The sequence below is a fragment of the Lissotriton helveticus genome, chromosome 1_1 (genome assembly GCF_964261635.1).
Source record: "Lissotriton helveticus chromosome 1_1, aLisHel1.1, whole genome shotgun sequence".
NCBI classification, from domain to species: Eukaryota; Metazoa; Chordata; class Amphibia; order Caudata; family Salamandridae; genus Lissotriton; species Lissotriton helveticus.
This window is the reverse complement of record NC_136057.1, coordinates 1,639,176,141-1,639,464,498: the sequence shown is the minus strand read 5'-3', so window position 1 is coordinate 1,639,464,498 and position 288,358 is coordinate 1,639,176,141. Positions and strand designations below refer to the sequence as shown.

Genomic DNA, 288,358 nt, shown 5'->3' with positions numbered 1-288,358 from the left:
TCAACAAGGAATATAAGATGAAGACAGTGCTGCTGATGGACTTCTTGTGATTAGGTGATTAGAGTTTTGTTGTGGTAAAAGTTGCAAAACAAAGAAAGACACACAGGAATAAAAGTGAATAAGGATGAAAAAAAGGAAGTCATTTTCAGGGCTCGGTGTCAGGGAAGTAGAGCTCCTCCTCAAACTCCATGAATTGAGACGGGAGTAGGTCAGGTAACAGAGAAGAACTTCCGTCACCTAAGTCGGTGTCCTCTTCTTCCTGTGTGTAGGTATAGGGAGCTAGGTGATATACGTACCCGTACAGATGTTAAAAGAGCATTCAATACAGTGCTCATATGAACTATAAGATGGTGAATAACTAGCTCATACAGATGCCAAAGACTATATAGTACACAGTTCAATGAAGTTTGTTCCCTTCAAGTAAATCATTCAACCCGAGCGTCTCACTTTTTTCTTGAAAAATCCATTTAGCTTCCTTCATTGTAAGTAACCGTTCCACTGTGCGTGTATCTCCTGTCACTTTTTCCAAAACGAGCCACTTAAAAGAATGTTTGTTACTGTAGCAGTGCTGTACCAATTTGGTAGTTAGTTTGCCTGATTTTGTGGTGCTGATGTGTTCCTGAATGCGGGTTTTTACTTTCCGTGTGGTAAGTCCTATATACTGTAATCCACACTCACAGTCCAGCCTGTACACCACATTAGTGGTGTTACAGTTACTGAACTGTCTCAATTCCCATTCTTTGCCTGACCTCAGAGTAACACTGTTGACCTTCGATGTAAGTGGGCAAACAGAGCAAGTGCCACACGGGTGGTGACCCGTGGTCCGTATTCTGCTGGAGTTTCTAGGGTTTTGCACCCGTGTATGTACCAGTTTATCCTTCAAATTACTGGTGCGTTTGAAGGCAAATCTAGGGGGCGGCATTTTGAAATCTTTGTTCGACAAGATACCCCAGTGTTTGCGTATTGACTGTCTTATTTTCGTGGCCAACGGATCGAACGTTAAAACCACGGGCAGACACTCTCTTGATTCTTTTTTATTTTTCTCGAGCAAGGCATTTCTTGGAGTATTCAGCGCTCTCTTTTTTGCATGCTTAATAATTTTCACTGGATAGTCCCGTTGCAGAAGTTTATCACCAAGGACCTGGGCTTGTTCGTTAAAAACTTCCGTGGTGGAGCAGTTTCTACGGTTTCTTTTGTACAGTGGATCCAGAATAGTGGCACAAATGTAATGTGGTTCAGTATGTATGTTTTGAAGCCTTTCATTGGCAGCTAGGCGGCTTAAAAGGTTCTCCGCCAACCGATATGCATCTTGCTTTCCAACATCATCTCTCAACATTGAAGACACCGCCTTCAGTTGGTGCTCTAGCATGACCAACAATGGGATAGCTTTGCTCAAAGAACAGTCCTCCCTGCTGACTTCACGCGTGAAGACCTCAAAAGGACGAAGCATGTCTGTCAGGCTTTTAACTAGCTTCCATTCCTCCAACTCTAGCCTTTTGTCATTATGATCAGAACCTAGTTGAAAGACATAGTCATTGATTACTAAGCCTGGGCGTCCGAATCGGCTACGCCCACGGAGTAGGCGTAGTGTTGCCTCCTACGCATTTTGCGTAGACAGCGTAGCCGGCAACACTACGCCCACTCCGTGTGCGTAGCCGAGTCGGCCGCCACCCGCCTCCCTCCCGCCCTCCCCTACATACATTATTTAAGCAAACTACCCTTAATAAAAAGCACTTACCGTGTCCGGGGCTCGTCCGGGGCTCCCTCTTGGAATAGCGTCCCTTCCTAGATACCAATGCGCATGCGCGGCCGCCCGCGCATGCGCATTGGTATCCATGACGACGCGATTCCAAGAGGGAGCCCCGGACGAGCCCCGGACACGGTAAGTGCTTTAAAATTGTTTTATTAAGGTTGGTTTGCTTAAATAATGTATGTAGAGGAGAGCGGGAGGGAGGTGCGTAGTGGGGCTACGCGGAGTGCGGGAGTGGGCGTAGCTTCTCGCCCACTCCGCGTAGCTCCGCGGAGCCCCACTACGCCCACTACGCCCAGGGTTATATGATTACCATGCACTGCTCAGACAGACGCTCAAGCATGTAAAAGGTTGAGTTCCAACGTGTTGCCTCCTCCTGGATGAGTCCTTTGACTAGCACTTTACGTTCATGTTGAATGCTCCTCAGCTCCTTCCGGGCCTTAAAAGAATGGCTGAAATGTGTGCAGATTCTTCGGCAGGTGGTCAGTAACTTCTTGGCTGTGTTTTCAGTTTTCAAGAAATCTTGCACAACCAGGTTTATACAGTGCGCCAAACACGGCACTCTGAAATATTCACCTTGACGCATGGCCTTAACTATATTACTGCCATTATCCGTGGAAACATAACCAACTATGCGATTTCTTGGTTGCAGCCGTTCAGAGACCTTACTGTTAAACTCCTCCAAAATGTTTTTTGCAGTATGAGTTTTCGCCATGGCAAACATGGCTAATGTTGCATGTTTCCGAGTAGCTTGAAAAACTGCATCCAGGTCAACAACTGCACTTGACTTGTCTCTAACCCCTGCAAAAGACCCTGCAAAAGAGACCCAGTGTGCAGTGATGCACATGTAATCAAGGGTTTGGCAACTGGTCCACATGTGTGTTGTCAAGTGGATAGTGTGAACAGCACTCTTCTGCAAAGCTGCCCCAATCACCTCCAGCACATCTTGATGTAGTGCTGGAACCGCAACTCTGGCAAAATAGGACCGGCTAGGAACCTTCCATTTAGGGCAGACTGTTGCCACTAATTCTAGAAACCCCACCCCTTCCACGAAAGAAAAAGGGAGAAGGTCCAGCGCTAGCATTTTAGCCAGCTTTGCGTTATACAGACGTACCGTTGGGTGGTTGCGTTCAAATGGGGCCTCCGACCACAACATTTGGCGAATGGTGGGCTGAATCATTTTACGTGATGATGATGATGATGACGTCTTCAAACCAGTTAGGCCCATTGATGTAGTTTTTCGCATAGGTGTCTCTCCCACACTCTTAGTGTGCCTCATAGATGTTGCAGGGGTAGAGGGTGTGGGCGATACCACTGCAGTGCTGGTGCCAGCAGAACTGGGTGTACCACAAAAAATGTCTGTCGCTTCTTCACTTCCCCCTGCACGATCAGCCTCTCGTCATCATCAGATGCAATATCAAGGGATACATTTGGATTTGTTTTTCTTTTGCCTTCCTCGATCTTCCTCATGTGTGCTTCCCAAATGATAGTGTGGTGTTGCTTGAGATGACCTCTCTGGCCTCCGGTACCATAGTTGGAACCAAGCTTACCCCGACTAGCTAATACTTTACAAATCGAACAAACAACCATGTTTTCCGCCCTTTGGCTAACAGTAAAGAAGTCCCAAACTGGGGACGGGTGATGTCTGCTGAAGGTGGAGGTGCTACTTTGACTTTCAATGCCAGATGAAGTGGAGGATGGGCGTGGCTGAATTTGTTTCTGTTGTTCACTTACAGCACCACTACTTGAGGTCGAGCTGGATGGAGGTCCATGCCGGCCCTTCTGACTAAAATAGATGGGAGCTGTAGGTCGTGTTGGTGTTGTAGTTAACAGTGGTGGTACCAGTGCCACGCCGCCCATATCCCGTTCAGCAGCCATTCGGGCTAGGGTGAAAATGTCTGTCTGCTGCATGCCTGCTGGGGCTGGAGTGATGACTGTGATGACTGCGTCATCGTCAGACTGTTCATCAGCAGCAGAAGACACCACTTCTTGTTCGTCGTCATCACCCATAAGTGGAAGCTTTGCGGGAGCCTTCCTTTTAGGCTTAGCTACCTTTGTCGGCTCATGGCGTGACTCACTCTCAGACTGCATGGCTGGGTTCCAATCATGATCAAGGTCATCAGAAGGAAGGGGGCTTGAAGAAGAACTTGTAGTAGTAGTAGTATCCCTCCTTGACCTTTTTCTTGCTGGGGATCTGGAAGACAATGGATAATCATCATCAGGATGAGTGGCTTCCTCGGCTGATACCTCCTCTTGAATATCAATTTCCTGATGTGCCCCTACTTCTGGAGGAACAAGCGTTGTAGGCAGTTTTGCCGCTCCATGAACCACTAGTTGCACCTCTCCATGCACCTGTCCATGCGCCTCTCCTTGTGCCTCTACTTGCGCCTTTCCTTGCGGCTCTACTTGCACGTCTCCTTGCGCCTCTCCTTGCGCCTCTCCTTGCGGCTCTACTTGCGCCTCTCCTTGCGGCTCTACTTGCGCCTCTCCTTGCCCATGTACTTGCGCTTGTACTAGTTGCACGTGTTGTTGTCGTTGCGGCTGTGGTTGTTGAACACTCGTCAGCTGAGTTACACCCGGCGTTGATTGGATGGTACTTTCTTGTGATGAGCCAACATCACTGGTCGATGGTGATTGAACAACCAAAGTGGCTGCCGCAGCAGCACTCATGGTCTTGGACCTAAGTTTGCGTGGTGGCACTGAGCCCAATGAAGCGGAGGTGCTGCTTCCAGCTTGGTCCCCGGCAGACACCGCTGCTGCTGCAGGCTTATTTATTTTTTTCCCCAAAAAGGTGTCGGTGGCACACCGGTCTCCTTGGTAGGTGGTGCCACTTGCTTCTTCTGCTCCTTCTTACTGGCAGTGGCACTGGAAACTTTCTTTGCTGAGGCGCTACGGCCAACTTTCTTTGGGGCCATCTTCTTGAGATGTCAGAACAGCAGGCCGCAGTTGCACGAGTTGCAGAGTTGTCTTGTCTGTGGCCACACGTGACGTCACGTGACGTTGTGCTGCACACACCGCTGCAGGACTTCTTCCTGGCACTGGTGGTTCTCTTGTGCACCTAAGAGCAATGGAAGCCAGAGGAACATCAGTTATACACCCTAAAAAGTCAAAAAACACTCAAAAATCACCACAATCCCAAGCCATCCATGCCCTCAATGATGTTTAAATTCAAGACACCCCACAGAAAGACTAGGCCCATGCAGCACTGAGTACCCCTGGGCATAATGGTTGAAAGCAAGGCAAACTGGTTGCAGGCCTGAGCACACTGCCTGCCTTCAAAATGTCCCCTTGACCCCCACCACATGGCCAGGCCCTGCATGTACCAGCCCTCAAAATGGCCCCCACCCACATGGCCATGCCCCAACAACACCCCAAAAAATCGAAAAACACATACAAATCACCACAATCCAATGCCATCCATGCCCTCAATGATGTTTACATTCAAGACACCCCACAGAAAGACTAGGTCCATGCACCACTGAGTACCCCTGGGCAAAATGGATGAAATCAAGGCAAAATGGGTGCAGGCCTGAGCACACTGCCTGCCTTCGAAATGCCCCCTTGACCTCCACCACATGGCCAGGCCCAGCCTGTACCAGCCTTCAAAATGGCCCCCACCCACATGGCCATGCCCCAACAACACCCCAAAAAATAGAAAAACACATAAAAATCACCACAATCCAATGCCATCCATGCCCTCAATGATGTTTACATTCAAGACACCCCACAGAAAGATTTGGTCCATGCACCACTGAGTACCCCTGAGCATAATGGATGAAAGCTAGGCAAAATGGGTGCAGGCCTGAGCACACTGCCTGCCTTCGAAATGGCCCCTTGACCCCCACCACATGGCCAGGCCCTACCTGTACCAGCCCTCAAAATGGCCCCCACCCACATGGCCATGCCCCAACAACACCCCAAAAAATCAGAAAACACTTAAAAATCACCACAATCCAATGCCATTCATGCCCTCAATGATGTTTACATTCAAGACACCCCACAGAAAGACTTGGTCCATGCACCACTCACTACCCCTGGGCCTACTGGCTAGTGAGGCTTTACAGGCACCCCAAAACCCCCAAAAAACATATAACAGTGAGCTAAAATTCCATGACATAAATGAGAATTAAGTTTAAAAAAAATCACAGAAACAGTTGTATCATGCACCCGTGACTAACCCTGGGCCTACTGGATACTGTGGCTAGCTACCCACCACAATATATATTTTGTTGTGAAAAAAGCTTTAGAACTGGAGTTGCCTCAACTGCAATGCCCCAAACAAACAACACCAACTTACTTGTAAAATCTCAAGTCCAAAAGTGATCCAAACGCCAAAGTCCAAAAAGTCCTCGAATACAAATATCTAGCAGCAACCACAAAAAAAATCCTTCCAGCTCCACAGCCAAATATAAAGTCTCCAGGACATGGACAAAGCACTGGGAGGAGCCTGCTGGACAGGAACAGGAAGTTGGAGACTCTGGGGCACTTCCTTCCTCCCACCCCACCCCAAAAATGGACTCCTGCACCAAAAAGTGCAGCCAAATGTCAATCTGAGGAGTTATTCTGATCAAAATCATAATTTTCACAAGGTTTATGCTTCCTGCGGTGGATTTCTTGTGCAGAATGGCAATTTTTGCAATTTTGGGAACGCAAGCTGTTCAAACCTCCCGCCGGAAGTCAACTGTGCGCTGTCGCGGGCCTTTATGACGTACTCGTGTTGCCAAACTCTCGCCGTGCAAGATGGCAAGCCGCGATAACGTAATTGCGTTCGAAAAACTCTCGCGCGATCACACAGCAAGATCGAAAATGGCGCAGCACACGAAAAAATCGGGAAAAAAACAACTCGGCGGACTCAGAATCACGGTAAGTCAGCGCCGCGCGCGCGATATTGTATTTTTCAAGCGCGACCATGCAAAATTATTCGTAGCTTGCGAATTTGCAGATTATTGGGTAAATTTGCGCGATTCGCAGATCGCGAAATCGTCAAAAAATACGCAAATTCGCTCACGAAACGGATTTTACGCCCATGCTTACAGGACAGCTGTTAAGCGTAAGCCACAATGAAAAAAATGCAAGGGGTCGTCAGGAAGCTCTCTAAGGCATTCATAAATGTAGGTGAGAGGGTGACGAACCTTGAGTAAAAAATAGTCTCAACTGAAGCAGAAGCGACCAGCGCATCAAACCAGGTAGAGGCTCAAGGCACGCAAATCAAATATATCCAGTGGAAACTTGAAGAATTTGAGCAAAGTCAATGGAGGAATAACCTCAGGGTGCCCGGGGGTCTCTGGGGGGGCAGAAGGGTCTGACACCAGGGCATATGTCATTGATCTTTTTAAGTCCGCCTTTCCTGAGCTGGTAGAGTGGAATTGGGCAGCTGAAGTTCAAAGAGCACACCGCACACCTTTAAGCCACGATTGCAAGCAAAATACGGGGATAAACCACGGGCAATTCTCGTGTTCTTTGGTAATTTCCTTCTGCGGCAGGCAATCAAAGATAAGGCCACACCAGAAGCAAAGAGATCAAGTGGGGGGGGGGTCTTGTTTTTCGTTCGCCTATTTTCTCCCACTCGTCGGTAGAAAGACACTGAAGGCTGAGGCAGCTGATAAAACCTTTCCAGCAAAAGAATATTCATATTTACCTCATCAACCCGGCGCAGCTCAAGGTGATCCATGAGGGACATACCCGGTATTTCTCATCAGAGATAAAAGCTAGAAAATATCTGGATGCTCTGGACAAATAAAGATGACCTGGTGTAAAGTGTAATGTAGAAAGAAAAGAGAAACAATTTAAAGACTGCCAGAGACTGGGGTTTTAGTATTTAGGAGAAAAAGGATCTCTGCAAATTCATGTAGGTAATCTAATAACAGATATTCATTTATGGTGCTGACAGGAAAGGGGCGACCCTACTAAGTCCTCACTTTGTGGCGGAATGACCAACCACACACAACATTAGCAGCAGTCCTGTGCACACGTACAGAATGGAAATAAACAGTATAAAGGTAATTGCAACAACACTTAGAACAAAAATTCCACATTGATTTCTAGGGTTCTTTAATATGTCAAATCACAACAAACAACCAGCCGACACGTGTTTTGTCAGAGAAACAGTGTACGCCGACTCTTCAGGGCTGGAAATGATACATAAGAAATCACTTAGCACAAACATCATGATGATGTCAGGTGTTCAAATTACTAGGCATCACCCAACACCAGGCGCGGTGCGTCCATTGGGGCATGGGGGCGTAGCCCCCCGCCCGCCCGCAGCCGCCTGCAGCTCCCCCTCGGCGTTAAGTAAACTGAATCAGTTCAGTTTACTTAAGTTCAAAGTAAAGACGCCAAGGCAGGCGGGACTCGGGAGAACTGACATTCCAATCATGTCAGTCAGCATGACATCACATCGCCCACCCCCTCCAGAGTCTGAAGGGGGTGGGCGGGGTGGCGTCATGTTGACTGACATGATGATGTCATGTCACCAGTGCAAGCAACACAAGTGCGCATGAGTGGGGACGGAGGGTGAATTTTTTACCTGTGCCCACTCATGCGCACTTGCGTTTGCACTTTTTTGCGCATGCCCATTAGGAGCCCTTTGGGCTCCTAATGGGCGTGCTCCGGGCGAAGAGAAACCTGTGCCCCAAGTGCAGGATTGGCTGCGAGGGGCTGCCAGTCCCCATTCGTGCGTGACGTGAGGCGCCATGGGGTCGGTGAGCAGAGGTGGCGCGGACCAGGACCGACGGTGACTTAGGTAAGTTTTAAAAAAAAAAATAATAATATTTAATTCCCTCTCCCCCCCTCCGCGCGACATCACCCTCTCTCCCCTCCAGCCGCGACTGATTGTCGTTTGGTTTTTGCTTAAAAAAAAGTGCAGAATTACGAAGAAAGTACCCTAAATACCATGATGGATACACGAAGTATGCTCGGTGCGCGTAGCCAGCAGCAGGTACCACTACCAGGGTGAAGTTGGAGCCTGGCCAGGGAGAGATGAAGAGGTCCTGCTGCCTGCCGCTTCCCCTTTCACTGGCGCACTGTCGGGAGTAGGGTGTAATGTGCATGTTGGGGTATGAAAGCTTTCCGTGTTGAGTGAGAAGTGTGCACGGCCCGTGTGTGCTATGGTCCATGTCTGGCGTGTGCCTGCGCAAACTGAGGGAACTGGCCCCAGTGGTAATTCCTACATTTTAATTCCTCTAGGCAGTACTTCTGAGTGTGCTGATACCTCATCTCTACCCACCCCTACCTAGGGCTCTGCTGTTTGCATAGGTTTACTGTCGGCACTTTTCATTTAGGCATACATTAATACTGTGGCTTAATTCTTTAAACAACAGCTCATAGTCATAGATCTAATTACATTTTGGTTTTGCATTGTCATCTGCTAGCTTAATATGATGCGAAAAGCCAGTTATGTAAACTATTTGCAGGTACACATAATCTGTTCTTTGTAAGCATTAAACTCGTTCATATAGTCAGGTAAATATTATACAAATAAAAACAATCATGTAACAAAGTGAAAGACTGGTCAGGCCTCAGCGTGCAGTAATTGTCTCATTGTTAATGTTCATTCACCCCTCAGGAGGCATGGGCATATGCATTGTTGTGATGTTTACTTTACCTGTCATTTTATACAGTTAATATTTTGGAGAATAACGAAGGTTGGAGCAAGAAAAGCACTCGTTTTTTGCGGCTGTATTTGTATTTCTAGTTCATTTTGGGCTCTCCTTGCAGCTTTCACCGACTATCAATGAGGTTTAAATCCAAGGGTATGGATGTGATACAGGGTATGGTATGCTGTGGTTGAAATGTGCTTGAAAATGCACCCTTTTTACAATCTTTTTACAACCCCCCTTAGGTTGTTTAAGCTCGCTCGCTACACTCGCTCTCTACAGTGCAGTATGACAATCATTTTACGCCCCACCAGTTAAAAAAGTCACCAGCCACCGCTGCCCCACACTCGTGGAAACCAAAATCACAAATCAAGCCCAATACATTGGTGTGGTGCAAGCCCAAACAAAGGGCCTGCAAGAAACAAGATTTTAGGTAATGAGCGACACTGGAACAATTGCAATATAATACTCTGTGCCAAAGTGCAACCTGAAAGGTTTAAATATAAAACGGGCAGTGCTAGTGAAAACACGGTGCTCTCCACACAAACCCCAGATTGCCCAGATCAGAGTGAAACGCACATGATGCCCGATCACGCAGGTACTACCACTATAGCCTAAGCGTATTGAAATAAAACCCGAATGGACTTGGGGCAAAAATCCTTTTGTGAGAAGAGGAGTGCATTACCTCAAGGTAAAGACGATGGAAAGAAGAATCTAAATAACATACATAAAAAGATAGAGGGTCGGGGGTTAAGAAAGAAGACCACTCCATGTCAAAGAAGAATCCGTATGCATTGGGTAGTCAACAGCAGGCAATCAAAACTAACCAGGCTAAAAAACAATTACCAGACTTACCCCTGCACCGGTGATGATTCCAACTGGTCGGGTTTCTGAAGAATAGTCGTGTATGTAGACCAATTTAAATAAAGTGATAGAGGCTGTGAGGATAAAAAGAACGAGGACTAGGTATGAAGTAAAACATATGAATAAGAACAGAAAGAGCTCCTACTATGCGTTTCTGTGTTAATTACGGAACATCATGCACCCATACCTGTGAGTAGATGCTCTGGATGGTGTTAGCTAAAAGACAGAACAAAAGGAAAAGGCAGGAGGGGGTTAAACAAAGAAGGCGTCATAAATAAAAGACCTCTATTCCCACCAAAAACACAATCACAAGTCCCAAATGAGTCACAAATGAGTGGAAAATACAAAGGGACGCTCACCGGGGTGGTAATTCCAAACCGACACCCACGCTGGAGAGGTTGAGTCAGTTGCAAAGTGCTGGTAACTGTTAAAAAGTATTTAAGATACTGTAAATCACGTAGGCAATCTTATAGTGTTAAAAGACTAATAAATGTCAGGGAAGGCAGGATCAACTATTATGACTAGAGCCTCACCTCTTGTGTGTAAACCAAAGTTCAGCCGCCAATAAGCTTATGAAAGGGAACAATCCTCCCAAATGTAGGAAAACCTATGTAAAGGGACAAGCACAGGTACCCGTCAACATTGTAGAAAAAGAACACAAGACGTATCATACTAGTTAATACACCCAGTGTAGAAATATAGGCTAAAAACACTGAACTTACTTAGAGGGACAGCAATGGAACAAACGCTGGTCCAAAGAGACACGTGTGTGTGATCTATGCCGATCTAAAACTGAAGACGGTAAAAGAGAATAACCCCGTGAATTAGCATCTTGTTGTAAAATAACTCCTCGGTCAAGCAGCTGATACTTCGATGCGAGAACACACTGATGCAAAAACAGTTCAAACACTTACTAATCGTTCGTGTGGTGCTCGCGTCTTGGCGGTGGTAAAGGTAATCTTGGACAGAGTCCACGGAGACCCAGAAGTAAAATACTGCTCCAAATGAGCAACAACTAGAACGCCCAGACAATTATCTGACGCGCGGAATTGAGGAGATTGCCCCGTGTTGAAACAACTCCCCGGTCTAAATAAACTAGTCCGCAATCTTTCAAGAGCGGGCGGAAGTAAGGATATAACGAATCATGTAGTGAAGCCCGAGTATAAATAAATGGGAAATCAAATCAGTATATAAACAGGCTGAGTTCAATAAAGTCGATCAGTAAAACAAGGTCATGGGTGAGATCTAAAAGGTCTAAAAGGCAAGGGCCATATAGATGCATGATGAGGTGAGAGGGATCGGAAATAAATCTTTACGAGCCGGGGGAGAAATTGCAAATGGATAGAAAAAGGCGCGCGTGTCGCAAAAGAGGGTTACATTAAGATATCAAAAAGGAAGATAAAGTGCCTAGAAAGGCATCCTATGTCATAATAGAAAGGGGATTCTCAACAACCGAGACAGAATTCTGAGATAAAAATCCCTATAAGTATTCCCAGTGTCCCTGACCTATAGAAGCCAGAGAGTAGCTATTCGTAAGTGGGTAAAATTCAAAATAAAGAAAGATGAAGGAAAGTAAAAAGGGCCATGGAAGTAGCACAATGCCGGAACGGCAGTGATATGTGTCCACCACTGGCCCACTGGTTCTGAAAAAGCACCATTTATATGCGGGTGTATAGTCAAAGTAAATCATGTCTGTGTAAAACATTTTTTAATGGCATTTCTGAAAGAAAATGCATCAAGTCACATTACATCTCAAAAACACCTCAGGTCATAGGGCTTGATATCAGCTAGTACTTAATTGATACATCACAAACTGAAGTATAAGTGGTATTTGCATGATCGTGTGAGAGTTTGCAACATCTACTCCACAGTGACTATATGCAGACACACAATCAATAAATGTCAGCAATAGATTACATGGGAAACCGTCCATCAAAGTACATTTTTCATGTAGTCTAGTCCCCTAGAAAATATTGCATTTCAGAATCGCAATTCAGCCCATGTTCTACCGTATGTAGACGCATTATCCACACAGCTTCTGTTCTCCACACATGTAGTTTGCGGTTGCCACCCCTTGGACTGGAGTCTACTCTCTCTGTTCCCAAAAATGCAAATTCCTTATGCGGGCCTTGCGCACTACACAGGGCAGCATGTGTAGCCACTGGGTACCTCACAACTTGTTGATGTAGGGCCCTCACATGTTCAGCGATTCTATCTTTCAGTGGCCTGATGGTGCTACCCACATATTTCTTCCCACACTTGCACTCTATGATATAGACCACAAATCTGGTGGTGTAATTGATGTTAGTCCTTATCTCATAGGTCTTGTCATTCAGTCCATTGAATGTTCTCACTTTATGTTTGGCCCACCTGCAGACCCCACAAAACCCGCATTTGTGGAAGCCGATGGTCCGAGGTGTGAGCCATGTATCAGTGTTCACTGTTTTAGGAACAGTGGGTCTGAGTCTAGTATGTAGTGTCCTACCACGTCTAAATGTAATTTATGGGTTTATCGTGATACTGCCAGCCAATGCACTGTCCGCCAGCAGTATACCCCAATATTTGTTTTTACGTAAAATATGGCTCATGTCATTGAAATCCTTGAAATACTTCAGATGATAGTTTACAGGTGATCAACCTCTCGTCCAAGGTGCTCACGACAGACATGGTTTCCTTATTGGGTAAGGGCCTAGGTTTTAACCCCTGGGAGCCAGGGGACATTTGTAAACTTAAGGTTGACTTGTTCAAATTTATACGTGGATTGAAATTGATTTTTTTTTTGCATGTAATCCCACAGCAAATAAAAAAATGTCCAACACTAAAATGGGTAATGTATTTGGTGTCCCTACCATCCAAGATATTCAAGCCACCAGATTATTACTTTCCATTACAGAGGTAGAAGAAGCTCCTTACACGATGACCCGTCTTTCTTGAAGAACTGGAAATTGACACGGATTTGTCAATATCCAGTGGCCTCAAGAACAAATCTAGATGAACGCCGACCCTATCGGGTGGTAACTCTATTGACATGTTCTACAAAAGGGTCTTAGAGGACCTTAGTGACCAAGACCACAACAATAGCAAGAGACACAGGTGTTATCGTGACAATCTTGGGGCCGGCGAACAACAGGCTCTCAGATCCCTTTGCAGTGACAATGAAATATTAATCGGAGAGGCGGACAAAGGTGGAAATGTGGTTGTCATGAACAAAGTTGATTACAACCAAGAAATAATGTCCCAGCTCAGTGATGCGACATGCTATGAACATGTCACCCACAACCCCATGGGCCCCCTTAGTACTCTGATTAATAAACACTTATTGGACTGGCACACCAGGGCCTCCTTGATGATGACGAGTATGCCTACCTAAAATTCTTCAGACCGACTCATCCATGCCTTTACACTTTATCCAAAGGTCATAAACACTTGCCTTTCCCCCTAGGTAGGCCGATAGTTTCAGGCATTGGTGGACCTACGGAGAAGCTATCAGAATAAGTGGACCTATTTCTAGGTCCATTAGTTCGCGGTTTGGCTAGTTACATTCAAGACTCAAAACACATTTTGAGTATACTAGCCGACGTACAGTGGCAACCTGGTATGTTGCTGGTAACATTTGACGTGGTCTCTCTTTTTACCAACATCGAGCCTGATCTGGGACTACGGGCGGGTACACGCCTGCTCAACAACAGGCCTGCGACACATTAGCTTCACAATGAGATGCTCATCAGCATGATGAGACTTATTCTACAGAACAACTATTTCATGTTTGAGAACAGATGGTACAGGCAAATCAGAGGAGTTGCAATGGGGTCGAAATTTTCCCACACTTTTGCGAATCTGTTTATGGGTTGTCTGGAAATGAATTGGATTTGGGGCAAGGAAGGTGCGCTATGGATTGATCATATCATCTTTTGGGGCAGGTGCCTTGGCGACTGCTTACTGCTATGGTCTGGTACTGAGTCACTGCTAGAACAGTTTAGCAATCACCTTAACACTAATGACCTGGGCATGCGATTCACTATGGAGTATAGTATGACGAGTGTCAATTTTCTTGACATTGAGATATACATTAAAGATGACAAACTCAATAGCTGACTCCACAGGAAGGGCACTTCCTTCAATTCTGTCCTCCACGAGGATAGCCATCATCCTATTCACCAAATAAGATCTATACCATTTGGGTCGTATCTGAGGGCCAGGCATAACTGCAGTGTGGTTTCAGAATTTCATGAGTGTATTAAAGGCGTGGAATCAAGATTCCAGAAGAGGGGTTATCCTGCAACCCACCTCAAAAAAGCAGTGAGCAGGATTTCCAAGGTCAAAAGGGTTGACACGTTACTGACTAAGACAAAGACATCCACTGGTGATGGAACTGTCCGCTTCGTGCCGGATTTCAATGACATGAGCCATATTTTACGTAAGAGCATGAACAAACTTTGGGGTATACTGCTGGCGGACAGTGCATTGGCTGGCAGTATCACGAAACACCCACAAAATACATTTAGACGTGGTAGGACACTACGTACTAGACTCAGCCCCTTTTTTCCTAAAACAGTGAACACCGATACATGGCTCACACCTCGAACCATCGGCTTCCACAAATGCGGGTTTTGTGGGGTCTGTAGGTGGGCCAAACATAACGTGAGAACATTCAGTTGACTGAATGACAAGACCTAGGAGATAAGGACTAACATCAATTGTACAACCAAATTTGTGGTCTATATCACACGGGGAACAGCCTTTACAACATGGGCATTACCAAGCGCTGCCATTACTACGCTGCTTTTACAACGCAAGTCGTTTCAACGACTTGCGCTGGAGGGCGCTGTTGGACAAGGAATAGTTTAATTTTCTATTCCAACACCTTCCCTACTGTAACGTGGGGTGGAGTTGGAATAGAACATTAAACTATTCCACTATCCAGCGCTTACAGCGCAAGTCGTTGTAACGACTTGCGTTGTAAAAACAGCGTTGTAATGGCACGCGTGGTAATAGCCCGCGTTGTGCTGACATACAACCTATCATACAGTGCAAGTGTGGGAAGAAATATGTGGGTAGCACCATCAGGCCACTGAAAGATAGAATCACTGAACATGTGAGGGCCTTACACCAACAAGATGTGAGGTACCCAGTGGCTACACATGCTGCCCTGTGTAGTGCTCAAGGCCCGCGTAAGGAATTTGCATTTTTTGGAATAGACAGAGTAGACTCCAGTCCAAGGGGTGACAAACGCAAACTACATGTGTGGAGTACAGAAGCTATGTGGATAATGCGTCTACATATGGTATAACATGGGCTGAATTGCGATTCTGAAATGCAATACTTTCTAGGGGACTAGACTGCATGAAAATTGTACTTTGCTGGTCTGTTTCCCGTGAAATCTATTGCTGACATTTATTGATTGCTTGTCTGCATATAGTCGCTGCGGAGTAGATGTAAACTCTCACACGATCATGCAAATACCACTTGTACTTCAGTACTTTTGTGACTTACTTACAGCTTGTGATGTATCAATTACGTACTAGCTGATATCAAGCCCTATGACCTGAGGTGTTTTTGAGATGTAATGTGACTTGATGCATTTTCTTTCAGAAATGCCATTAAATAATGTATTACACAGATATGATATACTTGGACTATACACCCGCATATAAATGGCGCTTTTTCAGAACCAGTGGGCCAGTGATGGACGCATGTCACTGCCGTTCAGGCATTGTGCTACTTTCATGGCCCTTTTTACTTTCCTTCATCTTTCTTTATTTTTCACTTTACCCACTTACGAATAGCTACTCTCTGGCTCCTATAGGTCAGGGACACTGGGAATACTTATAGGGAATTTTACCTCAGAATTCTGTCTCGGTTGTTGAGACTCCCCTTTCTATTATGACATAGGATGCCTTTCTCGGCACTTTATCTTCCTTTTTGATATCTTAAAGTAACCCACTTCTGCGACATATGTGCCTTTTTCTATCCATTTGCAATTTCTCCCCCGGGTCGTATCAATTTATTTCTGAACCCTCTCACCTCATCATGCATCTATATGGCCCTTGCCTTTTAGACCTTTTGGATCTCACCCATTACCTTGTTTTACTGATCGACTTTATTGAGCTCAGCCTGTTTATATACTGGTTCGATTTCCCATTTATTTATACTCGGACTTCACTACATGATTCGTTATATCCTTACTTCAGCCCGCTCTTGATAGATTGCGGACTAGTTTATTTAGACTTGGGCGTTGTTTCATCACGGGGCAATCTCCTCACTTCCGCCCGTCAGATTATTGCCTGGGCGCTCTAGTTGTTGCTCCATTGGAGCAGTATTTTACTTCCAGGTCTCCTCGGACTCTGTTCAAGATTGCATTTACTGCCGCCAAGATGCGAGGACCACACGGACGATTAGTAAGTGTTTGAACTGTTTTCGCATTAGCGTGTTCTCGCATTGAAGTATCAGCTGCTTGACCGAGGAGCTATTTTACAACACGGTGCTAATTCACTGTGTTATTCTCTTTTACCGTCTTCATTTTTACATCGGCATAGGGCACACACACGGGTCTCTTTGGACCAGCATTTATTCCATTGCTGTCCCTCTACGTAAGTTCAGTGTTTTTACACTATATTTCTACACTGGTTGTATTAACTAGTATGGTACGTCTTGTGTTCTTCTTCTACAATGTTGACGGGTACCTGTGCTTGTCCCTTTACATAGGTATTCCTACAGTTGGGAGGATTGTTCCCTTTCATAAGCTTATTGGCGGCTGAGCTTTGGTTTACACACAAGAGGTGAGGCCTAGTCATAATAATTGATCCTGCCTTCCCTGACATATATTAGTCTTTTAACACTATAAGATTGACTACGTGATTCAAAGTATCTTAATTACTTTTTTAACAGTTACCAGCACCTTGCAACTGACTCAACCTCTCCAGCGTGGGTGTCGGTTTGGAATTACCACTGACACCCCGGTGAGCGTCCCTTTGTATTTTCCACTAATTTGTGTCTCATTTGGGACTTGTGATTGTGTTTTTGGTGGGAATATAGGTCTTTTCTTTATGACGCCTCCGTTGTTTAACCCCCCTGCCTTTTCCTTTTGTTTTATCTTGTAGCTTACACCATCCAGAGCATCTACTCACAGGTATGGGTGCATGATGTTCTTTAATTAACACAGGATCTCATAGTAGGAGCTATTTCTGATCTTACTCATATTTTTTACTTCATACCTATTCCTCTTTCCTTTTTGTTCGCACAGCCTCTATCACTTTATTTAAATTGGTCTACATACACGACTATTCTTCAGAAACCTGACCGGGTTGGAATTATCACCGGTGCAGGGGTAAGTCTGGTAATTGTTTTTTAGCCTGGTTAGTTTTGATTGACTGCTGTTGACTACCCAATGCATATGGATTCTTCTTTGACATGGAGTGGTCTTCTTTCTTTTCCCCCGACCCTCTCTCTTTTTTATGTATGTTATTTAGATTCTTCATTCCATCATCTTTACCTTGAGGTAACGCACTCCTCTTCTCCCAATAGGATTTTTGCCCCTAGTCCATTCGGGTTTTTTTCAATACGCTTGGGCTATAGTGGTAGTACTTGCGTGATCGGGCATCATGTCCATTTGACTCTGACCTGGGCAAACTGGGGTTTGTGTGGAGAGCACCGTGTTTTCACTACCACTGCCCGCTTTATAATAAAACCTTTCAGGTTGCACTTTGCCACAGAGTATTATATTGCAATTGTTCCAGTGTCGCTCATTACCTAAAATCTTGTTTCTTGCAGGCCCTTTGTTTGGGCTTGCACCACATCAAAGTATTGGGCTTGATTTGTGATTTTGGTTTCCACGAGTGTTGGGTGATGCCTAGTAATTTGAACACCTGACATCATCATGTTGTTTGTGCTAAGTGATTTCTTTTGTATCATTTTCAGCCCTGAAGAGTCGGAGTATACACTGTTTCTCTGACGAAACACATGTCGGCTGGTTGTTTGTTGTGATTTGACATATTAAAAAACCCAAGAAATCAACGTGGAATTTTTGTTCTAAGTGTTGTTGCAATTACCTTTATACTGTTTATTTCCACTCTGTACGTGTGCACAGGACTGCTGTTAACAATGTAAAGGCTGTCGGACACATAGGATAAATGGTCAGGATGGGTGGAGGGGGGGTGTCGAGAAGATGCAGTATTGTATAAAAGAGAGGTTTGTGCTTTCTTTTTTTTTCTTTATTTAATAGGATTAAAGGGGTAATGTAAATTTATTTTGATTTGGTCTAGAAGGACCCAGACCGTTAATGCTGCTTACATCACATGCAGAAATCAAGGTCTGAGAGCTTTAAGAAGCAGGGGAGGGAGGTGGGTGGAAGGATGTGGGGTGTGGGGTGTGCTGTAGTGAAGAAAATAAATACCTGGTATTATGTTGCAATTTGATTTCAGGCTTGTTATACAAAACAGATGATTGGCTTGAGTCAAAGGGGGGTGGCAATCCCTTAGAGAAAAATGGTGAGGCTTAGGGTTTGTACGATTAATATTGGGGGGTATGACTGGAAGAAAAGCCAACGGTTGAGGCAATATGTTCGGTCAAACCAGCTAGATCTGATATGCTTACAAGAGATCCATTTATCATGGGCAAAAGACATTTATTAAATATTAGAGGATTTGATTTGTTGGCCTGATCCTCCCAGACATTTATGGCTCGAATCAGGATGATCCTGACTTATTTGAACAGCTGGAAATAGAACTGACTAATTGGCCGAGACTTATGATAGTGTGCAGGGATTTTAATATCTCTGCTGACTTTGGTAATAAAACTGCTTATGTAGGCCGTAAGCCTAAGGTATATCGAGCACTGAAAGCACCAAGTGAGTCGCACGGTTGATAGATGTCTGGGGGAACAAAGAGCCAAATAAACCAGGGTTCACATATTTTTCCTGCCCCTTTAATAACTATACAAACTGGACTATTTTATGATCTCCAGGACAGAAATTGAGGAAGTTACAATTGAGAAACTCCTGAAAATATTGTCGGACAACAGCCCATTAATTCTGGAGCTAGATATAGACACTTTAAATAGGAGTCGTTCAAGCTATTAGCTAAGCCTAAATTCGTACAATATATAAGGAAGTGGGCCCAAGACTACTTTAATATGAACCGGTATAGCGCATCCCGGAATACTGTTTGGGATGCATTTAATGCAGCCCTTATTTAGAGGAGAGACGATCAGCTTCTCAGCTAGGGAAAAGAAAGAGGTCCGGGAAGAAAACAAGAGATTAGTGGGTCAGTTAGCAGCTGCAGAATAACAACACATGACAGATATTAGTCAGGGGAAAGAGGTCTCCGGGATCCAGTAGAAGATTATGTATATCAAAGCAGAGATACACAAATGGATAGCCCAGAAATCGGCTGATGAATACCAGACGCATAGGGGCAAGGTTTATGAGACAGGAGAGCAGGGAGGCAAACTGTTAGCACTCCGGATTAGGCAGGAAAGCACCAAGAATACAATAACAAACATACGAGAGGGGGACTGGATCTATACAGATCCAGATGACATATTAAAGTTTTTTTTTTATTTCTACCAACCTCTATAGAAAGAAGAGATCGGGGCAGAGGCAGATAGTCTGGAGTTTGAAGATTCAGGCCCACACTTGGGAAGCCAGGATATGGAAGTATTGGAGAAATATTTTGAAATGGGGGAAGTTGTTGAAGCTCTGCAGGATCTGCTAATAGGAGAGGCTGCGGGCCCGATAGCATCCCGCTTGAAGTATATAAATGTATTCAGAATGAGATTATTCCTATATTGCTGGATCTATTTAACGGTATATTGTGCTTAAGTGACCTGGCCATAATCACCCTGGAACCAGACAGGGCTATGAGAGGTATTAAGGAGATTGCGAGCGAATTTGGGCTGTGCTCTGGCTATATGTTGAACGAAAGCAAGACCCAAATAGTCTGCACCAGTAATATTATAATGAATGATGTAAGGTGTATTGAATCAGCAGTCTATTTCGAGGTTTGGGTGAGCCCCGTACCAGAATCAATTATAAAAGATAATTTTGCCTCGCTTTTAACAACAATCGAGGCGGACTTAAAAAGAATATATGCTCTACATCTGTCCTAAATAGGGAGAGCCAACGTACTGAAGATGACCATGCTCCCTAAAATTGTATATCTTTTTCGCTCCATCCCTTATTTGATTGATGAGGGTTTAATGAAATCAGTAGAGGCAGTATTTATGAATTTTATATGGCAGTATGGTAAAATTGGACGATCCATGAAATATCTGTCCCTACTGCAGGAGAAGGGTAGGTTGGCAATTCCTAATATTAGATTTTATCAATGGGCTTGTTTGATCAACCAAATTGCAATATTATTTGATTCTTCTAAAAGTACGACAGATACCTCATATGGCAACCAGAATCTTCCATCCATTTTTAAACTGATGTTGGGTAGAGAAGCCATAGGCCTTCTGCTGCGGAGAACCGATAGACAATATTTTAAAAAATTGCAATATAAGTTAATGGATAGTGCCTGGGAGGTATGGAAGGTGACGCAAAGAGCATTGGTAATCCCACAAATAAAGTATTACTCACCCATATGGAATTCAAGTATATTCCCACAATTTAGTGAGGATAGGAGGGGGAGAGTTTGGGAGCAGCAAGGAGTTACAAGAATAGGGGACATCTTGGAAGGGAATCAACTGATGGGCTTTAGTACTATTCAGCAGAAATTCGTCATCCAGGCAAACCAAAGCTTTAAATTTATACAAATACATAACACTCTTATGGGTATTAGAACATGGATCTCATCAGGGGGTAGAATTAACCTGTTTGATTATTTATTAGGAGGTGGAACAAAAATTAAAATGGTTTATAGCACTTTATTATCGCGTTTATAAGATGATATAGAAAAAGTTGAAGCCTCCTGGATGTTGAAATTAGGTGACCCGGATGTGGATGTGGACAAAGCACTGCAACTATCAGGGAAACAAACTTAAAAACCCAACACTATAAAACCTTATTTAACCTCTATTATACACCTGCCAAATTATATGAATGGAATAAGAGGGATGATGATAAGTGCCCAAGGTGTGTGGAAGGGCCTGCTAATTTGGTGCATATGTTCCATCAAAGCGACAAACTAAGGTTAATTCGGGGGGAAATTGAGAAGTCCTGGGAGGGGCTGCTAGGTATTAAGATCAGCCTGTCCCCTACCCTAATGATAACAGGAATTGATAGCAACCTGGGACTCAAGTTGACGGAGGAAGCCTTTGTCTTTATATGTGTGGCTGTCCTGCGGATATTGCTAGCGGCATGTTGGAAAGACACCCTGGCACCTACCTTTCAGATGTGGCTGTCCAGACTTCTGGGGATACATAATATTGAATCTGCTTTATGTTACAGAAGATGCAGGAAGATGAGGCAGCTCGGGTTGAGCACATGGGCCCCCATCATGGGGTGGAGGGACTCCCGGCTATAAGCAGGAACGGCGGGTTTTCTCTTCTTCTTTTTGTAGTATGTATTTATTAATGAATTGCCTCCTAATCATGTGTATTATGTGCATATTTGTATAAAGCCACACTCTACTTTGTATTATGTCTGACTTTACATTTTAAGAATCTCTATATGTTAGTTTTTTAACGGATTTCAGTACAAAATGTATTTATTGTTGTTGAACCAGGTATTTAATAAAAAGTTTTAAAAAAATGGATGGACTAGTGCTGGAAACCACATGTTCATTGGACTTGTGGATTTACAATATTGCTGTGTATATCAAGAAAACAGGAATATGGATAATTTTGATTGTTTTATTGTTGGTGACATCTTTAATGGCTTTGTTGTTTGATTGTCGTAACGGAACTACCCACACTATCAGAACTCCTAAAGGAATATCAATTTTTCATTGTATAAATGACTTTCAGCTAAATCTCAGATAGAGCTCTAACCTTATATCATTTTTTATGACCTGAAGATGCTATTATAGCAAAAAAGAGATGTTTGTGGTCTTGAGACTCATGACATTCAGCTGTTCAACTATGATAGGTTGCTATCAAATAACACTCGTGCTTAGGAGGATTTATATCTTATCAATATTATACATGCCCTACTAAGACAATACTATGACTTAGTAAGTCTAACCATCAGCTTTATTTTTTTTAACTTTTTTATGTCATATTTAAATAAGGTAGTGGCTGTTTACCCAGCCACCGGACATATAATACATCATTTTTGCTATTTACTTGCCAGCTGGCAAAATAGTACATAATCTCTGCTGTTTAGCCTGCCACAGACTAAATAGTATAGAAGATGTACAATTTGACTGGCAGCCGGATAAATAGTCTGATGGAGGTCTTTATTTAGCCAGCAGTGAAGAAAAACGGTACAACAAGCAAAGGTAGTGTGGTAGCCATCTTGTAATGGGGATGCAACATGTGAGACATTTGAATGTAAATACATTATCAAATGTTCAATAGTTTGCACAAAAATAGGTGCATGAATTACGCTAAACTGATTACAGATGAAAAAACAGTAAAAACACTTTTGAATAAAAAATATTTGTTATTTTAATATTCAGATAAGAAATGTAGGAATCAAAAACCTATTTCCGGAGCTTGCCTGCAAAGAATAACAAGTATGGTTTTAAAGCATTTCATATAAATGTTTTATTCACTCATAAGAATGCATTGCTTTTTTATGTTCTTGATCCTCCTTTGGATGAGTTGTGAAGGCTGGGATTATATTGGGCTTCTTAAAGGCCACCTTGTGCTAGCCAGTTAGGTGCTCTTAGGGCACCAAGAGAGTGTTATGTACAGTAGACAATTGGTGCTGGGGGGGACACAGTTATTGGCACACTTGCAGGAGGTGAACTGAATGAGATGCAGTGATGGGTCTTTTGCTGAATGGGGAAGTGAAAGCAGCAGAAAGTAAGAAATGCATCTAGATAATTCACAGTAGGAGGTCACTCTGCTGTCTGTGAATAAACACCCTTGTTCATAGTATTTACCCAGCAGAGTCGGTTTCAGGCATTGATGCTTATTGGTTCCATGTCATGAGTGGCCCTTTGAACCACCCTGACATTTTAGTCATCTGTATAATGTGTCACGTGGCCCATATGGGCATTTTCGTCTTCCGTATGTTAGCATGAGCATGTTGCTGATGGTTCGCTGCTTTGCGCACGTTACTACACAAATTTATTTTGCTTGTGCTACACTAAAACTTTCACATAGAACATGCTGTTGTTTTTACTCTTGGCTCATTCTTGGAATTTAGTCTGAACATTGTGAACAAGGTCGAACAACAATTCCCCTTGTTATTCTGTTCTGGTCAGGCAGTAGCACCTAGACAAAATATGCAGATGCAGCTGTTGTTTGAGAACACATACTTTGGTCATATGAGGGTACAAGGATAGGTAACAAACATTTGGAGAGGCGTCTTTCCACAGAGAAGAGCGTGACAGCACCTGTGAGGTAGATCAACAATCTACAGACTGAGGTACGGGGTCTGCTGATAACCATTCAGAAATCTTCTAATATATAATCATTTTGCTTTTGTACAAGGGGAGGGCGGTTAGGCTACTTTGTCATTTATCATGACAGCTCCTTTTATGATTTACGGACTACTTGCTATGCTGACCATATTTGTGTTAGTCATTTTTCTACTGGTTGTGGCATGTATACTGCACATTAGAGCACGTTAGTTAAAATAAACTTTTTACATTTTCTCGTGTCTCTGTCAGATCTTATTGTGGACGAGTACAAGTGCGTGAACAGTCGGAGTGTTGTGTTCTGGGGTGTCTAATCACCTGTTCCTTTGTGAGTGAGTAGGAGGGCAAGTGAGACACTATCGCTAGTTAGTCCTGGGCTACTGGGTTCTAAAATGGTAGGACAACTCAGTCCCTGCCTACTAAGGTCCCATAATCCCAAGCATAGTTCTGTGATTTCGCAGAATCCATGCAACAAATGTATGTTGGGATAGTAGTTTTGATTTATTGATATGCTAAGCAGTGTTTTAGGTAGGCAAGGTCCTGCCTCTACTGAGACTACTGAGCCCCCATTCCTGTCCTTCACAATGCTGTACCAAACAAAATCTGGATGACAAGATTTGAGTCTGTACCTGACTATAATCATTGTGAAGGAGGTCTGGGGAAGGACAGAGTAAGACTAGCAGGAGGAGGATGATAACAAGTAGGAGGATAAGGGCCAGATGGTGGACCACCTGCAGTGCTAGGATGACCATGACAAGAAAAACTAGGCCCAGGGAGACTCAATCTATGAGCACCGCTGTTCCCAATGCGAGAAGGGAACAAATAGACAACGAAGATCAGGACAGGAGGTTCCAAGACCAGGGCGAGATGTATCAGGAGTGCCAGGTGGATGTGGAACAGAGAGATCTGGACCCACTGGACATGGGGCCAAAGGAAAAGAAGTACCAGGGGTAAAGGAACAGAAGGCACCAGACTATATTGATGAGGGGGGCCTGAGAGCACCGACCAGGACCAGAGGAAGTGGATGGCCAGGGCCAGGGGTAGCAGACCCAGATAGACAGACCAAAGACAACTAGTACCAGGAGACCAATAGAAAGAAGGACCAGAGTTCAGCTCATGGAGTCAAGGAGGACCTAGGGGCCAGAAGCAAATGGGCCAGTACAGGGAAGACCACCACTAGTTAAGACCTGGGCTAGCAGGACCTGGAGATCCTAAATTAGAATGACATAGGGGGATTTAAAGATGAGGAAGTCAAGGCCCAGTAAGAAAAGGATCAGAAGGTCTATGAAGGTCAAATTCAGGGGCATCCTAAACCAGAGTGACAAGAAATACATGAACCAGGATGACCTGTAACATATGAACAGAAAGGTAAGGAAGGCCTGACCCAGGAGAACAATTACTAGGCGGACCATTATGGAGGGGACCAGGATCACATGGACAAGAACAAGGTGGAACAGGAAAACCATGTGGAAAAGTAGGACTGGAATGAGGCAGGATGACTGGGCTGGCTAGGGAAACCAAAGCCAGTGGGACTAGCCCCAAACGACCCAATATATGAAGATCAGACAAAGAAGTACCAGAACTAAAACCAGAACTACTTTGACCATGAGAACCATGAGCAAGAGGATTAGGAACAAGGAAACCAGGAGAATAGCTAAACCAGGGTTGGCAAGACCAGGTGGACTGATAGACGTACATTAGAGCAAGATGAATGAAAATGTCCAGCATCGGGAGAATATGAAACAGGAGACCCAGGGTACAAAGGAATATGTGCAAGAGTACATAGAAATTTTGACCAGACAGGACAGGAAGCACACTGTCACTAAGTTCTATGGGTAGCATGCAGAACCACAGGCTAAGGAGCAGGAGGACTAGCGCCAGGAGGATCAGTGCCAGATTGAAGAACAATAAAGATCAGGACCTGTAGGGCAATAGACAGTAGCACTAAGAGACCAGGATAAGCAGGACAGGATCTAGAAAGGCCAAGGGACTCCCCACTAAAGGCATCCATAAGAGCAGAGTATGGAGGACTAGGTGAACCAAAAGGATCATTACCAGGAGGAGCAGAAACAGTTCTGGGAGGGACGTGAAGACTAGGACTCATAGCATCATGGCTTGAGCTACCAATTGGGGCAGATCAAAGGGAAGGGAAAGCGGTGGCCAAGAGGACCAGGATCAAAATGACCAGGCTCAGAAGGACTCAAGCAAAGAAACTCTGGGTCAAGAGGGCCATGATAAGGGGGTCCTATACCAGTAAGACTAAAATGATCTAAGAAGCCCAGAATATCCCAAACCAGGAGTACAACAACTAGGATGACCAGGAAACAAGAGACCAGATGGACAATGGCCTGTGGTACCAGGACTAGGCGGTTTAGAATGAGAAGAACTAGGACAAGGTGACCAGGACCTAGAGGACCAGACAGAAACCGAATCAGATAGCCCAAGATTAGGGAACCAAGAAGGGCTAGGATGTCTAAAAGGCAAAGTCTATGATAACAAGTACAATAGGAAAAGAAGGACCAGGACCAAGTAGGCCAATGATAGGATGGTTGGTAAACTAGGTTCATCAGAACTAAGCCCTTGAGAAACCAAACTAAAAGGGCTGGGATCAAGAAGACCAGGACCAACAGGCACATACTCTTGAAAAGGGCTAGGACTATGGATAAACAAGGCTAGCACGACAATGCCAGGCATGCCAGTGGGGTGAGACTAGAGGAACAGACAACTAGAGCCAGAAAAATGAGTTCTAAGAGGACCAGGAAACAAACAACTAGGGGGACCAATGAAATCAGGGTAAAGATAGAGTAATAGGACTAGGAGGACTAGTGGGAAGAGGATAAGAGGAAAAGGAGGATCAGGACGAAGGAGACCAGGACTGGGATGAACACATCCTGGAGGCCCACGTACAGGGATATGAACAAAATGGCCATTAAGATGAGGCACAAGATGGCCAGAACCAGGATGACCAGAGCAAGGAAGACCATGATCATTTGGTGTAGAAACACGAGGGTTAGGAGCAGGAGGATCAGGACCAGATGTTGGAAGTCTAGGAAGACCAGGAGCCTGAGAAGTGTAGCTAGGGGACCAGAATAAGCAAGGTAACTAAAGGGGGCAATACAAGAATACCAGTGGGACCAGAGCCAGGAGCAGGTCAAAAGGATTAGATGGATCAGCTAAAAGAAGGCCAGGCCTAGGTTTGCCAGGTGACCATGACCATAAGACCAGGTCCCAGAGTACCACATGAAGAAGAAAGACCGGGACCTGGGGGTAGCAGAACCAGGATGAGGAAGATCCGGACAAGCAGTACAGCCAGGAAGACAAAGGGTCCAAGAGGACCAGGAACAAAATGATGAGGCTCTGAAGGACCTAGACAAAGAAAACCAGGACTAAGAGGGCCAAGATCATTCACCAAAGTGCCAGAGGGTCATAAGGACAAGTCACAGTGCCTGGAGGACCAGAATGATACAAACCAGGAAAATAAGGGCTAAGAGGGTAAGGCATAAGAGGACCAGGACACAAGAGGCCAGGTGGGCAAAGGGAAGCAGCAGGACATGGAAATGATGTACTAGGAATCAGATGAGCAGTAGTAGAAGGATTAGAATGACTAGGTCAAAGGGACGAGGGCCAAGCGGATCAGGAAGGTGAAGAGCTAGGAGTAGTGGGCCTGGCCAAACCAGGGTCTCCAAAGAGGACCCAAACCAAGCTGATTAGGCATAAAAAACACAAAGGAGAACCAGAAGCAAAAGGATTAAGTCTAGTGGGCAAAACCCCAAGAATAAAACACACAAACTGTGATTTGGAAGAAGAAGGCTAGTGTTAGCAAACCAGATTTAGAGTGAGGAAGACTAGGAAAAAAGAATCTGGAGAGTCAGATGGAGATGGCCAAGCACCCAGAGATAAGAAGAGCAGGGCAATGTAGATCCAGCTGAAACATAACACCCACCCGCTCCGTCGGCCACCCGCTCGACCCAGTCTTCTCCTCAAGCCCATATGTCTCCATCAGCCACACCACCAAACTCCTCTGGACCGCCCACCGCTGCATCCACTTCGCCTTCCAGAAACCCACCACACACCGCCACACCCAACAGATCCCCCGCTGCTGCTGGAGCAAAATCACCGAAGACCAACCACACGCAAACCTCACTCTCAGCCCACTCACCGAACCCTCCAACACTGACGATGCTGCCCACAGCCTCAGACGCTGGATCGAGGACTGTGCCAACACGCTCGCCCCACTGAAGAAAACCCCCACAGAGACACCAGCAAGAGGGCCAGCTGGTTCACCCCAGAACTTCTATCCTCCAAGCAAGCCTGCTGGAAACTAGAGAAGAAATGGCACAGTGAACAAACTCCGGACAGCCACGCAGCACACAGGGACGCCATCCGCAACCACCACCACCTCATCAGGGCGGCCAAGAGGACCTCCTTCAAAGACCGCCTTGACAACAACGCACACAATAGCAAGGAGCTCTTCAACATCGTGAAGGAACTCTCCAACCCCAGCTCCAACACCAATGACATCCCGCCGTCGTAAGCCCTGTGTGACTCCCTCGCCACCTTCTTCCACCGCAAGATAGCAGACATCCATGACAGCTTCAACACCCAGACAGCCCCAACAGACAGCAACACAACAGACTCTCCATACACCATCGACCACGACCCCCTTCTAGCCTGGGCCAGGGTGAGCATCGATGACACCATCAAGACCATGCGTTCAATCCACTCCGGCTCTCCGTCGGACCCATTCCCGCATCACGTCTTCAACAGAGCAAGCAGCACCATCGCACCCCACCTGCGCAACGTCATCAATCTCTCCCTCGAGACCGCGACCTTCACAGAGATCTGGAAACACGCCGAGATGAATGCCCTACATAAGGCAGACCCAAGAGACCTCAAGAACTTCCGGCCCATCTCTCTGCTCCCCTTCCCGGCCAAGGTCATCGAGAAAACCGTCAACAGACAGCTAACCCGCTACCTCAAAGAAAACAGAATCCTGGACCCTTCCCAGTTAGGGTTCCGCAGCAACCACAGCAACCGAGACTGCCCTCATCGCCACCACTGATGACATCAGGACCCGGCTGGACAACGGCGAGACCGCAGCACTCATCCTCCTAGACCTCTCTGCCGCCTTCAACACCGTCTTCCACCGCACACTACGCACACACCTCCACGCCACAGGGATCCGAGACAAGGCTCTAGATTGGACCACCTCCTTCCTCTCTGGCAGAACCCAGAGCATCTGCCTCCCCCATTCCGTTCCAAAGCCTCCGAAATCATCTGCGGCGTACCCCAGGGATCCTCCCTCAGCCCGACGCTGTTCAACATTTATATGGCCCCTCTCGCACACGTAGCCCGACAGCACGACCTCAACATAATCTCCTATGCCGACAACACTCAGCTGATCATCTCCCTCACCAAGAACCCCATCACAGCCAAAGCCAATCTCCACGAAGGAATGAAGGCTGTCACCGACTGGATGAAGACCAGCGGTCTGAAGCTGAACTCGGACAAGACAGAGGTCCTCATCCTCGGCTCCAACCCTTCAGCCTTGGGCGACTCCTGGTGGCCGACGGCACTGGGGGCAGCCCCGACACCCACCGACCACGCATGCAACCTGGGAATCATCCTCGACTCAAGGCTCTCAATGACAAAGCAAGTCAATGCCGTCTCCTCCTCCTGCTTCAACACCTTCTGCATGCTCCGCAAGATCTACAGATGGATCCCGACAGATACAAGAAAGACAGTCACCCAGGCCCTCGTCAGCAGTAGACTCGACTACGGAAACGCCCTCTACGCGGGAGCCCCGACCAAGCTCATCAAACGACTACAACGCATCCAAAACGCCTCCGCACGACTGATCCTCGACGTACCACGCCACGGCCACATCACCCCCCACCTGAGAAACCTGCACTGGCTCCCTGTCAACAAGAGGATATCCTTCAAGCTCCTCACCCACGCACACAAGGCACTCCACAAGACTGGCCCAGCCTACCTCAACAGACGTCTCTCCTTCTACATCCCCAACCGCCAGCTACGCTACGCCGACCTCTCACTCGCTACCGTCCCGCGCATCCGACGAACAACCACCAGTGGGAGATCCTTCTCCCACCTCGCCGCCGAGACATGTAACACCCTCCCACTGAGCCTACGACAGACCCAAGACCTGCTGATCTTCAGGAGGATACTCAAGACCTGGCTGTTCGATCAGTAGCGGCCCTCCCAGCACCTTCAGACCCTCGTGGGTATGTATTGCGCTTTACAAATGATTGATTGATTGATTGAAAACCATGAGGAAAAGGAAGATCAAGTCACAGATGCCCAGGAATATCAGGACCTGGCATACTACGACAAGGAGAGCCAGGATGACAGGAGCCAGGTATCTAAGAACAGGTTGACCTGAAAAAGGAAGAGTCAAAGTGGACTAGTTAATGCAGAATCAGAATGACAAAGAGCAGGTGCATCAGGGCCAAGAGTATCATGACAAGTTCAAGGAGAAAAAGGTGAACTAGCCAGGGCAGGAGCAGATGAACTAGGGTCATAAAGAGCAGGGACCAGGTGGAGGAGGATTAGGTGGACTATAATCAATGGAATGAGCAGGACTACTAACAGGGCTAGGAGGAGCAAAGTGGTCGCAAACAAGGGGAGCAGGTCCTGAACTACCAAGTGGATCAGGAGGACCATAAACTGGGGTATCAGGACAAGGCTGGTGAAGAGAAGTGGGGCCAGGACAACCAGAGCCACAAAGATTAATAGGACCAGACCAGGACCAAAATAAACAGGCCCAGCCCAAGAGGGACTAATAAGGATGCCCAGTACCTGATGTGGATCACAAAGACATGCACCATTGCAAGAGAATCAGGATTACCCAAACCAGAAAGACTAGGAATGACAGATCCAGGAGAACTTGGACAACAGGGTTAGGGGAAGATGGACCCAGCAGATCAGCAGGATCAGGGTGAGGATCAGTAGAAGCAGGATCCGGAGGCCTGGGAAGGGCTAATACCAGGAAAGGATAGGAGCAGAGCCAGTAAGACAAGAGTCAGGAAAGACTAGAACCAGGAGTGTCAGATTTAAGAAACCAGTATTAGGGAGATAGAAATAATTGGACCAGGATGAGGATCAGGAGGACTAAAATGGACCAGAAATGGAGGACTTGTACCAGGAGAAGGACCAACACCAGAAGGCACAGAAGAACCTGAAAGAGAAGGAAGAAGACTAGGAGCAAAAGGGCACATATGTGATTCTACACCACATGTATAAGGCTATCCCTTTTACAAACAGCTCTTATTCATGCTTCTTATGCTGTCAACCCTAAGAAACCTCTACCTTTTTAGTCCAAGTATGGGACTGGTAAGTAGTTGTTGAAAAATCATAGCATGCAAAGGGGATAAAAAGCCAGGAATGGTACACCCTGACCTCTCAGTGATAGCAGATGCTGTCCGATGCAGGTACTGTAAACAAAAGTCTGAGGGGGGAACAGGTGGCAGAGGGACTGAAATTTGGCATAGGGGTCTTTAAGGGGGTAGGTGAAAAGGAGTGTGGTCTCTGAAGAATGGCAAAAGTGAATTGAGAAACTCCCCTTACAAAAAAAAAAATCTTTTAATCACAAACTATTTTATTCTACATTTTACTTGCCATTTTTGTATGTACATACTGAAACTTAGAATGAATTTTGTACCCTCTTTTAAATAACTCCTTTAAAAATGAGGAAATGTAATGTAAGTTGCTTGTGAGAACAACTTTTAATTCACAGCTGTCTATGCACTTTTATGATTTTATCTGATAATCATCGAATAAAGTTGCACTGATTGAGAAACTCAGATGACTGAAGATTGGCTAACAAAGAGGGTGTCAGGGGATATGGCAATCAGTAAAGGGGAGCTTGGGGCAGGATCTTAAGAAGGCTGAGATGAACAGAAGAGGGGGTGAGGAAGGCTCCAGATAGACCATGTCCGATTACCTAAGGAGGGATTTAGTAGCAAAGGGCTCTGGTTTCCAGCTGTGATATCACTTGGAACCACGGCCTGCAGAGATAGTATCAGCACCAGACTAGTGTATATTACCCTCTAAGGACTAGATGAAGAGTGATGAAGATATATATGTGGCAGACGTTTTTGGAAGGCCAACAAAGAGGCAATGAGTGCCGAGACTGGTATAATAGTCTGTGTGACTCCCAGACCTTTGAGTTGACATTCCATGTATGTATATGTGCTGTGAATATGTAGCAAGTGTGTAGTAGTAGTAAGACTCCATGTATTGTGAAAGTCTTTGAGCATGGACCTGTGGGATGCATTTTGCATGATGGGATGGTGAGTAGCTACAGCTTCCCTAGAAAGTGAAAGTGTATTGACTGCAGCGTTGTGTTTGGAGGGTTGAGACCCAGACAGTGAATTGAGGAAGGATGGACTAAAGGGCTGCCCACAGAAATTCAGTGAGGCCCTTTCTAGAAAATGAATGCTGATTAGTTCTTCTTAAGTAATGGCATAGGGTAGATGTTAGGAGAGAGGTGTAGGTCTGAGGTTATCCTTCTTAAAGGCGACTAAATATATTTAGCTGGGCATCCTGTTTCTCTTTCAGAGAGGTGAACTAAATGAGTACGTCAACCTGACCGGAATACAAAATTTAGAAATGACCAACAAGCTGGAGGTCTTTTCCAAAGCATTGGCAACAACTGCCATCACAGTGGTTCCTGACAATGATATTTACAGTTTGGGGCAGGGCTCCATCAACATGGTGGAGTCCTGCGCCAAACTGTTTTCATTTTTATCTTAAAATTCCAAAGTGGGATTTTCTTTTTGAAAATGAAAAATAAAATGCTCCCCTTGCCTTGGGGATTGTTTCCCATGGTGTGAGGAGACTTTTAGTAGATTTTATTGCCACTTACCTCCTGGTTTTCATGGCAGTGATGAGCAGTGAAAACGGACCTCTAAATCCACCCATCCAAATTTGGTGAGCAGAATTAAAGGTCTGCCTCTGATGACCCTTAGTCCGTAGGGCCGTTGAATTGGTTTAGTCACAGCAGAGACAGAGTAGTCTTTGCAGTGCGAGAGAGAAACCCAGCATGGACACCTGATGTAACACTGACACATGGGGCCTACCGAAGGTGGTGGGTCTCATTCCTTGTTCCAATTGTAGCGTTTGCCACCTTACTACACACACCAAGGTCCTTAATCTTGAACCTGGTAAAACATGGACACAGAGTGTTCACACCAACTGCAACTCTGCAAATGTGGTATATCTTATCACATACCCTTGCGAGTTGCGGTATATGGGCATGACTACACGAAAGATAAAACAAAGATTGCGTGAACATAGAAGCAACATTAGATGCGGAAAAGCAACAACCAACATGAGTGAACATGATTCTCACCCCACTTTTAATATACCTGTCTAGGAGCATAATACATTTGTTGAGGCCCACTAAGCATGGTATTTTTAAACTGACCTATACCCACTCCACCACTTGCTTTGCACAACACATAATCTTTCATTTCAAAGTGCTCCTGCGTAGTTCGCTAGTCGCAGCACGCCCCTTTTCGTAGAGAACTGTGAGGACCCCAATGATGAAGCATGTCACCGTGGGGCAACCCCGGTGAGTGAGGGGACACTAGAAAGAATTTTTTTTTTCTCAATAGGTACCACTGGTCAATCAGACCAGTTACCTTGACATAAGCTAGGTCTCGGAAACCGATTTTTTGGATTCCATTTTTTGCATCTACTTTTTGGAGGGCGGCCTAGTCTCTCTTTCCTCCTTCTACCCCAGTCTTATATCTGTGATAAATTATTACACTTCATGTGAGACATTTTGTGCATTTTGTTTTGTTTTGCATGTGATGTGCGGGACAATTGCCAAGCCACACTGGCTCTCTTATTAAAACTTGAATAACGTTGCCCACATTATGACTGATACCGTTAAACGCCCTAGTAGGCGTTCAGGTGATATAACGCTATACTTGAGGTACCTAGACAACTAAGCTGGCTATACTGATAACTATGAATTTAAGTGCATGTTACTAGTCACCTCAGGATACTTGAGCACCCTGAGTTACACAGTAGGGGCTAGATGTAGGTAATCCCCATTTACCGACTCTAAAATACCGAATTTTACCGATTCAGTATTCTAGATTCGGCAAATGAGATGTAGCTAAAAATTCGGTATTTTTTACCGAATCGGTAGGATTCGGTAATTACCGAATCGGTATTTACCGATTCGGTAATTGCCATTGATCCCTATGGGCCTTGAGGCCCATAGGAATCAATGTCAATTACCGAATCGGTAAATACCGATTCGGTAAAAATACCGATTTGTCAAGGTGAACAGGGTGTCACTTTGACACACTGTTGCCCACCTGATTTTGGCTTGTGTGCCATGTGACACACATACATGCCCTTAGGGCATGTATGTGTGCAACATGGCACAGGTGTACATGCACAGATGTGCATGTACACAGGTATTCGTTATTTACCACCAAATAGTATTTGGTGGTAAATAACGAATCGGTAATGGCCTGTGGCACTGTTTAACGTGCCACCTACATCTGGATTTACCGATTCGGTAACTTTCCGATTCTGTATTTTACCGAATCGGTAAATTTACCGAATCGGTAAAATTAAGTCCACCTACATGTCAAATCCCAAATACCGGTCGGTAACGGCCGAAATCGACCGTTACCGACCGGTATTTGGCAACCTACATCTGGCCCTAGGTGCACTATGTAGAGCATCAGCGCATGAGAATTCTGTGATAACAAACGCGCAACAAGGATAATAACTGTTTGTCTTTTCTTTGTATGTTTGTTATTGTCCCTTTTCCAATTTACAGGTGCAAACTGGTTTCTCTAAATGGAGCAACCCCTGACAATTTTTGATTGCATTTTGTTACACTTTTTCACTTCTTACGTCTTCTGGTTAGGGTGGGACTTAGCGTGCCCATACCGCCGAGGTACAGATCTTTGGTCCTGAAGAATGCCTGGTAAATAGCACCATCTAGGCAGAAAAATGTTGACCCCACACAATGGGATATAGCTGAATAATCAATTCAGCTTTTTCATCCCTCACCCTGTTTTTAGTGTGTCTTATTGGCCATTTAATACATTTTTTTTCTTTGGAAACAGTCTTGACACTTTTCATCACCACATTCTCACTTTCTCTTGTCACTCAATAATCCTGCTCCGCAGTAAGTCTGGCGTTGAAGCACACCGGGGAGGCACTCTGCCCCTCCTGGTGGGGCCCGATGATGAAGCATGTCACCAACTAGGTTGATGAGTGAGGGCTTTCTAAAGAATCTAGTAAGATTCTTCATGCTCGCTCTTCTTGTAAGAAGGTACACTCTTTTGTTTGCATTACCTTGACCTGGGGGACCAAGAGTGTTCCTATAATAATTTTCCTTCTCTCTCCCGTTGATATTAGGTGGTATAGATACTCCTTCACAAAGGCGCCCAAAGTTTCTAAGCAGGATAAATCTTTTGTATGTACCTCTGCTCAGGAAGGCTGAAGACAACAATGGGCTGAGATCTCATGGTTCATGGTGACCTTGTTTTGGACACTCCTGCTTTGAGTCAACACTACTGCTACTTCTTTGAGAACCATTACCTAGCGCAAATGCTTTCAGGCAATACTGTACTTTCCGTTCTCAGCTTCTTAAGTTTTGCTGTTAGGCTTAGATCCAGCTGTGATTAAAAGATGAGGGCTTGTTCTTGTCAAATTTGAATCTGTGAGTTTGTTTTTAGCTATATATTTATATTTGTTTATTTTTCCAAATTCTTTAATTTTCTGTGCTAACCCAGTACTAATCTTATTGTATTATTATTGAGGGTGATGTAACATGTGCATTATTTAATAGATTTTAGATCTTTAATGTTTATTGCATAATTGAACTTTTATGGATTTGCAAAAGCTGAATAAAGTTTGTTTGATTGATTGGTCTCTGTTTTTTTTATTTATTACAATATTTGTAATAAAGCCAATTAATAAAATATCTGTGCGAGTTTCTTTTCTTCCGTGTCTTTGATATCTATGTGTCTTTCACTAATTTACTTGGAATATGCATTCATATTTCAATAACATTCAGTACAATTAATTCTAGGCCAATTCGTTTCCTGCCGATGGAGGATGGACTTTACACTGTCCACCCTATTTAGAACAAAACCTGGCTGTAAAGGGCAGGAACTAAAACATTAACCTTGACACTCTGGGAGAAAACTCCCAGCAGGTGTGGGCCATTAGTTTTTTGTTTTGCAAAAACAAACTCCCGCTTTGGGAGTTTGTTTCTGAAAAAACAAAAAGAATTGAAAAGTTTGCTGGCTGGCCATCATTTTTGTCGGAATTTTCTGTCAAACCTTTACCGCATAGACAGGAACAGTCATGACAGCGGTACCTGTCAGTGTAGAGAGTTGTCTTCAGGACCGATAGATAACTCTAGATTTGTCAGCAGTAACTCTCTCCGGATGACTGTTGTATTGTCCTCTGCCATCCTGATGAAGTTAACTCTGTCCCCAAACTAAGGGGTCGATCAGGATGGCGGACGGATTGCCCCCGCTGGGCTGGCGGTAGCAACCACCGGCGCGGCGGGGGCAATCCGTCCGCCATCCTCACTCAAATGACCCCCACCACATTAGGATGGCTGGAGGGTCCGCGGCGGACGGGAAGACCGTCTGCCGCTTTTCCGCCGTGGTCGCCTTGCGACCGTGGCGGAAAAGTTCTAATATGGTGTCGGTGTCTATCAGACACCGCCAGCCATATAAGGATGGGCTTTGGGGAATGCCTTTCTGTGGCGGCAATGCCGCCACGGAAAGGCATACGGTCTTTGCTTTGGGGGCCCGTTGCGGGCCCCCAGGGTGAAGGGGGGGGTGCGGGTGCATCCTAGTTCCACGCACGGGACCTCCGCCATTATGGCAGACGGTCCCTTGCCACAACAGCATGGCGGACGGACACAGTCCGCCATCCTGTCGACCCCTTAATCAGTCCTATTATTTTAATTCCTTCACTCATGAGATTTTAATGAAGCCTCTTAACTATACTGCATTGGTAACTTTTTAAGGGCCCCTATGCAATTATTTCTATTTTGATAAGCTCACCCTAAATATCAGATGACACTATGTAACTGGGTTAAGACATTTCCAGGTCAGGGCCTTTGTTTTCACAAATCATTGTTTCCAGGTGCTATGGTCTGATTTGTTTAATTGAGCTGAACTAGAGTTAATAATACCAAAATGCACTGATTTGCTGTAGAAAAAAGAGGTGTGCTGATAACAGAGAATTTGGTAATCCTATATCTGTATATCTCTCTGTCCTATATCTTTATCTGGCCCTGGTACATTCCCAAGACTTTGTGTGAGTAAGAGAGAGTCCATAGCTACAGAAAAGCAAGCAACTTCAACTAGTTTTGCAAATGTTATAATCATCTTTATCATTAGCCACCTTTGTAGGTAAACGTAAAGTAGTAGGAGCCTGTGTGGAACATGTGAAAGCTCCATAAAGGGCCTCTCAAGTCACTGATCTTGGTCCATGGTGCAAAAGAGTGTCATTCTGTGCCATGTCTGTTAAGAAAACGTAGAAAAATTCAACCATTTGGGACCTTTAGACCTATAAAGAGGGGAGGCAAAACCTGCGTAATTTGCTGTAACATAATTACATGGAATTACAGCAAAATTACGCAGAATTATGTGAGGAGCATAATCCAGCATTTAGAGCTGTTTTCTTAGCTCAAAATGCACAGAATCATGTCCCAAAATAGCAGCTTAAAATGCACTCATTCATATCACAAAATAACAAGTTTTGTGTCCCTAAAAGTGCTTATCGATTGGAAAATTCTTTCTAATCATAAAAGGACCTTTGCAGTTGTTTCTGTTTTGCAAATAGGAAGGGTCATGAAAGGGCATCCCCCTCCCCTTTCCAATATGTAAAGAAATGTTTTGAAAGCTTACAACTTCAATTGCTATAACAAGCCATTGATGAGCTAACAACCTCGAGTTGTGGTGGTAAATAATTTGCAATAGGAAAGATGTCCACTTAAGAGCCCTTTCTCCCTGGCTCTTAGCAACCTCACAAAGAAGTTTTCCAAAACAGAAAACTTTTTTTTTAAAGCAGCACTGGTTCATTTAATGAATATGAGCTGCTTTAAAAAAAAGTTTTTATTTTTAGAATGCAGTCTGGTGAAATTTCCCTAAAAGGCCACCATCTCTGTGATTATAGCCAATCACAGAGGGTCGCAAACTGGCACCTCCCTAATGACTACTAATTAGGCAAGTCATTCTGGAATTCCCTGCTAGTAAGTATTTTGTGAACCACCAAACAGTTCATAGGTCAGTTTGTAAAATACTATTCCATTCCCAAAAAGTATGTGTGCAGTTTACGACCACATTTGAGAAATGAAATAATAAAACATCAGGTCTTGAAGTTTCATAAGGAGATGGATGTCAATTATATTAACTTCTTGTTTGCAGTTCTACCTGGTGGTAGGCACCTGTTGAAATCTGCATTAGTTAGGCTTCAAAAGATCATGCAAATGTTACTAGACCTCCAGTTCTAGCGACTTAAATAATCTAGTTGACGTAATTATAATGCTCTTGACCCATACAGAGGTTGCATATTATGTGATCTCGAGCAAATATTCTTTATCACATAAGAGAGCACAGTCAAACGTGCAAGTTCGGCATGTCTGCTTTACAAAAAACACTTTTGTTTGATTTAATAGACTACGCTTTTGCTCCATATATAATACAAATCTAGCCACATATAGGATACACATGACCGCTGACTTGACTCTTAGTTCATTAACAGCATTGTCATCAGGACAGGGGCAAGAATGTTTCCCAAATCATGTTTAAAAACTATCACTTTTAATAAATACATACCTAACGCATGAAGTGGTAGCACGCTCTTTTGCAATCAGCAGAACTTCCATTGAAATTACCACAAAATGCCCCACTGACATGCGGTTTCACAGAAAAAAACTATATCGTGTACAAACAATGCTTAGAAAATGAGTGTCTGCAAATATTTTTTCTTTGCATATTACCAAGTAAAGTGTTCTAATTTGTTTTGCTTATATTGAAATCTTTGTTTGAATCACACTTCTGAATTAGAATGCAAATGAAAAAAATTTGCTTTCGCAATTCCTGATATATTTTTAAATATGTGTACTATTTTGAACAAGCTGTTTAAATGTTGTGAGCTAGAAAAAAAGTGATAACGTACAGCCTTTTGTTTCATAATGATTGTCAGATAGATCACTGACAAAAGCCTCTAACAGCATAAGATAAGCAGCAATTAGAAAAAGACAAACTGACATTTGATCTCTGTCCTTGAACAGACAGCAAAGGTGTGAAGATAAAAACACTATTTAAAGGCCTTTTAATTGCATATTCACATTCTGAATGAACAGAACACCTGTTCCTTTCCAGTTTAAGCTCAGGAGTAGGTCCTATAAATAGATGAAGTAGATTTTTCAATGCTTGAATTAGGCATAACAACTCTTTATATACCAGCTGGAGCTACTGGTAAAGTTGTGCATGCTGTCTACTATTTAGCAAGCCACCTGGTGAATAATTAAGCTACTTTTCTATTTGCAACGCCACTGGCCAGGTAATGAGTGAAGTTTGTTGGCAATTTGCTTGACTGCTGGCCAAATAGTACATAACCTCTGGTAATAAACCAGTGCCCAGGTATATAGAGAAGTGTCCTTGGTATTTGCATGGCTGCTGGTCAAATAGCACAGAATCTCTACTATTTAGCCAGTGGCCAGGTACATAGTGATGTTTTTCTGCAATTTGCACGGTGGTGGTCGCCGGCCAAACAGTCCAAATTCTCTAGTATTTAGCCAGTGGACGGGCAAATAGCAAAATTTCCTTGCTCTTTTCAAGACTGTTAGCCAAATGGTAAATAATTTCTACTAGCCGGCAGCCCAGTAAATAGCAAAAAGAAATCACCATTTATGCTGTGGCCAGCTAAACAGGCGCTACCAAATGTTTTACATAACCAGTGTTACTACAAAGCTGAATTGAAAAATCAGGGAAGAATGAAAGGCTGAAGCAGCTTTTTTGGCCATCAATTGACCTTTAATGATAGTTCTATCCAGCGCCACTCATCCACCCTCACCATAAAGACGGGGAGTCTAAATATGAAGTATGAGAGCAGGTACCATCTGAAACAATCATGAAACTGAATGGGATCAGAGGTGGCCTGTGCTTGCCAAAGTAATTAATCATATGCTGAGATTGCCAGGTTCAGGCTGAGATGGTAAAGAGCTGGAAAGTGTCCAATACCACAGAAGTAAACACAATAAGAAACACTGAGGAAATCATAGGGCACAGTCTGTAAAGGGGTGTAGGTCATAAAGAAAGAACAGAGAGATTGAGAAGCCACAGAGATGTACAGTGCTGGCCAAAGGCCTGCAGAAAAAGAGCAGAGAGTCATACAGGAATGAAGAGCCCAAGGCTGGCTGTTATGTGCATCCTGCCCCAGCATGTTAAGAACTATCTCTGAGTGACTACCACAATATCCTTCCTCCCTCCACTTACTATTACCATCGTCATCAAGTACACCTAATCTACAGTGAAACTTTAGTCGTTATCTAGTAACAGGCTTGCTGGTTCAGAATGTCTGCTATTTAATGAGTGTTTGCATTGTACAGCATTCCGTCCATCAATTGTTTCTTTTGCATTTGTCACCCTAAGTGGGAAGGGTATGCCCAGACGTGGGTCCCCTGCTCACTACACCACTGGATTCAAGCTAGCCTGTCTGATGAAGGGTGATACCCGGAAACAGGTCCCAGGATGATTGTTTCCGGTCCAGGGAAGACCTGTCTTTGCAGTTCGGGCTGGACTGTTCCCACAAGGAAGAGGTTCAAGACTGATATGCATATGGCTGAGTCCAAACGGGGTGGTGTGGTGAGCAAAAGAATGATGGTTTAAACCAAGATCCTTGAGACTGGGGGTGAATGTTTGCATTATCCAGCATTCCGTTCATCAATTGTTTCTTCTGCGAATGTTGCCCTAAGTGGGAATGGCATGCCCAGACGTGGGTCCCGAGCTCACTACTCCACTGGATTCAAGCTAGCCTGGCTGATGAAGGGTGATGCCCTCAAACCGGTCCCAGGATGCTTATTTCCAGTCCAGGGAGTACCTGGCTTGGCAGTTCGGGCTGGACTGTTCCCACAAGGAACAGGGTCAAGACTGATTTGCACATGGCTGGGTCCAAACTGGGGTGGTGTGGTGAGCAAAAGAATGATGGATTAAACCCAGATCCATGTGACTGGGGGTGAATGTTTGCATTGTCCAGCATTCCGCCCATCAATTGTTTCTTTTGCATTTAATTGGCAACAGCATAAATTGTAAGTGTTCTTCACCAAATGGTACTTGATCTATGCTGTTTTGTCAGTGTTCTTGTAATGAAACTTTATCCTATTTGCACAGCCGTCTGCCAATTTGTACAAGATATCTGTCATTTAGTTGGTGGCCAGGAAAGAGTGAATTTTATTTGCAGCAGCAGCTTAATCTTTATTCAGAATAAAATTCTGTAAAAGAACACACTACATATAAATACACTACTTGTGATTAAAAAATTAAAATAAACCTAATGAAAGCCATTAACAACTTAAAAGCACATTGCAGTTTGTGCAGTTAAGATTTACAAGCAATAAAAAACATATATGGTTCAAATACATAAATCATCATCCTAATAATAACAGGCATGAGTGTTAAGAACGGTCAAACCCAGAACCATGTATCACGCAAAAAAGAAATGTAAGAGCCCAATCACAACTGCACCCATTGTCATACTCTCGTAGTTTTGAGGTCTAAGTAGAATTAGGGCTCATCCTTTCTCAGTCATATAGCTGTCAGGAGGATAGCCTTTTTCTCTGACATTTTCAGTAAAAAGCGAGAGGCTTCAAAAATGATAGAAGGTCTTACATTGCTTCTAAGGAGACGGATTGGTGTGCTACAGCTACTGAACCCAAAATTGCAACAGAGTGGTATGAAGAGCCCAAGGCTGGCTGTTATGTGCATCCTGCCCCAGCATGTTAAGAACCATCTCTGAGTGACTACCACAATATCCTTCCTCCTTCCACTTACTCTTACCATAGTCATCAAGTACACCTAATCTACAGTGAAACTTTAGTTGTTATCTAGGAACAGGCTTGCTGGTTCAGAATGTCTGCTATTTAATGAATGTTTGCATTGTACAGCATTCCGTCCATCAATTATTTCTTTTGCATATGTCGCCCTAAGTCGGAAGGATGCTTATTTCCGGTCCAGGGAAGACCTGTCTTGGCAGTTCGGCTGGACTGTTTCCAGAAGGAACAGGTTCAAGACTGATATGCATATGGCTGAGTCCAAACGGGGGTGGTGTGGTGAGCAAAAGAATGATGGTTTAAACCCAGATCCTTGTGACTCAGGGTGAATGTTTGCATTACAAGTGGATCCCGACCGAAACAAGAAGAATGGTGACACAGGCCCTCGTCAGCACAAGACTGGACTACGGCAACGCACTCTACGCAGGAATCCCAGCCAAACACCTACGACAACTACAACGCATCCAAAACACCTCCGCCCGACTGATCGTCAATATCCCCCGCCGCAGCCACATCACCCCCCACCTGAGAGACCTACACTGGCTCCCCGTCGACAAGAGGATCACCTTCAATCTCCTCACCCATGCACACAAAGCACTCCACAACGCCGGACCAGCCTACCTGAACAGCAAACTCAGCTTCTACACCCCTACCCACGAGCTCCGCCAGCCTCGCCCTCGCCGCTGTCCCCCGCATCCAACAAACGATCTCCGGTGGCAGATCCTTCTCCTACCTCGCCGCCAAGACCTGGAACACCCTCCCTACCCACATACGGCAGAACCAAGACCTACTCGCCTTCAGAAGACTCCTCAAGACCTGGCTCTTCGAGCAGTAGCCGCACCCCCTCTCCCCATAGCGCCTTGAGACCCTCACGGGTAAGTACTCTGATTGATTGATTGATATCCAACATTCTGTCCATCAATTGTTTCTTCTACGTATGTCGCCCTAAGTGGGAATGGTATGCCCAGACGTGGGTCCCGTGCTTACTTCACCACTGGATTCAAGTTAGCCTGGCTGATGAAGGGTGATGCCCTCAAACCGGTCCCAGGGTGCTTGTTTCCAGTCCTGGGAGTACCTGGCTTGGCAGTTCGGGTGGGAGATCCGTCCCCCCCAGCCACCCATTCCCCCCCCCCATATTACTATGGCGGGGGGGACCGCAGCGGACAGAAAGACCGCCTGCCGCTTTTCCGCCGGTTCAACAAGCCGACCGGGCGGAAAAGAGTTTAATATGGTGGCGGTGTCTGTTAGACAACGCCAGCCATATTACTACGGGGGCGGAAACATGCCTTTCCGTGGTGGAAAGGCATGCAGGAATTGCTTGTGGGGGCCCGTTGCGGGCCCCTAGGGACTATGGAGGTGGGGACTGCACATTGTAGGTACCTATGGTACCCCCTGCATTTTAATAGACAATGTGGCAGGCACCATGCGGTGCCTGTCACGTTGTGCATTGGAATGCGCGAAATGCATTTTTAGCATTGCGGCGTGCGGTGCTGTGATGCACTCGCCCCTAATTGCCCCCACGGGACCCACGTCCTTATAGCGGGCGGTCCCTCTTCATGTCAGGATGGCGGGCGGACAAAGTCCGCCCACCATCCTAAAGAACCCCAAAGTGTTAGATGTGTACATTTGTGGATATATATTAACATTATCTATTGAACCTTCCAGTTAATTTACATTAGATGTGTAAAGTTGGCAAAGTGGGCAAAGTTTCCCAACTTTGCCCAAGTTACTTCTCTGCTCGATTTTCTGCAGCTAGATCACATTCCCATGAAAGGTAGAATGAAAGGCTACAAAGGACTGGCTGCTCAGAGGGAGAAGTATTTGTCCCTATCACCCAGGACTGCTCTTTACTAGAATAGCTATGCACCATTTGCTTTCCTCCTTCCCTAAGTGTGGTTGTAGGAATATTGGATTGCCAGTGGGTGTTGAATATAGACACGGAGACCGCACAACTCCAGGTGGCAGTAACCAGATTGTGACCCTGAGCAGCAGTAGGAACAATATTCCACAATCGAACAGGCCTGGTCGTGGTAGGAAATCTCAATGTTAGCAGCTTTATTGGGAGCTTCCACTGACCCAAATGGGCCAGGGAATGGGCCCCACAAAATATGTTATGATCTTTTCTCTCTGCATACAAAATGTTTATAAAAACATTGTTAGATGGATATGGAATACGGGTTGACATGCACAGGGTAGAAAATGGAGAAAATCAACTGATGAACATAGGGGAAAACACAGAAAGATGGACACATGGAAAAGTGCTGAAGTATAGAAAAAAGTGAAGGATGGAGGTTTGAATTAATCTAACCACTGGTAATCACTCAGGCTGCATTCCTGTTGATTGTTATTTTGTACACTAAGCTACCTCAGTTTTGACCCAGCCATATGCAAATTAGTCCTGACCCTGCTCCAAAAGAAGTAGTCTAGCCCGAATTTCCAGGCCAGGTCTTTCTTGTACTTGAATAAAAGCAACCCAATACTGGTTTTGCCCCGATTAGGGCTCTTCAATTGGGAGTAGTTTGGTTCCAGTGGCAAAGTGAGCACAAGACCCACACCTGGATATACCTGTTGCACTAGAGTGTTGTAGTGAAGTATACCAAAAAGTGACGGGTGGAATGCTTGAATAAATCTCAGCCAACGGTAATTACTCAAGCTGCATACCAGTCCACTGTTATTTTGCACAACAAGACACCTCAGTTTGGACCCAGCCATATGCACATCTGTCTTGAGTCTGCTTCACGAGGAGCAGCCCAGCCTGAACTGCAAGGCCAGGACCTCCTTAAACTGGTACACAAGCAACCCAAGACTGGGTAGCTTGGTACAAGTGGCATAGGGAGTATGGGACCCAGGTCCAGGCATACCCTTCAAAACCAAGGCTGTCGCACTGAAGTAAACACAGAAAGACGGACATATAGGACAAGTGCTAAGGTATACAAAACAGTGATGGATGAAATGCTTGAATTAATCTCAGCCACTGGTAGTTAATTGGGGCCTATTCCAGTATTATTATGCACACCATGCTAACTCAGGTTAAACAATGGTCTTGAATACGGCCTAGAATGATCAGTAGAGGGTGAGATTAATTCAAGCATTCCTTTCATTGCCTTGTTGTTTTTTAAATAAAAAAAGTGAGCATCAGAGAAAGATAAAAAAAGGAAAGATAACAATAAAAGATAGGTAGAAAGAATGGGAAAAGAAATGACAGGAGGGGAACGGAACGGTGAAAAGAACATGAAAGGAAAGAAGGAAGAAAAGATAGGATGGAAGGATGAAAAATTACTGGATGTACAAATTAAAGGATGGTTAGATGGAAGTGTGAAAGGAGGGAAGAGTAAAAGGAAGAATAAATGGAAGGGTGAAAGAATCAATGTAAGAATGAAAAGATCGAAAGGTGGAATGGTTAATGGACTGAACAATGGATAAATCGGTCAAAGAATTGCTGAAGGAAGAGTGAAGGAATAGATGAATAAAAGGATGGATGATGCATGGATATATTGTTACAAATGTGGGTGAAAACATGGATGTATATACGAAAGGGTGAAAGGGTGGAATGATGGATAGAAGAAAGCATGGTTGGATGAGTGAGTGAATGGGTGTGTGAATGAACAGGTGAAGAGAGGGACAGATGGGTGGATAAACAGATGGAAAGATGAAAGGTTACATAGATGGAAGAAGAACAATGAGCTGAAAGGAACTCTTCTACAGAGGGTCATATATGCTTGCTTTGCAAGCATGAAATGAACCAAGTTTAGTTCAAGAATGGGGTACTTTAATTTCGGCTGCTCCCTTGCACAAGATTACATTTTATTGAATTATTTTAATTAACTTCTTCCGCTTCACACATTGTGAATATGACAATGTCTAAATAAAAAATATGTGATTGTTACATTCTCTTTGTTGTTTTCTTCCATATTGTAACATGTTACTGCCTGGAGCATGGAACGCTGTACCTGTGTTGTACTGTTCTCTTTCCATGTTCCAGGTTTGACAGTTTCTTTCTGATTCTTGCTGCTGCAAGACACGCTGTGCCTTTTATCCTGATAACTTTAATAAAAGTTATATTTTACTTACCTTTTCTGGATTTTCATACCTTACAAATGGCGACGAGGGACTGAAGACGACATCTGCGGCATTTTTTTTACCTGAGGCACAAGAGCGATGCTGTCTTCTTACGAACCCGATGCAGTGCGATGGTCCTAAGTTTCTGATTCATGCTGGTTTTGGAATTCTTGAAAATCCGACTAATCTCCCTGTTTCCGGCGATTTACAGTGATTTTCAGACATTTTTCTTTGTTCCGGATTCCAACTGGCATTTTCTAGCATGTCATTGCTAGTGGTTGCTGGGACATGGCCTGTGACGTTATCTGAGGTTTCCCTGGTTACCGGACACACACGACGTACGATACTGTAGTTAGCTAGTCTTCCCTTATTGGCTACGCCTTACGTAATCACGCTGGTGGCCATTTTAAGGGTGAGACGGCAGATACTGCAAAATTCGTTCGTGTAAAAGGTACAGTTCTGCTGTTTAATTTTCTTCGTGTGGATTAATACTACACTACGTTTGATGTTTACTTTCAGCGATCTTGGGAAATATTATTTATAAACGTATTCACTAATTTCTTTGAACTTCTACGAATATACTTCCTGTATTTAGCTACAATGGCATACAGTGATGTGCACACTTGATTTTACTCGTAATACAGTTTATGAGAAAAGCACTCGGTGATGTGCACACATGAATTTTGAGAATTTCACGCATAGTATAAATGATTATTTTGGCACACGGTGCTGTGCACACCTCTATATACATTTATTAGAAATACGTTTATAGATAAAAAAAAAAAAATCTTTCATCTTCTCTTTTGCCAAGTTCAGTACAATTGCATATTGAGTAGTACATACATATCTTCATTGTTGTTATAGAGCCGTATATCTGTAATTACTGGTGATACTTATAGTTATCATTATTCATATTCACATCCATTTATTTACTGCATTCTATTTATTTTCTCCACAGTTTATTAGTTCATTATATTTTACAACATGCAATTTGATCCACCTTCTAAATTTTTACAATCAAAAGGTGAACCACAAATCCCGTGGATGAGATGGAAACATTTTTCTTCACTGTTTAGGTTCGGAAGGCCAATTGGTATTTAGAACTCTCCCCACAGTTAGATCAGGTGGTGATCACAATGTTTATGATGAGGCAGTTTTACGTATTGAAGGCAGATTCAAACCTACCACTAGTGGAGCACTTAATAGATTTAAATTCTACACTAGAGCTCAAGATGACACTGAAAGTTTTGACGAATTTCTTACTGCTCTCCGTGCATTGTCTTTACATTGCAACTTTGGTCTGATGACTGATGAGATGATCAGGGACCAAATTATTGTACATGTAAAGAGTAAAAAAGTACAGGAACAACTTTGGATATTAGGTGATCCTAGTCTAGAAACTTCCATTAGTATAGCCAAGGCGTTAGAACAATCTGATAAATGGATCAAAGCCCTTAATAAGGATGTCAAAGCCGTTATGCCTACTGAAGTCAGTGTTGTCAATCTTAATACTCCAAAAGGTAATTTGACTTTTAAAGGAGATGTTAAACCTAAACAGTTTTATTGTTATAGATGTGGTAAACCTGATCATATAGCTCCTTTTCCGCAGTGTCCTGCTATTGATAAAGTGTGTAATAAATGTGGACGTTCAGGACATTTTGCTAAATTGTGCAGAAATGGTGTCAGGTCTAATGTGGATTTGAGAAAGTTCACCTCTTCTGCTTCCAGTTTGGGTAGAGGGAAAGTCTCTTGTGTTTCTCATAATGATCATACTGTTGTTCATCCCAGTGGAGATGTTGAGTCTGGCATTTTTGTTTCAATTCAGCATTTACTTGATATATCTGAGACTGATCAGATTGGTTCTCCTAAATGTATTGTACACATTTTGGGAAAAAAGTTGGAATTGATGGCGGACTCAGGGTCTCCTTGGACGAGTATTACTCAAAAATATTGTTTACAATGCTTTGGTGATCTTATGGATTTCGACTCACTTTGCGAACCTGACATTCTTGCATTCAATTTTGATGGTTCGAAAATTGATTTCATTGGTTTTAAAGAAGTATCTATCGAATTTAAAGGTAATGTGGCAACCATCAAATTGTATGTAGCATTCAAAGGTGTAAATGTTTTGGGGTGGCGGGATCAAGCAAAATTAAGCATTGTATTGAATGCCAGGAACAAAGAACCTGTTTCAGTACTTTCTTTATCATCATCTTGCACAAATGTTACAACTTTATCATCACATTGCACGGATTTTGCTGAGTTATTTCCAAATGCAAAGTTAAGGAAGGTTCTGTTCCCATAAAACAAAAGTTGGGAGGAGTTCCCATTAGCATTAGAGCAAAATTAAAAGACTTGCTGGACACGATGGTGAAAGATTACATTATAGAAGAAATTGAGTCTTCGGAATGGGTATCTCCCATAGTTTTGGCTCTTAAACCTGACAAAAGTATTAGGTTATGCATTGATTTGAGAGCGCTGAATTCTAATCTTGTTACTGATTGTCATCCTCTCCCTAATATTAATGCGATGGTATGTACTTTAGATGGTGCCCGTGTTTTTCCACCCTTGATTTTTGCTCAGCTTACCATCAGATTGAGTTTACCAATGATTCTAAACACTATACAGCGTTTATCACTCCACATGGCCTTTTTCAGTTTAAAAGGATGCCATTTGGATTGGCTTTGGCCGCATCTGTATTTCAGAGGGCGATGTATCACATTTTCAAAGACTTGAACACTTTTGTTAAGTGTTTTCAAGATGATATACTCATATTTTCAAAAAATGAAGATGAACATTCTCAACATCTAAAAGAGGTTTGTTCCAAATTAGGAGATTTTGGACTAACCCTCAAAGCAAGTAAATGTAAGTTTTTTTGTGAATCTGTAGAATACCTTGGTCACACACTATCTGGTGGAGGTATTCTACCAAAGAAAGCTGGAGTGGATGCTATCATCAATGCTCCTGCTCCTGATAATAAGGAGAAGCTTCTCTCTTTCGCAGGGTTATGCAAATATTATAGTACATTTATACAAAATGTTGCCACAAAAATGAAGTCTCTCAGGGGATTGACTAGAAAGTCTTCTGAATTTAAATGGTCTAATGAACAAGATGCAGCATTCAGGCAAATTAAAAAGGAAATTATGAATGCTCCTACCCTTAAGTCATTTTGCCTTAATAAGAAATGCATTATCACTGTGGACGCTAGTCTTTATGGACTTGGAGGTGTACTGAGTCAGTGTTCAGGGAAGGAGGAGTGGTGTGTACCCTTTGCTTCTAAAACTTTGTCACCTACTGAAAGAAGATATGCTGTAATTGAAAGGGAATTATTAGCATGCATTTGGGCTATTGAACATTTTCGGAATTATGTTTGGGGCAGTAGGTTCACTCTTAGGACTGAACACAAGCCTTTGGTAAGCATATTGTCTCCTGGGGGTGGTTGGAATTCCACTGCTCATATAGCCCATCTCATGCCTCGCTTACAGGAATATGATTTTGATGTTGTGTACGTTCCTGGTAAGAGCAATGTTACTGCGGATTGTCTTTCTAGATTATAGTGCAATGAAGAAAGTGTTGCTACCATTGTACAGGATGAAGACATTATTGCTTCTATAGGAGATTGGGTTTCTCATGATTTTGTAGGTTTGTTCGAAACTGAATGGGTTTCAGAAATGAATAATGATGCTTTGTGTCAGCAGATATCTGAATGTGTGAAAAATGGATGGCCTAAAGAGAGATCTGCATCTGCAGAAATTGCTCCGTTTTGTCTTGTATGTACAGAAGTTGAAGAACTGGGTGGTTTACTTTTCAAAGGAGGTAAGATAATTCCACCTGTTTCCATGCAAAACAAAAATTTGGATCTTTCTCATCAAGGTCATTTAGGGATGTCCTCTATGAAACGCCTTATTAGAGCAAATTTTTGGTGGCCGGGTCTTGATAAAATGGTGATAGATCTGTTCGAGAGTGTACAGAGTGCATTAATAGTGACAAAATGCACAAGGTCTCTTCGGCTCCTCTCAAACCTGTATCCTGGCCTATTCATCCTTGGCAAAAGGTGGCATTTGATGTTTCAGGACCGTTCAAACACTTACCTTTGAACGCTCGCTATGCTTTAGTTACTGTGGACTACCACTCTAAGTAGCCAGAAGTTAAATTTGTAACTAATGCTTCATCTCAGGTTATAATCACTTTTTTCAAGGACGTTTTTGCACGGGAGGGTGCTCCTGAAATTATTGTAACTGATAATGGGTTGCAGCTTACATCTCATGAAATGAAAGATTTCTTCCAAATGTGTAATATAAAACATATTACTACGTCACTATATGAACTAAGAGAAAATGGTGAAGTAGAACGCTTTAATCGTGTTCTTAAGGATAACATTCAATTGAGTAGCATGTCCAATGATAGTTGGATGGATATTGTGAGAAAAAAGTTATGGATGTATCGCATCACTCCACATTCTGTTACTGGTGTGAGTCCTTTTAGATTGTTAAAAGGTAGAGAACCGTCATCAGATATATGTCCTTGGTGGATTAAAAAACTTAATAAGACAAATGATTTAGTTGATCTGGATCTTGTGGCTAAAGATGTAAAATAAAAAAAACAAGATAAAATGAAAACATTATTTGATCTCAAAATGAAAACCAAAAATCATAATTGTGTTGTTGGAGAATGGGTCAAGATCAAAAAAACAGGGTTTTTATCAAAAGGTTTTTCCAAATTTTATCATCCTATTAAAATTGTGAAAGTTTACAAAAATAGTGTCATTACACAGGACGGTAGAGTGTGGAATGTTAGGCGTATTGCAAGATGTAAAATGACACAGGGTGGTAAACCTATAACGCAGTGTAATAAACCTGTCATGTTACATGAATATGCTAAGCATATTGATATCTCTGAAAATGTCTCGCAGTCTACACATTCTATAGAATTCAGAGTCAAAAACAACATTAGACCAAAGAAACTACCTAGAAGATATTTATGTTGATTTGTTTAAATTTGTTAGGAATGAGATGTGTTACATTCTCTTTGTTGTTTTCTTCCATAATGTAACATGTTACTGCCTGGAACATGGAACGCTGTACCTGCGTTGTACTGTTCTCGTTCCATGTTCCAGGTTTGACAGTTTCTTTCTTATTCTTGCTGCTGCAAGACGCGCTGTGCCTTTTATCCTGATAACTTTAATAAAAGTTATATTTTACTTACCTTTTCTGGATTTTCATACCTTACAGTGATGTTTTAAAGCCTTGGACTTTGAAACATTATAGATCCCTTATGTACACATTGAAAACACTTTAGTAAGGGTTAGTAGACAAAGAGGCTTTTTCCACAAGGTATATATTTTTCCTGTGGGGGGGGGAACACATGCAAAGACAATGCCAATAGGTCTGGCATTTGAAGGGAAGCACAATTTGAGTCTTTGATGGGTTTAGACACTCAATAAGTCATCATACAGTCACTCTTTCACTCACAGTCCTGTCATGCAGCCATTTATCCATCCACAAAATGCAGCAAGGTGGAGTATTATGTGGTGATGCTGGTTAGGTTTCACCATGCAGAACTCTTACAATACCCCAAAGATGGCCTTTCATTCCAACAACCAATTTATAAAATTGAATACGATTTTTATATAATTCTAGACACCAAAACAAAGTAAATCAGATGTGGATTACCAGAATTATGGATTTTCGAAGCAATACTAAATCAGTGCAAAACTGTACTCCATAACGTTATCATTGCGGTCACTGGGGAAAAGCACTCATGGCAACCGGTCACTTGCAGACTGATTCCCCCTCAACCCAAGAAGGGTAAAGGTAATGTGGGTCTTAGAACCAAGCCACAACAGTCAGTTCAATTTTAGTGCTTTCATTTTTCATTGGTTTTCAAAACATTTTACAACATGGGGGCAAAGTAGCAATGGAGGAAACATGCAACATTAGTCAAAGCACCAATGGGAGAGGAAGGTGAGAGGGAAGGGCGAGACTGGATTCGATCATTCTTCACCGGAAAAAGCCAAAGGATCAGACTCCCATCTTTCCTCTCTGACCCCACGAAAATCACCTGTGGAGTTCCACAAGGGTTCATCACTGAGCCCCACCCTCTTCAACATTTACATGGCCCTCCTGACAGCGATCGTCCGACAACATGGCCTCAACATCTTATCCTATGCCAACAGCACCCAGCTCATCCTCTCCCTCACCAAAGACCCCACCACTGCCAAACTGAACTTCCAGAAAGGAATGCAAGACGTCGCAGTCTGGATGACCAACAGCCGCCTGAAGCTCAATGCCGAGAAGACAGAAGTCCTCCTGCTCGGTACCACCCCTTCTGCATGGGACAGCACCTGGTGGCCATGACCACCCTCGGAAGCCCACCTACCCCATCAGACCATGCCAAGAACCTCTGCATCGTACTCGACTCATCACACACCATGAACCAACAGGTCAACGCCGTCACCTCCAGCTTCTTCAACACCCTAAGCATCATCCGCAAGACCTTGAAGTGGATCCCCTGAGTCAAGGAAGACAGTCACCCACTCACTCATCACCAGCAGACTGGAGTATGGAAACACACTCTATACCGGCATCAACAAGTCCCTACTCTGCAAACTCCAGACAATACAAAACACCGCCAACAGACTTGTCCACTGCATCCCTTGACACAAACACATCAGCCAACACCTGCGAAGTCTCCACTGGCTCCCAGTGGAGAAAATAGTCCCTTTTAAAATCCTCAATCATGCCTACAAATGCCTACACAACATCGGACCCAAATACCTCAATGACCGAATCAACATCCAGGTACCCAAAAGAAACCTCTGATCTTCTAATCTCGCACTGGCCGAAACCCTGCGCATCCACAGAGCCAGAGCAGGCGGAAGATCCTTCTCTCACATTGCAGCCAAGATCTGGAATGAGCTACCGGCAGGCATCAGATGCGCCCCCTCCCTGAACACCTTCAGGAATACCCTCAAGACCTGGCTCTCTGGCTAAACAGATCTGCGAACCCCCCCTCAGCACCTTGTGACCCTCACAGGTGAGTAGTGCGCTTACAATTCCCCAAATTCATTGATTGATTGAGGATTGGGTGAGATAGGATAAGTGTAGCAATGGAATGACACAAATTAAATATTTGATATAGTTAAACAGTCAACCTGGCCCTGAGCCGTGGGTTCCAAGCGTTGAACAGCAAGCTGTCCTGCTGGCAGCAGTGAGGGTAAAGCCTGTGGGCTCACAAAAAGGGGAAGGGAGTGATGAGGATCTAAGAGACCCTTTGCTTAGGGGAGGGAGCAGTCGTCCGGGCCCTGGGGTGGGGAAGATCATGAGTTACGTTCAGTAATAATGGGTATGTAAATAAGAAGCGGGGTACGCTGTTGGTACAGAGGGGTCTTATAGGTCGGTCTCTGAAGAGCCATAAGCTACCAGCATGGCCCGGTGGTCGAGGTCCCCGGGAGGAGAGTTCGTGTGGGGGTTCATGAGAGCATGGGGGTGGCTGTCCATGGTGAACAGGGGGATCCACCTGCCTACATGTCTAGTGGGTAGGGTTGGGGATGACAGGGTATGCAAAGGAGAGAAGAAGGGAGAGAGAGAGCTATGGTCCAGAAGAGGGGGCTCACAAGAGGGGGTGGGGGACAAGAGGGGGTAGGGAAGGCAAGGGTGTCTGCTTGTTTGGGATTGTGACAGCAAGCAGGTGCCATTTTCGGGTATGATCAGACCTATGGCCATTGAAGGGGGATGCTAGGCATCAACAGCCTGACTCCCCAGTGGACTGAGTGTGACATTCCACATGGTTAGTGGGGAGAGGGGATGGGGCAGCAATAGCATGACCCACTTCAGGGTGCATCATGCAGGAAGGGGCCCATGTGTGTGCAAACACCTCTCATTGATCCTGCATACCATTGATAACCAGTTCATGTGATGCTGTCTGTATAGTCGCCACCGTCCAGTCCTCCTGTATGGGGGGTGTAGGTGACCACCACTGACAGAGGATGCAGAGCTTGGCCATGGCCTGCACTGTGTAAAGGAAGCAGAGTTTCAGATGGCAAAGGTCCGGGGAGTCGCTGGTATCATGCAGGAAGGTGACGGGGAGCGAGGGGAAGGTGAAGATGCATAGACGCTCCCAAAGTGTCTTTAACATGGGACCAGAAAAATCGGATTGAGGGGCAGTTGCATATAATGTGAGTGAGATCCCATTGGGTATCTGGACATCCCCAATAGTTCTATTGGGGTAAGAGGCCGGCCCTCTGCTGCTTTATCAGGGTCCAGAACAACTCGTAGAATGTCTTAAATAGGCAGAATTTTTACCAGGCTTCCCGTGCACCTCCGTCCAGGGCTTGCAGCATGTCAGCCCATTCTTCTTCCTCAATGGTGATCTGCAAGCAGTCCTGCCGCTTGGTACAGAGGCTGATCACAAGGGGTTGGGAGAAAAGGTGTCTCAAGAGCGTTCTGTAGAGCCCCAACATCACTTCCCTATGCCAGCCCCACATGAACAAATACTCCACCACCAGTGAGGGTTGCAGAGTCCATGGTCAGGCAGAGACATCACCTCAGGCAGTGCTGTAGCTGTAGGCACTGCCAGGCCTGTTGTGGGTGTAGACCAAATTCCTCCCTCAAACAGTCAAAAGATTTCAGGTCACCGTCCAGCAGCATCTGATCCAGAGTGTGTATTCCTGCTTCCTTCCACTGTGGTCATTAGAGGGTCTGGCCGCTGACGCAAATGCTATCATTGCCCAACAGTGGCACTTTGATGTGCAACCAGCAATCCACTACAAGTAGGTGAAGGGGGCGGTGCCAAGCTTTGTGCGTGGCCTGCAGTACAGGGAGCAGGAGAGATGACTGGGGGTGTGGTCTTCATAGAGAAGACGGTTGCCGCATGTAAGGAGCAAGCCTTCCATGAGGACACACTGTGGAGGTTCAGGGTGCCCAGGGATCAGGTAGGCAAGCTGGGAGAGATGAAGGGCCAGAGCATAGTGCTCCATATATGAGAGACCCAGGCCATAGCAGGAGCGACGTGCCATAAACTTGGACGCAGCCAAGCGGGGTTGAGTGGAGCCCACACAACGGTCCAGATCCAGGGGTCAATAAGGTGTAAGGTACTTAGAGGCACCACATCAGGAAGCATGCCTAATGTGTAGGTAAAGTGTGACAGTGTGATCATCCTTACCACCTGCACCCTGCCCTACATAGAAAATCCCAGAAGGGACAATTTATCAAAGTAAATCTCCATCTGAGTGATCAGGGGCATCAGGTTGTCCATGACCATCCCAGCTAGACCTCTATTGGCTAAGATCCCCAAGTATTTGAGCCGTGAGGGTTTCCAGCTAAAGGGTTATCCGTGGATTGCCGCTTTCATGGTGCCCGCCGATGGTGGGAGGGCCTCACTTTTCTCCCAGTTCACCTTATATCTGCACAGGGACACAAAGTCATTAATGACTTCCAGTAAAGCTAGTAGAGAGAGTTGGAGAACAACGAGGGTGTGCAGGATGTCGTTGGCATATAGGTACACTTTGGAAAGGCATCCCCCGATTGGCACGCTCGCTATAAGTGGCGAGTGGCGGCAGAGGCGAGTGGCGGCAGAGGCCAGGGAGGGACAGGAGGGGGAGAGCAGGCACCTCTGCTGGGTACCCCTCTGGATCTGGAAGGTATCCGAGAGGAAACATCCACTGTTGACCTGGGCCACGGGACAGTGAATATATGACGTTACAATGCATAGCATTACAACGCATACTTTTACAACATGGATTTTGCAACACAACTACCATTACAATACATGTTTTTACAACGCAAGCCATTCATGTTCATAGAGATACATTGAAACTGCAAGCCAAGCATGTTCATAAGGATACATTGAAACTGCCATTACAATGCATACCATTACTATGTATACTAATACAGCGCATACCATTACAACACATATTAATTCTGCTAACTTAAAGTATAAGTAATATTACTGAAAAACTATTTGACAAAATATTTAATAATTGAAAAATTATTTTACCTCAAAGAATTTAAAAAATTTGTTTGTATATATAGAAATTGTCTTGAATAAACACCATATTTTACACAAAAACACTCTACACTCGGCAGCAAAAGCAGCATCCACATACAAGCAGAAGAAACAAGTGTCCTTCCACTATTTCCACTACAGCAGCAAGACCATTATCTACTCAAAATGGCTGCCATTCCGAAATGGAACGTATAAACCAATATTTCACACAAAACATAATAAATATACATTTTGTCAGGTTATGAATCACTCGGAAAAATCATTTCTGGAACATATTTCTTTTGCAATTTCCTTTTCCTCTCACAAATGTATAAATTAAGCTGACCACCATATTGTGCTCAATGATGCACTGACCTTCCCTGGTAACAACTCCCATCTACAATAAGAGGAGAACACTGCCAGCTTGGACTTCAAACACTGCCATCTACTGACAGGAGTAAGTGTAAGTTAAAAACAAAACACATTTAGATAGAAAACAATTAATTGACAAACCTAAAAATATTTTTTCCTTTTTAATATATTCACATAACTTGAAAAATATCCAGCAATACAATACCCAGATTCTGTCAAAAATAAGTTTATGTTTAAAATAATTCTGATTTAACTTTAAGTGAAAGAAAACCAAAGTCAAAAATTTAATTTTCATTTTTAAAACATTCACAGACTTTGACCATAGACATACAGCAAACAAAATTGAAAGACATTTCAGAGGAAATTCATCTGTAAGTACACTGTAAAGTGTTTGTATTACAAAGAAAATTATAGGTCCAGTGTTAAATAAATAAATTAACTCTTATCGCCCCTTGTCCCTTATAAATGTGGATGTCAAGATCTACGCTAAAATTATAGCTGACCGCTTAAAGCCACTGTTACCCTATGTGGCTCTGCCGGATCAGTCGGGCTTTATACCGGGGCGCTCCACTACACATAATTTGAGAACTGTCTTCTCCGCGCTGCACCATCTCCACCCTGACACACAGGCTGCGGCGGTGTTCCTGGATGCGACTAAAGCCTTTGACTCTCTGGAATGGTCCTTCCTTTTCACCATTTTAACAAGAATGGGCTTCAGCCCCCTCTTCATAAACCTAATTCGATTATTATACACCGCCCCCAGAGCTAGACTGCTAGAATGGTATGATCTCTGAGTCTTTTCCGATCTCCAGGGGAACCAGGCAAGGATGTCCACTATCCCCCCTCCTATTTGCCATCGCTATGGAGCCGCTAGCGGCTCGGATTCGCCAACACCACATGGCGAGGGGAATTGCCTTTAGTTCACGTAGCCTCCTAATCTCGTTGTATGCGGATGATATAACCCTGTATATAAACAAGCCAACTGAAAACCTAAACCCATTACTCCGTGAGTTTGTTAAGTTTGGCGGCCTTTCCGGAGTTTCCATAAACTGGTCTAAATTAGTCATATTCCTGCTCACTGACAACACCGCAGAGGTACACTCAGATTACCCACTCCGATGGGAAGCGGATGAAGTAAAATACCTGGGGGTCTGGGTGAGCAGGAACATGCAGGAGATCTGGAACCTAAACTTTGGCTGGGCGGTTGTGTGGCTGGAAGGCAAGGTGGCGATCTGGTCCAAACTTCCTTTCTCCCTGGCGGGCAGGATCACACTGGCGAAAATGATTGTCTTGCCCAAATTCCTTTATCTTTTTGCTAATATAACGATTCCCTTGACACAACACTTTTTCACACGCTTGCGCTCCAGCCTGCTTGCGCTTGCTTGGGCGAAAGGCCAGGCCAGGGTTTCTTGGGCGCTGTTGACGCTTCCACTGCGACAGGGGGGGCTAGGCGCACCTGACATGCATTTATATGCGCTTTGTGCGCAGGCCCAATACTTGCACTTCTGGATCTACCCCACACCTTACCAACCGCATGTCGCGGTGGAGACGCACATGGTCTCTCCACTCCCACTCAATGTAGCACTCTATTACAAAGCGCCGAGGCCTACACAAGATGTGAACACGGCAGACATGCTTCGCTGGTCCTGGAGGGAACTACTGAAGCGCTCCTCTCTTCCCTTGCTGTATGCACCTGCGATGCCACTCAGACACAACCCCATGATCCCCTGCTTAGAATCCAATAGTGGTGATGTCTCCCTCGCTGGTGCCGTCCTGCGCACATTCTCAGACGTATACCCGGACGGCAGATTCCTGGAGATACCCCCGGAGACACCTGAGAGCCCTTTGACATTTACTGATAAATTCACGTACCACAAACTGAAGGCTGCGTGCAGGGCGCTAGGAGACTGTTTTCCGGAGGAACCACCGCAGCTGGCTGCTCTACAGACTATACTGGCCAGGGCGACCATACCGCTGGCCCGGCGGGGGAAATCTGCCCGCCATCCATGCCTGATTGACCCCCAGCCATATTAGTATGGCTGGGGGGTCCACGGCAGACGGAATTACCATCCGCAGATTTTCCACTGGTCGACTTGTGGACCGGGCAGAAAAGGGTCACTATATGGTAGCGGTATCTGCAAGACACCGACCTCCATATTATGATGCATTGGGGGATTTACTGTTCTGTGGTGGCATTGCTGCCATGGACAGGCATGCAGTGACTGGTGTTGGGGGCCTGTTGCGGGCCCCCAGGGTGTCCCCTCACTGTCATGCACTATGTGGCAGGGATCACGTGGTGCCTGCCATGTAGTGCATGGCAATGATGTGCGCACTCCTATTGCATTGCGGGCCGGTCTGCAGCCAGCTGATCAACCCACACTGTAATAAGCCCAGGATGGCCCGCCAGTTTGGCGGGCGCATCATAATATGCATTGCGTGACCACCGTAACTTTGGAGGTCAGTCCCTGGCTCCGTTGTGATCCACCCGCCATCGTAATGGACCTCATAATCTGATATTAACATTCCTCCTGAACTAACTGTTATTAATGAAACCTTTCTTTTGTATGACAACAAAAACCCTCAGAAAAGAATACTAATCTTTAGCACACCCTGTAACCTTGTAAAATTGGAGATTAGAGATATTTGGATGATGGATGGAACATTTAAATCGACACCCTATTCAATAACCCAAATATTCACTATTCACGTCTACAGTAATAACACTCTACTTCCCTTAGTGTAAAGTTTACTTCCTGAGGAGTAAACCTCAACTTACACTGAATTTTTAACACTGCTAAAATCTAAAACACAAATAAAAGTTCTAGAAAAGTGTTAATTGATTTCGAATTATCAATTATTTACACCATACCCAAAATGTTTCCTGATACCCAAATTCAAGGATTTCTTTTCATTTTTCACAAGTGTATTGGAGAAAATATTTTAAAACATCCTTAGTTGAGGATTACATATCAGACAGTGAACTGCAAATTGAGTTAAAAAAAAACTAACTGCCCATTCTGCTTTGTTCCTCCTGACTGTGTGGGTGACTACTATACATCAATCACTGAATCTGGCTATTTTACTACAAATTAAGAGAAATTGGGCACCCTATTAAATTACTTTGAGGACAAATGGATTGACCCTCTAAGCAGGTCGAAGCCAACATTTCCTGTAAAGTGGTGGAACTGTTACAGGACCTTCTTAGATTGAGAAGCAAAGACCAATAATGCAATAGAGGGATGGCACAACTCATTCAATAAATCAATCGGAAAACCTCACCCAAACTTTTATCATTTCTTTGAGCTTTTGAAGAAGGAGCAAAGTTTCCAAGAAATGAGAATAGCGCAACCATTGACTGGTAGTCTGAGCCCACGAATTTCCAAAAGAAATGTCGGAGAGACCCTTGGCACAAATTCAACAGTATTAATTAATGGTGGCTTCAGACTACCTAGACAATATTGCACACATACTACATGTCTAACGAACACTAACACCTATTCCATCTTACTTGCCTGTTTTGTAATTATTTTTTTATATGAAATTGGAATTTTTTAAAACAATTTTCCAAAAACAAAAGCCAGGTTTCCTACCTTCAGTTGTCTTTCTTCTTCAATCCTTGCTCTTTTGTAAAACTCCAAAGTTCATCAAGAGTCTGCAGCTCACCAAATATCCAAAGTCTCAAATACATTATCCACTATTGAATCCAAAGCCCATGCAAAACTATTAAAAGAGACACAGATTGGTATAGCCCTTTTTTTACAGTAACCACACTGCTGCAAAATATACAGGTAAACTAAAAAAATTCTAAGAAATGAAATAATTTTGGCAAAAAAATGCAACAAGAAATCCATCATTGCAATCCTCTTTCTATCAATTTTCTGTCAAAAGAGTGACGACATCAAAAATCTAAACTTTAACATCTAAAAAAAATCCAAGATTAAGATAAAAACCATTTGAAAAAATTCCAAATTGTTTAAAACATCCATTGGTCCATCCATGCCATCTGTGTTCTCCAAACATCCTCGTGCTTAAACATCCACAAATACGCTATTCTTTCTTTTTTTAACACGATGTACCTAAAAGTTAATAACAAATAATGCTCTCTTTACCATTCATTATAAACTTTATTCGACAGTCGCGAAAAGCGATGCTGTGCGCGCTACGAATTTCGTTTTAATAATTAAATTGTGTACTTACCTGCAATTATCCATATGCCAGTTTTTAGGTCCCTCCACCCTGCCCCTCCCCCTCCCCGCCTCCCTGCCCCACCGTAACTCCCTCCACGGCCTGCGGCTGCAGTTAAGTCATAAAAGTATACATAAAATCCACAGTTTTCCAATATAAAATCCATTAAGAGATACAATAAATATTAAGAAAGGATTAAACTACTATAGACTGTTGCTGAATACCATTTTTCACAATTCCATAAAATCCTAAAAAAAAAAACTCATCAGTTTTCATACAGTCCATTGGTTTAAAATAAACGTTAATAATTATTTCCACATACTTTGTTTTTTTTAAACCCAAATGTAAAAAATACAATCAACCTGACATGGGCCTACAACCGCTACCTGTAAAGGAATGAAAATGTTGTTTAAACATTCAAAACATATTTCAAAATACTAACATCTATATAACTACCTCCCTCCTCTCTCCTTAAGTATGCCACCCGCAATCTCTATTTAATGAATTAAATGTGTCTTACCTGACCGCAGCTCTTCCTTGCTAACAATCTTGACCTCAATGCTCCACCGATTGTAGAAACAAACGCACAAGCAGCTATGTCATCTGTAAAAGTAAAATGAAAAAAAGGATAATTTCACCTATGCACTTCAATGGAAAAAAGAGGAAAAATCTAAAAGACATGTATAATAAAATGTTAAGTTATTCCTTTGAAAATGTTTTTTTTTTTTAATACTATATAATTTAACATGTTTATAATAATTTTATAACAATTTCTAATTCACTGTTATATATTTTTTAAATTAAAAAATATTTATATTAAATACTTTTATACATCTATTTATTTCATTTAAAATAAATGTATTAATACATGAGTTTTATTATTGAATTTACTGTTTTTTAATAAAATTATAAAAGTGTACATATAACCATTTTCCCCTTTGTTTCAATATTCTATTAATTTATAATATATCAACTATTAATAATCAATAATGTTTTAAAACTACTTCACACCACCACAAAAAATCTATTTCCGTATCATCCCAAACCAGATTGTAAACTCATATTTTTTTATTTTAATTATAACAAATATTTTTTAATTGTCAATATTATATTATTAAAATACTAAACGAGTCGCACCTTGAAGATGAATTGATCCTCAGGTCAAACCTTTTCATAATGGCAAAAAAGGTATCCCCATGCAATACGGTCGAATGCCTTTCTGGCGTCTAAGGAGAGGGAGACCGCATCCTCTGGTAGGTACTTAGTGGCCTAAAGGGTGTGAGCCAGAGCACGGAGTGAGTCCCTGGAGGATCGGCCGGGACAAAGTCAACCTGTGTGAGGTGAATGAGGAAGGGAATAACCTTGGTCAGGCATGCTGCCAGTATGCTGGCGAGGATTTTAATATTGCCATTCAAGAGGGATTAAGGGTAGTAACTGACGCATGGCACAGTGTTTGGGCAGGACCACGATCACTGCCCTATTGGAGAGGGATCCAAGAGAGGCCGTCCGCTCTGCCTCCTGGAAGGCTGCATAGAGGGTATCACCTCCTCCATAGACCACTTCAAGAATTCCGTAGGGAAGCCATCATCCCCAGGGGTCTTGTGGCAGGGTAACTTGGAGATGGCTGCCATGATCGCGTCCCTGCTGATCTCCAAACGCCGACTGTTCCATGCTCTTGTCCGTTAAGAATGGGAGGCCGACCCCTTCAAGAGACGTGGCCACCGGTTGCCCATTTTATAGAATGACGCAAACTCATTCATGTTGGCTTGAGGTCGAGTGAGGATCTCCCTGTTAGCTGATTGAATAGCAGGAATGATCACTGCAAGCACCTGTTGTGGCAGTTGGGCTGCCAGCAGGCGGCCCACCTTCTCTCCCTCTTTATAATGCCTCCCCTTCAGACGTTGGAGAGTGTATTCAACTTTGGAGGTAAAGAGGCTGTTAAGACACCTGCTCTAAGTGACAATGTTTGGGTATGGAGAGATGGAAGGAGTAGAGGCGGGTGAGGGAAGGGATCTAACCCTCCAGCTCAGTCTGGCAGAGAGAGGCCTGTTTGTTGGCCACTGCGGCGTCCCGCATCAGTTGTCCATGTATAGTTGCCTTTGCAGCCACCCTAAGCACCCTGTGGGAGTCTACTGGGTTTGTATTGTCTGCCAGATATGCAGAACCATGGGCTTTTAGTTGGGACTTGCCCTGGGTAGAGCTATATCTTTGTACATTCAGGCACCATGGTTTGCGGTCTGGGGATCCCAGGCCCACGTCGACGGATAGAAGAACCGGAGAGTGGTCAGACAGAGTGGCCTCCAAGATGCGAGAGTCCCTGACAAATGTCACAGCTGAATGAGAGATGAGGAAGTAATCTACCCTGGATTGCATGCCATAAACCAAGGATAGGAGGGTGCACTCCCTGTCTGTTATATGGCGGAGGCACCAGTGGTCAACAAAGTCAGTTACATTTTTCCTGGCTCAAGAAATCAGGGTGCAGAGCTGTCCTGGCTGTACTTGGTGCTGAAGCAGGAGCCGCAGGAGGGTTGGGTTTACTGTTTACACAGTGCTGGTGGTAAATAGGGTGCAAAACTTGACAAATATGCCACTGCTGATGTCGGATGAAGGTTTTGCAGAGGTCCCTCGAGGTGCAGCATCAAGTAAAGGGGCTGATTGCAGGACTGGTAACTAACACGTCTTGGCAGCAGTAAGCTCAGTAGAAAGTTATTTTGGCACCTGGAGATCGGGAGAACAAAGTAGCTGACTTAAACTTCATAGAAGTCAAGACTACTTTCGCAAAATGCACTGGGCATTCTACTTCTGGGTGATCCCTCGGAGGGTCTGAGGCCCAGCTACTCTTTGGTTCAGGTCGTTGTTTTTACCTGCAGTGTGTATGGGGCTAGTGCCACTAGTCCAGGGAAGCTTAGCGTTGCCTTTGGCTCTCAAAGGTGTCTCTCTGTCTGGGGGAACTGAGCTTTTGTACACAACAAGTCACAGTTATGCAGTTCCAGGAAGGTTTCCACAGGCGCAGAGTATCATGGCTTTGTTTTGTGCAGCTCCTGTTGTCTCAGACTTGGGTCTTTTCTTGTGTCCTTTGTTGCAAGTCACATCAGAACTAAACTTCTGGTGTGAGGGGTACACCTTAAATCCTAGATTTAGGGCTGCTAGAGGTGTGGGTGCAAGTAGCGAATGGGCTACTAGCCCCAGCGGCTAATCCACCCCTGATGTGACCACATCCAGACCTGTAGGTCACCTTTTCTACCCAGAATCCTCTATTCAACCACTTTTAAAAATAGCAGAAGTATTCCATAGCTCTACAGACCAGGTAGCCCACCCTAATGGTCTGGCTAGCCTTCTGGGTGTACACTGCTTGAATGCTTAATTTTCACACCTGCCTGGGTGCAAATGTGCCTGGGGCAGGGGTAGGGCTGTTTCTTCTTTTGGGAAGCATCCTGTTTGAATATCGCAAGCAGAGCAGCCTTTCAAGCTCATTGGCTTGATGTGCCGCTTCCCTAACCATCCTGTCAGGAAGGGAGGTGGGACCTTTTTCCTGTCCAGGCCATTGTTTCTGACTCCTGGGAGAGTTCACACATCTTGGGATGAGGTCACATTTGCTTCCTGGCGGCAGCAGCTGCAGGCTGGCAGCCACAGCACAGGATAGGCTGGGGCAACCTCTATGGTAGCCACCTGGGTGAATGCCCCATTATCCTCCACTTGAGATTCATGTAAGGGCTGATGGGGCACTTGTTTGATACCAAACATCGCATATTTTGGGGGTGCAATAATGGAGCTGCCAACCTCGGGTCACGCGGGTGACAGCTGATGCTATCTTAGGAACCTTCTATCACGTATAGTAGCCTTTAATGGTAAAGGCTCTATAGGGGCATATAAGCTTACACTTCCATGTACATACCTTTAATATAATGCACCCTGCCACCTGGGCTTAGGAGACTTTCCTTAGAGGTGGCTGGCATATATTAAAAATAGTGCATTGACTGACTTTGCTCTACATGGTGAGGGCAAAGTCAAGTTTGAGCTGTTTACACTGCTCTTGCAGTCTGCAATTGAAGGCCTGCTGTCAATGGTTTACTTGGGTCACTCAGGGTGGCATAAACAGTGCTTCATGCCTTGGTTACCCCTTAAAAAGGTATGCTTTGGGTACCACTGGTACCATATACTAGGAGAATAAAAGGGGGTTAAAGTCCTTACCAATTGGGATTTCCAATTCACACATATCAATTTTAGGGAGAGAGCACTGGCACTGGGGCCTTGGCAGCAGGCTCCAGTGCACTTTCAGAGTCTTAACCATCAGTATTGGAGCAAAAGGTGGGGGGTGACCATACACAAAATGGCACTTCCCTACAGTTTAGATACTCAATAAGTCATCATATGTGCACTCTGTCACTCATCTTTCCTCTCATGCATTAATTCATCCACCCACTGACTTATTCTTGTACTTAACCTCCTACATACTCAGAATAAGGCTCTCACAAACTCAACAATATATTCAAGTAAATTAAAAGAATACAAATAGAAAAAAAAGAAAACCTGCTGCAGTCTAAACATGGTATGCATATGACTGAAAAAATCAAACTAAGTATAGCAGTGGGTGTACATAGTCTACATATATTTTAAAGTTCCAGCATGGCCACCACATTTAGAAACAACATATTAACCATCTTGGAATGGTAACACAGTGATGCTCTATGGATAAAAGTTTTCCATAGTAGTTTAGAGAATGTGGCGTTTTCTTTCAGGTAAATGCCCAACCTTTATGTCGCTCTGGAATTTACGCCATTATAGCACTGCAACCAACGCAGCAGAAGCTTTCACATGGCAGTGTTTTCTTCACATCGGTTCACACGCTGACACCTGCACTGCGAGCTGTTCTTTTTATTTTTTAAGTGCCTCAATATGATTTCATTATAGCGGACTGCCCGTTTTTACCTTCTTGACGAGGTTGCTGTGAGGAAGTGGCATTTTGTGCACAGCATCTGCCAGTTGGATTATACAGCACTGCGTTTTTTGTTCTTTTTCTCAGTTGCAGGCTCTCAAGTTTTTGCCATCTTTTTTCATACGTGAACCTTCTGAACATTGTTATACCATTTATTCAGTATTAACACCAGCATCGTTTATTTTGTTTATAAAGTGATGTTACTTTGAACTTTTCTGTGGTAAATAGGACCATATTACCTAATGTAACGTATTTGCTGGTATTTTTGAGGGACGCAGGACAACACATCTGTTTGACTGATGCATACTCCCCAGTTTTATAGTGTTTTTAACACTGCTTTCCAGAATCAGATGTCCTTTGACTCAGCTAATCGTTTTCCTTACTCGGCATATTTGAGATGTAAATGGGTAGAATTAAAGGGTCTCTCTGTACTACATCCAAGACGTAGCGCTCCCTCATTAAAAATTTAAAACTTTTTTCAGAACTCTCCAAATTGGAGGATTCTGGCTTGCTAATCACAGAAAATAATACTACAATGGATTCTGAAGCAGCACTACCAGGAATGCCCTTGAATCCTTTCACAAGATCCTTCAACTTTAAAATAATATCGTTAGGAAGAACTCACCGGAATTCTGTCTATCGCCAGTGCTTCTTAAGTTCACTTGCACTTAACTGTGCTTGTTGTTTTCTTTCTTTGTTTTTTCAGCCTGTGGTCAGGAATCATCAGAAGCACCGAAAGTTTACAGGGGAAGTGACGCTGGTAGGAGTCTGTAACTAGAGCGTCAGACCGAGAGGAATCGCAGTGGAAGAATTCCAGAAGTCACCGTGTAGGAATCCAGCCAACGAAAGGAATTCAACGTCGGAAGGGATCGAGACCCGATGCGGCGCAGAAGAAGAATCAAGGAGGCCTTCTAGATCCAGGGAGGAGATACGGGGGAGTGCACAGCCTCTCAAAGATAGACGAGACCAAGCGCGACTGCAAGGACGCAGACAGCTTAAATACCATCTGCCGCTCGCGTGATCAAAGCACGGTTTTAACGTGTTTACAGTTGACAGGTGAAAAACATGCAGGCGGCCGCAAGAAACAAGTCATATGGAAATGCGAGCGGTACCAAGTCCAAAATAAAATGTTAATTCAAACGCTTGCACCAAATTATTACATCTATACAAATGCCATTTAAAACAAAACGGAATTTAGAACTTTTCTATATTATAGACACATTTATAGATTTAAATACTGTTCTTGTTCCATCATACACCCCAAATCTAGCTTGAAACTCTGGCGTGGACCAAGACTTGGGTGCCCATGACACTAGCCCCAAGGCTTTCTTAAATATGAGACCTAACTTGCGCTCCGTGGGAGCCAGATACGGTTTATTTCACCTGTGCTTATTTAAGGTTACTTATAACAACAAAACAACATCCTACGAAGATCCTTTATGTCTACAAAGCTTCATTAATTCTCATAGCACGTCGCATATGGACTCCTCAAGACCCTCTCCTTTTCATGTTCCCTGAGTTGTTTAAGGCATGAACCTTAGGATTTTTTGCTTCTGTAATTACTAGTTTCATGATGGTATTCTCAGTTATGGGTTGTTAGCTTTTCTCTATTGATATTTGAGTTGTTTATTACTTACATTATCTTGACTCAATTATCATATCCTTTCAATATTGTTTGTCTGTTTAATGTATAATTTGTTGGCTAATATGTTTTTTCTCTTCGCTTTTTGCAGTCCTTTCCAATGCTCTTTTATATCTTTGCAACAAATTGGACTTCTGTATTATAGAGTTAGATTATTTCATTGGTGGATTTTTTATAGTTACTTTATGTTGTTCTTATTATCCCATTTTAACATCTCATGTTACTTAAGTTAATTTCATGGAACATTAGGGGCCTAAACTCTCCTATCAAAAAGCAAAGAGTTTTATCGCACCTAGCTAGGTTAAATGCTGATATTGTTTTCTTACAGGAAACCCACCTTTCTGATACTGAATCTTTGAAATTGAAAAGGGGCTGGGTTTGTGAGGCTCACTTCTCCCCAGGTGATGGTAAACGAAATGGTGTGGTGATATTATGCCGGAAATCTTTACCACTTACGCTGTTAACACAAGAATCAGACGATGAAGGGAGATGGATCTATGTTAAACTCTCATTAAAAAGGGTACCAGTCTCTCTTCTTAATGTTTATGCACCTTCAGGCAGAGATGCTTCTTTTTGGGCCGTTATGGCGAAGCAAATCTCTCATTGCATTGAGGACAATTTTATTATGGCTGGAGACTGCAACCGAGTGTTTGACCCCTTTCTAGATAGGAATTCCAAAGTGTCCTTTGTGCCCAGCAAGACGCATAAATCTTTCACTCACACTAAACATCAACATAAATTGCTCGATGCATGGCGCCTTTGTAACCCAACTACTAGAGAATATTCCTTCTATTCTTCAACCCATCATACCCAATCAAGAATTGACTATGTTTTTGTATCCCATAATATCTCACAGTCCCTTACATATGCAGAAATTGGGCCCATTATTTTATCGGACCATGCCCCGGAGACCATTGGTTTTGATATACTTCCTAGAAATAATGCTCCCAGAAAATGGCATTTTAACAATGCACTCCTTTTACATTCCAAATATACTACAGCTTTTACTTCCTTCTCCATGGAATATTTTGAAAGAAATAACACAGACTCTTTATCTCCCGCAACCATCTGGGACGCCTTTAAGGCGCCGGCAAGAGATTTCATGTTACAATACGTTTCAAAGAAACGAAAAGATGCACGCAAAATCAATAACGACCTCCTTCAAGACATTAAGGCACTAGAACATTCATATTACATATCACACTCATAATGTTTAAAGGCCCTCATCAATGCCAAATTGAAATGTAACGAGAAATCAACATGAGACGCCTCCCTTTATTTATTGAAATCCAGTGCAAAGTTCTACGGAGGTAAAAATAAAGCTGGGAAGATTTTAGCTAATTACTTAAAGATTCGCCAAAACAAACAAAATATTGAATCTATCTTTGACGAATACTCGGTTTTAAAATTCAAGGATGCTGAAATTCTAAATGAATTTTCTCTTTTTTATAAATCTTTATACTTATCAGAAACTCACCCAACAGATCACCTATTATCACAATTCTTTTCAAACATTCAAAAGCCCCATCAGGTTCCCTTGGATCTATCACCCTTCCAAAATCTCAAGAAGATAAAGCTCCTGGCCCAGATGGCTTCACTGTCGAATTTTACGTCCACTTTTCCAAGCTTTTAATACCTAGGTTACATTCACTTATCAATTTCTTTTGTGCCTCAAAAAATTCTTCTGGCTCCTTCTCTGAGGCCCATATTTGTCTCATTCCTAAAGAAGGTAAATACTCTAAATACTGTAAAAATTACAGGCCTATCTCGCTGATTAATATTGATTATAAAAAAAATTCCAAAGCTTTAGCCATCCGCCTTGACTCTTACTTGCCTAACTTACTAGGAAGGGAACAGACTGGCTTTGATAAAGGATGAGTCATTACAGATAATACGCAACTCTTTTTTGATATCCTCTCCAAATCTTCCCATCTTGATTACCCTTTAGCGGGAAACATCCTTTACCACGCGGATTTTACTCCGCAAGGCTTTACCAAAAGTTCCATTACAACGCAAGTCGTAACCACGACTTGCGCTGGAGGGCGCTAGAGGATTAAGAATAGTATATTTACTATTCTAACACCTTCCCTAGTGTCCACGGGGACTGGTGTTAGAATAGTAAATTATACTATTCTCAATCCGCGCCCCCAACGCAAGTCGTGGTAACCACTTGCGTTGTAAGGGACGCGTTGTTAAAGCACGCGTTGTGACAGTATGCGTCGTACCGTCATACATCCCCCTTTAGCGGCAATTGCACTGGATGCCGAAAAGGCTTTCGATAGAGTTGAGTGGAAATATTTGTTTTATACTCTTGATTGGTTTGGATTTGGTTCCAAGTTTATAAATGTAATATCTCTCCTCTACTCAAATCCCCGCGCTGCAGTTTGCGCAAATGGCTTAATTTCCTCATTTTTTCACTTAGGAAGGGGGTGCGCCAAGGCTGCCCACTCTCTCCTTTCCTTTTTAACTTGGCCTTAGAGCCATTCCTATACAAATTGCGTCAAATCCCAAGTATTTATGGATTTCAAACACCGAATATTCACATCAAACTTTCAGCTTATGCTGATGATTTTCAGCTCTTTTTATCTAAACCAGAAGAATCAATCCCGGCTTTTTTGGCTGAGGTGGAATCTTTTTCATTTATGTCCGGATATAAGTTAAATAATGATAAGAGCGAAATCCTACCACTAGCAAAACATACTTTTAGTTCACATTTTCGAGCTTCTCGCTTTAAATGAAGTCCGAATCATATTAGTTTCAGTTTCAAAGAACTTTATTCGGTTAAAAACAAATAACCATAAAAGTAACAAACATACAGACAAATTACAATAATTACAACTCATAATTTTTAGTTCAGAGAGGGAGATCAAATAGACAGTTATCCAGTGAGGTAAAATTTAAACCATTTCAGTTATCATTTGTTTTCGTGATTTAAAAACACTCTTTAAAAAATTTAGAACCACAGTTACAGTTAAAACCGTATCCATTCTCTGTACTTCTAAAAAAGCTGGGCGGCATCTGGTTAAATTCATTTCTTTTAAAAAAGGGACGATAATTTTTCTACGAGGGGCACCATAAAATCTGCAGAAAAAGAGGATATGGATATCTGATTGATTTGACATACCATCACATGGACAAGTGGGCAACATACGGTTCCATGAGTTCATGCTAGGGAAGGACACCAATCTAAAAAACATACAAAATCTAAAACGAGTTAAAAGAAAGCGATCATAGTTTGACATGGGCAAGGATAAATATGGCTGTACAGAGTTAGTCTCACAAAGAATAGAAAGGTGGGAATGTACTGAATGTTTCAGGGTTTCAGCTCTCTTCCTCTTAGCCTCAAGATGGTCCAGGCAGAGGGTTTTTAGTGTCTTCCTAGGAATGCTACCCATTGAAGATGGATCCAAATAGTAAGAGTAGCATCCAATCTCAGACAGGAAACACTTTACATATCCCAACCATTCCACTCTGTCCACGTGATCCAAACTGAGGATGTCCTGTAACAGGGCCCGATTCATAACGCATTCATTTGTAGTCCATACCCTGTGCCACAATAGGATAGGTTGAATTTTGATAATGTCTGTTATGTAAGGTTGGCCAAGTTCTATGTGACAGTTAAATGTTGCTGCACACTGTGGGACTGCAAGGACTTCCCTCAAAAATGTATTTTCCACCACCTGGATTGGATCAACCTTTGCGTACCCCCACAAGCCTGAGCCATAGATAGCCACAGATATACATGTTGCTCTATATATAGTCAGCATTTCTTTTATCGGCTTCATGCCCAGTTTTCTAACAAAATTCTTTAAAGCCATGATCGTTTTCATAAATAAAAGGGTTCTAGCCTTAATTGCGCTTGTCCAAAAACCTGACTCATGGAATAAAATACCCAGATAAGAAAAGGTTGGGGTATTATCTAACGGCACATTGTTTAAAAACATCTGTTTCATGGGTTTACCTGATTTTGGACCACAGTTCATTGTAAAAGTTTTGCTACAGTTTACTCGTAAGTCTAGATTCAGCATAAAATTCTCGAAACCAACTACTAGTTTTTGCAGAGCCCGAGGAGTGCGTGCCATGAGTACGGCATCATCTGCATACATGAGTGCAGGGATTGCCCTCCTCCCCACCCGGGGCATATCTCCGCACTCATGCAGCAGGTGATGCTCAAGCCCGTTGATGTAAAGAAGAAATAAAAAAGGTGCTAGTACGCAACCTTGCCGCACTCCCCGGCCCACGCTGAATTGTCTGGAGCATTCGCCCCCCCTACCGTAGCGAACAGAAGCTGTGGCTCCACTATAAAGATCCCTCAAAAAACAGATTATGGTGTTGTCCACACCCAATCCTTTCATTATTGCCCACAATTTAGTGTGTGATACGCAGTCGAACGCAGATGAAAGATCTACAAAAGTAAAATACAAGCGTTCCGACTTTATCCTTATATATTTATGCTGCAGTAACATTAAATTTAGGCCTTGCTCGATTGTGCCAATCCCTTTTTGAAAACCAAATTGCAAATCACTCATAATTTCATTTTCCTCTGCCCAGCTTTGGAGTCTTGCCAACACTATACGTCCCAGAATTTTTATTGATGAATCAAGAAGGGAGATTGGCCTATAACAGGCACAGCTGTTTCTATCCCCCTTCTTGTAAATTGGGACGATAACGGAGTTAAACCAGGATTCTTTTAGGCCCCTAGATAGAGCCGCATTAAAAAGTTGAACCAACATTGGGCCCCAGATTTCAGTGTTTACTTTAAATAGGTCCGCAGGGATCCCGTCGGGCCCGGCTGCCTTGCCACCTTTAGTTGCTCTCAAGGCAAGCAATACCTCTTCGAGTGTCACAACCAAATTAGAGCTTGGATATAAATCCGGACTAATGTGGGAGCCTCCGCTATGGGTATCATCCTGTGCTTTATAGAGATCGGAGAAATGATCTACCCAATTATCCTCATTTATTGCGATCTCAATTCGCGCCGTATGGGTTTCATAAGGGAAAGGGGTGTTAATTACCTTCCAAAATACAGCGGGATTTTTTGTTTTTGAGGCCTCGCAGAGTGAGTCTAATGCCTCCTTATTTAGCAGAGATTTCCTTAGTTTCAGGGCCTGATTATAAACGGACCTGCATGCTCTTATTTCACCTATATCCCTGGGACTTCTGTGTACTGCCTGTTTTAGATTTTTCAACGCCCTAGTACATGCGTTATTAAACCAGCTTTTAGATCCTTTGCCTCTACGTTTCGCCTCCACCCTTAGGCTACTTTTTATGCTTGTAGCTATTATACAAAAGTGCTCAATTATTTGGTCGTTGTTAGAGTTATCACCCAAGCAAATCATAAAACTATTAGAGCACGCCTCCCAGAGTTCCTTAAAGAAGGTTGCGGGGATTACTTTGCTCCAATTAAGTGTATACCCATTTTGTCTCCCAAGGACAACATCAACCGCTGCCCCTAGAGGTGGCGCGGCCGTAGATGGGTCTGGGAACAAAACTGCTACCTTAAGGCATTGGGGAAGATGGTCACTTATGGGCAGTTTAATATTTGTAACCCCCACCACTCTATGATTAAGATTACTGGAGGAAATAATAAAGTCTATAGTTGACTCCAAGCCTCTACCAACGAAGGTCGGGGCAAAGGGTGTAGGTTTTAGGGCTAATTCATTAGCAAACCCTAAATCGAGCATGAATAATAATTCATTAAGCAAGTCCCCCATCAGAGTGTGATCGAAGTGGGTCAAATGCGTGTCTCTCTCTGTCATCAGGCCACAAAGGCCCTGACTCCCTTTGGTACAGAGTGAACAATTAAAATCCCCCCCCCATAAAATTACCAATTCTTTGTCATTTTTATCAACCTCAAACTGAACTTCTTCCTTAAGTTGCTTCATTGCAACCACAATTTCTTCCCTCGGGACATTATTATAAAAGTTAATAATCATCACCTTTGCTCCTTTAAAGTTTCTTAAAATTATGAGCTGAAAATAATTGGATTGTAAATGGCAATGAGCTTGTTTAATTTTAAGTTGGTTTGAGACAAACGTAGTCAAACCGCCCTTAGCCCTTCCAAAGTGGCCTCCCACAGCTGGAGTAAAGAAGGTTCTATAGCCATTTACATGGATTGGGTCCTGAGTCCATGTTTCTTGCAGGGCCACTATATCCTGACCGCTTATTACCGACTCCCAGGCTGGGTTAGTAATTTTTTGCTTCAGCCCTGCTACATTCCAGAACAGCAGTGTACAGAGGTCGCTCTTCGCCTGTATCGGATCTTTTCCTGTCTTTTCCCCACTCCCACTATTATCACCTACGGTGGATTGCATCTGGTCCAGGGTATCAGTATCACAGGATGCCATTCTATCGGAAGAGATGGACTCATATATTGTGGTCAATTCTTGAGGTAACTCAATAGGGACCTCAGTACTATTAGGGGGAACCCCACCCTCAGTTGGAACTTGACGAACTGGTGGAAGGGGGTTTTTCCCAACCTCATTTTCTCGGGGTAACTGAGCTTGCTGTCAATCCACCCCTTCCAGGCCAGAAAAAATCTGGAAGCGATTTTGAATTGGTAGGTTGTACATATGTGGGAGCAATCCTCTATTATTCCATAATCTACCTCGAGTGAGGTTGGGCTCCAAATATGGTAGATATTGATTCCTGGAGGGAGGGTAATGACAGGCTTGATGCTAAAATCTGGGATAGGAGTCCTCCGGCCTCTGGGTATAAGTAGAGGGATCTTGGGCAATTAAAAGAGCAGAACTACCCGACATTGGTGGAACCCCCCTTGGACCAACCTTGTCCCAAGATCTTACATTTCCAAACCCCTGATGTTGATGGACTGGCTTCTTAAATAGCTGCCTGTCCCTGCCCCAGTTATTAAAGCTTTTTGACGGTGCATATGGATAGAAATAAAATAAAAGGTGCGTGGAGATGGAAGTGCTGTTATCAGCATTAAACCAATCCCCGATATGCCTCACGGCCCTATAATCCTTGAAGTTGATGATTTTAACGTCACCATTTCTATCCTTTGGCCTAGTGCCTACCCAATTGGCACGCCTTACACTTATGATTTCACCATTTATAGATGCAGGTAACGGTCTGTTATCTCGGAGCCAGAAGGTGACCTTGTTCCGTAATGCTCCGTGATCTTCCCATTTACCTGCAGGCAGTTCTGGGACCCCTGCCATTACGATGACATAAGGGGCCGAATCTGGGGTTAAGTCTACAGTACGACTCGTTTTTTCAGGAACAATGGCCAGGACATTCCCATTTCTCAAGTTAGCTGTTGATAGATGCTTACTACCATCTTGGTTTTGGGTTCCCCCTAATTTGGATGTTTGCCCCTTCATTACAGGAGCCATCAATTGGGGTATAGCCAATTGTGTGGTAGGAGTTAATAACGTAATTGCGGGGCTATCTGGTCTTATCCCCTCTTGCCCAGGTTTCTTTTTTTTGCACAGGTGCTGATGTTATAGGTGCAAATGATGGAGGGGGAACTGTTACTTTAGGTTTTACAGGAGGGTTCGTTGTTACTGTGTTGTTCATCTTAACTATTTCTAGCCCCTTTACCAGATCAAGTATAAGCAGAGAATTTTGTTCGACCTTCTTCTCTATTTTATCTAGCTGTGTACACATTGTAAAGGTCTTATCAAGAAGTGGTTGCATCACACCCCTAATAAGTTCTACAATCTTGACCACCATGGCCTCCTCATTTACAAAAATTTGACCAAATTGTGACTGTGATGAATGAACTACCCCTTTGCTTATTTTCTGTGCTCGAGTACCCAGTGGCTCACCCCCCCTTTTTTTACTGTTTCTCATAGTAAGTGGAGAAGTAGGGGACCCAGGAGACGGTTCAATATAGAGTTTTGGGGTGCCCGATAATCTGACACTATCATTCCCTGTAGGTAAGTCCACTAAGGGTGAGCTAGTTGGTGTACTAGACAAAAGGTTTTCGCATATCACAACGCGGTCAGCAGGAAGGCTGTCAATATTATCTATAATCCCTGAATTTGACAGATCAATAAGTAACACAGAATCTCTAGGGCACTTGGGCAAAGTAGCATCCCCTATTCCCCCTAAGTTAGAAGATCTCATTTCTGAGAATAATGGTAAAGTTCCACACTCACTCCCCTCTCCTTGTGTAATTTTATGGGTTGTCTTCCTTTGCTTCCCCCTTCGTCTCACTCGGGCTTTCTTAAATTTTCTAGGGGATTCTCTTATTACGGGGACATGTGTTTCTAAAGAAACCGCTGTGCCTGATCCTATGGGGGCTAGAGCATGTGAGTCCTCATCATGCTGACCCGCATGGACCATGGCAGTTACAGTAGTAACTTTGCCAGCAGGGGCAGGATGTTCCTTTTCCAAGGGTGTGTCAGAGATAGTGACTGGGAGCTCCGGTGTAATAGTAATTGTGGGCGAATGTTCCAATCCCAGGGACACCCTTCTGTTGCTATTGATTAGCGCTACCTTCTTGATTAAAAAATTGTCCATGGTTACCAATTTGGAGGACATAATGGAAGATGGTTCCTGGCAAAAAGGGGAACAAACGTGGCTTACAGAAGAATGTTTTCTCACTCACACGCTTTGTAGATAGAAGGCAAGGGTCAATGATGAAGAGATTTAGGCCCCGACCCGGCTCCTCGGTCCCCGGAGGGCCACAGAGGGCCCGCCCTTTGCCCGGGCTTCGCTCCGCGCTTTGCTCCGCGCGCGTCCCGCTAGCGCGTCTGCGAGTCACTTTAAATAGCAGGAGGGGCGGGAAGAGGACCAGCTGCGGCGAGTTTGGTGAAGCAGCGCCCGCTGGTCCTCGCAGTCCCTTGGTCCTAGGAGATCCCTCGGCGATATCCTTGCTGGTCAGGCAAACCGGCACTTGTCAGCCTCGAGCGGCACCCGCGAAGCGGGGGCCGCAAGGCGTAGGTTTAAAGGCTGCAGAAGGGGCAGAAAGGGCAGAGAGTCCAGAAAGCGTCGTGCAGAGAGCAGCGTCTGCAAAGTTCACACAAAGCGCTCACAGTCCTGCGCTCTTCAAGGTGAGTCAGGAGGGGCGGGAAGAGGACCAGCTGCGGCGAGTTTGGTGAAGCAGCGCCCGCTGGTCCTCGCAGTCCCTTGGTCCTAGGAGATCCCTCGGCGATATCCTTGCTGGTCAGGCAAACCGGCACTTGTCAGCCTCGAGCGGCTCCCGCGAAGCGGGGGCCGCGAGGCGTAGGTTTAAAGGCTGCAGAAGGGGCAGAAAGGGCAGAGAGTCCAGAAAGCGTCGTGCAGAGAGCAGCGTCTGCAAAGTTCACACAAAGCGCTCACAGTCCTGCGCTCTTCAGGGTGAGTCAGGAGGGGCGGGAAGAGGACCAGCTGCGGCGAGTTTGGTGAAGCAGCGCCCGCTGGTCCTCGCAGTCCCTTGGTCCTAGGAGATCCCTCGGCGATATCCTTGCTGGTCAGGCAAACCGGCACTTGTCAGCCTCGAGCGGCTCCCGCGAAGCGGGGGCTGCGAGGCGTAGGTTTAAAGGCTGCAGAAGGGGCAGAAAGGGCAGAGAGTCCAGAAAGTGTCGTGCAGAGAGCAGCGTCGAACACAGCAGATAATGGAGCTCAGTCGACACGCTGCTCTCACTTCAGTCGGCATCTGTCCGAATCATATTAAGTATTTATGTCTGCACTTTACACCCTCAATTTCAGAAACAATCACATTATGCATGAATAAATGTATCCAAAAACTCTCAGAATTGACTTCTAAATGGCATCCCCTTTATTTATCTTGGTGGGGTCGTTTGGACACCATAAAGATGATGTTATCACCCATAGTATTGTATACTATTTCGAATATCCCGATCCCCATCGCTTTTAACCCCTTCAGCGCTAATGACAAGGGTAACTCGTCATGGACTTTCCATTGATTTCAATGGAAAGTCAATGGAACCCCTCGCACACCCCTTAGCAGCCAAGTGGTTAAATTAACTAAAAAAGTAACCTCAAATGTAAGCCTCTGTCTTATGGAATAATAAGAAACCTCGAATGTCTTTGTCAAAACTAACCCGTCCTAAGATAGAAGGTGGAGTAAACTTTCCAGATTTCCAGGTTTATCATAAAGCTTTCTTACTGCTACAGGCTTCCTTGTGGTTGCCTGACCATACAAGTAATTGCCCTCTCTGGACCTCCATTGAACGCCTCTCCATGTTTCCCTATTCAATTTGTGAACAATTATCTTTTTCACGCAAGCCTCAATCCATCTCTACTACTATAGTAAAGCATACGTCCAAACTACTTGAACTATCCTCTCACTCCACTCCTAATTCCAAAGAATCCTTTTTAAATTCAACAATTTGGCACAATAAAGATTTACGAATATGTGACAAACCTTTTTATTGGAAGACTTGGAGAGAAAGGGGTTTGATATGGATCTATCAACTATTTTCAGACTCAGAATTTTTGCCCTTTACAACACTCAAGCAAGAATTCAATTTACCGACTTCCTTTATACATAAATACAACTTACTAAAAAAAAAACATATTGGAAACGTATTTGCATTTTCTTGACGCGACACCCATTTCCAATAACTCAGACCTCTCTTTAAAACTCCATGACCTGTTAATGACCACCCCTAGAGCTTTTACTCTTTACAATCATCTGCATGGCTCTGACGCTGACAGATGGAAAACAAAAACTGAAGAGGCTTGGAAAAGATACTTTGAGATTAGTTGGCCACTCTCTCATTGGAATGGCATTTGGTCTAAATTACACAAAGCCTCTAGAGCAGCAAACACCACACAAACACTATTTTTTGCATATAATAGACTTTTATTCACACCAGCCACTTTAAGCAAACGGTTTTCAATCTCTCCGGATACATGTTGGTCTTGTTCCTCCCCGAATGCCAATTTGTTCCACATATTATATATTTGCCCATTGGTACAAACCTTTTGGAAGCAAGTATGGTCACAAATTAATTTGATTTATGATACTACGTTTCCCTTCTCTTATATTCATATCTTTTTAGGTAGCCTTTCTTCTCTATGGGAGGGGGTTTCACTTAATGTTAAGATTGTTGATTTATTGTTAGCAATTGCTTTTCAACAAATTACTGTCAATTGGAAAGACTTCTAAAAAATTTCATACAAAGCTTTTTGGTACACTGTATGCCACAATCACAGATTGGATAATGCTTTTGTATATCCTCCTCAAATAACTGTAAAACGTACTGATTTATGGTTGCCTGTTACAATGTTTATTGATGATAGTGCTAAGAGATACTCTGTGCCAAAACCGTCTCAACAAGAAGTTCCCAAACCACCCTGATCTCCCTAATAGTTCCGTAAGTTTCTTTTATTACCCTTATATACATATATACTTTATTGTCTACATACCTTTAGTGTTTTACTCTCTGTATTTTAGTCCAATTCCTGTTCTCTGTAACTAACAAGGTAAGAATATGATGTTATACGATTTATAGTGTTTACTATGTATGGTCACTTCATTTTCTTCTCAATAAAACCATTTGAACTTAAATGAGTGGCAAGCAATCAGCATGTTAGCACTGCCGGGCGTGCTGTAGTATAATCTTCAGAAAATGTAAAATAAAAAGTGGAGAAATATAGAAATGAAAGGCAAATTAAACAAGCATTTACAATGCAACGGTTTCGCCTTAGCAAAAGTTAGAGCTATTGGCATTGTAAATGACAACATTTTTATTTATGTGTTGGTTTTGAAAACAGATACATAAATGGCATTGTCATTTACAATGCCAATAGCTTAATCTCTCTCAAATGCCACACACACACACACCCACAGAGAGCCCCCCACACAGAGCCCTCCCCACACACACAAAGAGCCCCCCCCACACACACACACAGAGGCCCCCACACACACACACAGAGCTCCCCCCACACACACACAGAGCCCCCCCCCACACACAGAGCCCCCCACACAGAGCCCCCCCACACAGAGCCTCCCCACACACTCACACAGAGCCCCCACACACTGCGAGCCCCCCACACACTGCGAGCCCCCCCACACACTGCGAGCCCCCCATACAGAGCCCCCCACACACTGCGAGCCACCACACACACTGCGAGCCCTCCCCACACACTGCGAGCCCCCCACACACTGGGAGCCCCCCACACACTGCGAGTCCCCCCACACACTGCGAGTCCCCCCACACACTGCGAGCCCCCCACACACTGCGAGCCCCCCCACACACTGCGAGCCCCACACACACTGCAAGCCCCACACACTGCTGCTGTTTACAAGGAGGGGCCGCATGTAAAGGTCAATTTGGACGCAAGCGGCCTCATGGGCCGTACATTGAGTATCACAGATTTAAAGAATACTCGCAGCAAGTTAGAACGGTAGCCGGGCCCTAAAGCAGCAAACCCATTACTTTCAATTAAAAAACGGGAAGTAATTATCACCGTGACCACTTTGAAATGAAGCAGTTATGCATCTTCAGCAACAAAAACAAAAGACAATGGCACTTAACCAACAACCACCGCGCTTTTAACAATTTCACTTTTCTCACAGACTTTACCTACCTCCACTAGGGATGACGTATTCAATATTTAAAACTAGTTTTCTGTCCTGTCCTGGTTAATTTTGACAGGTCCACTTGGAGGTTTAAAGCTGCAGCAGTTAGGCTACACTTGTACGCCTTAAGTCATGGGGTCCTTCCTGTTTAGCCTAGTGAACTACATAATAGATACTGCTGTACACAGGTGACAGCAATTTAATTCCCTGCCATTGGTCCATTTTCTGTATTGTATTGGTGTATTTGTTGGCCTTACTGAAAAGTTAAATATGGCTGCTCATGTTTAATCAATTGTATCATGTTTTAGGGGTCAAAGCACATACACTGGGAACTTGACAACACTACTTCAGTGTGCAGAGATCAAACACAGCTGCATCATTCAAAGAACGGGGTTGACAATGGAAACAGAAGCACTTTCTCAAGCTTGTTCAAGTAAATACACCATCTGAGCGTCAAAAACAGTGATAGTAGGTGCTTTCTTGCCTTGCGTGAGAGACGAGTGACAATGTTATAACTCACAGAATGTTTACATAACGGATGGGGCCTTAATCCACAGGAAAGTCTTGTGGCCACATTGACTTAGAGTAAGGTTGATAGGCTTAGGAATAGATTTAAATAATCCTAAATTAATCCTCTTTTTTAACCGTGTGGAAAGTGGGGGAGAAAACAAGAGAAAAATAATTTCCACCGCAACACAATTTTAATAAAAATCTAAATATGGTCCTATGTAAATACGGAACTCACTCAGACCAACTCACAAATTAACAGCCTACAACAACAGGCCCATGAAGAGCTACCCAGTGTTGAAGCATATTAACTCCCAATCTGTGACATTGCCTATTTTGCCCCCGTGAAATTATTACATTGCTATGATAGAACAGTTAACAGGGAGACAAAACACGAGGCGCGTGACGCAGGAGGAGTTTAACTGTGCAAATAGCATCTATTTGACAGGTCTCCACCTGCCCAGTCTTAGCTGGACATTCGTGCAGTGCTGAGCATTTTACCCGCTTTGCCACAAACCACTGCTTCAGCGAAATGCGGGTATTTTCCAGGAGCAAAAATCACTGGCTTCATCTCGCAAACAGATGTTGACACCTAGTCTGAACTACAGGGTGTCGGGACATCTCTGCCTCACAAACCGCTTGAGGAATTCCTTAAGAGCTGGCGCTGCTGCCTTGTAATTGACCACGGCTACTCGAGCGTAAAATGGCAGGCACACTCCCCTCGAAACACCCCCTCTCGCCCCATCTCCGGTGGGTACCCCCTCGCGCGCCTCCTGACCGCAGATACCAGGGCAGGTAGGGGGAGAAGGGAAGGTGGGGAAGCTCCGTCGCTCTTCTTACCTTGTTTGGGGTGGAACGAAACTTCCCAACTCCTGCTCACCAGAAGGGAGAAGTGGCAGAACAGCCCAGCCAGCCACTTGCCAGTCTGCATGGTTCCGTTATAAAAGGGTCCCGTGGCCGTGCGTGCAGCCAGCCCCGGCACACTCTACACCCTCCTCCACCTCTCGTCCCGGCTGGAATCCCCCCGCTGCGGGCAGAGCAGCACCCGCTCGCGCTCTGGCTGCCTCCCGCTGCACCGGCTGCCTCGCACAGCTCCTCTGCTGCTGGCGAGCCCTCATGCCCGCCGCTCAGCGCCCACCCCCATGGCCTCAACACTCCCCCTGCGCTGCCTCCCCTATCAGCAGCAACTCCCTCCTTCCGTCCGCGCGCCGCTGCCCTCTGTGACGCCCAGTCCTGCTCGAGGTGAAGAGCGGCTGCTCCACAGATCCCTAGGTAAAGGAGGCCCCTTTCTCTGGGGTAAATTACCCTCTCTGTACCCTGTCACCCGTAAAAGACCCATCTCTAAGCATGCATGACATTGAAAACCGGCGATGCTCTCATATTTTGCTGCTTGTGTTGAGGATAGAATGATACAGTGGCAAGTTAAAAGAAGTCAGGTCCCGGGCCGGCAGCCAATCACAGCGCGGCCCGGGAATGACGTCACGGGGGTGTCCCGGGCCGGCAGCCAGTCGCAGCGCGGCCCGGGACAAAGGGGCTGGGCTTAAAAAAAGCCAGAGAAACGCCCCCGAATCGCGTTTTCCCCAAGAAAGCGCGATTGACAGCCTCTGTCTCCCAATGGCTAGCCTCCATTTATGGAGCTAGCCAATGAGAGACAGAGGCGGGTCATCGATCAGATATAGAACTCAAGAGGTTTTGCTAGCGCATGCGTACTTCGTACGCATTGCCGAGGCAAAACCTAAAAAGGAGAGAATGGAAAACTAAAGGATTGGCCAAGGTGTGCAGACAGAATATCGAGTGTAAAATATCGAGTTGCACAAATAATGAGTCAGAAATATCATGGTTCAGAAATATCGACAGCAGGAATATTGTGGTCAAGAATATCGAATTAACGTAATTAATATCGATTTAAAAAATATAGACGTGTTTAATATCGTTTGCAAAAATATAGATGTTAAAAATATAGAATAATTAATTAGTGCTATGTATTTTAGTGAATGTTTTAAATGTATGTGATGTAGGTTTTTTTGCATAAGAATTATTTGTATTTTTAATATATGTGTTAAATTTTTAGTAGCTATAAAAAAAATCTTTGAATTTTGCGTTTTTAGTTCCGTAGCGGCTTGTGGGTTTATAGGGGAACAGGGTGGGAAGTAATTTAATTATATTAAATTAATTGATTATTTTTTTATTTATTAATATTTCTTTAATTGAGATATTACAGTGTTAAATGTGTAAAGTAATTTATTATTAATTAATCATTAATGTGTTGTTAATTAAAATAATAATTTAATGTATATATATAATTAATTATTGTAATTGTGTAATTACTTTTAAATGTATGTTTTTGTGTTTATAGGTGTTAAGCGTGGGAAGTATTTTATTTATGTTTTATTAATAATTATTTGTTAATTGCTATTACCTAAATTAATTTAAAATTAATTATAGCAATTGTATAATTAATTTTAGGTGTGTGTTGTGGTGTTAATAGGGGTAATGGATGGGAAGTTATTTGTGTTTAATTAATTAATATATAATTGTTATTTACTGTTAATTATTTGATATTTATTTTGGGTAATTGTTTATTTTTTTGTGCGTTGTTTATATTTTTAAAGGGGTAAAGGGTGGGTATTACATGAATTTAAATTACTTTATAATTAGTTGTATACAATAATACCTTTTAATTTAAAAATATGTTTAATTGTGTTTGTTAGACCTGTCAGCCCTTTGGGTGGTCCCTCCGTTTTATTTATTTATTTTTGTCCCCTTTCTGCCTCCCAATTCCTTTAATTTTTATGTCCACTAGACTTTTTGGTGTTGTTCTAGGGGTAGGTGCGTCCTTGTCCCTCTAAATTCCTTTTAGGCCTAGATGTCCCCACTTTTATCATGAAAATGTAGTTCTACAAAATGGTGGCTTGTAACTGCCACAACTGATCACCTCAGAAAATGGACCCATAGGATAACATAGGGACACTTCAGAAACTTCCAGCTGGTTCTGGTGGCCTGAGGCCAGCCTATATAAGGGTCAGAGCTAGGGCGGCCATTTTAGGAGTGACTAGAGAGTTGTTTTGGAACCTGGTCGGAAAAGGAGTGAGGCGATATTGTGGGGAGGAAGGCGCACTGAGTGAGGGGAGATCGTCCTCTGGGCCGGCTGCCTTCTTAAATGACGTGACCCCCTACCTATCGACCAAGTCCTACCATTGTGGAATTACTTCTGGCTCCCTGCATTCGTCAAGTGCTCCTAGGCTAACTTCCGTGTGCTGTATGAAGTTGGCCTGGGGAATCAACGTGCAGAAGCATCTGTGACCAAAGAGACACTCACTGTGGGAGAGGCCCTGGAGCGCTGAGTTAAGGTCCCCCGGCGGCAGCTGTAATCACCATCTGCGCGGGAGTGTGCCTGCCGTGTAATACTTCCTTCGGAGTTGCTGAGGGCAAGTCAGGCAAGCGCAGCTGAGGAGCGGCGGAAGCGGGAGAACTCCACAGCAGGTGTTGTAGTGACGGAAGAGGCGGAGAGGAGCTGTAGGAGGCCGGCCGTGGGCGGAGTCCTGAGTTCATGCTGAGACGGCGAGGGAAGGACCCCGGAAGAGCTGCGTAACGCCCTGAAGACCGGCAGGACAGAAGCGGTGAGGTCGCGCCCCGTTTAGTCATGCGAGTGGAGACTGCTGTCAGTGGAGCCTTCCCCAGCTCTCAAAGAACTGTACGGGCCCAGCTGGGAAGCGAAGTGACAGAACTTCATGGTCACAGTAAGCAGGGGCATTAGTTTGGCGGGAGGAGAAAGCCACATTCAGACCTACGTCCCCCCATCCTAGTGACTCGCACCACAAGCGGTGTTCATTAACTGCGGGACTGACACCGCAGAAATTACCAGGCTTGGGTAGGTTTTTAGGAGAGAGAGGTCCTCTAACTGAGAACCGGGCAACGAAGGGGACTCATAAGGGGTGAGAAGGAAAGGTAATAAGAAACCATTCGCCTTCAATTCACTAAAGGGGGTCCGGAGTGATCTTGAGCTTTATCCTACCAGATAAATGTAGCCACAAAGAAAGCTAACTGGCTGTAGGATAAGACTGAGTCTAAGACTAAGTCTGTCTGATATAACCCAATGAGCAGCTGTGTGGAAATCTTTGCAAGTGAACCACTGGGGGTATAAGACCAATGTTTTTCTTTTGCTACATGTATTGATTGATTACCTTGCCTATCGTTATTCAGGTATCCTTCTATTGAACCAAGGTACTAAAGGGCTAAGAGTAGTGTAATTGATGAAAATCTGTACCCTTCTGCCAATAGTAACTTTGACCTCTCAAGGGTAAGGTTCAACTGTAATAACTGCATGGAGAATTGATATTTTCTAGTTGCTGCAATTGAAACTGTGGAATATTTACTGCTGTTGGAAGGTGTAAGAGGTAGCATTGAGCTCTTTTCAATTGGGGGAGAAAACAAAATGTCGTTTGTGCTATTTTGAACTGGTGCATATGTACATAAACCAATGTAGAGCTATTTAATGTATTGAAACTCAAACTGCTAAGAAACAAAGAGATTATTTTATAAAACAGCTCGTATTTTTCTAAGATTGGTGTAGTGTCCTTTTTTGTGGATGGGTACTGAATTACTGTATTGGTGTGATGCAAGCTTAACACAAGTTGTCTCCGGATTTAGTCCTATCCACTCTGTGCTACGCCAACCAAATTGGACTGGGTTCCCTCCAGGTCCAACATATTGGTGTCCAGCGGTGGGATCCGAGCTTGTGCTTGCATCCACTTAATAGTAACGCAGTGCGTACCACAGGCCTACACCTGGAGTTTTCTCCTAGCGGACTCCCTAATTATATTTTTGCTTTTCCAAATTTACTCCTGGTTGTGGGTGGAGTTAGCTTTTAATTACCCCCTTACTTAACTTCTTCCAAGTGGCTGTCCCTGTTTCTAATTGGCAAGATGGAATTTGAATTGGAGGAGTGGGAGGCCTATACTGTGGCCCAACTCAGGGAATTTTGCCAAAGTAAGGGGGTGTTTTTCAAGCGCGGTGCTAAAAAGGGGGAACTCCAAACCAGCTTGAGAGCATGGGTGGCAGCTCACCCAAATGGGAGGGAGGAGGAGGAAGAGGGGGATAGGGACACTGTCATCGGAGTGGATGGACTGTACCAACCTGAAGAGGGGAACCTACTAACAGGTCCCAGGACACTTTCAAGGGAGGGCAGTAGTGGCTCTGCAAGGAGCTTGACCGAAGCCGAATTAGCTGACCGGAGAGAGAAAAGACAGTTGAAGTGGGAGCTAGCTAGGTTGGAAAAGGAGAGGGAGGAAAAGAGGATGGCTCACGAGTTGAGTCTCAGAGAGTTAGACCTCAAGGCCCTGCAAATAGGGGCTCCGAGTACTCCTATAGGTGGCAGCGAATCCATAGATCTAACCAGGGAACCCAGACCCTATTTACCCAAGGACGTAGTCGCCAGCTACAGCGCAGGGGATGACATTGCAAAGTGGCTGCCTATGAGGTCTCCTTAAGAGCCCATGGGATATTGGAAAGACACTGGGGGGGTGGCTTGTATAAATACATGCCTCCTGCAGGAATAGATACACTTTTGGCCCTAGAGCAGGGAGAGCAGACCCACTACCCCACCATGAAAGTGGCGCTGATAAGAAAGTTTGGTCTGACTCCAGAAAAATACCGGCAGAAGTTTAGGAGTAGTCACAAACTAGGCACACAGAATTGGGTGGATTTCCTCGAGTATGCAAAGAAGGCCCTGGAGGGTTGGGTGCAAGGCAGCGAGGTGGGGGACTACGAGGGATTGTATGACCTTATCCTCAAGGAGCACCTACTCGAGAAATGTTTTCCCGAGCTGCGACAACACCTGGTGGACAGCAAGCTGACCAGCCCCCGGAAGCTTGCTGAGGAGGCGGACATCTGGGCTAGTACCCGGGTGTCCTCAAAGGGGACTGGAGGGGATTCCCAAAGGACCGGACAGGGCGCCCCCCAGAAGAAAGCGGGGGGAGATAAAAAGAGGGAGTTCTCAAGAGGCCCCCAAAACAGTTTCCAGGGAAAGGGAACAGGATTCATTTCCAAGGCTAACCCGCCAAGAAACCCTCATCCTGACCATAGTCAGCAGCCAAGGGTTGTCCGCTGCTATGAGTGTGGTGGGGTTGGGCACTATAAAGGTGATGTCAAGTGCCAAAAGAGACCACCTCCTCCCACTGGAGGAAAAGCCCCGGGAGTAGCTAGAGTAATGCTCGGAGAGGAGTTGCCCTTAGATAAGGGGGGAGAGTGGGCGGGTGTCACCTTAGTGTCCCTGGGAGATCGGGAGATGGTTCCTAAGATCCAGGTGCCCTCCAATACTACTAAGTATGGGCAATGGGTCACCATCAATGGCCAAAGAGGGGAGGCTCTGAGAGATACAGGAGCCAGTATGACTATGGTAAGAAGTCATCTGGTGTCTCCAGAGCAGGTGATTCCACATGTACTCCACCCCGCCGCGATGGCTGACGGCAGAATGGGTCATTACCTAGTGGCCGAGGTTCCATTTGAGTGGGAAGGGGTTGCAGGTTCACTTCGAGTTGCCGTAAGCCCTGCCGTGCCAGTTGATTGTCTGTTGGGGAATGATATGGAGCACAATGCTTGGGAGGAGGTGGAATACCGGACTCATTCTGAGATGCTGGATACACCTGACTGGGGCTGTGCTAGCACAAGGTCCGCGACTACCGGAGGGGGAGTTCGCTTGGGCTGGAGCCTGGAACAAAGGCACAGCCGGCTGCCAAAAAGGGAAAGATGCGGGGACAGGAGAAGCCTGCCTCGGCATCTATGCCCCGTGAGACGGATAGGCCACCTGCAGTGGTGCACCAGGAATCCACGGAAGGGGATGTCATCTCCCTGGAGAACCTACCTATCCCTGCTGAGTGGCATGTGGAAGGAGGGCCCACCAGGGAGGAGTTTTGTAAGGGCCAGAAGGAGTGCCCTACCCTTGAGGGACTGAGGCGACAGGTCGAAGCCCAGGCAGCAGGGAACGTTACTGGGAACTACCATATTTACTGGGAGGATGGACTTCTCTTCAGTGAACCTAAGGCACCAGTGCACGGTTCGTCACGGGCCTTGGTCGTCCCTCAATGTTACCGAGCCTTTCTTTAGAACTGGCTCATGAGATACCCTTGGCAGGACACTTAGGTCAGGACAAGACCTTTGCCCGGCTTGTCCCCCACTTTTATTGGCCTCAGATGAAGGTGGCATCCGACACTTACTGCCGGACATGTGTATCTTGCCAAGCAAGTGGGAAAACAGGAGTGAAGCTGAAAGCTCCCCTGGAGCCACTTCCTGTCGTTAGCACCCCCTTTGAAAGGGTGGGCATCGACATCGTGGGGCCATTGGATCCACCAACTTCAGCTGGTCACAGGTTTATCCTGGTTCTGGTGGATCACGCCACACGGTACCCAGAGGTCATTCCTCTGAGGACCATTACTGCACCTGCAGTGGCGAGGGCCCTGATGGGCATCTTTACCCGGGTGGGTTTCCCCAAGGAAGTTGTGTCCGACAGGGGGACCAACTTCATGTCAGCTTACATGCGGGCTATGTGGAAGGAATGTGGGGTTACCTATCGGTTCACTACTCCTTACCACCCACAGACCAATGGTCTAGTAGAAAGGTTCAACAAAACCTTAAAACGCATGATCAGAAGTCTGCCTGAGAGCCTGTGGAGGAAATGGGACGTCCTCCTACCCTGTTTGTTGTTTTCCTATAGGGAAGTTCCACAGAAGGGAGTGGGCTTCAGCCCCTTTGAGCTTCTGTATGGGCACCCTGTGCGTGGACCTCTCAGGCTGGTGAAAGACAGATGGGAAAAGACTCCCAGGAAGCTTCCCCAGGATGTGGTGAGCTACATGCTGGCCTTCCGGAGCCAAATGGCTAAGTTGTGGAAGCAAGCTTCTGACAACTTGGAAGCCAGCCAAGCAGTGATGAAGGAGTGGTATGACCACAATGCTCACCCTGTGGAGTTGGAGGCTGGCCAGAAAGTGTGGGTGATGGAACCTGGAGAGTTGAGCGCTCTACAGGATCGCTGGACAGGCCCCTTTGAGGTGATTGAGAAGAAGGGCAAGGCCACCTATTTAGTGCATCTTAAGACCCCTAGGCAGCCTCATCGGGTGCTCCATGCCAATCACCTCAAACCCCACCATGAGAGGCCCGAGGTCATCTTGATGATGGTGACTGATGGAGCAGAGGAAGAGGAAAGTGAACCTCTCCCTGATCTATTTTCATCTCAGGAAAAGGATGGGTCGGTGGAGGGAGTGATACTCTCCCCAACCCTAACTCCTGAACAGCGGGAGGACTGCCGCAAGGTCCTGGAGCAGTACTCCTCGCTGTTCTCCCTTATCCCGGGAAGGACCGACCTGTGTACCTATGATGTGAACACAGGAGACAGCCCACCAGTGAAGTCTAAGACCTATCGGCTGTCAGATAAGGTGAAGGCCAGCATCCACAGTGAAGTCACTAAAATGCTGGAGCTAGGAGTAATTGAACCTTCTAGTAGCCCCTGGTCCAGTCCGGTGGTTCTGGTACCAAAAGCTGCCCCACCGGGCACCACTCCGGAACTAAGGTTCTGTGTGGATTACCGGGGACTGAATTCAGTGACCAAAACTGATGCTCATCCGATCCCTAGGGCGGATGAACTTATTGACCGGCTGGGAGCTGCCCAATACTTGAGTACCTTTGACCTCACTTCAGGGTACTGGCAGATCTCCCTTACAGATGGAGCAAAGGAAAGGTCAGCCTTCTCCACGCCTGAGGGCCACTTCCAGTTTTGCGTAATGCCCTTTGGGCTTAAGAACGCCCCTGCCACCTTTCAGCGGCTGGTGAACCAGGTCCTCTCAGGGATGGAGGCCTTCTCCGCTGCTTATCTGGATGACATTGCCGTCTTCAGCAGCAGTTGGGAGGATCATTTGTGTCATCTACAAGCTGTTCTCCAGGCCCTGAAACAGGATGGCTTGACAATCAGAGCTAGTAAATGTCAGATCGGGCAGGGGTCGGTTGTGTACCTAGGCCACTTGGTGGGTAGGGGAACGGTGCAGCCCCTCCAGGCAAAGATTGAGGCTATCATGGCCTGGGAGCCCCCCAAGACCCAAACAGAGGTCTGAGCCTTCCTGGGCCTCACAGGATACTACCGTCGCTTTGTGAAGGGGTATGGCACTATTGTGGCACCGCTAACTGAGCTTGCCTCCAAGAAGCAACCTCGACGGGTAGTCTGGACGGAGGCTTGTCAGCAAGCCTTTGAAAAGTTGAAACAAGCAATGTGTGCAGCTCCAGGCCTAAGGGCACCGGATTTTTCCAAGGAATTCATTGTCCAGACAGACGCATCAGAACATGGCATTGGGGCAGTGTTATCGCAACTCAATGAAGAGGGTCTGGATCAGCCTGTTGTCTTCTTGTCCAGGAGACTGCTTCCCCGGGAACAGAGGTGGAGTGCAATTGAGCGGGAAGCTTTTGCGGTGGTATGGGCTCTGAAGAAGCTGCGGCCATACCTGTTTGGCTCGCACTTCCTGGTTCAGACCAACCACCGACCCCTTCGTTGGCTGATGCAAATGAAGGGAGAAAATCCCAGTTGTTGAGATGGTCTATCTCCCTACAGGGAATGGACTTCCGGGTGGAACATCGGCCTGGAGTGGACCACGCCAATGCAGACGGTCTCTCTAGGTATTTCCGCCTTGGTGATGAGAACTCCCAAAGGGTTGGGTAGCTCTCCCCACTTTCAGCTGGGGGGACGCGTGTTAGACCTGTCAGCCCTTTGGGTGGTCCCTTCGTTTTATTTATTTATTTTTGTCCCCTTTCTGCCTCCCAATTCCTTTCATTTTTATGTCCACTAGACTTTTTGGTGTTGTCCTAGGGGTAGGTGCCTCCTTGTCCCTCTAAATTCCTTTTAGGCCTAGATGCCCCCCTTTTATCATGAAAATTTAGTTCTACAAAATGGTGGCTTGTAACTGCCACAACTGATCACCTCCGAAAATGGACCCATAGGATAACATAGGGACACTCTAGAACCTTCCAGCTGGTTCTGGTGGCCCGAGGCCAGCGTATATAAGGGTCAGAGCTAGGGCGGCCATTTTAGGAGTGACCAGAGAGTTGTTTTGGAACCTGGTCGGGAAAGGAGTGAGGCGATATTGTGGGGTGGAAGGCGCACTGAGTGAGGGGAGATCGTCCTATGGGCCGGCTGCTTCCTTAAATGACGTGACCCCCTACCTTTCGACCAAGCCCTACCATTGTGGAATTACTTCTGGCTCCCTGCATTCGTCAAGTGCTCCTAGGCTAACTTCCGTGTGCTGTATGAAGCTGGCCTGGGGAATCAACGCGCAGAAGCATCTGTGACCAAAGAGACACTCACTGTGGGAGAGGCCATGGAGAGCTGAGTGAAGGTCCCCCAGCGGCAGCTGTAATCACCATCTGCGCAGGAGTGTGCCTGCCGTGTAATACTTCCTTCGGAGTTGCTGAGGGGAAGTCAGGCAAGCGCACCTGAGGAGCGGCGGAAGCGGGAGAACTCCACAGCAGGTGCTGTAGTGACGGAAGAGGCGGAGAGGAGCTGTAGGAGGCCGGCCGTAGGCGGAGTCGTGAGTTCATGCGGAGACGGCGAGGGAAGAACCCCCGAAGAGCTGCGTAACGCCCTGAAGACCGGCAGGACAGAAGCGGTGAGGTCGCTCCCCGTTTAGTCAGGCGAGTGGAGACTGCTGTCAGCGGAGCCTTCCCCGGCTCTCAAAGAACTGTACGGGCCCAGCTGGGAAGCGAAGTGACAGAACTTCATGGTCACAGTAAGCAGGGGCATTAGTTGGGCGGGAGGAGAAAGCCGCATTCAGACCTATGTTCCCCCATACTAGTGACTCGCACCACAAGCGGTGTTCATTAACTGCGGGACTGACAACCCAGAAATTACCAGGCTTGGGTAGGTTTTTACGAGAGAGAGGTCCCGTAATATAAACAAAACCTGTCATCTAACGGAGAACCGGGCAACGAAGGGGACTCATAAGGGGTGAGAAGGGAAGGTAATAAGAAACCGTTCGCCTTCAATTCACTAAAGGGGGTCCGGAGTGATCTTGAGCTTTATCCTACCAGATAAATGTAGCCACAAAGAAAACTAACTGGCTGTAGCTGTGTGGAAATCTTTGCAAGTGAACCACTGGGGGTATAAGACCAATCTTTTTCTTTTGCTACATGTATTGATTGATTACCTTGCCTGTCGTTATTCAGGTATTCTTCTATTGAACCAAGGTACTAAAGGGCTAAGTGTGGTGAAATTGATGAAAATCTGTAACCTGCTGCCAATAGTAACTTTGACCTCTCAAGACTAAGGTTCAACTGTAATAACTGCATGGAGAATTGATATTTTCGAGTTGCTGCAATTGAAACTGTGGAATATTTACTGCTGTTAGAAGGTGTAAGAGGTAGCATTGAGCTCTTTTCAATTGGGGGAGAAAACAAAATGTTGTTTGTGCTATTTTGAACTGGTGCATATGTACATAAACCAATGTAGAGCTATTTAATGTATTGAAACTCAAACTGCTAAGAAACAAAGAGATTATTTTATAAAACAGCTCGTATTTTTCTAAGATTGGTGTAGTGTCCTTCTTTTTTGTGGATGGGTACTGAATTACTGTATTGGTGTGATGCAAGCTTAACACAAGTTGTCTCCGGATTTAGTCCTATCCACTCTGTGCTACGCTACACAAATTGAACTGGGTTCCCCCCAGGTCCAACAGTGTTTTATAGTTTTATTTAGGTGTGTGTTGTTGACATTATAGTGTTAAAGTGTGTGTGGTTAATTAATGTGTATTAGTTTTATTTTAATAATATTTTTTGCATTGATTAATAATTATGTTAATTATGGAAGTAAATTTGATAAAAAATGTTGAAGTGTGTTGTTACTGGTGTGGTGTTAAAGGGTAGGAAATAAAATAAACACATTTATGTTTTAATTAATGTTTTGTTTGTGAATATTTCTAGTTTAAAAGAATTTTTATTTTTATTTTTGTATTTAATTTTATATAATACTTGTAGGTAATTGGTATACGTAATTAATATTACATGTTTTCTTTTTATATATATAATTTTTTTATTATTATGGGGTCCATTAGGATGGCGGGCGGATTGCCCCCGCCAGGCTGGCGGTAACCACCGCCAGCCTGGCGGGGGCAATCCGCCCACCATCCGCACCTATATTCCCCCCGCCATATTAGGATGGCGGGGGGACTGCGGCGGACGGAAAGACCGTCCGCCGCTTTTCCGACCCTGTCGCAAGGCGACCGGGGCAGAAAAGGTTTGATATGGTGGCAGTGTCTAATAGACACCGCCAGCCATATTATGATGGGCTGCTGTGGATGCCTTTCCGCGGCAAGGCATGCGGTCTTCACTCTGGGGGCTCCCTGCGGGCCCCCAGAGTGAAGGAGAGGTGGGGGTGCACACGTGGGGTACCTATGGTACCCCCCTGCATTTGCATAGACAAAGCGGCAGGCACCACGCGGTGCCTGCCACCACGCAGTGCCTGCCGCTTTGTCTATGCAAATGCATTGATGCATTTTTAGCATTATGGCGAGCGGTGCTGAGCACCGCCCGCCACAGTGCTAAAATTGCATGATGTGCCCACCACTGTGGCGGACACATCCTAATACCCCCCAAGGGACCCCTGCCCTTATGGCGGGCGGTCCCAATCCCCCTGAGGTTGGCGGGCGGGCAAAGTCTGCCCGCCAACTTAATGATCCCCTATGTATTTATTTTATAAATGGTCTTAATTTTTAATATATGTATTGTTTTTTAATTGTTAGAGTGTGAATAGTAATTTTTACCCGTCCGCTATCCAGCACTTTCCCTAGTGTTGCACTCCCTGTATTGTGAAATGTAAGTTTAAATATTTTTTTATAGTTTCATGTTTTAATTTAATATAGATTTTAGTTTTTTTATATTTTAAATCATTGATATATATTTTTATGGTCGATATAATTTTAAACTTTTAATACGAATGAAAAATATTAGTTTATTAATTGATTTAAAGTAAATTTATATAAGAATAAATAATTATGTTTGTGTGTTCATGTTGTTATTAAGTTTATTTGTTATTTTTTATTAAAATGTGTATTAAATTTTGTTGTATATCAATTTAGGACCCAAGTGTAATTTTCCCGATTCATGCCCATATATAGGTATAAATAACTCTATCCTTATATAGGCATAGAAATCATAACCATATTTAGACTTAGCCTATGCAGTCCAAATAAGGCATGGCTACTTCCACTAGTTCCGAAAATCCACAACGATTTCCTGGAAAATCCCGCCTTCAGCAGTCAGGGACTTCCCCTTGCTTGAATATTGATTTATCCAAGAACTCATGGAGTTTTCAAGGAACTGAGTATTTGATGACGTTATATCCAACCTTACGTCAAACAAAGCACCTTCAAGGTATAAATATGGCCACATTTGCCCAAGCAAACACACGTGGTTTGGAGCAGTTCGACTATCTACTTGCCCGACGCCCTGCTACAGCAAGTGCCGAAGGAAGCCGACCCTCCAGCAGACGCACTGAGAGAGACGCTGTCTTTTCTCTTGCCGAGAAATCCAGTGTTTCCAACCTACCCTCGCAGGTTGTTGGGAAATCAAGTCCTGAAAGAGAGATACCAGAACTCCTACATTCTGAACCAAGGTACAGAGCTGATTAGACCCTTAGAGAATTCTTGGATAGATTCTTGGCAAAAGAATACTGAAACTAAGCTACACCTCACTTACTTCTTCCCTCGTACTAGACCTAGGTTAGGTACACCGGGGTAGGCGTATTTTAGAAGCACCAGTTGAGTACTTTTAGGGCCAGATGTAGGTAGGCGAATACCGGTCGGTAACGGCCCGAATTCGGTAAAATCGGCCGTTACCGACCGGTCTTTTGAAAATGAGATGTAGGAGTCAAAAATGTACCGAATGGGAAAATATGAATCGGTAAAATACCGAATCTGTATTTACCGAGTACATATTTTCCGAATCGGTATATAGCGATTACTAATTTACAGACTTCTTATTTACCGAATCGGTAAATAAGAATTCGGAAAAAATGTCTATCGAGATGTAGGAAAGGAAAAAAATACCGAATTCAATGAAATTCGGTATTTAAGAGTCGGTATTTAACATGAACTGGGAGCAGGTGGTAACCAGGTGCAGGCTATAAAAAAAGCCCCAAAATGCAACAGTGTTGCAAGAATGGCGGCATTCTACGTGATTGCGAGGAGGCAAAGGCTAAAGGCTGCAGGTCTGAGGGTATGGAGAAGGGAGGAGCAGGTGTACAGGCAGAGGATCACCCTGTTGCAATTGACTGAGCCTGAGATACTTCAGAGGTACAGGCTACACCCCCGAACCATCATGGACTTAATTGGGGACCTCCACCCATACCTGGATCATCCAACTCCCAGGGCCCACGCCATCCCACCCCATGTGCAGGTGCTGTGTAGCTTACACCTGCTAGCCTCTGGGAGCTACCAGAGTGTGATAGCTGCAGTAGGTGGTGTATCCCAGAGCTGCCTGTCCCATTTTTTCAGGAAGTTTCTGGATGCCATGACGCAGAGAATTGAACATTACATCCGGTTCCCTGACACACCTGCGGAACTTGCCAAAACAAAAACAGATTTCTATGGACTGGCACACTTCCCGCATGTATTAGGCTGCATAGATGGCACCCACATTCCTCTATGCCCACCTGCAGCTACTGAACACATCTACAGAAATCGTAAGTCAACGCACTCCATCAATGTGCAGGTGATATGCAATGCTGGCAACATCATCACAGACATAGTGGCCAAATTTCCTGGGAGCTCGCAGGCCTCCTACATTTTCCAGAACAGCGGAATATACACATGGCTAGTTGCTGGAGACTTTGGAGATGGATATCTGCTAGGGAAATAAGTGTAACACACCCTGTAATGAATGGCAGATGAATGTGTAATGTGATTGTAACTCATGTACCTCTCCTTCCCTCCCAGGTGATAGTGCATATGCCCTGCGTTCCTTTGTGCTCACACCGTACCTCAACCCAACTAACAGAGCCGAAAGGCGATACAATGTGGCACACAGGTCAACTCGCAACGTAGTGGAGCGAACATTTGGACTCCTCAAGAGCAGGTTCCGCTGCCTCCAATGAGGTTACGTAGTTTTCAGCCCCGCTTCGCTACAGCCGCCATTTTGTGTTTAGCCGCCATTTTATGTTGCTTCACTCAGGCAGCATGGCTAACGCGGTAAAATGGTCTTTCTGCCTTTTCAGCTGCTCCATGTCTTTCTCCGTTAAAGAACAACCTTTGTCCTTGTGTGCGATACTGATGTCAGGGTCTGGCCGAGTTCGCAAAGCCATGTCTAGACTGATTAATCCATGTCTTACTCCACTGTATGGGTCCCACCATTCTTCTCTACTTTATCTTGTTTAAATGGCCTTCACTATTCTCTTCGTGTGTTCTCTTGTTACATAGCCCTTCTTTTGAAGCATTCTACACATGTTTTGCCACCTACAAATTGAATTACGGGCACTAGTGTTGATTAACCTGAGGGGAGGAGAGCACACGGGGTCTGAAAGGAGGGTGTGTTTTAGACATCCGATAGCTTGTTTTCAAACTATTCCTATTTGTCAGTTTTGTGTATATTGGGAGTTGTCATTGTAAACTTATTCTGTATAATAGACTGTGCGCCACAGATTGAAGTGACAGTCTCTTGAGAACCTACCTGTGTGGTACTTCTTAGATAACTGTACTTAGCTGCAGCTAATAAATCTACTTTTCTACGCCTAACAGAGTGTCTCTGTCGGTCGAGGCAGGTGAACTCGGAGATCTTAGGCGTGCCCTTCGCCGCCTGGCCCATAAGGTCAGGTTCTCCACCACAAGAGTGGAGGTGCTCGACAGTACACCCCCATCCTGTGTTGCAAGATAATAGTGACCTGTGCCATTTTGCACAATCTTGCCACCAAGGAAGGCACAGAGGTGGAGGTGACACATCACGAGAACATTGATGATGACCAAGAACATGCAGACCCCCAGGCAACAGGACCAGCAGCAATAGATGGTAGATTGAGACGACACACAAGGGTACTAGTGGTCTAGAAGGGGTTGTTAAGACTCGCGTTAACTGAGATAATGTTCAAAAATAAATTTTGTTCAGACAAAAAAAGGGAAGGTGTGTGCGTGTGAAGGGACTTCCTAGGTGGAGAAAACCCATCAGCCCACCGGTTAGCCGAGCTTCATCATCTGGGATTTTTGATGAAAACTGGTATCCACCAGGTACCTTGCTTTAAGAGATTGCAAGGGGACTACTGGTTATGGATCCACCAGTGATGAGCAGCCAAAAAGATGTTGTGGTAGGGGGCTGTGGGAAGGCAAAGTGTTGCAGTGCTCAAAACAAATGTGTAGTGGTGAAGTAATGTTAAAATTGCCTATTGGGGTGCCAAACAAGAAACTTTATTAAGAGGGCCACCAAGTTGGCAAAATTATAAGCAGAGTGCGGATAGCATAACAAATATTACTATCTGATGATCAATGTCCTGGTCAACATGTTTCAGCCAATCATGGCTTTCTTCAGGACCTGTATAAACTACTACTGCAACTGTGGTCACAAAAGTGAATTCAATTGTACCAAACACCATGCAACAAGAAAATGTAACATACCATAAAGGAATACTAAATGATAAAGAATGAAGTCATGGTTGAAGGGGATCTTCTCCTAGAAAAATACATATAAACACACAAATAAAAACAATATAAGTCAAAATATACATGATGCTTAAACATGTATCAACCCCGGAGCACTAGCTCCAAAATAAAGAGTGTTTTTAAATCATTCACCCAAATTCTGCTTGGGAGTAGCCTCACCTCACCTGGCACTCGCTCAGGAAAAAGAGGCCCCGCTCTGAGGAGATGGAAAACAAATCTAAATATACCATTTATATCAAGATTATAATGGTATATACACCATTTCCTAAATATCAACTCTGATGTCTGGGTGGTAAAGTACGGACTACAGACTGCCCAAGCCCTGTACAAACATAGACAATACTAAAAAGACGTTGTTTATTGATGTAATCACAAAAAACTTTCTGTAAAGATCCAAGCGGAAGGCCAATGATGCGCCATATGTTGACTGTAGCATCCTACCTCCTCGAGTGGAATAATACAGTTAGTTGTAAACAAGCACAGTTTGTGAACAGTGAACCCTCTTGGTTTGCAAAATGAATAGACCACATCTTAAGATACTATGGGTATCACTGGTGGAGGTGCAAAACAAGGAAGGAAAAACAGCGCTAGCTATTCACAAGAAGTGCTAATTCAATCAACACTTGCTTAAGTCGATCTTGAAGCAAACTAATGTTAAAAGGGCTCTGATAGAGAAAGAGTCACAGTAATAAGGAAAGCTCTTACTTAACAAGTATTTCGATTAGGAAGCCAAAACCCACCTGTCCGTCGGTACCTCCAACCCCTACTGAGCCGAGGGGAAGGTAGCGTACTTGACAGCGCGTTTGGGTTTTAAAATGCAGTAGCGGACCAAAGTGGAAACTGCGACCAGAAAGTCGCTGATTGGTTTAGACTATCAACCAATCATTCAGTTCGCTTCTGCTCCAAGATGTATTGAGCCGAAGTCGGAAAGTTCGAGCCGCGGACAATGCAGCACTAAAGGCTTCCTTTGATCGGTATTCTCGATCAAAGATGCATCACCATTGGTCGATATCTGAGCCAATGGGAAAGGAGTAGAACCAGGCGCGTGTAAACACGTACGAGCATATTGTTATTTGTAAATATAGCTAGATTGAAAGTTAAATTTCGATGGGCCAAAACTACTTTTCTAGTCCATGCAGCAAAAATGCCATGTTTATTGAACGCTGTGAAATCGCGCTAAGAACACTCATATAGCGCAAGGAAAAGCCATAGGACAAACCATGGAGGGGACATAGAAAAGGGCGACAAGCGCGCTGATGATGGAAGCGCGTCTTGCCTGTTGTCCCGAAAGATGTTTCCAGTAGATTCACTAATAAAACTAAATACCGCCATGAGGAGATATAGAAAAGGGCAGCGAGCACGCAGATGTCGGAAGCGCGTCTTGCCTAATGTCCCAAAGGGTGTTAGATCAATGCATCCAATGGATCCACTGATTAACATGGATGGCGCTAGCGGTTCCACAGCGAAGGGAAGATAAAAGTCAATCACATGATATGAATCCAAAGAAATATAAATATTGGATCAAAAAAATATCGTTTTGGATCAAGAAATCCCCCATTGGAGTCAGGATCAAATTCTCTACATAATGTGTCTCCCCATGGAGAGTCAAACATTTTTTTTGATCAAGGTATGTTAAACTCGAATCAAGCTTGTAATGTGATGTTACAGTCAAGGAGAATTCTTTATAGAAAAATGTTGTTTTGTCTTTATGTTTATACATAAGTGTTGTCATGAAATAAAGAAAGAAATAGTAACAGCAGAAAATGTGTGGACCTGGCAGAAGCAGTGACCGAAAAATATGGAGGGACATTCAAGACTTGCAACTGCGGTTGTCACTTACACATTGATGCAAAATGAGGAGGAGGATTTCAGATTTGGACCCACGGGATCTCGTCATTCAATCCCCTCGTGTCGCATTTTAATTTGAATATCCATTTTTGCTCCTTGATGAATAAGTAGCGAGAGACATCGCTGACGTGTTGTGGAATAAAAGGTTGCTCAAGTACTATCCACTTTATGTCGTCAGCGGTATGTCTCATGGTCAAGAAATGATTGGTCATGCGAGTAGTCTGCCGGTTACATCTAATCGTACTCTTGTGCTCTTGGATCCTGAGCTTAACTTTCCTCGTAGTCATGCCAACATAGCGAAGAGAACAAGGGCAAGTTATCAAATAAATTACCTTTTCGCTATTACAGTTGGTATGACGTTTAAGGAGCCACGGACGCTCCGTACCGATGTCCACGATCTTTGTCTTTTCTGTCTGAGGACAAACCGAGCACGAACCGCAGGGATAATGTCCTCGCACTGGTGGAAGGTCCCATAAGGTAGTGATGGAGTCTTGCTGTAAGGAGCGAGGTCTAGTATGTACTAGGTTGTCCCGTAGACTAAAACTCCTCTTAAAGGCAAAAAGCGGGGATGGAATAGTAACCCCCGCAGTGTTCAAAATCCGCCAATGTCTTCGAATGATTTTTTGTACCTTTGTAGAAGCTGTACTAAATGTAGTAACAAAGGTCAATTTCTCCAAAGGAGGTTTCTCGATTGGTGGACCTAGTAGGGCATCGTGATGGTTATTCGATGCGCTTTTGCGTGCCTTCCGAATCAAAGTACTGGGATAATGACGATGTCTGAGTTTGGTGCTTAGATCACGGGACATCTCTTCATAGTCACTTCGCTCCGAGCAGTTCCTACGGACCCTTAAGAATTGCCCAAAGGGCAGGTTTTCTCGCAGGGAACGCGGATGGTGACTATCAAAAAGAAGGAGGGAGTTCCTTGACATTGATTTGCGGTACAGTTTACCAGCCAAGTGCCCATCCTTCGGGAAGATGAGTAAATCTAGAAAAGAAAGTTCAGTAGCACTATACTCCACTGTGAACTTAAGGAAATGATTTTGAGTGTTTAACCAGTTCTGAAAGGCAAGGATAGTGGTGACATCTCCACGTCGATATTTCTAGGTAAAGTATGACACATAGACAGGTATAGTGTTTGACAAGTGTAGTTTAATATTCACTACATCATCATTGTCACATCGGAAAAGGCATCATACATCAAAGTCTATGTCTCTGGCTGCTCCTGCTCAGTTGCCGTCACTGTGTGCAGTTGTGTTAATCTGCAGCATAGGTCAGTGCTTACGTCCACGCACTACATTGCGCGATTGATGTGCCTGGCTTTCAGATTCTCTGCTGGGGAAAGACTCAGCATGGCTGCGCCTGCCGCTCCAGCGCACCTCCGGTACAGGTGTGCTTGAGCCACTCCTGCTGGTTGACCCCTTTGTCTCCTCCACACCCGTGTCACCAGCATTGCCTGTGTTTGTGTTGAGCATCTGCTCCATCGCAGAGGTCACTCTTCCCATGCCCCGTGTCAAGTCTGTGCAGCAGTGCACAATTGCATCCTGCATGGATATGGAGCGTAGGCACAGTAGTGAGGTACTTTAAGCAAATCTGTTCATTGCCTTTGTTTGCTGGCGCATATACTGCCGATCCCTGCCACGCTGTAGATGATCCCTGTCCAACTTATCCGACAGTACACCCATGTATGTGGAGATGTCGGTTATCCCCTTTGATATTGCCCCCAAACTAGATGCTATGTGGCCTATACCCTTGTCCATGTTGGTCATTTTATTGTTGATGCAGCGAACCTGCCTATGCATGGCTAACAGTGCTTTGGCCTGCAGGCGCTGTACTTTGACCATTGTGCCCTCCAGGCCACAGAAGACGCTCTCCCCTTCCTGCCCCTCCCCACCCTCACGTGCCCTCCAGCCAAGAACACTGGTGCGCGCAGTGCCTGCTGCAATCTGTGGTCTAGCCTTGTCAGCCACAGGTGCATTTGTTTGAGGTACAACATCCTCATCCTCCGATTCAGAGGTTTGCAGGATCCTCTGAGGGGGCCCTCATGCCTACTTGCCCCTCCCTGCATGGACACCTTGGACATTGCTTTGGGTATACGCGGTGTGCTTGACAATTCAGGAGATCCAAACAACAAAGGGGATAGTGGGACTGGTGTTGTGGGTCGCTCTGGTGATGAGGCTTCCTGGGTGGTGGTGTTGCCTCCTTCAACAGCGCTGTGACCTGTTTTTTTCTTCTCCTTCTCCCTTGTCTTAGTTGCTGGTGCCCTCTCCTCCCTTGCTGGTGCTGAACTGCGTGAGGACTCTCCTGTGGAATGAAATTGACATAGGGTCAATGTTGATGTTCATCTGTGTGTAGTTCTTAAATAAATAGTTTACACACCTTTGCCCAGTGCACATTGTGTGTTTGGTGATGTGTGTGGCATGCCTTGCAGAGTCATGTGGTGTATACTTTGCATCTATGTATTCATGACTACGTCTACCATGATGCATTGCTGCCACCAAGTATGAGCTGTTATGCAGTGTGATGATTCTACACAGTGGGGTACGGGGTCAGGTTGATGGTTGTGGATTAGGGTACATGCCTCTTACCTTGTTTCTTTGTAGCTTTTGCTGTACTGTTCAGGTCTCCTATCCCATGGATGCATTCTGGCTCCATGGTGCTTTCCACAAGCTCCTCCATCGCTGCCAGCTTTGGTGCTTTGCTCCTGCCACCTCCAGTCCCACCAGCATCCTTTTTTTGTGCTGCAATCTTTTTCTTTGTTACGATGCGCAGGTCATACCATCGCTTTTTGATGTCCTCAATCTCCCGGTGGGTCACACCAATGGCATTCACTTTGCCCTGTATGCCAAGCCAAATGTTCCTCTTCACACTCTCTGCAACATGCAGAGACTGTCTCCCGAAAATGTGGCTGTAGTGGCTTACTATTTCTTCTACAGCCACCTGTAGTTCTTCTGGGCTGAACTTTATCTTCCTTTTTCTCTCCCCACCATCCTTTTGCCCTTCATGTGACTCCATTCTGTAGCACTGCTTGCCTGTGGATGCTCAGCTCCTCTCACCTCTGCTCAATTGTTTGTTCTGTTGGTGTGCACCTGCATGGGTGTGGCCACTCCCAGGTACTGGGGAGGGGTGCTTCAATCTGATTGGTTGGATTCTCAGGGCCTTGGTTGTGGGGTGTGTAGGGTGTCCCTGATTGGTTGGCAGGCTCACATGGCGTTTTTCAAACATCCGATTCGGTAATTACCGAATCGGAAAAATCCGATTCGGTAAATCCCATTCATTCCTATGGGCCAGGAGGCCCATAGGAAGGCATGAGTTTTACCGAATCGGATTTTACCGGTTCGTAATTTACCGATTCGGTAATTTCCGATTTGAGATACCGAGTCATACCGAATCGGTAAGTTTTACCGATTTTTTTCCTACATACCATTTACCGATTCTGAAATACCGATTTGGTATGAGTCGGTATTTACGAGTCGGTAAATGGAAATTACCTACATCCGGCCCTTAGTCTTTATTTATTAATGAATGTATTCTATGTATTTTATGGCTTAGAAACCATATCATGCTTTTACAGTATTATTTTATAATACTCTTCGTACTGTACACATTGTACTTTGCAACCAGTATTACGATTGTAGCAGTTCATTTCCTCTGCATGAGAAAGAAGACTGTTCAATAAATACCCTTTTATTGAAAACGCCAGTCTCTCTATTTCTCTGCACCTCTGGTGAAACGAAGCATGCACGATTGGCTGAGTGAAATAACTATCTATTGTTTCCGCGACTCTAGAGATACATTTCTTATGCTTGGGAAACAAAGTTGTCATGTTTATGTGGTCATCAGAAACTAATCCCTTTTTGTGTATTCAAGAAAGTTTCTAGTGATCTCTGAGCTAGCTGGCAATCACAATTAAGTTTAGTATATTCGATAGAGACCTAGTAGACCTCAGTCCTAGGTCAAATCTAGAGGATATATTATTCCAATACGCAGAGCCTATTGGGAATATAGGAACTACACTACAATTTATTTTATTTTGTTAAAATTAAATTAAATATTTAATATATTGTATTATTTTATATTTATGCAAAAGTCGTAATCCCAAACATCTATATTTTTTGCATCGACAAGTTTTAGTCAATATTTTTGTACTTGTTTAACCCTTTCCATGAGCACGTCAGCCAACGGCTGTCGCGAGCACTACCTGGCTAGTGCTGCGCAGCCCAACCAACTTATTAAAACTCCCACACCGCGTTGGAATTTGCGCTGCGGTTCAGGAGATAAGTATATATTTTTGTTGTCTACATTTTTTACTCAATATATTGGAATGGTGAATTACATAACAAAAGAATTCAATTTGTACTGGCAAATTGCCTAATCAGTTTATTTTCATTCACTGACAACATAGATTAGAATAGCAGATAGAACTGACAGTGTTTAACCAATTATGTGCACACCATTATATACTCTACATGGAATAGACTTGTAGAACTGTATGGACCAAATTTCATGGCACTATGGCAAATAGAATTGAATTGGACAAGCATTATCAAATCGTTGAAACACATCAATATGGAGGCACCATGCTGCATAAATCTCAAAAAGTCCACCAAAGATTATAAGATAGAAGGACTAGGTAGCTCCTGGCACTAGACCGTACATTTGTATTGGTGTCTGCGTCTGTGAATTTAGACACAGTGCATTTACACTAAATATGTCGGAAGATGGTAATCGAAAACGTAAGAGCAACAGCGCGTCCCATTAGGTAAGCGCTCGTAACAGGCTGCGAGAAGGGCGGTGAGGAGAGGAAGGGAGAAGGGTCGGAGGACACGGATTGTACTCTCCTCTCACGCCTAGACCGTGACGGGGATTGAACGTACGTCCCTGGGTGAAGGAAAGCACGCGGCATTCACCACGATTGAATCAACGCATGTGAAGGGGTATTATGCCCAAACAATTTTCAAGCATTTACAACCATTGAAATGCAGCTTCACCGTTCCGTACGCTGATTGGAACAACGATGGACACTGACTATACAATATTGGTGAGCATTTCCTATCTCTGGAACATGGCTTGTATCCTTTAAGGGAAAGAGATAATCATTCACATTCTCGAGCACTTCTGACCCCTGAAGTGCAGTTCGACACGCTTGTGGGCAGATCAGAAAAATTGAACCTTTGAATACAAAGTAAACTAAATCTCTCTGCTCACTACTGTGTGTAACCTGAATTATAAAGAAGAACAAGGGAATGATTAACTGTCATATCCAGCATTACGAGACAGCCTGATTCCAGGCAAACCTCCCATAAATCTACAACATTCAATGCTGATCATTTCAGTATTCGTTTCACCCATTATAAGGAACACTTGCGTGAAGTGGATGAGCCAGAGATTGCATTTAATATGAGCCAGTAATCTCTGCAGTACCAGAACAGGAGTTACTCTGAATGTAGTGTGCACTGTGGCTTATGAACCATAAAGTTCAATACATTTTATCACAAATTCACAATCATCTTGTTATACAAAAACTAAATGCAAATTACTTTTAACCACAATAAACCTGACGGTATGCTATTTTGAAAAAATATATTTCATATATGAACATTTGTCTTTCTTTATCATATATGACATTAATGTGTTCTCTCTTCACATATTAATGTTTAGTACATTCAATGTAAATAAATCAAATTGTTAAACCATTCTAATGGAAACATTTTTCAAATTCATCAATTTTTGAGTTTGAAACATATTTCGAGGCTGGCCCAATGCATTTCGGAACACATTGGTTCCTTCTTCAGGGGCAGTATTCTGTAAACAAAATTAAACATTACTCGGATGTATAATAGATGCACTTGATAATCACTACCTTGCCACATAAATTAAGGGGGTCACCATGTATGAAAGCCTTATGATCGTCACCCGTTGTTAATAGAAAAAGGCAGAAAAAATTATTTGGGTGTTAATATGGAGTGTAGGTGATATTTGCCACCCTTGTATTACCTTATATACCATCAGGGGTGTCTTGTATCAAATGGTGATGCGGTAACCAAAGCCCTACAGTGTGTTGAATAAAGAAAACTGATACCTAATATGTCTTGTAATCAAACTGCGATCAAATTCTGATGCCACTATCAAAGCGTGAATGTCCTGAAAATACTTAATCACAACCTGTGCCACTATGTAATAACTAGCAATGATCAATTACTCGTTTAAACCTGAATGCAATTCACTCACGACTCGAGGTTAAACTGAGGTAAACCTACAGCTGTATCCTTCACGATGTAGTATGGGGTGAGATAGATTCTCTGCAACAACAAATATTACAAACATCGGTATTTTCCACCAACAAACAGCATACCTTCAAAAAAGTGTTCCATTGCACTCACCGATTGTAACTGTTTTCAAAACAAGTCCTCCTATCCAAGGTCACCAAAAACTTCTTTTACGTGCAAAATCCCGATATCTACAAGTCAACAAAACGCGGGAGTTTAAATAAGCTACTTGCATTGCTAACCGCAAGGAACCCGACATCATTATCACAATGTAAAACACACGCCTGTCACTGTGTCTCTCCTTCTCAACTCTATCAGCAAGCCCCGCTTCCACCATAACATGCGTAATAAACGTACCGGCTGATCGTACGAGGTCACATGATGCGGGGACACTGGGAACTGTATTTCTACTGTTCCTCGAATAACTGTTAATAACATGTGAAGACATCTTGATAAAAATGACCGTTTCTCGGATTAGTGTGGTTCCTCCTCTTATAGTGATGACCTGTATACGCTAAACAGGCATAGTTTTCAATCGTATATATTGTCCTCAGCCCATTATAGGTACTGAAGACCGATGGGAAATGTAGTCATGTAGTAATGTAAGCGCCTCTCACTGATTGTACAGTGTCACAAAATCTGGTACACACTGCCGCTGTGTTATACCACATGCTCCTCAATTCTCGCTTCTCATAAGCAATTGTGTAAGACACTGTGGCATGTAATGTATCATCACAAATAATCTTGCGGCTACACTCACGAGTCTGGGCAATCATTTATTGTAATACTATATTGTAGCGTGCTCTAATTTGGGAAAACATTCTATACCCAGGTAAAAGTATTCACATGTGAATTATTCTCTAATGAGTGTTCTCTAGCACGAATTCACAGTAAACAATACTGATACCAAAGCCAAGAAACAATACATTACTAGGAACCGGAGTGATGTACTCTGTGGCTTGTGTGACATACGCGGAACGGAAAACTCGCTTCATCAATAATATAGCGTGGGTTATGCGCCTCATGTAATCACTTTGTACTGCCCTTAGTGTGTATATATATACTCATAAACGCCTTCATATCTTTGTCTTGTTAACTCAAACATGCAAAAGAATATTAATGAAGGGGGTAAACACCGAATGTGTTGTATATTCAACTGTATATATTAATAAAAATATGTCATTCATGCTGATATTGGATGTTAGTCAGTGCTCTGATGATATAGTATGTAGAGAGAGTGAACAAATGGCATTAATGTATCCTATTGCTGTTACCTCCTAAACTACTTTATACAGATAACACAGTTTTCTTCTAACATGCCTCACTTGTACAGTTGATAATGTTATAAACGTGTAATTATCAAGTAATCTAATATACCAATTTACCATAGGTCACTTGTACAGACCATTGATGTGATATAACAATCAATACCAGTATGCATATATTATTGATAAATATACAAGAGTTACACATATTAAGAACAACAGTGTCAATTGCTAATATTCAATGTACATCCCCTCTTATAGTACATATTGATCACTAATAATAAGACAACTACTTTGAAAAAGTCACAAGTCTGAATCATAAGGCCTTCCTAATGTCTATGGACAGAGACACTATCACATGTATTGAAACGTGCATTCCTGATTCCTAATTACTGGTTAATACATATACCGATACATACAAGATATTGTGGATTAAACCCCAGAGTGTACTAATTGCTTACAAGAAACAGGTCATGTCGATCTTATCATTCAGACCTTTAGGTTGCAGTGTCTGTAAGAAATCAATCCAAAATATCTCCCTCTGTAGGAGCTTACTGCTGTTATCAATGCCTTCATATTTAGGGACAACTTCCACTATCTGTGCTCTTAACTGTGCAATGGTGTGTTTTGCTTCTGCCCAATGTGTCGCTATACTCGATGTTCTGTTGATGAGTCTAATGGTGCTTTTGTGTTCTGATTGTCAGGATGTGACCAGCGAATGCGCCTACATCGCATAGCCAAACCCGGGACTACATCTCCCAGAAGGCTAGCTGGGATGAAACTTTATAAAAACCACGTAGTAACGCGAGAGCGCCGTACGTGATTCTGAATTGGTACCTGTGTTTTGATTTCTTCATCCAGAACAGGGATCTGTTGCCGGAGCTTGTCTGGAGAACTTTGTCAGCTCGGCTGAGCCCTGGCGTTGTTCGTGTCTCACTGCCCGTGAGAACGCGCTTTGACTACTCTCGCCCACTCGCGGCTGAGGCGGGCGGTGATCTGGAATTCCGCTCGGCTGAGCGTGAACTCTCCTGTTTGCCTGCTCGTGGCTGCGGCGGGCTGCTCTTCCTTGAATCCGCTCCGGAGAGGGAGGACTCTCCTGTGTTGCCCGCGCGCGGCTGAGGCGGGCTGCTCTTCCTTGAATCTGCTCAGGAGAGCGAGGACTCTCCTGTGTTGCCCGCTCGCGGCTGCGGCGGGCTACTCCTTCCCCCCCTCCCCGCGCTTTTCTCTCGGCGGAGTGAGAACCCTGGAGAGACACCTGTCCTCGGTGGTATCAGGAGGGGGAGCTACACTGCGTCTTCTGGGGAATACATCCACATGAACAGGGTATCGTACCTTCTATGGGACTACAACATAACTGTATTATCTTTTCCTTGAATTACTTTGGAACCTTGTTTACGAGACTTTCGGGAGTGTTCTGGAGGTAGTTGCTCTCTACCTGAACTTTGCTTCTATCATATTTTGGATCTATTGGATTTGGATTTGGATATCTTCTGATTTTTTTTGGAATACATTTCTTGCTGGTTTTGTTCTGGAAAAGAGGGGAGTGGAAGTAAGTATGATGGAGTAACCATACATATGCAAGAATCTGCCTGCTCTGGTTTGTTAGGTGATAAATGAATGGTTCTTGTTTCATCTATGTGGTGTTGTTCCGCTACTAGTGAGAGAAGCATCTGGCTAGTGTTTTCGGAGAACGTCTTGTTGGAGATTCAATCTACAAGGTATAATCAGGAGTCTAGTGAGACCTAAAAGAGTGTAGTCAGGATTGCTGTATGGTAATAACGTTGTGCTTTTTGGTTACAGGTATCCCTTCCACCGCTGACCCTACCCTTTCCTTTTTTCACTCACTTGATCGCCTCTATACTCTGTGGTATTGTAGTCAGAGTGTGGGGAAGTCAGGAGGTGGGCCCCATTGAGCATCACCCTGATCCTGAGGAGCATAGGAGGACGTTACAGAATCACGTACCCACGAATTATAGCTCCTCCCGATCAGGGTCATTCTCAGTATGGCATCTTTGGACGAGGTGTAATGCTTTTTGGGGTTTTCTAATTGCTATGGAAGATTCATTTCCCATTTTTCTTCACTGGCTGCTCCAATAATAAGGTTATTGAGAAAGGGAATCCCATTTTTGTGGACCACCGAAGCATCAGAGGCATTTGAACAGATGAAACAGGCTTTCTGTACAACTCCCATTTTGCGACACCCCCAGACAGACATTCCGTTTGTGGTAGAGGCGGACGCCTCGGATGAAGCAATCGGAGCGGTATTATCTCAGCGGGATCGAGTAACTGGGCAATTGCACCCGGTGGCTTTCCTATCAAAAAAATTGACTTCCGCAGAAACCAACTATACCATGGCCGAAAAGGAACTACTAGCCATTAAACGTGCTTTCCAAGAGTGGAGACACTATCTGTGGGGGGCACTACATACCATCACGGTATATTCGGACCACAGGAACCTACAGTACATGATAACAGCACAGCATTTGTCTCAAAGGCAAATGCGTTGGATGCTATTCTTCGCGGAATATAACTTCCTGATCACTTTCAGACCTGGAGCCGATAACAGAAAAGCAGATTCTCTGTCCAGAATGGGGGTATATACACCCGTTAGCCAAGAAGTCACCAATGCCATAGTAAGTCCCGACAAGGTATAATGTGTAGTAACCGTGGAACAGTTTCTTGATCAAGTAAAAAGTTTCAGGACCTTGAATCAATGGCAGCAGTGGGCGGGACAAAACCATCGCCGCTCACTGAAGCATGAGATACCAATGTATGATGATAAACTATATTTGCCTAGTAATGTTCTACGACTAAAAGCTTTCAACTGGTGTCATGGGGCGGTGGCAGCGGGTCATCCTGGTTCCAGTAAAACCCTACATTTGATCAAACGCCAGTTCTGGTGGGAAGGAATGACAGGAGATGTGAACAAGTGGGTAGGAGAATGTGAAATATGTGCGAGATCAAAAGGAGAACACAACAAATACAAAGGACAGCTGATGCCTCTTCCCGCTCCTTCACAGCCATGACACACCATCAGCCTTGATTTCGTTCTGGGGTCACCGCCGGATCAGGGATACAATGCCATCCTGGTGATAGTAGATAGCTTAACAAAAATGGGACACTTCATACCCTGCAAGAACCTACCCACAGCGAGCCAAACCTCACAGCTACTGATGCAACATGTAGTACGTGCGCATGGTTCGCCCAGAGTAATCATCTCAGACAGAGGACCACAGTTTGTTGCCCGGTTTTGGCGGTCATGGTGTAAAGCCTTGCAGATCGAAGCCACACTTTCTACCAGTTTCCACCCGCAGACCAATAGGCAGACGGAGCGTCTTAATCAGACACTGAAGAAATACTTGAGGTGTTACTCCAAAGAAGCGTCTGACTCCTGGGTATCCTTGCTTTGGCTGGCCGAACTATCGTACAATAATGCTTGGCATAGTTCCATCAAAGAAACCCCCTTCAGGGCTAACACTGGGTTCCATGCTCGCACCTTGCCTCTGACTCTACCGGGAGACGTGCAGAATCAGCCCACAGTACAGGCCCAGGTGCGTTTCCTCTTGGACATCCATAAACGCATACGGGACACTATTGTTCGGGCCAAGGGAATCTACAAACGCTGGGCTGATCAACGCCGGCTAGCTGGCCCTGAATACCAAGTAGGGGATAAAGTATGGCTCTCTACGAAGAACATCCGATTCAGGTACCGCAGTATCTTCCATCCTCGGTTCATTGGGCCTTATACGGTTCTTCGAAAAATAAATCCTGTGGCATACAAATTGAAGCTTCCCGCATCTTTGAGAATGCATCCTGTCTTCCACTGTAGTCTGCTGAAGCCGGCCAAGAGCGCCCGCCGCATGGCTCCGCCACCGGTGTTGCGGGATGGGCAACTGGAGTATGAAGTCCGACGTATTGTGGATTCGAAGTTCCGTCGTGGCCGACTGTGATATCTTGTTTCATGGAAAGGTTACTCGGCGGAGGATGATTCCTGGGAACCCAGTGCTGAGGTGCATGCTCCTCGCACAGTGCGTTTGTTTTATTCCCGTCATCCCGGGAAGCCTGGTGCTAGGAGGCGCTTGGGAGGAGGGCGTACTGTCAAGATGTGACCAGCGAATGCGCCTACATCGCATAGCCAAACCCGGGACTACAACTCCCAGAAGGCTAGCTGGGATGAAACTTTATAAAAACCACGTAGTAACGCAAGAGCGCCATACGTGATTCTGGATTGGTACCTGTGTTATGATTTCTTCATCCGGAACAGGGATCTGTTGCCGGAGCTTGTCTGAGCCCCAGCGTTGTTCGTGTCTCACTGCCCGTGAGAACGCGCTTTGACTACTCTCGTCCGCTCGCGGCTGCGGCGGGCGGTGATCTGGAGTTCTGCTCGGCTGAGCGTGAACTCTCCTGTTTGCCGGCTCGCGGCTGCGGCGGGCTGCTCTTCCTTGAATCCGCTCCGGAGAGCGAGGACTCTCCTGTGTTGCCCGCGCGTGGCTGCGGCGGGCTGCTCTTCCTTGAATCCGCTCCGGAGAGCGAGGACTCTCCTGTGTTGCCCTCTTGCGGCTGCGGCGGGCTGCTCCTTCACCCCCCGTGCTTTTCGCTCGGCGGAGTGAGAACCCTGGAGAGACACCTGTCCTCGGTGGTATCAGGAGGGGGAGCTACACTGCGTCTTCTGAGGAATACATCCACATGAACAGGGTATCGTACCTTCTATGGGACTATAACATAACTGTATTATCTTTTCCTTGAATTACTTTGGAACCTTGTTTATGAGACTTTCGGGAGTGTTCTGGAGGTAGTTGCTCTCTACCTGAACTTTGCTCCTATTATATTTTGTATCTATTGGATTTGGATTTGGATATCTTCTGATTTTTTTGGAATACTTTTCTTGCTGGTTTTGTTCTGGGAAAGAGGGGAGTGGAAGTGAGCATGATGGAGTAACCATACATATGCAAGAATCTGCCTGCTCTGGTTTGTTAGGCGATAATGAATGGTTCTTGTTTCATCTAGGTGGTGTTGTTCCGCTACTAGTGAGAGAAGCATCTAGCTAGTGTTTTCGGAGAACGTCTTGTTGGAGATTCAATCTACAAGGTATAGTCAGGAGTCTAGTGAGACCTAAAAGAGTGTAGTCAGGATGGCTGTATGGTATTAACGTTGTGCTTTTTTGTTACAGGTATCCCTTCCACCGCTGACCCTACCCTTTCCTTTTTCCCCTCACTTGATCGCCTCTATACTCTGTGGTATTATAGTCAGAGTGTGGGGAAGTCAGGAGGTGGACCCCATTGAGCATCACCCTGATCCTGAGGAGCATAGGAGGACGTTAAACTGATAGCCTCAATATAAATTTCTGTTCCGTCTTACCTATATAAGCTTTCCCACACGGACATTTCAAACAATAAATGATGTTGGCTGTATTGCAGTCAGAGGTATGGCGTAATTTGATGTGTGCTCCTGACACTGGGTGTGTTAAAATTGTTCCAATTATGATGTTATTACAGTGTATGCAGTTGTGACATCTGGTAGTCCCTTTATATATTGTTTTCTTTATTGGGTTCATTGTAGATTGCACTAGTTCCTGCAAGTTTTTAGATCTAGTATATGCAAAGGTCGGTTCTTCACTGAATATCCCGTTGAAGTCCGGTTCATTGACCAACAGGTCCCATCTTTTTTTGATAATCTTTTTAATTTGCATGGACTGATTGGAAAATTTAGACACAAATGTAGGAGTGTTGGATTGCTTCCTCTGTGTTTTAACAAGGAGTTCTCCACGTTGTTTGGTTCCAATTCTTTGTATATTTTTCTGGCGTATCTCTGCTGGATAGCCTCTTTGTTCGAACCTCTCTTTAAATTCTGTGATTTTCTTGTCTACTACAATGTAGTGCAATGTAGTAGATGCAATGTGTAAATTTTATCCTTGGGTTCCTCTCATTGAGCTCCATGATCAATTTCTCTAGGGTTTCTTGTGGTTGTGTCCAGATAAGAAAGATATCGTCGATTTATCGACAATATTGTGCAATGCCGTCAGTCCAATCTTGGTTTGTTAAAATGTGATCACTCTTGAATCTGGACATAAAGATATTGGCGTACGCAGGTGCGCCCGAAAAACCCATTGAAGTACCTGTTAATTGGCCATAAAATTCACCTTGCCACTGGAAATAACTATTGTGTAAACCAAAAAATAATAGCTGCACCATGAAAATGCTTTGTTTCTGTGGTAGATCCATTTTCAAGAGAGCCCATTCCACTGCTTCGATCCCCTCTGTATGTGCTATTGAAGTATACAATGCAGTGACATCGATTGTACATAGTAGCCAGTGATCTTTGATCAAGAATTCCATCGTCTGTAGTTTTGTAAGAAAGTCTGTTGTGTCTTTAATGTATGGGCACCATTTCTGGACGAACTGCTGCAGAAAGTACTCCAGATACCGACCCAATAGGTCGAAAATTGAGTTGCATGCAGAAACAATTGGCCGGAAGGGAGGGTCTGTAGGGTGCTTGTGAATCTTCGGGGTAATATACATTCTTGCTCTTCTAGGGTTGACTGTGATTAGACTAGATTTTAACGCCAAGCTGATTGTCCCATCCTGTTCTGCTTGATCGAGTATAGATTGTAAGATGGACTGCAGCTGTTGTGTGGGGTCAATAACTAATCTGAGATATGTTGTGTTGTCTGGCACATGTTCATTGACCTTTTTATTATAATACTCAGTATCCATAATCACCCATGATCCACCTTTATCGGCAGGTTTTAAAGTCAAGGCCGTGTTCTTGGCAGTGCCCCGTATCATGCGTTTTTCATATTCTGTCAGGTTAGATGTTATTCTTGCCTTATAATCAAGTTGTGAACAGTCTTGTTTCACCAAGTTTTCAAAGACGTCCAATAATTTGTGGGATATAGGTGCTTGAAATGTACTTTTTGGCTTTAAACTTTCTAGCACTTCATCACGATCATCATGTACATCTTGCACAATATTGGTGAAGTAATGTTTTAAATGAAGTTTTCGCATAAACCGGAATAAAGCCACATCCGTGTCTAACTCCGTCGTGCTTGCAGTAGGTCAAACGTCCTACCTTTATTTAAGGTGGCGAGTTCTTGATTAGATAGCCTCGTGGACGAAATGTTGATTATGAGACTAGACTCTTCCCGCTTCTTAGTTGTTTTCCGGCCTTGTCCTCGCCTAGTTTTAGAGCTGAAGAGCCTGTTGTTTTTGGGGGACTCGAAGGGGGTTGCCCCTGGTCTGGAGCCTGTGATAAAAAAGATATTGTTGCTGATGTAGTAGGAGCCTGAACGGCTGCCCCCTCCAATGTTGTCGTTGGTCCTGTGGTGCGTAATGAGGACTTGATAGCTGGAGGTCTATTTATCGATGTATCTTGATCCGTTGCAATGCTTTCTTCCGAGGAGGACGTTGATTTCTTATTCTGGAAAAAACGTCTCTTCGCGTAGAGTTCAGCCCATGTATATACTTTGTTTAGCTTATAATCTACAGTATCTCTCCAATACTTCCTGATCTTGCCTTCTTGAAGCTCTTTACTGTATCTGTCCAATTTTTGGTTGAGATCTTCCAGTGTTGCACTCCAAGTTGAGCTCTCCAATTGTCGTTCCAACTCGGTCTTGATATTAAATATTTCTTCATCTAGTTCTCGTATAGTTCCTGGAAAGTTCTTCTATAATTAATAAAATAAGGTCCAACGAACACTTATTTAAAATGGCGAACCATTTATCCATGAACTTAGCGTTTAGATGGAACCTAAATAGCATTGGGACTATCGCCAATCTTAACCGACGCGGTATTCTCTGTGCCCTATGATATTGCACTAGGGTGGATGCATGTAGTCTCTGATTTAGTTGTCTTCTAGTCAGACCCTCTAATTGTTTTAACTGTTGCATAGTGGACCCCCCATGTGAATCAACTAATTTGACTTCTTCTATCAGTGCATAAATGTCTGTGGCTTGTTCACTGGTGTATACATGTGTTTCTGCCCTATTGTCAGGGATATTTGTAATGGATTCAAATGACGCCATTATCTTAAATCTTAATTTGCTCCGGTGCTACCTCCTGTTGCCAAAATTTAAACTGGAAAGAAATCCCTACGGGAAAGAGGAGCACTCAATTCTTTTTCTTTGAGTAGGTTAAACAATGTTTGTACAAGGGTGCTTCACTACTTAAGTGTGATGGCTGCACACAGTATTCAATAGCAGTACCAGAACAGGAGTTACCCTGTATGTAGTGTGCACTGTGTCTTATGAACCATAAAGTTCAATACATTTTATCACAAATTCACAATCATCTTGTTATACAAAAACCAAATGTAAATTACTTTTAACCACAATAAACCTGACGGTATGATATTTTGAAAAAATATATTTTATATATGAACATTTGTTTTTCTTTATCATATATGACATTAATGTGTTCTCACTTCACATATTAATGTTTAGTACATTCAATGTAAATAAATCAAATTGTTAAACCATTCTAATGAATACATTTTTCAAATTCATCAATTTTTGAGCTTGAAACATATGTCGAGGCTGGCACATCGGTTCATTCTTCAGGGACAGTATTCTGTAAACAAAATTAAACATCACTCTGATGTATAATAGATGCACTTGATAATCACTACCTTGCCACATAAATTAAGGGGGTCACCATGTATGAAAGCCTTCTGATCGTCACCCGTTGTTAATAGAAAAAGGCAGAAAAAATTATTTGGGTGTTAATATGGAGTGTAGGTGATATTTGCCACCCTTGTATTACCTTATATACCATCAGGGGTGTCTTGTATCAAATGGTGATGCGATAACCAAAGCCCTACAGTGTTGGACAACCTCGCCAACCTCGGACTCAAGCAACTGGTGACCACCCCCACCCACTACGCCGGACACACACTCGACCCGATCTTCTCTTCCAGCAAGGACATCGCCTTCAGCCACGCCACGGGACTCCAATGGACGAACCACAGCTGCGTCCACTTCAGCTACAGAAGGACCACGCTCCACCATCTCCAGCAACAGGCTCCCCGCAGAAGCTGGAACATGATCACTGCAGACCAGCTCACTACTTCCCTGAGCAAGAACCCTCCCACCAGCACAACGAACCCCAGCCAAGCGGCCACCAACCTCACGAAATGGATCAGCGACTGCGCAGACGACCTCGCCCCTCTGAAGACCCAGCCGAGCAGACCCGGCAGCAAGAAAGCCCCATGGTTTAACGACAAACTCAAGAGCTCCAAGAAGAACTGCAGAGCACTCGAGAAAACCTGGCGCAGAGACCCAACACCGGACAACATGACTGCCCTCAAGCTCGCCACCCGAAAACACCACCAGCTGATCCGCGCCACCAAGAAAACCGCATTCAAGGAACGACTGGACAACAACGCACACAACTGCAAGGAACTCTTCAACATCGTGAAAGAGCTGTCCAACACCAACGCCGGAAACAACGACATCACCCCTTCGCAAGACCTCTGCAACTCCCTCGCCTCCTACTTCCACAACAAGATCGCGGACATACACAACAGCTTCAGCACTCAACCAACGCACGCCACGACCGAACCACCGCCCCCCACCGCCACCCTCCGCGCCTGGACCCCGATCAGCACCGAAGACACCATCCGCACGATGAACTCCATCCACTCCGGATCTCCAACAGACCCCTGCCCTCACCACGTCTTCAACAAGGCCGACGCTGTCATCGCACCCCACCTGCGGGACATCATCAACACCTCCTTCGACAGCGCCACCTTCCCGGAGAGCTGGAAGCACGCCGAACTCAGCGCTCTACTCAAGAAACCATCAGCAGACCCTACCGACCTCAAGAACTACCGCCCCATCTCGCTGCTCCCGTTTCCAGCCAAAGTCATCGAGAAGACCGTCAACAAGCAACTGGCCGCCTTCCTCGAGACGAACGGCTCCCTCGACCTCTCGCAGTCTGGCTTCCGGGCCAACCACAGCACCGAGACCGCCCTGATCGCAGCTACAGATGACATCCGAGCCCTGCTCGACAACGGAGAAACAGCGGCCCTCATCCTCCTGGACCTCTCCGCGGCCTTCGACACTGTCTGCCACCGCACCCTAGTACAGCGCCTCAGCAACGTCGGAATCCAGGAGAAGGCACTGGAGTGGATCACCTCCTTCCTCGCCGGAAGGACACAGAGAGTCCGCCTCCCCCCGTTCAGATCGGAAGCCACCGAAGTCATCTGCGGCGTCCCTCAAGGCTCCTCGCTCAGCCCAACTCTCTTCAACGTCTACATGAGCCCCCTCGCAGCCATCGCACGCCAGCACAACCTGAACATCATCTCCTACGCAGACGACACCCAGCTGATCCTCTCCCTCACCAACGACCCCGCCACCGCCAGAGCCAACCTGCACGAAGGGATGACAGACGTAGCCAAATGGATGTTGAACAGCCGCCTGAAACTGAACTCGGACAAGACGGAAGTCCTCATCCTGGGATCCTCACCCTCCGCCTGGGACGACTCCTGGTGGCCCCCCGCCCTGGGCAGCGCACCCAAACCAACTGACCACGCACGCAACCTGGGCTTCATCCTGGACTCCTCCCTCTCCATGACCAGACAAGTCAACGCCGTCTCCTCGTCGTGCTTCAACATCCTGCGAATGCTACGCAAGATCTTCCGATGGATCCCCACCGAAACCAGGAAGACGGTCACCCAGGCCCTCGTCACCAGCCGGCTGGACTACGGAAACTCCCTCTACGCCGGCACCACCGCCAAACTCCAGAAGAGACTCCAGCGGATCCAGAACACCTCAGCACGACTCATCCTGGACATCCCCCGCCGCAGCCACATCTCCGGACACCTGAGAGACCTGCACTGGCTCCCGGTCAACAAGAGAATCACCTTCCGGCTCCTCACCCACGCACACAAAGCCCTACACAACCACGGACCAGGATACCTCAACAGCCGCCTCAACTTCTACGCTCCCACGCGCCAGCTTCGATCGACCAGCCACGCCCTCGCCGCCGTCCCCCGCATCCGAAGAGCCACCACAGGAGGAAGGGCCTTCTCCTACCTGGCCGCCAAGACTTGGAACTCCCTCCCGACCCACCTCCGCCTGACCCAGGACCACCTCGCCTTCAGGAAGCAGCTCAAGACCTGGCTGTTCGAGCAGTAGCGGACCCCCCCCCCCCCAGCGCCTTGAGACCCTCCGGGTGAGTAGTGCGCTATACAAATGTTCTGATTGATTGATTGATTGATTGTTGAATAAAGAAAACTGATACCTAATATGTCTTGTAATCAAACTCCGATCAAATTCTGATGCCACTATCAAAGCGTGGATGTCCTGAAAATACATAATCACAACCTGTGCCACTCTGTAATAACTAGCAATGATCAATTACTCGTTTAAACCTGAATGCATTTCACTCACCACTCGAGGCTAAACTGAGGTAAACCTACAGCTGTATCCTTCACGATGTAGTATGGGGTGAGATAGATTCTCTGCAACAACAAATATTACAAACATCAGTATTTTCCACATACAAACAGCATACTTTCAAAGAACATACCTTCAAAAAAGCGTTCTTGTGCACTCACCGATCGTAACTGTTTTCAAAACAAGTCCTCCTATCCAAGTTCACCAAAAACTTCTTTTACGTGCAAAATCCCGATATCTACAAGTCAACAAAACGCGGGAGTTTAAATAAGCTACTTGCATTGCTAACTGCAAGGATCCCGACATCATTATCACAATGTAAAACACACATTCCGTGTATCCGCCCGTCACTGTGTCTCTCCTTCTCAACTCTATCAGCAAACTCTGCTTCCACCATAACGTGCGTAATAAACGTACCGGCTGATCGTACAAGGTCACATGATGCGGGGACACAGGGAACTGTAGGTCTACTGTTCCTCGACTAACTGTTAATAACATGTGAAGACATCTTGATAAAAATGACAGTTTCTCTGATTAATGTGGTTCCTCCTCTTATAGTGATGACCTGTATACGCTAAACAGGCATAGTTTTCAATCGTATATATTGTCCTCAGCCCGTTATAGGTACTGAAGACCGCTGGGAAATGTAGTCATGTAGTAATGTAAGCGCCTCTCACTGATTGTATAGTGTCACAAAATCTGGTACACACTGCCGCTGTGTTATACCACATGCTCCTCAATTCTCGCTTCTCATAAGCAATTGTATAAGACACTGTGGCGTGTAATGTATCATCACAAATACTCTTGCGGCTACACTCACAAGTCTGGGCAATCATTTATTGTAATACTATATTGTAGCGTGCTCTAATTTGGGAAAAAGTTCTATACCCAGGTAAAAGTATTCACGTGTGAATTATTCTCTAATGAGTGTTCTCTGGCACAAATTCACAGTAAACAAGACTCATACCGAAGCCAAGAAACGAAACATTACTAGGAACCGGAGTGATGTACTCTGTGGCTTGTGTGACATACGCGGAACGGAAAACTCGCTTCATCCATAATATAGCGTGGGTTATGCGCCTCATGTAACCACTTTGTACTGCCCTTAGTGAGTATATATAGACTCAAAAAAGCCTTCATATCATTGTCTTGTTAACTCAAACATGCAAAAGAATATTAATGAAGGGGGTAAACACCGAATGTGTTGTATATTTGACTGTATATATTAATAAAAAAATGTCATTCATGCTGATATTGGATGTTAGTCAATGCTCTGATGATATAGTACGTAGAGAGAGTGAACAAATGACATTAATGTATCCTATTGTTGTTACCTCCTAAACTACTTTATACACATAACACAGTTTTCTTCTAACATGCCTCACTTGCACAGTTGATAATGTCATAAACGTTTAATTATCCTGTAATCTAATATACCAATTTACCATAGGTTACTTGTACAGACCATTGATGTGAAATAACAATCAATACCAGTATGCATATATTTATATGGGAAAATGTCATTAGGGGAACCAATTGAAGAACCAGCAGAGACTATGAGCAGCACTGAGTCCATTACCAGCATTGACACTGAAGGCAATCGAGCTCTAATAGTTGGTACCTCATCTAAAAGTGACATGGGATTGAAAATACAACCGACTTTTATAGACGAGTATCGCCCCCTGCGAACAGGGAGGCAGACCCCAAGAACAACATAACCAACAAAGACAAGAGGGAGAAGAAGAGGCCAGCGGGGCAGACGAAGAGGAAGAAACCTGGGAGAAATTGAAGAAGAAGACAATGGCAAAGACAGAGGAGACAGAAGAGGAAGAGGAAGTTGATGGGGGCTAATGAGAACCAAATCGACTGGTTCAAAGAAGCAGATATGATGCATGATAACATGGTAAATAAAACAATCATAAACTTATAACACAGTCCACTGTCTATGATGGAAAAATAAACATTCTGCCTAGGTCTCTCCTTCTGCCCGACCAATGATTTCAGCGATCCAGAAACGAGAATAGACCTATATAAATTTGTGAGAAAGATGAAATTAAAGAAGTGCCACAAAACAAAAGGCTCACAACTACCAGAACAAGGGGATATCACCCTTACGCAAACTAACAATGAAACTGAAACATATCTTAATGTGGGCGACATTGAAGCATTCCAAACCTTACAAGACCTATATAATGAGGTAGACCCTGAGGGTATTGTAACAACATTTGATGTACCAACAGACCAACCGGCCTGAACCAAGTTCAAACCTAAGACCATTTTCTATCTATGGCCCACGATAACATTGATGCTTTTCATGATACTATGACAAGGAACCTCATACAATTTAAAAAAATAAAAGAAAGAAAAGTAGCTCTACCCAGAATTTTTCTAGAACACAATGGGAGATTGTCAAATCATTATCGGAAGATGAGAACATAGTTATCCGCCCAGCAGATAAAGGGGGTAACAATGTACTGTGGGATATAAATATGTACATAGAGGAAGCAGTAAGACAACTAGGAGACAACAAATTCGATTTAGTGACCAACATGCAGGAGTATAACAACAGCATTAAAAACATCTGGAACATGCTGAGTGGCTGGAGAGACAAGCGTATATTATAGTGGGAGGAATATTGTTACTTAAAACGTGATTATCCTAAAATTCCAAACTTTTATTCCCTGCCTAAAGTACATAAGAATCTAACTACACCACAAGGAAGACCTATTGTGTCACTACTAGGATGTGTTTCGGAACACATATCCAAGTATGTGGATTATTTCCTACATGAGTACGTAAAGACACTGCCATCGTACACCAAAGACACAAAAGATTTTAGGGGGAAAATTAAAAAAACATTCGGGAGGAAGACTTCTTACTTATCACCATGGATGTCAATTCCCTCTACTCAATCATTGACCACACCTTAGGCTTTCAGTGCTGTAATCAATTTCTTAAAAAAAGAAAAATGTGTTTTGCAGATTACACAACAATGCTGTTGGAAATGATTGAGTTTCATCTGTTTAACAACATTTTTCTAATTAATGGTGTTGCGGGGATTCTGCTCATACACAGAACTGTGCACAGAGACCCAGGACCTCAGTGAATTGTGATGTACCAAAAAACTCACCTCAGTACCCAGAACCCCTAACCGACTAGCATCAGTGTCTGATTAGCTCCAGTCCTATAGCAAAGCTACCAATGATTAGACAACCCAGAACATGCGACTGAGGATACTCTCAGGAATGGTGGGAATCAAGAACACTTTTCGTTTTTATTCTCATACCAGTTCACAACGTGATTATTTTAACGATGTGCTATAAGATGCAGTATTTTTGCTAACATAAGCAGGCATAAGATTAAAAATAATATGATCAGCATTGTTACAATTCTATAAAACACAAAGGAAGAAATCATGTTATAACGATAGTGGAAACAGGTCTTATAGCGCCTTGTGAACCACCCTCCCCTGCTAGGAACTAGGGGCCAGATGTAGGTAAATCTCATTTACCGATTCATAAATACCGAATTTTACCGATTCGGTATTTATGAATCGTTAAATGAGATGTAGGTAAAAAATCGGTATTTTTTACCAAATCGGTAAGATTCGGTATTTACCGATTCGGTAAATACCAAATCGATATTTGCAATTGAATACTATGGGCCTTGAAGCCCATAGGATTCAATAGCAAATACTGATTCGGTATTTACCGAATCGGTAAAAATACCGAATTGCTAAGGGGGACAGGGTGTCACTTTGACACCCTGTTGCACCCCTGTAACTGGCTTGTGCGTCATGTGGCACACATACATGCCCTTAGGGCATGTCTGTGAGCCACATGGCACAGGTGTACATGCACAGATGTGCATGTACACAAGAATTCGTAATTTACCATGCAGTTGTATTGCATGGTAAATACCGAATTCTAAAGGCCCTGTAGCACTGCTAGAAATGCTACCTACATCTCAAAATACATCATCGGTAATTTTACCGATTGGTAAATTTACCGAATCGGTCAAATTTACAGAATCGGTAAATTTACCGATTCTGTAATTTTACCGATTCGGTAACATTACCGAATATGTACGTTTTTTCAGCCCCTACATCTCCATAGCCCAATACCGGTCGGAAACGGCCAAAAATCGGTAGTTTCGGCCGTTTCAGACCGGTATTGGGCTACCTACATCTGGCCCTAGGTTTTATAATAATAATAGAAGGTCTCTTAGGCTTAAATGGGGAACCCCATACCGCCAAGATCAGCAAAGTGAATCACATCAGTATCAGCAAAACTCTCTCTCTGGAAAAGGAAATCATGCATGCAGTGCAATATTAAAGGCGCTAGAATTTCAGTTAGCTGCAGCTGTGTTCATGTTGTGTCTAGAGCATGAGCCGATCAACCCGAATAACAGCATACATTGTTATGGTGACCATGAAGGCTTCTGCACGCAGTGTACAGACTAAGGTCGCGATGTAAGTCTAGGGATGTTAAAAACAAGCCGTTCTCATGCGAGGGAAAATCAAGCAGTTTAACTTACAACAACAGTTACATGTAGTGTCGTGTGCAAAAGCTGCAAAGTGGCAAAATGGCGTTTAACTTCTAATAAGCTTATGCTAACATAGCAATGTGTGCAATCAAGACCCTTTCTTCACTACAATGGCACACTGTATAAGCAAATCCTCGGCACCGCCATGGGAACTTGTTTCGTCCCCCCTAGTTTTGTGAACCTCTTCCTAGGAGTCTGGGAAGAGGAAATCCTCTAGAAACGCAAAACACTGAAAACATGGTCATAAAATGGATAAGATATATAGATGACTTGTTTATCATATGGAAAGGGAGTTAGGAGAGTGCCATAAGTTTCATTGAGAAACTTAACACCAATGACTTCAATCTAAAACTAACTTACACAATAAGCAAAAAATCTGTGGAATTCCTGGATGTAGTAGTGCAAATCCAAAAGAACTCTATAAACACCAAACTCCACCGCAAAGCAACTGCAGGTAACAGTCTCCGGCATGCTCTCGGCAGTCACCCAGAGACATTGAAGCAGAGCATTTACTTCGGTGAGCTGGTGAGAGGAAGAAGGACCTGTAGTAACCAAAAAGATTTCATCTTAGAACAGGAAAACATGTTAGAATGATTCAAGGAAAGAGGCTACCCGAGACAGGTCTTAGAGAGAGATAAATATAAAGTAAGCCAGATCACTAGGGAACAAACATTACAAGACAAACCCTCCACTATAGAGGAGCATGATGTGAGAGTCACCCTCACATTTAACTAAGAATCTAAAGGAACCGCTAGGATTCTTAATCTGAATTGGAATATTCTATCTAGCGAGCCCACTCTTGCAGATACGTTACCTGCACGCCCTCGTATCACATACACCGGTTTCAATTTGAAGGGTTTCTTCCCGTGAGGATACTGCAAGGCATGCCGCAATAGCTACATGCGGCAGCATTACCACACTCCAACAGGGGGAAAAACAATAAAACAATTTCTTACCTGTGGATTTAACTTTGCCATGTACATCTTGGAGTGTCCCTGCAACCTTCTGTATGTGGGTAATACCACTCTAGCAGTCAAAGAGAGAGTGTTGGAACACATGAGGGAAATTAACATCAAGGACCCCCAATATCCAGTAACCAGGCATTGGACACTGCTGGGAGTCATATCCACCCACCAACATACTGTAGGCCTATGCTGGGAGTCCTCTGCACCCACCCCTCATAGATCTGGACACTGCTGGGAGTCATATCCACCCACCCCATACTGTAGGCCTATGCTGGGAGTCCTTTGCACCCACCCCTCGTATGTCTGGACACTGCTGGGAGTCATATCCACCCACCCACATACTGTAGGCCTATGCTGGGTGTCCTCTGCACCCACCCCTCATATGTCTGGACACTGCTGGGGGTCATATCCACCCACCCACATACTGTAGGCCTATGCTGGGAGTCCTCTGCACCCTTCCCTCATATGTCTGGACAATGCTGGGGGTCCTCAGCACCCACCCCTCGTATGTCCGGACACTGCTGGGAGTCCTCTGCACCCACCCCTCATATGTCTGGACACTGCTGGGAGTCATATCCACCCACCCACATACTGTAGGCCTGTGCTGGTAGTCCTCTGCACCCACCCCTCATATGTCTGGACACTGCTGGGGGTCCTCTGCACCCACCCCTCATATGTCTGGACAACGCTGGGGGTCCTCTGCACCCACATCTCATATGTCTTGACACTGCTGGGAGTCATATCCACCCACCCACACACTGTAGGCCTATGCTGGGAGTCCTGTGCACCCACCCCTCATATGTCTGGACACTGCTGAGAGTCCTCTGCACCCACCCCCATACTGTAGACCTATGCTGGGAGTCATATCCACCCACCCCTCATATGTAAAGCACCGTACCCCAACATTCATGGCGTGTATGCGGCTCGTATCACTATTGCAATGGTGCCATACGCGAGCGCATGTGACGCACCGTACCCCAACATTCATGGCATGTGTGCGCATCGTATCACTGTTGCAATGGTGCCATATGCGAGCGTGTGTGACGCACCGTACCCCAACATTCATGGCATGTGTACGGCTTGTATCACTATTGCAATGGTGGTATACGCGAGCGTGTATGACGCACCGTAATAATAATAATAAGGTAGTTTGTAGAGTGCTTGGTTGCGCCATCCCGGCGTGTCCCCGCGCTGTGGAGAACAGAAAAAGACCCGCCAGAAGCATTAGCAAACCACCCATCCGCACCTACGCTCCTATATAATGTACAGGTGAGTTTTGAGAAGACTCCTGAACTTGGCCTCCGACCTTTCCAGTCTAAGACCCACCGGGAGTTTATTCCAACTTTGAGCCACTATGACTCTGAAAGAGCGTCCTCCCATTCTGGCTTTCTTGATGCGGGGGATAGCAAGCTGCCCTGCCCCACCTGAGCGTAAGGCTCTACTTGGTTCATACCTGGAGACCAAGTCTCCCAGATATGGTGGAGCCTTATGCCAGAGAATGCGATGGCATATAAGGAGGGATTTGAACAGGACTCTCTTTTTGACCGGTAGCCAATGTAGTGCCACAAGTGCCGGCCTAGAAGCAGCTCTTCTTTGAAGTCTCAATACCAACCAAGCGGCCGCATTTTGTAGGACTTGCAGGCGCCCCAAACTTTTTTTCGTAGCTCCTAGAAATAGGACATTCCCGTAATCCATGCGGGACGTCATGAGGGCCTGCGTCATAGTGCGTCTGGCTTCAAGAGGGAGAAGATCCAAGGTTTTGTTTAGTGTTTTTAGCACACCAAAACACTTTCCCACTAGACGGCGAATGTGCCCCTCATAGGATAGGGTAGGATCCACCCATATCCCCAGATTCTTAGCCTCCTTACAGGGGGTGGGAGTGGGGCCCAAACATTGTGGCCACCAATCCACTGTCCAGCTAAGATTATCTCCACCGACCACCAACACCTCGGTCTTGGCTCCATTTAGCTTCAAGCAATGCTTGTTCATCCAAGAGGCCAGAGCCTGCATACAGGTCTTAAAATTGGATGCCGCGACCGAGGGTGTTTGGGAGAGGGAGATCAGCAGTTGGGTGTCATCAGCGTAGGAGACTAACTCTACTCCAAACGCTTGCACCACCTCAGCCAGGGGGGCCATATATAAATTAAATAAAGTCGGACTCAGGGCCGAGCCCTGAGGCACCCCCTGTTCCAGCGCCACCTCCGTGGATTGAAAAGAGCCCCGTTGAACCTGAAAACTGCGGACCGTAAGGAAGGATTTCAGCCACCCTAGTGCCGATCCTGTGACACCACCTCTGTTAAGACACTGCAGCAAGATGAAATGGGCTACAGTGTCAAACGCCGCACTGAGGTCTAACATCACCAGTGCCATGGTGTGTCCAGCATCCGCACCTTGTCTTAAGGTATCCGTAGCTCTCAGTAGGACGGTTTTGGTCGAATACCCTGACCGGAAACCCGATTGGGAGGGATGTAGGAGATTGGCATTCTCTAAGTGTGCCATCAGCTGAGTATTTGCCACTTTCCCGGCCACCTTAGCTATGTACGGTAGCAGAGAAATCGGCCTAAGGTTCTCCAGGACTTCATGGCTCACATTGGATTTCTTCCTAATGGGTAGAACTACTGCTTTGTACCAATCTGCCGGAAGTGTCTGGGAGGCAAAGGAGATCTGCAGCACATGTCTGATGTAAGGCTCCAGGACCAGCAGGCTGTCTCCCAACACCTTGGGGGGTGCTGGGTCCCGAGGGGAGCCGGTCTTAACACTCAGACAAATACTCCGTAGAACATCCGGGGGGAACAATAAATTGCTCCAAGCGCCTTCCAGCATTATTTGCCCCAGACACTTCCTCAAAGGTCAGCCAGCTTTCGGGATTGCTAGAAAAAGAGGCATATATGTCCCTGACCTTACTGGCAAAATACTCTGCTACTCGGTTACACTCGGTCACTGAGTCATTGTCTGGGGCATTCCAGCTGGCCACTAATGAGATCTCTTTAAAGATCTTAATGAGTTATTTTGAGGAGTTCTCTGCATCCCCAATTCTATTATTGTAATGGGTGGCCTTGGCTCTTCGTAACAAAACTTGATATTTTCTCTGCGCCGCCCTATAATTGCTCTTCTTCTGCGAGCAAAAATCCGTGCGCCAGCTTCTCTCTATTCTCTTGCAGTCAGATCAAGCCATCTGCAGAGCTGGCGTATACCAAGGAGCAGGATTTTCTGGCTCTGCTACCCGATTTAGTCAGACATAGCGGAGCCACTATATTAAGGGCACTAAGAATGCGTTCGTCTCACTTTTTATTAGTGCTGTCGCTGTCTCCGCCCCCCGGCGGACCCCCTTCCTGCAACAGTTTACTAAAGATGTCCTGAGAGAAATGTTTCCATTTGCGATGGGGATAGCTTTGGTTTCCTCCCCTTTGTGTGTCTTCCGCTAAGATGTTATTACTGAAGGGAACCAAGAAGTGATCCGACCAGGGGACTGGTAAAGGAATGTCCGTCTCCACCCCGTCCCAGCTGGCAAATCACAGGTACACTTGCGTTGTTGAGGTACGTTGTACTCATCGTCTGCGCCATCGTCCGTTTCTATGCACCAGGGCGTAGGCGTACAGGACTGGGATGGCACGAACAATGGGGTTCATGGCGTGTATGTCGCGTACCGGGGTGCGGTTCGAGCCGGACTCTCCTTTTACGGCTGTTTTTGGGTCCCTTAGAAAAGGGTCGTACCGACTGTCGCAGAGACGAATCGTACTTGATTGGCCGGAAACTGCTGCTTGTTTACGTACGGACGTAGCGTACCCGAATACAAATCGTATGTATTGTTGTGTCGTACGGTGTTTGGTACGATTCGTTCGGGGATCTGCTTTGGGTTTGGATCGTACTTGATTGTACGTACGGGGAACTTGAACGTGTACGATTCGTACGGGAAATACGCTCCGTACAGCTATTCGGAGTGCATTTTCCCGAATCGGAATCGATCCCATAGTATTACTTATGTGTGTGATTGCGACAAATCCCTTCCATCACAACCCAAATCTCTGCACCGCCCCTATCCTGTTTGCGTATGCCTCCTCAAATTTGTAAGTCCTCTCCATCTTTTGTAGCCATATGGTCAATGTAGGTCATTTCTGAGATCTCCAATTTTGTAAATTTAGAGATCTGACTACAGCTATGGCAAGGGACACGAAGATTGCTCATGTAATGAGAACTGCTCAATTACGTAGGAGAAGCCAAATAGCGCCAGCGATGCACATGGAAGGATATCTAATTAAATACACGTACTGATAAACCTAAAAACCTCCTCCCAAAAGTTTTGTCATTTCAAACAAGTGAAAAATATATGTGTCCTGTGACCCTTCCTCAGGCAGATTACATCTAAAACAGTCATTTGGTAGCGTAGGGAACCATTTATGGAGCCTGGAGGGAATGTAATAGACCACCCACTGAGAAAGGAAGGACATTCTTTGAAAGTTGGCCGCTCTCAATGCCCTGTGGCCAAACTCACAGACTCATAGCCATTCCTGTCTACTAAACCTGCAGTTAGTTTCCTGGGTGATTTTAGGGAGCATTAATGCAATTAAGTTCTTGTTCTTCTACTGGCGTAGTACCTTGTACCAGTTGCCAATATCCGATAGGTTTGATTCAAAGGTAGCTTTTAAAATTACTTTTGTACTCACACTGATTCCTCTGAAGTTGGTCTGGAGAAAGCATGAAATCTGCCTAAAACTTAGCCAGAAGTTTTAAATTGCGTCACAAAAGCCTTCCACTTCATCTGATTAGTACCATTATAAAAATCGCCCAATTTACAAAAGCCTAACAAAATAAAAGGCTGTACCCCTTTTTGTGGGAGTTTGAGGCCCCATACCTCACAGTCACAGAGAAAGGAGTATGCATGACATGATGGAATATTATATTTTTTATGAAAATGCTGAATGCAGCTTAGTAGTATGTTCACCACCTTGTATCTTTGGTTTTTTTGGTTACTTTGCAGTTCTCAAAAATGCTGGAAGCGGGGGGGCGTGGCTACCAGCCGATGAAAATGGCCGCCTAGTCCCGGAGCTCCGGGGCCGATCCAGCCCTAATATTGAAATCCGTACATTTATCCGTCCACTTGGAGTCCGTTGAGGGGCTCCCCCCAGCAGCGGAACACAGGCGGCACGCATCGCTGGCACTCTGGTGAAGATCGGCTGCGGACGTCTGCTGTTAGCGTCCCCGTACACCTGCGGCCTAGTGCGGCCTTCAAGACCGGGAGCTGTAGGCCGAAGACAGACACACAGCGGCCGCGCGGAGGCGCCCTGCTCGGCAGCGGCGGAGCACTGAGGCGATCGGACGGCGTCTCCGCTTCATTTGTACCTCCTACTGTGCCCATCAAGATCCTGTGAGTAAGGGCCTGGCTGATTACCACGGTCCCCCGGGCTGCACTTTGGCACTGGCCTGCCCTGCTATCCGGTTCTCTGCGGTGGATGGGACCGGGTGGGTGGCGGCGCCGTCCTGGGCATTAGCGTATCCTCCCCAACCCCTCACCCTGTTATTGGCGGTTACGGACTGCTCTGCGGGGGCTGTGATCCGGGTGCCCTGTACTGCGCTGCCTCGTGATCTCTGGATGGACCCTGGCTCAAGTGGGCATTGAGGCATCTGTGGGGTGCCTTGGGTGCGGGCCCTGTGATCCTGACCCTGCGCTGTGGTGTGACCCGGACTGGACTGCTGTTTACCCAGGAGTTGAGTGGAGTATTTGCCACTGGCAGCTGCTATTGCCAGGCATGCCCTACCGCCTTGAGGTGTAGGCTTGAATATTGGCCCAGATTGGGACGGTCTGTGAGGCCTCCTGATTATTGAAGGGGCGAGCGCGCGGTGGCTGAGGGGGTGCTCGCCTCACCATTTAACCGGCCTCCCTCCCTCCGCTCTTCCAGGCACACGCTGATCACAGCACTTTGGAATCCACAGCGCAGACTGCGGACTAACCCGGTTACATACTACAGGGCCCCTTCTGGCTACACGCCATTTGCCTCTGTGAAGTATCTTCCTCTCCGCATCGACATGGCGGGCAGAGGGCCCAGGAATCAGACTGTGCAGGGTAAGCTGGACAAATATGCTTATGTTAAAGGGCCGAATACGACGCCACTGCAGGGTAAGATTCAGGAGGGCGATGGAGGGAAGAAAATCACGTTGGAGGATATCATGAAGGCACTGACAAATGTGCAAACGACGGTTGGAACAATCTCTACGGACCTCTCCCTGATGCGAGCGGACTTCCACAAAATGGCGGATAGAGTGAAGGAAGTGGAGATAGTGACGAAATCCCTTGTCCAGGACACATCGGACTTACAAATGTCAGTGGCCCGCCTGGAAAAAGACAACAAGATGCTAGCAGACAAATTGGACGACAAAGAAGGACGCGCAAGACGGAACAACGTTAGAATCATAGGTGTGCCGGAGATGGAAGGGACCCGGGCGATGGATCTTTATGTTGAGGAACTGATAAAAACCAGGCTGCAGCCAAAGGGACTCTCTCATTTCTTCTCTGTTGAACGTGCTCATAGAGTGCCCGGGGTTGGGGGGGGTGCAGCCGAAGCCAGGAGCTCCCCCAAGACCTGTCCTGGCCGTCTCTTCAATTTTAGGGATAGGGATGCAATTCTGCAGGCAGCAAGAATCTCCCTCCCTATCCGAATACAGAACTCAACCGTCTCCTTTTTCCCGGACTACACAGCGGCCGTCTCAAGGAAACATCGCAGCTTCTTTGAAGTCAAGAAACTACTTCGGGCGCAGGAGGTGCCGTATTCCATGCTTTTCCCTGCTAAACTACGGGTGGTAGATGGAAGGCGGGCTTGGTTTTTTGATACGCCGGAGGCAGCTCATGAGTGGCTAGAGGGATGGCGAACGGTGAATAAAAAGAAACGGCGACCCAGAACACATCGTCGTCAATAGGGAGACGACACACCAGATGATCTGGGCTCTGGTAGCCAAGAGCCCCACCGTGATTTCACCCCTGAAGAGGAATGAGAATGGCCGCACTGTGACTATTCCTTAGTATCAGATGCGGCAGCATGGACGTCGATGCTTGAGCTGCTTGTTGGTAGCGGACTGGGGGGGACCTGTTGGACTCCAACAGGCTGATGCCTCGTAGGACTCTCTCCCCTTAACCGCAAGTATTGCAACTATGGGTGGGAAGAAGCACTCTGCTATGTTGGGGTGGCGGGCAGTTGTAGGTTCGCTGAGCAGTGAGGCAGGGAGGGGGGTGGCTGTTGGGGTGGGAAGGTAACTGTTACACATGATTCTGTTGACACTATTGTATGTGGGGTTTTCTTTTTAGGTTTGTTGGCATTCTTTTTGTTAGGACAGCTATGTACCTTGATGTATCGATTTTATGAAACACTTGCAGTGCAAAACCTTTTGACATTCCTCCCCTTTGCTGATGGCTGAACTTAAATCACAGGACTCACGGGCTCCTTTGGCAGCCCTCACTCTGCTTACCTGGAACGTCCGCGGGTTAGGGGATAAGGTGAAGAGAGGTCTGGTGCAACAGTATTTGAAGCGATGTGGCCCTGCGGTGGTCTTTTTACAGGAAACGCATTTGGTGGGGTCAGCATTCCGAGCTATGGACAGGTGGGGTTATAAGATGATGGCCCATGCGGAATTCTTCTCAGGTTCTAGGGGCACGGGAATCCTGGTTAGGAAAAACGTTCCCCTCGTGGTGCAGCAAACGCGAGTTGACGACCAGGGCCGATTTGCGGCGTTAACCTGTCAATGGGAGGGTCAGTTGTTCAACCTTGTCTCTGTCTACATACCCCCAGCAATCCACGCACAAGCTCACTCTGCCCTCACAACATTTCTACTGACATTACCGGTTGCGACACTCCTAATGGGGGCGATTTTAACGATATTATTGACGGAACCCTGGACAGATTCCCTGTTTGAGCGGAGGCGCAGGGTGAGCGACGCCTCCTAGGTCTGACGGACGCCCTGGGTCTTACAGATAGTTGGAGATTCAAACACCCAGCTGAGACACGCTTCACTTTTTTCTCTGCAGTACACACCTGCCTCACACGCATTGATAATTTTTTTGTCTCCGCGGACGCCCTTGGTGGTTTGGAGGAGGTCCTTATACATCCAAGGGGTATATCTGATCACTCCCCAATATTGTTGAAATATACCCTTCACCGGGCTGGCAGGAGACGCATGTTTCCGTTACACGGCGGCTTCCTTCAGGTGGCGCCTATCATGTCGGCACTGACGCGAACTACTGAACACTTCTTTCAGGAAAATCAAGGCTCGGTGGACTCCGCGTGCACGCTCTGGGAGGCATATAAAGTGGTCCTCTGGGGTCAGGCATGGGCCTCCATCACGGGGCACAAGAGGGAGCAGCGTGCGACCTTGGACGGCCTAGAGACGGAATTATCCTTAGCCGTTGCGGACCAGGAGGCCCACCCGTCTCCTGGGGCTGCCCGCACAGTTCGTCCTAGGCAGACTGAAGTCCACACCCTCCAGAGGGAAATGGCACATGCTCGGATCCAGGCCACTCGGCATAGAATATATGAGCTGGGTGATAAGGCGGGGAAGATGCTAGCCTGGCTAGATAAAAAGGAACGGGCAAACAAAGTTATTGCTCAACTGAAATCCCCGAGGGCTCCTTGGTATCTGACCCTGATGGGATAGTTAATATTTTGGCTGACCACTATGAACGAATCTACGCCCCACAGGCGTCCTATACGATTGCGGAGGCATATGACTACATTAAAGGTCTCACGATACCTAAGCTCTCCCCGGAGGCGGCGCTTCAATAGGAGGCTGATATCACTACTGAGGAGGTGCAGGCCGCTACCTACGCCCTAGCGTCTGGTAAGGCACAGGGTCCAAACGGGCTCCCAGTTGAACTTCACAAAAGAACGGTGCAAACGACGGCCCCCTTTTTCTTGAGTATGTTGGCTGATAGCCTCGACAGAGGGGAACTGCCGAGAGACCAGCGCTTGGCCACGATTGTCCCGATTCAGAAGCCGGGCAGACCGGAGACGGACTGTGCATCCTACCGCCCGATCTCTCTCATCAACGCAGAACCTAAAATCCTAGCCAAGCTACTAGCGTTACGTCTGACTCCGCATCTCGCATCACTGGTCAGTCCGGATCAATCTGGATTTATGCCGCACCGGAGCACGGCCCTTAATCTCCAAAGGCTCCACGCAGTCATGGCACGGGCGCCACTTCTTGAGGAACCTGCTGTCATCCTTTCGTTGGACGCTACTATGGCGTTCGATACAGTAGAATGGCCTTATTTATTTGCAGTGCTCCAACACATGGGATTTGGCCCCAAATTCTGCGCCTGGATTCGTTTACTATATACTAAGCCTCTGGCGCATGTCGCTGCCAATGGACACATCTCACGGGACTTCTCTCTTGGCCGTGGCACAAGGCAGGGGTGTCTGCTGTCCCCGCTGCTGTTTGCTCTGTTATTAGAACCCCTCGCGATTTGGGTCAGGTGGGAGCCCTCTATCAAGGGGATCCGCTGGTCCGATGTTTGGGAGGATCGTATATCCCTATACGCGGATGATATACTATTATACCTCACCTTCCCTAGAAAGTCTATTGTTGTATTGTTAAACGTGTGTGAGCTGTTCGGCAGAGTGTCTGGTTATAAGATCAACTGGAATAAGTCCGTTCTATATGTCCTCGCCGGACCCCCTCCCGTCCTGCCCCTGAGTTGCCCCCTGAAGACTGCAGCGACCTCATTCAAATATTTAGGTATCCTTCTTACATCAGACCCTGACGAATTCTTCAGTATGAACCTCCGCCCCCTGCTGAAGAGGTTTAAACGTGATGCTAAGGTGTGGCAGACTCTCCCCCTCACGCTCCTAGGCAAGGCGGCGCTGTACAAAATGATGGCGCTCCCGCGTTTCCTTTACGTGCTTGAAAATTCCCCGTTCTTGGTCCCTATGGCTTATTTTAAAGCGATAGCTGCGACGGTGTCCCACCTGTTATGGGGCGCAAGACCACCTCAAATCGCCCAGGATAAGTTAACTAGAGGCTGGTATGATGGGGGGATAGCGCTCCCAAACATTGAACTCTACTACTGGGCGGCACATCTTAAACAGATTAATTTCTGGCTGCACGCCCCACAGGCTGAGCCGTCATATCTCGCCGATAGACACTCTCTGGACAGTAGAGGTGTACTTCGTACGCTGTACTCCCGCCGCCCCCCCACGGATCTGATAGGCCCGACACATCACTCTGTACAGTTATGGTACAAGGCCAATAGACGGCTTAAGTGTCTGGGCACCGTCACCCAAATGACACCTTTGTGGGATTCCTATCAATTGGGCTTCCTCCGTACCAGTAAGGGGTTCCAGGCTTGGGACACCATTGGCATATCGGTGGTGGGTGATCTTTGGAAGAAAGGTGCGGTGGTGGACTTTGCCCACCTGAAAACGCAGTACGAGATGTCCCAGACGGAGATGTTCTGATACCTAAAGGTTAAGCATGCGTTACAATCAACAATACCGCCGGGCACTGCCTTGCAGGAATCGACCCCGCTTGAAGATAGACTCCTGACAGAGCACATGCCGGACAAAGCCACTTCCTTTACTTATAGGAAACTTATTAATAACCTACCGGAAGTGATGTCCAAATTGAAACAGACCTGGTCTGAGGAGGTGGGTTCTTTTGATGACTCCGAATGGCAGGAGGCCCTCTCCTCACCGGGCGAAACTGCTATCTCCTACTGATTAAAGCTGGTCCAACTCAAGGTACTTCACCGTACATATTATACGAGAACAACCCTACACAAAATAGGTAAAACCACACATAAGTTCTGTCTCCGTAACTGTGGGGAGGAGGGAACGTTCTTTCACACCATTTGGGACTGTAGGTACATGACAACATACTGGGCCGCAGTAATGCGCATGATTTCCCAAGCGATAGACATATCCTTATTGCCGGAGCCACGTCGCTGTTTGCTGAATGTTTGGGAGCCCCTATAAATTCACGGGTTTCATCAATACATTTTTGGTCTGAAAACAGTGCTTTGTCAAAATGCCACCTATTACTCTTTCTCTTGGGGGCAGGCAAGTGTAAAATTAAGGATACTAAAGAATGAACTGAAAATGGATTAGAAAGAATCAAAGAGTACCTCCTTGTGATTAGATTACTAATCGAAAAAAAATCCAAACGGGATGCTGTTTTAAATCTCGCTGAATAGCACGATCAATAGGGCGAGATCCTCTTTAACCATTTTTAAGAGCCTTTCTGTTTTAGGTTTTAGTTGCTTTTTTCCCTTACTGGAGGTATCAAGACGTAAGTCTTGTATTGGATTAAAATCTCCCCCATGATTATATATCCCTGCACACCCATCAGCAAATCATATACCTGTTCCAGGAGCACACAGTCGTCAACAATTGGACCATATTAATTGAGCAGGACGACATCTATACCATTAACTACGACCTCTATCCACAACCACCTAGCTCCCTCATCCCTAATCACCTTACCCACCTCCCAGTCCAAATCCGAAGACAAAAGAATACCCACTCCACGCACTGCCGCCTGGACCGAGGCAAAGAATGCTTGGGCATATTTCTTAGGGAGAGTAAAGTTGGGGGAGTTTGATTTAAGATGCGTCTCCTGCAAAAATACCACCTAGGGTGAGAAAGATTCTAGCCACTTTGAATGAAATGAAAATTCAATTTTTATAGCGCACTTCTACTTATAGCGCACTTCTACCCTGAGGCCTCGTAGCGCTTGGACCGGGCGGGCGGAAAACGAAACCAGGCTGTACAGATTAGTGGAAGAGGAAGGTTTTCAAGAGTCTGCGAAAAGTTTGTAGATCTGGTTTGCTGCGCAGAGTGGGTGGCAGAGAGTTCCAAAAGGTGGCAGCATTCCACGAGAATGAGTGTCCCCCCCATCTGGCTCTTGTACTTTCCGTGAGATTGCAAGGAAAGCTGTACTGGAACGCAGACTTCTAGAAGGATGGCAGGGGGTCACTAGAGAACGAATCATAGCAGGGCCTAAATTCCACATAACTTTATGAGCTATACACATAGCCTTTAATCGGATCCTGGCCTGGATTGGCAGACAATGGAGCTTCTTCAAGGCAGATGACACAGACTGCCTCCGAGGCAGCTCCAGAAGTAAACGGTACGTGCAGTTATGGGTCACCTGCAGTTTTTTGATGGTGGCCAGTGGTGCGCCCAGGTACAAAGCATTCCCGTAGTCTAGACGGGACAAGATGAGAGCCTGCACCATAATCCTACAAGCCTGGAAAGCGAGAAAAGGCAACATTTTCCTCAACAGCCTCATCAGACCGAAGCAGGTGGTGGAGAGCTTGGTTGCTTGATAGTTAAAGCAGAGAGTGCTATCCAGCCACACTCCGAGACTCTTAATCTGATCTTTAGGCACCGGCATAGTGCCAAGACAGGTAGGCCAAACCAAAGCTGCTCTGGGTGAGGGAGACTTACCCAGGAACATCAGTTCTGTCTTGTCCCCGTTTAACTTAAGATGAGAAAGTGCCATCCAGTCAGCTACCGCTTCTAGGCAACTGCCCAAAGTGCTAGATGATCCCTCAGGGTGGTTAAGAGCAACCACAAGTTGGGTGTCATCTGCATAGGTGACAATTTCGATGCCGAAAGGAAGCACTGTCCCAGCTAATGGCTCCATATAGACATTAAAAAGCGTGGGACTCAGGGAAGATCCCTGAGGAACCCCACAGCTGAGGGGCCATTGTTTAGATAGAGTAGCACCCTTCGAGACCTGAAAAAAACAGTCTTTCAAAAAGGATTTCAGCCAGGTGAGAGCCAGACCTGTCACCCCAAGATGTTTTAAACGAGAAAGCAAGATGTTCCACAGTGTCAAAGGCGGCATTGAGGTCCAGCACAATAATTTCTGCTGTGCCGCCTTGGTCCAGGTGCCTCCGAGCGCCCTCTGTCACTGCCAAGAGGGCTGCTTCCATCCCGAGCTTAGGACGGAAACCTGCTTGGGAATCATGGAGTAGATTGTTAGACTCCAGGTGATGAACCAAGATGGTATTGATATGTTTCTCAAGCAGCTTGCCCAACCATGGAAGGAGGGAGATGGGGCGATAATTGGCCATGATGGAAGGATCTTTAACATAGCTCTTCTTTTTTGTGAGTTCAAGAAACCATTCACATTACAAGAAATTACTTTAAACAATTGTGTCATCCCTTAGACCTACGTGGCTTTTTACAACCCGGACTATCATATTCTCTCCTCCAACTCTCTTCCATTTTTACCAGATCTTTCAACAAAATCAAATCAAGCTCCTTGTTGACAAAAACCCTACCAATTACAGCTTGGTCTCCAAATTTAAACATATTGCTCAACATTCCTAGTCTGCCTTCTAACCCTACCCTCATTTGTTTAATGCTACACCCCTCTACCCCCCCTCTGCCCACCCCAAACCATCTGTGGAGTGGGGTTGCCCTTCCTTTACTACCACAGCCTCCCTCTAACAACAAGGTGCCTTGACTTGGCACCCATGAGCACGTCCTCCCCCCCCTTCACCTCTGAGAAAAAGAAAAAAAGAAAAATCGCAATTCAATTAACCTCAGGATATTTGAGATACATCGCATGCTTGTAAAACCCGTAGCTTACTAATTCAATACATATAAACATATACAGTACAGCATCCAAGAATCATAATAATAATAATAATCCACATTTGTAAAGCGCACAATCACCCGTAAGGGTCTCTAGGCGCTGGGGGCCGTCGGGAAGATTAAGCAAGCTATTGCCCAGAGTCACATGGTGCTGGGCTAATCTGCCGCCGGTGTCGGGGATCGAACCGTGATCCCCAGATTCCGGAGTCAGTCGCCCTGGCCGCGGCGCCACACCTCTTCCCACTCTTGCAATCATTAGTGCAAGAGTGTAGTTCCATAGAAGGAAAAGTGCAATGTGCATTATGCATTATGCTAAGTGCCATACAGATAGCATCAGCTATAAGCCTATTATGGTCTAGTGCAGTATGTGCAATGTTCATTAGTGCAATTTACTACCTCGTTATGCCTCAGTATACCTTACAAACACAGGGTAGAGCATATATAGTACCAAAATCAAGATAAAGTGAAATGTGCAAGTTATAAAGAAAGTCAGCTATAAACGTACTATACCAAATGCAAAAGAAAATGCAAATGCAATTGTCATGAGTGAAGAAAAGAAAAAGAAAAAAGAACTCTACTTATCATTACCTTCGCACATACTCTAATGAAGATGTAGATGTGTAATGTGCAAAGTGCCATAAATGAAAACATCAGCTATAAACTTATGCTAGCTGTAATATATACAATTTATCTAGTGAAAAGACCTCAATTTTACTGCCCCCAATATACACTTATTAAAAAAGGGGAAAACCCTGAAAAGTGCTCTGTAAAGTGCATAATGACTCATCTCCTCCCTTCACCAAAGGGATAGTACAGTGCAAAAAGGCTATAAGTCTTATCAGCAAAAGGTAGCCTTCAATGCTGTTTAAAGTGCCAAAGTGCCGAAAATACAAAAACAGGAGAAAGAAAACATTTTGATACATTTTTACAGTAGGCTAACCAGCAAGACGGGTATAGGTCCCACTGTTCCTGAAGATTTATTAATCATGCGTGCTCCCTGGAAATTTCACAATGATGTCAGTAATGATGTGGGATGCATCACATATGACTTGTACTTTGGTTGAATGTGTTGATTTGCGGTTAAGGTAGATGTACTCAGTAGCAGAGGGGGGGGGGCAGATTGGTATGTGTGTCCCGTCAATGCACCCTATTACATGTGGGAACTGGGCCTTCTGATAATAGTCCATCTTTGACTTGTGCAGTTCCGCCTGTGTGCTGGGGAACCGGATATAGAGGTGCATCCTTTGCATTATGGCATCCAGGAATTTGTTGAAAAAGCAACACTGTGAGACGCCACTAGCCACAGCTATTACCCCCTGGTAACTGCTGGATACTAGTAGGTGCAAGCAACAGAGGACCTGCACATGTAGAGGTATTGCATGCACCCTTGGTGTCTGGTGCTCCAGGAGAGGGTGTAGGTCACGTATCAGGTCCAGGATGTTGGTTGGGTGAAGCCTGAATCTCTCAGGCATTTTTGCATCTGTGAGTTGGAATAGTGTGATGTGCAGTCTGTATATATGCGTTCCTGTCGTTTCCATATCCTTTGAGCTGCAGCTTGTGTCTGTGTCCGCCTTGCAATGACATAGAGTGCTGCCAGTGTGTTCACGCAGATGCATTTTGGGGCTGTTTATTTGCTGTGCACCAGGGTACCACCTGCTTTGAGCTAGTGGTAATTTGCGACTATTATTTAGCAATTTTTCATGGAATCGGTATTAGCGATTTTAGGTGCATTGTTCTGCAACTTTATTTAATGATTCCTTATTTGGAGATTCGCTAAATAGTGAGTCGGTGTGGCATATTCGCTAAATAAGGAATTGCTAAGTTCATTTAATTGGTTTTAGCGATTCTTTATTTTGCGATTCGGTGTTTCTGCCTCTAGATTACGCATGGGGTTTTAGCGATCGCAAACGTGGAAATTCTGTGAATTTCGGCGTTTGCGATCGCTAATTCACTACCTACACCTGGCCCTAAATTTTTGCAAATTATATTAAACACTTCGATATTTTAAACATTTATATTACTTATTTAAAATCGATATTCTTGACCACAATATTTTGTCTGTCGATATTTCTGACCCACAATTTTTATACCTCGATATTTGTGCAAGTCGATATTTTTGCATCAATATTCTGTCTCTGCACCCCAAATATGTTCGTATATATAGTCCGAACAATGAGTGACTGAAAGCCATGCAAAAAGTGTCTATTGTTTAAAATTCCAAATTTGGTTGTTTTTGAAGAAGCCAAATCTTTTCCAGCACATGATGAGCCAAATGTTTATGTGTCCTGGCAGGGAGGCGCAACATTACTGTTGCCTGCAATCGCAGACGATGGTCCCTGCAACACCTCGCAGATCAGGGCAATCGAGCACAGATGTTCCTCCTTATTCACCACAGTGGCTGCTGGGGTTGTACTAGTGTCATCCATGGCCTGAGTATTTGTTGAGGAGCCGGTATCCCTCCCAACAGGAGCTGAACCATCCTGTGGTGACTCTAAGAATGCAGACTTCAACATTGGGATACGCTGAACATGAACTGCAGAACATGGGGCATTATCGGGTCCAGTTAAATTAAAGCATCAACGTACTGTGGTGCAATTGTTGGAAGTGTTAGACAGAGGTCCAACATGCATTCTTGTCTGCAGAACAGGCATCGGAGGATACAGTCAATCCAGACTGGTCTAAATGACGAGAAGCAAAAGTCGTTCCGTTCTCGAAGATGAGGTGTGCCCAGATAGATTACCGTGTGATCAATACTGAAACTGGAAAGTTATGACCGGTATTGTTATATGCACATGGATTAACCATTCTGTGGGTGGTGACTCTTCCACAGTAAAAGGTAACTTATCCAGTTTTTCACTACGCAGCATTGTATATTTTGCGCCACTTTGTGCCATCGTTATCTGCTTCCCAGTTAGATTGTATACAGATAAAAAGCATGTACTGTTGATAAATCACCAAGGCACAGAACCAGTGCACAATGATTGTAGCGTCCAGCTTAATAACATAATAGAACGTAGTTGAGATTGTCCGTGTTGTAGTATGGACAAGTCCTGTTCTAGTATATCAATAGAAGAAGATACAATGTTGCCTAGTGAATAAATCCTGGATGTTAATGTAGTCATACCATTGTCAACTACAGCTAACACCTTTTCTAGTTTAATTCTATCTATCTCGTGGAGTCTCTCCGCAGCTTCTTGTTGAGAGATTTTCCAGATTTCATTAAAGACAGTGTAATAGAAAGGTTTGTGACATGGCTGTCGGGGATCTAACAAGAAATCTCTTAGATCCATATCATATGAGAGTATGGAGAAGTGATGTATCACCTGGGGCAGTGTTGAGGTTTTTAGCCAATCGAGGGACAACTTCCCCACACTGTATGATGTCACTACCCCCGGATGTTCTCTTTGTACATAGCGTGGGTCTGGCCTATGGATACTGAACCCTTCGGTTGTAACCCTGAATCTTGATTGACATCTTTTTGTGTCTGTGGGCCAAACTAACCATCCCTTCCAATTGGGGTCTGATGTATTGTCTGCATGATGTCATCTGCTGTATCCCCTCCATGTGATATAAAATTGATATGTGAAGGTGTGGGAATCCGAGGTGTGTTCAAATCCTCGTTCTTGGCTAATCCAAGACAGGTAGTGTGTTGCACAGTTTCTTCAAAAAGATGATTTGCTGTGGGATAAGGCACACTCTAAATAGTGCTTCTGTTCCCTGAACTTGCCATTCCTTAGAACCCCAGATTGATCTTATGTCTATAGTGTGCTTCCATAAGTCGAAACCCTGTTCAGACAGTTGGGAAGTAATGGATGCAGAATAAATCTGTTTGGTGTTAGTCAGCATATTTTCCTGTGCAGTTGTAGGTGCAACCTTATAGTAATATGAGGTCGGGTCAGAAGTGTTAAACCCTGAAAAATATGAATATTTCTGTACAAACGTTTTTTAACTAACTTTTGGCGGTGTTGGGCAATGCTCCCACTGGTAGTATGTGAAAACATTTCTTGGGATACTGCATTTGTGTAAAAAGTGATGACCATAATGTTGCTAACAGTACATGCTATCAAAGTTAGATGTGTCTTCTAGTATTTCATTATTTGAAAATGCAGCTGATTGTTCCAAATCAGACAACATATTATTTACTGTTTCAAAATCCCAATCATCAGAACATGTACTGGTGGTAATGATATCATCTAGAGAAATGGTAAATAAATGTAGCAAGTCTCTTTGTTCACGATGAGATGAGAGATGAGGTTTCAGGATCAAGTTCACATTTGATACTGCAGAGCTTTCTTGATGATATTTTCCATGTGTAAGTTAGCAAAATACAGATACTAGGCCAATCCAGAACAGAAAAAACAATATTCCAGTTATGATCCAGAGCTGCAGCCAAGGTGATACTAAGTCGATCTAGTTCAGAAAAGTGTAGAATTCATGAATTTGTTGCTTACGGGAAACTGGAGCTGGCATTGTCTCAGTTTCACTGGGATCAAGAGAGAAGGTATCAAAATCGATGAAGTAGCCAGGTCCGTTCGATCTATCTTTGGTAGCTCAGCAGGATTTGTTGAACTGGCAGATGTCTCGTCTTGATGCATATTGATGTAGATTTCGGTGTTTGGCCAAATTGATATTTGTCTTTCATTTGTAGTTTGAAGTTCTGTTTCCAGAGGAACGAGTTTCATTTCGTTGTTGGAAATTCCATAATTTCGCATTGTTGACTCTTTAAATGTTATGAGTCATTCTGTCTGAACTTTCTGTATGTTAGCGAGAAGAGAGCATCAGCTACCCAAGAGCCCACAAGGCCTACCATTCAGTATCGGCCACATAGTGTGGTTTGATCAGATCAATGAAAACAAATCTCTTTTCTTTTTTGCCAGCAAGAGGCGGAAGAAGTACTGTTCTTGTTCCTTCAACAGCCAGGACAGGTACAGGCTTTCTGTATGATGGCACAAATTCTTTCTTGTCCTCAATCTTTTCTATGACCAGATCCCTCACTTTAGAGAACCAGACAGGTCTTGTTGTGACTGGTTTCACTTCCCCAGTGGCGGTGCATTTTACTTGCACGTTGCTTAGCAGTTTCCGGGATTCATTCAGATCCTGTAAAACAGCCAAACGTTTATTGGTGTCAAATGGTTTTTCATCTGCCACTGTGCTTTCATAATCGAGATCAGATACCCACATTCTCGTCCCAAATAGGACCTTGTAAGGAGTGACACCCCCAAGAGAACTTCTTGGCAAATTATTATGGGCTAGTTGTACCTCATATAAGTGATTGACCCAACTACCACCCAAACCTAATAGTCTTGCTGTTAAAGATTGCTTTAAGTCTTGGTTTTTCCTTTCCACTACCGACTTTCCCTTGAGATGGTACGGCAATGCTACACCCAAACCTTCCATGGCTTCCTTGTAAGCCCTAGAGCTAAATGTGGGACCACGATCAGAATGTAATGCGCCAACTGCGTATGTCTCTATAAAGACTTGCAAATCTTTTATAACAGTTTGAGCGTCAGCTGAGCGCTGAGGCCATACCCATAGGAATCTAGAGCATGAATCCACTGCCACCAAGGCATACTTGTAAGCCCCATCCGAACGTAGGGGGCTGCAGTGGTCCAAATAGACACAAGCGAGTGGTCTGCCTGATATTAGTAATGGTGTCTGCGCTAGACACACCACACTGGAACTTTTCATCTATTGGCAGATGTCGCATTTTAAGAAAAAACTCTTCATCTGTTTAGTTAACCCAGGCCACCAATAGCGTTGTTTCAGTAAAAAAACAGTTGCGATAACTCCAGCGTGTGCAGAACCTAGACCCTTGTGTGCAGCTAGAATTAAACCTAATCTGCGATCCATGTTTGGTATTACTCTATCCTCCACTCATTGTATGACTGGACACAATAAAAAGATTCGCACACAATCAGTATGGGGAATTCCCGATCCGTATTTATTAGTGCCAGTAACCAGGCTTTTAGTTCTGCCCACTGAGCCGTGCAGTCTCCTAGAGACTGTGCCTTCATACAGCTGGGATGGAACTTGCCATCCTGCATACAACCTTTTAGAATCGCACATGCAGCGCTGTATTGCTGTTTACTTCCTATGGCCGGCTGAACAGATCCATCTGTATCCATTTTGTTTGTTCATTTATTTTTATTAAGTTTCCACATAAGTGATAAAGACATATACAAAAAAAACAGGTCCGCGAGGGGCAAATAATAAAGCGAACCAAAGTACAGAGACCAATACCGGACCCAACCGCAGTTGCAGTGTACATCAATGAAAAAACTTCTGTCAGTCACTAGAGGGATCATGTAATACAACATTTAGCATTATGTGATCAGTGCATTGGAATGCTACAACAGAAACGAAAAAAATACAGGAGCCAACCATGAGCCAGAAACAAAGTCATGAGGAAACAGTGTTTTAGTCATCTCTGCCTTATTCGCTGCAACAAGTGCCAAGGAGCATGGAACAACAATGCTGTGGATGACCTTAACCCTCCTTGTGTGAGAAAATGCCATGGGATATTTAATGGGTAGCCTCAGCTCGCTCCTCACCCTGGGGTGGTCGGATTACCTCTTTATCAGGTTCTTTATCTTTAGTGGTAAGATGCGTCTTATACAATTACCAGGAATGTTTTGGGTGGCTGCATGGGGGAAGGAGCTTGCTGTAGCTCTCTGTCTGAGTGCAACAATACAACATATATTTAGACCAGGTAGCCACTGTAGGGAGAGGACCCCAGGACCAACATATTGCTATCCTACACTTCGCGATCAACAGACCCATATCAGCTAATCTTCTGATGGCCTTGGGCACAGGTTTAGAATATCCCAGCAATGCGAGCATGGGGTCTGGGGCAAGGGGCACCTCCAATATATCTCCCAGCAATTTGAAAATCTGCATCCAGAAAGTAGCTATTCGTGGGCACAACCATGCTAAATGTAGGAAATCTGCCACAGCAGCCCCACACACTGCAACCCGAACCTGTATAGCCGCTCAGGAGTGTAATAGACCCTATTAAGAAACTTGAAATGAATCAGTCGATGTCTCCCATTAAGGGAAACTCTGTTCGTACTTTCGCAACAGTATTTCCACTGCACATCATCTATATCAGTCCCCAAATCTGCTTGCCATGCCAGTCTCGCTTTCGTGTATTGGTTAGAGTGCAAACTCTGAGTGGCTTTGTATAGCTTAGCAATGATATGAGTCAGAGTGTCTGATCTAATGACGTGTGAGTGCAGCTACCTCTGGCAGCTCAGCCATATCAGGCCCCAAATTGTCAAATATTGACTTCCTCATCCTATGAAACTGAAATCTAGTAAGTGGTGTGCGGTGGGGTACTACCGTAGTCACTACAGCCCAGGTTTTGACTATGTCGTCAGTGAATACATCACCTATTATCCCAATTTTCAGAGAGTGCATCCAGGAATGTGCATGGGCACTTTGTGATAGACATCTAGGTCCGGGGCGCAAAGGCCACCCATATGATTTGGGAACGTAAGAATATCCCATTTGATGCATGCGTGCTTGCCAGCCCAAGCAAGCCTGATCAATAAGGAAGTAAGTGTATGAAAAAAGCAGCTGGGAAGGACCATCAGGATGTTGGTAAACAAAAACAGAAACTGCGGCAGCACCACCATTTTCATAATTGCTATTCTGCCCATGAGGGACAATGGCAGCCATATCCAGCGATCTATGTCATCCTCCAATTTGCTCACAGCAACCCCATAATTCTCTCTAAACACTACTTCCAAGTCTGTGTGGCTCCTGATGCCTTACTGGGTCTGTAGTCCATCTAAGTGGGTAATCGAGGGTGAAGGGAACCGTGGCTATGGTAAGGGGGAATACAATCGACTTTGCCCAGTTGACATGCAGGCCTGACAAAATTCCAAATTTGACCACCTCCAGCAAAACTGGGGAGAGATGAGTTTCAGGGTCTCGGACATATAGCAGTGTATCATCAGCATAGGTGGAGATGATCAGTTGATATCCTGGAAAGTGCATACCCCGGTACCTATGGTATTCTCGGAGCACACAGTCTAATGGCTCAGCGACCAGTGGGTATATTAGCAGAAAAAGTGGGCACCCCTGTCGCATGCCCCTAGTTATTGGGATTGTGGCCATGACCATGTCGCCCAGCTTTATCCTAGCCGCCGGCCCATTGTATAGCACTCCAACCAGCTGTAGGAAGACGCTCCCAACCCCCATCCTTGTCCGCATGTGATACATAAACTTCCATTCAACCAAAGCAAATGCCTTCTCCATATCTAGGAATATGGCAACTGCCTTAACTTCCGGCCACGTGTGCTGAATCGCCCCAAGTACCGTACGAATATTGTAAGTCAAGTTTCTGCTCGGTATAAACCCAGCCTGCTCCGGAGCTACGAGCAGCGGCATGAGAGGAGCTAGTCGGTTTGCCAATATTTTGTCGTAAAGCTTAGCATCTACATTTAGGAGTGACAGAGGCCTATACGACGGACATTCAGTAGGTGGCTTATCCGGTTTTAAAATAGCAACAATGAGTGCCTCTCTCATTGAGGGTGGTAGCAGGCCACTTTCACCAATCTCCTCTAAGAGTGTGATCAAGTGGTGAACCAGGAGGTCTTTATACTCCTTATAGAAGGAGACCGTGAGGCCGTCCCCCCAGGTGCACTCCCCGATTTCATCCCAGCTAATGCGATTGTTATCTCCTCCGTGGTCAACGGCGGCATCAGAAATTTCCTGTTGGTATTTGTCAGCCACTGTAGTTTAATGTGGGTCAGGTAGTCGAGCATCTCGCCATTGAGACACCCCGCTTTTGACTAGTATAACTGTGTATAGTTCTTCTTAAATCTGTCAACAATATCTGACGAGTCCATCAAAGAGGCACCCTGGTCGTCATTGATGACACCTATCTCTGACATCTCTCTACGTCTCCATAACAGGGAGGCCAGTATCGATCGCGGTCGGTCCGCCTCGCCATAAACTCGGGCTGACGCATACTTTCCCATGTGTTTAATTTCTAAATCAGCGCCTCATGATAGTCATTTATAAGCACCTTAAACTCCTCCGTAAGCCGGTCATCAGACCCCTTAAGCTTTTTAAGTAGGTCTTGCTCTACTGTTTGCAGTTTTTTTCTCTAGATTCGACAGTTTTCCATGTAGAGACCTATGGACGCCGGAGTGCTTAGACATAGCTATCCCCCGGATATACACTTTAAAGGTCTCCCAAACCATCGAAATAGTGTCTACTGACTCAATATTACACTAAAAAAAGGTAGTTATGTCTTCCAACAGTTCAGCTTTAAAGACCGGGTCGAGTAGAGAATACAGAGGGAAGCGCCAAGTAAACAGGGGTATCTGGGTACGAGGGAAGTCCGTAACTAGCAAAATGGGCGAGTGATCAGATAGCTTACGGGGCATGACCATGCAGTCTCATATGTGATGAAATAATTCTCTAGAGGCAAACCATTAATTGATCCTGGTGTGTAGATCATGGTATGCTGAGTAGTGTGTGAAGCTTCCCTTGCTTTTCGCCCTCGTTCACCACACATCTAGCAACCCAAGCTGCAGCTCCGCATCCATAATAGCACAAGCTGCAGCAGAGTACTGGTGATCGGGACCACCAGATCTATCTAAATGAGGATCGAGTACACAATAGAAGTCTCCCCCCCATAAGAAGTGCTTGCCCCTGTTGCATTGTAGTTTATTCATTACTCTTGTGAAAAACTGTGGGCAGTTGTAGTCGGGCCATAGACATTCACTAAGAAAAGATCCAGACCCTTCCCCCTACATTGTGAGATGGTGAACCTCCCCTCCAAGTCTGTATCAAGCGGAATCAGTTGGAGTCCTGCCTTACGGTTAATCCAGGTGACTACCCCACAAGCATGTGAAGTAATCCCCAATGCATGTGTGTGTCCCTGCAATTCCTTGCAGCTCAGCATTCTGCTACTGAGAGGTAAGTGTGACACTTGCAATAGCGCGATATCAACCTCATGTCTAATAAGAAAAGAGATCACTTTCCTGAGTTTGCGGAAATCATTCAGACCGCGCACATTCCAAGTCGGTATTTTATATTTGCAAGTATGCGGATGCGTCATGGCAGTTTGTATATGCACGTGACAGTATCCCAAGCAACTCATTTTATGTCTCCCCGCCTACCACCAGTCCTGCACCAATAGTATATCTCACGAATCTTACATGACCGATAAGTTGTGAAGATCCCAAGTTTGTCTCTGTACCCTCCCACCCCCCACCCACGCCATACATACCCTAACTGTGTAATGGCGAGTACATTCCTCCCTGTTCTCATAACTCAATAAAAGAAAAACAAAAATCAAAATAAATAACATATACATAGGATTGTGGTTGTTGCCTGAGTGGGGTTTCCACACCACACCCAATAACCCAAATTCTTGCACTACCATAGGCAAGCTTTGTTAAAATCTGAGTTACTACACATTAAGCCCAACATTGCTGCCTACAAGTTACTTGACTCTCATATGCAGGCAGTAATTGATTCTCCTGTTTCAGATCCAAATGTTTTTATAATACCACAAAGAGATTCTCTCTCAAAGGGATAGCTGTTGTTATTTTTGATTTGCAGATTATAGTTGTGTCATGCACGGCTGACCGGGTCAGTTGCTTTTAGTGATCTGTATCTCTATTGATTCTTTCCAGTTTTATCTAAGCTACCTAAATGGCTTAAATAACAATTCTCAACCAATTTATCATCATCTATTTCCAATATTAAGCTGGCTTAAAGGCTCTTTTATTCTTAAATTGGATTTTAATTGATTTTTTGTTCTAGAAAGTACACTATGAACAGGAGGTGACAGAGCAGAATGACTGCAGTGCGCCAAGTAATAATTGTGCTAAGAGATTGTTTGGGTCTTATCTACCAAAGAAATGAAAACATTCGAATGAACAATCTTACACCTTATTTTCCCCTGTACATTTACGCTACACTAGGATTGATTATTTCTTAGCGAGTAGAGATAATTGGCAGGAATGGCGCAGATACGCTTCCCAGACATCCTAGTATTAGATCATGCCCTCGTTCTTTACTCCTAAGAATCCCAGATGCCTAGAATTTAAACACATCTTGACCTATATTCAACAATCACTTTTAAAAAGTTCCCTTTTAAGTTGAGAACAGGGAGAAACCATTACCGAACCTCTAGAAATAAACTTCTGTTCTGCTACATGGGGTACAGTTTTAACACCTTTAAAGCTGTAGTTTGCAGTCATGCTCATGCCTCTTGGCAATTGAAGTGTCACAAGAAATATTAAGGTCAATTATGTACGCAGTTGAGCGAGAAGGAGCGGAAACATGCAACACTACTGCAGACTAAAGACTCACTTTTAAATAATGTAGTGCAAGAATCCAAATTCATCAAGTTTGAAAACAGTGATAAAATTGGTCTGGTTTTGACAACATTGACATGCACTAATAACACTTCAACATATCTTAGGAGTTAATGACATCTCTGGAAATAAATGCACTTCTCCCTATGAGATCACCATGGATTTTGCCCTATACTATCAGCAGTTAGACACTATGGAAGATAAAGCATAACTAACCCTACCATTAATAGCACAGGATTTAGAATGTGTCAATCGACCTTGACTTTCCAACTAGCAAATTGAAGATATCCCTCGAAACAAATGCATTTCTCCCTCTGAGATCACCAGGGATTTTGTCCTATACTGTCAGCAGTGAGACACTATAGAAGATAAAGCATGATTAAACCTACCATTGATAGAAGAGCATTTAGAATGTGTCAATCTACCTTGACGTTCCAACAAACAAATTGAAGAGTTAGCGCCCCAGCGACGTTGCTGGGTGAGCTATCAGAAGTAATATCCAGTGCTCCCTGGGCCAAGGCCGCTGGTACCAATGCCCTATGAAGTGAATTATATGCTACCTGTAGAAATGCTCTATTGCCAATTGTGCACCACTTTTAGCAAAATATTACAAAGATTTCCTCTATTCCTCTATCTTGGCAGTTGGCACAAATGAAAAAAAAAAGTGAAACTTAACTCGGCATTAGACTCTTACCGGCCCTTACTGCTGCTTAGTTCAGATTGTAATATCTAAACCAGAATACTAAACAATTGAACAGGAATTATCATAGCATATTTAGGGGCATATTAAACAGGGCATTATCTCCGCTTTTTTGGCTTTAAAAGCCAAAAAAGCAGAGATAATCTTTTCGCCCTATTTACAAGTGGGTGCTAACATGCATTAGCGCATGTTAGCCCCCTTTTACCCGACTCCTCTCTTTGCATCTCTAATGAGATGCAAAGTGGGCGTCACTGGGCAGTACAAACTTGCAAATATCGCTGATGTGCACATTGCGATATTTACAAGGCTGCCCCAGCATGTAAGCAGACGTTAGTTTTTGGAGAAAATTGTTGTTTTCGCCAAAAAATAACGTCTGCTAAAATGCAGACTTACCTATCCCTAACATTGGGGGTGGATTATGCTGATACAACCACAGGGTCGTATAAGCAAGGTTATCGCCGTTTTACAAGGAAAATCGCTCGAAAACCAGCGATGTTCCCTGCAAAACGGCGATTTCCCTGCTATGGGGAATTTTATCGCCCTGGAGAAACGCGTTGTCAATAACGCGCTACCAGGGCGATAAATTCCAGAGATAGACGGCGATAAATTAAAAAAGCGCTAAGCGCGCTTTGCGTTATTTATCACCGTCCTTTGATGATATGCTCTTAGTTTCACCCTGACAACACCGTTTTTTTCGGAGAAGAGAAACAATGGGCAGCACAAGCATTACAACTGCCTTAGCAGATTGTGTTCCAACAAGCCAGCTTCCTGCAGCGCTGATCTCTATAGATGCTGGATGGGTTTTTAACTGAGTGGAGTGGCCGTTTTTCTGTGCTGTGATGAGACGGCTGGTGTTTCCATCTCAGCTTATAGGCTAGATTCAAGAAGTGACGGTGGTTTATCTAGTTACATACATATGCATTCCCAGAACAAAATTTGCACCAACAACGAATCGTGTATCAGATGAATTTACAGCGTGCAAGTTCTTGTCACAACAGAGTTGTCTGCAACTGGAGGATGCAGCAACGAGCAATTGCAATTTCCAACTTCCTGCACGAATGAAAAAATACAAGGCAGGGCACCATTCAGTTTCATTATATGCCAATAACAAAGATAGTATATTTGGGGTGTAAATGTACTTTATATGCATTAAATACTTCTATTTGATAGCTCCGTCAAACATGGAAATCATATGTATAACATTGTCCATGGCAGCCCTAATATATAGATCTGTTATAAAGGTGAACACGTTTATCAAAGAGAAGTACGGGAAGAATGTTTGCAATTGTTTTGCAAAAGTTAGGCCAATGTTTTGAATGCAGGTGCATTACACATTTAGAACATGTACGTTTAAGTTACTCCTCATGAATTAGAGGAGAGTCATTGCATCCTGATATTACAGTCGAAACTAATTAGAGATCAGTCAACAAGTGTTTCATCCCGAATGGAACTTTATTTTCAATGCTGATGAGAACAGATGATACACATGTGAATCATGTTGTGTCTGGGTATACTTTTCTAAATATTGTTTTAAATGTTTTGTTTCGATTGTTTTAATAGACATTTCTAGATGGTTTGCCTACACATGAACAAGCGTACTAAGCATATAGAAAATCGAAACAACTGAAATTTAATTTCAAGAGCCAGGCGAGATTGAGGAGTGGTGATAACTGTTTCCATATTGGGACAAAAGAGGTCAGAAAATAATTCAAATCAAAATTTAATTTAAATTATTTACTTTCCTCTATTGGCAGAATATTAAAGCCGTTATCGCCACTTTTTCTCAGATTTTTACTGGCCCTTTTTTCTATGCTGATTCATATTACTATTATAACACACTTTTGGTATATTCCACGCTGATGCTCCATTACCCCCTCATGGGTCCTCCTCGTCCCAGGCCTAACCAAGCGAGGCAGTCCGGCCTCCAACCAGTCACTCAAAGCGCTTTAACAACAAAAACCAAAGGTCACATAAACCCCTCACACCCACCGCCATGCCTGTTTTTTAGGTCGAGGACCGGAAATGCTGGCTTGCCAGCTTCCGGTAGGAGATCTTATGTCTCTTAGTAGTGTGGTTTAACCCGCCTCTCACCTCCATTGGCTGGCTTCCAACACGGAGGCCAGCCATTGGAGGAGAGGGCCATCACTCCAATTTAGCCCCGTCTCTTTTGGATTCGGGGGCGTGTTTTTGGCGTTCTTTCGCCCTGTGATGTCACCCGTCACTCAAAACGCCTAAACACGCCCCCGAATCCGAAAATGTTCGGAGCTTTGTGGCCGCCATTTTGCTCGTCGTTAAGATGAGGTCGGGCGTCTCGTTGTCCTCTCGTTGCCTGTCCCTCCTCAGATCTGTCTGTCCAGAGCTCGTACTGTAGCTCACCGAGGCTCTCACTCGGCGCTCTCCACTAATATTCTCCGTAATCCTCTCATGTGGCTCCCTCCGCTCTCCCTGAAGCCAATCAATTGCTGGCTCCGGCCCCGCGGGGGTGAACGTGTAAGCGGCTGCAGAATCTTAATTATGTACGTTAAACCACACATTTGTATTCTGAAGGTATGTGTTTTCTCGTTATAGCAATGAGCAGAGTGTTAGTCCAGGGAAGAATTTTCTTATAAATTGCCCGTCTGCTTGTTGACGTGAATGGTGCCTCCAGGCGGGGCTAGGGAGCCTTGCGCCAAGCAGCCCCGGACAAACCGAAACCGACATGAAGGCAGGCACACCCTGCGGAGATACACAGCAGCTCTCACTACTGTTTACCTTTCCTTGCGACAGCTCCCTGCATCCTGTGTATCTGCAATGCCAGTACCTGTGTTAATCAAGGTCACTGCTGCCGAGAAAACATTGTAGTTATGTGTTGTGACGTCATTCCACTCCGCGCGCCGCCGTGGAATGACGAACGTTCGAAGTCCAGCGCCGGATGCCAGCTGTCAGTTCTCTCCGGCTGACTAAAGGTGGCGGGCGCGCTGATGTCCTGTTGCTGACATGAATAAAGCTTTGCTGTTAAACTTAACCCCTGTCTCATGTTGTGGTCACAACATGTTCTTGGCGACGAGGTCAGCCTGAAGTCAGCGAGCAGCAGGACATACAGCGGGTGGTCAACCCATTGTGGATGTCTTTGAGGAGGCACGGAAAAGATTAGAATTGAGATTTGCTAAGGAAACAAACATAGTGCTGAGAAGGTACAAATTTTATACCCAGCCACAGAGAATTGGAGAGTCAATTGATGACTTTGTCACAAGACTTCGCGAACTTTCTTTAAAGTGCAAATTCGGCCCTATGACTGAAGAAATGATCAGAGACCAACTTATCGTTCAGTGTAGAAGCAGGAAGACTCAGGAACGTTTATGGGCCGCAAAGGACCCCTCTCTTAAGGATGCAATCGACATTGCAAAAATTATAGAGGAGTCAGACTCTTGCATGAAAGAAATGGATCGCAGGGACAACAAGGTTAACATGTCTTGTGAAGGTGATGCATCTGTCGTAGAGGGTGGTGAAGGGGAAGTAGCTGCCTCTACCAAGTTTAAAGGTGTGAAGAATGCTTATAGGGGTAGAGCATATCCAAATAGGTTCGGGAATAAGGTTTGTGGAAAGTGTGGCAGTGCTTACCACGCGTCCGACTCGAAGCAGTGTTGGGCCATTGGGAAAGAATGCAGAAAGTGCGGCCGCAAGGGTCACTTTGAAAGAATGTGCAGGGATATCAACAAAGGAAAGGTAGCAATGTTATCAGATGAGTACACTACATATGAATGCTCTTACAAGCCTGATAGGATCTTGTGCGTTGAACCATCGTCATGTGGTGGTGGGGAGGACGGAGAAGTTCTTCTCACTGAGCCTCATGGTCTAGATAATAGGAGAAAATACAGGCCTAAGGCAGGGTTTGTCATTGGTGAGAAAAAGGTTGACTTGATGGTTGACTCGGGGTCACTATATACTATTATACCAAAAAGAATCTACAAACAGGAGTGGCCCAATAAGAAGTTGATGCCAAAAGACATAAATCCTGGGGGGTATCAGGGTGAACAGATAAACATACTTGGTTACATGGCAACAGAGATTGTCTTCAAAGGAAGGTCAGTGAGGGGTAAGGTATACATAGCAGAATCAGGACCTCCAATCTTAGGATGGTATCACCAATTTGACCTCCATATCAAAATTGACCCACATGCTGTAGAACAGGTCATGGTGGTAGATGATCTCTCAGTGGCAGACATCCTGGAAGGGGGTAAGGGTGTTTTTAGAGATCAGCTGGGCAATCTTGAGGGATATGTACATAAGATAAAGATGAAAAGTAATGCTGTCCCAGTGCAACACAAACTTAGAAAGGTTCCCATCATGGTAAGGGGAGAAGTAAAGGAAATGTTGAATGAGATGCTAGCCAATGGGGTCATAGAACCAATTGAGTGCTCATCATGGATTTCTCCGGTTGTTATTTCTCAAAGGGCTGATGGCAAATTACGTTTTTGTGTTGACCTCAGAAGTTTGAACCAGAATGTAATCCCTGACACCTTTCCCTTGCCCAACATAAATGAACTGATGGTGATGCTTAAAGGGGCAAAATACTTTTCTAAACTTGACCTTCGCCATGCTTACCATCAGATACGCTTGCATGAGTCATCAAAACACCTCACAGCCTTCATCACCAATGAGGGGATATTTCAATTCACGAGGATGCCCTTTGGGTTATGTTCGGCTGCCAGCGTGTTCCAGAGAATGGTCACAGAGGTATTCAAAGGTGTAAAAAATGTAATTTACTTCCAGGATGACATTTTGGTATTTGGCGAGAGTGTGAGTGACCATAACTCAGCATTGAAAGATGCACTGGCAAGGATCCTAGAATCAGGTCTGACATTACGCAGAGAAAAATGTAAATTTTTGGCAACCGAGGTGGAATATCTGGGGCATTCCATCTCGTCAGATGGCGTAAAACCAAAGAGAGACTTACTAGCATCCATAAAATTGGCTCCGGTCCCCACCAACAGAGACGAGCTACGCTCATTTATTGGGCTAATCGAATACTATTCAAAATTTGTGAAGAACTTTGCAAGTAAGACAGAGCCACTAAAGGTGCTCATGAGAAAAGGGATCACATTTTGTTGGGGGGATGACCAGGAGAAGTGCTTTGTTGACATTAAGGAGGAAATATGCAACGCAGGCATTTTGGTTCCTTTTGATGTAAATGAGAAAACTGTTATTACAGTTGATGCAAGCGACACTGGTGTAGGAGCTGTGTTGTCACAGCATGATGGCACCAACGAAAAAACAGTGGCGTTTGCATCCCGTACCCTAACCACCACTGAGCGCTGTTACTCGGTGATAGAAAAGGAAACTCTAGCAGCCGCATGGGGTGTGGAGTATTTCAGGATGTATGTTTGGGGCCGTAGATTCAAACTCCGCACTGACCATAAACCGTTGTTGAAGATACTTTCACCTGGTGGGACAGGAAAGGGGTCAGCCAGGCTAGCAAGGTTAGCCTCTAGACTACAGGAGTACAATTTTGATGTAGAGTTTATTTCGGGTTGGCGCAATGTTCAGGCCGACTGCATGTCACGACTGTCCTTGAATTGGGAAGATGTAGACAGGACAGGAGTATCAAAAAGAGAAAGTGAAGGGGCCATCTCTAGTGTCGAGGATGTAATCCAGTGGAGTAGTGGCGCAGTCAGTAAAAAAGAGTGGGAGGAAGCTATGTCTAAGGACGAAATTCTTAAGAATGTGATGAATCTTGTTTCAAAGGGAAGACGTAGGGAAAGCACCCTGCCCATCAGCATTAGACCTTTTAACGCAGTAATTGACGAATTGTCAACAGTTGCTGGTCAGGTTATCATGCGTGGAGACAAAATAATTCCCCCATTTGAGATTCGGAAAAGACTCTTTGACTTGGCACATGAAGGACATCTGGGCCAGACCATTACAAGGAAACGGTAGAGGAACGAATTTTGGTGGCCTGGTATGGATGGTGAGGTGGTAGATTGGGTTGAAAGGTGCAATGAGTGCTGCGAAAGTGAGAAGAGACTCAAGGTGGGACCCCAAACTGTCCCTAATTCAATTCATGATCCGGGTGTAGTGTGGCACAGTGTATGCCTAGATTTTATTGGGCCTATGCCGGGTGTCCACCCCAGTAAAAGATTTGGGATGGTAGTAATGGATGTGCATACTCGGTGGCTCATTGTCTATTTACTCCCTGAAATAACCACACGAGCTACCATTAAGGTTTTGCGCATGATTTTTAAAGAGGAGGGTCACCCCACTGTTCTTATCACGGACAATGGGACCCAACTGACTTCTGGTGAGATGAGAGACTTTCTGAGCGAGTGTGGTATCAAACATACATTCACCACTTTGTATAACCCACAATCCAATGGGATTGTTGAGAGGGCCAATCGCATGATTAAGGGTGCAATAGGGTTGGCAATAACCAATAACCTTGACATTGAGGAGACTCTAAACGAGTTGGTATGGGCCTATCGCACGACTGAGAATGCTACCACTGGAGTTGTCCCATTCGTCGCCATGCGAGGTAGGAAACCAGCTTCTAAACTGGTGCCTCCGTGGATCAAAGAACTGATTGAAGGGAAGAAAGATGATGGTTGTGATGCGAGTATTCCTGAGCATGCTTCCTGTAGAGTGCACGTCAAGGAAAAGTATGTGCCCAGTATAAATGAGGGTGATTGGGTCAAAGTTCGTTCTGGACGATGGGTGAGAGGTTTATGCAAGTTTCGAGGACCCTTCAAGGTAAAGGAAGCACACCCATTTTATGTTGTGCTACAGAATGGAGAAAAGTGGAATCTACGTAGGGTAGCAAAGTACTGCCCACGAGACCGCGTTCCTAAAACCATGGTTAGTGAAGGAGTTACCAAGAGTTCATGTTCCGGGTACATGTTGGCCCATGACCGCCAATTGCTCAACAGTGCTGGCACAGGTGTTGAAGTGAGGGCACCAGGCCCCGGTGGGGATAACCTGAGCACTGGTCAAAGGCAAATTAACACCAATGATGATTCTCACGATCTCCATGCAGCTCAACCCTATCAGAGACCCTTACGGGCTAGGAGGCTCCCTCAGCATTTACATGATTTCATTGTAGGATGATTTGTTGTTATTGTTCTTTGTTTCTGACATTTACATACCTTTTCTTATCATTGTTTTATTTTATTCCCTACCTGCGTGTAGAGGAAAGGGGGGTATGTTGTGACGTCATTCCACTCCGCGCGCCGCCGTGGAATGTTGGAATGACGAACGTTCGAAGTCCAGCGCCGGATGCCAGCTGTCAGTTCTCTCCGGCTGACTAAAGGTGGCGGGCGCGCTGATGTCCTGTTGCTGACATGAATAAAGCTTTGCTGTTAAACTTAACCCCTGTCTCATGTTGTGGTCACAACATTATGAAGTCCAAAAGAGGGGATTGGGACACTTCATTTCCAACATTGAGGATCCCGGAAACGCTCTAGAGGGGGGCGAGGCTTGTGAGGGCGCAGCAGTTCAAAACATTAAGAAGGAGGACTTGTGAGAAGCGAGGGGAAGTTCTGGCCGCTGGGGAGGGTTGTAATAGCTCCGGCGATGAAAGGAGAAACTTGACGACAAGGTGAGAAGGGCTAGGGAAGGAGTGAGGGGTGTGTACGGGGCGGGAGAGGGGATGGAAGGCGAGTCCGTTCCGCTCCAATTGCATCCAGAGTCACCTAAAGCGCCAACGTCGTGCAGATGGGGAGACGAGGCGCAGGCACTCGTTCACTGCACTCTGCATTTTCTGGTCAGCAGGAGTGAAAGAGGGTGTCTATAACAAGAGGGGCAGGGACGGAGAGTGTAGCTCGCAGGGAGCGGACACAAGCGCGCTCTCACCAGAGACATCCGTGTGTCCCCAGCAGGGTCCGTGCGCTCCCGCATCTGACAGCTCTCTCGACCTCCGGACACCAATGTGCATCGCGCCACCGTACTCTACAGGGGCAGCATTTCCGCACAGGCCGGCCCTGGGAAATTACACTCAGTGAGTAGGCGCATTATCTGGGGTGATCAGCTCCGATAGTAAACCCAGCCTCCACTTCAAGGCGCTAGGAACTGGGCAGTGCTGTAGTAGCCTTCACAACCACAAGCACCGGAGCACCACAGCTAGACGTGCACTCATTACAGTCTGGTCCCTCCTCGTCACTCTGTCACCCTGTTGTCACTGACTCATCTTTCCTGCCCGCTTTGTCCATTCACCACAGGCAGCGTTTTATTTTCAAACAACAGAATCCATAAAGCTCCTCTCCACACCCGTCACTACCATCAAAGAGTAACGTTATGCCAGTGGTGTAACGAAACTTGAGGGAGCCCCCTTGCAAAGTACATGCAGGGAGCCCCCTCCATGGTCCGGGGACAAGGATCCCTCCTCCCAAGCTCCCCCCCACCTCTGGGGGGGCTGCAAGGGCTTTTGTTACTCCACTGCGTTAATGCCTGTCCTTGTCAGGTTCCTGTGTTTACTTTCATCTCGCTCCACTCCTCACACTTTCAAGATCTAGAATTTGCCATCTGTTCGTTTTATTACCATGATACATATATAATGCACATACGCATAGGGGGTTTCATCCAGCCCTTTTCACCCATTGTGTTGTTGTTGGGCATTCTCGTTTTAAATCTGCCCACTATAGCATTGAGCAGGGGTTCAGCCCGCTTCAGAGAGGGTTCACTTCTCTGAGAGATGGCATTTTCCCTTTCATGAGGAACATATCCAAACATAAATGAGTTCCCTTAAGTGCCAGGGTCTCTTGTGGCAATGTGTGCTTTTCGGAACCAAATCATATTTTGTTTTTAGCCAATGTGTTTTAGATGGGCGAGGTCCAGCATCTTCCCCCAACAAAAACGTTTTGCAAAAACAATAGCAAGCAAAACAAGCACCAACAAAGCTAATAGTCTGACAGCTAATTTCAGCCCGTTTCAGCCTTGTTTCCATCATGGACTCCAAGCCTTTCCTTTGATCCTGGTTCTCTCCATACCTTGTTCTCTTTCTCATACTTGTCTTTCCATCACATAGACTATGCCTGCCCACTTTCTGTGACCCTCATGCCTGTCCACTTTCTGTGACCCTCGGAGCTCCGCCCAAAGGAGGGCCGTTTAAAGTCAGTGAGGAAGTTTTTTTTTAAATCAACAATCCACATGCAACAGTTTTCCTAAAATACATTTCGGAAACCGAGTTTCAATCCGGTGTTGGACAACTTCTCATTTAAAAACACACTAATTTAAACGTACTTAACACTGTGGGCTAGATGATAACTGTACAGGAAGAATTCTTGAGCAGTGCTACTTAATCTATCTTGCATATTTGCGTACATCAGCGAATATATGTATTTGTGCACGTTGCTGTAATAGCGCATCATCCAGGATGTGCACGAATTCAATAGTTTTTCACACAAGTGCAGGAACAAATTATGCCAAAGCTTGTTGCTCGTGGCCATTGTCATCGTTCAACGTTGAAAGAATATATATATTTTAGCAGCACTTGGTAAAATGAATTGATATGTTAGAAATCTTTGTTCTTTATTTTTTATTCATTTATTTAATGCGATTTTATATAGCCCGAACATTACCCGAAGGTGTCAACGCTTTACATAAGAACCAGTTGCAAAACATAAGGATTTAGGATTACATGCGTTACATAAAAGATACAAACAGAAAAAAATGCAAATGTACAAGATGTAAAGTCACTCAAGGAAGAGATAAGAATGGATATACTCTAAGAGTAAAATAAGAATGGTAGAGAGTACAAAGGTCTGCTGCATATACTAGTGATTAGAGTTATCTCTATATACATAGATATACACATAGTAGATTTTCTCAGGTCAAGACCGAAAACAAGCATTTACAATGCAATGGTCTCTGTATTATTAAAGGTAGAGCTATTGCCATTGCTCATGACAATTTTTTTCATTTTTTTTAAACATAATTAAATGGTATTGTCATTTACAATGGCAATAGGTGCGCATTAGAGAGTAGTAGAGCGCATTCGCGGACACAGAGCCACAAACACACACACACACACAGACAGAGCCGCGCACACACACACAGACAGAGCCGCGCACACACACACAGACAGAGCCGCGCACACACCCACACAGACAGAGCCGCGCACACACCCACACAGACAGAGCCACGCACACACACACAGAAAGAGCCACGCACACACACACACACACAGAGCCTCTCTGTGTCCGGGAATACTCTCTACTACTGTCTAATGCTCACCTATTGCCATTGTAAATGACAATACCATTTATTTATGTTTTAAAGAAAAAGAAAATGAAAAAAAATGTCATGAGCAATGCCAATAGCTCTACCTTTAATAATGTCGAGACCATTGCATTGTAAATGCTTGTTTTTTCTTGCTCCGACGAAAGTCGGAACGCTGTTGCTCCGTGTTTCCTGTTTGCTGTCTCTGGTTTTTGCAGGAAGTGTCGCGGTGCCGTGTGTTTACAACAATGTGCTATTGTGGTCTTATTTTGTGCTTATGTTTTCTGCAGTTATTTCTATGTTCATGCGCGGCCGTACCGGTGCTCCGGTTGGCTGCACTTTTGCTCCTTGGTCAGGATGCTCCTGCGCATGTGCTGAGCTGAGGCAGGGAGCTTTCCTGCTGTCCTGGCTTCGGGTCATTTCGCCGCTGGGGGTTTCCAGCAGCATCCGGCCCCCAGGCATGTTCCTTATACGTGGCTGTGAGTGGAGATTGCGGGGCTGACCTTTCTGATTTTCAAGTCTTGCGTCACAGGACTTGGTTGATTGGGGGCAGTATTTCTTGGGAGTTGCTGGGCACTTCCTTTTGTGTGTGTTTGGCTCTTTCTATGTGGTTTACTCCATTTTTCTCTGGCCTTGAGTGATGGGGCTTCCTTTCCTCTCCAGAGCCTGCGAAAACTGTGTCCAAACAACATATTGTCCAGGACCTGCAGGAGGATGACGTTTTGCAGATTTCTAGGGCCGATTTGCGGGAGTTAATCAATTCTGCTGTCCAGTCTGCGCTGCTGGAGCCTGTGGCAAAGAAGTCTGAGGATGATGAAGAGGGCATAGACAATTCCCCTAAGGGAAAGTACGTCCAGGGCAAGGTTTTTTCGGACATGCTTGTCCACATTAGCGAGGTACTTGGTTTTGACCCTAAATCATTGTCTGAGGAGGGGTTTTACTCCCAGTATAGTTCCTCTGTGGTGGATGATCTCCCCTTCCATGTTGTCCTGAAGGATATCCTGGCTAAGGAATGGCTTGAGGTTGATAAGCAGGTAATTCCTCACTTTCTGGGGAAGCGGTATCGCCTGGCAGACTTTGACACCTAGTATCCTCCAGTACCTAAAGTCAATTCTCTTCTGCCCTCGATGGCTTCTTCTTCGTCTTCCTCTTTGTCATCGGAGGAGGCTTCCCTGGTGGACACCATGGAGCGGAAGGTGGAGTCTACTCTCAAATGTTCTTATGTGGCTTCTCATTTTGGGGTGCGTGCTGGCACTTATGCAGCCTATGCTTTGCAGGTCCTTCTGAAGGATTTTGAGAAGTTGTTTGACTGTTTGCAGGATCCGGGGACCCTACTTCTGTTTTGGCGGCTCAGATGGGGGTCTTGGCACAATTCCTCTCGGATGTGACTTTTGATACTTTGTCGGCCTTCTCCTTGGCTGCCGGGGCGGCGGTGGCTGGTAGGAGGTCTCTTTGGACCAAGCCTTGGCTTCTTGATGCTGCTCAGAAGGCCTTGGTCCATAAGCTGCCTTTTGAGGGCCCGTCTCTTTGGGGACGATTTGAATACGATGGTGCAGCGGTCTGTGGAGGAGAAGAAACCGTTGAAACCTTTTCAGCCTGTGCCTAAGAAGAAGTCCTGTTTTCATAAACAGGGGTTTCAGGGGGCTTTGTCTTCTCAGCCCTTTCGTGGTCAGGCCCGTGGTCGGGGGGCCTCAGCACCAGCAGCAGCAGCTGCAGCAGCAGCATCCCCTTGGTGCAGGGCAAAAGTGACTATGCCATGGTGGGGGCTCAGCTCCGGTTGTTTCTGGCCTGTTGGTCAGTTCTAATTTCCGACCAGTAGGTTTTGTCTGTCATCAGGTTGAGTTACCAGATTATCTTCTGGGGTCCTCCTCTTCTGGATTTATTTCAAGTTACCCCATTGTCAAGAGACCCCATGAGGCGGTCTGCTATGTTGTCCGGGGTTGCCATGTTGTTGTCAAAAGGGGCTTCTGTGCTGGTTCCAGTGGAGGAGAGGGGCCTAGGGTTCCATACCCATCTGTTTCTGGTCCCAAAGCCAGATGGTTCCTTCTGAACCAATTCTGAATCACCGAACTTTGAACAAGTTGGTGCGGTTGGATCATTTTCAGATGGTCACCTTGCAGTCCATCATTCCCTCATCCAGGAGGGCAATTTTTTGGGTTCTCTGGACTTGGAAGATGCCTATTTTCCCTTCCAGTCCATCCTGCCAGTCAGCGGTTCCTGGGTTTGCAGTACAAGGGATGCATTTCCAGTTGCAGGTTTTGCCGTTCGGCCGCTACACTGCTCCCAATACTTTTACCAAGGTATTGGCTCCTGCTGTGGGGGGTTTGCAGCATTGGGGTGTTCTCTGTGTTTCCCTATAGTGATGATTGTCTGATCTCTGCTTCCTCCTTTCCTAAGGCTCCTCTGGCAGTGGAGGCTACACTGGCCTTGTTCCAGGATCTGGGGTTCAAGTTAAATCTGGCCAAGTCTCGTATGGATCCTGTTCAGAGACTTCAGTTCATCAGGGGTCTGTTCGACAAGACTCTGGGGGCGGTGTTTCTCCCTCCTGTTCGGATCCTTTCCCTGCAGACTCTGTTGCAGGATCTGTTGAGTCGCCCTTCTGCCCCTGCTCGTGTTTGGCTGTGGGTCCAGGGGTTGATAGCTGCCACCACTGCTGTGGTTCCTTGGGTTTGCATACATCTCAAGCCGTTGGTGACTCATCTGTTGGCTCGGTGGGACTCCCCCGGGCGTATTACGAGTCTCTGGTTCCTCGCTCTCCTGCTCTGGTTCCGGACTTGGACTGGTGGCTTTGCACTCCAAATCTGAAGAAAGGGGTGCAGTTTTGTCTTCCCCCTCCCCTTTTGTTGACTACGGATGCCAGTCTTAAGGGGTTGGGGGCCACGATGGGGTCCTTGGAGGCCAAGGCTCAGTGGTCTCGAGGGACAGCACCCGTTCCTTGAACTGGCGGGAGTTGGCAGCCATCTGGGAGGCGGTGCAGTTCTTTCAGGTTCATCTCCACGGGACGAATCTGTTGGTTCGTACTGACAATCAGGTGGCTCGTTGTTACTTGAACCATCAGGGGGGGACTAAGTGTGCGTCCCTGAATCCGCTGGCCTCCATGATTTGTGCCTTGGTGGAATCTCACCTGCTGGCCTTGAGGGCTGTGTACATTCTGGGACAGCTGAATTTTCATGCAGACGCCTTGAGCCGCAACCTTTCATCCTCTCTGTTCCTCTGTTACGGGACCTTTGTCTTCGGTTTGGGACTCCCTGGATCGATCTCTTTGCCTCCCCTCACAACGCTCTTCTCCCCAGGTTTTGTTTGTAGGTGGTGTGTCCTCAGGCTTGGGCGGTGGATGCTCTTTCGAAATCTGGCCTTCTGTATGCCTTCCCTCCTATTCCCTTCCTCCCGAGGATACTGCAGAAGATATGGGGAGGGGAGAGGGTGTCAGTCCTGTTGATTGCTCCTTTTTGGCCTCGCTGCCTTTGGTTTCCTCTCCTGTTGTGGATTCCCTTAGTTCCAGCTCCACTTCAGTTTCCTCTCCTGTCTCTGCCTGTCTTCTTGTTTGCGACTGACGGCCTGGCTTGAGCAGTTGACATTGAAGTCTTTGGGCTGTTCTTCTGTGGTGGTGAGTCGGCTTCTTCGGAGCTTTGAGATTTGTCGTCTGGTCTCTCCTGTGATCGTGCCTTCTTGGGATTTGTCTACTAATCTGTGGGGTCTGCAGTTGCCCACTTTTGAGCGGTTGTTGGAGGCAGACATGTTGTGGTTGTCCGTTAAGGTGGCTTTTTTGTTGGCCATCATCATCCTGGACCAACTTAAAAACTGGGCCTTTTCATCTGGACTGATCCCTCTATACCAGGCAGGCTTTAGGCCAAAGCATTCAGTCACGGACAATATCGCGGTGCTGCAAACCATCCTAGACAAATATGTGTCAATTAAATCTCAGATTGTCTATGCAGCTTTTATCGATTTTTCGACCGCGTTTGATAGAGTGGACAGAGGAAAACTTTGGAAAAAACTTAGTAAAATGGGTATCCCTGATCAGCTATTACGAATATTAATCTCTCTGCACACAGACACCTGGTGCCAGGTTCAAATGGGGAGGGAAAAGGGCCTAACTAGTCCTATCCCGACCCCTAATGGCCTCAAACAAGGGTGTCTTCTCGCCCCTTCTTGTTTTCACTCTATCTTAGTGACATGCCTCAATGTTTCCAGCAAGTACATAATTTTCCACCAAAGATAGCCTCCCATAATATACATACACCGTTATATGCAGATGATATTATCTTATTAGAGCTAACCCCATTTGGTCTACAAAGCAATCTCCAGGCACTGCATAAATACACGGAGGAAAATTACTTAATCCCTAACATCACTAAAACAAAAATAGTCTTGTTTTCGGGGAGGAAAAAGAGCCCGAAATATTGCTGGACCCTCGGGGGAGAAAAGGTGGAAGAGGTAAAGGAATATACCTATCTAGGCGGAATTTTCACCAACACTCTACAAAATCGGCCACAGATTGTGAACTTGATCAGGAAATCTGATGTACATGCGGGAGCTCTCCTAAGGTTATACGCAGCCTCGGGACACAGGCACTTCTCTTCCCTGCTTAAGGTGTACAGTGTCAAGATACCACCAGTACTATCATATGCCCTGGAATATATTCCTATAAAACAATGGAGCTTCCTAGACCTAAAAGAAGGGAAAACACTACGGAGATTAATGAAGGTGTCTCAGACTGTCCCAGTACAAGGTCTCCGCCTCGAGTTTTCACTAACCAGCTCTTATTCTCGAGGAATCGCTAGTATCATCAGGTGGGCGTACAATCTCCTACATGCGGAGGAAGGAACTCTCAGATCCCTGCTCAAAACTGAGACCTTTGACCGGGACTCGTCTAAACACGTATTTTTTAAGAACATGTCAATAGCTTTTAAGCTAGCAGAGACTAACACCAATTTGCTGCTAGCTTGGACACCAGCCCAGTTGAAGCTCTTTTTAAAACATTACACTTCAAGATTTAGCTTTGAACTAGACTCCTCGCATTGCTCTAAACTAAATGTATATAAGAATTTTATTGAATTAATAACATTTCAGAAACCTCAGCAGTATATCGCTTTTAATCTAAATCATGGTGTCAGGAGAGCGGTTGTTCTGCTCCGGTTTGGCATATTACCAGTCAAAACCGTAACATCTAAATGGCACTTAAAGGAAAGCTCGATATGTAACTTGGGTAATGGCGGAGAGCAGGATTTAGAGCATTTAATGTTTGTATGCCCAAATCCAAAAGTGGTAATGGCAAGGAAAATGTTTTTGCAATCTATATACGTCAAATGTAGAATTAACTCAGCAAAGGAACTGATCATTTTATGCAAATTTCCCCCAAATGAATTTGTCTGTCATAAATTTTACAAATTTTTAAAACCATTTTTAACTTTGTATTAACATGAGAAATTTTAAATGGTACAAAAACTGAATTTTATGCTTAAAACATTTGTGGTCCTCAGTTGAGCACCAAAGCAAATAAAAATAAATAAACTTGAACTTGAAAAAAAACTTTGCCATCATCTCAGCTCGATGGTTCGGTGAGTTGGGTGCATTGCTTGTTTCCTTCCCTTATTTGCAGTTCCTGCAGGATAAGGTTGTTTTGCGGCTTTACCCAGTTTTTCTGCCTAAGGTTTCCTCCAGGTTCGATTTGCAGCAGGTGGTGATCCTCCATGATTTGCCAATGGACGGGGATTTCATTGTTCCTTTTTCATTGGACGTTCGAAGGGCTCTTCAGATTTACCTCCAGCATTAGCTGGGGTTTCGGCTTTCCCCTGCCCTGTTTGTCTCCTGTGGGGGGGGGGGGGGTGGTTAAAGGAAAGAAGTTTTCTACTTCTACGATCAGTCGATGGGTGTGTTTGGCAGTCTGCTAGTCCTATAAGTCTGTGGGTCTACCTCCTCCATCTGAGGTGCAGAGTCATGGGCTGAGGCTGCGGGGGTCTCTATCCAGGAGTTTGTAGGGTGGCCACTTGGCACTCCCATCACACGTATGTTTGGCATTAGGACTTGATGTTTTACATGCCTCTGTTGACAGTTTTCCTGTTGGCGTTCTGAACGCTGCTGTTCATTAATCATTTGTTTGATTAAAGTTTTGTACTTTTTGCATGGATCCCTGTTGTCCTGTATTTTTTATTTCTGGTTCTCTGCTTGTGAGTTCCTCACTTGGGTAGGACTGGGACGAGGTGGAACCATGAGGGGGTAATGTCTTGTTACTTACCGGTAATCTTCATTACCCCTATTAGGGTCCTCCTCGTCTAAGTCATCTTCCCTCCCACTGTGTTTGTGACTGGGACTTGTTGATAACAGGCATGGCGGTTGCTGGGAGTGGTTTCTGTGACCTTTGGTTTTTGTTGTTTAAGCGTTTTGATTAACTGGTTGGAGGCAGGACTGCCTCACATGGTTGGGACTGGCACGAGGAGGGTCCTAATCGGGGTAACAAGACATTATTTTCCAAGCAATTGTGTTTACTCTGATGGCAGCTGTATGTGTTTCTTCTACCCGTTAACATGCCAAATAAACACTCTACCACTATATTTGACTTATTCAAATTTCCTATATTGATCCCTTCAAAGGCTACTATAGACAGGGCGCTACTCACTGCAGATACAGCTACTTCTATCCTAACAAGGGTTTCTCCCAATCAGACATTACACCAGGAAACTATGTACAATTTCAGACAGTGTTCCCTCAATTAGGGTGAAGTCAAAGACTTCTTAGGGTTCATGAAGCTGCCCTGGGAATACATTCTGCTCTTTGCTTACCACTGGCTTTGTCTTTTGTATCTCACATTTGCTTTCTTTCTAATTGCTGGCTTTATTTTTGTTTTAGACTGTCCATTACGTCTTTGTCCTCCTGTGGAGAACAACCTGTTTACTGTATTCTTCCACAAGTACTCATTTTCTGTAGACAAGCCTTTACACTTTGTCCTTATCTTATCACATTTTTTTAGTATTTTAAAAAAAAGGGGCAAATTGGCTCTGTCTTCCAAGGGAGCATGGTGTGTATTTTTCTTCCTCTGACTTCAAAGTGTTAGTATTTATGTGACAACCATACTGGGTACTGGGGGTGTGGTGTACAAAGTTATTTTTTCTAGGACACAACAAAATCTAAATGTCTATAAATGAACTTTGCAAATATTTCAAAATAGATCAGAATTGGAAAAGCACTAATGAGGCACATTTTTGTGTAATTCTGAAGTGGTGTGTATACAAATATTCAAATAAGGTAAAGACAAATCAATGCAGTAGATGACACCATTCCTGCACATTATCAATCAATAACTCAATCAGGATTTATAAAGCATGGCTAATCACCCGATAAGGTCTCCAAGTCTTGAGGGCCATTCGGAACTCCGGAAGTGAGGTGATGGTCCAAGATGCTTGGGGAGGCTGTTCTAGGTCCTTACTGTGATGTTGGGAAAGGAACGTCCTCCACTTTTGCTTCAGTAGATGCGGTGAGTATGGGCAGGAGAAAAGGAGGTGGAGCTTAGTATTCCTGATGGTTGGTGGAAGTTCAGGTAGTGGTTAATGTAGGCAGGTCCTTAGTTGTGTAGAGCCTTGAGTGCGTGGGTCAGCATCTTGAATTGGCATCTTTCCTGTACGGGGAGCCAGTGGAGTTTCCTGAGGTGGGGTGTGATGTAGGTTCGTCAAGGAAGGCCGAGGATGAGTATGGCTGCGGTGTTCTGTATGGTCTGAAGTCTGTGTGCCGATTCCTAAGTAGAGGGCATTTCCAAAGTCCAGTCGACGGGTGATGGAGGCTTGTGTCAAAGGGCATCTCATGTGTAAGGGTAGCCACTTGAAAATCTTACATAGCAAGCACAGAGTGAAGAAGCAGGTGGAGGAGATGGCGATGATCTGTGATCTCATGGTGATCTTGCTGTCAATGATTATTCCGATGTTTCTGGTGTGGTAGGAGGGAGTGTGTGCGGTTCCTAGGTCTGATGGACACACGGTGTTGTTCATTGTTTTGCTGCTGTTGCCAACGATCAGTACTTCCGCCTTGTCTGTGCTCAGCTGCAAGCAGTTTCTCTACATCTAGTTTTGTCATGTAATGTGGAAGTTGTTTCTGGTAGTGGTGGTGTCATTGGTGAGAGAGAGGATGAGTCGGGTGTTGTCTGTAAAGGAAATTATGTTGAGACCATGGGATCTGACGATGTAGGCCAGCGGGGTCATATATGCATTGAACAGCATTGAGCTGAAAGATGAGCATTGGGGGACATCGCAGGTGATCTCCTTGGGTTCAGAGATGAAAGGTGGGAGGTGGATCCTCTGGATTCTTCTGGTGAGGAAGTAGATGATCTATCTGAGGCCCGTCCCCTTGGATGCCGATGTGGTGGAGTCTTTCAATCAGTGTATGGTGGGATACAGTGTCAAAGGCTGCCGAGAGGTCAACGAGGATCAAAGCTGTGTGTCTCCTCATTGGAGGAGGGCTCAGAAGTCATCAGTGGCTGTGATCAGGGTGGTTTTGGTGATGTGATTGCTGCGAAACGTGGATTGGGAGGCATTCAAGTAGCTGGTTCTTCTCCATGTGTGTCATGAGTTGATTGTTGTTGATCTTTTCCTGTACCTTTACTGGAAATGGGAGCAGGGAGATTGTCCAGTAGTTTTTGAGATCACTGTGGTCAGCGGAGGGGTTTTTGAGTTGTAATCTGACTTTTGCGTATTTCCAGGCATCGGAAAATGTTGCAGTGGTGAGAGAGGTGTTGAGTAGGGTGGTGAGTTCCTGGTCAATCCTTTGGTTTCCTAGATTGCAGATGTGGTGCGGACATGGGTCTGTGGGAGCCCCTGGGTGGGGGAATTTCTTGGTGGAGGTGGTGTTCTGGGTGGAGAGGATGGTCCAGGCGGTCAGTGTGGTTTCTGTCGGTTATGGTGGTGGTGTATATTTCAAGAAAGTCTGCAGGTGTGAGTTGGGGTTTGAAGTTTCTGTATATCGTTGCAATCTTGTCATGTAAGAAGTAGGTGAGGTTGTCGTACAGCTCCTGTTAGGGTGTGATGTTGTTTTTGCTGCCAGCTGAGTTGGAGAATTCCTTAACAATGTTGAAAAGTTCCTTGGTGTTGTTGGCACTGGTTTTGATGCGGGTGGCAATGGCTGTGTTCTTTGTTTTCTTCAGCCGGCAGTGGTAGAGGTTGATGGAGGTCTTGAAGGCTGCCCTGTCGGAGGTGTTCTTACTGGTGCGCCATCTCCTCTCCAACTGATTGCTGTCTCATTTTACTGTTCTGAGTTCTTGGGCGTATCAGCTGGCCTTTTAGAGGGATGTTGCTCTTGGCCTGGGCGTAGTTACAAAAAAACCTCTGCGAAGTTCTGTGAGTAGTGTAGTGCAGTGCGAACTGCAGTTTGTGCTGTTATTCCTGCCGCTCGGGTAGAAATTCTACGCAATCGCGAGCGGGAAAAAAACTCTGCTGCACATCCTGAAACTGAGTTTTCTGCACTCCGTGAGCTCCGCGGAGTGCATAAAACTCCGCAAACTCAGCAAATGGAGCGTAGTTCGCCGCCCAGGCCTACTCTTGATAGGGACAATGCTATCTGTGCAATTGGTGATCCAGGAATTAAAGATTTTCACTCCCTGTCCGAGGTTGGTGGCAGTAGCACGGTTGGAGGTGTTGAGGGCATTCACCCAGCTGGTCTCTGAGATTTCATTCCAACTCGGGTGCAGGGCATTGGTCATCATGGGGGTGGCGGTGTAGAGGCTGGAGATGCTGAAGCGGATAATGGAGTGATCAGTCCATGTGAGTTCTGTGACATGGCTGTATTTGATGCAGTTGCTGAAGTTGAAATTTGGGTCCAGCATGTGTCCTGCGGTGTGTGTAGGGTCATGGATGATCTGGGTCGATCCGAGACTGCTCATACTTTCAAGGATGTGTGCAGTGTTTTTGTCTTGAGGGTCGTTGATGTGAAAATTTAGGTCACAGAGGAAGATGTAGTTCTTGGAGTTTAAGGCAATGAATCTGCGATGGTGTTGCAGAAGCTGGAGCGCAGGCAGTGGGGTTGGTATACAAGGGTGCCTCTGATGATTGTCTTGTCGTCCATATGAAGCTTGAAGTTGAGATGTTCCTTGAGCATGGTGGTGTTGTTGGTGGTACACTGTTTGGTCTCTTTGTGGATGATGACAGTTCCTCCTCCCAGCTTGTGGGTGCTATCCTGGTGAGTGATTTTATATTTGTCCGGAATCCCTGTGGCAATGTCTGGGGAAGAGGTGGGGCTGTGCCAGGTCTCAGTGAGGAAGACTATGTTGGGTGCGTGGGTGGCGAAGAGATCCCATATTTGAGTGGAATGCTTGCATAGTGAACGTGTTTTGAGAAGTGCGCATGTGAGTTGGTGTTTTTGTTCAGGTGGTGTCTGTGGTGTGTTCGGGGGGGGCTGGTCAGTGGGCTGGTGTGTGTGCAGTGCCAGTTGGTGCAGGTGAAAGGTCCTACTGTGGAGAGTGGGTCAGCATGTTGGCAGTGTTTGTTGCAGTCTCTGGGGTCAAGGTGGTAGAGCTTGGCGATGGTGTATCTTTGGGGGGGTGGGAGGACCAGAGGTGAGATGCTGGCCACGGTCCTGGGCACGGATGGGCACAGATAGGCTTGTCTTTGGCACACCTTAGGCAATGCCAGTGGCTCGCCGACTGCATACTGTGGCCTGCATTAAGTAGGTCCTAGGGTGGGCAGGGCTTCTGTTGATGGGAAAAATGGTGAGCAAGAAAACCTGGTTGGGAAAACGTCTGCGGGAAAACCTGGACAGCTGCAGTGTCACTGGATCAGCCTGAAACAAGCAGTAACTGGAGGTCACAGGCAAGTGGCAAGCTAGGTGCCAGTTGCCTACTTGTCATTTGTGCAGTGTATAGTTTTATCAGTAAACATATATGTCTGTGCATATGTAATGATGATTTCAATGGAAAATATGTTGTCTGTAATGGCAGTGCACTACCACACCCTCTACACACTCCACTCCACAGCACCCTACACCATTCCACGACACTCTACTCCACTCTACAACACTATACCTCTCTACTCTGCTCCACTCTATGTCACACCAGTCCACACCACTCTATGCTACTCCACGCCACTTTATTCTACTCCATTCTGCGACACTCTGTGCCACTCTATGGGACTCAACTCTACAACACTCTACGCCACTTCACTCTATGCCACTCTACTCCACTGTGTGCTACAACACTCTATGACACTCCACTCCACTTTATGACACTGTACTTCCTTCCACTCTACTCCACGCTATGATGCTCTATTCCACTCTGCGCCACTCAACTCCATGACACTCTATATCGTCCACTCTATGACACTCCACTCAACAGCACTTCACTCTATGACCGCCCACTCTTATCCATTCCACTATTCGCTACTCCATGTCACTCCACTCTACACCACTCCACTCTATGCCACTCTACTCCACTCTAGGCCACTCCACTCTGACATTATACTCCTCTCTAAAGCACACTACTACACTCTATGCCACTCTACTCAACTCCACCCTATGCCACTTCACTGTACAACACTCTACTTCACTCTACACCCTCCACTTTATCCCCTCCACTCTACAACACTCTACTCCACTCATTGTCTCTCCAGTCTATGCCTCTCCACTCTAAACCACTCCAAAACACTCCAGTCTACGACACTCTATGCCACTTACAACACACTGTGACACTCCACTCTACTCCACTCATGCTTCTCTCCTCTAAGTCACTATAGTTTATCCTTAACAACAGTCATGCTGGTGTACAACATAGCTAAACCACATTGGCAAACCAACAGCTTTTGCATAGGCGAGACCTACTAGTTTTTCCAATGCTTTTTAGTCTTAAACTACTACTTACCATCACTATTCTATTCTTACATGTATTTTATATTGCCTCATATGCCTATAAATTCACTTCGATCTCATCACCAGAGGTTCTGCAAAGTTCATAAAGAACCATCCACCTTTAAACCAACAACCTTTTAATAGTATTCTTCATGCAGTCACCATTTAACAAAAAGTATGTTTACTATCTTAGAACTTGCTGTTTTTGCTTGTTCCTTTTCACTTACAATACATATAGCTGTATCAGTTAGACTTGTAGAGGTTCCTGTCTTTCATTTACCATTCGACAGCATTCTAATCCAATCACGTTCGACTGCTGTCCTCTAAGTATTATAGTCTTCCCTAAAACTGTTCTACAGTCATAATTCATTGGTATTCCTATTGTGTGTGCTGTTTACTCTCTAAGCATACTGGCGTCTGAAATGTTTCACACTTTCATACCTCTCACAGACTTGTTATCCCACCGATAACCCAACAAACAGATAGAGTGGACTGCTAACCAAGGACAAAGCTTCCAGTCCCTAAAATCCCAGCTGTGTCAGGACCCTGGGCTAATGTGTCCCAATTTTGAAAAAGCATTTGTCTTACAAACAGACGCTTCAGACCGAGGCCTAGGGGCCATCCTGACAACCTGACCAGCAGGGAGATTTACGACCCGTCATGTATCTCAGCCGTAAGCTGTTTTCCCAAGCAACTCATTGCGCAACCGTGGAGAAAGAGGGGCAGATTTATGAGGCCCTTGCGCCTCTGTGCGCCGCAATTCCGTCACTTAATTTGACGCAACGGCGGCGCAAACAATGCGCCCTATTTACAACGTGACGCATCTAGGAGATGCGTCACGTTGGAAAGCCCTGCGCCATAAGGAGGCGTTCCTGCGCAGGGGGGGCGTTCCTGCGCAGGAACGCCTCCTAAAAGTGGCTGAGTAAAATCTATGAGATTTCACTCAGTCACTTTCTACGGCAATTCCTTACACCTGCTTGAAGCAGGCGTAAGGGTGACGCACCATGCATTGTAGGGGTGGCCCCTGTGCATTGCAGGAGTCATGTCGCAGTTGCGACATGACTCCAGCAATGCGCCGCCCGTACGCCGAAAGATGCGTCACGCATCTTCCCTGCCTTGCACCATGGTGCGCCGCATTGTAAATGCGGCGCACCATGGGTGGCGGAGCTGTGACGCACTGTGGCGCACATTAACTGGCGCAGGGATGCGCCAGTTAACATAAATCTGCCCCAGAGTGTTTAGCCATTAAGTGGGCTATGGAAGCCCTACAGTATTACTTATTGGGACACACTTTCTTTCTAAGCACTGAACATGCACCTCTCACATGGCTCGCCACCCACAAAGACACAAACCCCAAGATACTCCGTTGGTTTCTTTCCTCACAACACTTTTAATTTCAGACTCTCCATGCACCCGGGCGAGCTCAAGGGAATGTGGACGTTTTATCTCGGTGTCCAACTACTACATGGCCCAATCGTCCATGCTTAGAGGGAAGGCAGTGTAACACGGCGCCTCCCGCGGTCGAGAATTCCAACTTGGTGCCCGCGATCGGGCAACAGGAAAAGGAGGTCGGCAGTCCAGCACCGGAATGCACAGGAACGCCGGCCCAGGAAGAGGAGGGGTGAGAGGAAGGAGAAAAGAATGCCACAGAGCCGATCCGCTGCCTGCACCTGTTGGAGAAGGAGAACCCCGAGTTGCTGGAGCTGCGGTGGGAGAGAGAAGAGCCGGGGGAAGGAGTCCAGGAGAAGGAAGACATCCCGACTGAAGAACCGCCTAGAGGAAAGGTCTCAGAGTCAAGCCGGTCTGAAGAGGAGGAGGATGGCGAGGCTCCCTCTGCCACGACCCTGGAGGGTTGCGGTCACAGGCAAGCACCTTTCTTTTCTTATTTTTCCATGGGCTAGTGGAGGTTGGGACGGTGAAGGACACCTGTATGTGCACGTGTACCCAGCCACATATTCCCTTCATGTGTTTTCTCTGAAAGCTTACACAACACAGCCCCTTTCAACACTACACCATCCTACCCCAGGTGACGGTAGTACACTGACTATATCAGCCCTTACATACCTGAACACTGTCTGTCTTTTCCTCCGAGGGCCCTGCCTACTGACCCCTTTCCCTGCATTCAGTGGGGGCCAGAAGAATAGAATGCGAGGACATCTCCTAGCAAGAGAACTTGAGGGAGAGACTGATCCAGAAGTCTAGAGACTCAGACATAGGACAAGGAGTCCTCCAATTTATTTTTATTCATTGACTTTTATGGACCTTTTGTTTCACCTCCATATATTTTTATTTTATTTGACCATTAAAACCCCTAAATAATCATCCCTGACTCTTTGTTCTGTATGACCACGCTACCACAATACCTCAAATCGTACTACCCAAGGAACATAAACAGTCTTGGCATAGGCCAACAATGTTCTGATTGCCACCACAAACCTGTCCCAAGTCCTACTAACCACTGAATCCCATGCTTTATTTTTTGCATAATGATTAGTAGTGAAACGGCATAGATCCTTCCCATTGGCGTCAGTGAAATCTCAGGGCTTTCCACTGTACTCCAACTCAAACAGTTTATGGCCATGACTAGCACCAAAATAAAGCACACTTAGCATTTTGAGCTATGGACATGCTATTGAAGGAGCAGTGCACCGTCTAAAAAAATTGTGAACATCTTGCACTAACACTTATTAGTTGTAAAACACCTCATAAAAGGGTACTCCTTCTTGAATTGCTTTATCCCTTTTCTGACTAATACAATTTCCGTTCTCTTTTCTTAATGGAATGGATGACACTATATTGTTTATTTGCTTGCCTAAAAGGCCAAGGCAGGCAGTGCTCTACCTATATTTAACCATGGAGCCCAATCCCTGGGCTTTCCCTAATATACAGTTACATTATTGAGCATCTCCATGGCCAAGGCCAGATTGATTTAATGTGATTTTTCCAATATACCTACTTTAATGAGTTTTTACTTTAGCACTCCCTCTCTCTAATTTTCAGTTTTCAGATATGCAAACCCCAGATACCACATCAGACATGTCAAGTTTAAGGGTTTATCAGATCAATGCTATTTGTAGCATAAAATGAGCCAATGTCAAAGTTAATTTCCTTCATAGATGTCTCCAATTTGGAATAAGCCTCTACTAACCCATAATTTTTCTGGAACCATTCTGTTTATTGAAGAGTCTCAGTTCTAACACAGCTATGTGCCTACAACCCTGGGTCCGGCAGCGTTTCGACAGTAAGTGGTATGCACAGCTTTTATGCCAACAACCAAGAAGGCAGGCAGCGCTCATGAAACTCATAAGGCATATAGTAACTTAAAAGGACAAAACAATATTTAAACAATAAACGAAAAGAACGTTCTCCCCTCTCCCCCTCCCTCATTCCCGCTTCCCAGCTCAGTGGCACCAACCCAAGCAGTTGGGTAAGTTCATCTATTCTTTGCAGTCTGCGATAGGTGCTTGTTTAGGTGCTACCAGTGGAGTTATTGGTAGTTCCCTCTCCACAGGGAAGGAGTCGCAGGATTTGCAAGTATTGGGGGCACGTGAATTCTCGCAATTCAGTTGAGAGGATCTGAATGAATGGGGACCAAAGGTCCTTATAGTTCTTCTCTTTGTGATCCGCCACCATTGACATGAGTTCAATTGCCAGGGTTAGCCACAGCTTATGTAACCATGTCACATGGTCCGGGATGTTCGATGTGCCCCATTGAACTAAAATTACTTGTCATGCAGCCAGCAACACGAGAGCCAGTTGTCGGCTCCTGAAGGAGCGTAGGGAAAACGTCCTTGATTTCAGTAGTCCTAGGAGCATGTATGCTGGAAAGCGTGGCATTGCAGTGTTGAATGCTCTATTTCTGTCATCTAGGACTGCTCCCCAGAAGCGCTCTAACTTGGGGCAGTGCCAAAGCAGGTGGACTAGTAAGCCCGTCTGAACGCACCCCCTCCAGCATTTCTCTGAACCGTTTTCGTCCCATCGGTGAATGCGCGCTGGGGTAATGTATCAACAAGGTAGCACTTTGTATGTTGATTCTGCCCCTGCTGTGTTGTGCGCTGTATGACAAGCTCTGAAGTACATGTCCTCCCAATCCTTTTCTGAGAACACCTGCCCCAGCTCTTCTGCCCACCTCTGCTGTCTCTTTGTGTGGCCCCCTTATGTGTTTTTGGTCAGCATCACATTTTGTTCTGATATGAGGTGTTTGTCATCCTGCTTGTGCACCAGCCATTTCTCAAAGACCGTTAGATTTCGCGCTGCCGACACCGCCGTCGCTTCGTATGTGGGACCTGTAACCCAGTGGTGCAGCTGAAGATATTGGAACATGTCTGATTGGGGGAGTGTATAGTCCTTTTTCAGTTGCTCAAAGGGGATCAAACCGTCAAGATCGAATAGGGACCCTATGCGCTTACAGCCCTGCTCTCGCCATCTATAGAATACTGCTGAGTTGCACAGCGGTGGAAAGTCAGGGTTCCCTGTGATTGGGGTCATTAGGCATGCCCTGGGCGCATGCCACTCTACCCATGTTTTCATCGTGTGAGAGGTTACTGGAGAGGAGTACAGGCCCCATGCCCTATATTTGCACGGGAACTAGACCTCCCTTCATATGTTTACCCCCGCGACAGTCTGATCCATTAAGGACCAGTATTTTTCTGCTGAAGGTCGGTTCCATTCGATTATATAACGGAAGTGTGCTGCCTGCAAGTATCTATGTATCAGGGGGAGTCCCAAGGGGTCCTCCCACCCGGGTCAAGCTAATTTGGCAAGGGATATTCAGGCCTTTTCTCCCTCCCCAGTTGAATTGGTTAATAGCCAGTTGCAGAGATCGTACTACCCTGGGGGGTGGGGGAAACCAGAGGAAGGGTTTGAAAAATATATAAGATGTGTGGCAAGGCTGTCAATTTAACTGCTGCCACCCTTCAGAGCCAAACCAGCCCCAATCAGCCCAGGGCCGAATAGTTTATAGTCAGGGTCTTAGGTATGGTTGGGGCCAACGATATGCCCAAGTGCGTTATGGAATGCTCCACCGATGTCACTGGAAGCATACCACAACCTTGCCAAAGAGTTTGGAATGCCATTGTTAGACCTGGCTTAATTAGCGGGTTTACCCCCAGATTTTTGACTTTTTGGCCTCCTGTTTATGACCTTGGTTTTGTTGGTTTTAGGACTCCGGGCTCTATACCACTGCTATTCAGTGCTAAAGTGCATATGCTTTCCCTGAAATTATTATGGATTGGTGTTTCAAAGATTGGCATATTTGCTCTATTACTAAGTCCCTAGTAAGTGCACTGTGTGCTCAGGGCCTGTAAATCAAATACTGCTAGTGTGCCTGCAGCACTGATTGTGCCACCCACACAAATAGCATTTCAAAGGGTTCTTAGAACTGCCACTACACTGTCTGTGTGCAGTCTCTACTTCCATATCCACGTGGCAAGTGCACCCACTTGCCAGGCCCATATCTTCCCTGTTATTACTGTTGGACAGCGCAACGTGATAATACACAAGAAGGTGGAATAACGCTAGGTAGATATGTTAGTGTCTTAATTTGTTTTCTCAAACAGATATGAGGTCGACAACACAAGTCTTCTACTCTTCTGGGGTCTCCCGGTTCCTCAGGGTTCCTCCTTGAGCTCGTACTCCTCTTTGATTGGCTCGAAAACAAAAACAAACAAAAAAACAACATCAGACGTGGGGAAGACAATGTTTCCAGGTTTTAGGGAAGGGAGTGTGAGGGGAGTATCACCCGGATACCTACACCACCTGTTTTACAGAGTGACCTCCCATTAAAACATCCCCGTCCCCTGCCCGCGCCCAGCAAACCCGCGGATCCTGGCCCGTACCTTGCTTAGCCACCCCTTCCTGGTGAGTGGCTGGGTGGTGCATGGTCCTGTTGGCGTCTCCTTTTTGTTGGGGTTGGCGTCCCCACAGGCGCTCCTCTTCTTCACCCAGGAATAGGCGAGGTTTGGCATTTCTCCCATCTCCCATATCTCTCCGGCTCTCCTCCCGCTGTCTTCCGTGCTCGTCACAGCATCCGGGGCTCTTCTTTTGGCCAGCCCAGCTTGCAATAGGCATGTTGAAGGAAGCATCACTGGCCATTCCCCTCGGGCGCCTCCTGCTGGCAATCAAGGTGTTATTTAAAGGGCCTGTATGCGAAAGGACAGGACGTCAGCTGGTGTCTCCTTAGGGGAGTATGGCACTGTAGTTAGTTTGTCGTCATCTGTACCCTGACAATTACATGTGAGCCACCCCTATGGTAGACCCAAGGTACCGCTGTGGGCAGAGTGCAGTGTATGTGAAAGGTAAGACATGTACTGGTGTGTGTGACATGTCCGTATAGAGAAATACTGTGTATTTCGTTTTTCACTATTGAGAGGCTATCTGACCCATAGTACATAATGAGAGATTATTTATAACCTCTTATAAGTATAACTTCCCATTGGAACCAGATAGAAAGATAGAGTTTTGTGTACCTGAACTCAGAATTTAAAAATGCATCTTTTAGTAAAGATGATTTGTATATTGTGTGCTTGAAAATACCACGTATAGAAAGTGGATTTATTCCTGCTTAGCCATCCTGTATGCCTCTGCTGATTTGTGGATTGACATCTGGCTTTAGAATGACAGGGGCTGGGGATGCTCATCCACTGTGAACAGCCACAGGGGGGGTTGAGGTATTTCCTGCCTTTCCTGAATTAGTCGGGGCTGGGCTGAATAGACCTGAGCTGTATTTAGAGTAGGGGGAGGAGATTTCCTTGCACCTGAATGGGCATGGTCTGCCTTACACAATGCTGTCTCCACCTCCTGCCGGGAAGCTGGACCAGAGAGGCAAGAACTGGTTTTGGTTGAGCACAGAGCCTCTCTGCCATAAGAGAACAAAGAGAAATTGAGTATAAATATTGGGGCCCACAACCCAGGACTTTGGATTACTTCTGGACTCAAGAGGAATCTCTCCCAAGGAGAAATGCTGGCAAAGCTGAAAGGAGAAGTACTGCCCCTTTGCTGTGTGCTGTCTGGGATTGGCCTGCAGTAGCTGTTTCTGCTAAGGAGAGGGCAAAGACTTTGCTGTGCACTGTGTATCCTACTTAAAGAAGATCTCAAAGGGCTTGAAGTAGAGCTTGTCCTCTCTTCTGAAGTCTCAGGGGCACAAAGACTTTACCACCAGCTCCCCTGAACTTCTTTGCTGGGAGTTGCGAAGAGGCGCCTGTTACTGTGTTGGGCCTCTGGGAGTAGTTCCTTCTGCTTGAAGCTGGGAAAAGACAAGCAACTAAAGAAGTGTGATGCATCCACTGCCATTTCCAACACAACACTGCTGTGCCGCTGAAGTAACCGACGCAGCTCCTGCCTGTGGCTAGAGAAATTGCTACACGCCATGTCTCGTGCCCCTATCTCCGAAGTCTGAGATCACCGTACTGACTCCGACGTAGGCCCTGCTGTGCAACTGCAAGAACCGACGCATCGTGGGACCTCATCCCTGAATCCCCACGCATCGCACCGGGGCGGCAAGTCTACAACAACGCCGGGCTGCAGTAAGAAACTGACGCATGACCTCCCCACAAAGTAAGGAACCGACTCATCATCTCCCCGGAGCAAGGAACTGATGCATCACCTTCCTTGTACGTAAGGAACCGACGCATTATCTTACCTGCGGCTGTTTTTATTTATGATTTTGATGCATCCAAGGTACTTTGTGTTGAAAGTGTTGCATCTATAGTTTGCTATGGATAGAATAGTTTTTACATTTTAATAGTCATACCTTGATAACTGTATGTTGGTATTTTATCATTTTGGTCTTGTTTGGTTTAGATAAAGATTACTATTTTTCTAAACTGGTGTGTTGTCCATTTGTAGTGTTTTCACTGTATTACTGTATGTGTACAAAAATACTACTTCCACACTGCCTCTGAGATAAACCTGTCAGCTCGTCCCAAGCTACCAAGGGGGTGAGCAGGGGTTATTTAAGAAGTGTATCCCTCTAACCCAGACTAGGAAGAAGGGTCCCTACTTGGACAAAGGTGCCAACAATTGCCAACGAGAGACCCCCATTTCGAACAGCCATGTAATTTGTTTTTTTTAAATATTTGCATATCCATTACTTTTTAAACTGAAAAGTGGAGTTACCAAACAAAAGGATGATCTAATAAAAAAACATATCTTACAATTTCCATGTACCATCAAGCATTGTAAAGAAAATTAGAACATTAGATGTTCTGTGGCCACAAAAATTAGCCGAATCACTAAATATAAAAATCACTCAAGATCGGTTTTTTCGATTCACAAAGTTTTCCTGAATATCTGCTTTCTCTAAGCGCATATTTCACCAATATTATAAATACTTCAATTTCTATGTCTTTCCAGCTGACATTTCTAAGTGGTAAATAAATTATGGTCCTGCTTGGCTTTGCATCCAATGTCAGGTATATGCAGCCTTCCGGGTTCATACATTTACCACCTAACATGAATGAAATCCATAAAAAAAGCTAGTCTGAGGAAACTTCGGCTGATGTGGGCTTCTCAGTTAGGTTTGACCTCTCATTGATTTTGAAGTGAATTACCAATAATATTAAACATGATCTCACTTGCTTACAAATTGGGTCAATGGTGAGACACCTAGCATCCCTATATCGATAAATTGGCAGAGGGAGTTCTAGAACTTTATCACTTTGAGAAAAAAATGTACCATTGAAACAATCAGAGACACTTTAGACAACTCTGGGGGATTTATTAAAAACAGTTCTTAAAATTCATATCAGAATGTACCGGAGGAGCAATCACAGACACTTCAGACAGGTCCAAGGATTTAATATAGTACAGTTCCTCCAACCTATATCAGAAAATACAGTAGGAAAGGGTAGGAATAATGCCATAGTTGGGAAGGAAGTGTCTCCTGCATTATTAACCGGATTGTCCCCTGCCGTAAGTGTCCAATTGTGAGCATCTGGAATGCAGTTTTTTTCATTTTTGAACCCAGTCTCATTGCTGATCGAGCGTGTGAGTGAAGGCCTAGACCGATCCCTCGACATGAGTACAATTCTGGACCTATTCAACACCCATTGGGTGTGGATGTGGAAGTGGGCTTCTGTGCCTGTCACATGGTCTAACCTATAGAGTGGGGGTGGTATCATTCTACTATTGTCATGACCAGAGCTTATAATCTGTGTCATACAAGTTGTGGTGTACATGACCACCACTAGCCATGTTGAAAATAATGTAAAATGTCATGAAAACGAAGTAAAGATGAAGACCATAATAATAGCAGGAGAGAACTAGAACTGAGGAAGCAGAAATCCAGGCATTAGTTCTTACTGGTGAACGCATATAAACCAAAACCGGAAATTAAAAGAATGTGTGGTGGCCTCTGCTATGTCCAACTAGTCAGACATGAAAAAACACAAATATGGCAGCGGGCACAAGACAGGCAGGGCGATGACACACAGAGATGCGACAACATGGCACGTCCATGGTTCAACAAAGGGTCCGCACCTCCACAGGCAATAAATAAAGCTGTATGCAATGAAGCCATGCCTATAGATACCCAGGCTTACTAGCACAATACTGCACCAAGCACAGAAAACTCCTGTTACGGGCGCTGGGCCCGAAACAACCAAGCAGCCAACTCATTGCTAAATACGTCATGTCTTCTCCTTCTTGTGGCCGTGAAATAAATACCAAGAACATTCACAAGAGTAGGATACCAAAATGAATTGTTTAATAGTATACAAGTTTTAGCTCATCAGCAAACATCCAGTTCATTCAGATTGCGGCAACCAACTACCGGACTTAAGGTAATGTTCTAGAATCATACATGATACAACATAGCACAAGAAGGGGCATAATCTCAAGGAGCTATCACAGAGTTAACGGCACTTCATCACAGCCAAAGTCTCAATAAATTCATCACCCCATTCACAAGCTGTTGCTAACAGCCCATAGCACCAGTTTACCAGCGATAGCAGCCACAAAAAAACATCGCCACAGACAACCTCAGCAACTATCTCTAATTAGATGCAGAGTAGGCGTTCCCGTGCAAAAAGCAGCGACAACACCACTCCACAACATTCACAACGACCAGGCAGATTGGCGATAAGACCCCAAAACATGCGATACGGCGTGTTAGCAGCAGGAAACTAACACCTGCTCTGACCTGGTGTAAAGTCGGACCACAGTCTGCACCACAAAAGGGAGGCCAGCCCAGAGCCACACCTGAAGAACAAAAGGTGCCATGGAGCCCCTGATCATGCAGCCCGGACACTCAAGAGGGCCACAACACCCACCGCCACCACCCCCAGGACCACATCCCACCCCCCTGGAACCCCCACTGCCCCCCTGGACCAACACTAAGGCAGCGCAGGCAAAAACAGTGACCCCCTGAAAATGCACCAACCTCACAGACCCAGCACCAGAGAATGACATCGCCCACCACAGGCTCAAAGGGACAACCAGCATCCCACCTCAGACAAAGCTGTTGGCCGTGCTGCACGTGTTGGCCTCTGTTCACTTACAGCCAACAACTGCCAGAGTCGGAGGAGTTTCACAGCCAGCCCAATCTAAGTCCCTCACAATGGTCGTGGATGACATCATCACCTTGGCACCCCTCTATCTGTACTCCCACCCACTGCGCAGGAACAGCTGAAGACCAATCAAGGCGCCTACGCCATAGCTGGCTTCCCGCACGTGTGAGAGGGCTAATTGACTGCACATGTGTCCTACTTGTGCCCCCTGGCAACACTGCACACAATAACCGCAACAGAAAGCACACGCATTTCATCAATGTGCAGGCAATAGTGGACCACCCGGGAATCTCCACCAATGTCAACGCCAACCACCCAGGCTGTGTGCATGATCCCTACATCTACGGACAGTCCATCATCAACTAGCGCGTTCAGGATGGCACCTATGGAAATGCACTGTTCGTTGGCAAGTACCAATGAACACACCAGACACCTCAACTCCACAATCATGCAACTCACAACACTGGGAATGCACAGGCCACAAACTCACATACAACATGCCAAACAACATGCCCACCCACCAGACCTGACAGCACAACTTACTGTGGGAACCTGGGCCAGCCATGTACATAAGCTAACAATGGCATGGCACCTCAGCCACATGATCGCAGATTGTGGGGAGAGGTGGGAACTAGACATGTGCGAAGGAGGCAAGTGGCCCATGAATGAGAATGTACACAATGCCAAGTGTGGCGTGGATGTGATGGCCAAACTGCAGCATGCAGACCACACACATATGCATGTCGACATACACCGCTGGTGCATGGAGTGTAGTGGACAGTGGACACAACTATGTCACCCCAGCCAGTGGGGAAGATCGCGGAAATGTAGCTTGTTACGTTCCCCCCCTGTAAGCGTGCGCGGAGTGGGCTGGCCCGGCGTACGCCAGGCCAGCTTAGGGGTGTGAATAAAAGGCACGTAACTCTGGGCGTGGTCCTCTTCCGGAATGCCCCAACACGCCGTGAGTGGTGTTGCCTGGGATCCTGTGCACCTGCTGCACCCCAGGCCGCTGGTTCACGTACCCGACTTACCCACCCCTGCCCACCCAAGCCTCAATGCTCACCTGCCGACACCGGCGGGTGTCAAGGAGGACCCACCACCTACTGGTGCAAGCTCCAGGCCCGAGGCCTGCGACCCTGGCAACCTGCTACCACCATCACGTCCTCCGCGAGGAAGGCCTGCAGTACTCCTTTCTCGTTTACGTACTCTACCGGCATAGACTGGGTACTAGTAGGTCACACATTTGGAACTGAGTCTTGATTATACTATGCTTGAGTCTTGATTACACTATGGTTGAGGATGATGTTTATGGCTGAGCTGAAGTCACTATACTCCCTTCGATGTGGTGCCACCAAGTCTGTGCGTGGCATTACAACCACATGTGTCTGTGGGCCCACACGGACTACTGCACCCAGGCCACACTATGCTTGAGTAGGTCACACATTTGGAACTGAGTTTTGATCATGCAATGGCCGGGTACACATGGCAATACAGACTTTAAATCACTGTACTCCCTTCGATGTGGTGACACCAAGTCCATGTATAGCATCACAACCACACGTTTCAGTGGCCCCTTGCTGGAAACGCCTACCACCTACACTGCGGTCGAGTTGGTTGCACAATTGGAACTGGGAATCGATTTTTCAATGGCAGTGTACATACCATTGCACGCAAGGAGACGTGTAAGAGGATGACGTGTGGCAGTCAGGAGCAAAAAAGGATCATCATTAGGGAAGTGATCGAACACTACCAACAACTGCCCTGGTATCACTAACTCATGCATCGCGAGCCAATGAGACATGGCTGTGGGCCACTGCTGACCGCCGCCTCTGGCCTACATTGCGGTCCGGTAGGTCACAGAGTCTTGATTTCGTAATGATGGAGTTCATATCAGTGTACCGGCATTATCGCAGACTGCATCCCCTCTCAGCCCTGGTGCCACTAAGTCTGTTCGCCGACATTCATGGACACTCTCTGGTCGTACATTGGTGGCGTCTGAGTCTATGGACTAGGGGGTGGTTTTCATCCTCATTTAGCTGATACCGAATTGATTGTGGAAACGAGGCTGTCGCTTTTCACTCCACCATTTGCTGCTTCCGGATAACAACAGACCTTCCCCATCATGCCCTGGAGGACACCTTCCACTGTCCCCTGCAACCCTCCACCACATTCACCTTTGACCATGATGAGGACCACCAAGTCCGCGTGGCCCTACCTCAGTGCACCACAAGACACCATCCTGTGGCAGGGTGCCTGTGCCGGCCGCTGTGCATCCAGGGCCACTAACTCTGTGCTGGTTAGGTCCGGGACCCCTTCTTCTGAGATATTGGATGGCCTCTGAGGCAATGGCCTTGGGGTCATCAACGCCACGTGTCTGTGGCCCTGCACTGTCCGCTGTCTCCGGCCTCAAATGCGGCCCACCAGGGCTCAGACATCAAATCGAGTCCCGACAGGCCTGGACGTCGCATCACCGCAGGAGGCATATGCCACCACCGCCAGGACCAACTCCCACCTCCAACTGACAGTTTCCAAACAGTCGTACTGGCAGACCGACGGAGTTGCTTGCACCTGTCGTGGATGCCATCTTCTGTCGGATCCAATGCTCAGCACTCCAGGTGCCACTGACTCAGTGCACAGCAACCCATGGAACGTTACTGCTTGAGTTCTGTGCTGTGGAGAGGTTGCGCAACAATGTCACCTTAAGCAGTGTGGGAGACCTGGGACGTTGATGAGGACGATGATGCAGGTCTAACACACCCCACTGCATCTGCATCAGCAATATCTCGAAGGGACACAATCCTAGACTTTTTCTAAACATGAGCGCGCTCAGCTCTAGTGCCCCCACCTCAGTGCACTGCAACTCACGGACACTTCTGTTTGCATGTTGGGTGACTTTTGGACTTGCTCCGGCTCCCTCCATGTTGCTCAGCAGTTGACTCTGTTATGCAGGTGTTTTCAGTTTCCGTTGCACTGGTGTCCACTGTTCAAGTTATTGCCAGCACCAAGCACTCCGTGCTGGCTTGCTTTCACTCACCCCACATACATCCAGCACAGGCGTCACTGTACATGTGGCCCTGCCAATAAAGGGGCCGAGCGCACGTGCCCGTAGCCAGTTAATCATAATATCTGCGTGTGTCCCTGTGGTCTTGTTGTATGCATGAGGGCCCTGGGCCCTACAACATTACATTGTGCTGTGTACAGCGGGCGCAGACATGTCACCGCAGGCAGCGGGTTGGAGCTTCGACATGTAGCTTTGTCGTCACCCACTCAATTCGTAAGGGGAGTGGCCTGGGCCTTCGTACGCAGAGCTTCCGGACCGGCAGACGTGCGGCGCTCCCACCACTGCAATTAGGATACGCCCGCCATACTGGCGGGCGCATCCTGGGCTTTTAACATTGCGGACAGTGCTGCTGGCTGCAGCACTGACTGCAACGCTAAAATGCCATGCTGGGCATTTCCCTGCACTAGGTGGCAGGCACCACGCGGTGCCAGCCATTTGGTGCATGGAAATGCAGGGGCGTACCATGGGTACCCCCCAGTGCTTCGCCACCATGGAAAGGCCTTCCAAAACCCACATCCTAATTTGTTGGACAGTGCCTGCTAGGCACCACCACCATTTTAGGCTCCCTGCACCTCTGCCAGGCAATCGGGGCGATTACCTTTGTCAATGAAGCAGAGGACGGACTTTGTGTCCGCTGCTGTACCCACCGCCATCCTAACTTGGCGGTGGGTAAAATGCTCAGTGATGGCAGAGGGACCGCCACAGCCGGCCCAGAGGTCCTTCCGCCATCATAATGACCCCCTAATTTATTATTAATTATTTTTAATTCGTTGTTAATTATTTTTAATGAATTAATTGGCAATTAAGTTAATTGTGTCATTTTTTTTAGGAGCGGGTTGTGGGTTAATAGGGGAATAGGGTGGGAAGTAATTTAATTATAATAAATTAATTATCATTTTTTATGTATTAGTATGTATTTAATTTATATTTCATAGTGTTAATTGTAGGAGTTATTTTATTATTGAATATGTATTAATTGGTTGTTAATTATTATTAATTAATTAATTTCTAATTAATTATGTTAATAGTTTCATTTTTTTAGGAGTGGGTGGTGGGGTTTGTAGGTGAATAGGTTTGTAAATATTTTATTGATAATTAATCCACTACACTATTCAACACTTTCCCTACTGTTGCACCCACTTGAGTGGGAATAGTAATTTTAATTCCCTCCGCTATCCCACACTTTCCCTACTATTGCACTCACTGGAGTGGGAATAGCAATTTTCACACCTCCGCTATTCAACACTTTCCCTACTGTTGCACTCAATGGAGTGCAAAATTAAATTTGAAAGACTAATAAATATTTTAATGTTTTAATTTATAATATAATGTTTTATTTATTAGATTTTATGTTATAAGTGTATGTAAATATATATATTTATTTGTAAATTGTTATATTTATAAATTATAAAGAAATTAAAATGAATATGTTCTTAATTGTTTTAAAGGAAATATATATATTAAATGTTATATATGTATGTTTAAATATTTTTTACATTACATTTATTGTATTATATTTATTAAAATGTATATTAAATCTATGTTTTTTAAAAGTTAACTTTATTATTTAATATATTTAATATTATTTTTTATTTAAATAACAAAATCGATATTTTGTACATTTATATTTTTAACATCGATACTTTTGTTTTGCTATTTTTGTATTTACAATTTTACATATAGGGTGTTGATATTTTTTAGATCAATATTTTTGCTTCGATATTTGTGTATGGGGATATTTTGGGAATCGATATTCTATCAGTGAACCGAGTCCAATACCTCCCAGATCCACCACATCACACCCCTGGTGTACAAAAGATCTCAAAATCCTGAAATGCACCCTAAATAAGAAGATCAGATGGCTAAAAACTGGTTCGAACATCGCCACTTTGGAAGAATTAACAACATTCGCTGGCTGTATAAATAATGCATCTGGCAAGCAAAAAAGAGGCATGAGGAAGCATTACATGGCTTGCCAAACAAAAAACTCTAAAGAATTATGGATCATAACAAATCTACTAAACACTGAAATCCAACGTGTTAAACATAAAGGAAATAGTGTCATGGCAGAGTACTGATCCCTACACATAAGCACCCTCTATAATCCAAACTCAACTGTCCAAACATCTCAATTTCTTATACTAAACTCAACCAAACCGCAAGAAGTCTTGAGGCTGCCAAAGTACAAATGCACCAATTTGTGTTAACCATCACGGCCAAAAGAATTGCCACTTAATTCCAAAAAAGCAGAGGCAACAGCACCTCTGTCCCGAATTGTATCCTTTCTACAGTCTACAAACAGGACATTGAGTTCTGGTCACAACTGATGGAAAAGCTGTTTAGAACTTGTCTTACCTTTGATTCCATCCCTACATCCTTGCAAGGGGCGATCTAGCACCCCATCTACAAAAAAAGGCCCAGTGGCGAACCCTGAAATATATCGCCTCAAAGCCCTCTCAAACGTTGAAGCCAAATACTTTGCCACTTTACTACTGAAAGATCTGGATACACGGGGAAATTTAAAAAACCTGATCCCACTTAACCAAACCAGCTTCGAGTCTGCAGATACGGAAAAAACTGCTTCTCTATAGCTGCATTGAAGACTACAGCAAGACCTTTGACCATGTCCACTGCAAACTACTTTGGTCAAAACTCAAACCCTTGGACATCCCTGAGCCAATGCTCCATCCCTGAGCCAATGCTGCACTTAAACTAATTATGTCCGCACTGGTCCTATCCCGCCTGGACTACGGGAACATCCTGTTCAATGGCATCCCTCAGTACAGCCTGCGCAAATTGCAACTGGTGCAGAACCAGGCGGCCCGCCTTGCCTTCGGTCTCCCCAAATTTCATCATACCTCTCCCCTCTTGAAGACCCTCCACTGGCTTCCCGTTCGGGAACGCGCCTTGTTCAAATTAGGCTGCATGGCGTTTCAGGCCAGGACGGGCCTGGCCCCTCTCTTCATAGCTTCAGCCATCAAAGCTTATGTCCCTGGCAGAGACCTCCGCTCCTCTGCACAACATCTTTTAGCAGTCCCTCGCTACCGGAAAAAAAAATAGGGTGGCTCGAAATTTTCCACTCTTGCCCCCATGTTCTGGAATTCTCTCCCCTTCCACCTTAGGTCCCTCACCCAGTATTCCAGTTTCCGTAAAGCATTGAAGACATTTTTATTCACTCAGGCTTTTCTGTCTTAAGCTCTGCTCGCCTTTTCAGTCTATGTCTTAGCGACTGATTCTGCCCAGCTGGCTGTCTGCTATCTCAGCGCCAAGAAACCGCTCAGGTGTATGCTGCGCTTAATAAATATTTTAAACTTAAACTTAAACTTAAACTCCAAGGAATCCAATTACTCTATTCTAAACCATGGGCCTGATAACAGCTCATCATTTTCTGACAAGATCAAGATAGAGCAAGGAGTCAAACAAGGATGGGGCATATTATCAAGCAATTTTTGCCGCTTTAGCGGCACTTTCCTGCCTCGATCGCTTTTTTTTATCGCCCTGTCATCAAGCTGGCAATAGCGAGCAGTAGCAGCAGTTTTTTGGTGAACGCGGCTGTATTTTCTATCGCCGTGTATGCCAGCGATAGTTTTTGCTAATGATATGCAAAGTAGGCGCTCCATCTCTAAATTTCACGTAAAATATCGCTAACACCACATTGCACTATTATCAATGATGGCCCGGACCCGCAGAGCGATAAAAAAAAGTCACGCTAAGGCCCTTTATCAACAAAAACTTAAGACCAGAAAAAAGCAGGTATAAAAATGCTGAAAAAGGGAGGTATAATATTACTGTTGTATTTTATCCATACTCCTAAAGCGCAATGTAATTCTACGGCATCCTGGCGCTGAGATAAATGTGCACTACCACCATAGTACTGAAGAAAAGCCATGCTGCGTGCGAAAAGCGTATGCTCTGGGAATTAACCAGGTTTTTATTTTCTTTCGGAACAACAGCAGTTCCTGCATCTGTCTCAGATCAGTAGGAAGACCATTCCAAATCCGTGCTGCTGCAATACTGAAAGTTCTTCCCCCCAATGTTGCTCTTTTAATCCTGGGCACTATTACCAGGTTGGCCGAGGAGGAGCAAAGACTACAGGTGGGAACATACCAACCAAATTTGCTCTGCAGCCGTTTAGGCCCAATCTCAAGCAGCGCCTTAAAAATGATACAGAGTGATTTAAATTGTATTGTCTGTAGTACAGGGAGCCAGTGCAGCTCCGCCAGCACCTGAGATGTCTATGGCGGTCGTGGTCTCATTAAAGCAAGCATTGCCGCCACCGACTGGATTCTCCAGAGTCTCCCTATCAAATTTCTTGGAACCTTGAGCAGCAAATCGCTGCAATAATCCAAACGACTCAGAATAACACTCCTTACTACTTGTGCTCGGGCCTGAATTGGTAACATCGGAAGAATCTTCCGAAATACTCTGATGACAGAAAGCTGCTCCCCACAATCCTATTGACTTGAGTTTCTAGGTTCAGCTTGTCGTTGAAGCTAATACCTAGATTACGTACTGTCTCAACGGGTATCAAAGGTGTATCCGTGGGGATGGTCCAAAAGCCTGTTTGAAGTGAGAATGGCACTTTGCCTGTGGCACAGCATAAGATCTCCGTTTTGTTGCTGTTGAATTGCACTGAGTTATTTCTTAGCCAGTGTATCGTATCTTGTATCAGGTATACAAGGGAGAGGAGCCCAGAGACCCATCTTAAGACCCACTAATGCCATTGAGGTACTATTCATTCAGCTTGGAGCACCACAAAGGCAACAACCACCACCGCCACTGCCATCTCCTCCAGGACCACCACCCAGGCAGCGCCGAAGAAGACAGCGGGCCCTGCGCAGACGTCTCAGCCTCGCAGACCTAATGCCAGAGGATGTCATTGCCCACTACAGGTTTAAAAGTTCATCCATCCAATACATCCTGAACCTGATAGCCCACAGGCTGACACACCAACACAGCGGAGAACCAACATCCCTCTGCAGAAAAAGCTGCTGGCTTTGCTGCACATGTTTGCCTCTGGGACCTTTCAACCAACAACAGCCACAGTCGGCTGAGTATCACAGGCAGCCTTTTCAATCTTCCTCCCAACTGTCTTGGATGGCATACTCAGCCTGATACACCAGCACCTTCACCTCCCCAACACTGTGCAGGAACAGATTGCGGCCAAGCAAGGCTTCCATGCCATAGCTGGATTCCCGCAGGTCCTGGGGGCAATTGACTGCACACATGTCCTATTTGTGCCACCTGCGGACAGTGCACACATATACTGCAACAGAAAGCACACACATTCTATGAATGTGCAGGCAATAGTTGACCACCGGGGACTGTACACCAATGTCATAGCCAAGTTCCCAGGGAGTGTGCATGATTCCTACATCTTCCGACATAAACCAGCACCTCCAGGATGGCACATACAGAAATGCAGTTCTTGTTGGTAAGTACCAAACTGAACACACCACACACCTCACCTCCACATACAAGCAACCCACAATTGTCAGCATGTACATGTCACAATCTATCATACAACATGGCAATCAACATGACCACTTACCAGACACAACAACACAAGGAACTGTGGGAACAGTGGGTAGCTAGGTAGACAAACGATCCCCAAAGGCTTAGCCCCTCTGCCAGTCATATGCAAATGTGGGAAGAGGTGGGAACCAAGTATGTGTGATGGAGGGGCTTGATCCATAATGAAAGTATGTACACAAGGCCCAGTGTATCGGGGTTGTGCTGGGCAGTCAGGACTAAGCTGAGTGCAGACCTGCCCATGTGGGCATATAGTGTGTTTCCGTAGTCCAGCCTGATGGTAATGACTGTGTGGCTGACTTTCTTGCCTCACAATGGGGTGATTCTTTTGAAGGTTGCATGTAAGACGCAGAGGCATTTGAAGCAGCTGCAGGCCACTGCGTAGATCTGTTTTTTCATGGAGAGGGAGGAGTCACATACAGTGCCTATTTACCTAGGCTGGGGGTGGGCTGCTGAACCTGTCATCCCACCAGGTGATGCCACATGCTGATGGTTATGTTATGAGGATGAGGACTCGTGTCTCCTCTGCGTATAGCACCCCCCAGCTGGTAATCATCCGTGTTGCATCTGACAGCAATCCTTCCTGGAAGCCTAGTTAGGTGTGTGGTTGTATTGTTGATGGAGAATATGAACTTTGTGTCCTTGTAGGTGTTGATGTTTAATGGTATCCTCAATCTTGCACCAGTTATTCTCCATGTGTCAGCAGATGCATCGTCCACCTTTGAGGTTATTGGTGACCAAGGTGGCATTTTTTGCACGCTTTATGTTGCAGTAGCATAGTGGTGCAAGTATCTATGCGCAGTTGGAAATACCTGTCAGTAAAATTTGATCTAGTGCTATTGGTGAATACTGCAGCGTTTTGGGTGTTGCTGTTGATGGTGGTGTGCAGCATCACCTCATTGACTGAGTAACACAAACTTTGTGTGGGTCCACATATCTTCTAGGGTGTCTTGGGGTTTACCGATGAGGAGGTGTATACGTTTGTGGTCACTACAAGTGCGTTCAGTGGGGATGATGAACCAGTCGAAGTTTACACATGCAATGATGGTGTCAAAGGTATTCCCTGTCTTGTGGCTCATGTGGCGCAGATTTTGGACAGACTGATGTCAGCAAACGTTGCCCAGATTATTATGGATTTTGTGTAGTCGTGGTATGTGATTTGGAGCCTCAGCTCATGAATGAGTACTTAGTCCAGGGATTGGACGATGTGGCGTCTGATGATGTTGATGGTGTGTGTGAAGCGGTCCTGCCCTCAGTGATCCCTGCAGGTGAGGGGGCTGCTGAGTGTTACTTTGTGGCAGCTCTGGACACTAAACAGCTTGTGTAGTGCCATGGGGCAGGTCTTGCTGCAGTGTCAGCATCAGAACTGAATGTGAGGCGTATCCGGTGTGCCCTATTGCCATTTGAAAGTTATCATGGCATTGAGTTTGAGGAGGGCGGATGAGTGCTATCGCTATATGCTAGGAGAGCCAGGGTATATGTTGGTGTGTATGTTATGTTTATGGTTATGGCCTTAACATTGTTGCACAGTAGCAGTGCCAGTGATGCAACCGGACAGCGTATACAATCTAATTATCTCTGTGGATGGAGGATCAACTGTGAGGCAACGTAATTAACATTGATGCTGGTAATCACTCAGAAGCAACACATGGCTAACATGAAATCCAATATAGCAAAAATAACACAACACAAAACCATCAACACAAACAACACAGTCTGCATAACCAATAATGAACACATCTCTCCATCACATGTGACAGGTGATCAAGATACGCACTATGCCCGTGGATGATAACACCCCTCCGTAACCCCACCACCCAGGCACAGAGGCAGTATAATGCGGCCCATAGTTGCACACGGTCCATTGTTGAGCGCATATTTGGTGTGCTAAAGTCACATTTCCCTAGCCTGGACATAACAGGTGGCAGACTGCTGTACAGCCCCGAAACGGTGAACAAAATCATCCTATCATGTTGTGTATTGCACAATATATGTGTGTGCACCAATGCTCCATGGATCCAAGTGTCTGCTGCACTGGACGATGACCAGGATGAAGATGAAGATGAGGCAGGTGGACCACACACCACAGTTAATGCAGCAGGAACTGCCTGAAGGAACCAAATAATAAACAATTTCTTCATCTGAGCACTTCAGATTGTGACAGTCCCCATCAAATGTATATCATTGCAAAATGACCATTATCATGGTTTGTGTCAATACAAAATACACTACACACATACCCTGTCTGCTTTTTTCTTGCCTGCATAAGTACCTCACTCTGAAAAGAGTATGTTGCACAATGATTGCAATTAACATCACAATACTCAAATAATGGTGACAATGACTCCTCAGTAAAGAGATGCACTTTATTGTGTCAAATGTGCAAAACTAGACTTTTCATTGTGTAAATTGTGCCAACAAACTCTAGTATTTGGCGTGTCCATTTGTGTAAATCATGAAACATCGGTTCTCCTCTGTGCCAAAATCCTAATAGTAGGGTGTTGTTTTGGGGCAACAAGTCAATAGAATGTGTCCTTTGTGGAAATGTATTCAACTTAAGGTGTCAAATGGGGTAAAAGATGAAAAATGGATGTGAAATGGGCTAAAAGATGAAACATGGGCTTATATTGGGGGAAAGGATGAAAAATGGGTGTGAAATGGGGTAAAGATGAAAAACAGGCCTATAATGGGGAAAGGAAGAAAAATGGGTGTGAAATGGGGTAAAAGATTAAAAAATGGGTGTGAAATGGGGTATAAAATAAAAATGAGCATATAATGGGGGAAAGGATGAAAAATGGGAGTGAAATGAGGTGCAAGATAAAAAATGGGTGTGAAATGGGGTAAAAGATGAAAAATGGGTGTATAATAGGGAAAGGAAGAAAAATGGGTGTGAAATGGGGTAAAAGATTAAAAATGGGTGTGAAATGGGGTAGAAGATGAAAAATGGGCATATAATAGGGAAAAGAAGAAAAATGGGTGTGAAATGGGGTAAAAGATAAAAAAGAAACGGGTGTGAAATCGGGTAACAGATGATAAATGGGTGTGCAATGGGGTAGAAGATGAAAAATGGGCATATAATAGGGAAAGGAAGAAAAATGGGTGTGAAATGGGGTAAAAGATAAAAAAGAAATGGGTGTGAAATCGGGTAACAGATGATAAATGGGTGTGAAATGGGGTAGAAGATGAAAAATGGGCATATAATAGGGGAAAGGATGAAAAATGGGTGTGAAATGGGGTAGAAGATGAAGAATGGGCGTATAATAGGGGAAATGATGAGAAATGGGTGTGAAATAGGGCAAAAGATGAAAAATGGGTGTGAAATGGGGTACAAGATGAAAAATGGGTGTGAAATGGGGTAAAATATGCTTTGTAGGGTGTCATCTGCAATTACCTTGGAACCCACTTCCTCCTCTAATTCACAAACCACCAAGTACAATTTGTGGACTACACACTGGATGCAGCAGCTGGACCACCCTCAGCCTTGACACACCAAACAGACTACCATCTCCAGATGGACACCAGGCATGGATGTAGACACAGCCTACACCATGAAAGGCATCCACTTGGTGGCCCACACAGACCCCTGGACCCCTCACAACTACCACAGAGCCGCATATGCCATTGCACGAAACACTACGCAACATCAACACCACCTTCAAAACATGCACCTTCACAGACAACTGGAAGTGCACAGAAGTCATGGACCTGCTTAAGAAGCACACAGCTGAGCCCACCGACCTCAAGAACTATTGGACCATCTCACTCCTCACCTTCGCAGGCAAAGAATGCAAGAAAACAGTCAACAGAGAACTGACAAGATTCAACAAAGAGAACGTCACCCTCAACAGGTCATAATCATGATTCAGAAGCAAGCACAGCACTTAGACCACCCTACTTGACGCCACAGGTGACATCAACACCCTCCTGGACCAAGGACACTATGCAGACCTCATCTGACTTGACCTTTCAGTAGCCTTCAACAACGTCTCTCAACGCACACGAGTCACGAGACTACATGACGCAGGCATCAAAGGTACAGTCTTGAACTGGATCTGATCATTCCCCACAGAAAGAAGGCAAAGGATCAGACTGCCACACAGCATCCCTGATCCCACGAAAATCACTGCAGAATCCCTCAGGGTTCATCACTGTTCCTGAGTCTCTTCAAATTATATATGGCCCCCCATCGCAGACATTGTCCAACAACACTGCCTCAACAACCTAACCCACGCTGACAACACACAGCTCATCCTCTAACCCACCAAATACCACACCACAGCATAAATCAACTTCCTGGAGGTAATGCAACACAGGGCAGTCTATATGACCAACATCTGCTTGAAACTCAACACCGAGAAGACAGAAGACCTTGTCCTTGTAACCATCCCTCACCATGGAACAACACCTGTGTGCTCATGTCCCTCAGAAGACCACCTCTCCCCGCAGACCACACTAAAAACACCTGCAGCATCCTCGACTCATCACTCTAAATGAACAAACAGGTCAGCGATGTCAGCTACAGCTGCTTCAATACACTCTGCATCCTCTGAAAGTCATTCAAATGGATCCACCCAGAGTCAAGGAAGACAGTCACCAATGCACTCATTACTAGCAGACTGTACTACGGAAACACACTCTATGCTGGCATCAGCAAATCCATACTCTGCAAACTCAAGACAATACATAACACCGCCGCCAGACTTGTCCTCTTCATCCCCTGCCACATAGACATCAGCCAACACCTACAATGACTACACCGGCTGACAGAGGAGAAAACATTAATCTCCAACAAACTCATCTCAGGCCTACAAATGCCTACACATCAATGGACACAACTACCTCAATTACAGAATCAATTTACAGGTACCCAAAAGAAAAGTACAATTTACAAAACTATCACTAGGCAAATCCCCTCTCATCCACAGAGCCAGAGCATGCAGAAGATCCTTCTCTATAACATTGCAGCCAAGACCTGGCCCAAGCTAGCCAAAGACAGCAGACACGCTCTCTCCCTGAACACGTTCCTGAAGCACCTCAAGAGATTGTTCTTTGGCCAAAAGATCTGCGCACACACACCCCCAGCGCCTCAAGATCCCCAAGGGTGAGTAGCACACTTACAATTTCCCAGATTGATAGATTTTTATTCTTGTGAAATATGCAAATATGGTGTCGGCTGGGATGAAATGTGCAATTTATGGTGTCATGTGTTGTTAAACGTTATATTTAGGGTGTCATTTGTGTGCTAATCAAGCATTTCATGTTGTTATAGGTCTCTGATATGAAATTTGATTTAAGACTGGACATCTGTGTATGAACTAGCTGTAGGCGTGAAGATATGGCCACTATTACGAGAATGCAATGCTTGTTTTCCTCGCCCAATGGAACAAAACATCACCCAACACATTGTACAATACTAAATATTACTCATGAGCCCATTTGCGTGCAGATTTTTACTGCTTTCCCAAAAAACGGGCCACATCCAGACAGGAAGTGATGTCCGCATGCTTCCTGTCTACTGGAGTAGGGGTTTTCACTTTCACTTTCTCTTTTGAACACATTGCTGGTGATTGTGGAGAGTGTTGGAGGTGTTTGGTGGTGTGTGCTGCAGTGCTGTGATTTGGAGAGTGTCGCTGTGTCTGTGTGTCCTGTTGATAATGTCTGTGAAGTGTTGTGTACTTATTTTGTGTGTTTATTTGTCTCTTGTATTCAAATTTGTCAGGTGTTTGTCTGGGGTATTTATCTTTCTTTGTTGTTGTTGGGGATCTATTAGTGGGTTATTATTTTTGTTTGTGGGCTCACAGGTGTGCAGGGCGCTGCCGACTGTGGACAGGGGGAGCAGGATCTCAGAGGCGGCATTGGGGGGCTTCCTCTGGATGATTACATTTTACCTACCCCTGATGTTGGAGAGGGGAGGCCATATCCTTCAAGGATACAATGTTAGTGTGCTGAAGATGCCATTCTTTGGAGTGGACCGTAACATGCGTCACTGGAAGCACCAGTTGGCAGGATATGCTGGCCCGTGAAGCGGACCTGTTGGACTACACGGTAGTCATGACTGGCATACAGGGTGGTAAGCAAAACACACTGGAGTTAAGCTATCCTGGCTGATGAGAGCTGATAGCCAGAAACAGGTCCTAGGATGCTTGATTCCGGTCCAGGGAAGGCATGGCTTGGCAGTTCGCGCTGGACTGTTCCCATGAGGCACAGGGTCAAGACTGATTTGCATATGGCCATGTCTGAACTGGGGTGGCGTGAGTGAGCAAAACAACAATGGATTAAACCCAGCTCTGTGACTGGGGGTGAATGTTTTGCCAATGTTCAACATTCCGTCCATCACCTTGTGTGTTATACAGGGTGGTAAGTACAAACTCTACATTGAATCGTGATAGCATTAACTAAAATGAATTAGGACGCGTGTGACACTGGTATCACAGTGAAAAAATGTTGCTGAGTGAGGTGGGAGTTGTAATGCACTCACGCATAATATTTGCACATGCAAAACTCCTCGGAGCATCATATTGACAAGCATGGGGTGCTAGTCTGTGTTAACCTCTGTGTAGGATAAAAACTTAGCAATGTAGTGCCATAGCTGGCACCCCTGCACATGAAGTGCATGTATGCAGATTGTTTGAGTAAGGCAGGGGTGACTGTACATGAACTATCGGAGTAATTGTTCATGTGAGCTGTGTGCTGGGCAAAAGGTAGTGTTAAAATGCTGTTGTCATGAATAGTGATACGTTACCTACGCTGCCCTGTGAACATCGTTGCTGTGTTACAAAGTATTTTATATGAAGAAATGGTCAAAGGAAATTGGACATCTCCAGATTGTCATACACAAACAACCTCTGTGAAAATGCCTTGTGTGATCTGCAGCAATGCATCGTACAAAGAGCATGTATAACATTATGATGCATGTAGTAATGGTGCCTTGTGGATGTCTCCCACTATTGGCATGTGCATGTTAGCTAGCATTACAGTCTGGTTTGTCCCGACTCAGCATTCACTGGTCTGTTGTGAATGGCAGTCAAAGTGGACACAATCATGTAGCCAACATGAAACGCAACAGTCAAGTCACGTAGCTTTTTCTGTTATGGTGAAGATTGGTATTTACAATATGACACATATGATTTAACGTCTGATACAATCACATATTTATTTTGTTGTCTCACAGATGGTCGACCACCAATAACATAGGGGGACATCAACAGCTTCGAGGACCCACACGCCACTGGTGAGTTTGGACATCATATATTGCTTTAGTGCGGTGTCATGGATTCCTGGGTCAAATGATCTACATGGAATATTAGGAAATATTGTGTCCATGAAGGTGCACCCCCCTGTAGAGAAACAAACCTCCCCTGCACACACACACCCTTGCACTCTGGTGCATGTGTGCCTGCGTAGCCGCTAAATTGTGAGACTTGGTGCTATAGCCGGGGGGGAACGCAAGTCTGCATCACAACCTTGATAATATGGGTTAGACTTCCGTTTCAAAATTGGTGGAGAGAGGCATTAAGCCAAGGAGGCTAACACCTGTCTCTTCCATTTTCTTGTCAATATGCCCCTAGGTCTATGGGTACTGTCACCACAGAATATGCCTGTGGATGCACAGCACACTAATGGGAGCGGAGACATGTAAGTGGGGTTGCTGAGGACTATCAGATGACATGGAATGCATGTACATCCTTGCATGAGATGACTGTGCAAGTGTGCCCTATGATGCACAAGGAGGCATTGCTTTTCTGTCCGCAAGTGCACAGACACAGTTTTGCACTCTGAATTTGTAGGTATGCTGCATGCCATCTTCAAAGAAGTGGCAGTGTGTATCTATGAGATAAGCATATCAATGGCACGTTCCCCAAACACACAGCAACGGTGGCTGATGAATCTCATGGGCATGTTTGGCCACTGCAATGGTGTTGACAAGCTGTCTCCTTGAGGTCATTCCTTGATTGACTCTGGACCAGGTGTGCGAACTCCTCTGTCCCAATTGGTGTCATTACTGTGCATGCATTTACCACGCATGCTTTTGCTCTGCCTTCATTGCTGTGCCATTTATTTTACAACTCAGGTCTCTCAAATGCTATCTGTGAGAAAGCATTACCCTTAACAACAGTATGAGCATCATGACTCCAGTGTGCTGTTACAATGGGGAATGCATTGTGACTGTTTGCATTGTTAAGGCATGCGTGTTTGGATTCACCATGGAGTGAGCCTAGCGGATAGAAGACATGCCAACACAGGTTTGGGAAAGAAATCTACCTTCAACCCACACTCTCATACGATGCCGGCCCAAGTTCTCGCCTTTGAACAAGCTATTGAAAAAGAGTTTGATACTTTGTTTACAAGCAACAAAGGTTTCTTTTGTAACTTTCCCAAGGCAGAACAGCAAGCCCTCAGATCCCTGTCTCTTGACAGTGATCTTACCATCAAACCAGCGGATAAAGGGGGTGCTATTGTCTTATTAGACACTAGCACCTACCATGCAGAATGTTTGCGACAATTAAGCGATAAAAAATCTTATCGCCCGCTGACGAATGATCCTACTGAAGATCTTAAGAAGACCATTCGTTCAATGACAGAAGAAGCTCTAACCGAAGGCTGGTTGACACCGCAGGAAGGTGCTTTCCTCTGCACTGAACATCCAGTCACACCATATTTCTATGTCCTTCCGAAGGTACATAAGAGACAGAGTGAAATTTACAAGTGAGAAGCACACCTCTTTTTTTGTGAAAAATTTTTAAAAGTAATATATAATTTTTGTTGTGTTTATTTACCATGCGTGCTGCAAAAGTGGCACGTTTGTCCAAACACCATGCCTCTGAAATGAGCAACCTATCTAGAGTGGTGAGACCACTCAACTTTTGCGCACTGTTGCACCTGGTCAGTGGGTCAGACCAGAATCAACTTTATCTATTCTATACAATTTTATGCCAACATTTACCACATGAATCTCAGCACTTCAACATAAATGTTTGCTTTTTAATTTGCAAATTTCAAACAGAAATAAATGTTCAATTGTGTTATTAACAATACATAACAGTTTCACAATAGAACTCCATAATTGTGCTTAATCATGAACAGTTGTTGAAGCCCTTGTAGTAGCCCGATGCATTTCGAGTCCCTTCGGACTCTTCCTCAGGGGCATTGATGATAAACACACTTCGCCCTGCCTCGGTTACTTGTGACTGCGCTCTACCGCGTTCCTCCCCCTTTTTTTTTTCAACAACCAAACCGTATCTTGCTTATCAAGTTCGTGTTCACAGTGTACTCCAAATATCTCCCGGGACACTCTGTCTGTTTGAAATTTGCAAATTAAAAAGCAAACATTTATGTTGAAGTGCTGAGATTCATGTGGTAAGTTGAGTGGTCTCACCACTCTAGATAGGTTGCACATAAGAGACAGAGACCACCACCTGGTCGCCCGATCATTTCGGGTATTGGCTCTATTCTTGAGCCTCTGTCAACCTTCGTTGACCACTTTCTACGCCCAATGGTACAGGAAATGCCCACATACCTGAAAGACACCACAGATGTCTTACGCTTATTACCTGAAATTGAGTTTGACACCACCACTGATCTCCTTGTTTCATTTGACGTAGAGTCACTTTATACGTCTATCCCACAAGATGAAATTTTAGAGGTAGTTTGCTCTTTACTACAAGCGAGAGAGTTTGTGAGTATTACCCCAATTCACTTCATTATGGCTTGTGCCACTCTAGCCATGAAACATAACTATTTCAAATTTGAGGACACCCTGTACTTACAAACGTCATGCGCGAGTATGGGAAGCATTTTCGCTCCCAGCCTAGCTAACCTTTACGTTCATTCATTTGAACAGGAACATATCCTTACCACCTCCAACCCTTTCCGCAATTCCATCAAACTTTGGAAAAGGTATATCGACGATATTCTGGTGGTATGGAGAGGGTCTAATGACACGGTTTTAGAATTTCTCAACTGGTTGAACAATAGGAATGCGTTTCTTTGCTTCACAGTGGAGATAGATCCAATTAAACTAGCATTTTTGGATATGATGATTGTTGCGACCCAGGATGGCCTCCAATCAGAACTTTATAGGAAACCCATGGCGAGGAACTCCCTGCTCTGCTTTGATAGTCACCACCCCAAATCCCTCAGAGACAATTTGCCTTTTGGGCAATTCCTTAGAATACAAAGGAACTGCTCTACTGAGATGACTTTCAAGGCATGTTCTGCGGTGCTGCACGATCAACTTTGCTCACGCAAATATCCCCCGAGATTGATTCGGCGGTCATTAAAGAGAGCCAGAAACAACAATCGGCTTGCACTTCTAGAACCCTCTACACCTAAACCTAAGCTAGAGCGGCTCACATTTGTCAACACTTTTGGAACATTCTCAAATAAAATACAAAAGTTGGTCAAAAAGCACTGGCCCATTCTGAACTCTGGGCACGTATCTATCCAGACTCCTTTATTCTCGTTCAAGAGAGGGCCCAACATTAGGGATCAAATTGTACAGATGAGACCACGTAACAAGATGCCGAGGACAGTAGGCACCATTTGGGACCTACCTCCAGTAACAGGCCACCATCCCTGTGGCTCCTGTCAAGCTTGCCCACAAACTAAGAAATCAGTCGAGATCGACATAGGAACTAATAAACCCTGGATCCAGACTAAGTTCACAACCTGCAATAGTGAGAAATGAATCTCCCTCATTACCTGTCCCTGTGGGCTCAGATATGTCGGAATGACGACCCGTAAAATCAGGGTCAGGATATCTGAACACAAAAGCACGATTAGAGGCAAAAGACAGGCTACCAAACTGACCAATCATTTTTTGGAGGCTGAACACCCCTCGACAGCCTTTCAATGGACAGTTCTTGAGCAACCATACATTCCAACCCACATTACAGATGTATCCAAATACCTTCTGGTAAAAGAACAGAAATGGGTTTTTAGATTGGGCACTAACCGAACAGGGCTAAACGACGAGATCCCGTGGTTCAGTTTATAACTATCCCTATGATTTCAAGAGTACCACACAACGTGATGCATATCTACACACATCAGAGTATTTTCTCTTTAAAGTCCGACGTATGCCCCAATACCAATCAATCCTGTTATTCATACAAGTGCTCCTATACTAGTAAGCGCCATGGAAACCACATACTGTAGTAACCAGATGTCTTCCTAGGTTCCAATTTTTTACTTGACACACCACACAGGGGTCACATTATTACCAATGCTGTGCTGAACTAGATGTCATGTCACTGCCTATAAAGTTTACTGTAACACAGATTACATCATCATTGATCCAAATGCTGATGTTAATGAGACGACATGGCTCCTTTAAATAAAGTTTATTGACATTGAAACTACCATCTTTTTAATATGCGGGGATTCCACAACTGGATCACTTTCTGTTTGTTTCCTTGCAGCAAGCGCTCCATATTCACCGTATTTTAAGGTATGCTGCACCATGCTTTTATTAATTCTGGGCTTTTTTTTCGTTTTTCGTTTTTCTGTTATATTGTTATAACCACAACATCGGTGAGCTCTGCCGACATTGACCTTCACTACCGTCCAATGAATAGATAGCTTCTATTGACCCGCATGGTCAATTTCAACCAATAGCCTCACGACTCTTAGGACATTCTTACTCATGTTGAGCGTAGGCGCATTTACTGCCGGGTTTTACAGTCGGCGGGCTAAGCCGACGGTAACCTTTTTTGTTATCCAATGAACAGATAGCATTTATCAAAAGACGAACATGCTACAGAACTAGACCCCTATTTGCCCACATGATCAATTCCATCCAATAGCCTTTTGGCTTTTAAACAGTGCACTCCCTGTCCCGGTACCTCCCCAGTCAGCTCGGACGCTGGCGGCAAAGTACCGACGGACAGGCAAGCGCTCTACTAAAACCTACTTTTGAGCTTAGCCGTAACAAACCAGCACTTTGTAGATGTATCTTCCAGAATTTGGAGTGCACGACGCTCCTTTTTAAACCGCTGTACTTTCTTGGGCTACTTGGAAAGTCTCGAGTAGATACATGACCGTCACAGTCATAATATAAGATCTGGGTGATGATTCAATATTGAGATTTCTTCGTTGTGCACCAGTCCTTTACTGTATGTCATAAAGGGTTTTTTCCCTTTTTTATCAGAGCGGTGCTTTACTCATTTTCCTGAGCCGCAGCCAGGAGGGGTGAGGTCTCCATTTCTTACGAGACTCGTAAGATGGAATTTGGTCGTTTGGATCATAAATGTCTATCCCTAATAACGATAAAAAACATACTCAACTAGTGAGTTTCTGTGTATATTTCTTGGATATAGAGTGTATACCTATATCTGTTTCACTCACTATGCCTGTGCGATGTGATGCTTCACCTACACTTTTACTTTTTCATTTTCCTTGTTTCTTATCTACAGGGACACGCACAGTTCATAAGAGAAGATGAAGAAAGGACACCTAGTGAATCAGGTGACCTCGTACTTTGTCTCACCAGTCAGATAGTTCCTGAAGAAAGCAAGGACGTAGTTGTCCCCGAGTTGCTGAAACATGTTGACCTCCATTTACATCCAGGCAGCAATATCTATAAACTGCCTTTGACTTTTTAACATTGGAGGAGTGGGTAACACCAGAATAAACGCTTTTAGTACCCCCTCACCCAATTTTAGATACACTTTTTTTCACATTTAATTTATCTGCACTGCAACATTAGTCACCTTTTTTATCCTCATACTCTGACTAGCAGGATTCCACCTACACCTAGCCGAACAGATGAGGTTTTTCTCCACCTTACCCCCTCTCTGCAGAGGCAGGTGTTTCACTGCTGGGTCAATAAAGGAATCCCAAATGATGAAGGGCGGTTCCGTGTGGTGACTGATGGGTACCTTTTATTGGCCCCCTCTCCTTTTTGAAGTTAGGTAACTCTCCTAGGAGTTTAGGATTGACATAGTGTCTGTGTTAGGTGTTTTTTCACTCTAGGCACTCCTTTTAGACCCTTTGACAGTCTTTGTGTTGATATTTTACAGACAACATGAAGTCAGAGGAACAACATGCCTTCCAAGTCAGGAAGGACCACTTTAAGCATGTGAAGATGTGGTTAAGGGGTACCGCAACATGGCCGAGAGGCACCAGGAGGAGCGCAAGAAAGGGACATGGATGGCGGTGCCCGAGTTTGAGTCAACTGGCACACAAGCCATCCAAGGCCTCTCTGACGTCAGTGGTGGGTCCCAGCCTGGACAGGTGTCCCATCACCATACGGCGACACACCACCAAGGGACAGTCCCACCTGCACCTGGCGATCAGGAGGTACCATTTACTGTCAGGGACAGGAGGGTCATTCATGACGACAATGTGTTTCTGGCAGAGTTGAGGAGGGAAATGGCTGACATGAACATACATTTAACAGACCTTAAAAATGCATTTTGGACTGCCATGATGCCTGGAGATAATGGACCCCAAACCCCTCTTCTCCCTTCCCCCTATGTTTTGAAACCTGATAATAGGTAGTGTTAGGGTATTTATTTTATTAGTTAGGTAGTGTAGTTTTAGCGTAGGTTATAGTTAGTGTTAGCTTTTAAGGGAGATTTCAGATATTTATTGATATGCCGTGTTTGGGGATAAGTTTAATTTTCCTTTGTGCGGGGGGGGTTGATGTATTTTGGAAAATAAAAAAAACACAAATACAAAAAAATATATCTTTGTGTAGTTTAGATGTATAGTTAGTTTATGTATAGCTTAGATGTATTTTTCCTGTCTCGTGGTGTGCCTTAAGGGTGGGTGGGGGTTGATGTCTAAGATCAGTGTTAGTTTAGACTTGTTAATTCTTTTTAGATTTAAAATAAAACTTTTACATTTTGGAATACTGCTTGCACTTCTGTGTGGGATGATGTGGGGGTGTTTGGCTCATTCCCTTGTATGCAAGTCATACCATCACTGGACAATCCATGGAATGTGTAAGTCTGGTCATTGAATGTTACTTTGCATGATGTTTTGTGCCAGGATACCTTAGATGTGAGCACAGTGAACTTGCGGTTAATGACAGGCTGGCAAGCGGTATTTATGGCCTAGTCCAGGGACTGTTGTTTGTCACGTTCTACATCTTAAGTGTGACTCACATAGTTGGACTTCACATTGTTGCACATTTACAACACAACCTATGGACATGGCATTGAGAATATATATGTTTTGCTACTGTTATACATCATTGAGGTGGATGTATGCCCTGGGTACAACAGATTCCATCACACAACTGCATATCTGATGCACCTGGCGCTTGGTCCATCTACATTGCACAGACCTTGGCACACTTGCTGCGTATTGTCAGTGTGTCAGCTTGCTCAGATTTATATGTTCCTGAGCATGTAAGTAATGAGTTCACCTGTTATGGTATTCACAGATGATATTTATGAGTAGTACAGTTAGATATACTGACTTCACTTCTCCTACATGCCTTTCGTGAGTCACTACATTTTTTGTACTGTGAATTTGTCACAGGTAACGTTTTTCTGAGGGCACACTGTTATGCTGCACACAAGGTGGAAATGTTGCAGTGCTCCCTGTAGTGACAGTGTCATAGCCATTTTTCCCAGCTGTGTTTCTGGCATTGTCTCATAGTGATGCCCCACTTTAAATCTTGGCCTTGCATCTCACTATATGCTAAGTGTTGACTGACACCTTCCACTTTGGTGTGAGTCCCTAGTGGCTACTCAACTTCACTGATGCAGACATTGTGGTTCCATATGTGTATGGTAGACATGTGCCCTTATGTGTCTTCATCAATGTGAATATGGCGTGCACCATCTTGGGATGTGATATGCAATGCGCACTATCACAACAGGCTTTGTCCAACACGTAGAGTGTGAGTATATATGCCAAGAGATAATAGTTTGCAATTGTTAAGGGGGGCACTACTTGTGGCCTGCTACATAATTGGACATTTTAGCACACAATCGAGTTTCTGTAATGGACGTGGTGATAGGTTGTGATATTGCTAGATTGTTGTTTATGAGCAATGAGGGCACAGCTATTTCACTGCCTATCTGTGTCAGGTAAAACATGTACATTGCTCGTATTTCCCTTGGGGTACCTTAAGGTGGATTCACTGTCCATACACTTTTTACTGACTTATATACTTGATTGATCATAGACAACACACATCGGTGTGAGTTCAAGATTTTAATGTACATTAAAAGGATGAAGACTGGACCAGTGCTTAGCCATACAACCACACATTGCATGGATGCCCTTAAGAGGGCCAGTCAGAGTCCTTTGTTGGTAACAGGTCCAAGGAAAGAGGCAGAGTTCAGTCCGCAGGCTGATTGCAGTGTCATTCGCAAGAAAAATGTGATTTGGCAGTCCATGTGGGAGTCCAAAGTGAGTTTCAGGGGACAGTGGAAGATTATCTTCCGTGGCATGATACTAAGCACAGAACCCAGTAGAAATGGGCCTTTTGGCATCAATGGATGCTACCACTTTGTCTTTTGCAATAATGCACTATCATCCTCATCTTCATCCTCTGATAGGTCATGTGCCTCACATGTGGGTGGTAGTATAGTAGGTTCAGCACTGTGAGGCAATGACATCGGGCGGAGCTGAGGATGTAGAAGCAGCAGCAGCATTCATTGATACAAGACCTTTGGGCAGCAATGAAGTGATGAGGAGCTGCAGGGCATGATAGATTCCAGCAACATTGCACTGGTGTTCCGCCCTGGCAGCCATTTGTTGTGCCTGCATCCGCTCCATGCTCTCCATGACCTTCCTGATGCTGGCAAATACTGGCTGAGATTGCTGGAGCCCCTCTGTGCAGACAGTTGTTGTCTCGGAATCATGACTCCAGCAATGTCAGCCATGGACAGTTGGAGAGCATTGAGCGGCTGTGGGTGTCTGTGAGCTTCAGTATGTGGTCACGGATGGGACTCAGACACCCACGTATGGCATCAAGTTTGGCCGCCAGCATATCAAACCCCACCCGCACCTGATCAGCTGTCTCCCGCTGCACCTCTAGCACACAGCATTGAAATGCCAGTTGTGGGTCCTTGAGGTCCTGGGAGCCAGCTGTGGTGGGAGGTGCTTGCAGCTGGTTGGTTTGTGCAGTGGGTGGGATTGCCACAATGTTGCTGGGTTGCCCTGCTCCTGAAGGTGGAGTGCTGAGTGAGTTGAGGAGAATTTGCAGTTCGTCCTGATCAATGGTGGTGTAATCATCTTTGTCATCAGTGAAGGTTGGGCCAGGCTGCTGCTCAGGAGGTGGTGTGTCTCCCTCTGCAGTGTGATAGGGGAGAAAAATGTTAACGGTGTGTTTCATGTATGATCATGCATTGTATGAGTTTACATTCAGACTGCAGGACATAGTGTACATTCTGACTGCTTTTTGGGGAGATGCCAATTTGTTGCGAGATAGTGATTATTTTGAGGACATAACCAATGTGATGTTGTTGTAGTACATTGTTGTTTCACAGTTTACAGCTATGACAAAGGATGCTTGTTGTATTTGTACACACAAACGGCACATGTGAGGAGAGAGTTATGAGCATGTGTTCCTCCTTTCCAGGTACATATATGCACACCCATCAATGGGTAAATTAATTTTTTTGTTTTTTTGAAGGTAGCACAGTACGAATCGTTTGGAGTGAAAGTAGTTCTTTTTATTTTTATTGTTCACATAATTGAATCCATTTCACTCATTTATAATTTTTCCATTGTGAACATTGTCAAGAAGAGCAAGAAAGAACAGCCGGCATGTGTTTAGCCCTGTCTGGCAAGTAAGGCCAGGGCTTTCTCAAGGTTATTTATATTCTTCCAATGAGACAGAGCAAGCCATTCGTACTGTGCTACCTTAAAAGAATGTTTTAAAAATTAAAAATGTACCCATTGCAGGGTGCGCATATATGTATCTGGAAAGGAGGAACACATGCTCACAACTCTCTCTTCACTTGTTCCTTTTGAGGCTGAAAAGGTCCAGAGCATTGAGCAAAACTCCTCCAAAACACTAGGGATTCATATCCAGACCCAGGATTTCTAGACCGTTTTCTCTTTTTCCACAAACGGCACATGTGTCCTATGTTCATTTGTGTGGTCAATGTGGATGAGCTAAGATTTGTATGTGTGTGCACTGCATTATGTGATGGTGGCACCTGCAGCTTTAGTTTTACTCCCTGTTATACCTTTCAGGCAGTGAGCCTTTCACTTCTGTGCATTTACAATGCTGAGATGTCGCAAGCTGGGTGGAATATGGGTCTTGGTCAGAGTTGGGAGTCTTGTGCATTGTTTGTCATCAAATGTCTTTTTACGTCAGGTGTTGTATGTACATGAGGATTTGTCAGAGTGTGGGCAGCTCATTTAAGGACGTGGTCCACACTCAGCCACCTCAGTGAGGTGGCCTGCACCATGTTAAGATGTTGTGCCTGCAGGCATGCTATTCTTCATGCACTGTCACTTGCATTGTCAGTGTGGCTCACACATGTATTTTGTGCAAGATGAGTTATGTGTGAGAAGGGCCTCCTTTAGGCACATTAGCAATGGGAGCCTACTTGCTGTTTCAACATGTGCTGCACTATGTAGTACACATGTGCATCCATGTAGACACTGCCCTCCTGTAGCCTTATCCATTGTGAGTATGGCGCAGCGTGAGTTCCTATTGTTGTTGCTGTCTGAACAGACAGTGTCAACACCCATTACTCTCAAGGTGGACCCCAAGTGAGGTGTGTAAGTGGTTCGTGATTTGATGTATGTGCATTTCCTGATGACTATTTATGGTTGATTTTTGATTTGATATAAGCTTTATTTCGACAGAGATGTCATAAAGGCTATGATTAAAATAAAAAGCACATTTCTATTCTTTGAAAGAGCAAAATACAGATTTATGGCATCATTGATTTGCATAGATGTTAATACAACAAAGTGATCGATTAACCTCATAATGTAGTGATGCGAATGTCATGTTCAAAGCCTTAAAAATTAAAACTTTAAAACAGGGAAGCAATTGATGTGTACACATTTTAGTTCGAGTTATCTAATACGTATCGACATTAAAAATTAAGGTAAAATCATGTAATGCTTTGTTATTACAATGGACACTTAAAATTCAAAAAGACATCCAATTTTCTTTTTCTAGCAGCATGATTTTGGCGAATAAAGTGCTTGTGCATAATGAGTCCAGCAACTTAAATAATAGGGCCTTAAGGTCCCCGCTCATCTACTTTCGATTAAGGCTATGACTTTCTTGAGAGCACCTTGCGCCTTATGAGCCAAAGCGGATGATGGACGGAGTGTTGAACATTGCAAGCACTCACCCCCAGTCAACTGATCTGGGTTTAATTCATCATCATTCTTTAGCTCACTCCGCCACCCCAGTTCAGACATGGCCATATGCAAATCAGTCTGAACCTGTGCCTCATGGGAATAGTCCAGCCCGAACTGCCAAGCCGGAAACAAGCATCCTGAGACTGGTTTTGGGTTCATAACCCTCATCAGCCAGGCTATATTGAATCCAGTGGCAAAGTGAGCAAGGGACCCACTTTTTTGCTTTGCTTTGCTTTGTTTTGGTTGTGCTTTGTTCGCCCTAAATTGGCAGGGTATGCCCAGACCAGGGTCCTTTGCTCACTTTGTCACTGGATTCAAGATAGCCTAGCTGATGAGGGCTGTGAGCCCGAAACCTATCCCAGGATGCTTGTTCCTGGTCCAGGGAAGACATGGCTTGGCAGTTCGGGCTGGACTGTTCCCATGAGGCACAGGGCCGGACTGATTTGCGTATAGCCATGTCTGAGCTGGGGTGGCGAAGTGAGCTAAAGAATGATGATGGATTAACCCAGATCAGTTGACTGGGGGTGAGTGTTTGCAATGTTCAACTCTCCGTCCATCATACCCTTTGGTTTTGCTTTGTTCACCTTAAGTTGGCAGGGTATGCCCAGACGTGGGTCCCTTCTCACTTTGACACTGGATTCAAGATAGCCTGGCTGATGATGGCTGCGAACCCGAAAACGGTCCCAGGATGCTTGTTTCTGGTCCAGGGAAGACATGGCTTAGCAGTTTGGGCTGGACTGTTCCCATGAGGTACAGGGTCAGACTGATTTGCATATAGCCATGTCTGAACTGGTGTAGCGGAGTGAGCTATTGAATGATGATGGATTAAACCCAGATCAGCTGACTGGGGGTGAGTGCTTGCAATGTTCAACACTCCATCCATCATCCCCTTTGGTTTTGCTGGGATCTTGGATATCAGCAGGGTATCGGCTGCGAATAGCAGGGTTGGTATCCTGTTGCCTCCCAAAGTGGGCGAGTCGGCAGGCTCCTCCAGGAGGAAGTCAACTACCCTGTTCACATATAAGGAGAATAGGGTTGGGGCCCAGACGCATCCCTGTCGAACTCCTCTGTTAACATGGATGCGGTTTGTTAGCTGTCCCTGCTCCCCCACCTGACCTGGGCAACATTTCCCTTGTGAAGTCAGATCAGTAATTTAAGGATGAACGGGGGAATGCCCATCCCGCTGAGCGTTGTCCACAACTTAGATCTAGGGACTAGGTCAAAGGCAGTCTTCAGATTGATGAATGCGAGTTAAAGACTGCCCTTGCCTAGCACCACTACCTTCCAATAAATAAGGAGAAGTCGAAATACTTGGTCCATTGTCCCAGTCTTTGATCTAAATCCGGCCTGATACTGGGAAAGGATATCTTCAACCTCTGACCATGTCTGAATCCTGTTCATAAGCAGCTGGCCAATGACCTTCTGCACGGCATCTATCTGACTCATTGGTCTATAATTAGTGGGGTCATCCCATGCTCCCTTTTTGTGTAATGGGACTACTTCGGCGCTCTTCCAAGATGCTGGGACTGGTGTTCCATCAGCTATGGCATTTGCTAGTAGTAGTATGTATTGTGCCCTGTGGCTGGGATCAGCCATGAACAAATCGCCTGGCAAGCCATCAGGACCTGCTGCTTTTGGAGGAACAATTTTGGTCATTGCAGCTTCTATCCCCAAAAGGATAAAGCGTTCCTCTTCTGTCGTACACCCATTTGAACCGTCTGATTCCCCTTCCATAATTGCCTCCGCTGCTGAATAAAGTCCTTTGAAATGGTCATACCAAACCTGGCTGGTAATAACGTTTGGGGATGAGCGAGCACCTGTCTTGCTCCCCCAGGTTACCAGTTTCCAGAACAGTTTATTGTCTTTTATTGAGCAGGCATCTATATATGGTGCTCAAGCATTTTCACCGAAAGCCTCACAAGAAAAGAAAATGGCAGGGTGATGTGTGTTTGTGTATGTGCCTCGCAGCTGCTGACATGGATAATACATGCTGTCCTGGTTCTGGTATTCAATGGCTCGCTTAGCGTCTGGATGATAACTGCCTGACTACAAAATGGTTCACTGACACAGTTGACTTACCAGACAGTTAAGTTTAATTGCACATGGTGGTGTGATGGGCAACTCACATCAGGACTGAGGTGGAATGCTGTTTTCTGTATGGCAGATGTGTGGGCTTGGGGGTGGAGGAGTGCAATTTGACCAAAGGTTTGAGGGTGCAATTTTTGACTTTCACTTTAATTGTTGCAACTTTGCTATCCTTGCTGGTTGTCATACTTTGGTTGTCATACTGCTTTACAGGCACATTTTGGTTCGGTGAGTATGTCACACATACAAGGCATGTAGTACATAATTGTGTGACACATTCATAATCTTCATTTTCCATGTACTGTGGTGTTGTAGCCATACCCCTGCTCATTGTATTCCATCGCCCTTTGACTGAAGTGTGCTGTTTGTGTGCATTTTTGGATGTGCCTCTTTTGTCAAGTGGACTACATGGTCACTTTGTTGTGACATTGCATGTGCGTCTAGTGAGCTGACTCACTAGATGGTTCCCCACTTGGAGTACACAGGACTGCATCTCATGAACATGAAAGTGTGCACATTGCCTGGAGATGTGTGAGGATGTCATGATTTTCCCCTTGCCTCATCAGCACACATATACCAATAGTCTGCAAAAGGACACTTCTCTCACTGATGCTAACATGATGGTGCACTGTGCAGGTGACTGATCATGTACACAAGTAGGTATGCCACCACCAATGTCAGCACACCTGCAACATTGTGCACGTGTGTCTGAGTTGTGTGCAAGGTTGTGCATGTCTAGTCAAGTCCACCTATATGCATATGCACATCCCTGCACACAACTCAGACACATGTGCCCAATGTTGCATGTGTGTTGACATTGGTGGTGGCATGCCTACTCGTACACATGATCAGTCACATTCACAGTGATTCATCATTTTAGCCTCAGAAAGAATGCGTACTTGTGCAGACAATTTGTATATGAGTCTAGGGGGCCATTTTGCCACCCTGCCGCATCTGAAGGTAAGGTGCCACTTTGCCATTTTCTGTAGCATTGATTTAGTGGTCTGATGTTGATCTTGGACTATAGTCTGTGTGCCCGCCAATATGTGTCTTGCTATGTATTGTTTGAGTAGGGTGATTTGTGTCTGTGCCACCATGTACCAGGGTATCCGGGACATGATCCACAGCAATTATGTGTATGCACTGCGATATAGTTAATTGTGCACAGATGCAATTGGGCCCATCCGCACCCGCCCCCTCAAGTCCCTGCTTGTTACTCACCCTGTTGTTGTGTCTGGCCACGTTCAGCAGTGTCCTGGCCTGCAACTCCAACCACCGTCTCCTCACTGATGACTTGGGACACCTGTTGCTCCAACTCATCCAGCTCCTCCTGTGGTGCTGGACTCCCACCTCCAGTTTGCTTTGCTGCTCTCAGGTTGGCTGCTAGTTATTCCTTGGCCTTGCACTTCGTATCATGCCAGCGCTTCTTACAGTCATCCACTGTCCTCCTCCTCTCTCCGACGGCATTCACCTTGGACACATTGTCCTGCCAAATTTCTTTTTTCCTTGCCAATGTCACTGTGGAGTTGACAAACAATTCTTGTTGGTGTTCAGTCACCTCCGCAATCAGGACCTGGTTTTCCTATCTGCTGAACTTTGGATTCCTCCTCCTCTTGGCCTTCACATGGGTCTCTGGTTGGTCCTCCTGGTTATTTGTGGGGTTGTTAGCGGCCTTTGCAAAGGTCCCAGCTTCATCCCTGGCTCCTCTGGTATTTTCCATTTTTTTTTCATGCTTGAAGGGCCTTTTGAAGTGCATTTTCCCGCTGAACATGAGAAAATGCAAGCCTGATGCCAATTAGCGATCGGATTCTGTTGCTATTTGGCACATTGGCACTTTTTTCACCTTAGCGTGAGGCGTTTTATCGCCGTTACGCTAAATCTATCGACTGCCATTTCCGGCGGAAAGGGAAGCTATTGCCTGTTAGCAGAGTGTTGTAATAAGCCGCTGACACGGCGATAAATTCTGCCGTTCCGCAGCGATAAAAATTATCTTGCTAAACGAGCTTGGTGATATTTTTCGCCTTTTCTTGATAATATCCACAATTTGTTTTAGCCCTAGCCCTTTTTAACTCATTAGTTAGTGATCTGGTCCCCACACTTGATTAGGTAGTCAGCCATGCGCCAACATTGGGAAATCGTCCTATCACTCCCTGCTCTATGCCGATGACATCATCCTCTTAAGACAAACAGCAAAGAGTTTATAAAGGCTGACCAACCTCTTACACCAGCACAGCACCATAAGCGGAATGACTGTGAATTTTGAAAAGACCAAGGTTCTGATCTTTTGGCAGGAAAGGAAAAAACTTGGAACATGGCTGTTAGAAATGGGATTTCTGGTTGGCTAAGGCTTGCGCCAAAGCCAGGCAGAAACCACTACTCGTGTCAGGGCAAGGGAGTTACACGCCAAAGATAACCCCTGCTCACCCCCTTGGTAGCTTTGCACTAGCAGTCAGGCTAATCCCGGAGGCAATGTGTAAAGCGTTTGCGCAACACACTCACAGCAACAACATACTAGGCACACCACAAAAGGAACTCCACACAAGGTTATATCAAAAATAGCCTTTGTATTATCATAAAACACATTAGAGTAGTAATCAGACAATATACACTGTGCCACCTGGCACTATGCAATATTTACAAGGGATTATATACACCTGACAGGGCCACTTGGACCACTGTCAGAACCATCACAAAGTGCACTTAGTAAATGTAGAACATATAATAAGCGTAGAACACAACCAGTAATTACTGGCAAACACTGTACTCAGCATCATCCTGTAACACAAACCATATTATGCACAGTATCACATTAGGCGTGAAATATCTTCTGCGCCAACCTCATAAGCCTAAACATATTAGATCATAACCTCCTAAGCATAACTCACATTAGGGGCATAACTCACAGTAGAGAATAATCTCACAAGCATAAACCACAGTATGCAAAAACCTCATAACATAAACTACAGTAGAGACATCAATCACAGTGCATAAAACACAGTACATGAATCACATTTCCTGCGCACCACATAAATCACATCAGGGCCTGGCGCCCTATCAAACTAACAGTCCCCCAGGCCAACTGGCCTTCTCAGAGGGCTCAAATGCCATATGTCCAAATGTCAGGGCAGCTGCCAATGCAGCAGAATCCACGTGCGCAATTGCGCTGGGGCAGAGGAGTGTATGTCACTCCTACATCCTACAATAATGCCCCCAAAGAACTGTTGGCCTAAACGTTGCAGCTGACGCTAATTGCCATGCAGCTGTGATGCAAAAAGTGGGCCTGGGCACTCACTATGCCCTCTGACCGAATATGCCCGAAACGTTGCAGCTGCCCACTGTCTGGTAGGGCAGCTGTGTACAAATTAGCCCTGGCACCAATGTGCCACCCGAGCCCCTGTCGGGGACTCTCTAAACAAATGGCCCCTATCGTTGCAGCTGCCCTCTAGCAAGAGGGGCAGCTGTAAAATGGCCAAACTGGGCCTCAAACAAAAATATGTCCACTCGTTGGAGAAGCCTCCTATCAGGTGGGGGCCTCTCAGGAAAGTGGCACTGACACTGTGCATTGATTGGCACAACCCTCCTGGAGCCCTCACTCACCGGCTCTTGTGGGGGGAGGGGTCTACTCCTCCTGCATCTTGGATCAGCACCATTTCTCCTGGTCTCCTCTCGGTGGGGAAAGTTCTGCTCTCCTCTTCGCTGCACAATGGGCTCCGTCTTCCTCACGGGAGCCCCGCCTGGAATCCTCCTCCGGCGCTTTTCTTCGCCCGATTCACCGGGATTTCTACGTGGGGACTGCTAGGCTCCGGATGGGCGAACCCATCTCCCTTCCTCCAAGACGAGGAGGGGGGAATAATGGAGCCCGCAAGGCTCCCTTCTCTCCTCACTTCACCCAGGCCTCCTCCTGGGACCTGGAACTTCAACGTGGAGCCCGTGAGGCTCCAGAAGGCTTTTTATCGGTGGGCGGGACATCACACATCCCGCGCCCATGGACAAGCACAGCCTTGCCTGACTTCCTGCTCAGGCCGGCGGTGGTGATTTAGTTTCACTCTGCAGCACCATGCGGGGTAGGCATCCGCGAATAACATAAAGCATAAGCGGGGTGGGCACCCGCAATACTCAATCTCCATAAAGCGGGGTAGTCTCCCGCTAGGTAAATAAGCAAAAACGCGGGGTGGGCACCCGCAATAAAATAAAATCAAAAGGGGGGTGGGCACCCGCAATCAGCATCAGGGGGAATCCTTCACGCCGGGATTCCCTCCAACAGGACGAGCAGCTCAGCGCTGCAAAAACCCACACATTCCTCTTCAGGGGAAAATCAAAAATAAAGAGCTTACAGGGGGCAAGAGACAGTAAGAAGTCTGAATATCCTGGAAAAAGAACAAGCCCACAAAAAATGTTCCTCTAGGTCCAGGGGCACAACTGGGCCCAGGGAGGCCAGCACACTGGGTCCTCCAGCAGGGAGCTAAGCCCCCATGGCGGTTCCTCCTGGGCCCCATCAGCACCACTCCCCCAAGTCAGGTACAACACACCCACATAGAACAACTTCATGGGGTCACAGCCCCTATACTTATTCTCAGGATTCCTTTGTCTGCAGTGTAGGGTATGGGGTAACCAGATGCAACTGGTTCAGGGGGGATTTGGACCACTTTATTTTCCAGGCTCCTCTTCCCCTTTATCAGGTGGGGGCTAGGTGATCAGACTCAACACAGGGGGCGGAGGCAGCATTGTCCAGGCTGGGCACAGTCCTATTCAGGGTCAGGGGATTACTCCTCCCACTACTCCAAGCACAGATGTCCCATTCAGCCTAGTGCTGACTCACCTTGCTCCTCCTGGAGCCACACAGGCCTCCCAGCCTCTGTCACCCACAAGCCATACACGCCATTCACATCAGGCAGGCAGACACATAGCACACCGAAATGCCAATTTCTAAAAGTGGAATTTCTAAAATAACCACAGTAAATCTGTGTACACCATGGCGCAGCATTTATTATTACAATTCCATGCATACTAAACTTGACCACTCTGCTCCTCCCATACCATGAATTACCACTGACACACACTGATCAAAGAATCCCCAATGTATTCCTATGGGAGTGCAGGCCAATCTCACCAATGTATCACAGAGAGCGCACACACTTTACACTGGACCACAGTGCTAAAGTGCCCAGAGGCCTAAAACCACCAACACCAGGTCACAAAAAAGGCTAGGAAATGCAAAAAGTTTAGGGGTGAACCTGCCAAAAGGGTCAAGTCCAACAATTGCATTTTAACAGAAGCTGCTTGACAAGAGCCCCCTAGATATAAGTACCTTGGATGCTGGTGGACGACAAGGGAGGGCATTTAACCCATGAGAATGCTTGAAAACCTAAGGCCGCATCACTACAATTGACCTTTTAAACCATCTTTAAACAAACAAAGCAGTCCACCATGGAGCCTCAATTGAAGATAGCAAAAACCAAACTTCCCCACTCTGGGATAAGGCTTGGAAGTCTTCCCTGGGAAGTTGGGCACTTTTCTGAACAAATCTCAGAGCTCAGTCTTCGGATCACTGTTCAAACTTTCACAACACTCTTCTGCAGCCCTGATCCAATTGAAATGTATGCTGTGCAATCAAGTTCTGGCACAGAAAGCCTGCACCCTTAAATATCTACATTCAACAAGTGCTGCAAAAGCAGGTACACTGAAAAACTTAATCTGGCTGGAAGCATCTTCAACGAATAATCCACACCCTAAAAACCTTTGGAATCTTGCCTTTCTGGAAGCTCTGAAACTCAAAACTGCTGCAGCTCTTTGGAATCATCAGTATTTTAAAATAGTGTTAAACAAAGCACTCCATAAAGAATCTTCTGAACAGGATCGCCGGGCCCTCATGGGCAGAAAGCATGTACACATCATGTTTAAAAGCTACAACAAAAGAGGGGTGCAAACATACCTCACTGACACTTTCTCTTTGGACCACAAAATCAAGTTTTCCCTCATCAGGATGAGAAACTTTTCTTCATCAGACCTTCTACCACCTTATCGAGTCGTCCCTCCACCAGCAAGTTTCACCCCTGCGGTCAGCCTCAAGAGTCCTTACCCCATCATCTCTGTATGTGCCCAGCACTAACTGATGATCACAGAAACTGTCCTTGCCATATATTGATCAAACAAGGGACTCGAAAAATTCAGGCAGCTGTTGACTTCCTTCTGAATGACTCCTATCCTCAAGCAATTCCTGTGTTGGTTAAATTCTTGTCTAAAGCCGTTACAATGCTAAGAGACTCAATTATACCACTAACCTCTGCTGGGCTGTAAGCTGCTATGCATGGTATTTTTTACGAGCGATCTGTTTCATGAACCAGCATGGGCAAGCTTACACTCCTCCTGATAGTATCAAGTCTTCACATGCAAGCTGTAGAAACCCCAGGCCAGAAAGTCACGGCCACAGCCATTCTCATCATGGCAATAACTATCAGATATTCCTTGCATACTGCACAGGCTCTCTTATTCTTTGATGTAGTCCTGACAATGAGAAAACGCACGTAGCACTTCTCTAACCAACTCTTTGGAATAGTCTCCTGGTCATTAACAACACTTGTACTTAAGCGCAAACTGGTTCTTGAATTGTATCAACCGACATACCCAAGTGAAATAATATTTAACACACATGAAGCATGACAATCCCAACATGTAATCTGTCGCAATGGCCATAGTTCTGTTAATTGTTTGCTTGTATTATTCTTCCTTTTCCCATCCACAGCTTGCCCGTCTCACAAACTATGTCCCTATTTCAGGTAGCGTTCCTCTTGAATGTATCAAACACACTCATTATAATTTTTCACATTTTAAGCTATGTTTTTACTTTGTTGGGCCTAAGTGCCTAAATAAAGTAGTGTCAAACTTTACTTAACCTGACAGTACACTCAAGCATCCACCACATTTTCTGGGGTATTGCACATCCCCTTTCCAATTCCCCTCACACTTGTTGCACATATTCCTTTCTTTAACATATGGTAGCTGCATACATTACCTCTCAGACTCTCTGGCTCTTCTTGATATATTGTACATCTGGAGGTAAGACTTTCACCTCAGCAAGGCCTGAGCAAGCCGAGAAGACGGTGCTTAGAATGCAGACTGGGCTTAGAACGCATTCAATGCGCTTTAACAAGACGTTTCAGCGTTCTACCAACATTGACCGTGCATGCCTCCTAAGAAAGGCTTACCCGCACCTCATGTGGAATATCTTTAAGGGCATGATCACCTTTCGGCATTGCTCACGTACGCATGGAACTCCTATCTTAGAAACTCAAGCGAGGCGAAAGGTTAAGCGCAAATCACATATTTTTTAATAATAACCAACTGTTAGAATGCTTTCTTAAAAGGGTGGAATTTTAACTGAGTCAAACAAAATACACCAGGAATCAGACTCCTGCTACATGCATTACATTATTTAGAACACTCGAGATATTTTGGTACCTGTGTATTGAATTTTCCCAATAATGATGCACTGATATTTTTAATCATACTGTAACTTGTGCTATGCAGCGCTTGGCATTGTATTAAGTGATATTGTTTTATATGGTCTTACAATGTAATGGTTTTAATTAACCGCACAATAATAAATAATCTTGAAATTTGAAAGGTAAAAAACGGTGAAGACAATAGGATGAATTTTCCAGTTATACTTCCAAGTTTTCAGTAACTGTTTAATGTTCAATATGCTTTTACCTGTTGCACAGGTTCAGGGAAAGATAATTTTAGTGGCTGTTGCTCTGGAAAAGGATTGGTCCCCATAGGTGACAACAGGTGGTATCACCTGTAGTTGAAGGTTGTCACGCTTAAGAGCGCTTCTTAATGGTTTCTGAATTAAGGAATGGGGCTTAGTTCTTCTTCTTTATGTAAATGTATCTTCTCCCTGCTTAAAGATCTAAGATCCTCAGGGCAAACCAAATCTTCCCCTCTCTCCTCCAAACAGCAATGCATGGTCCTCCCTGCCTTCTTTATTAAGAAGGTCGTGAACATCTACAGGACTTTCCCTCATACTGAGATCAGAACAGGTCCCTCCCTGCGACCCAGTGACACTCCCATACTCTCTGTCTTTCCAGCACCCTCTCAAGAACTGATGCGCACAATCTGAAATAAACTTAAATCAAGAACTTCAGCAGACCCTCTCAAACCAGATCAATTTCAGAAATTTTACCTCAGCTTCTGTCGCCTTGTCTGTAAACTCATCAATCTATCTATGTACTCTGCGGTAGTTCCCATGACATGGAAACATGCCAAGGTCGTCCCTTTACTTAAAAAATCTATGCTGGATGTCTCAAAACCGGAGAATGTTTGCAATAGCTTTCTTCTCCATTTGGTATCTAAGATCACTGAAGCCTACGTCAATTCCATTCTCACTATGTTCATTGAAGATAACAACCTGTTGGACCTATCCCAAAATGGATTCTGCCCACGTCACAGCACTGAAAACGCCCTCCTGGCTGTATCTGAGGTGCTCGTTACATGTCAAAGGTACCTCAGATCTGATAATAATGGATCTAAGTGCTGCATTTGATACAGTGTCCCATCAGATCCTGTTGCAGCGCCTGAACCATATCGGCATCGACGGCCCTGCCTTGGGCTGGTTTACCTCCTTTCTATTGGAGAGAACCTTCCAAGTGTCTGTCCCCCCATTCTGCTCCCTGGTGCATCCTGTTCGCCAAGGGCTTGGCCTTGAGCCCTACCCTATTTAACATCTATATTCAACCCCTAGCAGCAGTAGCCATGAGCAGAGGATTAACTGTGGTATCCTGTGTGGATCACACACAGTTGATGGTTGCACTATCAGATGATTCTGCACAGAATGTGCTTACATTTAAGGAAGATCTAGCAGCTATCACAGACTGGATGACCGCCGGATGCCTCCAACTCAATGGCAGTAAATCTGAGATCTTGTTGGTGGGTAGAAACACTCAGGGGGATATTCTCAAGAACGTGCGATAATCCTCGCCAAAATCGATTGATGCAATGTTTCATATCGCCGTCTATCTCGGGAAAATTAATCTGTGTTAATGTCCTATTCACAGCCTGGCAGTAACATGGCGATAGTCTTCCGATAACGTGTCAAATGTCCGCGATAAAATCACCGGGACGGCGATAAAAATCTAAATTCCAACGTGAAAAAAGTTGCGATGGGCCCAACTGCGATAAAAAAATCAGAGATAGGCTGCGCCGGGCCTGCAATTCACACATGTGCGGTGGGAAAAATCACTATAAAAGTAGAAAAAAAATACAAACAAAAGCAAAACAACTGCAAAGCACAATGGATGTTGCCGGAACAAGTACGGAGGAAAACCAGACCCCACAAGCCCCCCAGGGGACCAGCCTAGGACCTCGGGGTCAGGGAAGGCCAAGGAGAAGAAAGTAGGAAGAAGCAGTTCAGCCCGCAGGAAAACAGGATCCTGATAACGGAGGTGGTAGAACACCATCAAAAACTGTTTGTCACCTCCTCTGTGTCATTGGAAACCAAAAATGGACTGTCAGTCCATCATGGACTAGGTGACGGCAGTCAGAGTGCTGGAGAGGACAATGGAAGAGGTCAAGAGGCACTGGAATGATGTTAAGTGCAAAACCAAGCTGAGACTCGCCAACAACCGGAAGGCAGCAATGTAGGCTAGAGGTGGGAGTCCAGTGCCACAGGAGGACTTGGACGATATGGAGGAAATGGTGACCACAGTCATCAATGGGGAGACAGTGGCAGAAGTTGGGGGACCGGACACTGGTCAACATGACCGGACACAACAGCGCCAGGGGGAGTAACGACCAGGGACTGGGGGGATGGAGGGAGATGGGCACAATGGCACACATGCACAATTAAGTATAGCACATCTGCGGACAAACCATTCCCCAGATCCCCAACTCCCAACAAGAGACCAATGTACCCAAGTATGCAACATCTCAGCACTGTATAAGCACAGAAGTCAAAGGCACACCGTATGAAAGGGATAAGGGGAAACAAAATCAGAGCTGCAGGGGCGACTCTCCCAAAATGCAGCACACACATAACATGCAGAGCACATCAACATTGACAACAATGTGGTACAAACTGCAACACGCCCACAACAGAAGAGAGGACACAACTGGTGCTGCTTGTGTGTAGAAACTGGCATTGCAGGGAAATGTGAGTTGTCAATGTACAAGTGCAAACACACATCCATGATGTCATCGAAATGTCCACTGTCCTGCATCAAATATGCAGCTCCTCCCAAACAGTCACAATGAACCATGTCATGCAGTCTATATGTAAACATGTAACACAATGTTAAACTGCATCTCCCCTTCACATTGCAGAGAGAAAACCAACACCTCCTGCAGAGCAGACCAAATCTCTCTTGTCTGATGACGAAGGGGGCCACCACACCTTCAACACCAACACCCTCCAAGAGTTCATTGACAGCTATGTCAACCCACCTCCAGGAGCAGGGCAGGCCAGCTGTATCGATCGGACCCTACCCCCTGCACAGACCACATAGCAGGCAGCAGCCACCACCACTGCTACCTCCCAGGACCCCCATGAACAACACATGGCCTTCCAACGCAGTGTGTTGGGGTGCCAGGAGAAGATGGCTGAACAGGTGCGGGTGGGGTTCGACCATATGGCAGCCAAACTAGATGCCAAATGTGGGTATCTAAGTCCCATCAGGGACCACTCACAGTCCCTAACGGACACCTACAGTTCGCTCCATGCTCTCCAACAATCCATGGCTGACATCGCTGGAGTCCTAACTCTGAAATAAGAACAACTGTCTAGTCAGAGTGGCTCCAGCGATGTCACCCAGGAGTTGGGACACATGCAGAGGATCATGGAGAACATGGAGCAGATGCAGACGGAAAGAGCGGCTGCCACTGCTGCACACCAGCGAGAGGTAGCTGTGTTCCTCAATGCCCTGCAGACCCTCCTCATGGCATTGCTGTCACAAGGCCTGGCGCGGATGAATGCTGCTGCTACCACTCCATCCACATCTCCGCCCCCCCTGACATGTCAGTGCCACACAGTGCAGTAGACATTCCACCTCCGGCCCCTGAGTTATCACTGCCACTGTGTTGGAGATAGAACAACACCACCTACATGTGAGGCATATGAAACAGCAGAGGACGAAGATGCGGATGATTCTGCCTTAGTGGTAAGAAGGACGCAGTAGCATTCATCTCTGCCACATGGCCTGCTTCTGATTGGTTCTGCCCTCTGCATCATCACCTTTCACTGTCCCCCGATACACTCTGCGACACTCACCTTGGACCTTGACATTGACTGCCATATTCTGTTTGGTCACCGATGACACAGCAATCAGACTGCGGACTGAATTCTTCCTCTTCCGATGAACTTGTCATTCCCTAAAGGACTCTGGCTGGCCCTCCAATTGGCCAACAATGTAAAGTGGGGTTTACATGGCACTGTACTGCTCCAGCTACAACACTCCACTGAATGTGCATTAAACATTCATTTTCACTCAGATGTGTCATGTCTATGATCATTAAAGTGTGGAAGTATGGATGAATGTAGGGTCAGTGGTTCCCCCTTACATCCATGTTGCTTATGTTGTGGGACTTAAGTTACAGGGTGCAACATTGCATTGTGGTCCGGGTGGCGCCGACACTACAACAGAGATAAATGCATTAGTTACTTCCTTTTCCAGCCCAGGACGGAAACACGCCCAGAGCCCTGGGGTCATTGTTCAGACCCCTACGCTGGACTGGCATACGCCAGGCTAGCCCACTCCGCTTACGCTCACAGGGGGGATGACAAAGCTACATGTCCCATGTCTTCCCTGTGGTGATCTGCTGATCTCAGGTCTAGTTGTCAGCATGTCACAGCCAATCCATCATGGCTGTTTTACACCCACGCCCATCCAGCACACGTGTCACAGGATATGTGACCCTGCCAATAAAAAGGGCTGGGTGCACGTGCTCGACACCATTTCCACACTCTATCTGGGTGTATTAGTGTGGTTATTATTTATGCATGAGGGCCTAGGGCCCTACCACATCACATTCCCACTACCAGAGGTGACATGATGGCGTCCGCACCACGAGACTCAATCATAAAGGGTCCATGACTTGCGTTGCACAGACTTGGTGGCACCGGATACACTGCAGCCGGCACAGGCCTACTGCTACAGGATGGTGACTTTCGGTGCACTGAGGTAGGGGCAACTTAAGTGCTGAGCAGGTGTGAAGCCTACGATGATGCCGTGTGCACTGATATGATCTCTTTCATTGTGAATTCGAGACCCAGAATCAAGTGTGTGACCTGGTGACCCGTGGTGCAGGGTTACATGATGTGGAGGCTGCCACGGTCGTGGGCCCCGGCCTCTACCTTGCACTGGCACATGGTGGGCTCTCTTGGAGGCACGCCAGTGGTGGAAGGTGAGCAGTGTGGCCTGGGTGTATGCGGGGGGGGGGGGGAATCACCGCTGGGCAGCGGTAGGGGCTGGGTGCAGCAGCCTGTGTGCTCGGGGGCGGGCAAGCGATGATGGCGTGTGCAATTGTGTGAATTCTGCCATTCAGGAATCTGGACTCTGTTTCAGATAAGGGACCTGGTGGACAGCAGTGTATACTGCCACCTGATTGGAGACACACTGGTGGCTGCAGGTGAGCAGTGAGGCCTGAGTCCACAGTGTCGGCACTCTCTATCCCTCTCCCTCTCTTCCTTTCAGTGTCTCTCTCTCTCTATCTCTCACTCTCTCTCTCTCTCTCTCTCTCTCCCTCTCTCTTCCTCTCTCTTTCTCTCTCTCCCTCTCTTTCTCTCTCTTTCTCTCTCTTTCTCACTCTCTTTCCCTCTCTTCCTTTCCCTCTCTCTCTCACTCCCTTTTTTTCTTTCTCTCTCAATCAATCAATCATAGCATTTATATAGCGCGCTACTCACCCGGGGGGTCTCAAGGCGCTTGGGGAGGGGGGTCCGCTACTGTTCGAACAGCCAGGTCTTGAGCTGCTTCCTGAAGGCGAGGTGGTCTTGGGTCAGGCGGAGGTGGGTCGGGAGGGAGTTCCACGTCTTGGCTGCGAGGTAGGAAAAGGATCTTCCTCCTGTGGTGGCTCTTCGGATGCGGGGGACGGCTGCGAGGGCGTGGTTGGTGGATCGAAGCTGGCGTGTGGGAGTGTAGAAGTTGAGGCGGCTGTTGAAGTATCTTGGGTCTTGGTTGTGTAGGGCTTTGTGTGCGTGGGTGAGGAGACGGAAGGTGATTCTCTTGTTGACCGGGAGCCAGTGCAGGTCTCTCAGGTGTCCGGAGATGTGGCTGTGTCGGGGGATGTCCAGGATGAGTCTTGCTGAGGCGTTCTGGATTCGCTGGAGTCTCTTCTGGAGTCTGGCAGTGGTTCCGGTGTAGAGGGCGTTGCCACAGTCCAGTCGGCTGGTGACGAGGGCCTGGGTGACCGTCTTCCTGGTCTCGGTGGGGATCCACTGGAAGATCTTACGTAGCATGCGCAGGATGTTGAAGCATGACGAGGAGACGGCGTTGACTTGTTTGGTCATGGAGAGGGAGGAGTCCAGGATGAAGCCCAGGTTGCGTGCGTGGTCTGTTGGTTTGGGTGCGCTGCCCAGGGCGGGGGGCCACCAGGAGTCGTCCCAGGCGGAGGGCAAAGATCCCAGGATGAGGACTTCCGTCTTGTCTGAGTTCAGTTTCAGGCGGCTGTTCTTCATCCACTCGGCTACGTCTTTCATCCCCTCGTGTAGGCTGGCTCTGGCGGTGGCGGGGTCGTTGGTGAGGGAGAGGATCAGCTGGGTGTCATCGGCGTAGGAGATGATGTTGAGGTTGTGTTGGCGTGCGATGGCCGCAAGGGGGCTCATGTAGACATTGAAGAGGGTGGGGCTGAGCGAGGAGCCTTGAGGAACGCCGCAGATGACTTCGGTGGCTTCTGATCTGAAGGGGGGGAGGCGGACTCTCTGAGTCCTACCGGCGAGGAAGGAGATGATCCAATCTAGTGCCTTCTCTTGGATTCCGGCGTTGCTGAGGCGCTGTTCTTGGGTGCGTTGGCAGACAGTGTCGAAAGCCGCGGAAAGGTCCAGGAGGATGAGGGCCGCTGTTTCCCAGTTGTCGAGCAGGGCACGGATGTCATCAGTGGCAGCGATGAGGGCGGTCTCGGTGCTGTGGTTGACCCGGAAGCCGGACTGCGAGTGGCCGAGGGATCCATTCGTCTCAAGGAAGGCGGCCAGCTGCTTGTTGACGGTCTTCTCGATTACTTTGGCCGGAAACGGGAAGAGCGAGATGGGGCGGTAGTTTTTGAGTTCGGTGGGGTCCGCTGATGGTTTCTTCAGTAGAGCGCTGAGTTCGGCATGCTTCTAGCTCTCCGGGAAGGTCGCTGTGTCGAAGGAGGTGTTGATGATGTCCCGTAGGTGGGGTGCGATGATGGAGTCGGCCTTGTTGAAGACGTGGTGAGGACAGGGGTCGGTTGGAGATCCGGAGTGGATGGATTTCATCGTGCATAGGGTTTCCTCGGTGTTGATCGGGGTCCAGGCGCGGAGGGTGGTGGTGGGGGGTGCAGGTGCTGTCGTGGGGTGCGTCGGCTCTGTGCTGAAGCTGAAGCTGTTGTGTCTGTCCGCGATCTTGTTGTGGAAGTAGGAGGCGAGGGAGTTGCAGAGGTCTTGTGATGGGGTGATGTCGTTGTTTCCGGCGCTGGGGTTGGAGAGCTCTTTGACGATGTTGAAGAGTTCCTTACTACTGTGGCCGTTGTTGTCCAGTCGTTCCTTGAATGCGGTTTTCTTGGTGGTGTGGATCAGTTGGTGGTGTTTTCGAGTGGCGAGCTTGAGGGTGGTCATGTTGTCTGGTGTTGGGTCTCTGCGCCAGGCTCTCTCGAGGGCTCGGCAGTTCCTCTTCGAGCTCTTGAGTTCGTCGGTGAGCCATGGTGCTTTCTTACTGCCGGGTCTGCTGGGCGGGGTTCTCAGTGGGGCGAGGTCGTCTGCGCAGTTGCTGATCCACTTCGTGAGGTTGTTGGCGGCCTGGCTGGGGTTCGCTGAGCTTGCGGGGGGGTCCTGGCTCAGGGAAGCGGCGAGCTGGTCGACTGTGATCTTGTTCCATCTTCTGCGTGCAACCTGTTGCTGGTGGTGGTGTATCGTGTTCTTTTTGTAGCTGAAGTGGATGCAGCTGTGGTCCGTCCAGTGGAGTCCGGTGGCGTGGCTGAAGGAGATGTCCTTGCTGGAGGAGAAGACGGGGTCGAGTGTGTGTCCGGCGTAGTGGGTGGGGGTGGTCACCAGCTGCTTGAGACCGATGGTGGCGAGGTTGTCCAGCAGGGGGGTGGTGTTGCGGTCGTTGTTGTTCTCCAGGTGGAAGTTGAGGTCCCCGAGGAGGATGTAGTCAGCGGAGGGGAGAGCGTGCGGGCTGATGAAGTCGGCGATGTCTTCGCTGAATTGTGTGCGTGGTCCCGGGAGTCTATAGATGAGGGTGTCTCTGAGGGTGGTCTTGGGGTCGGTGTGGATCTGGAAGTGCAGGTGTTTGGCAGTTGTGAGGGTGTCGTCGGAGTTGCTCGTGATGCGGATGGTGTTCCTGTGGATGATGGCGATGCCTCCTCCGGTCTGGTTTCCGCGGTCCCTCCGGATGATCTTGTAGCCGTCTGGGATGGCGATGGCGATGTCGGGCGCTGAGGAGGCGTTCATCCATGTTTCCGTGAGGAAGGCGACGTCTGGTGATGTTGTGTCGAGGAGGTTCCAGAGCTCGACGGCGTGTCTGTGGACGGAGCGGGTGCTGAGCAGGATGCACTTCAGGTGGTTGCTGCTGGTTCTCGGCTTGGTGGGTGCGGGTGCGGTGCAGGTCCGGATGCAGGAGAATTTGCAGGAGTGGCAGCTGAAGGGTCCTTGGGTGCGCCTCAGAGTGGCACGGTAGCATCCAGGGATCACGCCGGTGTTGAGTGCGAAGAGGTCGGTGGCGTCGTAGGACCGACGGGTCGTCTTCTGCCGGTGGGGGCCAGGGGTCCTGGCACTGGGCGCGGTCCAGGCGCGGACGGGCGCAGACGGGCTTACCTTTGGCGCGCCTTCGGCGCACAATCGGCGCGCCCGCTGCGCGTACGCACGGTCGCCATTTATGGCGAAGTGTGAGGGAGGGAGGAGCAGCTGGGAGGCGGGATCAGGGAGGGCACAGAGGGAAAAGGGGGCGTGGCCACACGCAGGCGGCGGGAAGCGGGGAGCGGGGCGGGGGGCACAGGGACCGAGAGGAAAATGGCACAGAGCAGCAATCTGGGAAACAGGCAATCTAACCAGCAATCTGGGGGACAGTACAGTGGGATGAAAAAAAAACAAAATAAAACACACAGAGTCAAGCACAATCACGATGCTACGGCGGGGGGCGGGGTCGACGGGGCGGGCTCAGCGAGGCTGAGGACAGCAGCGAGGGAGGACCGCACACGCTACAGCCGGTGGCCGTGCGGCGCGGGGGTGTCCTGAGGGCAGGTCACACTCACCTGCGCCGCACGGTCGCCATTTATGGCCAAGTGTGAGGGAGGGAGGAGCAGCTGGGAGGCGGGATCGGGGAGGGCACAGAGGGAAAAGGGGGCGTGGCCGTACGCAGGTGGCGGGAAGCGGGGAGCGGGGCGGGGGGCACACGGACCGAGAGGAAAACGGCACAGAGCAGCAATCTGGGAAACAGGCAATCTAACCAGCAATCTGGGGGACAGTACAGTGGGATGAAAAAAAAACAAAATAAAACACACAGAGTCAAGCACAATCACGATGCTACGGCGGGGGGCGGGGTCGACGGGGCGGGCTCAGCGAGGCTGAGGACAGCAGCGGGGGAGGACCGCACATGCTACAGCTGGTGGCCGTGCGGCGCGGGGGTGTCCTCTCTCTCTCTCTCTCTTTCTCTCTCTCTCTCTCTGTCCTTTGATGAGCACATGACACACCTTTTTATATTGAATTTTGTCTTGCAGGCTGTGACTTACAGATTGTCCAGAGAAGACCCGCCATGACTCTTCCAAATAGTTGTTTTGAGTTTAATTTGAATAAAATGATTTGTTTGGAAATTCAAAGATTAATTAATGATTCTCCTTTTTCTGACCACACATGAATGTTAAGTGTTGTAATTGTGCGACATCAGCCGAATTGTTTTGTTCATGATCTTGTAAATTTGATGTAACATATCTTTGTCCGGGGGAGGTGCCCTTTGGGGTGGCAGGCCTGGGGTCGGTGGCATTGGGTGTTGTGGCCATCTTGGGGCTCCGAGCTGCATGATCAGTAGCTCCATGGCATTTGTTGTTCTTCAGGTGTGGCTCTTGGCTGGGCTCCCTTTTATGGTGCAGGTTGTCATCCGACTTTACACCAGGTAAGAGCAGGTGTTAAATCCCTGGTGCTAATGCGCCTTATCACATGTTTTGGGACCTTATCGCCGCTCTGGCTGGTCATTGAGAATGTTGCAAAGTGGTGTTTTTGAGGCTTTTTGCACGGAAACCCCTAGTCTGCATCCCATTAGCGTTAGTTGCAGCGGTCATCTGAGGAGATGTTTTTTGCTGCTGCTATCGCAGGAAAACTGGTGATATTGGCTGGTAGCACCAGCTTGTGAATAGGGCGATATATTTATCGCCACTTTGGCTGCGATAAAGTGCCGCTAGCTCAGCAATAAGTTCTTGAGAATATGCCCCTCAGTTGTGGAGTGAGCACTGGTGGCCATCCACTCTGAGCCCTCCCCTGCCCAAAAGCAGTCAGTCAAACATCTTGGAGTATGGGTGGACACAGCTCTTACTTTTCACGCTCAAACAAAAGTGGAATCCGGGGTGTGCTTTGGGTTCCTACGTGGTCTTAAACCATTGTTGGGATTCTTTAATCCCACCATCCGTCAGGTGATCATCCAGGCCACAATACTATCCAGGCTGGATTATGCTAGCTCCCTATACCTAGGGGCAAATAGAGCAGAGATATTTCCCCTTCAAAGGGCACAAAATGCTGTGGTTGGAATGCTGCTCGGCTTGCCGAGATCCTGCTCAACTCCCGAGTCTATCTGCAGACTACATTGGCTCCCGGTGTAGAAACGTATCCAGTTCAAAACTCTCTGTACCGCCCATAGAATCACGAATCTACAATCCCCCGATATTATAGCTAACCTCCTTACCCCCTACATACCTACCCACCAGCTGCGCCCTACAGGTCAGCACCTGGTGGTCATTCCCCTGGCAAAGAGCAGGGGCAGGATGGTGCTCCTTTCGTGCTCTCGCTTCGAACCTTTGGAACGGCCTCCCTGGGAGTATTAGAAGTATCCAAAACCATGCCCTATTCCGTAAAGCCATAAAAACCTATCTTTTTCCTGCATAATTGGTTCCTCTATGTTCCTCTGTGCCGGTCTGCCTATGACAGTCACGTTTTTGTGCTTGGGCAGCTGTGCGCTCTATAAAATTTATTACATAACATAACATATTGGTTATTCTTGGTTGTCCTTTAATGGATCATGCTCTTGTTTTTTATGTAAAGTTCTTTAGGTATTTGGGGCTATCACTCATTTGTCTTAGCCTACTGTGCCCTTTATTTCTGCACTTGCTGCATCTGAGCCCTCTCAGTTGGTCTTGAGTGGACATACACATGCTTTTGCCTCTTGTTGCTTTTGGCTGTTTAGTTGGGCAGTCAGGCCAGGGGTACAAGTATCTTACTATCCCAAGGACTTTCCCATCCCAACAGCCTTCGTCAGGACTGTCACTATCTCTAAACAATATTTATCTATTGCGTCTCTCCTTGTTTTTTTAAACAGCTCATACCATGCCCTCACTCATCTAGGCTTGCATACTTTTTCAGGAAGACTCTTGTGCACTCCCTGAAAAGGGCATCGTGTCTCCCATGGGGTGTGGGAGAGTCCGGCTCTTACAGTCATCAAGAAACCTCAGATGCAGAGATGCTGGAAGAAGAACTGATTAAGTGAAAAAGCCAACTGAGACCCATAAGGGCTAATTTAGGGTTATTCCCTAGATAATTTGTCACAAAAGTAAAGTTATAAAACGCCTTCACTTTGGAACCAGAAAAAATAAGCAGCAGTTTCTGAAAAGCTGCTGCATGGATGTTCTTCACTTGACTATCTGTGAACACACGGTGAAAGACGCAGGAGAAAACTACCATGAAAGGCTCCTCTCTGTGAATTCACCTGCTGCAATGTGTTAGGGAATCAGTGAGCTTTTACAGTGCCCCACAGTCACGCCCAGTTGTCAGTGGGTATGAACTGGTGCAGACAGCCCAACTGCTGAAAGTTTATTAAAACCATGAGTGAGCTAGACTTTGTTACACTGGTGGGCCATTTTCTAAACAGCTGTATCAGATACCTAAATAATTGAAATATGACAATGACGAAATAGATTTGAGTCCAGTTAGGGCTATGGTATTGTAAGCTACACTAGTACCAGGGCATTTTTAGGTCTCGCCTACGCAGCGCGCATGCGCTGCACAGGCAAAAAGACCTTTCAGCCAAAAACGTGCACACGTTCCATGGACTTCAATGGCAACACGTGCACGTTTGGTGAGTCACTTGCCGGAGCGCGTGGCGCCATATGTTAGCAATTATCGCCCTTGGCACTGCTCGCTCTCGCAAGTGAAACACTTTCACTTATGACCTGTTTTTCAAAATGTTAAGAAGTTTTCAAGGACAGACATCTCTTCTATTTGGGAATGCGGATCACGAGCGTGATTTGCTTGAAGATCACAAAGTAAAACGGTTGAATTTTCCCACGGCAATCTCAAATAGATATCTGCACGATACAGAATACAACATTACAAGTCTCGCAGCAAAAAGCATTTAAACAACAATTTTATCCATATGGTCCTTGACAAACTCAGGTATTCGTCCAAGACACTGCAACTGGAAGGCTGCAAAATATCAGTACTGCAACCTCCAATTTCTCATAAAATGGAATAGGACATTGCTGCTGTGTCAGTTATACGATAATATTGCAGTACCTGTGGAAAATGAATTCCTCTCTACCCAGTATCGTTGTCCTACCCAGTGTGTTTCCGTTCTCGCTGTACCTAGTGATGTGGCACATGTGTGCCACACACATTTGTGTCGTTTATCTGCGATGCTTGCAAGGTCTCCCTATTTACTCTGTGCATGCTGTTGTGCCCTATGTATTTTAAAGGTTTTTCTGCATTTTACACATGTATTACTGTACCAGTGTCCCTCTCACCCTCTACGCATGGTTGCATCTTATGCCAAACGTGAAGCCCCTATCTTCGTATCCACAGCGGTGTTTAACGAGACTAACCCAGTTGAAGCTGTCATCCTGCCTCGGGAGTCGAGCTATCACGTGATTTTTCAGCTGAGCCAGAGTACCTCGTCAAGCAGGCAGCTTGCGTTCCACGCCTCTTTCTCAACCCGACAGACTCTCTGAAGCCAAGCTTTGTATACTATGGAGGATGAGCCGCGTGCCGGCCCTCTCCTCCTGGAGCCCCGCCCGCCTCTAACTTGTTTAACTGGCAGACTAGAAAGGTTGATTCTCTAAAATTGTGGTAGGATAGACAGCTGGGGACAGGCGGCTGATAGGTTACATGATTAGAAAAGTATTCTTAGCCTCTAGAAAACAAGCTTCGGCAAAGTCAATAGTTCGTGCTTATGAGAGCAATTGGCTTTGCAGCACCCAGCCAAGTTTACACATCAGAGGTTCCACTATTGGATTTCAGTGTGGTGCTCTGTGTCACCTCACTAAAATGCAGAAGTCGCGCATTTGCACCACCTCCTGTTATCACACATGCCAGCAATGCATTCTAAACAAGCACTGGCATCGCCAATAGGTCTGGCCTTTGGGACCTTATAAGTGTTTAGCCATGCAGCACTTGATGTTTTTGCACCAAGGATATTATGCTGGATAACTAAACACTAATAAGGTCCCAAAAGTGAGACCTATTGGCTTTGCCAATGCTTGTTTCGCTGGTGAAGAACAAAGTTACATTAACCTAAATCAATGGAGTCCCTTTTATCCCAAGGAGATATGGAGGTATACATGCATCACTGCACAAAGAACTTTCTTCTTCGCAATGACTATCTTGATAACAATGGACCCTGAAAGCTGTCAGTCAGGAAACATTGAAGTCACGTCGGACAGTGACTTTAGTGGATCAATGTACCAAAATGGATTACAGCTCTCCTTCGGTTAAATTCACTGTGGGGCACCAGCCAGCCATTCGATCATCGAGTTCGATAAAACATGACCCAAGAAACCACTGTTGCCCTTGAATCATGAAATACTTCTCTGCTTAGAATGGTTGGTTTTCAGAATATCACATAGAGAAATATCTCTGTATATTGTGCCCTAATTATCATTTAAAAAACAGAGATTTTCCAAATATATCTGCCACAATAAAAGCAGAGAACCCTTACAGTCTGTTGAATACAGTCGCAAAGATTAAGGAAATATTCTAAAAGGTTTAGCACATTGTCCATTTTGTGCGATCTTATGATTCTTGTTAAGAAAAAGTCTTGAAAGAAATAATGAAACTTCACTTGTTACTTAAAAGAATAGGTTGACATGCAATTATTTGAAATATTTGTCAATTACTGAAATGTTACTGTAGCTAAACATTCGGTCCTAAACATAAGAAACGTAAAATATTGCAAAAAAGATTTTAAAAAAATAAACTCAACTTTATTAATAGTTTGCTTTTATAATTGACAACACATTCCAAGTAACTTAGGAATTGTTTAGCACATTGGTATTACTGTTTATAATAAACCCATATTCCTTACATAAACTTTCTCATCCTTGCTGTATAATTATTATACTTTCTGAGCCATATTTGCAAAGAATCCAGGCAACAGGGTGCAGCAATCAAAATGACTGTGCTGCATTGTGTGAAAGGGAGACAGTATAACAGCACAATATCTAGTAAGAAATAGCACTATTTTTCTCTCTCCCTGCACTGGTGCAATGTAAGCTGGTTGTGCTAAATCACAACACCCTTGCACATAGTGAAAGAGTGAGTGTGATGTCAAGAATGCATTTGAATGGGACCCGTCTAGTACAAAATACTGTGCTTTTCCATATTTTAACACTTTTGTCATTTTGTATATGTGCTGTATCGTACAGAATACATGCAAGTTTAGAAAAGTTTGACAAAGGAAAACGTTTCTATAATGTGACTCCTTCCTCAAAGTGGTGTATATTTTTGTAACAAAACTCTTGTGAATGTGATTAGATATAGATTTTTGTAAATAAAAAAAACCCATGGGTGGTTGCATGGAAATGCCCATGTACCACCCATTGTATGTCCCATTGATGCAAAGTCGTCCTAAATAGATGCAAAGTAGTGTTAATCAGTGGAAAGTGCTACTTTGTGTTACTTTGAAGCTACTTTCTAGTGCAAAACGTTTTGTGCTTGAAAGTAATTTCCCAAATTAGCACTTTGTGCCAAGCTTGTGTCTCAAATGGGGCGTAAACCGCAGCAAAGGTTTGGTACATTTGGCCCTCTGCATTGATAGTTACCATCTCACCGTTGTTATTCTATAAACTGAGTAAAAAAGAGGGCTACCTTTCTATTGTATGAATGAGGTTAGAGCTCACAGCCATTCAGCTGTTGCAACTCTTCAATGGAAAGATTTTGGGTCATTCTACATTGGTGTCGGATTTGTCTTCTATGAGGTGACTTTGATGTGCGATTATCTGTTTAAATTTGCTATCTTCTGTAGTTTGGAAATAGCTATGATAGGGGAGTGCTACAGTAGGAGATTGATTCACACATCATGTGCTGGGTCCCCAGTGTGGAAAATCGAGGTGCCCAGACATCAGTCTTTTACCTTCATTATTCCTTCCTTTGGGTCACACTATGTGTATTATGGAGAGTAATTGAGAGCATTTCTTTGATTGCCCTACCATTTCACCCCCAAATGATCCATCTATAGCCATATAAATCTTAGTCAGCATCAACTTGTACTGAAAAGCTATCCTGCTATGAGAAGGCGGCTAATAGTACTTCATACCACTGACGTGCAATGTTTTTTTAGGTCTCGCCTAGCACTGCAGCACGCATGCGCTGTCGCTTTACGAGGCATATGGTATATCCTATAGGAGGCAAGCTTTGCGTAAGTTCCGTTCACTCACCGCCCATTTTTTTATTTGGCTTCCATCCTAAATGCTGCCTTCTGATTGGTTTTTACCTTCTTACTCCCTCTTCCTAACATCCATGGCATAACTTATACACAGCCGAGGCTATTGGCCCCTTTACTCAACATTATTTTTTCCCTGTGTCAACCACCACCTTACAAAGTCTGTGATTTTTTGACAACCCCTCACCCCCCACTCCAGTTTGTGCCTTCTTTCACATCCGCACTCCCATTTTAATGCAATACGTCTAGCGTAAATGCGAGTCGTATTGCATTGCAAATGCTTTTTTTAAAGTAGTGCGGGCAGGGCCGAAAAAGACAGAAGTGACACTCGTGGGGTGCACTGGAAAAGAACCCACGTTGTATGCGTGTGCTTTGGATCACAAGGGCTCTGATCTGGAAGTCACTGTGGCTGTCCTGGCAGAGACAGCACCTAATCTGCTTTGGGGGCCATACAGAGGCTCCGACAATCCAGGAAGCTGCAAAGGAAGGGGTTGACGCCACTCCGTAGTGGCCGGAGTACTTAGTATTGCACCCAGATGGCACAGCAAAAATAAAGTTTTGGGATATAGACTCGGCCACAGCATTGGCTATGCGTCTTGGAGACAGTGTTGGTGACCTCGGATACGTCCAGAGGAATTGCCTTTGTATTGTTTTCCTTCTTTGAAGTGCAGCATGTTCTTGATGCCGCAACATGGAGGCAAGGTGTGCTGTGTTGAGGAAGTGTTTTTTGAGGGTCGTAGTCTTAGTTTTAGCCTTGTGTGGGACCCGTGTCCCGGACTTGTCACAATGGAATCTGGAGGACTGCCGCTGTGTCTGCTTTGCGGCCATCATGGGATGAGTATTTGGGTGAATGGAAGACTACTTGTGGAGACTTTGTTGGTATTTGGAGATATGGTTGCAGCTTGTGGCTGCGCCAGGTGCCGGACAATGCAAGGTCCAGACAGTGGAGTTCTGCACACGCAGGCTGTGGAGACTGTTGTGTCATGAGAATTTGAAGCGTGGTGCCCTAGATCGGCAACATAGGTTCTGGAGTGTCCGGGTTCTGGTGCTTATTTTCAGTGGCACAGGACTAGCCTGCCCGAGGGACGGAGGGTATTGAGTCTCGAGGATGAGGACTTGAGTGGTTGAGAGCTGTGTTTGAAATGCAGGCGAGTACATTGGACTGTTTGTTGTTTTGAAATTCAACTCACAGGATGAATTTTGTTGAGTGTGGCTCATTTGCATTTCCCTTGCTTTGTACATCCAGCATTCCATTGTTGGCCACGTGGGGGTAACAGGAGTCCACGCTGTTGTCTCTTGTTCTCGAGCCTGAGGGGATCCGAAAAGGGCACACGCTGCCATAGGAAGGGGAGAGAAGGCAGGTTATAGTTGTGCGGGAAGATGCAGGGAGGAAGGGGAGCAAAGGTGCAGGAACAAGGGATGGCCTGGGGTCTAGGGTGCACCATCTCCACTAGAGGATCCTGGGAACTGGGTTGAGTTTCAGCAGTAACGTTCAACACCTTGTGATTCTGGGTAAATCGCTTAATCCCCCACCCAATATATATATATTTAATAAATAAATGGGGCTGTTTGAAAAGCAATTCGTGCTCTTGTACAGCGCGCTGATTCTTGGGGCAAGAATGAGTGTTAAATGGGACACCAGTAATAAACGGTGTTGCACACACGACGATTTCCCTTTAGTGACGGTGGGGCGGAAAATGCCCCAATAGCGTGGATACAGGTTGTCAAACATATAGCACAAACATGCTAGGGCTGTGAGTGGGATGGAAGAACTGGGGGGTCTCTCAAAAGGGCCTGGCTAGTATAATGAAGGGTGTGGCGTAAATCACGTAAGCTAAAAAAATCGGTGCTCAGCATAGTGTGCCGCCCGACTGGTATTTTGATATAACAAGTAACATCATACTTGCTGCAGGTCAGGTCTATTGGCTTTGTCAAGGGTTGTTGGTTGTGTAAGATAAATAGGGAAGCAACTGTCGCTTGTATAGGAGGTGCTGCAGAGGGTTTGGCGAGAGAGGTCAGCGGATGGGGTGTAGGGAGTTTGGGCGCGAATTTGGATGGGTGGGTAATGTGTGGGGAGTCACGGGAGGGGATGCTGGGGGTGGGGTTCAGGGGTGGCGCTTGTGGGGGACTAGAGAATTGCTGCTAGCATGGCAGGAACATTGTCTGGGTGGTATGTTGCTCATCTGCGCTCGATCATGGCTTTTCTACTGGCACGGTCAATGTTTAGCTTGTTCTGTGTGGCACTTGGGGATGGACTGCTGGCAGTGATACAGGGGTTGGAGGGGATCAGCATTTGCCCGCAGCCCTGCCTCTGGCCAATGACAGACATGATTCATCTGGAGTGGGCACGAAGGTGCATGAACATTCCAAAGAGGGCGTCACTGCTTTAAGTCCAATGCTTGGTGTCCGTCCTTGGGCACTTCGAGGTTGAGAAATCCTTGAATAATGCATGGGTGATTTTCTATTTTTCTTTTATATAGTAGCTGCCTTGATAAGTACGAAACATGAACATTTGTCATATTGGTTAATGCTCTGACCTCATCCATTCCCTCCCCTTCCCCCTCTAATGCTTTTAGGAAGTGCCTGGTTAACCTGAGCAGATGCGTTAGCCAATAGCTCTGGCTAAACACTTCTAAGGTCCCAAAAGCAAGACCGATTGGCATTGCCAATGCTTGTTTCTTTAAGGCTCAAGGTTCTTTCCTATGCAGTGTCACTCTTTTAGCTTTGGAGCATTTTTTTACCTAGCACATTCATTGGTTGAGAGGTGGGGCTGTGGGAGATTTTTGAAGCCATTGTCAACTGTCATTTGCAAAAATGAAATGTAAGGTGTACAAATCAGGTACCTGCTTTTAGCATTGGGTCACAAGAAGAAGCCTGGTAGGCAGCCTCGGTGTGGGGAAAAAGAATAGGAAGATAAAAAACAATGACATTTTAATCATTATATTTGCTGCAAAAATCTTGCAATAAAATTGTGAGCCGCAAAATTCCATTTTTATGCCGCAAAATTTTCAAATCAATGCCGAAATATCCTGTGGGATCTGCCTAATCATCAAGTGTTTTTACAAGCCGCTGTTGCAAAGATGTGATGATAACAAGGGGCTAGGTTCTGCAAATCCACATGTATAACCTGGACACCAGCAACCAGGAAGCTGGGCCTGTCTTCGCAAGAGTCCAACAGCAACTGCCATTTAATGGAATGTTTGCTGCACAATTCGGTGTCACTGTCAATTCCAGAGCACAAGATACATTATGAGAGTATGAGGGAATTAACATATGAAAAGAGAACGATGACCACATACTATAGCCACACAAGGTGTTATGGAATATGTACACCTATGTGATGTAGAAACACTAAGGGACAGATGTACAAAATCGCGTTTTGCTATTTCCTAATAGAGAATTTTAGCGATTTGCTACTAGGAAATGACAAACTGCGATGCACAACAGTATATTTGACACTGTTCAATCAATCAATCAACCAAATTTGTAAAGCGCGCTACTTACCCGTAAGTTTTCAAGGCGCTGGGGGGGAGGGGGCTGATACTGCTCGAAGAGCCCGGTCTTGAGGAGTCTTCTGAAGGCGAGTAGGTCTTGGGTCTGTCGCAGGTAGGTGGGTAGGGTGTTCCAGGTCTTGGCGGCGAGGTAGGAGAAGGATCTGCTACCGGAGGTGGTTCGTTTGATGCGGGGAATGGTGGCAAGAGCGAGGCTGGCGGAGCGGAGCTGGCGGGTGGGAGTGTAGAAGTTGAGTCTGCTGTTCAGGTAGGCTGGTCCGGCGTTGTGGAGTGATTTGCGTGCGTGGGTGAGGAGTTTGAAGGTGATCCTCTTGTTGACGGGGAGCCAGTGGAGCTCTCTCAGCTGGGGGGTGATGTGGCTGTGGCGGGGGACGTTTGCGATGAGTCGGGCGGAGGCGTTTTGGATGCGTTGTAGTCATGGTAGGTGTTTGGCTGGGATTCCTGCATAGAGTGCGTTGCCGTAGTCCAGTCTACTGCTGACAAGGGCCTGTGTCACAGTTTTTCTGGTTTCGGTCGGGATCCACTTATAGATCCTGCGGAGAGTGCGGAGGGTGTTGTAGCAGGAGGAGGAGATGGCGTTGACTTGTTTGGCCATGGAGAGGGAAGAGTCGAGGATGAATCCCAGGTTGCGAGCGTGGTCGGTGGGGGTTGGTGCCATTCCTAGGGTGGTAGGCCACCAGGAGTCGTCCCAGGATGAGGGGGAAGGTCAGAGGATGAGGACTTCTGTCTTGTCGGAGTTCAGTTTCAGGCAGCTGTTCCTCATCCAGTCGGCGACGGCCTTCATCCCCTCGTGGAGATTGGATTTGGCGGTGATGGGGTCCTTGGTGAGGGAGAGGATGAGCTGGGTGTCGTCGGCATAGGAGATGATGTTGAGGTCGTGATGGCGGGCCACTTGTGCGAGGGGGGCCATATAGATGTTGAATAGCGTCGGGCTCAGGGAGGAGCCCTGGGGGACGCCGCAGATGATGTCGGTGGCTTCTGAGAGGAATGGAGGGAGGCGGACGCTCTGGGTTCTGCCGGAGAGGAAGGATGTGGCCCAGTCTAGGGCATTATCTTGAATTCCGGCTTCTTGGAGGCGTGTCATTAGGGTGCGGTGGCATACTGTGTCGAAGGCTGCTGAGAGGTCCAGGAGGATGAGGGCAGACGTTTCGCCGTTGTCGAATTGGCGCCTGATGTCGTCTGTGGCGGCGATGAGGGCGGTCTCGGTGCTGTGGTTTCGTCTGAATCTGGATTGGGATGGATCCAGGATGTTGTTGTCTTCGAGGTGGCGTGTCAGTTGCATGTTGACGATTTTCTCTGCGCCCTTTGCCGGAAACGGGAGGAGGGAGATCGGTCAGACGTTGTTGAGGTCCTTGGGGTCGGCCTTGGGTTTCTTGAGAAGGGCGTTGATTTATGCGTGTTTCCAGCTTTCCGGGAATGTAGCTGTTTTGAAGGAGACGTTGATGATCTTGCGTAGTTGGGGGGCGATGAGTGTGTCAGCTTTGTTGAAAATGTGGTGGGGCAGGGGTCTGTCGGAGATCCTGAGTGGATGGAGTTCATGACTTTGCGCATCTCGTCGTCGTTGACGCTGGACCAGGAGGTGAGGTGGTTGATGTTGCTTGTGTTCGCTGGGGCGGTGGGGACTGGCGTGGTCGTGGTGTCGAAGCTGTCGTGAATGTCAGCGATCTTGCGGTGGAAGAAGGTGGCCAGTGAGTCGCATAGTTCCTGTGAGGGCGGGATGTCGTTGATGTTGGCACTGGGGCTGGATAATTCTTTCACAATGCGGAAGAGCTCTTTGCTGTCATGTGCGTTGTTGTCCAGGCGGTCTTTGAAGGAGGACCTCTTGGCTGACCTGATGAGGTGGTGGTGTCTGCGGGTGGCGTCCTTGAGGGCTGCGTGGTTGTTCGGTGTGCGTTCGTGGAGCCATTTCTTTTCCAGCTTCCGGCAAGCGTGTTTGGAGGCCAGTATCTCGTCGGTGAACCAAGGGGTTTTCTTGCTGGTGTGGTTGTTGGAGGGTTTCTTCAGTGGGGCGAGGATGTTGGCGCAGTCGTTGATCCACTGTCTGATGTTGCAGGCTGCGGAGTCTGGATCAGTGGGTTCGGTTGGAGGGTTCTGGGAAAGGGTGGTGAGTAGCTGGTCTTCGGTGACTTTGCTCCATCCAAGGCGGGGGAGTTGGAGGGTGTGGTGGTGTAAGGTGTTTTTTCTGTAGGTGAAGTGGATGCAGCGGTGGTCGGTCCAGTAGGGTTTGATGGTGTAGTTGAAGGTGACGTGGTTGCTTGTGGAGTAGGTGGCATCCAGCATGTGGCCGGCGGCGTGGGTCGGTGTGGTGACGAGTTGTCTGAGGCCGAGGTTCGCGAGGTTGCCGATCAGCGTGGTGGAGTTAGCGTCGTTGTTGTTCTCGAGGTGAAAGTTCAGGTCCCCGAGGAGGATGTAGTCCGTGGATGCGAGTGCGTGAGTGCTGGCGAGGTTGGCGATGGCGTCGCTGTATTGGGCCCGTGGTCTGGGGGGTCTGTAGACGAGCATTCCTCTGAGGGTGGTGTTGGGGTCGGTGTGGATCCGGAAGTGCAGGTGCTCGGCGGCGTTGAGGTGGTCATCTGCGTGGGCGGTGACCTTGAGGGTGGACTTGTGGATGATGGCGATTCCTCCTCCGATGCCGTTGGTGCGGTCCCTGCGGGAGATCTTGTAGCCGTCTGGGATGGCGATGGCGATGTCTGGCGTGGAGGAGTCGTTCCACCATGTCTCGGTCAGGAAGGCTACGTCGGGGGCGATGGTGTCGAGCAGGTCCCAGAGCTTGATGGCGTGTTTGCGTGTGGAGCGGGCGTTGAGGAGTATGCAGCGGAGGTGGTTGGGTCTGGCCTTTGTAGGTTTGGTGGTTCGGTCGCAGGTGAAGTGGCAGTTGCAGCAGGAGAAGGGTCCGTGGGTGTGCTTCGGGGCGGCTTGATTGCAGTGTTGGTTTCGGACGGTGTTTAGTGCGTGGAGGGAGTCGGCGTCGTAGCTGAGGCTGGGTTTGATGCGGTGGGGTGTGCGGGGTCCAGGGGTTCTGGCGCTGGGCGCGGTCCAGGCGCAGACGGGCGCAGACGGGCTTGCACAGCGACCTGCATTAAGAAGGGGTGGAGGGAGGGAGGAGCAGCTGGGAGGTGGGTGGCAGTGAGCGAATGGGAGGGAGGGGGGCGGGGACGCAGCGGCGGGAAACGGGCACAGAAGCAGCGAGCGGGGAGAGGGAGGGGTGCGAGGCAAGGACTAAAAGCGGGGAAACAAAGGCGAAAAGGAAAGAGGCGCAAAAACAGAGGAAACAGAGGCAAAGTCACGAAAAAAGCAGGCAGCGATATACAGTAGTGAAAACTGGAGAAAAACAGAGGGAACAGAGGAGAGGAAAAAACACGGAGAGAAAGGCAGCAAAATACAGGCACAGGGGGAAGAAAAAAAGGTTACAAGGCACACAATAACAGACCAATACTTTCTGCCCACCACTGGGCCCCCAGGGATGAGGCACAGGCGGGAGCCTGCGGGTGGAGGAGAGCCTCAAACTCACGGGCGGCAGCAGCCTAGGGGCAGAGCACCAGCAGGGAGCGCTGGGGCGGCGGGGAGCGTCTTGGCCTAAGAACAGGTCAAGGATCGCACCCTCGTCGCGCAGCGACCTGCAATAAGAAGGGGTGGAGGGAGGGAGGAGCAGCTGGGAGGCGGGTGGCAGTGAGCGAATGGGAGGGAGGGGGGCGGGGCAGCAGCGGCGGGAAATGGGCACAGAAGCGGCGAGCGGGGAGAGGGAGGGGGGCGAGGCGGGGAAAAAAAAGCAGGGAAACAGAGGTGAAAAGGAAAGAGGCGCAAAAACAGAGGAAACAGAGGCAAAGTCACGAAAAAAGCAGGCAGCGATATACAGTAGTGAAAACTGGAGAAAAACAGAGGGAACAGAGGAGAGGAAAAAGCACAGAGAGAAAGGCAGCAAAAATACAGGCACAGGGGGAAGAAAAAAAGGTTACAAGGCACACAATAACAGACCAATACTTTCTGCCCACCACTGGGCCCCCAGGGATGAGGCACAGGCGGGAGCCTGCGGGTGGAGGAGAGACTCAAACTCACGGGCGGCAGCAGCCTAGGGGCAGAGCACCAGCAGGGAGCGCTGGGGCGGCGGGGAGCGTCTTGGCCTGAGAACAGGTCAAGGATCGCACCCTCGTCGCGCAGCGACCTGCAATAAGAAGGGGTGGAGGGAGGGAGGAGCAGCTGGGAGGCGGGTGGCAGTGAGCGAATGGGAGGGAGGGGGGTGGGGCCACGGGGACGCACCGGCGGGAAATGGGCACAGAAGCGGCGAGCGGGGAGAGGGAGGGGGGCGAGGCGGGAAAAAAAAATCGGGGAAACAGAGGTGAAAAGGAAAGAGGCGCAAAAACAGAGGAAACAGAGGCAAAGTCACGAAAAAAGCAGGCAGCGATATACAGTAGTGAAAACTGGAGAAAAACAGAGGGAACAGAGGAGAGGAAAAAGCACAGAGAGAAAGGCAGCAAAAATACAGGCACAGGGGGAAGAAAAAAAAGTTACAAGGCACACAACAGCAGACCAATACTTACTGCCCACCACTGGGCCCCCAGGGATGAGGCGCAGGCGGGAGGGCGCAGGAGGAGGGCCTCGAGCTCACGGGCGGCAGCAGCCTAGGGGCAGAGCACCAGCAGGGAGCGCTGGGGCAGCGGGGGAGCGTCTTGGCCTGAGAACATGTCAAGAAGCACTGTTAGTGATTTGCAGCGGCTCGCAAATCAATATTCATGAGGCAGGTTGCAATTTGCGACCCATTGTGAATGGCTGCAATCACAGCGATCGTGGAGTGCTGGGGTCAGCAGACCACCATGTCTGTGATTGCTTTTTAAATAAAGCAATATTTATGTTTTTAATGCAGCCTGTTTTTCTTAAAGAAAAACTGGATGCATTTACAAAAATAAAGATGAAACACTACCTTTTCATTTTTTAAGAGTAGACAGGGATCCATGGGACCACTACCTGCTCTTAAAAAATGTTGGCTCCTAAGTTGGTGGTAACTGCAAATGTTTTGCAACCTCATTCCCGGTTGCAAAAATTCCTACATACCAGTGCAACTCGCTATTAGGAAGGGACGCCCTTAACACACTTCTTCCTAACAGCGACACATAAACCCTATCTTGCGAGTCTGGAATAGTTACTGACTTGCAAAATAAGGTTGGAAAAATGCCGAAAAGCATTTTACTGTTTGCGAACGGCCTACTGGTAAAATGCTTTGTATTTCCGGCCCTAAGAGAGGTTATCAAAGAAGCTTTGTCCACATTTTTTATCCTGTGGTCACTAATTGTCCTGACCAGGCCTATAAAATAAATGCAAGCCAAAAAGCCTCATCACATATTGAGGAAGAGTACTGAAAAATCAAAATCATAAAATAAATATACCTTGGTTTTACAAACTGAGTATTAGTTATTATCTCAACTGAAATACTCCTCCGTTTGCAAATTAATATGCACATCACATAATTGTGTTTTGAAAAGTTCAAAATATTATATTGAACATTGAGCTAGCATTACATTTGTTTTTTTAAAACTGTATTTTCCTCAAGAGCGAATTTTAATTAAATAGAAAGTAGTAATTTAAAGGGCAATGTTAGTACTGTTTATTGGCGGGATGAACGAAGGCCAAGATGAGAACAAGTAATGCAAATAATTGCTAGTAACATAATGGGACAGAGTTCAGAATAAGTTAGTATCTTTGAGATAAAAAACATTGCATGAACAAAAATAGAAGGAGGTTCTTAAGTAGTAGTAAAAAGTGCAGTACATTTTAGCGATAACAATATTTTATAACAGTCCAGCGTTACATCAACCCCTTGGCTGCGGCGCTAATTCCGCCGCGGTGCTGGGGGGGAGGGGGAGGCGCGTGGCGCTGCCATGCTGGTGACGGAACCACTCCGTCACTAGCCACGGGTGGGCTGTGCTAATGACGGAGTGGTTCCGTCACGGCCCCGCCCGCCTAATAGAACGCGCCGCGCAGGCGCGAAATTAATGCCGCGCAGGCTTGGCGGCCGGGCCGTGACGGAACCACTCCGTCATTAGCACAGCCCACCCGTGGCTGGTGACGTAGTGGTTCCGTCACCAGCATTCAAGGGGTTAAAATGTAGCTAAAGCATGGTCCAAAGGAAGTGTGGCTGGGACGCAATCAAAGATAGTTGCTTCTGACAGTTCTCACTCTGGGTCATCTCTGTGCCACCTGTTATGAGTTGATTACATTTTATAAAGCATGACGTATTTCCAAGGGCGTCTCAGTGCTGCCTATAAGTAAGGAGGGTGACAATTGCCTAAGGGGATTTACCCCAGAAGAGTAAACAACCAAGGTTTTAGTAATGTCCTGATAGCTGAGAAAATCCAAGGCATTTGGTTCCAAAGACTGGCAGTGGTAGTGATGAAGCTTCTGCCACCCCAAGAAGCCTTTTTGGCAAAAGGAACCAAAATATATCTAGCTGAAGCTGATCGAAGAGATCTCTTAGGAAAGTACCAAGAAATATTACTTTTGAAAAAGTCAGGAAAGAAAGAAAGGAGATTGAGGCTACCAAGTATAGTTCCAAAAAGAGGTGTCACGTCTAAAAAGGAGGACCTTTGTCTTTTTGGAATTTAGCTTCAAGGCGTGAGAGCTCACCCAGTCCGCTATTGCGATCATGCATTTGTTGAAGCGAGAAGCCACTTCTTCTATGTTGTTTTTAAACGGTGGGTATCGTCTGCATTGGAGAATGTGGAGAAACTATGTGATCTTATTATTTCCAACAGGGGAGCCACATGAATATAAAAAAGAGTGGGGCTGAATGACGACCTCTATGGGACCACCCAGGGTAAAGAAAAAGACTTAGAACTATAATCTCCCATGTTGACTGTTTGTTCCCTGTTGTCCAAAAACGAGCAAAGAAGGCTGAGTGCAGAGCTATGCCGCCTATCTCTATCAGCCATTGTTTCAGTTACCGGTGATTGACCATGTAGAAGGCTGCAGATAAGTCCAACATGTCTGCCGCAGCCTTTTCTCCATGATCAAGGATGTCTCTGACCTCCTCTGAGACTACTACCAAGGCAGTTTTGGTACTGTGGGCCTTCCTGAAACTAAACTGGGCTCTGTCCAGGATGTTATTCTCGTCAAGGCAATTAAAGAGACTGATTTTGAAGTGACTTTCTAGTACTTTCACTAGAAAAGTTCATCTAGATATTTGACGAGAATTTTTGTCTTCTAGCGGATGTAGAGATGATTTCTTAAGAAGTGAGACGATGGAGGTCTTTTTCCAGTCTATAGTAAAGCAGCCATACTTTAAAATATGTTTAAGCAGAAGTCCACAGATGGTGCAAATAAGTCAACCATGTTGTGTAGCACTTTCGTGGGGCAAGGGATCGAAGGGGCTCCCGACCTGGTATGTTCCACAGGTGCAATCATGCGTTCAGTGGAGATGGTAGGGAATTCGCCCAGCACGAGGTGACCAACATCTGAGGTAATGGAAGATGGGGCCGAATGATCAGACCCTGTGGAAAAGTTGAACTTCCTATAGATCACCTCCACTTTGTTCCTAAAATACTTTGCTAACTTGTCACAGAGCTTGAGTGGGAAGTGGGAGTTGAAAAACTTTGAACTATTTGGCAAAGCTCTGGGACCGAATTACCTACACACTTAATTTTGTCTGTAAAGTAGATTGTGTTTTCAAGATAATCAGACTATTATTTCATCTGATCAAAAGTTTGTATTTACGTTTCTCGTTTAGGTCATAATTGATTCTCCAGGCCCTTTCCTGACGTTGACATCTTTTCTTTAGATCCCTATGCTAAAGGGAAAACCATGGAGCAGAAAGGCGCAATCTACGGTTGGTGACCTTTTTAGGTGGGGCCAATTTATTGGCTGCTTGCTGAATCCAAATTACACATCTAGAGATGGCAGAATTGGAGATGTCTGAAAGTATAGGTTGGGAGATCTCTAGGGTCATTATCAAGTTAGTCTATTGACTTTGGGCCTGATATCTGACTAGCTTAGCTTGGGTTGTGTGATTGGAAACTACGGTCAGTTGAATGTCACCGATGCTGAGTTGCACTGACAGGTGATCAGTCCATGTGAGTGGAAGGATGTCTCCTAGCTCTTAATCCTGGATAGTTAGTGAAGATGCCATCTAATGTGTGTCCTGCACAGTGGATGGGGGAGTTTACCAGCTGTCTAATGTCAAAACTCAAGAGATAGCCAAAAAGTGTTTTCAAATCAGAGTTCTCAGTATCATCTAAATGAAAATTGAAATTCCTTAATACTATGATGTTGATTTACTGACCACTCCCCTGAAGATAATCACTGCGAGCTTCTAGAAAAATGGCTTTAGGGCCTGGGGGTCTATAAATCAAGAGTCCTTGATAAGAAGTATGAAAGTTTGGTCTTATAGTAAAGGAGAGTGCTTCACAGTTAGTAACCCTAGCAGGCTGGTAGGAGATGTTCTGTGGTTTCTTAAACATGATTGCCAACCCCCACCATGTTTGATTGCAATATCTAATATATTAAATAAGTATCCAGTTGGTAAGGCATGAATTGACTATATTAATTGTGCTTATGTGTGGATTTTGGAAATAAAAGACCTGGGGTGCTCTAAGTGGTTTTGGAAAGAAAAGACCTAGGGTGCACTGAATGCTCTGGAAAAGCTCCAGTTGAGCTTACAACCAAGAGAGGGGCTTCTTCACAGGTCAGAACCTGTGTCAGACTGCAAATGCACCTGCAGTTGGAGAGGCAGGCACTATCTGAGATGCCTGTTGTGGCCCCTTTAGTGCTGGTTTGTGGCAATTTAGATTCTGTATGCATTTTCCCAATGTATGCCCTTATATGGGTACAATTCACATTGCCCTTATATAGGCATAGAAATCAAGCCCTTATTTAGGCATAGCCCATGCTACCCAAATACAGGCATGGCTACTTCCATCCGTTCATCTACGTCACAACGATTTCTTGGAAAACCAGACTCTTAAGCAGAAGGAACTTCCCCTAGCCTGTATATTGATTTCTCCAAAAAACTAATTATTATGCATGAACAACTATTCCTTAGGGGTTCATCCATGACGTTCATATGCCTGACTGTATATCAAAGCTGGCATTCCTAAACACCTTCAAGGTATAAATATACCTTCACTTGCTATGGCAAAGCATGGTGTGGTTCGGTGGAGTTCGACAACCTACTTGCACGATGCAGCTCGCTACAGCAAGTGCCGAAGGAAGCCAACTCTCCAGCTGACGCACTGATCAGAAACTGTCCTCCTCTGCCGAGAATCCAGCTACAGTGTTCATGATTCCCCTTGCGGGGTGTTCGGAAATCGTGAAAGAGATACCAACCTCTCTCATTCTAAGGTATGGAGCTGATTAGAACCTAGAGAAACCTTTGGAAATTCTTGGCAAAAACTAAACCTATGCTAAAGACCACACTTATTTCTTCCCTCGCACTAGACCTAGGTTAGGTACATTGGGGTAGGCGTATTTTAGAAGCACTAGTTGAGTATTTTAGCCTCTGTTATTTATGTATGTATTTTTATACGTCATAGCACTAGACAATGCTATTATAGTATTATTTTATACTACTGTTTACGCTGTATGCATTATACTTTGCATTCTGTCTAACGATTGTAGCATTTCACCTCTCTTGCATGAGAAAAAAGACTGTTCAATAAACTCTTTTTATTGAAATGCCCATCTCTCTATTTCTGTGCAACTCTGTAGAAACGAAGCATGCACAATTGACTGAGTAAAATAGTTATCTATTGTTTCCACAACTCTGAAGATATGTTTCGATTCTTGGGGGAAAAAAGTTGTCATGTTTATGCGGTTGTCAAAAACGAATCCCTTCTTGTGAATTCGAGAAAGTTTCTAGTGACCTCTGAGCTAGCTGGCACTCACAATTAAGTTTAGTATATTGGATAGAGACATACTGACCTCAGTCCTATCTCACATCTATAGGATAAATTATTCCAATTAGCAGAGCCTATTGGGAACATAAGAACTACACTTCATGGCACCCAACGTTTGCTAAGGCACTAATTTAATGCTGGATACTAAAGTAACTCAGCTGTGCTTTTCTCAGAGACCGCTTTTTTCCGTAAATACTTCAATAGACGTCTAGAGTGGGTAAAGGGATAATATCCGCCATAGCTGAGTAGGACGAAAAATCCTATGTATTAGCTTTTTGGTTTGTTCAACGTTGAAGGATACAGTGTTCCAAAATATTGTGCACCTTATCTTTATTTCCTTGAAACTTGCTCTGCAAACTTTCAGTAAACAAAATGGCTGACAAAGATAATCCCTGGGCCAACCGAGCTACAGGCGACAACGCCGTACTAGCTTTTAATCAAACAGGTTTTAATTATACCTACGAGGATGCTATATGCATTCCTATAAATTTAAGGAAAGCCATAACTATAAAACTTATACAAACTGGCCTAACATCGAGAGGTGGTAGGATAGTTTTTGTAATAGAGGCACATGAATATCACCAGACAGAGGTATTCTATTCATGAATAGTCTTCCCGAAGCAAATCCAGTAACACATGTGTTTCACTTCTACAAAGAAAATGAACCACCGGATGAGTATATTTATTTCGAGGATATTGAAATTCCACTCACATACCAGGAGCATGAGCTCTGGTTTAAGGCGCCCTAAAACATTTTAATCACATAACCAGGCTCGGTCCACTAGGTAGACCAGGAGCCACATGGCCCGTCTTAGCCAGCTATACACCACATCCTGGCATTGAAGAAATGTCAGATGCAGAATTACGAACTCAACTTAAAGAGTTAATCAAAATCTATAGACAATTGGTTCAATATGTAATGCGGACTCTTACAGTCCAACCTGCAATAACGATTCCACAACATACCCCTCACCAGGGGAATACACTAAAAATTACACCACAGACTTTACACTCAGTCATTGGTAAGTTACCTGCAAAGCGGGAACAAATTCCATTCTGGATAGCTCAAAAAATTACTCAAATCAAAGCAGTATTTCCTAATACCAGCCCTCATGAGAAACACAGAATTCTAACAATCTGTTTACCAATGGAGATCACACCACATCTGGAGGACTGCACCTCTTGGGGAACAGTCTTGGCTGCAATCTACACTAAAACGCACGGTGTTCTGTCCATGGCGGTAATACCAGGCGTCCTGAAACAGATTCAAAACGAATACAGGACAGAGCCTGCTATAAATTTGGGTATGAAACGACTGAAAGATTTCAAACAGGTAATAATATTAGCTAATATTAAAGGTGAAGCAGCATCGGTGGCGATCGCCATAAATTAAGGGAATTTGATGTAACTGAGCAACCACAAGAACTAGTAAGAATAATTGAAAAATCCTATGAAGAATTAGGCAGAGACATTCCGGGTGGGAAACCAGTTAAACCCCAACTGTCTGAAAGTCCAGAAAAGGTCTTTAATAAAAACACTCCTACTCCTTCTAAAAAGAAGTGCGAAAAAACTAAACAAACTTCTAAAGAGAAGCGTTCTCAATCCAGAGGCAGGTCTCCTCAAAAGGAGCCCTCTGAAAGGAGGTATAACCTCAGGAATAGGGATAATTTGAGAAAACCTGATAGATATCAAGACACTGATACACGTTCCTCTCATACCTTTCAGACTTCATCACAGAAATCCAAAAGAAGAAGACGGTCAGAACACAAGGAAGAACACGTAAAGTTCAAAGACGATCAACACGTTCAGAAAAACAAGACACCTCAATTCACCAAAAAGAAGGTAGCAGGTCTAAAAATCAGACATGCTAAGGATCTTGAGGACACAACTCAAGAACGGAGAGAATGGGCTCAGACAATGTTGGACAGCGCAGCAGAAGTCACCATAGCTCGCAAGAACTTGAAGGATCATCTGGAGACAGTGGACTTGAATGAATTAATTCAAGTTGAAACTGCAGATACCAGGGTTAGTTCTCCACATAAGTTATATGAAGTAACACTCCGGATGGAGGGAGACATACCAAGAAAGCTAGGAGCATTCTTTGGGGAGCGACTCTCTAAGGGTTATGACATTCTTCTAGCTGAACAAGTCTGACCACCAAAATTTGTCAGGGATTGTCCACATGGCGAAGACATCATTATGCCAGCCTTCTCCAACCACATTCCAATTCATTTCAAATATACTCACGGCAGGAAATGGGCAGTTGCCCAGGCTCCTGCATTATACAAAAATCATGTATGATGGGATGAGGATTCTCCTCACCATAAAATCCAGTTAAAAAATTAACCAACTGCACAAAGGCTGTATCCAGTTAAGCAAGAAGCTACAAAACAGGTCAGGGAGTTGTTAGATCAACTTGAATATCAGGCGGTGATTGAAACATGCACCTCATAAATGAACAATCCTTTGTTTCCTGTCTCCAAACCAGACAATACATATCGTCTAGTATTGGATTATACAGACACCTAAACTCATGTTGCAAAACATTTGCAGTGCAGAATGCGCACAGTACAGCGTTAATGAATAACATTGTGTGTAAAAAATATAAAACAACATTAGATATTTCTAACGGTTTCTTCTGTCAAAACATTGCACCAGAAAGTAGGTATCTGACTGCTTTCTCAATTATGGCAACACAGCGTCACTTCTGTCGTCACCCTCAGGGTTTCAAGAATAGTCCTGGAATATTTTCAGCAAGGGTAACAGAGTTACTACAAACATATGATTATGAAGCATTGTCATATGTCGATGACATCTATCTGACAGATGATGACTTGGATAGGCACTTGAACAGGGTGAACACATTTATACTTGGATTCGCCTCTGAGGATTAAAATTCTATTAAAAAAATCTAGAATTGCCAATCTTTACGTCCTTTTTCTAGGATACAAAATATTAAGTGAAGGCAAAAGCCTGGCAGCGAACTTTCTTTTTTTTTTGTCCTCATACATGCCACCAGATGATGAATACTCTAGATGGGAACTCCACATGCCTTTCACACTGTCGATCTTAGTTACCGCCCTGGACTCAGTGTGCGACAAACAGGAAACTCCCAGAGGTAGGCTGTTTCCTTGTACAACTCCCGTTCCCTCTGATGGAGCGCCTCGGAAACCCGGGAGGACAGGACCCACACACCTCTGGCATAATAATTGGACCGCCATTAGATCTTCGACCAAGCCACCAGTGCTGACCACACCCTATCTGCGCTCTCCGCTTGGCAAGCCATGTCTAACTTACTGACCAACATAATGTTTTTTAAATAGTCAGCGAACCTGGGAGGGGCCTCCGACTTCCATTGTCTACAAATTTCTCTGCTTGCTATAACCATCACATAGAATATAAATTGTGAGGCAAAGCTATTGATGTTATAGCCGAATGGCAAACCAAAAAGAACTAATCTAGGAGAGCATGTAATGGGGACTGATAAGACCTTTTCCAAAAAGCCAATAACAGCCTTCCAGTATTCATTAATCTCTGAGCATTCTAAAAACATGTGACGGTCATCGGCTGCCGGGAGTTTGCGGCTTCCGTGATGTGGACGAGGGAGGATGAGGGAGGATGCAGAGCCTGCCTGGGGTTTAGTGGACCCATCAAGTACCCCTTGTCCGGATACGGCTCATGGGGCATTGGCTCCGTTTTCTTTCCAGCTTACCAAATCAGAAATACTGACTAGGCTGAAATTATTGTTGATATAAAATATATATCGCCTCACATTGATAGCAATATCTTTGTACACTTGTATATACACATAAACGCACTTTGTTGACAACATTACTGAGTGACAGGGGGATCTGACCTGGTCCTGACGAAGAGGCATCACGCCTCGAAACATGTTGACACAAACAGGAGAGCAAGCCCATTAATAAGCTTTCTGTCTCTCCGCCTCACCCCTTTTTTAGCGCTACCAGCCAGTGACTATTAAATATTTTTTCTTCCACTAGGCCAGGTATTATTTTAAGACTCACTTGTCCTATCACCCCTGACCCTACTGACACTCACTCCAATAAACTCACATAGCACCCACAAAATAAGGTGCTCCAGCGTAGTCGCTCGTCGTAGCACGCCCCGCCCCGCAGCGGGACGGGAAGACCCCGATGATGAAGCATGACACCAATGGCCCTTTTGGTGTGAGGGGTATTTTAACAAATACTGTGTATGCCAAGAACATCTGGACACACAGGTAACCTGGAACAGGTGGACTTTTTTGATTATTTATACTTTCAGAGGAGGATGCGCCCACCTAGGTGCCGATGAGCACCACCTCTTCACTCCCCAATCTTGATAATTACTTTTTGTTGCTCAATGTATTCACAAGTTTGGACATTGCTGTTTTGTTTGCACATTGGACCTTGCTTTTACCAAGGCTTATTTAGAGCACTCCTCCCTAGGCCATGTGTTACTCAACTCATTAGCATAATAACTGAAGCTCTGCTCACCTGCTTGTGAGAACCACACCCAGTTCTTCGAACCACACCCAGCTCTTCGAACCACACCCAGCCCTGTCTATAAAAGGCAGCCCCTGAGCCTCACCCAGTGCTTGTGCTCGTCTACCTCCCACTTACCTGAGAACAGATCCTTTGGCGCTGGCACTCCTGCTCTCTCCAGACCTTCATTGGCTTCAACGGGCGCGGCTGCTGGCTCTTCCTTCTTCCGGTTTCCGGCTCCTTCTTGCCTCAGCCCCTCTTCTGTTCACTGCAATTGACCTGCAAAAGAGAAAGAGGACAAGGTTAGACTGATCAGTATCCCTTTTCAGCAACAAGTAAGTGCAAAACTTTTTATTACCTGAAAGAACTTTGTCGGCGATTTCTGGATTCATTTAAAGACAATTTGGAACAAGATATCTCCCACGAACTTTGTGGTTCAAACCCTTTGTTACAAGAATACTTTGTGGAACTTTGTGAAATAAACATTGTTTTACATGGAACTTTTTAAGAATCGAACAGAGGAAACAATTGACAGCAAGGCAAACAGTAAATCAAGGACTTGCACAAATTACCTGCTGGATTTTGATGTCAAAGTACAGTATTTGTTTTATAAAAAGTCTGGAAATGTGTGAAAAGTGAGTTGGCTATTAAGAATTTAGGCTTTAGTTATATTAAGGTGAATGTTAAATGTTGGAAATTTTAATAATGATATTCGTTTGATTTTACAGAAGTTTTACAGTAATAGAATGCACATCCCAGAACAGTAACACATTCCAAACCTGGAAGCTAAAGACCAGGATCCAAGAGGTACTTTTAGAAGAGAATTTCTAAATAGATTAAGGGTTAGTCATGAACACATTTAGGGATAGGTTGCACTTAACTGTTCTTTGTTAGGCACCAGTTTCTACAGAAGTCAGAGAGGGCGGCAGATTTTAGCAGCACTTCTACAGTGGAAATGCAAGAACAGTGTTCTCTCTCTTTTTTTATTTTATCCACTTCCCACCTTCCCTTGAGCTTCTGGTTCTTAGTGTACTGTTTAAAACTAGTGTGCTGGAACAAGCAGTTTCAGGGTGGGGTCGGACTGTCTTCAACCTCCATCAGAACTGAACAGAAACTCAGGTGAGCTGGGCTTTGACAGATCCGCTCTAATTGCACAAACAAAAGGCTCAATGTAGATGTCAAACAAAAGGGGGGACAGGGGACAGCCCTGCCTGGTACCACGGGAGATTTCAAACCAATCAGACAGGCCTCCGTTAACCAGGACTTTTGCTCGTGGACTCTGGTAGAGTGATTTAATTCCCTCTATAAAAACGGAAGGAAACCCAAAACCGGCCATAGTTGCCCAAAGATATGACCAGTTTACCTTATCAAAGGCCTTGGCCGCATCTATCGCTACTATGGCTAGTGGCAACCCTCTCTCTTCCGCGACATCGATCGCTCCTATTGCCTGGAATGTTAACTCATTCAACTGCCTTCCTAGGATAAACCCTCTTTAATCAGGGTGAATAATTGATTTTATAATTGTGGCAAGTCGAGTAGCCATTATCCCAGAGTAGAGCTTCAGGTCCGAGTTCAAAAGAGAGATAGGCCTATAGGATTCTATCTTTTTGGGGTCTTTGTTGGACTTCGCTATAAGAGTTATCGTGGCTTCAGACCATGAAGGGGGGATACTATGACCATGAATCAAAAGGCTGTTAAAGAGTGTGGTAAGCACAGGAACCAATGTCTCTGAACAATCTATATATACCTCGATTGGTAGCCCATCTGGGCCAGCAGCTTTACCACATCTCATTTTCTTAAGTTGTTCTCTTACTTCTCCCTCCGTGATCTCACTCGCTAGATAGTTCCTATTAATTTCTGATATTTGGGGTAGATTTCTCTGGATCAGCCAGGCCTGGGTCTCCTCCAACCCAAAGCTCATATCTTCATGATATAAGCCTTTCATAACCCCCCTGGCTTCCTCCCTAATAGCCCCATCCTCCTTGATTGAAAGACCTGACTCCCTCTGAATTAAAACTTTGATGTTATTCCTGGATCTCTCTGCTCTAGACTTCCAAGCCAACAGGGCCCCACAATTCTCTCCATACTCAAAGTTTTTCAATTTGCTAACTTCCCACCTATCCTTAATGATCTTATCATCAGCAACTTTGAGCGAGATTTGTAGATCTAACAGCTCCTTCTCCAGCTCCGGGACCCTCCCCCTATCTGAGACAGTAGCCGACTGTAACTCGGAATCCTTTTCTATTATTGCTTTCAAATCGTCTGACTTTTTTTCTTAATAATTTTCCTCTTATGAGCCAATAATGAGCTCAACAGTCCGCGTAGAAAGGCCTTAAAGGATTCCCATACTATCTGATCCGTAGAGGAGCCAATGTTAAAGATGAAAAATTCAGTGGCTTTTTCTTTCACCTCTGTCTTTACTCTGTCATCCAGAAGCAGCGTCCTATCTAGTGTCCACCTGATATCTATGGGTCTAGAACTCAATGTGAAGACTAATTCGACTACAGAGTGATCGGAAATCCTCACTGGAGTATGGGAAACCGAAATAATATCTGCAAGCAGACGTTGATCCATTAAAAAATAGTCTATTCTAGAGTACTGTTTGTACTTTTTGCTGTAGAATGAATAACCTCTAGTAGAACCATATTTGTATCTCCAGACATCCAGCAAATTAAAGTCTTTCATAATGACTCCCAGAGCTGAGATAGATTTAGTGGGAGTGTGATACTACACCTTAGAAGTCCGGTCTAAGGTATAATCAAAAACCAAATTAAAATCCCCCCCAACAATCAGAGGAGCCAATGTCTCAAGTAGCCTTGCCCCCAATTTCAAAAGGAGGGCAGGATTATCATCATTAGGGCCATAATAAACGGCATAGGTGTACCGAATGCGGCAGATCGAGAGGGCCGCCAAAGCCACCTACCTGTCTGATCAGTATCCCATTTTAGCAACCTTATTCCCCTATTTGCCCTAATAATTATCGCAAACCCCCTAGTTGTTCCCTTCTGTCTGGAGCACAATATTTCTTGCACCCACCCCAATCTCCCGAAAACAATCTTACAAGCATCTGACTCTAGGTGGGTTTCTTGTAATAAAATAATATAGGCATCTGAGTTTCTTAAAAATTCACGGACCCTGGATTGTTTTCTCCCTTCTCCTATTCCATTCACGTTCCAGGAGAGGATTTTTATATTTGTTGACCTGCTCATATCCCGGGACCTACCTACCACACATCCAGAGCTTTAAGTGAATAAGATATCTTCTTTACATATTAGGACGTTTTTTCCCTTTCCCCTGCCACCCAGTGAACCCTCCCCACCCTACCCCCGAGGAACCCTCCCTTCATACCTGACGATGTAACCGCCTTTAGGGCCCCAGGAGGACTGCCCGTGGCTGAATTATCCTCGACTACACCAGCGGCGGCATGATATTACAACTCCTAATATTAGAGAGGATGGTGCTTAAAATAAAACCGTACCATTTTTATAATCTATTTTATCCCTTTTTTTCCCTTTAATTAAAAAAAAAAAATGTTATTGTCATTATCATATTGGTGTAACGGTCCACCCTATGCTATACCTCGTATTTCCCTCTTTCTTCCTCTTTTCCCCCATTCTCGCCTCCCCCTTTCTATTTTCTCATTGTGCTGTTATTTCTGCCTCATCTGAGACAGGAGGTCGTCTACATCCTCAGGCTGACTGCAGTTGTACATTTTGTTCCGCCACATGATCTTTAATAAGGCAGGAAATTTCATTTGGACTTGAGCTCCGAATGATCTCAGTTCGGGCATCCTGGAACCCAGTTCCCACTGCCTCTGGGCTGTTCTCCCACCAATATCTGATCTTATTAAATATGGTTTCGCCCGATGATGAAGGACAGACTGGGATAAACATATTCCCAAAATTAACTCCTTAATACTGTAGGATTGAAAGTTCACTAGAATCTTCCTGGGAGCTTTCCTGTCTGTATGAAGCTTGAAGGGGTCCCTATGCACCCTTTGAATTTCCGACTCCAAGTCGATATCATGCCGGTCTTTTAAGACACCATCCCTTAAAAGCTTACAGACAAAACCCTTGATATCATCCTGTTCCTCTCCTTCAGGTATTTTCAAAATTCTAAGATTGTTCCGCCGGGCTTGCGTTTCTAATCTCTCCAAATCCATAGCAAGGGATCTGTTCTGCAGTTTTAGGGTGTCAATATCTTTGGAGTTCACTTGTACAGACTCAGATAGAGCAGTAACTTCAGCTTCCAAGTTTCCAGTCCGGGTGATAACATCGTCTAATTTGGACTCCAACAAGTCGAACCGGCAGCGAACATTCTAGAGAAATGTGCGCTCCTCCAACCTCCAAAAACACTGAAAAACTTACAGTCAATTCTAGGTTTCCTGAATTTCGGAAGAACTAACATACTAAATTACGCACAAAGGGTTAAACCTCTCTATGAATTAATCAAACCTGATTTAAAATCAGTTAATTGGACACAAAAACACACCGAAATTTTGCGTTCTTTGCAAACAGACATGTTAGCAACTAACCATCTGCAAACATGTGTAAACTTACGCAACTTAGTAATCCGAATCATTCTAGGACAATGTGGATTCATGTACTTAACTTTTAATGAAGGTGAAAAAGTACCAATAGCTTACAAATCACACTTGTAAACACAAGCAGAAATGAAATTCACTTCAACAGAAACAATTCTGACAGCTGTTCAGACTGCTGTAGCAAAAGAAAGAGGCCTTGCACAGGGGAAGCACATTATGGTTGTTACTCCTGTACTGGTTGTTACACCTGTACCTGCCTTAGAGGCAGTAACAGAAGCGAGCATTCCAAATGCTAAAGCTTTACATCCGAGATGGATACAATGGGTTCATTCTCTTGCTGCAACAGACGTTGAATACGTTTTTGATCCATATTCGAAAACACAAGCATTTCTACAAAACGAACAGGAATGTCCTCTGCCTACTGAAATTCTGCCTCTAGAGCAGTATGAATGTATAATTCATACTGACGGATCAGCTCAACTGGCTACGGGGGGTAAACAAGCCTATAGTGCGGTGTTTGTGATTGTTAAAGGTCATTGGCGCAATGCAAATTCCGACCAATGGTCACTAAAATGCAATCTCTAGGAAATTGTACAGCTCAGCGAGCTGAACTACCAGCTTTCAAGATGGCACTGGAGAATACGGACCGCAAATTCCCCACACTTATAATGTGTGATTCGTATTATTGTATTCAATCTTACAATCAATACTTGCAGAACTGTATTCAAAACGGTTACAAAGATGCAAAAGGTGGCACAATCAAGCATAAACTGCTTTGGGAACAAGATGTTCAGTTACGACAAGGACTTCAAAACACTTACGTGATACTTACGCTGAGCCATCAACGTGATGGCGTTCACGTTGCAGGGCATTCATTGGCTGATGAAGCAGCGAAGGCATCTGTGCAAACGGCTTCCGTAGCTGCAATCACTCATTCAAAAACAAAAATAGACAGCAAAATAATGCTAGCTGTCAATGCCACAAGCAAAGGCAGCGGTGCAGCGTTACCTAATAAATGTCCACTCAAATGCTCATATACAATTGATGCAAACTCTGTTCCTTTTGCTCGAATCCTTGGAGTGGGGGATAGGGTAATTCCAAACAGGAAAAGGAGAGTAGCTTTGATTTACGAAGCACATCTGGAAGAGGGTCTGATACATCAGGGGATCATGAAAACAATATTAGAAATAAAGGAGATGTACTGGTGGCCAGGAATGAATGCACACATTCACACATTGGTTATTAACTGCATAGACTGCAACAGAGATCGCAGTACAGAACGCCCGCCAGATACCTGACTACAGTGTAGCCAGCCCAGTACAGACACCATTGTTAGACAGCATTTGACTTTCTACACGCAGTTGTACTTATGGACAAATGCAGTCCCACAAATATTAGTTCAAGTTTCATTTGGATATGGCCTCAACGCTCGGTTGACGCTCGAACTGTTATAAAAGATTTGTGAGTCTTTATCGGCACATACGGAGTCGGCACGCTACATTCTGACCAGGGTCCTGCGTTTAGCTCTCGAGCTTACAAGGAGGCCATGGCGAAATTGGGCATTGCATTGCGGTACTCTAGTCCATTCTATCCTGAGGGAAATTCGGTTGAGGAGAGAATAAACTGGGACATAAAACAATCTATAACAGCTAAGGTATTAGGTTCGGGTGACGGGTGGGTCAAACAAGTGCCGAAGGAAGCCAACTCTCCAACTGACACACTGATCAGAAGCTGTCCTCCTCTGCCGAGAATCCAGCTCCAGTGTTTCTGACTCCTCTTGCGGGGTGTTGGGAAATTGATTCCGTGAAAGAGATACCAACCTCTCTCTTTCTAAGGTATGGAGCTGATTAGAACCTAGAGAAACCTTTGTGAAATTCTTGGGAAAAACAAAACCTATGCTAAAGACCACACTTACTTCTTCCCTCGTACGAGACCTAGGTTAGGTACATTGGGGTAGGCGTATTTTAGAAGCACCAGTTGAGTATTTTAGCCTGTGTCATTTATGTATGTATTTTTATATATCTTAGCACTAGACAATGCTATTACAGTATTATTTTATACTACTGTTTACGCAGTACGAATTATACTTTGCATTCTGTCTAACGATTGTAGCAGTAGAAATGAAGCATGCACAATTGACTGAGTAAAATAGTTATCTATTGTTTCCACAACTCTGAAGATATGTTTCGATTCTTGGGGAAGCAACATTGTCATGTTTATGCGGTTGTCAAAAACGAATCCCTTCTTGTGTATTCGAGAAAGTTTCTAGTGACCTCTGAGCTATCTGGCACTCACAATTAAGTTTAGTATATTCAATAGAGACATACTGACCTCAGTCCTATGTCACATCTATAGGATATATTATTCCAATGCGCAGAGCCTATTGGGAATATAGGAACTACACTACAGTGCTGGAAGCAGATCCAAAAGAACAGGATCTAGAGATGGAGAGGTTTAATTTCTGCTTCCTGGATGCTGCACTATGAGTGAGAACAGGAGAACCACTTGGATGAATTTAACCAGCTGCGTAAGGAGAAGAGCAGGCCAGAGAAGGAAACAGGTTGATTGCAAGGCACTTGTGCATCAGCGTGTTGGGCTGGAGGCGGTGATTACTGAGAGCCCTGTTGAAAGGAAGAAAGAGATGCTGACCCACTAAAATATCAATTTGAGAGTCCCAGGAAAGGTCTGTAGGATCACGTCTATGTGGCGATAGCAGGGCGTTCCTTGAAGCCATCAGTGAACACAATTTGATTTGATGGCTCCCTTTGACTTTACAAATGCAGCAAGCGATGCAGTTGTTACCATAATTTGATACTCTGAGGCATATCAATAGAGATTGAGGACACCTAGCCTACAGACTTGCCACACAATAGCTAGTTGAAGGATTTTGAAAGCAGGACAACTTGCTATATGTGAGCTTGAGAGTCCCAGGGGTACATGAAATTAGCTAATTTCTGGAACTCTGCATATCCTGGCTCTGGGAACTCCAGGTCCTTGTGAGTTGTCCCAGATCATAAGGAAGAAATCTTGCTGAGAAATCCTGTCCTGAAAGAGGAACACTGCATGCATATAGAACACTACTTCAAAGACAATGACAATAGAGTGGTTTAAGCTCCTTACTTGGTACACTCTCAGGACAGACAACTGCATTTGTCTTAATTCCGGTGCGAGGAGACTTTGACATCTTCGTACGCAGCGAATTGAACAAATACTCCTTGTAGCAAAGCTAAATTATAGAACAACCCAATCTCTGAGATTGTTGCACAAGGTGTTTGTCATTAGAAGACAAACAAGAGCCCTTGATACAAATAGGGCAGAGTTGGCCCTTCTAAGTCTGAAAAACACATATTGAACGCAAGGAGGCAATAAGGTGGGGTTGCTACTAGTCAGGCAGTTTAGGCAAAATCAGGAGAGATGATGGGTTAAGAGTGATTCAGGCAACATTCTCACGTGGGAGGAGGATAAGGTTAGGGCCATTTTTAGTTTTTAACAACTCCATATTCCCTTTTTTACTTACCTTAAAATCTATTTATCTAAAGGGGGACCCGTTAACAAAGATACAAAACAGAAGGATTTGCTTGAGGCCTTAATATCTGAGGAAGAGGTGAAAAGGGCCATTAAGTCGTTAAAGTTAAATAAAGACACCTGTCCCAGATGAGTTTACAGATTTTTTTAATATAATCTTTGCATAGCTCCTTATTTCATATCTTACCAAACTGTTCAATTCTTTTGCACATGGAACAGGAGTTACACACTCGATGGCGGAGGCAACAATCACTTTGATTCACAACCAAGTGAAGGACCCTAAGCTTTGCTCTTCTTGGCGGCAGATAGCATTACTAAACATAGACGTTAAAATTTACTCGAAAACCCTAGCTATACATTTGAAAAACATTTTACTGACTTTGATCTCACCTGACCAGTCAAGTTTGTACCATCAGGCACATGATAATCAGCACAGACTTGTACACCTGATTGAGAGGGCACATAAAAAGACCATGCCAGTGATCCTTGTAACTCTTAATGCGAAAAATGCCTTTGATCGACTGGGCATGGCTTTTGAAAACAAGTTCTCTGAAGCACGGGGTTTGAGCCTAAATTTATTCTCATGGTGCTAGCTAACTATTACAATCCAGCCTCTAGAATACAGCTCAATAGTAAGCTCTTGCTTCCCGTACCGTTCTGCAGTGACTCCACAATCTTTCATTTTATTTGCTTTTACTTTAGAGCCTTTTGCAAGGAAATTGCATAAAAATGAGATGGTGCAGGGACTACAATTCGACTGAGAGACACAAAGCAATGATGTTTGCGGATGATGTTCTGCTCACAGTTACTAAACCAAACAACTCACTACTTTGCCTGCATCAGCTTTTGGTAGAATATGAGTCGATCTCAAGATTCAAAACAAATATGTCTAAATCTGAAATATTAAACCTGACACCCCCTCACTCAGAAGTAGACTCAGAGAAAATCCACAGATTTTCGTTGGGCATCTTGCTCCATCAAGCATTTGGGTATTAATATCATCTCTTTTTTTTAGTTCAAAAGTGACTTTATTAAAAATATAATAAAGCCTAAGAATATGGAACAATATAGTCAAATAGTTATGCACTGAATAACACATATCTAAACAATTATTCTGTGAAAAATAAACTATAAACGGTCTGAAATGAGAAAGGTTTGGGTATACAGGCAGAAGAAGAAGAAGAACAACTGTATTACATATAAATATACATATATAGCTATATTAACAAGCATCATACTTAATTATGTTAAATGAAAATAAAAGGAAAGTCAGAGGGGTTGAGGGACTTCTTGTTGGGCGGGTGTTCGTGCAAAGGAACTCTGTGCACTATCATCTAAAAGCTGTGTAACAGGAGACCACAAGCTCAGACGTTTCAGGGCTAAAGACAAGGGAGAAATGTAACTTTTGTCCAATCTGTGGTTTTAGCAAACTGCATACCACCATGCGTGAAAAGATAATTTAGAAAAGTCTTTCTAATTTTTGGTGAGCTGTTGAAAAGCAGCTGCTAACAATGAATCCAAAATATGTGTGTTAATTGAGAGTGAGTGCCAATCATTCAATACACTGCCTAGAAAAATGTTGGAAGAAAAAAGGGCACTCTAGTGTGAAAAAGTAAGTGAACCTGAATCCAAATCGGTTTCCAGAAACAAAACACAGAGGGGCAGATACAAAGTAGGTGCTTTAAATCCACCGGTGCCAAACAGCATGTCCAGCATGTATCAGAAGTAGCCAGATTTATTTTGTGCAAAAGTGCAGGGGTCAGTAAGAGTCTAATATATATAAAGAAAAGGGACTGTGTGGTGTTTGCTGCTCCAGAGGATTTCCTGATCCTTGTCCATATTTTTGCACGGAGAGGGATTGACCAATTTACCTCCAAATCAGATTCCTGAGACAATTCTACATTTGTTTTGTTTCTATTAATTTCATAAGAGAGTAAATAGGAGTAATGCTCTGGGAGAAGTGTGCAACAGAGTGGCCCTATTGTTAGTAGGGGAAGATGTCGATGAAAGAGAAATTTGACATTGATTGTAAGCAACACAAAGAGCTTTATGTAATATTCTATATTTGTTCTCAAACGAAGGGGGGAGATTACATTGGGAATGAACTTAGGAAAAGGTTAAAAAAGTACTGCGTTAAAAAAGTTGGCAAAGCCAAATTAAGCCTTTGTTTCTCCAGGACTTCCAATAATTGATCTTATTGTTAACTAATGTAGTGTTATTATGCCAAATTATAGAATTAAGAAAGGTATTAATGTCTGTGGATGTATAATGAAGAATGGAATCTAGTAATTTGCAGGAATGTTTAACAATAGGTGTAGAGAGGGATTGTGGCGTGGGAGTGAAGGATAGATATTCTTGAAAAGAGAAGGCAAGAGGAAGGACTCTTCCACTTCAACCTATACTAGGAATAACGATGGGAAGTGGAGAATCACCTAGAAGATTGACGCAATAAAAATGCCTTATGATATTTAGGAAAAACCGAGAATTTTTCCCCACCCTTCGATTTTGGATGAGTCAATTTAAGTAAGATTTTTTATGATTCCAAAGGAACGAAGTAAGGATAGAATTCATCTTCCAAAAGGATTTAAGGGGTATGGACAGAAGGATATTAGATACAGTAAACTATATAATAGGATTTACCATCATTTTAATGGTTTCCAAACGACCACAGCAGGACAGATGCAAAGGATGCCATCAACTAGTCAGAGTGGTTAACTCATGTATGCATTTTTCTAAGTTTAAAGAAACTGAAGCAGCAATAGATGGGGAAAACCATAAACTGAGATATTTATTGTGCTGAGGATTCCACATAAAGTTGGACATAGCAAAATCCTCTTTAAAAATAAATTTTGTCAGGGGTAGTATTTCACATTTCACGTTATTCAACCTGTAGCCAGAGACATTGCGATATGAGGCAAGGTCAGGCATCAGTGAAGAAAGGGTTTGGGAAAGGAACATTAAAACATCATCAGCAAAAGCTGCAAATTTGATCTGCAAATTAGTAAAGGGAAATCCACAAATATCTTGATTCTGTCGCAACTTGGATAGAAAAGGCTCCAGTGCTAATTTAAAAAGAAAAGGGGGAAGAGGACAACCTTGGCGAACACATCTGCCTAAAGTGAAATAACAAGAGGAAAGGCCATTAGCACATATAGACGCTCTTGGGGCAATGTACAAGAGAGAAATAAGGGAAATCATTTTTGGACCAAAGCTAAACCATTGGAGAGTATGAAAGAGAAAGGGCCAATAAACCCCGATCAAATGCTTTTTCCACATCTAAAGCAATTGCTGCAATAGATTCAGATTTTAGAGAGGATTTAGAAAGAATATCAAAGAATAAGTGAGTTTAAATTGGCAATATATTGTCCTTTGACAAATTCAGATTGCTCTTTACATGCAAGTCATGAAGATAGGAGTCAAGTCGCAAGGCTAAAACTTTTGAGAATATTTTATAGTCCATGTTGACTAGCGAAATAAGGCAGTGACTTTTCAAGAAAATTAAGATCTTTACCTTCCTTAGGGATAAGGCAAATTAAAGCATCCAAAAAGGAGCCAACGGAGTACAGGAAAGTGAGAAACAAGTTATGAGATCTTGCAAGTTGGGAAGGACTAACTAAGCAACATGTGAATACAATTGCCATTGCAGGCAGGGTTTAGAGAGAAAGTCGCCACCACGGATCAGATCTTTCGATTAACCCTGCTCTTTTGGAAGACAGTGAAGATAGAGGGTGGCTCACTTTACACAGTTTTTGTGGATCTCCGCGCGGCCTTTGACCTTGTGCCGCGTGGGAAACTGTGGACTGTGCTCAGGGATCTGGGCATATCGCCCCTGCTATTAAATATGATAATCCGACTCCATACCGAGAATTTTGCGCAGGTGAGGTGTGGGAAAGATGGTGCCTTGTCAGGCAGATTCCTCGTTGGCAGGGGGGTAAGACAGGGGTGCGTTTTGGCGCCCACCCTGTTTTGCCTCTACGTCAACGGGGTAATCTCACACCTGGATGCGGTAGTAGATAGTGATGCCCCAAAACTCGCAGGACTTCGGATCCCAGCGATTATGTTCGCCGATGCTACCTTATTGCTCTCAAAGACACCTATGGGCATCCAGCGAGTTTTGGATGGGTTTGTATCTTTTTGTGGGTATCAGGGGTTGGAAATAAACACCTTAAAAACGAAATTTATGATTTTTAACCCCCCGGTAGCAACACGCCCAAATCCCTCAATAGCCGGAGTCCGCTTGGAAAGGGTTCATACCTTTGTCTATCTAATGCTTACGTTAAATAAATCCATGACCTGGGGCCAGCATCAACTAAAATCGCAACTAGAACTGACTCAGATAGCGGGGGAAATACTCAAACTCCTGACAAAATCCCCGGTCAAACCGTTTGGCCCACCTCTGGAGATTTATAAACTTCGGGCTCGGGGGGTAGTAACTTATGGTAGTGAACTTTGGGGACATAAGGGCTGCTCTGCGATCTCTGTTGCGGAGAACAAGTTCTTAAGATATCTGGCTGCGGTGCCCCCGAGTACACCACTAATACGCTTAAGGCTTGATTTGGGCCTTAGACCTATTGATGAGGAGCTGGGCCTTAAGCCATTAACCTTTTGGCGGAGACTCTGGGTTACTCCTGAGCTCATGAATTATAGGCAAGAGTTATTCGATGTACTGAGGTTTGCGAATGTGAGCAAATTTTCTTGGCTCAAGTACGTGAGAGAGGGACTTGAGAAACTAGGCCTTGCATCAATGTGGTCCGATCCGGAGCATGCGTGCAATGGAATTTTGTGTAACCAGTTGGTTAATATGTATCGTGAAAGTAAACTGACCACCCTCCTGTCAAACTCCCATTCCGGCTCATCTATTGGTATGTTTTTAATGACTAAGGACTTTTATCAATTTGAACATGTCTTAGATGATGTCAGCCCTATTATTGCAAGGAAGCTGTTCCTACAATGGCGGCATGGTTCATTACCCATCAGAACCTTTACGTGTAATTGGTATCCTTCTTCTCCTAAGAACTGTCCAAGTTGTACCTCAGACTTGGAAAATGAAGTGCATGTTTTGTATTTCTGTCCTGCATACTCAAAACCGAGAAGGAGGTGGATTATTCCGCTATGTAAAAATCTGGGGATTAGGCACTGCTCCCAAGCATATAGAATATTAAAAACGGACCTCTCCCCTGTAATGGTCTCAGCTGTATCTAAATTTTTATCAGCAATGTGGAATATAAGAAGGTCCTTGGTGAATAATGTATGAATTTGTTTAATCAAGCTACTCTGTAGAGCTGGACTGAGGCCGGTTTTTAAACTCCAGGGGGGAAAACCACATATAACTTACTTAGGTGTATCTCCTTTATTATTCGACTAGGATATGTCTTTTAATTCTATTCTTAAATGTTATTGTAGTTTACTGCTTACTTTTTAACTGTTTTAATGATGTATGCTTTTATGGCATTCTTGTCGAAATAAAGAGTTGATGATGATGATGAATAAAATTCAACAGTAAATCCATCACGGCCAGGGGCCTTGTCTTTTTTGAGTGTGTTCAATGCAGTGTGTAATTCAGTTAGTGAGATATCCGTTTCCAATAATTAAAGGTCAATGCAATTATCTGCAGGTCTGTGAGTAGTTGAAATGTTTGAATCAGAAGTCATGTTATCAGGCATATATAAAGATTCACAGTACCAAACAAATTCATCCAAAATTTCAGTGTCTTTATATTTTGGTGTTTGAGTTGCATCAATAATTGATTTGATACTAAATGTATTGTTCCTGACCTTCAAGTAATTTGCTCATAATTTGCCTGACTTATTCTGACCCCATAAAACTTTGCACTAGATTTTATGAACCATTGCCTGTAGATTCCTTGTTAAATTGAAGTTTAGTGTGAATAAGTTCTGGTAAACATTTTTTTGATTTCGATGTATAAACGGAATGTTCCAGTTTCTTTATCTGTGTCAGGTCAGTGGTATGTTTGCTTTCCATTTTTTAGAGACATATTTGATAATAAAATCATGTGCAGTTGGTTTGAAAATATCCCAAATAACATGAAAAGGCCTGTTATCTGTTTGATTATGGTGGAACTATTCATGAAAAACCAAATCAAAAGAGGAGGTGAAATTGGGATCTAAAAGGAGTGACTTGTTAAAACGCCATTTGCGAGGAGTGTGAGAGTAAAAGGAAGATCCAGCTGAAGGGAGATAGGGGCATGAACAACTATTAGGAATTATCCAATATCCGCAGAACATAGAGATTGTGAAACATTGTGTGACACAAAAAAGCAGTCGAGATTGGGTCTGATGCACAGAGGAAAAATAGGTGTATTCTCTCAAGGTATGGTTGAACCTATTAATTTCCGTTGCTTAATAGTGTGGACAAAACGTTTGTGAACTTTATTTGATATAAAGGAAACCGTAGAATTAAGGTCCATAAAAGGATCCACTATCTTGTTACAATCACCAGATAGAATACAATTCTCATCAGGTATTTTAAAAAAGAACTTGATAAAGGCCAGACCAAAAATGGGAGTCATTGACAGAAGGAGCATAGATATTTAATAAAGAGACTGGAACCTTCCCAATCAATAACTTAGTATAAAGCCATCTATCTGCATCAACTGATTCCTGGGAAATCAACTTAGCACAACGTGATTTACGGCACAGATTTATAATCCTGTTACTTTTACCATCCCCTGAAGAAACAAATACTTCACCCACCCCTCTTCAATTTTAGGGTTTCCTGTTCTGTAAGATTTAACTCTTGAATTAAGGCTATATTGGCATCCAGTTGAGACACATGGGATAAGACATGTTGTCTTTTGATAGGAGAGTTTAAACTCCTGACATTCCAAGAAATGATTTTCAAGGACATAAATAAATTCCGAGAGATAGAAAATTCAGCAATTCATACCAAAGAAGATAAATGTAGACCGCGAAATGACATGTATATACCAAGTAACTGTAAAGAATAGAAGATAGAGAATAAGGGACAGAAAAGAATGAAGGAAATAAAGGAACAGTAATGCAATAAGAGAAAGAAATATTGAAGGAGAAAAAAATCCATAAAGGGAGAGGGAGGACAGTAATGACAGAAAAAAGAATGAGCAAAACATACCAATAAAGAGTAGTGTTTCAAGAAGGAGGGGGGATGAGGCCACATGGGCAAAACATACCAATAAAGAGTAGTGTTTCAAGAAGGAGGGGGGATGAGGCCACATGGAACAGATGGTATGTTGAGAATCCACGGGGAGAGCACCAGAGGAGCACGGCACATATTACATAAAACGTGGAAGATGTGTAGTAGTCTTGTTTTATAGGTAACCTTAAACTGGAAAGTCTTTACGTTTATCAGCAGTAGCCTTAGCATAGAATTGGGAGAAAAATAAAGGATTTCCTGACCAAGAAATATGTTTCATTGACTTAACTACTGCTGGGACATTAAGGAGGTCAGTATATTCAAGAAAGTACATAATAACTAAGGCGCCGTGTTTTCCGTTTTTACAGATTTTTACAGATAAATACAGACAGAAAACCACTTATTTTCTTGTCTGTATTTATTTTTAAATGTGGATAAAAATGGAAATTGGATGCTTTCTGAGTGATTCTAAATACACTTTGCCATGACTGCCAGGCCAATAACTGTGTGGTTTAAGAGGTAAAAGGGATAACAAAAAGAAAGGAATTTTAGTAAAGAGGCTTAAATAGGAGTAAATATGCACAAGGCTGATACTGAAATGTGCATATTTTCATATAAGAGCATTGATTTATCTTCTGTGGTGTTTATATCACTGAAACCTGGCAGGCTTCAAGCATGAGTGCATATTCATCAGTTAAATACATTTGGAAATATACCAGTTTCAGCTTTATTTTTTTTGACAAACCCCATAATAAATATGGATAAATACATATAGAGTTGACAAAAAATAAATATGGATAAGAACAGACAGAAATATCAAAAAATAAATATCGTAAAACCGGGAGCCCTAATAATAACTCATCTTGGTTTTCATGCAGTGGACTGATGACCTAAACTATGGGCACGTTGAATATTAAGATGAGTATCCTCTGGCAAGGTCAAAAGTTTAGAAAGGAAGCATATAGAAAAGTGATAGGACCAGAGCCTTCCAATCCCTCAGGCAAACCATAAAGGTGGAGATTATTCTGTTTGCTTTTAAAGGTTCTCAACCTGTTGTTGAAGAAAGGAGACCTGGGTTTGCAGAGAGTGCATATTTTGTTGGTAGCAGAACCGAACAATGCAATGTTCAGCTCTGCCATGTTAAGCCTTTCCTCTATTTGGACCATTTATCGGTAATATGCTGCAGTTTAGAATTGGTTTCCGTCCTAAATGGCCTTAAAGAGCGTAGTTCTTCCAATAAAAGCTCCATGGAAATAGCTGGAGGAAATTTGTTAGGGGAGAGAGGATCCTTTTTCAGGCGCTTAGTAGTAGCTTTCCCGGTAGTTGGAGCTAGATGAAGAGCTTCCTTTATGCATAGAAACCAAAGACTCCTCCATGTTTGAAAACATAGAAAAAATGGTGGAGTTTTTAATGAACTTATGAGCCGAGGGTCTAAATGAGGATTTCGCTTTTTTTTTAATGTTCCATTGAGGTACTGGGATATGGGATTAGAAGTGGTAGAATCACAAGTGACACCAAAGCCTGCACCTCAGCGCAAAAACATACACTCCAGCATTATAATTGAGGGAAATGTAGAAGGACTGCCCATATAGACGGTATTTATGAGAGAGAAATCACCATTGTGTCAAAACATGAAGAAATCCATTGAGGAGGCAGACAAGAGGCAGGACAAGAAAACCCCAAAAAGCAGGAGCAAAGCACCTTCATTATTAGCAGGCGTAGTGAAGGAGTCTGTTCGACTTGTCAGCCCTAGGGTGGTCTTACCCCATTTTTTCCCTTTTAGCCTCATTTTTGCCACCATCTTTTTGTTGGACCTAGGCCTCTGGGCACCTTACCACTGCCAAACAGTTCTGAGGTGCAGGTGCTCTCTCCTAATAACATGGCTGCCACAGGCCCCCTGCTACTGCAGAGTGGCCATTGTACATGCACGCACCAGTAGTTAGGAGCAGGATGGGACATTCTATTACTGTATCCTTGCCGTCCCGCCTTTTTGTCCCAATGACAGACATGGTAGAAGCCCCTGGAACCTTCCAGCCCAGGGAGGAGTTATGCTTTTCCGCCTTTCAGGAGGGTCACCTGACCTAGGGGTATAAGAGGAAAGGAGGGAAACCTAACTAGTCAGTTGGGGCACCACTGGACCTGGGGGAACCTCTGCCGGAGTATATGTGGTTGGGCCTGGGGGGGAACCTACACTACTGAGACTGACTGAGCTTAGGCCCTGCTGTACCCAAGATAGCTGAGGGACTCTGCCAGCCTGCTGACCTTGCCCAGTGAGGGGGAAACCCAGGAGACCAACTCCAGTGTGCTGCAGGGATCCATCCTGCCTCGTGTGCCTGCCAACCCAACCCACTACTCCCCCCCCCCCAAGAAACTGCAACTGAAGACCTGCTATCAAGCAGCGCTGAGACTGGGAAGCATTGTGGACCTAAACCCTGAAACCTCCCACCCCAGACTGTGATTCCTGAATGCTGGGGAACCTGCAAGCACTGCTGCTGCTGGGGTCCACAAGGTAATGAGCGCTATGCCACAAGACTCCTGTTATTGTCCATGAGAGCTGTGTTTCAAGAATCCTGCAACTGTCCCCTAGCGCTGTGCTAGTGAAGCCCTGTGTAACCTCTCAACCTGCCAGAACTCCCCAGCGCTGAATCAGCGAAACGCTGCGTGCCCAAAATTACCACCGTGGCCCCCTGCGCTGCTGAAGATGAAGCACCCCACGGGGAATGCTCACTGCCGCTGGCCAGGTACCTGCATGCGATTGCTGTGCCCCTGAGAAGTGCTGTGGCTGAAAATCGCCGCCGCAGCCCAGGCACTACCAAGGAAGAAGGAAGAAGTCTGCACTCTGCAGCCCCCGAAGCGGAGGGAGGGCCGCTGTGGTTACTGCATGGGCCGCGCTAGGCCTGAAGCGAGCGAAGGGAGCGTCGCTAGGTAACTGGGAACGCCTGCCGCGTCACCGGCTGCGCCCCCAGGAAGCCGCAAGTGAATTGGTTCTTGGGCCCCGAGACAAGAAGGGAGCTCGGAGCCCGCACTGGAATCGAGGGGGAAGGCCCGGGAGTCCCCCGGGCCTCTTACTGTAGGTGGAGGAGTGAACCGCCCCCCTAGCCAAGCCCGGAGGGAGAGAGAAGCGGCGGGCTGACTGGGGGTAGGGGGCATTATTTTATTGATTCGCAGTTTTATATATTCATTGGTGGCCTGAAGGGTTTGTTAGGGAGTAGGGTCGGAGGTGTTTTAAAATATTCATTTCATAATATTTTTAATTCACTAACTCAGTGAGACACATTTAATCACTCACTCATACAGTCAGTCATGCACCTACTAAATCCTTCATCCAGACATTTATACATCCACTCATTCTTAAATATGTAAGACATATTTTAACTTTACAGAAACATACAGTCACTGGATGTTGTCATCAGTGATGTCATCAGTGATGTCATTTGAGATGTCATCAGTGATGTCATCAGTGATGTCACTGACCATGTCATGAATGATGTAATATGTGACATGATCAGCAGTGGATTGCGGGTGCGCGATATATAGTTAGTACAACTAACTATATATCGAATTTCAATGGTTTTGTGTGAGTAAAATAAGGTTTTTTAAATGCTAATTCCTAACTATATATGGTGTATAACCTATGGTTTTTTCAGTGAATTTTCAAGGTTTTGTAAATGCTAATTCCTAACTATATATGGTCTATAACCTATGGTTTTTTCAGTGAATTTCATTGGTTTTTTAAAAGCTAATATCTATAGCTGTAAAATGTATTCTTCTTTAAATCCAAAAATATATTTTATATGTTTATTAATAATTTTTTTTAAATATTTTTTTTGTTTCGCTCCCGGTCCGCGAACCGGAAAGCTTTCCGTTAGCTCAAATTGATGCCGCGACCCGGTCCGCGAACCGGTAAACATTCCGTTTGCGCAACTGCCGCTTTAGAAATCAACATCGTGACGCGTCGCAAAAGCGCGACGAATCGCGTTGCCGCGTAATGCGTCTTATGACGTACCGCGTTAGCGCACCCGGAAGTGCCCCGGGGCGCGGACCGAGGCGCGAAACGCAGCTCCCCGGAAGCGATCCGCGGCGCGCCGCGAAAGCGCGATGTATCGCGTTGCCGCGTAATGCGTCTTATGACGTACCGCGTTAGCGCACCCGGAAGTGCCCTGGGGCGCGGACCGAGGCGCGAAGCGCAGCGACCCGGAAGCTATCCGGGGCGCGGACCGGAGCGCGTAACGTAAGCATAACAGGTCATGTGACTTGTTAATAACACTTTTCATTGGTTCATTTCACTTTTGGTTTCATAATCATGTAAGGCTAGGTCAGGTGACCTAAAAATAACACTTTTCATTGGTTGAGAACTATTGTTTTTCCCAAATGATGAAAACCCCTCCTTCTTTCCTCACTCTGACTTTCATCCTTGTGAGAGGAAGACCTTTATTAATACTTCAGAAATGGCTTCAGTAGTTGCTTCAGCTGGTGCACCCCCACCACCACCTCCACCTCCTCATGGGAAGAGAGGACCACCTCCCCAGGACATGACCAACACAGAGGAGGAAGAGGAAGAAATAGAGGAAGAGGAGAGAGAAGAACCACAGTTCTTGGAAGAGGTGCCCCGGGTTTCCCATAGGAAAGCCAGTTTCATCTGGCAGTATTATTCAATCCCTCCAGGGCAAAAGAAAGTGAATGCGAGGTATGTCACCTGCCTCATCTGCAAAGATAAATTATCAAGAGGGACTGATAAGGAGTATAGTTATGGGAACTATACCATGCATAGGCACATGACCAGGAAGCATCCACTTAATTACAGCCGGGCGGAAATACGGGATTTGGAAGAAAATCCAACATCAACTCCTGTGGCCAGGTCAAGATCGTCAATATCATTGACACCAGCAGAGGCATGGGAAACTGTGCCAAACATACAAGAGAATTTTGGCCACATGAAACATACTTGTATGCACTGTGGTGCGTTGATAGCATGTGGTAATATGAGTATAAATGCTATCAACCTGGCTTATGAACATCATAATTGCCCTAACCGCCCCCAGTAATTTTTTTTTGCTCCTGTTGAGCCCTTTTCAATGCCTGTTTTTTGTTGTTTCCCCCCCCCAAAAAAACCAAAAAAAATATAAAATCGTTCAAAAAATCCCAAAAAAAACAAAAAATGTTCAAAAAAAAATAAAATATATAAAACAACAAAAATATTAAAAAAAAAGTTCTTTTCAGAACTACCTCCCCTTTCAAAAAAAATTGCTAGAATGTTTAGCACTCTGGCAAGCTCTATTTCTTTTGGTTCGCTTCCCGGTTAGCTTCCCGGTACGCGGACCGGGAGCTAACCAAAAAATTTTTTTTTTTTAAAAAAGAGTAAGTATAAGGAAAGTAAACAGAGAGTGATGTTAAAAGAAAGACAGCTATAGGGAGTAAAGAAGAGATACTGTTTAATAGATCTATTTACCGAAGAAAAGACGGAAGAGGGTATAATTGTGAAAAACAAAATAGATAAGGAAGTGAAAGAAAAAAAAAGAGAGTATAACATTAACAAAGAAGAGTTTCTTGGAGAATGTGAGTGAATGTTCAAAATAAGATTAAAACACGGGGAATAACAGAGAGAAAAAATAGAAAACAGAAAACAAAAAATAACAGAAAAAGATTAATTGAAACAGCAAAGAAATGTAAGTAACATAGAGCCATATCATCAACATAGGCAATAAAAGTTTTGCAGCTTTTATTGGCAGAAATGTGTCGCTAAAGCCGCTTTTGCGGCAGAAAACTGCCGCTAAAACCACTTTTGCACCAGTTTTCTGCCAATAAAAACAGCAATAATTTTATTGGCTGTGTTCATAATATGCCCCTTAGTGTGCTTCAACTACACAGAGAAAGCATTATGAACAAGTAGTGATAGAGTGATCAGTCAAAGACACTAAGAGTAATAGAGACGGAGTGAGTGAACAAGAGTGAGGAACTATGAGAAGAGAGGGACTGAGAAAAAGAGTGGAAGGAGTTGAGTAAGTAGGTAATAGAGAAAGGAATGAGGGAAGTAGCAAAGGCAGGAAACTGAGGGTTAAAGAAATGAAGCAGTGGAACTAATAGAAGTTAAATGTGATAGAAATGTAACGAAAAGAGTACAAAACATTTACCTTATAATTGTCGTTAAATTACTCACTTTTTGTTTTTATACTTTCAATCTGTGAAAGAGAGAACAAACATTTGAAAAATATTAAAACATGTATTTAAAAATTACAAAAGACAAGGGAAAAGATTGAAGGACAAACAGTTTTTCAACAACTTTGACACTTACAGAAGCTTCTGCTTCTCCAGGCCCCCTACACAGTCCTAAAGATATACATTTTAAACTAACAGTATCTTGATGCAGATGAAGTGAGGCCTATCTTAAAACATGGTGCATTTTTTGCATTGCTGTTGTCTCAGAAAAGTGTCGCAAGACACTAAAATTTTAAATGATTGCTTCAGGATGCCAATAAGATGTGTCCTATCCAGAGGTTTGTTTGAGGTGAGGCCTACTCAGGGTTGCAGATGAAATTTAGAGTTGTTGAAGAGTACAGAGAAGATAATACATTTGCAGGCCTACCAATGAAGTGAGTCATATCCACTGCACTCTTGAACAAAGGCCAAACCTCCTCTGTTTCCCTGGACAGACCTAAACTTGATCTGCACAATGTGATTCGTAATGATAGGAAACACAGGTGATGTAATTGAAATATGTGCAATTTCTTTTGCTCATTTCACAATCACATCACTTGTGTTTCCTTTGCTTAGGTATCTCATTGTGCAGATGTAGTCCAGCATATGAAAGAGTACGCAGAAGTGCAGCACTGCATGCAACAACTTTGACACTTACAGAAGCCTCACCTTCTCCATGCCTCCTACACACTTCTACATATACATCATAAATGCAAACAGTACAGAATTAATTATACATGTTAAATGGTTTATTTTTGCTGTTCTCAGAATGTATCAAAATTCACTAAAAACAGTGACTTGAAGGTATTCATCATATAACAGCGGGGAAAAAAAAACACAATCAAAATGATTGTGTTTAAAAAACCCATACAACATAACAAATCAGAATTCAGAACTCCTTAAAGTTAACTTACTTTCCATGACGTCAAAGGATGTCCTATGAACAGCTTACACTCTGTTGTGCTGTTATTACTTTCAGCCCGCCACTTACTGAAAGAAAACCTCCATCGTTTTTAAAAACATGTTACATGCAATAAATGACTTCTTGCTCTCTACCACAAGTTTCCACAAGGCCAAATCTTGTCAGAGCCATTTATAACTCTTGGATTTCTTAAGCCAATCCCGTCATTTGGCATTTCTGCAACTTTCAGAATTAAAATGTTGAAGATCATTTTCACAATCCTGGAATAGTAATATCTTCCCCTTCTTGCTCAGTCATGTTCTACATTTCCTATGACCCTGATACTGCTTACTATGAAGCAGACTTACACTACCTCTATGACTACTACAATTATTTAATTCTCTACATCACTTTTAATCACAAAGCAATGTAAAACAGTAGACAGCATTGCAGACTTACATTCCCTCTACTCTATGTTTTGATTGGCTGCTTCAATTAGCTTATAAAAAGAAATAGTTTTTCTGAACTCATTCAAAGTGCACTTATTTCTCCATGACGTCCAGTCTTATGGTTAGAAGTTATGTCTCTGAACTACACTTATCCTCAAGGCCAAATCGTGTAGGAGCCATTAGAACTTCTTGAAATTCCACAGAGCACATCCCGAGATTCTTTCCCTAAAATTTTGGTTTTAAAAACCCCAGGTAAGAGTTTTTAAGGTCATACGGCAATTTTTTTTTGAAAATTAAAACAGAATCATTGCAAAATGACCAGCCATTTCTAGACTTTAAATAAGCTGTGTAATGTCCTGATGTTATTGAAGGACCGTCATGATATATAATTGCTGCAGTTACAAAAGTCCTTCCTGATATTGACAACTGCAAAGCCACAAAATTTTTAATTAAAGTTGTCAATTTTGTTCCATCAGGCCTACATCGTTGGAACATTAAAATGACATACTGGCCATATGTTCGTATAAATAATGTGGACATCATTTCAGATTTACATTGGCTACACTCCATGTTGTGATCAGCTGCTTTTACTAGCTTATTAAAGGAGACTGATTTACTGTCTGGCAAAGTTAAATATATAAATCTTTCTGAGTCTACACTAGTAGTACTTGATACCATACAGTTCTCGCAGACATGCTGCCATTGATAAGAAAGCCCAAACAGCTGATCTACATCTACACCTTCAGCATGCAATACATCAAGCATATACATTAAAAACTCCTGACAATCTTGCTGAATATTTTGAGAGAATTGTGTTTGGCCTGAACATCTGTCTAACAGATTTCGAATTTCAGACACACTTTCTATGTTTGTTCTATCAGTGCTACATTTCTCTAACACAGAATTTAACAAACTGCAAAATCTTTGATCAGAATAGACCACAATCTCTTCTTTTACATTTTCTAGAGAAAACAAAACATTAACCACTACATTAGCATAGCAGTTGACACCAGAACTGTTTTCAAATTGAAAACCAACAACATCTTCAACAGAATTCTTTTTGTTTCTGCTTATAATTTCAGGTTCATCGACTTTTCGTCTTTTTGCTACAACCTCCCCAGTATTGGTCACATTTCTTTGTTTCCGGCCTACCACACGTTTCTCAAACAAAGGATATTGAGGCAAATGTGGCGCATACTCTCTTCTTAACCTATTGTATTCCTTAACACAATCTAGATCCGCACAAATGCTTGTGACATCACACTCAATCAAGTACAATCCCGATAAAGTTCTAACTCGTGACAATGCCACATATGCCATACCCTCCTTGAACACAGAACTGCCAATATTCACCAATGCACTGTCTACACTTAAACCTTGCGATTTATGGATTGTCACCGCATATGCCAAGCAAACAGGAAACTGCTTACGGCGAACATATAAGTCTTTTACAAGCAAAAATCTAGCAGAACAACGACCAATTAGCTGTACTTCCTCAATGCCATCAAATTTAATTTTTAAAAATTCAATTCCATCTCTATTTCTGTATTTTACAAAATCAACAACATTACCCATTGATCCATTTACCAGACCTCTTTCAACATGTAAATTCCTTCTTAAAATTATTCGGCAGTTCAAGCACACATTCAGAGTCTTTTCAAAACCTGCAGTTTTAGATATACTCTTCTCTAATGAATCCAATTTTGTTTTCAGATTCTCAGACAAAATAATTGTTGATCCCATATGCTCTACTCTGTCAATAGCTTCCAGTTTCACAATCTCTTGCTTTTCTAAATGCAACATTTTGTTGTTGAATTTGGCACATTCTGCAAGAGTTGGCATCAAACATATTCCAGATTTCTTCTCAGTAATTTTCTGAAAAATATTCTCAGGCACAACATCTTGTTCTGGATATAAATTTGACAGTAATCGTGCATGTAAAGCTTCTTTCCCATGCTCGGTCACTTTTCCAATTCTAACATCTTGTAGAATAGTCTTGTAAACTTCATCCTTCGCCTGACGCATATTTTCATGCAGTTCAGCATAATTGAAGTTTAACCATATATTGACGTTGCCAATGCTGCCTAGGCACTTCCTGGTATCTTCATGCGTGAGCATTTTGAACACAGGTTGCCCTTTCACTGGTGTCAGCTGCAGAAGATCTCCGAAAACAATGATGTGTTTGCCACCAAATAACACATCATACTCTGTTTTGAGAACTTCTTGCATTCTCAAATGCACAAAGGCAAGCATGACATTGGAAACCATGCTTACTTCGTCAATGATAAGAAGTTTCATTTTCCTCAAGATTCTTGAAACTTCAAAACAAGCATCTCCAGATAGCTTGTGATATTGTAATTTGTTGTCATGCTCCACTGGCAGCATCAGTAAACGATGTAAAGTAATCCCTTTAATGTTATGTGCTGCCAGTCCAGTTGGAGCGGTGACAACACAAGACAGCGATGACTCTGTCCTTTCCTGCAAATAGCATGAAATTGCTTTAATGAGGAAACTTTTTCCAGTTCCCGCTTCTCCACTCACGTACAGTCGGACAGGCTTCAACGACGTACATGAGCACTCTTTCTTGTCATGACTTAATCCATGATCAATTTGCATGGTAACTTCGTCATATATTTTCCTCTGCTCAACGTTGAGTTGTCTTTCCAACTCTTCTAAGTTAACCGCATCCTCCTGAGCATGTGCCATGGCTCTTTCCACTTCATTCATAGCAGTGGCAGCTTCATTTTCGATAACAGGTCCTCCTAGTGGATCCTGACTCAATGAAGCAGAACTCTGACTGTCCTGAGAACTGTCTCTGGCAATCTCGGCTGCAATCATTGCTTCCTGCTCAATTTCCGCATTCAACATTTGTACATATTTGGGAAAAGCAGGACATTCTATGGTCTCCTTGGCGGCATTGAAAGAGTCTTCGTAACAGAGAAAATCTCCAAGCAGTTCCTCTTCTGCACGCCAAGGCTTGAAAAGTTGCAAAAGTGCTAAATAGAAAAACTCCTTTTTTTCAGGAGATTCGCCACTCAATTTTCGATGGTTTACCAAGTGGCATTTTCTTTGCTTGACCAGACATCCCTCACTTCCTATTACAGCATACACTCCTTTCTCAGTATCTTCTTTGATGTTCCTCTTGAATATGTAATTTTGAAGAACCTCATACAGACAAACATTCTCGAGGTGAATGCTTCGATTTGGATAATATGTATCCAACATGTTGGTCTTCAAAATGTCGGTACTGTTTGGCTCCTTTTCCGCCAAATACTCAATTTCCCGCACAGGTTTGAGAACTCGATTACGCGTTGCAGCAAGACCAAGACTCGCCCAAATGATACTCCTGGACTTGGCATAGAGACTTGCTGAAGACAACCGGTCAGAACATTCGTACGCTCCGATTTCTCGATGCGACAACATCTTCAGACTGAAACTGTACAACTTCTTGCTGAGGCTCTTTTCATGGGAAATGTCCTCCCACATATCCTTCAATTCTGTCTTCTCTTTTTTGGTGATGTAAGACGTCACATACCGAGCCACAGCCATACAGTTATCAGCCACAAACTGTATATCCATGTTAGCATTCCACATGGACAAAATCACCGGGTTGTAGTCGTTGATGTACTTGGACTCTTCGTTCCTCTTCAAATTGTATGTGTTTTTAGGTGATTTCTTCATCACATTATGTCGCAGCGAAGACATCAAACTGTTTACTCTTCCTTTAGAAATCACCGGTCGTGGAAAACCGAAACGACATTTGGTGTAGAACTTGTCCTTGTTTCGGAATTTACGACGACAGTACTTTCCACATCGATGGCTTTGGAAACGCAGAACTTTTTCTCTTAGGCTTTTCTTCTCCTTTGCGTTTGGAACAGCACACGTAGAATACTGTTGTATAAAACTCATCACTGAGTCTTCTGGATCCGTTCCAAATTTAGGTGCATCCTTGATCCACAGCAACATATGTATATGAGGAGCACCTCTTGCTTGGTACTCCTTTCTCCACAAGAAATCCAACACCTCTCCAAGAGGTGGATTCTTCTTATTCATGATGAAAGACATCATAGCTTCAAATCTATGATTGAAGTACCTACATACATTGACTGGATCCAAAGAGCACAGTTCTCCGGGTGTCTTGAATTCGATGTTTTCTACGTTAGCATTTGCCTCTCGTAGAAATTCAAGTAAGTCTTCCCAGCCATACTCGGCACAGCTCAGAGTGAGGAACCATGTGGGAGTTCCTAAGTTCCTCAGCATACATTTTAAATCACCATGACGACGGTACCAGTACTCATTAGTACCACGCTGACACGCCATGAGATTAATCAGGTGAGAATCCAAAATACTGTCTTGGACATTGACTTTATCCATAAAGTCACTTGCCGAGATGTTTTGCATGTGTATACCACTTTTCAAGATGTGGTTCACTGCATATGACAGTCCAGACAGATCGCTTTCAAACAGGAGATGAAACAAATAAGGAATGCATTGTCGAAACCTAGCATCTCCTGCATACAATCGCAAAGTCCGGTATTCAGAAGCAGGAATTTGATGAGGTCGCTCATCATATCTTCCTCCCTGACCTGTTGGAAAAAGCTGTGGGAAACACCGAGCTTCCAAACTTTCCTCCCAAACACTAATGGGACTCCCTTTGGCTTGTTTCATTTGAAACAACTCAATAGCATTCCCCATGACTTCCTTGGAATGCAAAGGATGAACACTATAATGTTCATATATTTCTTCACTAGTAGAAGTTTCTACTTTCTCAATTTGACCAGCACACAAATCGCTATCCTCTTCCTCACTTACTTCCTCTTCTGCAACATATACATTCTTATAGTATTTATTATTTTTTTTCAAATACAATGTTGCCTTTTTAACTTTCCTAACATCTACTAAATCTTGCCATATTTTCTTATTCTTTGTCGGAACCCCATTAACTAAGATAACCAGAGGTTCCTCGTCCACTTTTTCTACTCCAATTGTGTTAATGTTTTTCTTCAAATCTAGAGGCAAATAAACAACTCTTCCCTTTAATCCTCTCTGTAAATCTGATGGAGGCAATTTCCCTGTCTTTGGCTCCATTCTTACAATAGCCTGAAAGGGATGGATACTTTGAATCAAAATAGATTCATAAGTATTTAAATCCTTCAATTCAGAAGGAATCTCAACCAATTCCAGATTATTATGAACTGCTCTAGCAGGCATCTGGTTTTGATTTAATTTGCAACAACAATAAGTACACACACGTTGATCCAATCCCAAATCAAAACAATTTTCTACCATCAAGTATGTTGCGAAATCCTTCCATTCACTATTATTTTCCCTTTCACTTTTTGCATATAAATCCACTAACTTAGTCTGATTCTTATAATAAGTGCGTCGACAACACACACAAGTGAAATTTGGCCTCTCACTTGATTTGACCTGAAACGTGGCAATTTCCCTCTGGAAATTATCTGTACTGGAAACCTGTACACTATCTTCCACATTACCCGCTTCTTCTTGGTCAATTTCAACATTCTCCTCTTTACTTCCAAAGTAACAAAACTCAATTTCTTCACATATATTCTTCACATCTATTTCAGAACCATGCAAAAGAGCAGCACATAATTTTTTAAGCATAATTGCTGGACTCTTAACATAATACAACATTCTAACTAATTTCCTCACTTTATTATGATGCACTGCTAGCATCCTGAAATGATGAAAAACACTCTGGCATACTCTCCTGGAAAGACAAGCCAGTGAATGACCATGCAAACCTGTCACTTCTCTCACTCTGCAAGGATCTAATTCTTGCAACAACCTTATTTTCTGCTTCAAACTTTTCTTATTAAATGACCGTACAAAATCACAAAGCAAATTGATGGAATCCTGTCGCACACTGCAAATACTACTACACTTCCAGGTGTACACAGGACCCTTAGCACGTCTTCCTAAAACCTCATTACCTAACACCTCTTCTGCCTCTGTTGTCACAAGTTTTTCTTTTTCAACTGGACAACCATCTTTCACTTCATAAGCACGACCACTGGTGTCAACTGCATGCACCAAATCATTATCCTGGAAATAACTCTCCTCATTAAAAAATGCCTCACAGCTTGAACTATGCATCCATTCTCCAGAAAAAACTTCACAAAAATTACTACGATTAACTATTCTCTTCCATCTACTATTTCTTTTGAAATCATAAATTGCCTTGTTTAGCTTCCTAATTCTATTGATTATCAAAATAAATAACTTACGTTTAATTTCGAATGCCTGATCAATAACTTTCTCAACTTTTTTTTTTCTCTTATAAAAAACCACTTTCTGTTGACCTTTCTTAATATTTTTTAACAAATTGCCAATTATCCTGTTGCGGAACATTCGTTTACGAATGTCCCTAAACTGTTGTTTCCTTCTACTATCATGCACAGAGTTATCTCTTGCTCTAGCAGTAACATTTTTGATTGGCCTTTCCTTTCCATTTGAATTGCTTCTCTTTTTCTGGACTGAAACATTTTCTGTAGTAATATTTTTTTTACTGCAAATATTTCTTATGAATGTTTTTGTACTCTTACCCGGTGCTTTCTTGTTGACTTGACAAATCTTTTTGTTAGAGGACTGCTGCTTTTTTTCAATCACCTGCTGTCTTTGACGTTTTGCAGCCTTTCTCAGTCTTTCTTTCGTTGGCATGGTGAAATGTTGAAATGATCTGCAGTTGAATCTGTGGTAAAATATATTAAAAAATGTTATTAACCACTATTACCCAACAGTACATCAATAACAGTAATCAAAAACTTAAAACACTACTTTACATTTTTACATATAAGATTTTTTAGTGCATGGCAATTTTAGAATACAGAAATAGCAGAAAAGAAATGGAATTTATATTCATGTTACCTGTGCTATCTTATATGTGAATCTGATCTAATTTTATGAGCATATTTTAATATTTTATTGAAGACACTACACATAACCTGTTTTTGAAGGTGTCTTTATTTTTAAATTAAACGGTTTACATTTTTACTTTTTATTTATTATAAATTTTAAAAATAAATGTTTATAGTTCCATATGATCAAGCAGGTCAGCTTCCCACCCTATGTCATATAATTCGGACAAATCTGCATCCTCATCACGTTCTTCTTCATCCTCAGGATTTAAATCATCCAAGGGATCAACATCCACTGATGTTTCAATTACAAGTTCAATGATGAGGTCAAAATCAACTGATTGCAGATTATCGCTCATGTTGATGTTGTCTTTATCTTTAAAGAAAGATAACAACAATGAGATGTTGCAGAGTAAGAGACAAATCTCAGAGATTATAATAGTAAAATTGTTTAACAAGAGTAACATTTTGCAGCTATTATTTAGCCATGTCCAGCGATGCTGAGCAGGTGAAGCCTATGTCTAATTTTTCAGTGAACAGGACTCATCTCTTCTTAACCTTGGATAAGCCTCACCGACTCTGTGTCCCCTGCACATACTTAAATGTAAATGGGCAGATTCATGTTAAATGGCACATCCCCAGGCATGCACCAGTTAACGTGCACCGCTGCTCTGCCACCCATGGTGTGCCGCATTTACAATCAGATAGGAGAAAGCTGCGTCAAAACCCTGCGCCTGCTTTAAGCAGGCATAGGTCTTGATGCAACATTGTGGAGATGGGGCACCCCTGAGCCTTGCTGGAGCTGCATCGCACTTGCGATACAACTCCAGCAATGCGCCACCTTTACAGCACAGATACGTCACGCATCTGTGCCATTTTTGCCCCATGCTGCGCCGCATTGTAAATGCAGCACACCATGGGTGGCGGAACAGCGGCGCAGGATGACTGGCACATCCCTGGTGATGCGCCAGTCATCATAAATCTATCCCTAAGCTTCTTATCTTGTTACAGATGAACCGCCATATGTATCATCAAACTATTTTGCATTTCCTAAATAGCGAATTTTAAGGAATAAATAGCAATTCTTTACCATTCCTAATTTGCAATGAGCAAATTGCTAATTGCAAATTACCCATTCATTTCCATGGGCTAGGAGGCTCATAGGAATGAAGGTGCAATTTGCGATTAGCAATTAGCTCATCGCAAATTAGGAATTTTTCCAAGGGTGCAGGGGTGTCTCAAGAACACCCTGCTGCACCCCTGAAAAAGAAATTTGGGGGCATATGGCGCACATACATGCCCTAAGGGCATGTATTGGCGTCATATGGCACCTTTTGTTTTTTGGAAAAAAAGCTTTTTGAAAAGAATTCGCAAATTACCACCAACTAGAAGTTGGTGGTAGTTTCCAAATCCTTAATGTTATTTTTTACATATTTTTTGTTTGATACATTGCATTTAAGGAATCGCAAAATTTGCAAATCCTTCAGTGCAATCGCAAAATAAGGAATAGCAAATTTTGCTATTCCTTATTTTGCATCAAACTTGTTTGATACATACCATTTGTCTAATTAGCATTCGCAAAGGCCGAAATTCGCAGAATTTTGATCTTTGCGAATGCTAATTAGCTTGATACATATGGCCCCAAGTGAGGCCTGTCTTGCAACATGGTGCATCTTTTGCATCACTGCTGCATCGGTTTCATGTGGCACGTTTTTTTTACACCATGACACATCTGCCTAAATGCATCAATTTGTAATTTTGTCGCCTCATAGCAAATCTTTTGCACCGCCGCTGCATCATAAAAGTGACGCACAGTGGCGCAAAAGAGGCATACACCTATCATAAATCTGTCCCTAGCATTTTAAATGATTAATTCATGATGACGATAAGGTGTGGCCTATCCAGAGGTTTGTTTAAGGTGAGGCCTACTCAGGATTGCAGATTAAAGTTACGCTTGATGAAGAATACAGAGGAGATAATACATGTAAAGCTCTACCAATGAAGTAAGTAATGTCCACTTTATTGCGCCAGTCATCATAAATGTATCCCTAAGCTTCTTATCTTGTTACAGATGAACCGCCATATGTATCATCAAACTATTTTGCATTTCCTAAATAGCGAATTTTAAGGAATAAATAGCAATTCTTTACCATTCCTAATTTGCAATGAGCAAATTGCTAAATGCAAATTACCCATTCATTTCCATGGGCTAGGAGGCTCATAGGAATGAAGGTGCAATTTGCGATTAGCAATTAGCTCATCGCAAATTAGGAATTTTTCCAAGGGTGCAAGGGTGTCTCAAGAACACCCTGCTGCACCCCTGAAAAAGAAATTTGGGGGCATATGGCGCACATACATGCCCTAAGGGCATGTATTGGCGTCATATGGCACCTTTTGTTTTTTGGAAAAAAAGCTTTTTGAAAAGAATTCGCAAATTACCACCAACTAGAAGTTGGTGGTAGTTTCCAAATCCTTAATGTCATTTTTTACATATTTTTTTGTTTGATACATTGCATTTAAGGAATCGCAAAATTTGCAAATCCTTCAGTGCAATCGCAAAATAAGGAATAGCAAATTTTGAATTAAGGACATTTTAAGTCATTTCCACATGTGCAGTGTTTTCAAATTTTGATTTGAAAATCGTTTTTAGGGAAAAGGAATGGTTTGTAAATTTATGACAAGGACATAATGGTGTATGCTTCTTTATAAGGCATTTCACTGTCTCTGATGTCATTTTTCCCATATTACATTATAAGACCTTTCCCCATGGAGCACATTCCTTGTAAATATGCTCCCACCTGTGCATGGTGAATTTAGATTTTGACTGTTTGAGTCACATAGCCATGTTAAAAGTGACCCAAAAAAATTGCAAAGGCTTTAAAAAAACACTTTCATGTGTCTTAAGGACATTTTAAGTCATTTCCCCATGGGCAGTGTTTTGTAAGTGGCGCAAAAGAGGTATACACCTATCATAAATCTGTCCCTAGCATTTTAAATGATTAATTCATGATGACGATAAGGTGTGGCCTATCCAGAGGTTTGTTTAAGGTGAGGCCTACTCAGGATTGCAGATTAAAGTTACGCTTGATGAAGAATACAGAGGAGATAATACATGTAAAGCTCTACCAATGAAGTAAGTGATGTCCACTTCATTGCGCCAGTCATCATACATGTATCCCTAAGCTTCTTATCTTGTTAGAGATCAACCGCCATATGTATCATCAAACTATTTTGCATTTCCAAAATAGCGAATTTTAAGGAATAAATAGCGATTCTTTACCATTCCTAATTTGCGATGAGCAAATTGCTAATTGCAAATTACCCATCATTTCCATGGGCCAGGATGCCCATAGGAATGAAGGTGCAATTTGCGATTAGCAATTAGCTCATCGCAAATTAGGAATTTTTCCAAAGGTGCAGGGGTGTCTCAAGAACACCCTGCTGCACCCCTGAAAAAGAAATTTGGGGGCATATGGCGCACATAAATTTTAACAACATTCCTTTACCTCAAAAACGATTTTCAAGTCATAATTTGAAAACACTGCCCACAGGGAAATGACTTAAAATGTCCTTAAGACACATGAAAGTGTTTTTTGAAAGCCTTTGCAATTTTTTTGTGTCACTTTTAACATGGTTATGTAACTCAAACAGTCAAAATCTAAATTTACCATGCACAAGTGTGACCATATTTACAAGGAATGTGCCCCACGGAGAAAGGTCTTTTAATGTAATATGGGAAAAATGACATCAAATGTCCTTAAGACACATAAAAGCGTTTTTTGATTGCCTTTGCAGCAGGTTTGTATCACTTTTAACATGGCTATGTAACACAAACATTCAAAATCTAAATTTGCCATGCACAGGTGGGAGCATATTTACAAGCAATTTGCGCCACAGAGAAAGGTCTTACATTGAAATGGGAAAAATAACATCAGAGACAGTCAATTGCATTATAAAGAAGCATACACCATTATGTCCTTGTCAGAAATATTATAACCATTCATTTTCCTCAAAAACGATTTTCAAGTAAGCATGGGCGGATTTTGCGGATTGGCAATCCGCGAACTTGCGTATTTACGGATTCGCAATCCGCGAAGATCCGCGAACTCTAGCGGATTTGCGGATTTTTCCGTTTTTTGTGTTGGCGCGTGTTCGCGCCGATTTTGGGACAAGTTCGCAATTGCGAACTTACTTTTCGGCTTGCAACGGCCGCGACTATGTTGTTTCTACGTCTGGTTTATCATCACAGGTTCACAGCACCCTCTGTTTCACCACTGCCACCCTCTGGGACACCCATGCCACCCTCTAGTACATCCTCACTGGCACCTATTAGGCTTATTTATCACTGTAGATTATGGTGGTTGAAAAAAGCAAGCACACCTGCCCTTCTTCAACTGCCATCAATTAATTTGTGTTTCATTAATGTGTCAGTAATTTTGAAAGTTCCAGTCTGGCTGGCACCTGCTTCCTTCCTTATCTGTAATTTGCTTTTTGTTGCAGTGAAATTTTTTTTTCACAGGACCTTTATGGTGCTATTCTATGAGCCTGCTGTTTGGGTCATAGCAGGGTCATAGAATAGTTGCAAACTCTGGAGGGGCCCATCAGGAAGCACTACCTTGAATGTTACTAATGTTAAGTTTGAACTTTTGCACCTGCTCATTGCTTTCAGTTTAGCTAAAATCGTTTTTTCTGCAATTTCGCGCGTTTTTTGGGGCGCGAATCCGTGCGAGATCGATTTCGGAAGCCGCGAATACGTGCGAATACAAAATTGTTTTTGTTGCGACGTGTATGTTCGCGTGATCTTGCGCGTGTTCGCGAGGCGCTTCTAGCTATACGTTTGCCAAGTTACCCTATCGGTCGTACACGGGCGCGGCCATCTTGTTGGCGTGACGTAATTCCGTTTCCGCCCGCTATGTGTAATCTCGCAAAGTGTGCTGCTCGCTAGTACAATTTCGCGCGTACTCGCAAGGAAAATCTCGCGCGAACTTACCCACGCGGTCGTGAACGGGCGCGGCCATCTTGTTTCTCATTCATTGCTATGGTTCTGGGCATGCTTTCTCTATCCTCTCTCAATCTCTGCCATCCTTTGCTTGTTTGAAGTTTTTTTGATCTAATTTTACTTATTATCTAACCCTCTATTTTTCTAGCTCTATATTTTTGTGTTTTCTGCAGCTTTTAGTTACTTTTAAACTACTTTTTTAAACTCTTTTCTTTTCTTCTTCACTATTCTATTTCTTCTTTATCATTTAAGTTTATTTCTGCCCAGACCATGGTAAAGGGAGCCGGGAAGCACCCTGAGAAGGGGAAGGGTCCCGCACCCCGTGCCCGGCTCCCGTGCGGGCGTTTAAGGGGGGAGCAAGTGGTCCCGAGGGAGATCTTCAGCGCGGAGGAAGTGGCGGCACTGATCTTCCACGTCCAGCGCCGCCTCCCCAAGACGATCCTGGGAGGCGGCAAGATCGCGACCGGCTATGGCATCCGGGAGCGTCGCAAGCGGTGGGAGAAGGTGTGCCGGGCCATGTACAAGATCTCTGGGGTCCGGCGCACATATAACCAGGCCACCCACCGCTGGACCGATGTCATGGACCGGGAGCGGGACTTGCTGGACGCGCTCGGCGTAGAGGTCCCCGGGCTTGGTGAGTAGTAGTAGTAGTACATTTACTACTCTGTTTTATCCTGCTCTGTTATTTGCAAATCTTTGTTCTTTACCAAGAGCAATAATGCTGCCGATTACATTGAGGTAAATTATATTTCAAAATCTTCTATGCATTTCAGGTGCACTGCTCTCCTTCTCAGTAGCCTTGCTTGCTACTATGCTTCTTTGTTTTGTATGTTGTGTTCAGAAGCATTTCATTGGCCTGAGAAATTATGTATGAGTGTACTGTAAAGAAAAGAACTGCGTAATGCTAGACAGTAAGGGTCATATTTTCAATTACCGGCGCATCCCTGCAAAGTAGCAGGGATGCGGCAGTAATTGTGTGCCATGCCACCACCACCCATTGGCCCAAAACGTCACAGAAGCCTTACGCATCTGTGCCGTAAAGGCAGCGCATTGCTGGAGTTGCGTGCCAACGATGGCGCAGCTCCAGCAATGCTCTGGGGTACCCTATCTCCCCAATGCTGCATCAAGCCGTACGTCGGCTTCAAGCGCGCAGGGTTTGAGTCATGCATCATTGTCCTAAAAGTGACTGATTGACATCTTGTAGATTTCCCTCAGCCACTTTTAGGATTCGTTCCTGCGCAGGTACGCCCTCCCTTGCGCCGGAACGCCCCCTGATGGCGCAGGGCTTTACAACGTGATGCATCGCCCATATGCCCATATGTGTTTTTTTTTTTAATATATACGCCGCACCAACACCATGGCGAGTCTTTTGTTCTGCCGCTGCGTCAGAAAAGGCACGCAACAATGGAGGAAAATCAGCCGCAACTTCCGCAAGGGACTTATAAATCAGCCCCAACAGACTGAAGTCCAGTCCTTCCTTTAGACAGTCACATGGCTATCAGAAGAAATAGTGGCGGTGGTGGCGGGTGGATTGATAGTTTGAGTATTCACTGATCTGCAAGCAGGATGGACTTTGTCTGTCACGTGTTGCGCACTGCTGCCTGCAGTGCCAGGCCTAGGCAAACCTCTTTAGTAGTCTGTTTATTGAGTTACATAGGAACTTTCTAAGTCAACGTTCCGCAAATCAGGCAATACGAATAACGTAGTATACCACATGAGATAGATCCCGTGGAATAGTTGTCTATCTATTTGCTATTTTTCCAAAATATGTTGTTATTGTTCTTTTGAAATGTTTGATTTGGTTGAAAAATCTCATCCATGTTTTCTGGTTTTTCTTTCTTTCATGTTGTACATCAGCTCCCCCCAAGGGCAAGAGGACACAGGAGGAGGGTGCTGAGGATGCAGGCCAGGATCGGGCAGGCGAGGGCTCCTTTGCTGGCCCCAGTAAGTTTACATTTTAATAAACAGTACCTATTTTTTCCTAGCGTTCCTCATTCGATTTTTTCTAAATCGTCTTTGATCTTCTTGTAGACTGGATATAAATTCTTATCCTGCCTCGAATATGACTCCCTGTGGTATTACTAGACTATTCTTATTAGTCTGTCTGTGTAGCTAACTAAGATTGGACATTTGGCAATTCCATTGGACTCCCATTATATTCAGCAATACCTCTATGCACTGTCTCCTTACTGACTAGATAGTGTGGCAGAGTCATTCAGCTCCCGAAGTCACCGATTATAGATCCCCAATGATCTCTAGATTATCGTACGCAGGACAAGAGAGTAGTACGGAGTCACAGCACAGTCAAGAAGTGTCAGAGGCACTCATGCTTGCAAAAATTCCAAAACCTTTAGCTCATCCACTCTAGTCTAGAGGAACAAAAACCACAGAGTCTATTTAAGTGTAAAAGCTTTATTAAAAGTAAACACATTTATTAAAATCTACTTTGTCATAAAACTATTTAACTGTAAACGGAAAAGTGGTTAGTGCTGACGATTAATTGGACACATTTCTTGTGGTCGAGCCGAACTCTCACCTAGTTTGAACTTGATCCTGGTCGTGTTCTTAGGACTCAGGAGTCAAGCTTCTGTCTGTTAGGAGAAAAAGTGGTGCGTGTTAAAAATCAAAAGCAAGCATTCATCAGTTGTGCATAAAAGTGCAGCAAGACAACAGCCTTCCCTGGAAAATGGGACATTTTTACTATGGAGTAGACAGTCACAAATTATTACATTGTATTCTGTTTTTTTAACATTTCTCCTAGACCAAATATTATATAGTAGTGAGTGGTGTATTAACATTCTTAAATGTACTTTGTAGGTGTAACATCTGGTGACGGGGCCAGCGCGGAGGTGGCTGTG

At 45.0% G+C, this 288,358-nt stretch overlaps 1 long non-coding RNA gene across 1 annotated transcript; it reads right to left on the bottom strand.

The window, feature by feature from the left end:
• Positions 1-59,752: 59,752 nt before the first annotated feature.
• Positions 59,753-251,154, bottom strand: LOC144829495 (uncharacterized). The gene is made up of 3 exons (XR_013610684.1): positions 251,015-251,154; positions 60,869-60,951; positions 59,753-59,883 (listed from the first exon to the last, which is right to left on the bottom strand). It is a non-coding gene; the product is annotated as an uncharacterized LOC144829495 (long non-coding RNA).
• Between the last annotated feature and the right edge of the window lie 37,204 nt (positions 251,155-288,358).